The following is a 268,737-nucleotide window of genomic DNA, read 5'->3' as shown; positions in this document are numbered from 1 at the left end:
TATTCCTCACACATTCTTGTCAACTGCTGGAAATGGCCAACCTTGATTATCACTACAAAAGGTTTTTTTTCTCTCCTCTGGTAATAGCTCACCTTACCTGATCACTCTCCTTACAGTGTGTATGGTAACACCCATTGTTTCATGTTCTCTGTGTATATAAAATCTCCCCACTGTATTTTCCACTGCATGCATCCGATGAAGTGAGCTGTAGCTCACGAAAGCTTATGCTCAAATTTGTTAGTCTCTAAGGTACCACAAGTCCTCCTTTTCTTTTTATGGTAGGGACTAATCCAATTAGTGGTAGTGGACTAATCCAATTAAAAATGCAATAGCTGATGTAATTCTGATGTTGATTTAGTGAAGCCCAGGAAAATTATCCCAAGGAAAGTGAAGAACAGGAACATCAGACACTCACAATAAGCCTTACTCCATAAGGGCCAGCAGTTAAAACTTCTCAAATTCTAAAATACAACAAAGCCACACGAAGGGGTCAAGCAACAGACACTTCTTCATCTATTTCTCTCCCATACCAAATGGCTCAAGTCTCAAGTGCTGACGTCAACAGAGCGACTCCTGATTTACACTAGTGTAAGTGCAAAGGAAATCAGACACACAGAATTAGAGACTTGGGGTCTTTTGCTGACTAACTTGCAGTGTTATTTTGCACAAGTCACCTGCCTCCAAATTTTCAGAAGTCGTCAATAATTTGAGATACCTTCAGCTTTGGGGCAAAAATCAGCGGCCCTTTAGAAAATGTTGACCTTCATGGCTCCGTGCCTCAGTTTCTCCAATTGTGAAATGGGAGTAAGAACCCTTGCAACTCTTTGTAAAACATTTTTAAGATCCCAAGAATGATTATAAATCAGTGCTTCAGAGGGCATGCACAAATCTCGGAGCAATTAAGCCACTTAGCATACCCCACACCACAGTAATACAAAGAGTGGATTACACAGGGCTCTTTCAAACCTCCCTAGCTCAGTGCAATTAAATCCTTACTCTTTTCTTTAAACTAGACAATGAAATAACTATATGAGGCCAGTATCGGCACACAACAGAGGTGAGCAAACAGTGATAAAACATCAGAGAGCCCATCATGAGTTTATCTTAAGATCAGGGACTGCCTGATGGGTACATCTACACTGGCAATTTTAGGGAGATCTCCTATCTTTCCCTTAACAATGGTATTTGGGAGGGTGAGAGGGCTAGCACATGGAGCAGGGCACATTGGTGCTACCACCATACAAATAAAGAAATCAATAACAATAATAGTGTAGTCTTGATGCAGGCATTTTTATCTCCATGTTGTCTTGCACAGATCAGGTCTAGATAACATGATGATAAAAAGGACAGTGGCTTGTCACTCTCCCACTCTTAATCCCAGTGGTAGGAGATTGCCCTAAAATTGCTGCTGTAGACAAGGCCATAAAATAATTCCCATCCTTTGATGCCAAAGGCAGAGGGCGAAACATCTCATTCCTAGTTTCTACACATATCTGTCTTTTAAAGGTCAGGCTAATTGTGGTTTAGCCCCTTAACGCATGCTCCCAAGGGAAGAGATTGGAACAAAGAACCCCATTATCACCTAAGGCTTTGTCTTCACTGCTACAAAAAGGTGTGCTTTTACCACAGGTTAACTCAGGCCTGGTCTACACTGCCATTTTACCACACTGCAACTGTCTTGCTCAGGGGTGTGAAAAAACACCCCCCTGCGCGCTGCAAGTTTCAGTGCTGTAAAGGGGCAGTGTAGACACTGCACCAGCACTGGGAGCTGCACTCCCAGCCCTGGTAGCTACACCCCTCATGGGGGTGGTTTCTCCCAGCGCTGGTGCCGCGATTACACAGTACATGCTTTAACGTTGCTAGTGAAGACATACCCTTAACAGGCAAAAACCCAGTGGGGATGAGGAACTGTAGTGTTACTATGAGGTAGACTAGGTGAGGTCAACCCAGGTAGGCGTGTAGTGCTGACCTCCCTTAGCCATCTTGTGGTAAACACGACAGGTGCCTGTCTCCACTAAGATTTTACAGCAAGCAAACTGTTTATCCCACTCCAAAAAACTCACCTTTTTGGCAGTGAAAGCATAACCTTAGTTGACCAAAGATGAGTACAGGTACAAAGGAATCTGCAATGTGACAAAAGCTCATGACAGCTCTGTGTGTACTTATGTATTTACGCACTAGCCCACAAAGCATGGCCTGCCCTGGGTCAGACTGTGGAGACCGTAAAGTATTCAGCAAAAGTGGCTGATTCCATTTTTACCTTTTTTACCTTTTCAATTAAATGTTACTGACTTTAATGGGATGGCAAGGTACCCTATACCGTTTACTCTTGTATAAGCCATAAGCTAACCCTTCTACTTTGTAGGGGTAGGGCTCAGTGCCTCAAAATAGGGTCTCATGTTCTTTGTAAGGGGCTTTGTGTCTTCCAGAGGGGGAAAAAGCTGCCCACCAGCCCCTACTTCTTCCCTCCCTACACCCACAATCCTACAGGTTCCAGCTGATTGGCCGGAGCCTTTCTCCAAAAACCTCCACTAAAGCAGAGCCTGGTGGAGTCTGCCAACTTGTGTGGACCCTGTTGTAATAATTACAGTCCAGCAGAGGCTCTTCACAGCTTTAATGCTAAGCAAGCAGAAAGTGCACTGCGCAGAGCATTTCGGATCCCAACCAAAGAGCAAAGGGACACAAGCCTCGAGGCTTCCCGCCCCCTCCCTGTGTCTTCTCACTGGGCAACAAACACCGTGCACATAGCACACCACGCAGCCAGGATCCTGAGCAGCGATGCTCGCTCTCACCCTCCCGCACTGGCTGTTCCGACAGAGCTCCACAGCAGAACTTGTTTGATCTTCGTTCACAGGCAATGACCTGGCATGACATTGCTTTGAACCAGTAATGAGCTCTTCCACGAACGCCCAGACTGGAAAGTGTAATGTCCCAGAAAGATCCGACCACCACCACCTGCCCGCTCTGTATTCATGACCGAGAGAGACCGACTCTCCTTCCCCCTCAAGAAGAATCCATCCCAGTCTTTACACAAGATCCAGTGCACACGGGGACAAAACTTTGGGAGTGTTAGTTACTGCCACCTACACATGGAGCTGGAGAGTGGGTGTGTTTCAATTAAAATGACAGGCCGAAGAGGAAAGGCATATTGAGGGTCACATGCTGCCTGGGAGATGATGACAGCTTGATGTCGGCTCTCCTCAAGTGAAATTTGATCTTATTATTCATCAGTGTTTTCATATCTCATTAACTACAATGAGACAAACTCACCATCCCAGAGCGCCCTCTCACAGTGAGGCCCAGCATGGCAACACTTCCACCTCCCCTGGACTCCTATGGCCTAGCGTGATGATATGGCCCTCAGGCCAGGTCATGCTACCATCCAGCCCTTCCGGAGTATCAATGCCCTGCACTGCACTAGTCACCAACACAGGTTCCATCCCCTCCAGGGCTCTTTCAGAACAGGGGATTCCCAGACCACTCCCTGGGGCTCACCTGCAGAAAAGCCCCAAACAGAACCACACATGACGTAAGCCACTCTGACCATCCTACGCTTCAGCTTTAAGTCTCTCTGGCTTCTCCGCAGCTCCGTGCTCCTCTTCCAGAGCACCAACCCACAGGGCTACCTGCCTGGGGTCTTGCTCCTTGGTCAAGACCCGCCACAGGGACTCAGGCTACTCCTGTTGCTTCTCAGTGTCTCTGCCGTCCCTGGCCCTTTGGCAGAGCTCCCTTCTCCGATGAAGTGAGCTGTAGCTCATGAAAGCTTATGCTCAAATAAATTGGTTAGTCTCTAAGGTGCCACAAGTACTCCTTTTCTTCTCAGGAGAGGCTCCCAAGGCCTTCTTGCCCTCGCTGCTTTGAGTGCCTCCCTTTATGGGATGACCCAGCTCCTACCCAGCTGGGTCTGCTAAACAAACTGTACCTAATGCACCCTCCAGATGCCACGAGTGAGGCTCCCAGTAACCTTTTTGCTGTCCACGTGAGGTGTATACACCCCATCAATCACAAAAATTCAAAAAGTTTAAAAAAAGCACACCAAAAAACACTGCCCAGATATTTCTTGGATTGCCACAGATGGATTCAGATGGCTAAATACATAAGAGGCCAAAGACTCACTTGCTTAAGCAATCTCCTCCTCCCTAGGACAGTGGGATGCAGAGCTTAGCACAGGAGATAGCAACTGAGAGAAAAAAACCAGGCATTTTAATAGACACACATTCCCTCAGAGATGAGGGCTCTCATGTTAAATCCCAAATGTCTTACTTAGAAAATGAGCTACTAAAAGTAGCTGGTGATACAAGTGGCATAAAGGGGGATTTGTCTTCCATGATCTGAGGGGATGAGCAGCTCTGAGGAGAAATTGGATGACCTGGAAAACAGGCCAAGGGAAACAATCTCCATATTCTGGGCATTTCAGGTTTAGAAGGGAACGATGCCATTACATATCTTTAGAAAAGCCTCCAGGCCTCCTCTGGTTAGACGCACAGCTCTCTCGTTTTGAAAAAGAGAGGGCGCACAGTGAAAAACAGGTGGGAAAACATGAAGCCCAGGGAAGGGAAAGTCATTTATAAGCTCCTAATGTGGGATGGGACTAGGAAATGGAGAGAGTTGAGCAAAAGTTGAGAGACAAGGAGCAGGAGCTTTATATCTTTGTTGAGCTTTTCAGCAGAGCTCAGCAAGAAAAGAGCAGCATTTAATGAGTGGGTGCGGATTCCCAGGTGAACTGGCTGTGAGATACGGTCTCACATGCGCTGCTATCTCCACCAGGCATTTGGCTGCTTTGACCAAATTCTTTTAAGACTTCATTGAAGGGTATGGCTACACTACGAAGCTTTTAGTGACACAGGTGTCCTGCTACAGCCGTGCCGCTAAAAGCCACGCAGCGTAGCTGCTGTTTGTCAGCGGGCGAGCGCTCCTGCCGACAAAGCGCTGTTCAGACCGGCGCTTTTCGTCAGTAAAACTTTTGTCGTTCAGGGGTGTGTGTGTTTTTTAAACACCCCTAAACGACAAAAGTTTTGCCGACAAAGTGCCGGTGTAGACAAAGCCTAAGGCAAGACACACAGCTCCAGACACACAGCTCTGAACTGACTGGAAAGAGGCCTATGTATCAACGGGGTCCATTCCTCTACAAGGTCAGGATATAGATCCCCAGTAAAGGAGCATCAGCACAACTCAAGTCTTAGGTCTTGTCTGTATTAGAAAGGGTTTGGCAGTACAGCTATACTGGTACAGCTATCCAGGCAAAAACTCCTAGCGGAGATGCAGCTTATTTTAGCAAGAGTTCTTTTGCCAGTATCGCTTATCCCAGTTCCCCGAACGAAATAAGCTACACCAGCAAAAGGACTGTTTTGCTGGTATAACTGTGTCTCGACTAGGACTATGTCTACACTTACAGAGTTTTTGTGCTGTGAATTTCACCAGTGATAGAGAACCGGCGAAAGTAGAACTCTGGTTTGTGTACCCACTCAATTCTTCAGGAGTCAGAGTGTTTTCACCAGCAGCACTTCCATCCCCGATGAGAGCAGCGCTGTAGGGCAGCTATCCCACAGTGCAGCTCTCTCAATAAGTCTTGTGGGAAGGCGGGGGTGAGAGGAAGGCATTCTGGGTCCCTGCTCAGTGCTCCGTGCTGCCCTAGCATGTCCCAGCAGCCCTATTACTTCCTGGTTTCTTCCATGGCATTTTTTAAAAAACCGCCTGCTGTCTGGCTGCTTTCCCTGCCACATCTACAAGCAAACGGAAAGTAGGGTGACCAGATAGCAAGTGTTAAAAAATCGGGATGGGGGTGGTGGGGGGTAATAGGTGCCTATATAAGAAAAAGCCCCCAAAATCGGGACTGTCCCTATAAAATCGGGACATCTGGTCACCCTAACGGAAAGGGAGTTTCAAACTTCCCGGGGCTTATAGGGGGAGGGGCGGACCTCCGTGCAGCAGAGCAGCAGAGATGCTGGCCAGAGTGGCCACTTTTGGAACTGTGGGATATCCTTCAGAGGCCAAAGGGGGTTTACGCTGGTAGAACGTGTCTTCACTTTCACAGCAGCACAAAAAGAACAGCGGTAAGAGCTATATGCCTCTCGTGAAGGTGGTTTTCTTTTTGCGATGAAACTTCTGAGTTTCACTGCAAAAAGTCATTAACAAGTATAGACACTCCCGCTGTTTTAGTGTAAAAAAGGGACTTTTTGCACTTTAAATGGTAAGCGTAGGCATACCCTAGGGCTCTTGTGGACAGGGGTGTGAGTTTTTTCACATTCCTACCCGACATAGCTATGCCAGCAAAATTTTTAAGCGTAGACCAGGTCTCGGTGTCATTAATCCCAGACTCTTAGAGGTCTGATGTACAACAGAGAGGTAGAAAACCATAGGTTGCACCTGTTCTGTCTGCTGCCATACGTGCAGGGACTGACCTATTTTAGAACACAGACCTCTCTGGAGACATTATGAGCCTGATCTAAAAACAGCCTCTATTTTTATAGGCCCAATTTTTCACCCACTATTAATTACAGGCCCAAATCATAGCACTTAGACATCTAAGGCCTCACCTACATTCAGTTTATTCACTGATTAATTAAATCAGGGCAGCCCCCTAGCAGAAATGCAGTTATGTCGACAGAGAAGTGTTTAATCAAAACAAGTTATACTGAAATAACCATGTTTCTATTGACATAACTGAATGCACTAGGGGACTGCATCAATTTAACTAAATTGTTTTTTCTATAGACCAGGTTCAAATGCTATGGATTGTGTCCACAAAATTGGAAGCGCTATCCACACAATAGGAGCTCTCTTCTTCCTTGTGTGTACTAGATCCACTTACCTATGTATTTTGTACTCATCAACCATCTTTCCCTCCCATGTTTCTGACCCTCGTCTCAACCCAACCTTGCCCCTAGTTTGGGCAGTTCAATTTCTCTGTTGGGTGGCCCATATGTGAAATGAGTCTGATACTGTCAGTCCAGTTCCTAGCGGATAGGTGTCCACATCACAAACGGAAGTCAGTTAGCACCCTGGCTGGCAGTCTCAGCAGGGAGGCTGGGGACTGAATGAGCCATGGACACTTTACAAGAGGTTTCCCACATCAGAGCTGAGGCCTGTTAACAGAGCAGCGTGGGGAAGGTTTGCACTCTCATTGTCCATGCCTAGGGTGACCAGCTAGCAACTGTGAAAAAACGGGACAGGGGGTGGGGGTAATAAGTGCCTATATAAGAAAAAGTCCCCAAAAATGGGACTGTCCCTATAAAAACAGGACATCTGGTCACCCTATCCATGCCGCATCTGTTCTGTGGACAGAGGACTTCAGTCTCCAGTACCTTTCATAAGCACTTTATTTGCACACACAGTGCGCACAGTGCACACACAATGCGGCATGACTTCAGCTTCACATCAATTCTATCTGGGAAAATGCTAGTGTAAAACTGGAGTAATGCACTGTTGAATCGCATGCACAATTATCGATGACATCAAACACCACACATACAATAAGGCGGAAACGGTTAATCTTTTATTAGCCTATACAACATGTTCGTGTCTATAATTATCATTAATAGAATAAGAGAATGGGGAACGCTGCATATGCTAGTTTCTTATACTCCTGATTTTTAGTAACAAGTACAATAGAGGCAAATAAGCATCCCCCTCAGCCTTAACACTGAGGGCTGGACTGTGACTTGGGCCTGGTCTTCATTAGGAAATGAGGTTGGTATAACTACTTTGCTCAGGGCTGTGAAAAATCCACACCCCTGGATGATGTAGTTAAACCAGCCTACCCCCCCTCCCCAGTATAGACAGCACTAGGGCAATGGATGAATTCTCTCACCAACCTAGCTACTGCCTCTGCAGGGGGTGGAGTACCTACGCTGTGCGGCAGCGTTTTAAGTGCAGGCAAGCCCTTGGACTACAGACCCATGCAGGGGAGTAAAAAGACTAAGGTATCCCTCTGGGGCATCTGGCACTGGCCACTGTCGGAAGACAGGATACTGGGCTAGATGGACCTTTGGTCTGACCCAGTAAGGCCATTCTTATGTTCTTAACCCTCCCCACCCCCATAAATCCTTGTGTGGGCTACATGGGTGCCCGGGAGCAAACAGGCACGCAGCTCCCACTTTACTTCACATTAGAGCCCTGCCCAGGACAGGTGTAGAGCCCTGCAATGGGACCAGGATCCCGTGGGGCCCGCAGGACCCGCTGCCATAATAGTGGGAGTGGGATGGGAGAAGAATTTAAAATAGTCCAGCACTGGGCTCTACTTCCCATCTAAAGCAAGGGAGCAGGGAGCATGCAGGAAGGGGCGAGGAATGGGAGTCCCCCCACCAAATGCACCAACTAGTGGAGCTGAGCCGGAAAGGGGGTGTTGAAGTTTGCTGCTGGTACAGCCTACTCCTCATCCCTCTTTCTCCTGGAGCAAGGAATTATGTCTCGGGCATGATGCCGCCTGGGGTTATTCTTGGTTGGGGTAGCTTATGTAGCGCTCCTTGATTGGGGCTGTGCTTAAAGGCACAATCTATCCCAGTGGAATTACTTATAAAGTCTTACTCCTCATGACTAAGGCCCTATGGTAAGCAAGTGGTAGCAGGTGGGGCTAATAATAATGTACATCAGTGGAGGTGAGAGCTGGAGGGTCATTTTCTGATATCGGAGAGGTCCCTGATGAGAGGGAAAGAAGGAAGGGCATCATTTGGCTCGCTTGGTAGGAGCAGACACTCTCTATACACAAAAACAATGATGAGTCCTTGTGGCACCTTAGAGACATTTATTTGGGCATAAGCTTTCGTGGGCTAAAACCCACTTCATTACAATTATTTCTCCTTTCCCAGGAGGGCTCCAGAGAATTTGCCTTTGCTGCCTGAAGATGATCCTAGAGCCATGGGAGAAACACAGAAAGAGGACAACCTGCACAGACATCACTCCAATAGGAGTGAGGGTCTGGGAGAAGACACCTTCTGCAACCAGGCCCCTCCCGTAGACACTGAGAGCAGCATGCAGCCTGCCAGAGAGGATGTGGGCCAGGGAGAAGATGGCACCAGCTGCTATGGGATTCTTTCTGTAGCCCCCGAGCAACAGCCCAAGTACGTATTAATGCACTCACTTTGCAGCTAAGTTTTCAAGTGTGCCATCAGCATAACACCCCCTTTGTATAGCATCCTCTGAAGAGCTGAAAGCCCTTTACATCCATCGATTAATGCAGCTTCACAAATCTTGTGTGGGAAGTAAGTATTGTCCCTATTTTAGAGGGGCTAAATTAACACACAGAGATGTGAAAGGACATACCGAAGACCGCTCAAAACTCTGAGGCAGAGAAAAGAATAGAATCCAGATTTTCTTGAGTCCCAATACCATGTCCTACCACAAAAACCTCTCTCTTCTCATGGCTCTCATTTCCTACCACTTGCCCGTTCTATTTAACACATGGAATACAATTTTCAAAATTGGGGCTTTACTAGGACTGGCAGTCCTGCATTCAGATACACAGCATGCAGGTAAGTCCCCTTTTTACACAGCTGGTGGCAAGCACCAATTAGAATCCTCTAATGTGGGATGTAGGTGCTCTCTCAAGCCCCTGGTGTGAAAATTGGGCCCAGGGGATTGCTATTAAAATAAATTGCTGGTCACTGTTAGCAAACTCCATCTTGTTACCTTGTAGCAAGGCATGTAAATGAGAACCAATGTAGTGGATTTACATGCCTGAGTTTATTTCCACTATTAATTTGAAGGCGTGGTTTCTGGAGGGTTTTGAAAAGCAGGCAAGCTCGCTGGCATTTCCCTCCAGATGCAGAATGTTAGCAAGTCATTTGCATAAGAGTACCCATAATGTGCAGCACCTTCCGTAAGAGAGAACTCTACCTGGTCTGTGTGAAAGTAAGGAAACCTGGACATCACATGATTTCAGATGGCACCGCTACAAAGGCCCTTTATCACTTCCTGGGCCATACACCTAACACAGCTCTAGTCTAGCAGAGAGCAAGGGTGGAGTCTAAAGGGAACAATGATGCGGCCACTAATTAGCCAGCAGGAGCATCACTGAACAATGGTTAACCCTCACAAGATATTTCTGATAGCTTTCCACTCTCAAATGGCTCAGAGAACATGTGACCCTGTCTAGCATCCATACCTGCATAGCACATGGTGCTAAAACTAAGAGAATACTACTGCTAAAAATTTACATTGTATGTTACATTCCCAAAGCACTGTACACATATCAGCCAGCTCCTCCTCTCAATACATTTGCAAAGTATTATCCTCAGAGATGTTGCGCAAATCACTTTAGACAACATAATGACTCAATGGCAGAGGCAGGGCTGGAACTCTGAAGTGGTTCCTGGTCGATGCTCGAGCCGTTCAACCTTGCTACCTCTTGGATCTAGTAGCACCAAGCTGGTCTTTCTAGTTTGTACATCTATAATGTTAACTCTTAAAGGAGATCCCTTTGCATAGAAAGTGCATCAGGGTATCTCCCACACAGGTGCAAACTGCTTCAAGCCACAACATAAGCCAAATAGAGCTCATCTCCATATCATTGCAGGTTTGTACAGAAATCCTTATGCAACAATGTCCCTGTCTCCCTCTCTTTTCTCGAGGAATAGCAAAGTAGGCAGGGATCTCATTCACATTTATGCCCCAATAGCTCCTGGAACTAGAACTGCTCACATGGTTTTCTCATACCCATCTTTGAATTAGGCAAATGGACTGCTGCAAGCTTCACTCTTAAATCTGATTTTCTGTTTCAGAGTCTCTAGTAGAGCAGTTTTGTAACCTTGTGCTGGCTTAGGCTGGGGTGAGGTGGATAGCAATATGCACAAAGGGAAGTCAGCTAATGACCATTAAATAATTGATTTGTAACCCAAAATGTCATCAATAATAGTGAATTTTGTAACCACTCAGGAAGGAAAAATCAAATGCACAAATAACTGGCTAGGTAGCAAATGTTGCCAAAAAGGATCTTGGGATTAGAGTGGATCACAGATTGCACATGAGTCAGCAATGAGATGCACTTGTGAAAAAGGCTAATATAATTCTGGGGTGTATTAACAGGAGTGTTGTTAATACAGGATGTAATTGTCCCACTCTACTTGGCACTGGTGAGACCTCAGCTGGAGCACTGTGTCCAGTTCTGGGCGGCAAACTTTAGGAAAGATGTGGACAAGTTGGAGAGAGTCCAGAGGACAGCAACAAAAATATTAAGAGGTGTAGAAAACCTGACCCATGAGGAAAGGTTAAAAATACTGGATATGTTTAGTTCTGAGAAAAGAAGACAGGGAGGACCTGGTAACAGTTTTCAAATATTTTAAAGGCTGTTAGAAAGAAGACGGCAATCAATGGTTCTCCATGTCTAGGAAGGAAGGAGAAGAAGTAATCAGCTTCATCTGCAGCAAGGGAGATTTAGGTTAGATATTAGGAAAAACTACCCTTAGAGTTAAAAAGTTAAGCACTGGAATAGGTTTCCAAGGGAGGTTGTGTAAACCCCATCATTGGAGGTTTTTAAGAACAGGTTGGACACCTATCAGGGATGGTCTACATTTATTTGGTCCTGCTTCAGCACAGGGGGAAGGACTAGATGATCTCTCGAGGTCCCTTCCAGGCCTACATTTCTAAGGGCTTGTCTACACTACAGGTTATGTCAATATAATTTATGTCACTCAGAGGTGTGAACAAGCCACCCCACTGAGCAACGTAAGTTACACCAACCTAAGCACCAGTGTGGACAGCGGGAGAGCTCCTGCCGCCGACATAGCTACCGCCTCTTGCAGAGGTGGTTCTATTATGCTCTCCCGTCGGCATAGAGCATCGTCACCAGCTGTGGTGCAGCTGCGCCGCTGTAGCACTTCTCATGTAGACGAGCCCAAGATTCTGTGATGGCCTGGAGGGGAGTAAATGAGGGATTCTAGAAGATCCCCTCAAAAGAGAATATGTTTACCGGTGATTGTGCTCCTTTCTGTGCCACAAAAGACCAGCTCCCTGAATGTCCTTTGGGACAATGTTCCCAAGGTGGTGGATTTCTGAAATGACCCACCTACTGGTGGGAGAGTAGCTCCTGACACTTGATTCCTGGGATGGTCTTAGCATGAGTTTCTGAGAGTGGAGCAATAGCAGCTGCGTACTAGGCCAAGGTGGCTCAGGGGCTCCATGGGGGAAAGAGACTGGATAACAAAGGAATGTCATCATCTTGTCAGCAATTGTGTTTGGACTGGGTCGGTCTGGGGGCACTGATGGGGATTCCCCACTAGAATGCCAGGGGCACACGGCTTTAGACTGTTTTGACCTGCTTGTTTGAAATCTCTAACGACAAGTCAAGAAAGTGAGGTGCAAGGCCCAGGAGACAGCTCCCAATCAGAATCACTCCTGGTATCGTACACCTGTCATGGGATTATTGCTCGGCCCTCAGTTATCATCACTGATGCTGAAGGACACTGATGCCAACGGGGGAAAAAAATACCCTTCACTATCTCTTTTTGTGGCCTCCTAGCAAGGGGAGTCACATTCCTTTGCTATTTCAGTCTTTTCCATGGCAACAGATGGATGTCACAATCACAAAATCACCACTTTGCCGTATGGCGAGAGGGAGGGAGGGAGAGGGGAAGACAGATGGTGTTTGAGGAAAAGCTCCGATTCTTAGGGGTCTAAGAAATCACAGGAATCCCTGATTGCTGGAGCCAAAAAGCTGACCCAGAGCTGTGGGAGGGAGGGAAGGAAGAGGCGGGCGGCTCTGCTGAGCCCAGAATAGCCGACCAGCTGTTAACTTATCACTTGTAATTATTATAACATATGGGGAGTAAAGAATGGCTCTGAAGGGAAAAACAAGTAGATAAATAAATAAATAAGCCAACAAGTAATACAGGCTGCTGAAAAGCTGGTTCTGTGCGGACAAGAGAGACAACCGGTACCTGCAAATAGGGAGGGGACCTTAGCGAGGTACCATGTATATAGGCAATTCCAGCCTATCGGAAAGTGGTCTGTGGAACAGACAGAGGCACATGAGAGCAAAATGTTACAGAGCCACTGGGTGAACGGGTACTGCCAGCCAAGGGGGTCAGGGTCTGGGCAGCAGGGAGGGGACATTGCAGAGGCACTAGGTTCATAGGCACTGCCATAGGAAAAGGGCCTGTCACCAGACACATGTGCATGTGGAAGAGACGTTACAGAATCAGAGGGGTGAAGAGGCCTGTACAACAGGTACCTGTGTAGTAGTAGCCCCATCTGTTTACAGCAGAGTTTAAACCCAGGACCTTCGGCTCAGGCCTCTACTCCTTGAACTAAAAGATGAACCCTCCTAGCCAGGAGCGGTGGCAGGTGGTTAAACTCTGTGGATCAGACACAGAGAGAGGCCACATGACACACCCAGAGTGGTGGGTTACACCTGAATGTAGGGAGGAAACATTACAGAGGCGCCGGATGCCTGGACACCTCTAGGGGAAAGGGCCCTGTGCATCAGATACTGTCAGTGAGGTGGTGACATTACAGATGCATGGGCACTGCATGCCGATGGGCAAGGGGGAAGAGTGTGGGAAGTCGGGTACCACAGGAGGACGTTTTCCTGTCGTTTTTGCGGAAAGTGAGGAGCACCAGGAAAACAGAGTTTTATTGTATTGCCTGGTCAAGGTAATTCTAGGAAAATATTCCAAGAGGCAGGGAGTGAGGAGGAAAATCCACCCCACACATTACATTTTCCCCTTGCTGTTTATTACTGTTTATTTTCTGGGGCTGCCTTCGTGACCTTCAGCATCATATCCCCAGAGCTCCTGAGCCCCTTTATTTTCCAGCTGTTGCCTGTCCACCTAAAGCAGCACTAATGTGTCTCAAAAGGTTTGTCTCCTGGTAAACTGCAACAGTGAATAGTAAGAGGTAGTGATGGGCAAACTTCAGGAAGGTTCCAGGCAGCAGCGTCAGATAGGCAGTCCACACGCTGTGTTTATATAGTTTGCAGGACACTCAGATAATCTAAAAAGTTTCTAACCTTCATAGCTGCAAAGGTAATTGTGCAAGTGTATCCTGAGTGCAGGTGATGCCGGGATGGCCGCCTGAATCTGCAGATAGCCTGAAACAGTGACTCAGCTGTGTGAATTTCCTAGTCACCTATTAATCTAATCGGAGTATCCGTTGTAAAACCCAAATGTTGATGTTTCAGTTTCCACACAAACTATTGAATCACTGTTAATTTTAGTGCCCTGAAATGGGAGTTGGAGGGTATGGCGGGAGGGAAGCCCACAGGAGGAAATGGGGAGTTGCTTCAAGGGAAGGAAATGCAGAGAAAAGAGCAGAGGAAGTTTAATAAGACCAGGAAGAGGGAGATAAACAGAAGGAGGAGGATGGGGAAGGAAGAGACACAAAGGACAGAAGTAGCAGTGGGAGCAGATTGTCTCATTCAGTGATGAATGGGATGATAAGCAACTAAACAAATGATAAATAAGCACGAACGGTTTAGTTACTACACAGAGGCCATATTCTCTGCTTGATCACTGTGAAAAGCTCCTACTGACACCCATGGGCATGCACGCCACTGTGCACTGTGGGAAGTATACCAGTCCTGAATTTACACCCTGGCCCAATGGACTATAATGAAACATAAAATCCAGCCCTCTCACCCTTCATCCAGAGATTTCACTCAGATGCTGATAGGGCACCAGACTGAAAGGAACTTGCATTCTATTTCCTGCTCTGCCACTGACTTACTGTGTGATCTTGGGCTTGTCACTTCACCTCTCTTTGCCCCTGTTTCATCCTCTATAAAACTGGGTGATAATGTTTACCCATCCCATCCTTTGTTCAGTTCAATATGCATGAAAAGTACCATGGCCAAGCTTTTCAAAACCAGATGACTAAAGTTAGATTCCTAAATCCTTAATGAGCCACTTGAATAAGTGGCCCGTATTCTAGAGATGCACAGAATGTTTGAACCTCCCCATGATCTGAGCATGGGTTTGGATCATTATCATTTTAATGGAATATATATCCTTTGGTTCCATTGCAGAGCCCCTCCTGTGCAGCCGAAGGTCCAGCAGAAGAAGGACGACACCCATGTCCTGCGCTTGTTGCTGCATCAGAGGGACCTGGAAATCCAGGGGCTGAGATGCGCCGCTCAGAAGGAGCCAACTTCCCGACTCTCCTTCATTTTGCAGGAGCTAGTGAGCATGAGGCAGAGAGTGAGTGCAACCCCGACGAGGTGAGCAGCAGAAAACAAGGGGTTGAGGTCAGACACTGGTGGGAAATGTGACAAAGTCCCACTGAGTGACAACACAAAGACTGGCAAAAGGAGGGGAATCTGCCTGTGTGAAAATGCCCAACTCACCATTATGTATCTACATTGCCTCCATAAAAACGACAGTCAAACAACATTATTAAGGTTGCAAAGTCCAGTGCTCAAAAGTTAGGATACACCCCTCTTGTGTGTGTATGCGTTATATTACAATCTTCAATGCATGATCACAGACTACTTTTGCCACAGGACACCTGCCTCAAAATGTATTGGTATTATTTTACACTCATGATTTTGAAGTGAATCTCACGATTTTTTGGGCCCTGATTTACAATGGTCACAAGTGCGTTGAGGCTCACGCTCTAGGCCTGGTCTCTAGAATCAGGGCGCACACTGTAGGGTGGAGAGAGTATAAGGAAACATGAGTGATGGAGAGGGTTGCCATAGATTGCAGGGGGCTGCGGGAAAGCAGAAATGAGGGAAGAGGGTCAAAGACAGCGGCACAGGGGAGAATTCAAGGGAGCAAATCTTTGGGGAAGGAGGGAGAACAGAGAATTTATGCAAATGATATCATGCATATTTGTCAAATTAGGACACTGCCTTATTTCCATGTTCTGACATCTCCAGATTTCAGGCCCTACCTCCTTAATTGGTGATGACACAGCTACTTGGACTAGCTACTTCAGTTTCTGCAGCCCAGGAAAAGAATAAAGTCACTCTAACATAGATAGAGAGTCTCTTCCAGTGAGGATGAGAAAGCTTAGCCCAGCTTCTGTTGGCTCCCCAAGTACAGCAGCTGTCTTCGGATGATGAGCCATGGTAACATGCAGAATATGTACACCCAGGCACTGATTTTCAGAGGTGTTGAGCACCCACACCTCCTACTGAAGCCAAGTGGAGCCATAGATGCTCGGCAGCTCTGAAAATAAAAACCTTGAAGCAAATCCAGCTGCCAGATGGATGCAAGACTCTGCAAACTGGTGGTAATGTGTGTCAAGGTCTCAATTTGCTTAGACCTGATCTTGCTTCCATTAAAGTCAATAGAAGCAGGAGCAAGCTGGTGGGGACAGATTTCCAGGATGTCAGCACCCACAATTAGGGTCCAATTTTCAAAAGAGCTCAGCACCCAGCATATCCCATTGCTTGCCCTGCGTGCTGAGCCCTTTTGACAATCTGGTCCTGATTTTGGGTGCTGAGCACTTTTGAAAGTCTGGCCTTTAATGCTGAAGAGTTTAGCCAAGAATCATCTCACTGGGATATAGACCAGAGTGAAAGAAAGTGATGTGACTGCGGAAAGGAACTGCGCACAGCACCAGCCCAAAACAAGACTAGAACAAAAGCAAAGGCTCTTTGCTCAAATAGACACAATCCCTAGGGGGAAAAAAGCCAGGCAGCTCTGAGATTTCTCTGCAAGATAAACACAAAATGGAACTTTGGTTTTGGTGCAGCCTGCGATGGGAAGATGAAAGATTTTTGGGAAACCCACTGAAAAGAGGATCCCGCTCCTGCTGGTGCCATTGATTTGAAAGCCTGCTTTCTGGCGCAAAGTTCATGCCACTGGGAAATCCGGTGAGCTCAGGGCACGGGAGGGAGCGTTCTACATCATGGGTCTGCCTATGAATCACAGTGCAAACAAGGCTGCGCTCCTTCTGAAAGGGAGGCAGTGGAAATATAAACAGCCATTCAAGCTCCATGATCCAGAACATGAATAAATTGTATGTGGCAGAGAACAGCCACCATGCCTATTAAAAAAAAATCCTCCCTGTATCCTAGGAACCCGTATGTATACATTATATGACACACCTATATGGGCCAGCTCCTCAGCCACTGAAATCAAGGAAGCTATGACAGTTTACATCAGCTGAGGATCTGGCCTTATATATCCTAAATCACTTAGGGCTCCAGAGAAGGGCCTATGGGATCCTTCTGGATAGGCCAGGGGAGCAATGACCATACTGCCGCGAGCAAGGAGCAATGATGGTACTGCAGTCACTGCTGTCCTTAGATCACTGCTCATCCCAGAAAAGTTCTTGCATGAATGTCCAGAATTCAACTCCACAGCATAACTGCATGAGCTGTTCTGTGTTACAAACTGGCCTTTGACGTAAGTCACATGTGTTCCTGCTTGCCTGAAGTGGTGCTGACAAGTGATGGTTGTGGGTATAGTTCTCACGCTCTGGGGCTGCTATTTAACTGGAGCCGCATCACCGGTGCTCAGATACTGCAGGGATGAACACGGTACAAACACCTCAACAGAACAAGGCACATTTAGGGTCAGCTTCACCTTTGTAAAGCCCCTAAGTCCTAATTCTCCCCTGTCTCGCACCTTGTGTAGTCACTGACACCTGCTCCAAGTGGGTGTGTTGTGTTACCATTCAGATTTGCTTGTGCTTTTATACCCACTTTGCACTGACTGTGAACATATGTAAATGACTGCATGGGGCAAGTTAAATCGAGTCTCTGGTGCCTGCAAAAGAAATTGAAGGGAGGGAGATTAGCACAGCCTTTCTGCTGCTGTTTGCTGTGTTATTACAATGATCTCTAAGCCTGGCTGTGGGAGACAAGAGCCTGCAAAGAGCTTCCCTCTTCAAAGCAGATTTGGTGAGCCTTTTGTGCATTCCAGTTCAGCTCCTGGAGTTGGCAAAGGCTGAGTCGGACCCGACTGGGGTCCTGTTGGCTGAACCTCAATCTGATGTACTTCCACTCACCTTTTCATCCTTGGGATCACAGCTGGCACTTGGATGGTCTGTGTTGCCAGAGTATTTCCTCAGAGGGATGCTTACTGCTTCAACAGGCACGTGCGCACATGCACACACAAGGGAAGACTCACACACACACACACTCTTGTGGTTTTGGCTTTGCTTCCAAATGCTGACTTGACCCCTCAGATCCTTTTGGTTTCCTCTCTCTCCTCCGACAACTCTGGGTTTCCTGCATTTAAAGAACATACCACAGAAAAACCCGTGTTGAATCACATGCGCACTGCACTCAAAGCCAAGAACGAGCACATCCTGCCTGGGAGCAATGTTCCCATCAGAAAGGCAAGCTGTCTGACCAGTCGTGACACCAACACATCAGAGGTGATGTCAAGAAGACACAAGTCACAACCAGCAAGGGGCGGAAGCCCTGTGTGGCTCCCAGCCTTCCCAGAGGAGATAGTGCTCAGGCTTCATCTCCTGTTAACATGGCAAGCTTCCTGGTACCTGATCAGAGAGCTCACAGGCAGCCCTTCCACCTCAGCTTCATGGGCCACCAGCGACAATGTCTATATACCCAGGCACATCACTTACAGTAAGAGCCTATCACTTAACTGCTAATCGGGAGCCCTGATCTGGCCCCATCTGACTGCATGTGTTGATGCTCCAGTTAATTGCATACTAGTTACTTGCATAACACGGATTGGAGGTCCAGATCCTGCGTGCTCAGAATGGGATGGGGGTGGTGGTGGCAAAAAGAGCCAGTCAGAGTGCATAGCCTCTCCACGATCACTCATCTTGCTTTGAGAGGGCATCTGGATTTGAAGCTGGATCTGCAGTTAAATGCTCTGCAACTGAGGTGGTTCTCAACCTTTCCAAACTACTGTACCCCTTTCAGGAGTCTGATTTGTCTTGTGTACCCCAAGTTTTACCTCACTTAAAAACTACTAGCTTACAAAATCTGACATAAAAATACAAAAGTGTCCCAGCACACTAGAACTGAAAAATGGCATACTTTGTCTGTATGAAATTTTAGTTTGTACTGACTTCACTAGTGCTTTTTCTGTAGCCTCTTGTAAAACTAGGCAAATATCTAGATGAGTTGATGTACCCCCGGAAGACCTCTGTGTACCCCAGGGGTACGCTCACCCAGGTTGAGAACCACTGTGCTATATCTCTCATCCTCCTGCTGCAATGTAACATTTTAAATGGGGAAAAGTTGAAAAGAAAATGGGTGTTCCTGTAAACGATAAAGAGCAGCATAACCATAATAAAACTCCTCCCAAATCCACTATGTTAATAATTAGAGACAGACTATCCGCATCAGCCTCTGCACACAAGTTGCCTCAGGTACATAACTTTTGAGGATTCTTGCTCCTCCCTTTCTGGGTGGCCTTTTTATGCTGGGGCCTCCTGAGCTTCTGTTATTGCTCCAGAGTTTTCAAAATAAGGACACCAGGCATTTAAATTGGCTTGGCATAAATTGGTTAATGTGTCACAAAACTAGTTAGGCGGGACGGGGGTTTCAGTCCCCAGTGATTCCACCCCCATCAGGAAAAGTTCACGTACAATTGGTACAAACTGCTTTACGGCTACGAGTGGAAGAGGATGGGGGAGCTGGAAGGGGTTCAGGAGTGTAATGAACATATTGATCATATTGCTGATGTAAAGATCATAGTACTAACCCATGAGCAATGTTGATGCATTCGAAAGGGAGCCCCTATCCAGTCTTGCCCAGGGGATGGAAAGGCAGTGTAGGTAGAAACTGAAAAGAAGACAATGATGGTAATTCTTGTGACCTCATTTCATTCATCCTTTGGCAATAAGGCAAGCAGAAACACACACACACAAACACACATGGAAACAGAGGAAATTAGGGTTAGCTGTCTGTCTAGGCATTTATAAGGCACCAAGCACTGTGGTTGTCTCTAAAATGTCTGAAACATGTCTATTGTATTGAGATATCTCTGAACATGGTTTGGAATTGGACAGAGAAGTGTAATGATCTTGTGGGTTTCTGTAGGTACCAAACCAAAAGAGACCAGCCAGAGCATCTTCAAAAGGAAATAGACAGACTGAGCTCTGAACTGCAGGCTGAAAAGGAGCTCCATATGAGGGTAAGTCACTGAAACCCAGCAAGGGGGGAGGATCTCAGACCCTGGACATCACCCAGAGCGGGAACTTCCACATTGCTATTTTTAGCCCGGGCACTCCAAACCCTGCGAGACCAGTCAGTTGACCCAGGCAGGCTCTGAGACTTGGTGCCACAGGGAATTTTTGCAGTGTAGACACACCCGGACAGACCAGGCTAGCCGGGGCTTGGGCACCCCACAAGCAATAGAGGTAGTGAAAGAACTGTGGAGCTGGATAACAGAACAAAATCGCCTGTGATTCTCAGGGCTAAGGCTACGTCTACACTAGAAACACTCTAGTGGCACAGCTGCCACACAGCAACCGTGCTGCTGTAGTGTAGACACTTACTCCAGCGAGGGAGGGGTTCTTCTGTCTGTAGTAAATCCACCTCGCAGTTAAGTTGATGGAAGAATTCTTCTGTTAGCCTAGCGCGGTCTACATTGGGGTTTGGGTCAGATTAACCATGTCTGAATTTTTCACACCCCCAAGCAACGTAAATAGGTGTTGACCTAAGTTTTAGGTGCAGACTCGACAGGCCTATGTAGCATGCAGACATACCTTATACAAATGTTTTATAAGTGCGAACAGAGAGATCAGTTCTGAAAGAGGCAGGCGTGGGCATTTAATGGGCAAAATGAGGTCCAGTGGCATCCGTGCCACATCTGCTGAGTGGCTGACAGGCCAATATTCACCGATAAGAACTACAAACCAATACAGAGTCAGTCCAGCAGAAACTGGCTCCGACACCCAAATACATTTAAACAACAACCACATCAGTGTACTGACTGTCCAGTGTAAGTAGCTGTTGTCATGGTTAACAACAGGGCTCATGCAATGCTCTGCTCTGAGGCCATTATAGCTATTATAGACTGAACGTAAGAAAATATGGAGGGAGCTGTGACAAGATGGACTGTGCCCTGGATGTTCAGTCTAGTCCAAGACCCTCCGGTGAGTGGGATGCGGGGGTTCTTACCGGCAGCCTGGCTAGTGTGAACTGATGGATGGGTGTACTGATTACTGATTAACCTCTCAGACTGCATTGGTTAAAGATTCAGTCTCCTGAAGGCTACAACATCGGGAATATGATTAGTATTAAGAGACCCTAGGAGCGCACTGCTGCAGTCTAAGAGATTAATCAGTAATCAATACACCCATCCACCACTAAGGCTACGTGGAACACAGACTATATCTTTTGGGACTGACCTTTCATTGGCCAAACCACTTGGCCATCTCCTTTCTCCTTCTGAGTGAGCTGCAGGACAGTGTGTTTGTGGTAGTGGCTCGGGCTTTGGAGGTAGTAGGTTCAACCCCTGCTGACAGCCCAGCCTGGGGCTGGTGTCATTACAGGCCTGAGGCCAATTTGACCGCCACCATCCAGGCTCATTCCAACAGCTGGGAAACGGGGCAGATATCGATGGTGAGGGAGCGAAGTGTCCCAGGGTAAAAATGAGAGTCACACAGCAGCGTAGGTGCTGAAACTAGGGCTGCTGGGGGTGCTGCCAGCAGGGAATACGGCCCCAAGTGGTTGGCTTTGGCACTTACAGGTTTCCTTTTTTAAAAGGAGATGCAAGTCCTGAAGGAGAGACTCTGCAAATCAGAGCTGTTGGTGCAGCACCTGTACAAAGAGATCGTGAGGCTGAAGAAGTCACAGCCTGGGAGACCCGCCCAGGGCCGCAGAGAGCCACAGGAAACAGAGCCCAGTGTGAAGGGGGGTGAAGAGCCAGAAACAGAGAGTTTCGAGGTAGGAACGAAAGCTTTAGAGAGCCGAGAGCAAGCGAGTGAGAGCAAAGAAACAGAGGGAGAAAGTGGGGGAGGGGGCTGGAAAGGCACTACGGGTCAGAGATGAAGGCTGCACAGTCTCCAGGCATCAGGACTAGAATGAGATTAAATTGCCTGCTCTACAGACAAATCCACTGGCCCGTGATTTAACCGCCCAATCAACAGGGAGAGAAGGATACTGGCACTGTCAAAGCATCCTCTCGAAATGAACACACACACCACCCCAGAGACAGAAACCCCACCCACTCTGTAAAGGGGTGGCCACTATCCTACAAGCTCTCCCCCTTCCCCCAAGCTGTCTCCATCCACACACCCCCGGGCCCCGATTCTAGTCACTCACCACCCTGATATCCAGCCTTGCTTCCCTGCAAACTCTTTGCCATCCCTCAGGGCCTTAAGCACATGGCCCTCGGCTGGGATGGGGGCTACTCATCCCTCCTCCTGGATGGAGTCTTAGAGACAGGGAGGGATGGGCTGGGAAATGCAGAGGCTCCCTTCCCAGCCGCCTAATGGTGACCCCTGCCACTTCCATTCCCGGCAGGGTGAGGTCATGGTATACGAAGAGGAGTGACTGTGGTGCAGGGGTGGAAGCAAAGAAATAGAACATGCCAGGGGAGGGAGCTGCGAGCCTCACTCTGCTCCTTGCTGTCAGTGTGAGCCATGCTCACTCTAGAGCTGCCCTGTTTCCAGGAGACAGCACCAGAAGGAGCTGGGCTTAGAGGCAGCTTTGTGTGCTGCCTCGCCTCTGTGGCACTCTCTGAACGCTCTTGTTCCTCAGATAGTCGCTCTGCCCTTGCTGGGAGAGGCTTGCATGCAGACTGGTCGGCCAGAGATCTGAGTCCATGTCACTCCCATGGTGTAATTCATTAGCGGCTGGGTGTTCCATTACTCCATCTGGTGCTTGGTCACTTCCCTGCAGATTCCTCCACCCAAGAACCGTTCTCCCACAGATTCTCTTTCCAGCCACCTTTCTGTAGCATAAAAACAAGAAATGCCCTGCTGCTTTTCTGCACCACAGACAGCTAGGTCACTCCCAGAACCGACATGTTTCACTGCGGTGCCCAGTACGCCGTGCCCAAGCTGTCTGCCATGCCGGTACCCTCAGTGCTTCCCACCCTCCTGACATGAGGCTCTCAAGACACTGAAGGAGGAGAGAGGTGGCTAAAACCGAAGTCACACTGAAAGGACAGTCATTGCTGGTTCTCCCAGTGCTTTCTGTCCTCTGCATGGCTTTCCTTCACATCGCAAGCTCTTGCGGGCAGGGATTGCAACTATTGGGTGCATTGCACCGTGCCCACGCTAAACAAGTGATACTAAGCAAGCAGCCTCCGCTGGCGACACTCCCTGCTCCCACATAACCTCTGGCTCCAAGCTGCCACTCATCCCCCGATATTTCTGGATGTTGCTTCCTTTTCCTGTACCTGATGCTGGGGATTCAGAAGCCCTCTACTGGCTGGGCACTGAACAGATCCTTTCCCTCACAGCTCATTCGGGCCCTGATTCAATAAGGTATTTAAACACAGGCCTAACTTCAAGCTTTGATTTCAGTGGGATTCTCCCCATGTGCTTAAAAGGTAGGCCCGTGCTTAAGTACGTTGCCAAGTTTGGGCAGGGGGAAGGTAAGCAGTAAAGATCCAGCAGATTCATCCATGGTATGCACTGTGCCTACTGCTTAGCGCTCAAGTGGCAGTGACATCTTCTCTTTGCAAGCCCCTAGGCAACAGAGGGCGAGAGCTTTGCAAAGCGATACACACTGGGGCTGGCCTGACCGATCCCGTCCAGTAATGGGCAGTGGTACACACCACAGGGAGTCTGACCCTCTTTATTCCCTGCCCCAGTGAGAATTAGGATGGGAACAAAGAGCCATCCGCCCCTCCTGTGAGCCAGCCAGGTCTAAATGAAGAAGGTGGCTGGACCTGGAGTAGGGGGCAGATTTGAGAAGTCCTCTTTATTTACCCTTCTAGTCCATGCCTGCCTCCCTGGGGACGCTGAGCGGGGATCAGCTGTGAAAGCCTCTCTGGGAAAAAGGAAATGCTCTAAGCTGAGGCAGCGTCCCTCAGACAGAGATGTCAGTCACTCGAGCCTCATGGGGAGGCCTGTGTGGCTGCACTCTGGGAGTTTAGCAGGAAAGGTTAGGAAAGGTGTATGGCTGTATCAGGGAAGAACAGCGCCTGTCACAAGCAATTACTTTATTATCATCAGTACATAAAGCCAGGGGAGCAGTGCAACCAAGTGGCTAATTCAAGGAAAGTGGAGAGGGAGGGGAGAAGGAAGCAGCGACATGTATCATCATGTATATTCCTCTATTGCACCCTTTTTATACAAACATATTCAGGGCCCAAGCATTTTGCATGGGACAGACAGAAAAGATGGGCCTGCGCCGAAAGCCCAGATTCAAACACCCACAGATTTTGGAGATTTCAAAATCGTGAGCCCAGAGTCAAGTTTTGCAGCTTTGGTTATAGCACAATTAGAATGGGGTGAATGTGGCTAGGAGCCAGTGTAAGTCAATCTTACAGGAGAAATGGATCTATCAAGAAAGAGCGAATGGACAGGCCTTACATAAGTTTCTGTGCCATACATGCAGAGTCTGCCACAGGGCTGGAGGGAGTGGGTGCACTGCTTTAGGTTGCCCCTTGTGGCTCAGAGAGAACTCTTAAGAATGCAGGAGACTTGCCAAGTCTCACTCTTTTAGCGCTTGATCCAAAGGAAAGGGGAGGCTGTTCATGGACGTTAGTGCATGTTTGATGAGGCCTCTTGAGAGAGACTCGCTCAGTTGGGCTAACAATTTTTAACATCTCTCACTCTTCAGCTGAAGGAATTTTGAAGTCAGTGTCTTTTTACAGGTCTGACGGATTCAATCTGGTAGTTTAGTCCCACAAATTTAGGTCTTTTTGGAGAAGAAGGATAGTCTTGTGGTTCAGGGGTTGACTGGCCTGGGATTCGGGAGCTGTGCATTCAACTTCTGGCCCTGCCACAGACATCTTATGCAACTATGGCTGTATCACTTAGTCTCTCTGTGCCTCAGTTCCTCATCTGTTGAATGGGGATAATAATGCTCCCTTTGTCTGTCTTGTCTAATGTAGAGTGTACACATTTCAGGGGCTGTCTCTTAGTATGTGTTCATACAGCACCCAGCACAATGGGGTCCTGCTCTCAGCTGGGGCCTTTCCGCACTACAATAACAAAGAGGTTTTGTGAGATCTAACAGGCAAAGAAATGTCCCTGCCCCCAAGTCTAATGAAAAGCATGTTTAAAAACACACTTTTCAATTTGTCATTAACATACTGAAAAACAATATCAAATTATGTAGATATTTATCCTGATTAACCTTACCTAACACATTCATCCTTCTGCACCAGTACAATCAATCTTAATCATAACCATTTCCATGTATCTCTCGTCTCCTAATTCCACTTTATTTAACCTTTAACAAAAATCCACACAAGAGGCACTTAGACCTCTAGACTTTGACAAAACAAATAAAAGTCTAGTTATCCTCCCCTGCACATAGTGTCCAAATGTGAATAGTTGTTCTGCCTTCCATGGAGGAGACTTTCTGGAAGTGTTCCCTTCTTCTGCTGTTTTTTCCTTTGTAAATCACATATAAGTCATAATCAATTGCTATGTATATCCCTTCATATAGGATCATTTGACCTGTTCCTCATCTGCTTTCCCCCTCTATATCTGTCAAGTTTAAAAGTCCCATTTGCATTTGGTGAGCCTCTTATTGTTGTCTCTATTTGTTTTGTTCAAAAGTAAAAACACAGTGACCATACACTAAAATCTGCTTGATCCCAGTATAAAGCAATCTGTCATTTTTTCCATGGCATTGGTTTCCCAAGCTTTATTTCTCCATGCCATTAATCTAATGAAAAGATTTGTGTTTACATTTAAAACTCCCTGGCATTGTTTGGGAGTATTGGGCTGGTGAATGAGAACTAAGAAGGGGAAATGACTAGTCTATTTCATTCTCCAGTCTGAGTAAAGAAAAGGAAATGGTGTAACAGGTAATAAGTCAGTTATTGAGCTTGATTTTTAATTTGTTTCCAAGTCTAATAACCTACATTAGTAACACAGGGAAAGAAATGTGCTTTCTTCCACCCCTAAAAATCTAAGATTTGTGACTCAACAGCATCCTTTAAAAATCTCATTTGTCACAGGTTGGCAGCATCACCGGGGGCACTATTAGATCAGAATTTGTTCTTTGCACGGTCGCCATGTCAATCCACTCCTTGTGGACAATATTTTGAGTAGAGTTCTCCCACCTAACAGGAAGGCTCAGTAACTGCCCGAAGCCAGGTCCTTCTTGCGGATCTAGGATGGGTTGGTGGATCAGTAACAATCCTACATATTATTCCTAATAGGCAAAACCTTTGTTGCAAGGCTCTGTCACATCACGCCTTTGCTCTTGGTCAGCATATCAGCAGCGAATATGCCAGGTTGACACGAGTCTTTCCTGCTTCCAGGATGTTGACAAGAACCTCACGAAGGGTTATATATTAATTCTGGCCGTTTGGAGGCCACTTTCCCTTGTTCCGTCTCCGCCTCAGTTTTTGATGGTTTTGAGCTCTGGGTTTGTGGGATCCTCTATCGTAAACAATCCTTATTCACCAATTGAGGGCCTGATCCAAAGCCCTTGATGTCAATGGAAAGACTCCCACTGACTTTGCCAGCTGTAGGTTCATAGTCATGGAACAGTTACAGCTCCCTCTTTAGTTCAAACCCAGACCCTTGCTTCTTGCTGTGGACTTAAAAAAAAAATAATAGCAGCACCCCAGTCTGCCTGCTTGGAGCTCAGCACCTTCAAGGTCAGGCTGAAAGTGTCTTCCTACAACAGGATTCCGACTGAATTGCCTCATATAACGTGAGCAGCTAGACACGCTGAACTCAGTAAGGTTTGACAATGACCCCGGTATTGACCTGAAAGGATGTCAGGTATCACTGGGATGGGACAGGCTACAGAGATATTCAGTGTGGTTCTAAGGGTACAAGGCTGGAAAGGGTGCCCAGTCTACTAGCTTCTGGTCAAGGGTGTCACTAAGCTGCCCTGGTTAACATGGCAAGGTCTGGACATTGAGGACCAGAAGAGCAATCAATGATCAAGAGGCCTCCTTGCTGTAGTGCTGCTCCTAAGAATAACTAGCACATATCTAGATGGTCTCATGGGAAGCACTAGCTCTAGGGCTCATTAGGTTAGTGCTGAGTTCTGGGCTGTGCCTCAGACATACTGTGTGAACTTAGGCAAGTTGATTAATCTGTGTGCCTCAGTTTACTCATCTGTGAAATGGGGCTAATGATACTTCCCTACCTCACAGGGGAGAGGTGGGGATAAATTCATTCACATACATGCTCAGATACCTGAGAGAGGAGCAACTGGAGAGAGGGGAGGGAGCGATTTCTTATTAGCTGGAGTCATGCCTGTGCATAAAAATGTCTCTTTAGTGCAGAACTCCATTTCGTAACTTGCAGGGGAACTATGACACTCTTAATTTTATATTAAATTATTTAATGTATTAAAACACTGCCTGAAGCACTGATGGGGGATTTGCTTTTAAATTCCCCCACCTCCTCACACATACAAAACATACTTGGTTTTTAAAATAAGACTGGGTGTGCATAAATACCTGTCCCATAGGGAAACAGTTTGTTTTCCTTTGCATTTTCTCTTCTTCTCTCCCTGTTGCTCCCTCTCTTCCCTCTGCCCCTGCCTCACACCCACCTTCTCATGTGTATATTTTAACAGACACAATCATGGGCAACACAAGAACGTTGACTATTCAGAGTGGAATTTCTTAGAAGGTGTACATCATTACAGGGCTTTTAAAGCTGAATGGAAGTATGTGTGTACACTCACACATGTGCATGCATGGCCCTGTGCACACTGGGACAATAACTGCTCTAGCCAGTCACGTTTAAACAAGGTTATGGCTCGCAGTATTCAGTTTCCATGCCCAGTTTTAATAGGAGCTCCTTTTGTTGAATGAGACTCATGTAAGCCAAACATAAACTATGCATAGGGCCATTTGTTTTTTTATTTTCATTTAATTTTTCCTGGGAGTTTATCAGTGTTTATTACCACAGCAACAAAAACAGGTGAAAATCAGTGGAAAAAATAAATAATATTTCTGGGTAAATACTGGGGTTTATTTTGGTGGACAGGGAAAAAGGTATTCAGTAGATTCATGCTTTGATGAATGGAATTCAACGTGGTTTGCTGCAGAACTCAAAACCCAATGCCACCTCTGAGTTTAAGAAAACAATATATTTCTAATCCCCAGATAAAACTTTTCATTTGAATAAACAGTTTACTGTTGTAGACTTAGAACTATTAGCCTATAAATATTTACATATTTATAAATATATATGGGCCACACCATTTGCAGCGCCTATACTCAACTTCATCCTTTTCCCCTGTTTTTTGAACACTTTTGAATATTCGGATACAGATTTTTGTTTTCTCCCCATTTTAGTGGGTCAGATTTTTAAACCATTATCTGCTAACAGCTTGAAAGGTGTACGTGGTGGGCGTGAGATTCATCAGTACGTTCAGATGCGCACGCGCTTCAGAGCTTGTGTGTGTGCCTGTTTATTGTGTGTATCTTTTAGACTAATGCAATGGCCTTACTTCAATAGGCAGCTTTGCATATACACACAGACTAATGTATTATCATAATACATACATCTCATGCAGCATATTGCATTTTCCTAATAAAACAGTTATTTTTTATATATTTGAATGATACAAAAGTAGGGTGAAAATCGGAAAAAACTAAACAACACTGAAGAACCCGTGATTTTTTCAGTAAAGATCAGTTTAAACTGAAAAGAAAGGCACTGAACTATGCAGCCTATAAAAAGAAAAGGAGGACTTGTGGCACCTTAGAGACTAACAAGTTTATTTGAGCATAAGCTTTCGTGAGCTCCAGCTCACTTCATCGGATGCACGCAGTGGAAAATGCACCCTATGTAATCCATAGCATGGTTTTACAACACAGATCTCAGACAAAACAACAACAACACTTGCACGCACTGGTCAGGGAAAATGTGCTGGAGCCCTGCTAGTAATAACCTTGTTCAAGCACTATTGTAGCTATCAGTTTCTATATCAGTGTGAATAGGGGCCAAAAATACAAGGATCCTGCAGATAACTGTCTGCTAAAATGCACATAAGCCTGGGAGAGAGAGCAAGTCACAGGCAAAAGACAAGAGCAGAAAGAATAAGAAAGGTGCAAAATCAGAGTTTGGGCTGGTTCCCACTGAAGCCAATAGCAAAATTCCCATTGACTTCATTGGTATTAGAATCCAGCCTTCAGCCCCCTCCTGGACAGGTGCCCTGTTATAAGGAATAAATCCTGCTTCATGTGTGAGAGAAATTCCAACGCCAATCTAGCTAAGCACAGTGTCTCCTGTTCAGGAATTAGAACCCTAATTTGGCACAGAAACCTTGGCAGAGGGATGAGAATGTTGGAACAGGTTTGAGCCTGCAGTGCTGGGGGATCTGCAAACTGCATTACAGCAATGGTATGTGGTATGCAGCTCCGCTCTAATCCAGAAGAGGATGGAAGCTATGCAGTGGGCAAGCGTGGCCCCAGGCCAGGGAAACTCACAGCGCTGCATGCCCTGGATGGCTCAGTTTTGATGTAATGTGGTTACGGAGCAGGGCTTAGGCAGAAGGCATCCAGTGGGGGTGGGGATAGCGTGGGGGTGCGTGTCTGGGCAGGTCACAGCCAGGGCTGCCCTTATATCACGACAAAATACCTCCCCTGCAATTGGAACTAGATTTGTAAGGAGCAGCTAAGGCGTTCCCCCTTTGGGGCAGGTCAGCTCAGGCTGGCTCTGTCGGAAGTTACAGAGACATGAGGTGAGGACTGGAAGGCAGAGCTAGATTAGCTGGCCCACAGGCTGCTGGAGTGCCCGTGGCTTCAGGCAGCAAGGCACATTTTGCTGCGACTCCCCCTATATCTGGTAGCGTGGTTTATGTGGAGGGGACTCAGAAATGCTGTGGGAAGAGGAGTTAAAACCCATTAAGAGAGGAGGAGATATGTGCTGAGTCAACAACACTCCTCTGTCGGGTTAGAGGCAGGTGCTGGGGCCTGCTCTGGTGGCACAGTTGCAGGAAAGCCCGTGGGTCTGGCCTAAGGACCACCCTGCAGAGGGGACTGCTAAGGACCCTTCACCCTCTTCGCCCCAGAACAGGATTAGAGGATCCTAGGAACCAACGGACTGGGTCGGACCAGCGCTCATCCGGCTAGTCTAGGCTCTGGGTATGGCTATTTTTAGTGTGCTGGTCCAGCAGCATTAACACACGTCTGTGCGCGCAGTATTCAGCAGTGCACATACCCCTGCTGGGGCCCGTACCCGCTTCTTCCGAAGAAGATGCAAGAAAGCCTTCAGCAGGCCGTAATGGGATAACACACCTCCCAATTTCTTGTTTGTTTAACACCCTTAGTGTTGTAACTCAGGGTGTCCTGGCTAGCCATCTAGCTCTCTTCTCCCTTTTTTGCGCCCTCAACAGTATCCTGTGACAGTGAGTTCCACAGCTTAACTTCGCAGTGTGTGTGTGTAAAAAAATATTTTCTCTGAGCAGTTTCAGATTTGCCACCTTTCCGTTTCATTGTCTGTACCTTTGCTACCTGTTTATTCACCCTTCTTGTAACACTTTCCTGATCTACCTTTTCGGTACCGTTCATTTTGCGGTGTCCTTTGAGGCTGGATGGCCAGAACTGAGCACAGTATTGCAGATCAGGGCATCTCAGCAATTTAAATAATGCCAGTGACAAAAGCCAAAAAAGATAAAATTAGAAAAATAAACCCAGCATTGCCAAGCTGTCAGAATCCCCTACTGGCTGAAACCAAGCCCATAATTGTACTTGCTAAGGAGGGAGCTGATCCTGCAAAATTGAAGCTAATAAGAATTTGGCCATTGATTTCAATGGGAGCAGAATCAACCCCTAGATTCATTACACCATTTGGCCACTAGGGGGAGATAGCCAATAAGCCTTTGCTGCATATGGAATTCACATGTTATTGCTCCCCACATGGCTAAGCTTCCTTCTGTTTTTAAAATCAACCTTTGTGACTTTAGGCAAAACAAACGAAGTAGTGGAAAAGCAGATGGCCCTGTTTGATTATGGGCATCTTCATGCAGGCACACAAGAAAGGAGCGGGGGATCCTTTGGAATTTGAAGTCAAAATGTGACACACCCCAGTAAAATAAGCAGAACCAGAGCTAAACTAATGGGGGGAGATTATATTTCAAACCTTAAAATCAATCACGAATAAGGCAGATGGATCCCCAATATGTAAAGAGTGAAGCAGGACCAGCGAGGGGTATGCTCTTCAGCAGCTCTGAGGGGCTGCAAAGTGTACCCCATCCCATTAAGAGAAGGGAATAAACACGCCTGGACTCTTTACAATTCACTCCTTGAGATTCAAGAGGAAAACCAAACCTGGGGCTGGAGGGAGAGGCAGGAGAATGTTGTTAAGCAGGAATTTAAAAATAAGTTAAATGTGAAAGAGAAGCAGAGACCCAGCGGAATTCAGAACAAACACAACCAAAACAGCAAAGCCCTCTCTGTCAGCTAGTGGCTCTTAGGTGTTGCTTACACTCTCATAATTGCACCCATGGGTGCAGCTGAACAGGGTGTGGACCATGACTCAGCTGCGAGAATAGCCAAGCACAAACCAGTTTCTGAAATGCTGCTAGAACATGGTGCGTGCTTGGCTACTCTTGCAGTTAAACTGGGACAACTGCACTTATTGCTGACATCCATTGGCAGTAGGGGATATTTCCTGTCCCATAGACAAGGGTTTTCAGGACTGCAAACTTTTAAGCATTGTCACCGACTCATTGCCATCTTCTCCTGTTATCTGATACTGTAGTAAGGGTTAGCTGGGGGAAGTGTGCCTGGCAAAAGCAACAGGTTTTTCTTCTGACACCAGCTAATAATATTCATGACTCCACTTGCAGAGACACCTCATCACCTGTGAGCGAACTGATTCTGAGGCACCCTCCCCACTAGCTGGCAGTACAGTTGCACCAGTGGGCATGTTACAAAATCATCCCATTACTTGGCACAAATATGGCACCTTTCCTCCAATTTATCTCCAAGCTCTTCGGGGACAGTTAGCTTTGGCCCACTCTTGGTAGGCAGGAAAGCATTGCTGTGCTTTAGGGAGAGGGAATTGGAGACTTAATGAAGGAAGGTGACTTGCCCTGTGTTCTTCTACATACAGTAGCAGAGACAAGGAGCAAGTTCTGATTCTCCTTACCCTGCTGTAACCACTAGCCCATGCATTGGTTACAGAGACTGCAAGTCTAAAACAAGACATGCATGGTGTTTTTCAGGCCAGACCTTTGATTCTCAGAGATGGTATTTTCTTCTTTCACATCTGCTTCAGGTGACAACTTAAGCATGGTTAAAAAAACCTGAAAGGAAATATCCAGCTAGCACGGGGACAGAGGATAAAGAGCAGTCTGACTCTGGTACAGTGGGGTTAGAAGTCCTGTTCAGGGTCTTCTCCAGGCTCTATGCCAAGTGAATAAACACACCCTCCACCCTACAGATCAGAGTGCAGACCTGATTGGCCCAAATAGTGGCCCTCAGCGAAACACTGCACTAAATTCTGGTTTTGCTTTTTATGATCTTCCCCCAGTGCTGCGAAGTCTTGATGGTCCCTACTAGACAGATCTATAGCTGCAGGGGACATAGGGACCAGGAGACAGCACAGAGACTGCTCTGGGGGCAAAAAAAAAGCCACTTACAGAAATGTCCCAAAACCACAGAAATAAACATGCCAGCTCACAGTCATGTTAAGACCATTACTGGAGTTTGGGGGTCGAGAGGGAGGTTATTTAAAGACAGAACTGAATGCTCACCCTTGAGTAAGTGAACACGGATTCTGCTTTAGCGTGTCCACAAAGAGGGTGTGATGTTGGCCGAGGATCACTGCTTTAGCTTGTTTCATGTCAGGCCCCCTCCACCCTGGGACTCTTCCCACATCTAGCCAGGAACCTCCTCTCATCTACCAGTATAGGGAGGGTGGGTGGTCACACGCCCCTGGGGCCCCCGTTTTGATCCCCACATTGAGAATCCATGAGCTAGAGGATCAAAGCGCATGCCCTGCAGTGGGGCTGCAGCACCTGAGTCCAACTGATGGCGGGGGGGTGGGGGGGATATGATAAAGGATGACCGAAGTTAGGACTCGGAAAACACTCTTGCATACAGGACAAATCACACGTGACGGAGTGACTCTGTTAACGTGCTGCTTGCATCTCTCCATGTAGCTTTGGTCAGAGATGGGAAACAACGTAGAGGCAGAGCCTAGTAACATGGTGCTGCGGAGGATCCCCAAGCACATGAGCTTCCTGGATTCATTCTTCAAGGTCAGTCCAGTGCACAGCTCCATGGAGGGCGGTAGAGTCAGGGTTAAGTGCAAGACCAGGGACTGGAAGCCCCTTCTGACAAAAGACTCCACTTCACTGCTTGATGTGCCATCGGTGTGCGATTGTATTAAACAGCTGGTGAGGGGCCAGGAGGGGAAGAGAAATGCTCCTGGCACTGGTAGTGAGGCCCTTGTCCAACCCTTTCAGTGAACACGGCAGAGCCAGATCTTTGGGCTGTCCAAAAGCTCGTAGGGAACGCCTTGGGCTTAGAACAGACACAATAGTCACTCTGCCACCATTTTTGGCTGTGGCATTTGTCTCTAGAGGACACCAAAGGGGCTAGCAGTTGGCACACAGATCACAGTCCTGGACAGCGATTGGCAGGTTCACCAGTTTCTTCCGCTTTTTTAGGATAGAGATCCAGCAACACTTGAGAGGGAAAAGGACAACGGAGGAACCCAGATGGCAGAAGTAGTTCAAGCAGAATTCAACGTCAACCCCAAGTCCTCTACAGAGTCAGAGGCCAGGTACGGCAAAGCCAGTGACTGCTCCCCACCTGCTCTCCATTACCACAGGGCTAGTAGTTAATCCCCACAATACTGATGTTCGCAGCACCTCTAGCGGCTTCATATTAGAGTCAGGGGTGTCCCCATGAAGTCTATGGGGCAAATTCACAGTGACACCAGTTCTAGCCCAGTGTAACTCCACTGACATTGTTAGAGTCACTCCTGATTTACACTGGTGTGCATGAGAGAGAAACAGGCCGAATGGATTTACAGCAGGGCTGTTTGGTCTGTAACTGTTACTGTGAGCTACATACAGAAGAAACAGGATTTCTACAGGGAGTGCAAGATTCACACCTGCTACTCCCATAGGGGGACCCTATCCCCTTCACCTCACTCTTCTCATGCCCTTATCCGAGTGTGATGGCATGGAGGTCACCCCAGTCTACCCCTTTCGGCCAGACATGGTGCCAGAGGTGAGCCCTGCCTCACTCCTCTTCACCCAAGCTATAAACCAGGCTAGACGTTTTAATCAACGAGCACCCCCCCTTTCCAAGGTCCGTGTATTGACTGCAATAGGCATAAATAGGTGCTTACCCCAATACACTGAGGGATATTTGTTGTGCCATGCTCAGTCCAACCAGCAATCAAGGACTGGATTTGGGGTGAAAGACTTGGGAGACACCAGGCTTGGGTACTGTTTTTGTTGTTAGTGACAAAAGGGAAAATAGAATGTTTGAAGTAAAATATTTCAGGTATTCCATAGGTGAATTAATTTTTCACTAACATCCTAGAATATTCTGGACCTTTGTAGAATCTCATGGAACTTTAGAGACTTTCTGAGAACTACATTTTCCTTGAATCCCCTAGAATATTGTGGGCCGTCAGTCAATGAGATTAAGAGCGAAGTGAAGTGAGAGCCTAGCTGTGATATTGTGAACTTCATTTTATTGTGTAATTGTGAAAGTGTATGTGTGGTTGGCACGGAAATGGAGGTGGGGTGCCAAAAACACTCCTCGACTGGGGCACCATTTGGTCTAGGGCCAGCCCTGCCAGCAATCTCTGGCTCCTTCCTTCAGGACACTCTGCTTCCCCACACCTGTGAGCAGTCTGTTTCTGGGACTCTCCGTGGTTCTGTCTCTGGGTTACTCCTTTTCAGCCCTTCCTTAAGCAGGAGTCCCCCATTCTCCCCTCTGAAGCAGAGTTGTGGATTAGCCAGCTGTAGGGTCTTTGCCAGCTTCCCCCTCAGCTGGCCCCTTTTCCCTCAAGGAGCCTTCCAGCTTCTCAGCTAGCCTTTCTGCATTGCTGGCTGCCCTGCTATCAGGGAAGAGGCAGCATATGCGCTGCTCCCCTTCTCCTAATTCATCCCCAGTTGGCTGGGGACTTTGCCCCACCGTCTCTGTAAGGGCCCTGTCCCTTAAAGAAACAGTATTGGCATTTCCTCCCAAAACACTTCTTACTCCTAGAACCACTTCCGCTCTCCCAATATCACCCAGGCAGGGGTGGCAGGTTTGTATAATTTTTGGTGGTGCCCAGAACAGGTCCAAGTCCTGTCCCCCCCAGCCTTGTAAGCCAACATACAGTAACTCCTCACTTAAGGTTGTCCCAATTAACGTTGTTTAGGTAATACGTTGCTGATCTGTTAGAGAACATGCTCATTTAAAATTGCGCTATTCTCCCTTATAACGTTGTTTGGCAGCCGCCTACTTTGTCCACTGCTTGGAGGAAGAGCAGCCCCTTGGAGCTAGTGGTAGGGGCTTGGAACCAGGGTGGACCGACAGCCCCCCCGTCAGCTCCCCTAAGTTCCCCGTGCGGCTGCCGCCCAGCAGACTATCAGTTGCTGGACAGTTCAGGTGTCTCTCCCCGCACTGCCACGTGCGGCTCCTGCCCTCTGCCTTGGAGCTGCTCCATGAACCTCCTGCTTGCTGTGCAGGGGCGGAGGGGGAAGAGGGGTGCTGATGTTAGGGTGTCCCCCTCCCCCGTTCCTGCCCCCCCATCTCCACAGAGCAGGGGTGGGATACGACAGGGCTCAGAATGGAGGGAGCTTGCTGGCAGCAGCTGCTGTCTCAAAGTCTCTCTCTCACACACAGGGTGTGTGTGTCTCTGTCTCTCTCTGCCATGCTGTTCTCCCCCCACCCCCATTTGTGCTGCCTTATAGAGTGTGAGGCTGCATTAACAACGTGTTAACCCTTGAGGGCTCAGGGGAGTGCTAGTTCATCATTTAGCAGTAAGGCATTCCCTGGGAAATATCCCACCCCCTGACTCCACCACCTCAACCAAGCTTCCATTGGCAAAAAAAGTTCCCTGGAACCTAATCTCCCTATTTACATTAATTCTTATGGGGAAACTGGATTCGCTTAACATCGTTTCACTTAAAGTAGCATTTTTCAGGAACACAACGACAATATTAAGCGAGGAGTTACTGTATATTTAAAATAATGTAAAACTGTGAGGGCTCTGGGGTGGGGCTGGTGATGAGGGGTTTGGGGTGTGAAAGGGCTCAGGCAGAGGGCTGGGTTGAGGTTGAGGGGTTTGGGAGGGGCTCAGGCTGGGGAAGAGGGTTGAGGTGCAGGGGGTGAGGGCTCTGGCTGGGGATGTGGGCTCTGGGGTGGGACAGGGCTGGAGATGAGGAGTTTGGGGTGCAGACAGGCTGCCCCAGGGTAAAGGGCCCGAGAGGAGGACTCCCCCCAGCCCTCTCCCTGCAGGCAGCAGCAAGCTCCAGGGGAGGGCCCCCCCACTTCCCCCCTGCACCACACTCACCTTGCACCACTGTCACTGCACATGCTCCTAGGGCCCCTCTCAGGTACAGGAAGCCCCCCTGCCTCCCCTGTGGTGGGTGCTGGGGGGAGGGGAGGCTGCCATCACACATGCACCTCCTCCCCTGCTGCTGCCCCTCACTGTAGCCTCACTGGGGGTGGAGGGTGGGGCTTCCCCTTGCCCAGTGTGGGGCAGGAGCTGTGACTGCAGGTGTGGGGGACCCCTGTGCTTGTGGAGGGTCCTGCTGGAAAATGAAAGCGTCTGAGGGAGAAGGGCAGGGTCAGGGTTAGCCTTCCCTGGTGCTAGGGGATGGGGGGCACTAGGACCCTGCGGGAGCAGTTGATGCAGGGAGGCAGCATGGAGCTGCAGGGGAGAGACAGGGATGCTCTGCACACAGAGACCCAGGGAAGGCACGCCCGGGCAGCAAGTGGAGGCCAGGGGGCACTCAGGGCAGGCATGAGGGGGCGGCAGGTGGGGGCCCAGGCCCTGAATATTGCTGGAGCCCAGGCACCACGGGCCCATACAACTTGCTGCCCCTGCTCCCAGGTCCTTGTCTATACAGTCGGACATTTCAAACTCTTAAAGGCTTGCTACATGATGGGGTGGGCTGACCATTAGGCCCCACTACTCTTAAGGAGCATGCCACCCCATCACACTGAACTACCATCTTATAATCAATCCTTTTTAAGAAGGGGTCCCATGTATCCAGAGAAACCCTCACTCTACCCCAGGATGTCTCTCAGAATGAATAGCCACAATAGCCACTATGGTCTGTTGCTTCATTGTTTTCCATTGTGGATGTATGGGGGGTCTATCCCCCTTCCTACTGGGGAGTCTCCCCACAGCATCCTCCAGGCATTGATCATAAACTCAGATTCCCTTGAGTCAAGGCAACACAGCACTGCGGCGTGTGTGTTTTGTAGTGATTCATATTATGGAGAAACTAAACTAGAGAGGAGGAAAAATGGCCTTATATGAGTAACCCAGCAAGCAGTGGAGCAAGCCATTGGGTTTTCATGTCAGCTGATACAGCTGCAATAGGCCTGCCTTTTTCTATAGTTGTCTGGTTATTAGCTGTCTAATGTGCTAAAAAGTGCTTTTGTAATCCATTTGATTAGGTACCAGTGTTTGACTCGTTATTTAAAGGGTTACTACAAACAATATTTTTGTAAGCCCAGATATATCAGTTTTATGTACTGTCTGAGGGGCACGGACCACAAAATGGGCTTAAAATTTGCCGATTTTCAAGTTCTCCTGTGTTAAGACTACCCCCCTCCAGCCCCAGCATGCACTCCGCTAATGCTATGTAAAGCGCAGAACTCCACTGGAGAGGACAGCGGCTGCAACGCAGGTCTACCTGCATTATATTATTCAGCCACTAGAAGTCTGTTTTCTGGATAGAGTTCCAGACAGAATGTGGTCCTTGGTAAACAATGAAGAGGAAGCTGGAACTCAAGCTGTGTAGAAACTAGTTTGGTGTTTTATATAATAATCACAGGTCTGTCTGTTATTCCATATAGCAAGACAGCAGCCACTTGCTCCAGCGTGGGGTTCTACACTATACTGTATTTTGCAATTTTTTAAAGAAAAACCCTTGTTTTACAAAATAACGATAATCTGTAAGGGGTGGGTATGAGGTTACCAGCACAGTGCATGTTGGGGCATTATGAGGCAGGAAATGGACTTTGTAGAAAGGCACATTTAAAGTCCAATCTGTATTGAATGCCTGTCATTGCTGAGCTATCTGAAGCATCCAGTAAAACATTCTAAAGTGGTTTGCTTTTAGTTTACAAGTCAACGCACCTTTAAATGTACTACCGATAGGTGATATGCTACCCCCAGGGTCTGGCCAGAACATACACAAGATATTTTTTCTACTTATCAAACTGAATAAGGATTACTTTTCCATCACCCATAGTTCATTAGTTAATTCATTCTATTTCTGGGGTAGAGACTGCCAAACATTATAAACAGTACATCAATCCAGCCAGACTTTAAACATTTTATCTTTTCCTACAGATGGAAAATAAGTGATTTTAGCAGCTTCAGTTCAAGTCTAGAGCTGGTTAGTTCACCTGCAAGAAAGGAGAGGAAACTATACTCAGAAAATTCTTGGTGGGATGTCATCTCTTCTCCAAAATCAGATCTTGTTTCTACACCAAGCAGGTCTGAAATTACGGTATTGTTCCCCAGTCTCCCACCATCCTGGGAGAACATCCAGCCCAAACACTCTGGTTGTAAGTTTAAATTCTGCCACTTTATACGATCTGGCATTAGGGGAGTCATGCATGGGCAACACTTGCAGACACATGGCCTGGGCTCATGTAATCTAGATTAATCTGTCCAAGAGGGTGAGAATTAGTTACAGTTGACACTAAACGGCTCCTTTACAATGTGATAACTACTGTCCTGAGGGATCCAGTTACAATCCTGTGGTCCCCTAATAGTTAAAAAATGTTCTCAGTTATTCTACCAATTTCAGTACAGTCACTCTGACATAACTGAAATCAGGGTCCAGCTGGCAAACTACAGGAACTAAGTATATTTTAACCACACTGGGGAGTTTATTGAATTATTATTATTATGCTAGTGTCTGGATTCCCTATCCAATGTCAAGGCCCCATTGTGTTAGGTGCCGAGCATGCATATAGTAAGAGACAGCCCCTATTCCAAAAGGTTTATAGACTAAATAGACAAAGGGAGCTTTATTATGCCCATTATGTAGAGAGATTAAGTGACTTCCCCAGGACCACACAGGAAGCCTGTGGCAGAGTTGAGAATGAATGATGTCCCCTGAGGCCCAGTCCAGTGCCTGAACCACAAGATGATCTTTTCTCCCAGGATATAAATAGTTCCTGCAGCCACCTCCTGGGATCTACAGCAGCTGTAACTTGATGACAGCTTTAACTAATCTCCCAACTAACAAAGCTTAGTTCAGAAAACCCCACCCAGTCGCACTGTACTGTCATGGGAGAGAACCAGCCATCCCAGGCACCGATTGCCCTCGGTTTTCTGAAGTACCGGTCACACACCAGGCATCACCAAACACTTGACACTTACACGTATGCCTACACCTGGCACTGGGGGGCATGATTCCCAGCTTGAGGAGACAAACCTATGCTAGCTCTCGTCACCACAACAGCGCACGCGGCAGGAGGGGCTAGCCACCCTGAGCTCCTGCCCAGAGATACTAGGTATGTATTTGGAGCAGGTAGTCCTCTCCCACCACTCACATCACCCCAGCTAGGCTATTTTTAGCCTGCTAGCTCACTGCGAGCGAGTGCAGCTATGTCTCCTCCAGCTGGGAATCACACCCCCAGCTCCAAGCAGAGACACCCCAAAACGGAATTGATTAGCTAGCACTGGGCCCTGCCAGTGCAGGATTGCTGCTTGCAGTGGATTCTGGGGCACTCTGGCCAGTTAGAGATTATAGGGACTGCACAGGAAGACAGGGCACCCCTGGGGCCCTGAGCACAGCTCACTCATCACAGCTTTGGATGTTAAAGGGCCCAGGTTGGAACCACTGACGCACAGTAAAGTTGTGCCGGGGTTTTCATTAGTAGCAGGAGGACACTAGTGCACAGGGAAATTCGTCAGAACACACGGCGTCATTCCTTACTCTTTTCCAAGAGCTTCTGGGATCTTGAATAGCTATCGGCATGGCCACCAGAGAGTGGGGCATCACAGCCCCTTCACAGGCACCGGGTAGAAGTCTCTCCTAGGAGAGACGATGCTGGCCAGGACATCAGCGTTAGGCCTTCTCCTTTGGCGAAGCACCGTCGGGACACTGGCATCTAACACAGCCAGGCAGGCATTTTGTGTTGAGGACAGCCCCTGTCATAGCACGGCATCAGGCACCATGCTGCCAGGTCAGCGCCCAGAGCAGTGTTTGAACCTGCAGCCTGGCTGGGGCTGGGAACAAGGTGCACGTTTAACAGGGAGGGGGATTAACCATTGAGACACCTGGCCAGGAGATGTGGTCAATTTGCCATCACTTGGAGTCTTCAAATCAGGAGTGAACATCCTTCGGAAGAGGCACACTAGTTCAACCACGAGTTACCGTGAGAATCACGGAGTAGAGTCCTATGGCCTATGTTAAGCAATGGTCTAACTAACGGATCATAATGGTCCCTTCTAGCTTTAGAATCTGTGAACCCCCCCTAAAAAGCAAGAGTACATAGTAAATTGGATGTTATCTGAAACCAGTTCTACCTCTGAGGAGAACTGGGCAGACTGAGCTCCACCTCGGTTTCCCCTTTCAGAGGATTACATTAGCACATGTTAATATTCAGTCGCTGTCCCCCCACTTTGAGTTTGTGTCTCTTTCTTTTAAAAGTCCTGGATCTGAAGACAGAGCAGTCCCAGGATCTGTGCCGTCTCACTCATGCCAGTCTTGATGGGATAGGAGTTTGCAAGACATCTGCGATGCCCTCAGGTCGGAGCAAAGGCGAAGAATACGAAAGGTGAGTGCCATGACCTGGCACCCCTGAGAACGTCAGACACAGATACAGGCAGCTGCTCTCATGTAGCTGGGACTCAGGAAGAATTACAGAAGTGTAGGACTGGAAGAGACCTTGAGAGTTCATCTAATCCAGTCCCCTGCACTCAAGGCGGAACTACATAATAACTAGACCATTCCTGACAGGTGTTTATCCAACGGACTCTTAAAAATCTCCAATGATGGAGATTCCACAACCTCCCTGGGCAATTTATTCCAGTGCTTAAATTGCTGCAATTTAAGCCCATTACTTCTTGTCCTATCCTCAGAGGTTAATGAGAACAATTTTTCTCCCTCCTCTTTGTAACAACCTTTATGTACTTGAAAACTGTTATCATGTCCCACCTCAGTCTTCTCTTCTCCAGACTAAAGAAACCAAATTTTTTCAATCTGCCCTCATAGGTCAAGTTTTCTAGACATTTAATAATTTTTGTTGCTCACCTCTGGACTCTCCAATTTGTCCACATCTTTCCTGAAGTGTGGCACCCAGAACTGGACACAGTACTACAGTTGAGGCCTTATTAGTGCAGAGTGAAGCAGAAAAATTACTTCTCGTGCCTTGCTCACAACACTCCTGCTAATCCATCCCAGAATGATGATTGGTTTTTTTTTTGCAACAGCATTACCCTGTTGACTCCTATTTAGCTTGTGATCCACTATGAACCCCAGATCCTTTTCTGTAGTACTCCTTCCTAGGCAGTCATTTCCCATATGTATGTGTTCAATTGATTGTTCTTTCCTAAGTGGAGTAGTTTGCATTTATCCTTATTGAATTTCATCCTATTTACTTCAAAAGAAGTTTAAGCTCCGACAGTGATAGGTCTGTCTCTCTCACACACTCGCTCCTTGTCTGCTAGCAGTGGAGGAGGAAGAGAAGCTCCTATCCTCTTTCTTCCTTTGGTGCATTATTCCTTCCATTTGTCTCCCTACCCCCAGGGCTCCTGGGGACACAGGCTTCCTAAAGATCACCACCGTGAATCGCAAGGGCAAATTCGTTCGAATCCTCAACACCTCATTGGACCAAGACATGGACCTGAGTGGCTTCATCATCCAGCAGTGGATGGGAGGGTACCCGGTGTCCATCTACCGCTTCCCCCCAGACACCACGCTGCCCGCACTGCATCACATCACGGTAAGCAGCAGGCCCATTTGTGGCATGATGCACTGCCTGCTCAGTGGCTGGAAAGGCGAGAACTGAGTGACTAAGAAAACCAGAGACTCTGGGCCCCATTCTCCATTACACTACAGCCGCTGCAGACACCTCTGGTGGCATAAAAGTGCCCTTAAAGGGGTGATAAATGGCCCCTGAGGGTACCTCCTGTGCAGGGCTGGCGTGGAGGTGGCCCAATGGCTTGTAACAGGGTACTCACTGCTGGAGCGTCTCCTTTGCCCGATCAGACACTCCCTTCCTTCGCTCAAGGAGTCGCAGTGCCTCTCCTTGGTGGCTTGGTCTCCAGCCAGCTCCTATGCCGTCTTCCCCTGCCAGGTTAAGAAAGTCTCACCAGACCAGCAGCCGGGGTACCTTTCTAGGCAGTGCCACTGTCCCAGTGGCTGGTAGGGAAACCCAGCCCCACCCACTACTCTGCTTTCCAGTCCAGGGGCCCACAACCAGCAGCCCAGGTCTGCACCATCTCAACCCTTGCTGCTATTTCCCTGGGCCTCTTCCTACTCCACAGGCTTCCTCCACCACCCCTGTGGGTAAACCCTTCCCACCAACCCCAGGGCTCAGGCTCGGGCTCGGGCTCGGGCTCGGGCTCCGAGTTTCCTCCTCCTCCTCTCCTCACTAGGCCCAGAGAGAGACTGCAGCCCCTTCAGCTCTCACTTCCTGGCTTTATACAAGCCCCACCTATTCCTAGCCAAATGGGCTCCATCTTCACTTCGGGCTTGTCAGTCAAGCTTATGTCTTCCCCCAGGTGCAGCCTGCCAGGTTAATTAGCCCCTTCTGAGCCACCTTTACCCCTTCAGGGGTGTGTGGGGAGAAGACCCCATCACACGGCTCTAGGCCAGCCCTGCTCCCGGCCCCCAGCATAAGGGGTATGTCAGGGCCCGTCAGGGTTGTTGAAAGAGGGGGCCGTGGTGGGGAGGGGATGTAGGGTGACCAGACAGTAAGTGTGAAAAATCGGGCCGGGGGCAGGGGGTAATAGGTGCCTATATAAGAAAAAGGCCCAAATATTGGGACTGTCCCTATAATATTGGGACATCTGGTCACCCTCAGGGGATGTGTCTAGAGTGCATTGAGCTATGGCTATTCTTGCTTCCCATAGGGGGGCATGAAAAGCAGAGTGTAAATTAGAGCAGCCCTGCAGCTGCCCTAACTTTAACCAAGCGCATGGAGGTAGGCCCCAGAGTATGAGAAAAGCAAAGGGGGCTTAAAGCCACCTTAACACTTCCCCCTCCCCACCCTCCCCCACACACCTCTCTTCCTGCCCCAAGCAAAGGAGGGGAGGGAGGGAAAGGGGCCCTGCCTGCTGCTGCAGGACAGACAAGAGGATGAGGGCAGGACAAAGGCTGCCTCACGCATTAGGGTTCAGCAAAGGACAGAAGGAGCCTCCTCCAGTTGAGTTCTTCATCTCACAATGTCCCGGGTGCTGTGCTGTCTCAGAGGTGCCTGACTCAGTGGGAAGGGGAAGCTGGTGAGGGAAGAGCCACAAACAACACACAGAGCTGTATAGAAGAGTCAGTTGCCAGGCTAGGCAGCATCTCCCTTCAGGGGTTCCCCCAGCATTCCTGAGATGGGTGGGGGAAGTGGCAGAGCCCGAGCTTTGGGGGCCCCAGAGCTGTGAAGCTCACACCCCCAACAGGATTTCGCCCAGCCCAGCCCTCCCCACTTTTAAAACAACACTTGACACTGTGTGTTTGGCAGAGGCCTTTTCTGGTTTAGCCACTCTTGGCCCCAGTGCAGCAGGCCCTGGCCTCTCATCAGTGATGGCACAGCAGCCTGGGAAGCCGCCTGGCCAAACTGTAAGGTGGATGGAAAGCTATCGCCAGCCAGAGCTACAGAGCATAGACATGGGCTACCAGAACAAGGAGTAAAGTAGGCAGTGCAGTCTAATGGCTAGAGCAGGGGCCTTGGAGGCAGGATTCCTGGGTTCCATTCCCAGCTCCACCACCGCACGCTGCGTGACCTTGGGCGAGTCATTTCTTGGGGTCTCTCTTTACCCATCTGTGAAATGGAAACAACCGTACCTACCACACAGGGGTGTTGTGCGCCTTGGGGCCCAATCCTGCCCCTGTGCTTATGCCGAGGAGAACCTTGCTCTGCAAGCGGCCCTGCTGGCTAATGTCAGGAAAGTACTTGAAAGCCCTCAGATGATAGGCGATATAGAGAGGGATGTGCTGGCGTAAGCGATACGGCGTGAGCTCCAGGAGCTGCACAGACACGATTCCCTTTCCCAGGGGCAGGACATGTTCATCCGATTGTAAGCTCTTTGGGGCAGGGGCTGTCTTTTTTTCCGTGTTTGTACAGCACTGAGTGCAATGAAGCCCTGGTCCACAACTAGAGCGCCTAGGCATGCCACTAAAACAAATAACCAGCAATAACAATCTGCCCTGGTTTTTAGGTCTGGGCTGCAGGAACTGATTGCACCCATAAAAAATCCACAGACGTGACAGTGAGGGCCCAGCAGTATTTCCGAACAGGCCCAGAATGCACCACAGTCCTCAGCAATGCAAAGGGCCAGGTGAGTTGCAGTTGGGGGCATGCCGGGGTGGGAGGGGTGCTGTATTCGTTTGTACACCTCTCTGTGTCAGGCAGAGCGGCCGTGGGCGGCTGATAGCCCCAAGGTGGGCTCACATCATGGGAACCTTACCACGGGGCTGCAAGGCAGACAGTGCGGATCTACCAGGGCATGCCTGCAGGACGATCTCCCCTGCACACACATAGCGGTGACCCTGTTACTGACCTGCTGGATATGTCAGGGCTGGGGTAATATGCAACAAGTGATTCTTCACAGGCAGCCTGAGCCGTAGGTTAAAACCCAGGCACCTGACGCTGCTTTCAGGACCTGTGTTCCCCCATGGCCAGCACAGGCAGGAGGGAGCTCCCCTCTCCTTCCCCTAGTGAGGGGCGAAACTAGCTCGGGGCTTGCTGAGAAGTGTAGTCCCCCGAGCAGCCAGGGTCATAGTCTGGGATCTTGACAAAGCCTGCTGGAAAATGGGACTGGGTTTATAACGGGCTCCTTTCAGAGCTGGTGCTCGGCCTTGGCATAAGCAGACTAAGCAATTGCCTAGGGCCCCAAGCAGCTCAAGGGGGGGTCCCCCATTCACTTGTTTAGTATGTGTTGCCCCCCCTAATTACTCCTGCTTAGGGCCCCCAATGGGCTAGCACCACCTCTGGCTCCTTTTGCCACAGAACAAGGAGAGACTTGGAGGAAGCTTCTGGGACTTCTCCTAGAAGAAGGGGGAAAGTCCCCCTTTTGGGGGGCTGCTCTTTACTGTGGTGTAACTGGGGTGGCCCTTTCCATTGGTTCGCCTTGCCACAGTGACCCTTTCCGCTTCCAGTGCGGAAGGCAGTTCCTTGCTGGAGGCACAGCTGGATCACGCTCATCCCGCAGCGGTGGTTCCTGTCCCGCGGGGCTGGGGCTGGCTCCCGCTCCGGGCATTGTGACCTGGCACGTGGGGTCATGTTGGAGGGGTGGCCCGGCCGAGCTCACGCGGCATTCTGTGACCCCGTGCACCAGCTCCTAATGCCCGGAGCGGGGAGCCTCTGCCTCTGCAGGGTGGGCTCTCTCTCCACTCCCACCCCAGGGCCTGCCCTCTGCACTGGGCTGGGATTAGGGATGTGGTCCCATGGCGGAGGGTGGTGCTGGGGTATTGGAGCCTGCTCAGCAGCTTCATATAGTGCACCCAGTGAATCAGGAGGCCCCCTGCACAGTCCTGACTGGGGATGCATTTCAGTCCAAGGAGTCTGTATAACCAGGACAGCAAACCAGAAATTGTAAACCAGCTGGGACCATCTGGCGACTAGGGGGATCTCTCGGGTCTGGAGCACAGTGTGTCTGTTTCAGCCAGAGCTTTGTCTGCCTGCCATAGAGCTGACTCTGTGCCCTACAAGCCCCATCACGTCTTCTCCACCCAGGAGCAATTGCTTGGTGCTTCTGCAGAAGTGAGGGGACTGAGTGCTCCATAGGGCTGCCTCGCTGACTCTCCCTCATCTGTCGGGCTCATTCCCGTCCATGGAATCAGTAATTACAGCCCAAGGCCTCTGCAGTCTTGCACAGCAGCTTATTCGCCACTTCCCCTTGTATCCAATTAGTCAAGTAAGGCATTTTGCATGCGGTAATGCTACACATTTAAATTCCTAAGCGCATCTGTAACTTACATTTAAAAGGGACAGTGATTTTGATTTTGATTTAGCTGGGGCTTGGTCCTGCTTTGAGCAGGGGGTTGGACTAGATGAACCTCCTAAGGTCCCTTCCAACCCAGAGGTTCTAGGATTCTAGGATTTTTCTGTATGTTAAACAAATACCAATTATTCCAAACTGGCTGACTGAGCATGCACATTAGTGTCCGAGATTATAGCCACTGCTGGTGTTGAGGTTGAGACGCAGTGACTGGTTAACAGCTCCTTTTTCTAATGCACATGGTGACTCAGACGATCTCTAGAATGGCTGGACAGCGTGGGGAATCTGGAGTAGAGCCGGTCAGAAAACCATTGGCGGAATCGTTTTCGGTGGGAGAACACTGTTCTCTCAAAGTCAAAACACTTTGGTTCAGAAAAAAACCGGGACCAAAGCTTCAACAATGTCCCATTCTGACATTTTCAGATCGCAGCATTCTGATCTTTTGTTTTGAAATTATTTTTCGTTTCAAATGGTTTTGGTTTTATATTATATTGTAATCTAAAATGTAAAAAGTCACTTGAAACATCATTTCAATAAACCCCAAACTTTTCTTTTTTTTTTTGCCATTTTCTTTCATGGAGAACTTTGCAATGTGCGGATTTTGTTCTTAAGTGGGACAAAGGCAAATCTCGAAAGCTTTTGCTCAATGGAATTTCTGTCTTCGGAACAGTTCTAATCAGTGGTCCAAATTTGAGAGTATTTGAGTTAACAGTTCCTGAGATACAGCCTCCTCTCCTCCCCAAAAAATCACTTGATAGCAACATTTTACAGTTCTTATAATGTTTTGTGCACACCTGGGGCTCAACTATAAATCTAATCCTCCCCAAACTGAAGTCACCTGCTGAGAATTGATCTCTGCTAATGCCCAGCACCCTTTGCCCCTTCAGGGAAGCAATATTTAAAAGTTAGCCAGTGTAAAAGTTGGATCTACAATGTGGTTTGAGCCAAGTTGACAAATCAGTGAAAGTCGTTTGTGTATGTGCAGCAAGTCTGGGGCTCTACTGAAAGCTAGAGGGCTTGCAGGCAGCCTGCTATATAAGAGTAAGGTGATGGCTGAGGGTGTTATGTGGTGACCCTTGATCGGCCACAGCAGTACTTGTGTGCTGTGAGATTAACTCCCAGCCCTTGGTGGCGCTCCAAGAATGTGTGCTCTGTGCAATTGGCAGATATGCCTTTGGAGAGTTTTGCTTCTGGTTCAAGAGCAGTTATTTCAAAGTGTTCTAAAATCCACATGCACACTCAGCTGGGTTTGAAAATGGCTATGCCATATCAGGGCCAGGGATAGAGTTAGTGATCTAAGTGTGGGGTCATTGTCCTCTAGTTCCTCAGATAACCCCCCCCCCCCCCCCAGGAGCTGCTTTTAATAGACACATTACTCTAAAACTCACATGCACAAGGCGATTGTTTTGAAAAGTGGTATGCTGCAAAATGGTGTGGGGTAAAGTAAATGGTGAAAATTTGAGATCATTTGGTCAAGGGGTTGCTGAAATATAGCCCCAGCCCCCCCAATATAACATTTTCAGCTTCTAATAGCGTTTTTTGGTGCAGATCTAAGGAAAAATCTAAGACTCTGCCCCTCATTAAATGCATAGCATGGAGTGGCCTTGAGCTCACCTCATATTTGTACTTCCCGGTTTTCATAGGTTTAAGTATAGGTGCACATTCTGGAAGGGGATTAGGCAGCGCTGGGCAACCTTCATTACGTATTAACAAAGTTTTTGAGCAGTTATTAAAGATCTATGGCACAACCTCAGAGAAGGAATGTTTTACACCTAGTACTGAGCCAGCCGGTCACTCTCCTTAGACTGCTTCCTCACTCCCAACATAGCAGATATGTCAGGCAAAGCATGTCTGCAGTTCTGCCCCGCGGCCCTCACCGCTGTCCATTGGGACTTCCCGAGAGCATCAAAGGAGCCCACCAAGGCGCACCACTGCGGCTGGGCTGGGGGACCTGCGATGAAGCAAGTAGTTCAGCGTTAGGTGCAGAAGGTGGAGACGTTATCCTCCCGCGTAGTGAGGGGGGACAGAAGGGTAGCACAGAGGATGGCTCCTGCTCAGGGAAGCTCAGCAGCACACAAGCACCGTTCCCCATTTCCTCCCGTGGATGTTTTCCCTCCACACACTATCACCAGCTCTCTTGGAGTACGGGTGAGTGAAAGCCAAAAGAACTAGGTTCTATTCCCCGCCCTTCCACTGCCTCAGTTTCCCATCAGTACAGTGGGGTCAGGAGAGCTGACTCACACCTTTGAAGATCCTTAGCTGAAAGGTGCTGTGTAAGCATTGCACGGGCTTCTGGGGAGCTTCCAGGCAGAGTTCAAGGTGCTGACTTTAATCTGTAACGACTGAAATGGTTTGGGTCCTGGTAAGCTGAGAATCCATCTCTCCCCACCTATGCTGCAGCGGCAGCCGACAGAGGCCTTGGAGCTGCAGTTCCTGGAATTAAATTAGAGGGATCCGTTAGCAGAGTGTCCCCCTGGAGGCCCCTCTAAAATCGACTCCCCTCCTTGCTATACCGCAGATGAGTTTGTGAAGCTTGTGGGGGAGGAGTGGGCTTACAAGTGGTCAGGCAGGTTTGCCTGTGTTGGTGTATTTCTGTAGGGGAGCTTGTTAATTAGAGGACTGTGCAAGTGAACATGGTTCTGTGGTTGAGATGCCTGGAGCCGTGGCCCGGTGTCCAACAAATGGAGCTAGATACTGGCGATCTAGAGTAGCAAAGCATTACGGAGGAGGAGGATGAAGATTGGGAGTACAGGGAGCAGCCTCCTCAGTGGGATTCTCTGGCCCGTTACAATGAGTTTTCAGGAGACATGCACTCAGCTCTCTCTGTCACAGCTGCCACTGGGGGCGATGGACACAGGCCCCGGCTGCGTGACAGCAGCCAGGAAGTAAAGCTGTCTCTAACCAGCATGCTGGCGTGTCTCTGCTTTGCTTCCCCTTGGCTGCAGGGGGGAGCACCAGGTGTGTAGCACACAAGCAGGTATCCTTCCCACGAGCAAAAGGTTTTGATTTTCAACTTCCCAGCTTTCATCTCTCTGGTGAAGGCTTTCCTGCTGCACCTCTGCTGCTCCAGGTACACTGCCCAGCAGCTGCCAGTGGAATCATCTTCCCAACAAAGCTGCCTCCTTGTGTCCGAGTACAGGAAGCACAGGGATCTGAGCTGAGATGGATGCTGGAAGCAGGGCTAATTGCAGCCCTGAGCTTGGCAACAGCCTTTTTGCACTCATGTCGCCTTGTGGCCTTGTTGCTGTCCCCTGGCCCGGAGCCTCTCCTGGGAGCTATGTCTGGGTTAGACAGCATCCCTCTGATTCCAGGAGGGGGAAAGATAGACAGTGAAATCTGCAGGTGTTCTCAATATTCTAAGGTTTCAGAGTAGCAGCCGTGTTAGTCTGTATTCGCAAAAAGAAAAGGAGGACTTGTGGCACCTTAGAGACTAACCAATTTATTTGAGCATGAGCTTTCGTGAGCTACAGCTCACTTCATCGGATGCATACCGTGGAAACTGCAGCAGTCTTTATATACACACAGAGATCATGAAACAATACCTCCTCCCACCCCACTGTCCTGCTGGTAATAGCTTATCTAAAGTGATCATCAAGTTGGGCCATTTCCAGCACAAATCCAGGTTTTCTCACCCTCTACCCCCCCCCCACAAACTCACTCTCCTGCTGGTAATAGCCCATCCAAAGTCTCTGTGTGTATATAAAGTCTGCTGCAGTTTCCATGGTATGCATTCGATGAAGTGAGCTGTAGCTCACGAAAGCTCATGCTCAAATAAATTGGTTAGTCTCTAAGGTGCCACAAGTCCTCCTTTTCTTTTTTCAATATTCCAAGGCTTTCCCCAACGTGTCCCGAACCCCAGCTTTCTCCTAGGGGCTGCTCCCACCCACAGGCTTTCCCATCACAGCAAAACATCAGCCACTTCCCTGTCGGTCACCACACCGCCCCAAGGCCACAAAAGCTGCGCTGGTCATTCCTCTGTCAGCAGTTGTCCTTTGCCTCCCTACAGAGCCAAGCCCAGCCTCAGAAGCAGCGTTTTCTTCCCTCCCCAGAGTCTGCCATGTGGTGGTCGGTTTATTGCTCCCACCCGGGTCAGAGTTTCAGTAACAGGCTGTGGGGGGGCCATGACAAGCACCGAGCAGGAATAAATCCAGCCAGTGGAGCAGTTGGAATGTGAGGAGGGAGAACCAAGGGATAGAGGGGCCTGGAGAATAATCCTCTCTCTTTCCTTTCCTCCCCTCACTCCCTTGGCCTGTCCGAGACTCTCTCCAGGTACACGGCCCCTCACAGATTCACAGCAGCCGCAGACGCCTACAGTGATAACACGGACCTTTCGGTGGACAAGTTCCCACTCGCTGGAGAAGGAGAGGAAGCAGAAGAACCTCTGTCCCAGAAGGATCAGCAATGGGTCCCTGCAGCGCCATGCAGAGGGAGGACAGGCAGGCCACCGGCTGTACTGCAGGAGGCCAGGTAAAAACCCTGGCTGGAGTGAAACACTCAGCAGAGCTCCTCTCCTGGGCCTGGCACAAGGGGCCTGATGCCCAGTCACACAAAGGCTCCTTTGCCCCATCCCTGCAGGGGGCCTCGCTGCTGGTGTGGAGCTGCTGTGAGAGCTCTGCCCCAGCCCTGCTCCCAGGCCCCAGTGGAGAGGGCAGGTTGGAGGTAGGCCGGGCAGGGGAATGGGAGGCTGGGAGTGGAGACTGGCTGGCTGGAATGTGCTGTGCTCGGGCTAGTCTTTTCTTCCTAACACCCACTCAAGGCCATGGGAGGCAGAGCATATGCTGGAGCTGCTCTAACTTACTCCCGGAGGTGGGGAGTCCACCACCTGCCCCAGACCATGGAAAGACCAAAAGGTGCCTTGAAACTGGCTTTGCCAAGCTCTCCCCTTCCTGCCACAAGGGGAGGGGCAGAAGAACTGAAAATCAGGGCCAAGGGGTGCAATGTCTGATCCTCTAGGGTTTTTCTGGCTCAACTAGGCCTTTAGCACTGATATAGCTGCTACATTATGAGTCAGGGGCAGGGAGAATCATACAGCAGCAGCAGATAGCGTGAAGGAAGTTGAAGTTGGGAAATCAGAGAAGAGGCAGAGGCTAAGCCAAGTTTGGCCAACACGTAGCAGGGAGTTTATTGAGCCAAGAGTGTGAGGCACCCCCAAATGGCCAGGATATAAGAGCTGAGCTGTAACAGTGATCGTATTTGTGCTGAGAGTGGGTGTAACGGAAATTCATACTTCAGGGGCTCAGCTGGGTGCTGCTGCTGGGGTGAGGCAGGAAAGTTCTCTCCCAGGGACAGCATTGCATAACTGGCCAGGTGCATTACGGGCTTTTCACGGGCGAGATGTAGGACGCCAAAGCAGACAGAATATTGATCGGAGCTGATATTGCACATTTCAGAAAGGCTGGTGGTTCCTCTAAATGAGATTCCATACCAGTAGCTGATGGTTTGAAACATTCCCAGCAGTAAAATGAAGCCCCTGAATTGACTGAGACTGATGAAAAGTGTTGGTAACAGATTACTAACACTCAGCCAGCTTACGTGGTGCATCGTGAATGGGTCCTGTTTCTCCTCACAGGGACAGGAAGCACTTTCCTGTTGGCTCTTCAAACAGGAACCATCTGGGAGACCCTTCAAATGGCGGTAAGAGGAAAATCCAGCCTGGACCCAGAGAGACAGTTCACAAGACTGTCTCTTTCTCAGTTGAGAACTTACCTTCCATATCAGGTGCGTTGGTGCAGAGCAGCACAGTGCTACATACCCTACAAAATAGTTTGGTACTAAACCAGCTCAGCCAATCCAGCACTGACTTGCACAGTGGCACTCACCCTCGGTGTCAGGCAACCTGCATTCAGATGATTTTGAACAAAACAGTTTCATGTCAGTGGATACACTACGTGAACCAAGTAGCCATGAAAATGCTCCCCAACCCCCAGGACTGTCTGGAAAGCACCTGTTCCCTACTTTCAGCCTGTGTTTCCTCTGCCCAGAATGCCAGGCCCTCGCCCAGGTCTGGAATGTATAATCACCCCTTACCCACAACCCCACAGCAGGTTCCAGAAAGAGGGCACACCTCAGACTGGCAATTGTAACGTTCTCTTTACTATCAACATCAAGAAGATTCTCCCATGGCGTAAAGCGCCCTAGTGTTGCTGACTTCCCCAGAACTCCGCCAGCTTATAGCAGCTGAGGGGCTGGCTCACACTGGCAACGTGAATGTACTCTCCTTAGAGCACCGAGCATGTTCCACCAACCACCCAGCATAACCCTCCTGTGCCCTCCCACAGATCTCCAGCCCTCCACCTCGCTGCACCTCCCCTGCCAGCGTCGGGACTCTCCCACAGTCCCCGTGTGATGATATGGTGGTCACTCCTGTGCAGCTCCGGTTGGCTGAGCATGGCCCAGCTGATGAGCCCTGCCTCACTTCCCTTCGCCTGGGTTATAAACGAGTCCAGACAGACCTATTACATCAAAGCCCACCCCCTTTTTCAAGGGTCTCAGTTATTAACAAGAGCCAAAAGCACAAGCAGGAGCTTACTCAGATACACCTGGGGACATTCATTGTCTCAGGTTCAGTCCAACCAGCAATCTCTGGCTCCTTCCTTCAGAAGACTCTGCATCCCCACACCCCTGAGCAGTGTTTCTGGAACCCTTCCAGGTGTCTTCTCTGGGTAGCTCCTTTTCAGGCCATCCTTAGGCAGGAGTCTCCACAGCTCTCCTCTTGGGAGCTGAGCGAGTTCTGGGTTAGCATTGCCCTGCTCTGCCCCTTCAGCAAGGCCCTGATCTCTTAAAGCTACAGGGATGGGATTTCCTTCCGGACACCCCTCAATCCCAGCACTGCTTCCTCTCCATCCGTATCCCCCATTAGGGCCTTCTGTAGTCTACTAGACTTCTCAGATCCTTAAGGGCTATGCCACCTGGTGCGGTGGGCTGACCACGAGGCATTATTGCCCTTAAAGAGAAGACTACCCTGTCACACGCCCCCGAAACAAACTCTTCAACCCAGCTCCCCATTCTGGTACACCGAAAGAATGTCAGGGTTTTATTCACCCAGCAGTGAGATGCAGCCACCTCTGGGGCTATGTAGGGCACTCATTTTGGACCACATTTCCAAACCTATGTATAGCCCTGGGGGAACAATGGGTGGAACTGTCAGGGGCCCCTGGCTCTTCCCACCTAGGACAGGCTGAAATGTTTGGCTGAGATTTACTGCTCCTGCTTCCTGGGTGTGCACTCCGTGCATAGCACACTGAGGCCCTGGCTTTGGTGGAGGCTTTTGGCACTACCTAATCCAAACAGCAAGTTAGGAAACTTCCCCAAGTCTCCTCACGATTCAATTGTGTTTTCATGAGAGAGTGCCTCTCCCATTGAAGTCTCTGGGGTTCTCTCTTCAGTGGCAGTCAACCAGAAACGCTTTTCACCCAGCAAGGAGAAGGAGGATGAAGAGGAGGATTTTGCTCCTCATGGAAGGCAGCCTCCAACTGCAGAGCCAAAACCCAGAGTAAGTAACTCTCTGGCAGCGCTGGACACAGAGGGAGGGGAGCTGTGTGAGAGGAGATGGGTTGTTTAAGGCGTACATTATGTCAGACAGAGCTGAAAAGGGGAGGCAGGGCCCGGCTAGCCATTTGATATCTACACCCTCAGCTGGCTAGTCTATTGTTCTCCCTTAACCAGCGTATCCGTCAGCTCCCTGTGGCAGGGTCAGGGGCTGTAGAACTGGACAGACGCTTGGCAAAAGTCCCAGGATATTCATTGCTCCCTGGTGGCAAGCGTTGCCTGGGGCATTAAGAAAGATCCTGCAGCTGTTAATACATTGCAGCAAGGTGCGGAGGAAGGTGCAATATGTCTGTTATCTGGGACAGCGCCAGAGCATGACCTAGTCCCAGAATAGGCAGGCTTTGCCAGCAGCAGATAAACAGCCAGCACAGAGCAGCCTGTAATGAAGGCATCACAGCGAGGCAAGAGGAAAGAGGTGGCAGGAGGGAAGGGGTTGCAGTTGCTGTGCTCAGGAGGAAGCGCTGTAGGGAAATGAACAGACTCACAATGAGCAGCTTGTGTCCTGAGGAGCCTCGGCTGTCTGGCAGAAAATTCCTCCCCTTGGACCTGATTTATTAACAGCTGGGGGGAGGGAGGGTGGTTCTTTCCCCGTCTCCTGCTTAGACTGTAAATATCAATTTGGCAGCAAAGAGCAAATCCCATTAATTCTGAAAGATTCTTGAAGGCATCAGCAGTTCCTGTCCCGTTACAAGACTGAAGGGACCTGTCTGCGATTCCTAGCATCCTAAGCTGGGACGCTGCAGAGATTCAGGTGAAAAGAATGGGGTAGGCCCCTTAGATCCCTGGGGGCCAAGGCAGGATTCTAATCAGGGAAACATACACAAAGAAATCCACAGCTAATCTCATTTCCCATTTCATCCAAATGAACCCCCCTCACAGGCATCCCATCACACTCGGCATTTCTTAGTAGATTGATAAAACAAGGCCCTAGATTTTTTTTTTATTTTTTGTGTATGTGTGGCAGTTATAAAGGTGGAGGGTGTATTACACTAGCTAAAACCAGTGTCAGCTTCTCACCCCACAGCTCCTCACCCCACAGCTCTGCCAGGACAGCTCAGCCCTGATGTGCAACAGCCTGTTCCCTGTGCCAGCCCTGGAATCAGGGACTGATAATTGTGCAGTGGTTCTCTGCCGCTTTGATGTGGCATCCGCTAGCAATAGAGATGAGACCACCAATCTTCTTCCTTTGTATGTCAGGCTGTGATGACAAGTTTCCTCTCTCTAACCAGCCTTCCTGCTGTTACATTCTCACTGGTGTTATGCTGCTCTGCATGTCTTATTACACATTAAACCTCATTGTACATATGCTTGCATGTAGTATTCAGGAGGTCAGGCCCCCGGGAAGGATGTATTGAAGGCTGAGTGTAGAGTTCAGACCGGTAATAGAAAATTGCCCACTAAGCCCCAACAACCATTAATTGGATCTGCTCTCATCTGAGCTCCCCTTACCCCATTCTAGAACTAATTAGCATTTTCCAGAGAGTGAAAAGTTAACTATGCCACAAATGGAAGGAGGCAGTGTGGGCCCCTGGGAGTCAGCAGCTCTGCCACTGGTTTGCTGTGAGACTTTGGGTAAGTCATGTCAACTACCTCAGTTTCCCCATCTGTAAAATGGGGATAACAATGCTCACCCTCCTTTGTAAAGTACTCTGAGATCTGCGACTGCAAAGCGATGTATGAGAGCTGGGTGTTATTTATGGAAAAGTGGGAGGATAGTTCATTTGTCTCCTGTGACACTGACTGGGAACGTAGCCATTCGTGGGTCCAGTCAGACAAAGCGTGTCAGCCCCGTGAAGCACAATCCCCCTCTCCTACACTTTAGAGTGTTTGCTGTGCCTACCTCCACTTTTCTGTAAGGTGACTGTAGCAGCAGGCTGAGAAAAGGGAAGCACAGGTAAGATGGGCAACTACTTGTTTGTGTGTCCCCGAAGTTAAAATAATGACTCTGTGTCATCAGGATGCGGGATCATGCATGTTTGGAGAGCCTCCTGGTGTGTCCACATGGGATAATCTGTCCTCGTGCCATGCTGCATCATGAGCCTCTATCACAGCATTATTTGTGCACATGCATCATCGTGATGCAGCAAGGTGACATAGTGAGACCCGTAGTAAATTCATACGCCTGTCATGTCCTCTAAGAGCAGCTTTCAAGCTGCAGGCAGACCCATCACAATGGACTAGGCTCTGAATGTCAGAGGAGAGGGGGCAACCCTAGGGCTCCTGGGAATAAAAAAATCCCTCCCATTAGAGAACATTAGACATGGATGAACTCCATCGTGGTGTTCTCTGGAGCTTGAAAGGCAAACACCAGCCAGGTACCCAGTGGCACTCCCCATCTGCTACAACATGCCTATTACTTATGATAACTTTGCTTTTCAGGTCTTCAAGACAGCTCTGGATACAACAATTCCTACGGTGGGGCTGACAGGACAGAAGAGTGCTCGATCTAAATACGGCTTCAAGCACATGGCTTACCTACCTACCACTACTGACATGCAGTTTAGGAGATACTGTCCTGCTAGATGATGCACGGATTAATAGGTGACACAGGAAGCTTGCACAGGTTCTTAAATACACGCCATGCTGCTCCAGTGAACGTGCTGCCATCTGGCTTATTTCAACCAGGGGAGAAGAGTCAGTCAGTAATAGGTAGGGTGGCTGTTTTGAAAGGATGTGCTGCCTGCAAGGCTGTTATTTATCACTTGAGAACTCCACCAAGAGCAAAGTCAGGACACTGTAGGCAAGATCATCATGGAGCGGCCGTTGGTGGCTGCAGTTCCCACCCTTCCAGTCAGGAGGCCCATGGTGAAGGCTGGGAGTAAGGTCTGCTGGTGATGTGTTCCTCATCTGATGACAGTAGAATTACTGGGGCAAGAGAGAAGGTCTCTATCACTGAGATGAATGATGACAAAGGTCAGAAATGGAAGGGATTGCTCCCACTGAGCCCACAAAGGCACTTCCCAAAAGTCTCTTACTCTGCTTCTGTACCATGGTCCCTGTTAACTTGCCAGTCCATAGACAAAAACACTACTGATCATTTCTCCCTGTCCCCCACCACAGGAATACAGTGGAGAGGCCCCTTGCCTGATAATGGTACAGAGCCAAGCCTGTGTTTTCCTGGAAAGATCCCATAGCCATTTCCAGAAGTAGCTTCTATATCTGTGCCCAGTTTGTGTGCAGAGCAGGCAGACAAACCCAACTGCCTGATTTGCAAGCCGAAACCCCATTTATGCATGAGAATTTAGGATTCTGTACATACAAGTCACAAGCACAAACTGAGAGAGTAGCTAGGGGCCATTTGCAGCAGATGGTCCTAAATACCACTCACTTTTACACTAGCTTTTATACGCAGGGCCTGCTTTTCACAAGTGTTGAGCATCTGCAACGCCTATTGACTTCACCCCGGAGTGTGGGCACTCAGCACTTCTGAAAATCAGGCCCTAACATTCTTCTCTTTTCTATCCTATTGAGCCAGACTGTCCCTTTATTTTGTTCATGATCAGTGACACTGGCATAGAATCAATTTGAGATGCCAGTTTAACTACACAAGCACTTTGTTGGGCGATGAGTGACTGGAAATCCCTCCAACACTCACGATTTTGGGGAACTGCTTGCCACTCAATACTTAATGTATCTGATTGATGTTCTTTCTTATGCCCGCTGAGAGAATATGAACTTGACTTCCGCTCACAACTATTTTATAAGAAGAATGGGTAGCAGGGCAGTGGGACCAAGCTGAAGGATTTGGGTTTATGGTACATCGTATTCCTTTAGTTTATATTAGCAGTGAGGTTCAGGCAACAAACTATACAAGGGATAATTGCATAATTTAATGTATTATCAACTGTTTCCCAGAAAATATCTGTAACGTATTAATTTGAAGGTAGAAAAAAAAAAGATTTTCTGATGCTTGGTTTGAGAACACCTGACATTGTTCAGATCATACACCGCAGTCACTCTTACCTATATCACAGTATGCAATCATTTAGATCAGCTCATAGCACTTTACATCTTACCCCAACATAGAATAAATACCCTGTGGAAAACAAGAACTGCTCCTTCCCTACCCACTTCACTGTTACTGATGAATCACTTAAAATAATGAAGTCACATTAATTTGGAAAATGTAACTGATCTGAAAGAATAAACAGGGAATGTTTGATTCTGCATGTCTGTTTGCTTGTCACTCATTTGGTCTGAAATGTCAGGGTGACAAAGAGAGTTTTCTGGGGAGCCAGCTGGACCCAATTAAACTTATTTACAAAGGTCGCTGGGTGAAATTCAGACCTGGGATGTCTAGCCATAGAACAGCAGTTCTGGGGAAGTGCTGAGAGTTCCTTCAGAGCAGAGACCCAGCAGGCTGACACACTGATTTTCCAATGAGTTGAATCTTCAGTATTCCTTCCCTTAGCCATATAGCTGAGGGGAACAATTAAAGATTACAAACAGATCAAAGTGGTAAATGTCAGTGGGAGAATGGAAATTAGTGCTAAAATCAGACAGACTTCCTGCATGCTGGACTTCAGCTATCCCAGGTGAGTAGGGAACACGCACACTCATCTGCAATACAATCACTTTAAACTGGTCTTTGCAGCAATCCCCCCTCCACTCAGAGTTGTTTCACTTGTGTGTTGAACATATAGGATCCAAGGAGCGTATGCAATGCGCCTGTTTAGATGACAGCAGGCTGACACATGCATGAGTATTTTGCACGCTGAATGCAAGAGGGAAAACTGAGGGCCCTCAGATGCCAGCTGCCCAGCACTGAGTCTAGGGGACTGCAACTTTCCCTTTCCTGTGGGGCATCACTGCAGACTCCCTAGTAACATAGCTGGGGATTAATGCAGAGAAGCCAAGTGTGCCAAGTCTTGTCCCTTTCAGCACACAAAGACTATACAAATAGCTGCTTTTTATTTAATAAGAGGTTGATCAACTGTTGAGTTGATTAGAAGGTGCTTTTTCAAGCAAGCATTTCTGACCAGCTGTAGCTTTAACTGAGACCAATCAAGCTGTTAGTTCTGCTTGTGCAGCTCCATCAATGTATTCAGCTCTCATAAGAAGTCAGAATACAGCATTCGTGCTGCTGGTGTTAAGTGTGGGGGACGCAGACTCCAACTGAGCACTGTGGGCTTGTCCGACTCGGCTCCAACATACATGGCTACTTGGGGTATTTTCTATGACTTTGGCATTTTGCTCTGAGTAGCTGTTGAGACACTGGGCCTGCTTGGCAACCTCTGCAGAGCAGCCTTGGCCGTCAGAGGACGGACCACATTCCTCAGCGCAAACCTCTCTGGGGTTTTTGTGGATGAGCGGACAACTGGCTGGTGATGGTTGATCACTTTGGGGGGACTCCTATCCACAGTGGCTCTGAAAGGAAGAAAAAATTGCTATTGTGAGATGGCGCAAGTTGTTATGGGGAACTGAGTGAGCCCCATGGATTCACCCGAGAACTGCACCAAGCACTTCCAGCACTGGACACCACAGGAAGGTTGGCACAACAGGACTCTCTGAGGAGTCCACACTGCTACTTCAGTTAGTTTGGCAAACACTAGACTGCTTGCCAGTCTCTGTAGATGTGCAGAGTCTCCATATGGATGAAGGACTGATAGAAAGGCTGATATTGGAGTTCTACCCTGAGAAGACAGATCGGGACACAATATGAAAATGTAATTCACTGGGTCTTTGGTTTTTTGGGTTATTTTTAACTCGTTCACTGCTGGCCCCCCTCATATCTGCTGTGTCATCATTGTCCACCAGCATTCATAGGTAGGAATCCTACCTTGGCACACAGCAGATGTCTTTTACCTGGGTATAGCTGGAACACGGAGTAGCATGCAGGCAATTGAAGAGTTAGATTGTAAAGGGAAACTTTTCTCTGTTTTAGAAAGTAGCTAACCCTCATTTGGAGTGACCCGAACAAACAGTACAAGGGACAGCTCCTGTGTTGATCCTATATTATAACTATTATGTTACCTGGAAATCAAAATGTCCACATTCTGGGCAGCTCCAACTTTCAAATGAGCAAATAAGATGCTGATATTACAATAGAAGGGTCCAATCACAACCAGATTTGCTTTACGTAACACCTATCTACTTTACATCCACTTTTATCTTTAGAAACGCCTTTCCCCCTGAATTTCCTTTTCAAGTGAATTACTGTAAATTTCAAGGAAAAACTGCGTATCTGATATGACTAATATCGAGACTGAATGTTAGACGTAACCAAGGTATGAGTAATGTAAGATCGTACTAGTTTAGTTTTGGAAGGACTAAATGATGCATAGGTCACCAAGATACCAAGCAGTGCTTTCTACAGAATATATGGTAGATACCATCTAGCTAAGAGTTTGGACTCTGTGGTGTAGTAAACATCAGAGTCAACAGGGCTTCACCTTTTCTCCCCCAGTGAAGTCCCTTCTATGCTTACCAGAATTGTATAGAAAAGTTGCCTAACTAGCGAGCATACCTGACACTTGTTGATCCAATAGCTGCTGGTCCTGAAATAGGCCTCCTGGTTTGCCTGCCAACATTCTCACTGGTCCAAGTCCTCCCTGCAGCTCTCAATGGTGATGCTTCATATGCGGCAGGTGTGTTGTGCAGACTCAAACTAGCAATCTCTTCACCCACAAGATGGGCTGCCATTTCTGTGCTAACTCTTGATTGGGGATATTCCTTCAGTTGAGCTGCTTCTCTCTGGTTGGGCACTTTCAGACGTCTGACCCTGATGTCTCTCACTTTCGAAGGTCTAGCTGCAACACCCTGCATGGACGAGGGTGAGGGGCACTTTGGAGGAGAAGGTACCAGAGAACGATTCAGACTGGTGAGCACCACACTTTCTTGGGCATGCGATGAATCTGAAACACAACAAGGAAGCACACTGATTTCCTGGCATGGCTCATTCACCTAACTTTTAATGGGCCAATCTAATGTTTACTGAAGTCATTGGAAAGGCTGTTTTTCACTTCAATTGGCATTGGATCAAGTGATGAGTCCCCGCAACTCCGGTTACTTCCAATAAAGGTGGAGGGCTCAGAGCACTTCAGAGGAGTGCATCCCAACTCACTGAAGTTTAAGGCACAAGAAAATTGCAGATCAAGGGATACTGAGTTTTAGCAAATACAGAAGTGCAAACACGGCTCTCACATTAGCATTAGAATAAGGGAAAGCACCTAAATGTTTAAAAATATTTTTGTATATTCTTTATACTGTTTATAGTTCAGCTCATATGATCCCTAGCTGTAACACACACGGAAGGAGAAGAATCCTGATGATGATGTATGACTGAACCCGTTGGTTTTCAGTTTAAACTGATTTTTACCGAAAAATTCCCGGGTTTTACAAAAAGTATTATTCTGTTTTTTTCAAAAAAAGAAAAGGAGTACTCGTGGCACCTTAGAGACTAACCAATTTATTTGAGCATAAGCTTTTGTGAGCTACAGCTCACTTCATTGGATGCATCCGATGAAGTGAGCTGTAGCTCACGAAAGCTTATGCTCAAATAAATTGGTTAGTCTCTAAGGTGCCACAAGTACTCCTTTTCTTTTTGCGAATACAGACTAACACGGCTGTTACTCTGAAATCTGTTTTTTTCTGATTTCCACCCTACTTTTGTATCATTCAAATATATAAAAATAACTTGTTTTATTAGGAAAATACAATACATTGCATGAGATAATACATTAGTCTGTGTGTATATGCAAAGCTGCCTGTTGAAGTAAGGCCATGCATTAGTCTAGAAGATACACACTACAAACAAACAGGCACACACACAAGCTCTGAAGTACGTGCGCATCTGAACGTACTGATGAATCTCATGCCCACCATGTACACCTTTCAAGCTGTTAGCAGATAATGGTTTAAAAGTCTGACACACTAAAATGGGAAGATACCGAAAATCTGTATCAAAATATGTTTCAGAACACAAGGAAGAATTCAAAAGTGTTCAAAAAACAAAAACAGGAGAAAAGGATGAAGTTGAGTGTATGCGCTGCAAATGGTGTGGCCCAGTTATTAAATGAAAATATTTATAGGCTAATAGTTCTAAGTCTACAACAGTAAACTGGTCATTCAAATGAAAAGTTTTATTTGGGGATTACAGATATATTGTTTTCTTAAACTCACAGGTGGCATTGGGTTCCGAGTTCTGTTTTAGTTCTACAGCAAACCACACTGATGAACGGAATTCAAAGCATTAATCTACTGAATACTTTTTTTCCCATCTTTCTGTCCACCAGAATGAACCCAAATATTTACCCAGAAAAATTATTAATAGTTTTTTGCACTGGTTTTTGCACTATTTTTGTTGTTGTGGTAATAAACACTGATAAATTCCTGGGAAAAATTAAATAAAATAAAAACTGAAAACGAAGAGCCCTATGTATGACACAGCAATGTTGTGTATGTTTATCCTTAGCAAGATTCTATATATAGTAGAGATCCATTTGCTGCTGGCCATAAAAAGATTGAACAGTACCTAATTGACTATGTACAGAATTTAGGCTAAGGACACAATCAAAAGAATGGCCTTTGAGTAGTTCGCAAAAAGAAAAGGAGGACTTGTGGCACCTTAGAGACTAACCAATTTATTTGAGCATAAGCTTTCGTGAGCTACAGCGATGAAGTGAGCAGTAGCTCACGAAAGCTTATGCTCAAATAAATTGGTTAGTCTCTAAGGTGCCACAAGTCCTCCTTTTCTTTTTGCGAATACAGACTAACACGGCTGTTACTCTGAAACCTTTGAGTAGTTGTGTCACTAAACCTCTAGGAGAGAAATACAGCCTTATATGTCCTAACTGAATGCAATTTATTATACTGCTTGGGTGAAAAGAAAACACATTCCAATGTACTGCATCTCCAGTATTTCTTCTCATAGCTATGTAGCTGAGAGGAACAATGAATGATTATATTCTTTCTTCGGCTATCCTTCGATGTGAGGATGATGTTTGCCAAGGGGGTTCACTGGTGGGTTTTAAAGTGGCTGTGGAGCCCAATTCATGCATAAGAACATAAGAATGGCCATACTGGGTCAGACCAAAGGTCCATCCAGCCCAGTATCCTGTCTACTGAGAGTGGCCATGCCAGGTGCCCCAGAGGGAGTGAACCTAACAGGTAATGATCAGTGATCTCTCTCCTGCCATCCATCTCCACCCTCTGACAAACAGAGGCTAGGGACACCATTCCTTACCCATCCTGGCTCATAGCCATTAATGGACTTAGCCTCCATGAATTTATCAAGTTCTCTTTTAAACCCTGTTATAGTCCTATAGCTTTCACAGCCTCCTCAGGCAAGGAGTTCCACAGGTTCACTGTGCACTGTGTGAAGAAGAACTTTGCACCCTCCAGATTTTCCTACAGAAGTGACAGGTGTAGTCTTGGAGAAGAAACAGACAAAAAGTAATACATGTCAACCCTTCCCTAGAAAGTGAGAAGGCTAACTGAGACCAGTACCTGAGGAGGCCTGGGAAAGACAGGACTGGCAGGAGGAATCTGGTGAAATCCTTTCAATTAGGTCCTCGTCGTAAGTCTCTGTCAGCTCATCCTCACAGCTGTCACTCAGGCTGCATTCTTCATCCTCCTCCTCCTCATCACTGTGTATCTTCAGCACCTGGGGGGCCTTCTCCATCTGAATGATTTGCAGACACCTGACAAATGTTAAGCTCCACAGTTTTAGCTGGCCCCCACATGCTATCTTAGAGGAGTGTACACATGCATGTACAGTACTCAGAAGAGTTCAGGTGGGGTCGCGGCTGTTTAGAGACAAATATAGGTAACGTGGATTTACATTCACCTGGATTGGCTTACCTTTCACATGCAAAAATGGGCTATGAATTAGGTACCTAAACTGCCTGTGTTTTATTGTTTCAGATTCAGCCAACCTTTAATTAGCCAAGTGAAACATGACAGATTTCAAGGAAGGGCATCAGAGTTGAAAAAAAGGCATTTTTATCTCTAAGATAATAGTCACCGCTCAGATCCATGGAGGAAGCTCAGCTCAATATTATTTTCTCCTGTGGTGCATAGAATATCGGGGCAGAGATCTGCCAGGCAGACCAGAGAAGAATTTTGCCCATAAAGTGGCCTGATCCAAAGCACACTGAAGTCGGTGAGAAAACTCCTATTTAGTTAGGCAAATGCCAAGTGCTTTTGAAAATCCTGCCCTTACAGTCTAAAGGAGAACACTGCTAGGATCAGTAATAACCTACATACTGGTAAAAGAAAACACTTTAACTGCACCCTTTATTGCAGGTATTGCCCTTCCTGTGTAGAAGGAGAGCCCAGTTAACTACAGGGCAACAATTTCCCACTGATCCCACACACACTTCACAACTTGCCATCAGCCACACACAGGGCACTCCAGAGGTCTGAGATCTGCAAGTGGTGAGGAGATGGGAAGTAATTGCTGGCCTGGGGGAGGAGTAGGAGAGCTAGGCATGGGTAGTGGCTGTGGAAGGAGAAGTCCATCTTTCCCTTTCTGCTTTATGGAATTTTGCCAGTCTGTATTAATTTTCCTCTGCCCACTCGTCCCTCTACAATAGGGATGTCCCTTTAAGGAGGCTGCCAGGAAGTGGGCTGAGGGAGAGCTCACAGACCCAGAACCAGCATGGACATCTTGGCCTTCCCTTGGATCAACATGGACAATGCCCCAGAGATTTCCTCCCCCTTTGTCCCTCCCATAAGGTTTCCAGCAGAAGGGGCAACTAAGCCTGGAGTTTGCAAATAGATTCCACTGTGTTGTCTCTGCCTGCCTAGATATGAATTTACAAAATTAAAGGCAATTCCCCAAAACTGCCAACAGGTGGCTGAAGAGTTTGCCTTATTACAGAGGCGGAACACTGAGTCCCTGCTTTATTGTAAGATAATTTAGAATCATCCCAAACTCTTACTGGTTATGCTGCTCTCTCCATGCCCTCAGTTCAGCAAAGACATCTTCCCGGCTTAGGTCTTCAGCTTCTTCAGAGTCGTAGGTGTGCTCCATCTTGGGACCAGGCATTTGGAAAGGGTTCATTGCTACAGACTAAAAAATAAAACTAAAAAGAGTTACCACCGATAACTTGATGTTTACTTTACCGCTCACCTCGTTTTGCCAACAACTCTTCCTCTAGCTCAATTTCCAAACTCCGGGCATCAGAATTTTGATGCAACTTTTGATGTAATGGTTGGGTTTTCAGTTTACTCATGACTGTGTTCTTTATTTTGACTTTTTTTTAAAATTGTACTGAATATGATAATCCCAGCTACAACCCCTGTTATGATACCATGTTTCTTATACATTCACTCCAGAGACCCAGCATTGTGATGACTGGAAGAGTAATGACACGTTTGATTCTGGCCACACGGATATGTAGCTCTGGGTACACTGACCCGAACCTGTAATAGCTGCACCGACAGGCATTTCAGGCACATATAGTAAAATGTGACTGTGTCGCATATGATTATGGTCCCCTTATACTATTATTAATTCTCATTGTTTTAACTAATTTCAAAAAGCTTCATTGATTGGGCAGGGCAGAGAAAAGGGACACTTCAATCCCCCCACCCCCAATGATTTTTCTAATATCTGTTGTCAGGGATGACATGTAAAAATTATATATATTGTAGTGATCTATATTTCATGTAAGTGACATGGCCCCAATGCAGCAAAGCACATCTAAAGTTACGCACATGCTTACATGACTTGCTGAATCAGGGCCCACAAGGGTACGTCTATACTGCAATTAAATACCTGTGCCTGGTCCATGCCAGCTCACTCAGGTTCATGGGGCTCAGGCTATGGGCCTGTTTCTTTGTGGTGTAGATGTTCATGCACAGGTTGGAAGTCAGGATCTGCGACCTTTCCCCCTCCTGGGGTCCCAGAGCCTGGGCTCCAGCGTAAGCCAGAACCAAATCCTGTGGTCCTTACCTGTGCTTTGCTCAGGTCCCAGGGAAGTTGATGCAAGTTTTGTGAGTGAGGAATGCCAGATGTGGCATGTAATTTTCATGAGTTCTTTTACAGTCCATTGTTTTTAATGTCCTCTAGTGAAAGTAACGGTTCTCCCTACTGGTTGTTTCTCTCCTCTGTTTCTTATATATGATCACAGCTGATATCTGAATACATTCTTATTAAATGACACAATTGGTTTGTTTTGGGTTGACACTTCCCTCCCAGCTCTCTCCAATCTCTCCCAGAACAGGAAGTCTGGAATTCTCAGATTCATGACCCCCTCACCATTCTCTATTTATCCATTGATCTTCCAGCTCTCCAAGTGTCCTCTTCTGCCCTTCTCCATGCCTTATTTGGCCTTCCATATCTCCTGACTCAGCAGGACACTTAAGCACATGCTTATGTGCTTTGCTGAATCAGGGCATTTAGACCCCTGCCTTCTCCAACACACATTGCTTTTGTATATAGATTTCTGGACTATAGACTGGAGTGGAAATCCATAAAATACATTAGGGGCCTCAGCTTATCTCAGCAGAACTCATCTGATTTGGGTGTGTCAGGCAGGACTGGAAAGCATATAGGAAAGAAAACGTACACCTAGCTTTTGTCTCCGTGCATGAAGGGCTTTGATAGGGTTCCCACATATAACTCGGCTGATTCCTAGCAAAAAGAAACAAAACAAAGCATTTCTCACTAGTTTTTAACACTTCGTACAGTTCTTAAATCAGTTTACAGTCCCAATGAGATTCTGTTCTCGAGGATATAACATATTTCATTCATCGACTGTCTGGAGCTGGTCTCCATTTCCTTTGCTAAATGTGGAGTATCCAGTTCTAGCACGGTGCTGCTTCATGGCTCTGGATGGCTTCACTGGCTTAGCTGGTACTGCTGAGCATTTGAACTACCTGCCTCAGAGAGCTGAGAAGGAACTGGTGTTTACTGGAAAGACAGGCTCAAAATACTGGGGCAAATAAACACAAGCTGACACACCTAATCGGCATCCAAAGAGCTGATTAGATTGCAGCACTCTGGTCTTCTCAGTGACAACTGACCAAGAAATCCTAGGCGGCCTTCAAAACTGGATCAAAACAGGACTCTGCCAGACATTTCCCATTCAGCCATCCTTGGGCATCCTGCCAGTGGTCCTCAGGGGCTTGTTTGTCTTCCCCTTTAAGGTTTAAGATCTGATAGTATATCAGAGTTGGAAGGGACCTCAGTCATCTAGTCCAACCCCCTGCTCAAAGCAGGAGCTATCCCCAATTTTTGCCCCAGATCCCTAAATGGGCCCCTCAAGGATTGAACTTACAACCCTGGGTTTAGGAGGCCAATGCTCAAACCACTGAGCTATCCCACCCTCTCCTTGCTCCTCAGCTCTTTTGGCATATCTATACTGTTGTCTGCTCTGAGAGGGGTCTTGGATGTAGCTATATCCAAATCTCAGTCATCAGCAGTGAGGCTGAATTAGCCAGAAAAATTGCTGCAGAGCGACAGAAGGTCCTCCACTTCCTTCTGAGGGGCTGTGCTGACTCTGCAGTATTCTCAGGAGGGGAGAGCCAGCCACCAGGTCGCTGAGTACTGCGCTACAATTAGAACTCTGGGCTGGCCAGCAGGCCAGAAATTTTAAATCAGTGACATGATCCCTCACACCGGGAGACTGAAGCCCTGGAAACTGATGATACAGTCACTTACAGCAATGATCCCTACAGGAATATAAGTATTGAGCTTGGATACCATGTACTGTGACCTTATGACCCATTTGTGAAGGGGGCACGCAACACAGCTTCTGAACTCCAGATGTTCTGTAGGGACAGTTTATCTTAGGACATTACTCCAGTGTTTTAACACAATTATATGTCCAAATAGTTCTGAATGTTTTCATATAAACTAGATCTAAGTGACCCCAGCAAATTTGGGGTCTATAGATAAGGGCTAATGAGAACAGGTTTGAATAAAAGTAGGGGGAAAAACCCTACCTGAGAGCAGACTGCTTAACAAATAGCAGGCAGGGAGACATAGCCAGCCTTTCATTAGGGCACTTTGTAGCAATGTACAACTTATGAAGGGGGATTAAAGAGCAAAATGGGAAGGTGGCCCCAAAGGACTTTCACCTTCTGCCTCAGGAGAAAATGAAAAAGCACCCCAACCTCACTGTGCGGGCTTCACACTTGGAAACCTATGGACAAGCCAATGTGCCATCAGTACCGGTGTGTGCCCTTGAGAGCACATGTATAAAGCAGGAAGAACTTTGAGAGGGGGTCGAAAGAAGGGTGGGTGGGGGAAGAACAGACAAAGAAAATTCATCACCATGTGTCAAGTCACTTGCATCATCTTCTAGGAATATCTCATCAGAGACAGTGGATTCTGGAAGGGTGCTACCACTGGATAGCAAATGGACATTGCTAGATATCCCTGCACTCGCAGGTCTCTGAGCAGTCCATGGTCTGGAAGCCGACATGAAGTGAGCTGCAGTAGGTCTCAGACCGGAGCCAGGTCTTCTTCTTGTTGCCTCTGGATGAGTATCTGAGAGATTTCAGTAAGATATAACTAAGAATGCAACATTAAAAATATCCTATCATTTGCAGAGTCATGATAAAGCAATGGCAACAGGCTTGGTGCTAGAGAGAACAGAAGAAAATGCAGTTCCTGCTTCAAGAAACTTAAATGGAAACACTACACCCAGCACAGCCACACAGTGTCTGCCATTTCCTCATGTTGGGACACTTATCTGGCCACCCTCCAGCATGAACACCTGCACTCTTCACACAGTGTCTAAACCACTTAAATATTAAGCAATAGGCTGGCAAAGGAAGAACAGTCCAGCAGTACTGGGTGCTCAACGCTCTTAATAATCAGGCCATTTATTTAGGAGCTTAATTTTAGGCACCTATTTATTAAAAATATCTTGGCCTTTGTTATTAATGCAAAACTGTAAAACACATAGCATGTGCAAAGCAGCTAAGTTAACACTGCTAAAGAAGAGAAAATGTTTGGAATTTCCTAACCTTTGTGCTTAATGTCAAAGGCAAAAATACAAACATGAATAGAATATAAAGTAATATGAATGCCCTATTCTGTGTTCCATTCTGTGCTCTTTCTGCTTCCCAACTTTACTATTTTTCTGTAATTCAACCTTATGTTGCCAACGGAGGGATCACCAAAGGATCAGATTTTTACAGACTTTTCCTACGATACCTATTACTACAACTAATGATTTGGACCCACTGGGATTAAAACAAATGACAACTGTGTGCACTTATTCCAAAATAAACTATATTTTTAATGGCGCACAGTTGGCAAGCATACCACAATAGTGGGGGTCAGGAAGCCAACAGTATTGCCCACACTAATGGGAAGCAATAGAAGCAGTGATAGGAAATACTTTGTAATATTTAACTGACCATGGTAAAGCATATGTCATGCAGTATATAAAAGCATAACACATGAACCAGGGGTGACCAAGGAAATTAATAGGCAGCAGGTTTAAAACAAAGATAAGGAAGTACTTCTTCACACAACACACAGTCAACCTGCGGAACTCATTACCTGGGGATGTTGTGAAGGCCAAAACTATAATTAGGTTCAAAAAAGAATTAGATAAAGTTCATGGAAGATAGGTCCATCAATGGCTGTTGGCCAAGATGACCAGGGTGTTCCTAAACCTCTGACTACCAGAAGCTGGGACTGGATGACAGAAGATGGATCGCTCCATAGTTGCCTTTTCTATTCATTCCCTCTGACGCATCTGGCATTCGCCACTGTCAGAAGACAGGATACGGGGATAGATGGACCATTGGTCTGATGCAGTATGGTCATTCTTATGAACCAGTTTTGCCAAACAATGTACTGTCATGTAGTTACATGGGTCACTATTTATGAGCCATCACACTGTTTACCACATTCATTTCCAAGATTTCACTTGAATTGCTCAGTTCAAAGCATACATACAAGAAGAATACTAAGGGCTAGAACCTCAGCTGCAGATGAGACATGCTGGGTGGTTTAAGCCACTTTTACATTTCTCTGATCCTGGGGCTAGCATCAGGGCTGCTCTAAATTACTCTAAATTACATTGTTTCATAGCCACATTTGGACAATCACCGGAGAGCAGAGGCATTCTAGCCATTCTCCATTTCTCCTAGCCATTCACCAGACTCAATGGCATAGCAGCCAATATGGCATCCTTAGAGTACCGAAGGATTCCCCAATGCAGGAGGGAAGAATCCTCCACTGGCTGGTTAAGAGTAGCACAAAGCAGCCTCAAAGTGGTGGAGGTTCTGGCCATAAGTTTGAAATTTCAGTTACATTTCAAAGAATGACCATGAAAATGGCACGGGGAAGTTCCATCTTTATTGTCCCACAGTGAATTCCATAGCCAATCTGCTCAGTTTCCAAGTGAAGAGATTGAGTTTCCTTCCTCCCAGCCCTGAAAGCTCAACTTGGGATCTTAGAGTCCAGCTGCACTCTTTCTTTCTTACACATCAGCACCAATAAATGGTGAGAAATTTGACATACCAAACTGAGAAATGTCTTTGGCTAAACTGCCCTCCTTAATGGACTCCTTGACAATTAGCCAGTCCTTGTTCATCTTCCTAGAGGGAGGGATGGTGATTTGATTTGCTAGTATTTCATCCAAATACTTTAAGTGAGGGATGTGTTTTTTCACTTCAGCTCTGTAGTTATAATCTGGCACCTGAAAGAATTGAGAATGTGGTCATTTTAACAGATTGTTCAAGAGAAACTGGACTACTACGAGCAATGCGGAGCTGTTCACTTTGTATGAATGCTGGATAGTTTGAAGAATGCTTTGAAGGGGCAAACCAACCCACCTCAAAGAATAAACAGAAATGTAACCAGACTTTTCAAATCTCACTATGCTTCTCTCTGATGGAACTGCTGCTCAAGCTGCTGATGTATTGACAACACAAGCTGCACAAAATAAAAGGCGAATTTGCAATGTATTTAGTCAATTACCTCAGCACCTATTACCATAGCATCTGGGTGCTGTACAAAACTGCAAACAATACACTGCTCTCCATGGGAAGATTGGACACACTCAACCCAGAGGCCCCCCCCTGCTACTTTTGGACGTCTCTGGTTGCAGCATCAACTTCAGGCCATAGTGTGACTAAAAAGATATGCCTGGGCCAGAAGGCTGCCAAACCCAGTGTCTGATGGACCAATAAGGAGCAAACCTCTCAGAGCTAGAGCAAACCTCTCAGAGCTAGATTGGGACATTCAGCAGAACTGTAAGCCAGGTGCATATGCAGCCCGGGGAGGCACTGTGAGTGCTTTTGTATATGAGAGGAGATGACTCAATTTAAACCTAAGCCCTTTTTCTGCAAGAGGACGCATGCCAAGGACAGATGCACAAAGGCTAAAAGGAACTGTATCGAGGTTTCTTTTCTGAGACTTTGGAATGTTCCCTCCCATGCGCACATGCTGGTTATGACACATGTTGAGGGGCACAGCTTCTTCTGGAGTAATACATCAGCATTTTGGATTATATCTGAAATGGTCCATGTGCACATCGCAATGATGGAGGAATTACGAATCGTAGGAGAGAAGAGTTTAGGGTTACATACAGTGGTTATTTCACTATGGTTCTGAATCTCCTGGTGAATATTGGGCATTTCTAATAGATTAGGACACCACAAAGACGTCTGTACATGGCATCTCAGCTTTGGGAAAATGTAGTGAGGTGTACAGGTGGGTTGGAACATGCATTTTGCAACACCGGTTAAAAAAAATTAGGTTCAAGAAGGCAGCAGACAATGTTTGACTGTCTCAAATACACTAGCAGTTTAAAGAGAGCACAAAGCAAGATTGTCCTGGTGATGGAGTGTGAGGGGATGGCTCATCTGAATGTTAACATCGATCTATAAGTGAGGCTGTGAGTTTGTCATGGAGGTCACGGAAGTCATGGATTCCGTGACTTTACATGACCTCTGTGACTCCTGCAGCAGCCGGTGCGCCTGGCCTGAGGGCAGCTCAGACAGCCCCTGCGCAAGTCGCACCGGCTGCTGCTGGGGCAGTCTCAGGCCACGGGGAGCTGCGGGGGTGGTACCCTGGGTGGAGGCAGCACACAGAGCTGCCTGGCCACACCTCCGACTAGCAGCTGATCGAGGAGGATGTCGCTGCTTCCAGGGAGCCCCCAGGTAAGCGCTGCCCAGAGCCCATCTCACCCTGTCCTGTGCCACCAACCCCCTGCACCCTCCCACACCCAAACTCTGCCGCTGCTGCGGGGTGTGTGTGTGTGCGTGGCATGGAACCAGGTAGGGAGCCACCAACCCCTCCCCAGCACCAGCGGGGGTCGCAGGCTGCATGCCGCCACCCACTCTCCCTCCCCAGCTCCCGGGGCACCCCCAGGCAGCCCCCCCAAGTTTTAGTCAGGGGTATATAGTAAAAGTCATGGACAGGTCACAGGCCGTGAATTTTTGTTTAGTGCCCGTGACCTGTCCATGACTTTTACTAAAAATACCCATGACTAAAACGTAGTCTTACCTGTAAGTCACTCATTTGGTCCTGATAGAGTTTTTGTCTTTCACAATGTTACATGTTATACCACCAATTCCCAGTCAGCCAAGTCCTTGCCCACCAGTAATGTTGTCACACAAAGAAATCTTTCTGTAGCAGCAGTATGTATAACAACTGTCCATTCCCTTCCCACAAAACACCACACTGACCGGCAGAGGGCATTTGTCAAATAAAGCATATATTTGCTGGCTGCTGCTAAGAAGAGGCAGACACTGACCTGACTAACTGACTCTTTAATCTTAATTTAGGAACAGCCTTAACCAATCATCATCCCTTCACGTAGCACATGAACTTTGTACAGGGCGCTGGCTATAGGTTTACAATTTATAGTGCTGTTCTGTTTGAGAGATGATGCATCATATTACACTCACACGGCAATACTGCAAACAGCAGCTGTAATAGGGGCTACAGTATGTATCATCAGGTTGTTGCTTTTGGTTTAGATGACAGAGGAAGATGAGGTCATCTGAAAATCAAATTACACAAAGCAAACAGGGAGCCCGAAGAAAGAGCAGTAAATCTAGTTAATCATTTTGTAAATAAAAAAAATACACATACTCTTACTGAGGTTGTACTATGGGGTACAGCATGCATGCAGCTTGAAAGGTTAGACTTGCCCAACCAGGGAACATAAATGTAAGTCCACCTCTATTTTTTCTATTTCCCAGCTGAATTTTCTATATCTCAGTCAGTTGGCAAAAGCATTAATAGGAACAAAGCAACTGACAGAGCCCAGGGTGAAATTCTCAGGAATGGAGGTTAGAATGGGTTTTGTGATGGCCTCAGAGCTGTGGAACTCCCCACTGAGGGGTTAGAGTGAATTTGTGAGTTGCCTCTTTTAGAGCATGGTGGAAGACATGTCTCTCTGAGGAGGCCTCCCATCAGTAGAGGCAACAAATGGCTGATTAATCTGTCTTCTAGAATGACCCAAAGAAGTAAAATCCAACCAAGCGAGAGGCAGAGAAGATGGTCCATATGTGGACAGCAATGAATCTTCTTAAATTCTTATATTTTTCTTTAAATCTAGCTATCCCAGTAACTGATGCACTTGTTATGCAATGACTGACAGAAAGACATGCATGCAATAAGATCTCTGGATTGTAAAGTCTTAGCTAGCAATTACGTAAGAGATCCCATTTTGCAAAACTTGTGTGAGAATGTGTCTTGTGTGCAACATACTCTGTCTGCGTACTCTACTTCCAAAAACACATTGCACTTCAGCATATTATAATACTGATCAGTTCCTGGTTTCATCACCTAAACAGGTCAAGAGCAGTCATGGCATGACCCTATCACAAGTGGTTTTTAAGGACTGAAGACACCAAGTGATAATTATGTCTTCTGAATATGTTACTACATTTGGCGATGGGCGATATGAACTCCTTATAACTCTAGTACCTATTGTGTAGGTTCTGATAGTACTACAACTATGAAGTGACAGAAACTGCACTGTCTTATTTCTATGGGAGTAAAAACAAGCAAGAAGACATGATCTTTCCACTAGAAGCAGGCACGGATTTCTTTTTGTGGAGACTTTTGATTCTGATCACGTCTTCTAATCACGTCTCCAGCAAGGAATGAAATGTCAATAACAAACATTTCAATTATAAATAGTTACAGTATCTGCCTCTGAAGTACACCTCTGAAAGTACAAAGAAGGAAAACAAATGTAGAGCAATTTGTTAAGGTACAGCCTACTGGATCTCTGAAAAGAAAAAACATGACAATTAAAACACTACACTGTGCTGGTGCCTTCAGTGACAGATGTGATCAAGCCAATAATTAAACATAAGAAAGTGATACAAATCTTCACGATTATTATATGCATGGGTTGAAATACCCACACTTACACTACATGACTGAGCTTTTAGGGATGCTATCTAAGCTTTCAAGCTTAAATTCCTACACAAATTAATTCTGTGGACATGAATGGTTTAGAGTAAACGGGGAAGTTATATGGCACGTGATACAGAGGAACAGGGCCGGCCTTAGTGAAAATGGTGCCCTGGGCAGACTTGTATTTTGGCGCCCCTCCTCCCCTCATCACCCCTGGCTCCTAAGGGTTCCCTGGGCTTCCCCCCACAATCACCTCCAGGCCATTACCTATACTTCATATGGAATGTCCACAGGAAAGTCCATTCAATGTAGATGGGCATCTTCCATGGTCCGTTGTGAGTTATGTGTCCCCTGATGAGCCATTTACTTTGACTAGTTTCAGAGTGGTAGCTGTGTTAGTCTGTATCAGCAGAAAGAACGAGGAAAGAAAGAACCTGTGGTACCTTAGAGACTAACAAATGTATTTGCACATAAGCTTTCATGCTCAAATAAATTTGTTAGTTTCTAAAGTGCCACAAGTACTCCTCGTTCTTCCTACTTTGACTAGTCCCTTCAAGATGTGCTGGCTAACTACCTTGTGGGCATTACCCCAGAAGCAAACATTGAAATACAGGTATAGAGACAATACTCATAATTTCAAATACAAAAATGATACATGCATACAAATAGCATAAACGTATTCAGCAAATCATAACCTTTTCATAGACATCTTAATGCCACATCTTGTACAAGATCTGTTGCAAATATATAACAGTGGTTGCAAGAATGATCTACATGGTCATGTTTTACTCAGATAACATCACAATGAGTAACTGCTACAACTAGCAAATTCCTAGGCCACTGTCAGCATAAGCGCAGAAGTAAGGGTGGCAAGGTATGTGGTGTATTGCCACACTTACTTCTGTGCTGCTGCGGTGGCTTGTAGTGCCTGGCGCTTGGCCTGCAGCTCACAGCAGGCTTTGCGCTGTCACATGGGGGCTGCATCTTGCCAGAGCCCCTGGCCCTCCTGCAGCCCCTAGCCACTCCTTGCTCATCATGAGCATTTTGACAGGAAGTACCAAGCAGTAATAACAACAACAGTAATACAAGTGTGTGTGTGTGTGTGAGAGAGAGCTAGTGTGTGAAAGAGAGCCAGAGAGAGAGCCAGTGTGTGTGTGTGTGTGTGAGACTACGTGTTGGGGGATTGTGTGCCAGAGTGTGTGTTGGGGAGTGTGAGACTCTGTGTGTGTGTGTGACAATCTGTGTTGGGGGACTGTAAGAGCCAGTCTGTGTGTGAGAGAGACCGTGTGTGTGTGACTGTGTGTTGGGGGATTATGTGAGAGATAGTGTGTGTGTTGGGGAGTGAGAGTCTGTGTGTGTGTGTTAGGGAAGTTTGAGAGACACTCAGCGCATGTCACTTAAAGTCTCCCCTCCCCTCTCTCACATGGAAGTTTTGCTCCTCCTGGCCCCAGCCCGGCCAGCCCCCACCAGCCCCCAAGCAGCACAGGGCCAAAGGCTGGGAGGGACTCGGCTCAGCGGCAGCGAGTGGTGGGCCGCGCTGCCAGTAACTGGCCCCGTCCGTGCCACTCTGGGCTCCCCGGGGCTGGGGCAGAACTGGCCGAGGAAGGGGCTAGGGGGTCAGGGGCGGGGTCAGGGAGAAGCCTGCTGGCCCAGCCGGGGAAGGGGCTGGAGAAGAGAGGAGTCCAGCCACAGCCAGCCAGGAGAGGCCCAAGCCCCTTGTGGTGCCCCCCTGGTTATGGCGCCCTGGGTGCAGCACCATTTGCCCGGCCCTAAGGCAGGCCCTGCAGAGGAATCATAGTACCATCCCTTTGTTTTCTGTCTTCCTCATGCATTACTGGTCCTCTGTAACATCAATGTGGAATGCTCCAATTCCTAGAAAATACACTATCTCCCAAAACATCTTGATTACATATACTGTATCTTGGTTTTAGCCTACCACTAATAACTCGGGAGACTAGTGCTACAATTAACATTTAACCTAATTTGTTTGTCTCATGTTTATCTCTTGAGAATTGAAGACCTGCAATTACAGCAATCTGAAGAAAATGATAGTGGATCATTTGTTTTAACCCAGAATAACTATTCTCCATACACAGAAAGTTTTCAAAGAATATACATTTATTCAATTTATCAGATTACTGTTCTAAAACAGTGATTCCCAAATTGTCATCCACAAACCACCAGTGGTCTCCAGAGCGCTTGCTGATGCGCCTGACAACTGGTTGATTGAATTATGCTGACTCCGCTGATTGTTTCAAGATGCTACAGTGCGAGGATTTAAAGTTTCCAGATTTAAAGAGTCCAGTTTTAGAGCTATTACCTGTTCCAAGGGTAGTCCCCATTTTAAGTAAAAGGCATATTGCTGGAATCAACATCTCTAAAACTGGAATTAACTTGTTAAATGCATGCACTGTACATCACATTCAGCACTTTTCTAATATCATTTTTGCATGTATACAATTACTGTAGTTGCCACTCGGATGTTATGCAATCCAAACACGAAGGGAGGAGAGATGGTTATTTTGACTGCAAAGAGGATGAGCATGTCCACAAGACAATCTCTCTATTAAGACCCTGATCTATGCTATGAAAAAGTTTGATAACTTCTTTTTGAAAGAGTCCCTCACTTTAACATGCCACTTTAAAGTTTTATTTTGGTGGTCTCCTCTCCTCTTGAAATTCCTTGAAGTCACAAAACAGATTATAAGAATGATCCAGAATCACTGTATTAACACATAAATTTAAGAGACAGAAGGATCTAATATGGATGGACAGATAATCACGTGTGTGTGTTGCTAACTCTGGGTGCTTTGCCTTGCTCTTCTGCATTGGTGAGAATATGCTTTTTACCACTGTTGCCAACTTTCACGCAGTAAATAAGCACTCGACTTTCACAATAAGCCAAAAATCAAGCTAATCCCATTTCAAAACAAGGCCAAAACAAGCCAATCCCTAAGAACCCCAACACTCTATGTGACTAGATCCCCCTGGCATGCAGTCTGGGACTGTGGTGGGCCCGCTGTGCACCCCTGACTCTCTCCTCCCTTTGCCCCTGTTTGCCCCCCCTCCTCTGCTTGCCGGAGCCGTTAAAAAAAAAAAGAAGCAACAAGCTAAAACAAGCAACAAGCCAAAAACTAGCCAACAAGCAACTCACAAGCCAATAAAGCCAAAAACAAACCCAATTTCTGTGTTTTTTTCAACGGGTTTGGCATGTCAGCTTTTTACTACTACACCCATATGAAAGTAATAATGAGAGAAAACAACCATGCAGTCTCAAACTTAAAATGGTCGTTTTGGATTTCTCCCAAAAGCTATGAAAAGAGGGAGGTGAGGAAAGGGAGAAATGGACAGACTAATGCTGTTACACTGTATTGCTGACACCCTTCTGAAATCCCAGCACAAGAGGCTGCTGTTTTTACACACCGCAGCAGGGTTATCTGACACAGCCACATGATCTCTCATGTTTGAGAAGTTTAGTCCCCAAAGAGCAGAGATAATTTAACTGGTTTCCAGAGGCCTCTTGGGCACTGCAAGGATCCATAAGAAATGCTGAGGGTAACTGGCCCTTAATGTGAGGATACAGACCACTTGGGTGGGGCCATATTAAGCGATTAAAAAAAATATTATTTAACTAGGGCAAAATGCAAACTGGTGTCTTGGCTGAAAGACTTTGACCTCATTTCCAATAAAAACTGGGAACCAATGGAGACAAATAACCCATTGGTACCAGAAAGGCTACAAGAGCTGACACCTTTCAGAGCAGCTGAGAACTTGCAGGTCAATCTGTTTTACCTGCAAGGCGCAGCTGATACCAGTGGGATCATTTGTCTCCACTGGCTCTACTTCACACCTTAGGGAGACATGCAGGATCTGTGCTCTGCAATGCAAGCTGTGGGAATAGGTGCCCTATGCCTAGCGGTAAAGCAGGGGACTTTGAAAATTTTCCCCCTCATTCCATGCCACTAATTCTGGCTTGGCTTCAGTAAAGGGAGCTTCAACGTGGCCCGTTCAGCTGACTCTTTGTGTAGCTTGTCCACATGTTCAGCCAGGCTTCCCTGTGGCCTGCTCATATCTCTCAGTGTGGATCTTGCCCACATACCAACTGAAAGCTGGTTTAATTGTGGCCTGCCCAGCTCTCTCAGTGTGGGTCTGACCCATATGCCATCTGGGGGCCAGTTTCACTGCAGCCTGCTCATGCTTCTTGGTCTGGACCTTGCCCACACGCTGTCTAGGAGCTGGGTTCCTGTGGCCTGCTCAATTCTCTTGGTGTGGACCTCACTCATACGCCGACTGTGAGCTGGGTGCAGGCAGTCCGCTGTCCCTGCCATTTCTGAGTGGAGGAGAGGTGCTGTCCTTCAAACCCTCCTCAGAAAGCCACAAGAATTTTTTTTTTTTTTAGTTTAGCAGTTTTGAGAAGAAACCCTCAAAGCCATAAAGAAACCTGAGAGATGGTTAATTAAAAATCTTTCAAAAATCCTCTGAAAGCTCTACTCCAAGGGGTACCCTAGAGTCTGCTTGGAGGCAGAGAATTCTGGGAAGTTCTTCTGGAGGGCTGGTCCTAAGCCCAGGCTCAGTGCAAAGATCTCGACTGCCCCACTGGCCATGGAAATGAGGAACGCCCACTGTGAAGATTGACATGGGGACTGAGAAAATATTATTTTCTTGCTAAAAGGTAATGGAGGTTTAAAAAAAAAAAAACTTAAAAGCCTGCTCCATGCTCCCTGGTGAGCAGTGAAAGGAGTTTGGGCTGGCTAGAAAGCAGGAAGAAATTAAACTCTAGCAACTCTTGGGCAGGTTCGCAGCAGATGGTAATAGATTTAATGTTGCACAAATATGTCCACTAGCATGTGGGAGAAGTGTTTATTCTTGTCAGAACAATTTGCTTGCTAGTTTATTTTACCCTACACTATGAAAGGGATTCCTACTAATATCAACACTCCCCTGAAGCCATTAGGGAAAAGGCCTTGTCAATTAATACTAATACTTCCTCTATTTTTCCCTCTGTTCATGTTTAAAGAAAAAAAAACTATAGAAAAGGAGGGATAGAATAGAAAAGAGAGAAAGAAAAGACCTACTATAACACCACCACCACCACCACAACGGAAGTATTTCTGTGGATATCTGATTTACCAACTCAAGATAAATGTGCAAAATTTAACACAAGAAATCTGAACAAGGTTCTTACCTCTGAAGACTCTGGGTTTGGCTTAAGGCAAATAAGATTCCCCTCCACTGTGAGACTATTCAGTTTGCCGCAGAGTCCCAGGTACTGAATCTGGTTGATGTCCTCAATATTGTTTCCTTCCAGGTCCAGAATCTCAAGATGATCCAGCAAGCTCACTTGGCTCAGGTCAGAAATATTGTTATAGGCTATATAGAGTTCCTCAACAGAAGTAAACAGAACATATAAACCACAGACTTGCCCAAATTACATTAAGCCACTTACTGACTTACTTCAAATCTTTAGGAAATTGCATACTACAAAGAGCTAGAAATATCAATTAGAGTGCTCAGGTACTAGCTTGGGCAGAGTGTTTCCTATCATGGCTAATGCCATTTTAAGTGAATGAGACTATCATGGAAATAAGTAAGTGTGTTCAGGATCAGACCACAGTGCTGTAGTAAAAAATAATTGCTTTAGCATCTTCAAAGATTAATAAATACAAACTCAAGGTGCCCAATCAAAATCCTTTAAGAACTTTAAAAAAAGTGACAGTACAATTACAGAAAGAGAAATATTAACTAAAGATATTGACCGTAGGAGCATATTTGAAATGACCCAGTTTTACCTACCTTCAAAGAGATGCAGGAAGAGATTCCATCTAAATCTGTGAGCCCACAACGAGCCATCCACAATACTTGGAGATGGGACAACGTGCTTCCAAGGTCCCTTGTAAGAGAAACAATTCAAGCACTGATTTAAATGGGAAAAGAAATTTAGAAGACATTTTGTTTCCCCCACATTGGAAAATCTGATTGTTTCCTCATAGCCTGTATCCTTAACAGGCAGGAAACATAGAGAAACAGTGCAACTCTCATAGATGAAGAAAGAGATTAAGGCTGTACAGTGAACATTTTATTCTAATCTTTTCTCCCAAATACACTTTTGATCTCCAGTGACAATACGGCTCATGGAACAGTATCTGCTCCCAATTCAAGAAATCCATTTAAAATTCTGCCAAAAGTTTATACTTTGGTGATTTTTCCATAATTCAAAGCAAATTAGATAAATGCTACAAATTCTGTAAGAATTTATTTCTGTGGTTTTCACTACATATTGTATAAGCATAATCCAAATAAATACATCTGATTTTAACCCCCTGCTCTTGCCTTTTATCAGTTTATGCGGCACCTTTCCTCTCCTTGCACTGGAAGTGATAAACAAATAATATTGCTTGGATCAGTAGAAAATGGTAATCCACCCCATTCCATCTGTCCACCTTGTAGGCCTAGCAACAGGTGAGTAAGGGATTGATTCTGCAAGGTTCTGAGCATTATGGCCCTAATCCAGAAAAGCACTTAAGCACATTTAACTTTGTGCACGAGTTGTCCCATTGACTTTGCACAGACATAAATAGCTACATAAAGTACAAAAATAGCGGCAAATCAAGCCCAAGGTCTTTAGCACCATCAATCTTCTATATCATTGAGCTACAAGTGCGTATCATTCAAATGTAAATGAGATACAATGGCTTGACAAACCCAGAAGAGACCACGGTATCCAACCCCAGACTTTTCCCACCATAGAAAAAACACTGCACCCTCTCAATATTAATGAAAAAAGTTTTCCCCACTTCCTAGTACATTGTGTTTATTTTAGATTCTTCATAGAACAAAGCAAACAACAAAACCTAAGAACCACCACAGAGCACTCTCCAGTCCAAAGCCTGTGGCTTCCGTGATAGCAGAGAAAAGTGATTCCTTTATGTCTCTATTGTTTACTGTGTCACTGCTGCTGTTAAAGGCAGAGCCTCATGTATATTGGCATAGATGCCTTAACTTCACTGGAGTGGTTTGACACCAGCTGAGAATCTGGGCCACAGCAACAACGATAAAGTAAACAATAGACACAGAAGAATCACTCTTCTCCACTATCAGTCCTTTCTGTGGACTCACTGACCAATCTCTGCTGATGTCAGCAGGTTATACAATTCCTTAACTGGCAGGATCATAAAGCTAACCTGATGAACAAACTTACTTGCTTAAATCCTGCTGGTACTGAATAAGACCCTGCAGAAGAGGCAGAATTGTTAGGTTTCTTTCCAGGAGCCAGCTTAGGTCTGTTCATCCAGAAGGGTTTGCCCCTGAACCCAAAGGGTCACAATGTGCCATCACAACCACCCAGCATTTGTAAATAGCCTCTCCAGTGAATATTTCCACTGTACATACTTTTGAATAAAACAAACTGATTTCAAGGCATCCTTGAGGCAAGAATGCACCAACTGCAATATTTACTGAAATTTATAATCATAAAAGCAAAGGGTGGAGGGGAGAAACAAAGTAAAAATGAAGCAGCTGCCACCAAGCATGGCAATGCTTACTGCCTGAGCAACACACCAATAAACTCAGACCTGTTAGTTATGACTAACATGAAGAAAATGCATTGCTCATTTCATGACCCATTTACACGCTGATCAGCCTTTGAGAAATGTGGGCGGTGTTATTTTGGTGTGAAAGTCTCCTTTTCCTTATATCATCAGACCCAGGTAAATGTAAAATGGTTACCCAGAATATTCACATTTTCACACTATTAAAGTGGAAAGCAAATTATTTCTGTTAAATTCTCCGTATGTTGCAGTGAAAGACAAGACTGAAAACAATCATAACTTCATATTTTACCAAATTTTACCAAAAAAAAAATACATTTGTTTGTGTCTTGTACTTTCTCTTTTAATGTGTATCTTTCAAACCATAACTTTTGGTATTATGTTTGCCTCCTAAGAGTTCCTCCGAATGCTGAGTCAAAACAATATATTAATTTACGTGCATTTTTCACACATGACTGTTTTAGAGTGACTGCCACCACTTCATAGTTACAGCCATGATCCTGCAGTGAACTCTACACAGGAGACCCCGGCACCCTCACAAAGCTCCACTCCAGCAGTATTATCCAGGTTAATAATAATTTTGCCTGTAGTGTGTACAAGGACAAGTCATGTTTGAAAAGTGTGTTAGCTGGTCAAGTTTAATCTCAGTCCCTTCCGAAGAGTTAATTATGACCCGCTCTCACATTTGTAAACATGAATTGCCCCTGTTTACAAATGTGAGATGCTACATTGTGTTAATTAAAACGTGTTAATTAATCCACAAGTTCTCAAACTTTTTCTTGCTGAGGCCCCCCTCAACATGCTATAAAAACACCAGGGCCTGGGTGCAGGAGCGCGGGGTTCCGGGCCGGGGGGGATTGGGGGAAGATCCTTGGGTACAGGCACAGTTTTACTTCTATTTTGGGGGCGCAAGGGCTGGCGGGGCTCGAGCCAGCTCCGCACAGCAGGGTTCAGGGAGGGAGCGCCAGTTCCACCCCCTGACTCGCTCAGCAGGCCACCCAGTCTGTCTGGGCTGTGGGGGGACACAACCCAAAAATATAACTCAAAGTGGGGGACTTGGTTCAAAAAGTTTGAAAACCTCTCAAGGTACAGGGAGGGGGTAGCTAGGGGCTGTGTATTTCCTAGTGTGGACACAGCCTTAAGGGGGCACTGTAAAATAAAAATTACTTTTTAAAGTTCTTACCTATGAGCAAACTTACTTGTCAAAGTTCATGCTACATCATAAAAATACATATATCAGTTCTGCTTCTGTTTATAGTTTTTGGAACTGATTCTGATCCAGCTAGCCCTTGATGCGAGCAACTCCTTTAAAGCTAACGTAGTTAGAACTGGCATGACAAAGGAATCAGAGCCTGCGTCTCAGGCTCACATGCACATGTGGAATGCTGCAATGTTTGGGATGCAAACACAAGCAAGACAATTTTTGTTACTGTTGCTGATTTACAAAAATGATTTCTTTGAAATTAAAAAACCCCAATTAAAACCTTTATCTTGGTTTTGCGTTTTATAAAAACGTATTTATACAATGCCGAAATATGGGGCTAAACTTGACTGAGAGTATCCAAAGCTGCAAAGCTGACCATTAACTCAAACCAAAGAATGCATAACAATAAAGTTCGAGAAGCTTAGTTTTATTAGATGTACAACTTGATATCAGTGGGCCTGATTCTGTGCTCGGCTTTACTAAGGGGGCCACAAAGCAAAGCTAACTGGGCCCTGGGAAATACAGAAGGGCAGCATCGGATTAAAGTAAGTGACCCAATGCCACTCCTTCCATGCAGCATCCAGTGTAGAGGGATGCCAGCAAATCTTCTAGACCAGGAGGGCGACTGGCCAGAGCACTTTGTTCTTTGTCTATCCTGGGCTTCAGAGAAGCTACTGCAAGTCGAGACAGCAATGGGGCTCCTCTAACTTATGCCGTGGGCTGTGCCAGCCATTGGAACAGCCCAGAATCCTGAGTGGTACAGCTCCAAATTTGTCCCAGGGTATTTTTATATTACTTCTATAAAAAACAATGTCAAGTCACATTGCCTATTACAGCAAGGCACATCTGCAAATATTTTATTTCTGAACTAACACAAGAAGCATTTGGAAAGCTTTGGATCACAGCTGAAAACAAAACAAAACAAAAAAAAACAAAAAAAGTTCATGCTTGTAGCATCAAAAAAATTCCCAGATTAATTAACGCACAGTAATTCCCACTGAGAATGCTGTTGCTAAAAGGTTGCAAGGTAAAACAGCAGTTGAACTCAGAGTAAGCTGGCCCAGACAAGACAACTGCATGTACCTACATTTCTGAAAGTATTTCTACATTTTTGTTGGCCATTTGCAAGAAAAGTTAAGAAATTCCAAAAGATGGGCGTGCCTCATCTGGAACCAGCTCTGCTTCATTTGGAATGTACAAGTTTGAGGGGGTTAGCGAGTCTTGGGAAATATTGCACATGTATTGATCACATTTTGTGTGTATGTTCATATATTTAAGTGCAACGCTCAACTGAACCTGAACTACAGAGCCACAACTGATGCCTCCCTAATAAAAATAAAAAAGAGGAGATTTACATTCTAATCATAATTTATGATGGAAATTAGGAGGAAAATCCATTTCCATTATATTTTTTGTGTGAGGAAGCCCAGAAAAGATTACAATTTTTAGGGAAACAGTGTTTATGAAGATTGTTGAAGATACAAAATGATCCTTCATACCACTATGTGAGGTTAATTATTATTATTTATATTACAGTAGCATCAAAAGGCAGAAATCAGAGACCAGGGCTCCATTGTGCAGAGCTCTGGACAAACAGATAACAAGACAGTTCCTCTCCCAAAGAGCTTACCATTTAAATCAGCTCTGTGGGGCAGGGATTATCTAACTAATAAGTGATTTCTGGGTAGAGATGAAGTTCCACAAAAAGGCTGAGGCGTTTCTGGCAGCTAGGAGAGGTGGCAGGTAAGAAATGTAGGGCACAGCACTAATGAATGATGAAGGTAAGTTGGATAGAAGATCATGTGCAGTATAAAACTGATCCTGGGATGATGATCAGTACTCCACTCTAGGGGGCACCAATCACACAAACACATATAATAAGAGACACTTCTGTTCCTAGTGGATAAGTGTCCCAATCACCACAAATCATGTTAATTACCAGAAAGGCTAAGGAATGAAGGGGCATAGAGATTAAACTACCCTCTCATTCCCGCAAGTGTTTTTTCCAGGTCAGCTTTGAGCCAGACTACCAAGGCTATGTGTGAGAAGCTGCCACTTCCCATGCTGTACATTCTCTTGATGAACAAAGGACTACAGTTTCCAGGGGTTTCCAAACCAGCAGCTTTCAGAAGCAATCATTTCACACACAGGCCTCATCTTGTGTGTGTGAGGAACGCGAACAGAGTTCCAAAACATGCTCTTTATTATCCAAAAATATAGAAAGAACATGTGCTAAGAAACCAATATGTACTCACACAGCCACTGCCTCTTATGTTGCCATGTTCACAGGCCATGAAGAATGCTGGAGAGTTCTATTCATGAGAGCTTAAAGCTGCACTTCACATTTATTTTGGCTTAAGAAAATGAACAAAGATAACAGTATGAAAACTATGCTCCAATTTTCTCCACATAAGTTTGTCCAGTGAGTTCCTACCACTGCAGTACTATATTCCTGTCAGGGTGTTGCAACATCCTTCCAACTTGCACAGAACCATTCATGATTTCTTTTGTGAAATCCAATTCTCCAGACAGCTCATCACTCTTTGAAATGAGGGGAAAAAACAAGTTTGGTTTACAACAACTAATGACATTTTGAAAAACAAAAACTTGTTCTTCTTTTAATCCAGCAGACTGGTTCTTTGGGGATTAGTTCACTTGAACTAAAATCCTACTGGATGGAGACCAGACTTTAAAAGCAAAATTCTGCTCTCGGTTTTGCCAGCGTAAGTATGGAGAAGCTCCACTGATGTTAACGGAGCTACTCCTCACTTACACAAATGCAGCCTTGAGCAGAATCTGGTCCTAAATGTCTATCAGTGGGAACACTGTACTGTTTAATTTGGAAGTTATTCAGAATCATTCCCTAAACCACAAAGCATCTAAGCCACTCAATTTGCAAACAATAACTATTTTCTAAACACGTATATCTTTGTTTAATGAATCCTAACATGCAATATTCTTCCAAATTCATTTTAGAGGCTATTCTTTTCATTTCTAAAGAAGGCCATCCTAAAGATGAATATGCTAGCTATCAGCCAACTTTCACCATTAAATACAGATTTTAAAATAATGACCAAGTTACTGGCTTCCTGCTTAGGAAAAAACAATCTCCTCACTGATCTATAGAGATCAAGACAGATTTATTAAGGAGTGTAACGATAACAGTGATCTGGTCCATATGTCAGTATACAATGGTTTGGTTGTACGGGTAATTCTAACATCAGAAGCAAAAATGTTTAAAGTTTGTATGTTACTTAAATCAATAACATAGGCTTAAATGGAAAGTTTACATAACAGTATCATTGTTCTCTCAAATGGCTATAAAGGACGCAAAACTGTAAAACAGTGTGCACTTCTCGTTTTGTTAAGTCTGTGACACAGCCCCCAACTCAGCAAGCAGATAAGGGGATATCCTTATGTCCCTGTGGTGTCCCTTTGCAGCCAAAGGGGCTCCATGAAGGGGCAAAGACCTACCCAAGTGGATCTGATGGCAGAATTGGAGACTTACTTTGTATATTTGCTAATATAATTAGGGCATACTGATTCATCTTTGTCTTGCACCTCGCACAGTCATCTACACTTGAATGCAGTGGGTGGAAAATGTTCCCATTCTGATATGTTAATATCTTGTACCCACTTTGCACTAGTGCAAATGATTGGCCCTGGTGCAAGGCAGTGGCAAATAAGGTCCAGACTTTTGTTGCCAAAAGCCTATTGTTACACTGAAATGCTACGTTGTTGTAATGCCTAATATTTTATCCTCATTTCGCCTTCAGAATTGAGCAGTCTTTTCTTGACAAGTGTTCCTAACCTTGTTCTGCAACATCATCCTCAGACTCTGAAAACTAAGTGAGAATAAGGCTTCATCGAGCTATTTTTAAATTTACAGGTGGAAAACATCAGTGGAACGCAAGTGTGCTCAAGTCACATGCATTGAATAGGAAGCCTGCATCTGTACAAGGTTTGGGTTTAATAACAGGTGTGTTATGTGAAATTCTATTTCCATTTTTTTTTTACACACAAATGCAGACTCGCATTTCACTGTGAATGAAAAAGGTGGAGTTGGTGGGTATCTTTGCAGGCCAGTGTCTGTTGCTGAATGTTTTTTATAGGGTTTTCAGGCAACCTTCATACTAACGGAAACCTTTATTTTCCAAGTGTTGATGACAGTCAGTTTTTCTCCTAATAGAAATATTTTATGGGTTTTTCTTGTTTAAACATTCAGATTTGGAGTAGGGGCAAAAGCACTGTATAGCGCTTTTCTTCTATAGAGCTCAAAGTATCATTATTCTCCATTTTATTGATGCGGAAACTGAAGAACTGAGAAGGAAATGACTTGCCCAGACACACAGTAGTCAGTAGAAGAGTTGGGAACAGCACCCTGGTCTCCAGGCTCCCAGTCTAGCACCCTATGCACTGGGGACCTTTACATCTCCAGTCTCAGAGTTGCTCTAATTTACAGCCAACAGCAACAGCTCCTGAAGAGTTGCTGCAGCAGCCTGTGATCACTGGAGAAGAGTGCACGCTGGCCAAACCCCCTCTCCCCAACACGTCCCCTAATCTGGGGCCAGATAGGTGTATAGATGGCTACAGTACCAGGGATTCCAATTGCTGAAGCAGCCAGCCTATTCACGTCTTAGGCTGAGGATCTGGCCCAGAAGCTGTAATGACTGTACATCTTCTCTTCAAACTGTTTTTCTCCTCTGAATCTCACTGCTGCTGGTAGTTACTTGTCTTGAGTGTTTGCTGTTCAGGGTTGGAGTCAAAGATGAGTGCGTGCAAGCACATTGGTAGCTTTAATCTGGAAGAATGGTTGGGCTAATCCATAGACAAATTTGCTACGAACAAGGCAGCTAGAGACACTCCATGGGTGAAATCCCAGTTTCATTGAAATCGATGGCATAACTCCCATTAACTTCAACAGGGCCTATATTTCACCCCAGGAGTCTGTCTTTCATAGGGGTGAACTCTCTGAGCATCTTTTACTCGGCTAGGATTGCTCTGCTGAAGCAGATAGGAGTGGAGGATGCCAGTAAGGATACAACCAACCCCTCCAAGTTGTGTTTCAGGGCTACGTCTATCTTCATTTTGGTGGTATATTCATGTATTATGGTTTCTTAGGCCACCATTGCATCCACTGTAGCAATCACAACATAAGACTAGCAGCACCATCTGCAAATATTTTGTTTCCCAATTCAGAGCATATCAGAGTAGAATCCCATTTTATATGAAATCAGGCTCAACTGAATTAACTGAACCTACCAAGGTAGTTTCAAATGAAATCAGGAGAGCTGATCAATACACTGGTTTTGTAAGGGGTCATAATTGTGTTTTAATTAACTAAGAGTTTTTGTTCAATTTAATAAGTTATAATGTACTGTGAAGGGGAAGTCTCTGAAACATAGCTTTAATTTAAAATGTTCTCATTTTCAGTTGCTGTCAAAAAACCCAGAGCAGAATAATTAGCTTGATGAAAGCTGATGTACCTGGAATGAAGAATAAAAATTCTCTAACACAGGAATATATGTATGCGTGGGTGGGGTACATGTAATTTTGTGTTAATTTCCTTTCGATCTTGAAAATTGCTTGTCATTTTATCTCCGTGGTAGTCTTTTAACAGGTAACCGAGTATTAATGATGAAATATTAACAGCTTTAACTGAGTTTCCACAAATTTAAAAATAGCCAGATTTGCTCAAATGTGGCTCATAAACCAAATACAGCCCTGGAACTTCTTTCTACATTATGTTTCTACTCCTACCTTTGCCACGGAGTTGTGCCCATAAAGGCTGTACACCCCAATATGCAATGCGCCATCTTGACATCAGCATTACATATTCTGAATTGGCAACTGAACTTTCAAATGGAGGAAAATTTAGATACACTATAAATAAAACTGCATCTCAACTGTCTCCTCTTTTAGCCCCAAAGCTATCTATGCTGCACAGAAATTTGGCATTCCCTCATTTTAACTGTTGAAAATTATGTACAACGGAAAAAAAGACTAATAAAGCTAAGGTTACAGAATGAGTTATTTACACTAAAGGAATACATCCCAGCATTTTCAATTTACTGCATGGTTAATGTCTTTGTATTTTTCATTTTGGGTCTTTGTTTCACATTATCCCAGATTTGAGGTTTGGTAAGATAAGAGAGATGTGCTTCCACTTTGCTTTAATACAGTTTTGACACTTTAAAATCAAGACCCCAGAAACTTTCTATACTGGAGAGAGTAAGTAGGAAGAAAAGGAGGACTTGTGGCACCTTAGAGACTAACAAATTTATTTGAGCGTAAGCTTTCGTGAGCTACAGCTGAATGCATCCGATGAAGTGAGCTGTAGCTCACGAAAGCTTATGCTCAAATAAATTTGTTAGTCTCCAAGGTGCCACAAGTACTCCTTTTCTTTTTGCAAATACAGACTAACACGGCTGCTACTCTGAAACCAGTAAGTAGGAAAAATATCTGGTAAAAGTGCTTTGATTGTGAGTAAGTAGGAAGAATTTTTGGTAAAAGTGCCTTGATTGCATGATATCAATTGTAGAGACAGATCACTGGTGTTTTAAAAAAAACCCCTCATTTTGTTCCAACAACTTTAACACACACAAAAATCGGAAAAAATAAAATACCAGAACAACTGGACATATAAAAATTAGGAAGAAAGATGCCAGTCATTAGATTTCTATTCAACTTCTGTTCTGTTGGAAGCTGGAAATAAATGTTCTCTCAGAAAACCAAAATAAATTGCTATGAGACCAGATACCTAGATGCCACAGAGATGGGTGTGATATTAAAACAGACAGAAAATGTTGAGCCATTTAAAAATGACTGAACAGACTCTCATTTTCAAGATTGTTTAAATCTAGCAGTTTCATACTATGCTAAAATGTAAAGCCCTCCATGAATTTTTAATGTCTCCCTATAATTCTCCAATGCAGCAGCACAATGATTTCCAAACTGATGTTCCTGTTAATTTTTAAGTAAACCAACTGGATTAGTTTGCACCTATGGGTGCACCTACACTACGGGGGCTATACCTTCATAGCTATGCCACTGTAGCCATAATCTCGTAGTTTAGACACATTAGAAGGGACTTTTCTGTCAGGGTAGCCGGAACACCACCTTTCCAAATGACAATAAATCTAGGACGATTAAAGCATTCAACTGCATCTGACATATCTGTGTCTACATTGAGGGCTAGGTCGGCATAGATTTTTCACATCCGTATAGACATAGCTATACTGACCTAAATATTAAGTGTAGACCAGACGTTAGGAAAAATTCCCATTGAAGCCATTGCTAGAGTACAGATGGTACAAAATGAGATAATTTTCTTTAATAGATATGATTTTCTTTCAATGTATGTTAACTGCTTTAAAATGAACATTTTAAAAAATTCTGCAAGATGCAAAAATTTTGGAAACAAACAAACAAACAAAAAATCCTACATAAATAGGCTGTGACTGGCACTTGCGCTCTTCGGCTATAATGTAAAGAGAGAGATGGAAACCTTACTTCATCTAATTATTACACCTGTGTATTTGTGAATTTCACAGTAAGGAGGATTTATTTCTATATCGCTAACCCCAGATTATTTATCAAATGGGAGATTTGATTGAGTAAGGACTGATGCTGAGTGAAACTTTTTGGGGGGCTAGTAACTGCATTTTTTAGTGCACTTAAACTATTCACAAATTCAGATCGAATTGCGCCAACAGTTTCAGCCACAGGAGAGAAAAAAAATGCAAAGCCATTTGTTTCAGCCATTTTGAAACAAGTTGTCATGAATATAGGGGGAAGGGTAGCATAAAATCCCTCCTTGGCAGCGGTACTGGATTGCCTTCCTGGAAAGGGTTAAGCAGTTCAAATAACCTAGTTGGCACCTGACCAGAAGGACCAATGAAGAAAGAAGATACTTTCAAATCTAGGTGGGGGGGGGGGGAGGATTTGTTTGCTGTTCTGTGTGTTGTTTCCTCTCTGAATGGAAGAAGCCAAGCAGGTACAATATCTCCTGAAACATATACCTGAAACAATCCATCTAAAAACACAGAAACTGTGAGTAGGGCAAGGAAATGTGTTAGGTTATCTCTTGTTTTGGCTTGTGAATTTCCCTATGCTACAGAGGTAGTTTCATTCCTGTTTTTGTAACTGTGAAGCTGAGCCCAGAGGGGAATCCTCTGTGTTTTAAATCTTTTTATTACCCTGAAAAGTTACCTTCCATCCTGATTTTGCAGGTGTGATTCTTTTACTTTTTTCTTTATAATAAAAGTTCTTCTTTTAAGAACCTGATTGAATTCAGTGTCCTAAGAACAAAGGGTCTGGTGGAGCTCATGTTGCTAAGGCAACTGGTTGGTATTTTAGTCTCAAGCTTCCCCAGGAAAGGGGGTGAAGGGGCTTGGGGGGATATATTGTTTGGGTTAGGGATTCCAAGTGACCCTTCCCTGAATTTTTGTGTAAATCACTTGGTGGTGGCAGCAATATACCATTCAAGGACAAGGAAAGGAATTTGTGCCTTGGAGAAGTTTTAACCTAAGCGAGTAGAATATAAGCTTAGGGGGTCTTTCATGCATCTGTACCCCAGAGTTCAGAGTAGGGTGAACAGATGTCCCGATTTTATAGGGACAGTCCCGATTTTTGGATCTTTTTCTTATATAGGATCTTTTTCAATATTCTTATTGCCCCCCCACCCCCGTCCCGATTTTTCACATTTGCTGTCTGGTCACCCTAGTTCAGAGTCAGGGGATACCTTGTCACAAGCCTTTTTGACTTTCCATTTAGGAATGTTTAGTTTCAAAATGGTCAAAACGTTTTGTTTCAACACAGTGGTTCATTTAGAAATGTAGCTAAACATAAAAAAAGGGGGTGGTGGTGAAAAACATTCCAAAACAACCTGAAATGAAAAAATGAAACAAAAAACGTGGGGGATGGGGTAAACAAATCATTTTGTTTGACCCCAAACTGAATTGTGTTGGTTTTTCTCACCAAAAAGTGGGTTTTTTTCTGGATTTTTTTGATTTGGCCCCCAACGTGTCCTAGTTTGCACAAAGCAGCTGCAGAGCATTGGAGAATCAAGCCCTTGATGCACAATAGAAATTACACAATTTATACAGTACAAAATAGTGAGCACAACATACAATTGCATGGGGCCAGATTTTCAAAGGTATTTAGGCACCTAAGCAGGTCAATAGGAGTTAGGGACCTAACTCATAAAGGCACTTTTAAAATCCCACTAGCTGTCTATTTGCATCTTTAGGTGCCTACATACCTTTTGAAAATTTTATCCTGGCCCTCTCTACCACCAAGAAACCAGATTGCATGATCCCAGCACCTCAGCGAAGCAAATAACTCTGCCATTACTTACATTTACTATTACGAGGTGGTAATTACCAGAGCTAAATCATGTTAGGAGGACTTCCAAAATTCAAACACTAAGTTCTTGCAATCTTCCAAAAAGAGGCTACCATTATTTTAAAAAAAAGTATAAACACATTGATTACCCACAATTTGTTTAGTGTATTTTTAAGGTATAGTGTCAACCAATTACAGATACCACACTAAAAACTGTGAAGCGTTACAGAGAGTCAGGAGTATGGGAACAACAAAATTAACACATGCAGATCTAAACGAAAAAAGGATCACTTCTTCCAGCAATTAAATCCAGCCATATCTGGGGTGGTTCTAACATTGTGCCATAGCACTACATAACATTTTAAGGCAGGAAGTGAAGAATTCCTTTTCCATATGAAACTCCCGCGTGAATTTAGGTGAAAAGAATGTAATTACCCAAACTGGAATGTGGCCTGAACACCAGTGTCACAAAGAGTGCTGCGGTATCTTTAATGGCCACACGTAGTGAGGAACCTTGTTTTATGTCTCATCTAAAATATACCACTTACATAGGCACCATAGCATCTGATACCACACAGAGAATACCGGTGGCGAATCAGAGGGAACTGTGCCAGCTCCTGAATTACCAACACCGCTTCCTATTACATGGAGGCTTTGATTAATTTCTTTTATGCAAGTACTGACTCATCCCAACCATGCCTGACTTGTGCAGTCTGTTAAGATCACAACACATGGTGGCATGGCTATCACAAACACTGAGTCCAACAGAAATAACAGACCTACAGGGAAAGAAATATATGTGCACGTGTGATTTTTTTTTGGAATAGCAACAGGTTCTCTTTGCGCTGCAATGCGCTCATGTAAGATGACAATCACTAAATCAATTGCATTCTGAATATTTTACAAAAATCAAACTCTCAGAACTGATCATATATATTATTATCTGCATCTCTTCTTCACCTCTTCACCCTCTAGTCATGTTGCATGACATTTACCAATAAGCAAATAAATCTAAATTGCTTCATTTCCCCCTTTTTGAAACCAGCAGCAACCTGGCATTCCAAGCTCGTAATTTTCGATTCAATGTTATTGCTTCAGAAAAAACAAAAGCTGCAGACAAGGGGCTCTTCTGAGGAAAGAATCAAAACAACCCACAACCCCTCATTACACTATTGTTATAGATTGTTTTCCGACCTATTTCTGTAAGGATATACCTTTCTGATGGCTGCTTAGACCACTGTTGTCATGGAGACGGTTAAGGTTGGGCAGCTCTACCAGCAGCAGTTGCATTATCATTACTCCCCAACTCTCAGGTCTTTGGGTTTCCTCTAGGGTGACCAGACAGTAAGTGTGAAAAATCAGGACGGGGGTAGGGGGTAATAGGAGCCTATATAAGAAAAAGCCCCAAATGTCAGGACTGTCTCTATAAAATAGGGACATCTGATCACCCTAGTTTCCTCGGAGATTGACTGTAATCATTCTCTTTCATCACGGACTAAAAAGATCACTTAGGCCTAAGTTCACATAAGTGAACACTAATATGGTGGGTAGAAAAGTTGCAGATGCAAATGGTAATAGCTGGGCATCTAAATACTTGTCTCCAGATACAAAACCTTTAGTTATTACTATTATTGTTTGTGCTACAATAGTGCAGAGAGGCCCCAGCTGAGGTCAGGGCCCCATTGTGGTGGATGCTGTAAACAAATAGAGCAAGAGACAGTCCCTGACCCAAAGAGCTTATAATTTAAATAGACAAGACAGGCAAAGGGAGAATTATAACAATTTTTTTTTTAACAGATGGGGAAGAAAGGTGCAGAGAGAGTAAGTGACACACCTAAGATCATTGTGACTGATCAAGGTATTGAACTTGATTTTCTGAATCCCAGTCTAGTGTTTTAACCCCAAAAGCACTCTCTCACTCAAGTGAGATACTACCATTTCTGTCTGCTGGAGGTGCAAAACTGCACCTTGCAAAATTAGAGACTGGATTCAGGCCCAGCTGAGACTGGGCCCTTCAATTTACTCATTTATTACATTGCAATGTGGCTATCTGAACTAGTTACCTACTGTAAACTATCAATGTTTGTAAGAACAAACCAAACCAATAATGATTGGCTCATTTAAAACATTTTCTTTGGAAATGATGAAGTCATCATCTATACATTTTCATGGAAGAGGAAAGGAAGGGAGAAGGGGTACCCAGAGAGTGAGAACCAGAAGAGGTTCGGGTATACAGAGTTTTTGCTTCCTGCCACTAATGCAGGAGTGGGGATAGTCTCTCCCCTCAGTATGCAAAAGGGCAGGTCATGATCTCTCTATTCCCAGACCCTTCACATAGGAAGGGGCAGGCTGGGAAATTCACTTCATTGCCCTTAACTGATCCCACAGGAAACCAACTGTACAGCTGATACAGCCTAAGCACACTACGTATGCTTTTGATTGAGCCACTCTGCACTGTGGAATCCCATTTAAAGAGGGGCTCCAGAGACAGTGCCACATGGAAGAGGCAGAGTGAGAGGACCTTGAATTAATACACAGGATCAGAATTTTATGCCAGTGCCCCTGGCCTCCAGTAGGTCTCAGGAAATCCATTAGTTTTGGGAGGGGGCTGATTTCCCTGCTTTTTCCATGATGAAAACACTTTCCCCTCCCTTCCATGGAAGAATGATCACAAAATGCTGAAAGGGGAATCCAGGACTTTTTCATTAGGAGAGCAGGCTCTAGTCATACTGGGAGGTTCTCTACTAAGGGCTTGGCTACACTTGCAGATGTAGAGCGCCGGGAGTTGAACCAGCCCTCGGAGACAGCAGTGGGGAAAGCACTGCTGTGTGTTCACACTGTGCTCCTTGTGACTGTGGAGCGTGTCCACATTAGCAGCTCTTGCAATGCCACAGACAGCAGTGCATTGTGGTAGCTGTCCCAGCGTGCAAGTGGCTGCAGGGTGCTTTGGGAAGGGTTTGCAATGCCTAATGGGGCAGTCACAGCATCACATGATGCCGATTTCCCAATCCCCTTGTTCTATGGGCATCCGACTAGATTGCCAGCTGCTTTTCAAATGAGGGGGTGGGGAGTGTGACAGGGAGTGTGTTGTGTGTATGTGGGGGGAGAGACAGTGTGTTTTCGGGGGCTGAGTGTGTCAGCATGCTACCTTGTAAGTTCAGACAGCGGCAGGGGCAAGGGGGAATCCCGACATCAGCCCCCACCCTCGCCTCTCTCTCTCTCTCTCTCTCACACACACACGCGCGCCTGCCTCTGCAGTAGGAGCATTCCACAGTAAAGGTTTGCTGTGTGTCCCAGAGCAGATAAGCATGCAGGATGTCAGAAACAAAGTTTTGAAAGGGGATATCCGCAGGCCTGCAGCTGAGTTCAAAACAATGACCAGAGTGGCCACTGGACTTCAGGGGATTATGGGATATTTCCGGAGGCCAGTCACAGTACAGTAATGCAATACGTTGTCCATACTGACACCCTGGCGCTCCAGCTGGGGCGCAGCAAGCTCTATGCTTCTTGTGGAGGTGGATTACCAGAAGCGCTCCAGCTGCAGAGTCCAGGCGCTCGAAGTGCCTTGCCAATGTGGACACTTCAGGAGTTATGGCGCCTGGACCTGATTTAATGCGCTCTAACCTGCAAGTGTAGACAAGACCTAAAATAATTACCCAGAGTTCAGATAGTGAGATGGTGCCCTGAGGTGTCAGGGATCTAGGGCTACCAGAATCTAGTTCCCAGATGGTCCTGCCACAGTAGAGATATCAGCCACCTGGAAAGAAATGATTCAATTAACCATTTTTTCAAATTATCTAGGGCAAGATAGCCTACCTCCCATTCACACTGTGACCAGGGATGGCAAAATATTTATGAAATTATGGACTTGCATGAGCGAAAGCAGTGGAGAAAATAAGAGTGTTCTGGGCGTGAGCATAAAAACAGAGAACCAAAACAGTGCAACGTTCAGGCATTATTTCTTCCTCAACATACATATATTCCTTTCACCTCAAACACTCCCTGAAATAAAGTTCTCAAAGGGTATTTCTACATTGCAACGTTAGCCCAGGATTCGAACTCAAGCCTAACCCCCTTTCCATCTACACACAAATCACACTAACCCAGGGCTTGGACCCAGGGTTCCAGGACTCCACGGGGGTGGAGGGTCTGAGCCTGAGTCAAGCCAGGACCCAGAAGTTCAAGCCCTATGGCTCTGCAGTGTAGATGCAGCCCCACTGGACTCGTGCAGGACAGACAAGTTTGGTGGACAGTGAAGTTTCCCCACACTCAACCCAAAACAAAAGGCTAGAGCAACCACATTTTGGGAGGGCCCTAGAACGTCTGGGATATGGGTGGTTGGATTGGGCCCACATTAAGCAGTGTAGATGCTGGCATCTCAAGATGGGACCCAGGGTTGAACAATTTCTTACCCGGGGTTACAAATGAGTGTAGTTGACCAAGCCCATAATCATATGATGATGACCCTGTTAGGAAGCTGTTTATCACAAGGAGACAGGCAGATTTGGGGAAGGGCCTGGGAGAGGGCTGTGTCCGCTGCACCTGTCAGGCAAAGAGTCTGTGCTGGAGAGTTTCAGCAAGCAGGAGTTGGCTGCAGAGATGCCTTGGCTGGGGAGGGCTGTAAGGACGGAGAAGCCCTGGAGTTGTGGACTAAGACAAGACACAAAGGGGCAGTGACATTGTTCTGAGTTGCTCTGCATCTTTGCTGCTAAATTAATAAAATAAATAACTTCCATACTGCTATTGTAGCGCTCTCGTCCAAGGAAAGCTCATGAGTCTGTCTACCTGCAGTAGGACTCACACCTCTCAAAGACTACAACAATGTAAATAAATAGTAACAGTAAGATGTCAAGAATTATATTTATCTTTAATAAAAAGAGCAAACGAATGTGATTTTACCAAACAGTTTAGAATTTCACAGAATCATAGAATATTAGGGTTGGAAGAGACCTCAGGAGGTCATCTAGTCCAATCCCCTGCTCAAAGCAGGACCAACACCAACTAAATCATCCCAGCCAAGGCTATGTCAAGCTGGGCCTTAAAAACCTCTAAGCATGGAGATTCCACCACCTCCCATTCCAGTGCTTCATCACCCTCCTAGTGAAATAGTGTTTCCTATTATCCAACCTAGACCTCCCCCACTGCAACTTGAGACCATTGCTTCTTGTTCTGTCATCTGCCACCACTGAGAACAGCCTAGCTCCATTCTCTTTGGAACCACTCTTCAGGTAGCTGAAGGCTGCTATCAAATTCCCCCTCACTCTTCTTTTCTGCAGACTAAATAATCCCAGTTCCCTCAGCCTCTCCTCGTAAGTCATGTGCCCCACCCCCTAATCATTTTCGTTGCCCTCCGCTGGACTCTCTCCAGTTTGTCCACATCCCTTCTGCAGTCGGGGGACCAAAACTGGACGCAATACTCCAGGTGTGGCCTCACCACTGCCGAATAGAGGGGAATAAGCACTTCCGTCAATCTGCTGGCAATGCTCCTACTAATACAGCCCAATATGCCATTGGCCTTCTTGGCAACAAGGGCACACTGCTGTCTCATATTTTGGAACTTTCATATTCTAAAAGAATCCAGACAGATTTATTTTGAAGCCATCACTGAGAATTATTGCTTAAGGACTACTGTATGTATGTACAGCATCTAAACTATATACCAAATGTAGTATCCCAGAACATGGAAAAGTTAAAGGTGAATGGGAAATACCGGAATAATGGAAATGAAAGATATGGGTGAAAGTTGACAGGCAGAAAACCAGACTGGGGAGAATGGTGCCCCGCATTTCAAAGGTACCTGTCCCAAATATCACTTATTGGGTGGGATTTCTATCCCCCTATGCAGTACTGCACTATCCCACTTTCACAGTACTGATACTTCAAGCTTCTGTAACTGATATGCTAGCACTTGATCTTGCAACGTACTGAGTACTCTGGACTCTCTCCAACAATGCACTTAAGCACATGGTTACCTTTAAGTACATGAGTAGTTCCACTGAAGTCGGCAGGACTATTCACGCATTTAAAAGTAAGCATGTGCTTAAATTCTTTGCTGGATTGGGGCCAGAGAGGAATACTGTCTATTCCAAGCACTGAAAAATCATGAGTCAGGCTCCCCCACCCCCAAATCATCAGATTGGCTGGCACACCATGAAATTAAAAAAACAAAACCATACAAAACCAATAAAATTTAGCTTCTTTTTATTTGCCTTCTGGTTTCAGAGTGTGAAATCCTGGCTCAACTGAAACCAATGGCAAAATTCTCATTGATGTCAACGGGACCAGATTTTCACCCCAAGTCTTTAGGGTGCATTCACATGACATTTTCAGGCTTTTCTACACAGTCATGAGAGCTAGGGACTTACTTTAAAAAAAAAATGTGGAGATTCTCATGTAATCATTTGCCTCCAGCAGCTAAGCTTTAAGATAAACGTGTAAGAGCAGGCAACAGTTGCAGTGCTCCGAACCTTGCAGGAATGAGCCTTTAGTTAAGGATTGCCACCTCCTCGTCTCCCTGCAACTTTTACTGGACACTAGCGCTCCAGCACGACTTTCCTCTCATTCAGCTGTGCACGGACAGCTCCAAAACTGAATGTAACACGGACTGCAGCACAGACACATTTTAAATGTATCTGTATTTGGATAACAGAGTTCTGCATTATCTTTGCTCTGTTCCTACTTCCCTCCCACACCCTCTGAGCAATACGTTGATGTGCACCCACCTTTCCCGTCTCCATGAAACCACATACATGGAGCAACATTAATTTCAGCTCCTGAGCTGCAGATGTTACTTCTCTATTGTAAGGAATTGCAAGAGTGAAGTCTGGAGAAGCCCAGCTGTCTTGTGAGCTACAGTCCCTACAGCTGAATGGGAGAGTGGGCAGTAGCTGGTAGAGCAGAGGTTTCAGTCTGGTTAACTATTGCTTGTGCTATGAACTTATGGGCACAAGTTACCGAGAATTTACTTCAGTTTAAAAAAAAGCCTTCCAAGAAGGCAAATGTCTAACATTTTACACAAGTCTCTCTATTCATCCCTGAAATTAGAATGAAAGCTATTAGATAAAACATATAGGATGCTAGCCATACTAGAAGAGAGCTCATTAGTTTTGAAATATTGTTCTTTTTGCTGTAATCATTAGGAAGACAAGTAACGTGTCATCACAAAACAGTGAAAGAGAGTCTTTTAACTCACACTCTTCAGAATAGGTTCCATGTTTCTTCCTTAATTATCAGTTCATAAATCTAGAGTTTCTTGGCTGATACGAGAAGGATGGAGGTAATAAGTGAGAACCTCATAAAATCAGTGTAATTTAGCAAATTAACAAGGACCTGAAGTAATTCCTTTTCATCATATACTATATTCTCAAAAAGTATTTCCATTTTTGAAAGAGGTCTGTAGGAAAAACATTGAAACTGAAAAAATGCAGATATTTGACAAATAAACTGGGACTTATTGACCACCTATATGGTATATAATAATAGTTTGCAGTTATATAGTGCCTTCCATTCTGAGGTATCCCAAAGTAATGCAAACTTTATAAACTACCCCCACAAAAAAGACAACTCATTAACTTATGGCTAAGGCTGCTCAGTTACATTCCCTACCATTGGAATCATAAAAATTCCAGGAAATCATCTTTCAAGCCAACAATCAACCTCAACTCACGAGACATACCAATGAAATGTCAGCTTATTCAAATGATTCCTCAGCTCCACATCAAACTCCTTTTCAATTCCAACATACTACATAACCAACGTCTATTTCCTCACAATCACACACACAACTTTAACTCCAGTGTGAGGTAGGTGACTTAAATGCCAAGATTTTTATAAATGGGTACCTACAGGTAGGTTCCTAAATTCTCATTTAAGCACCTAAATATAAGTGGTTTCATTTCCAGAGGTGGCCTTTTCTTGTTTTCAGATTTTAAAAAGTGCTTTTATTATTTTCCATCTTAAAAAAATAGGAAATTCCAGACAAAACCTACATTAAGAGAAATTTAAGGTTGCCTGGATAAGCACACAAGTTGGAAAGTGACAATATGCATCATGCCTCCTCATATGCATGAATTATGATACAGTCTTTAATTACATGACCACACACTATTTGTCATATCATACAATATAGAATCTGATATTCTTTCTATCACATTAGAGACATGTGCAACATCTGGGAAAAAAATTCCAGTCTTCAAAATGCTAAGGATTGTATTAAAGAGGACTGTGATCAATTGTTCTCCATGTCCACTGAAGGTAGGACAAGAAGGAATGAGCTTAGTTTTCAGCAAGGGAGATTTAGTTAGATATTTGGAAAAAAATTCTAATTGCAAGGATAGTTCAATTTCTAATTCCAAGGGAGGTTGTGGAATCTCCATCACTGGAGGTTTGTAAGAACAGGTGAGACAAAGACCTGTCAGGGATGGTCTAGGTTTATTTGTCCTGCCTCAGTGCTGGGGGCTGGACTTCTCGAGATCCCTTCCAGCCCTACACTTCTATGATATACTCACCATATTTTCATTGTTCTAACAGTAGTCCAGTCTATCTTTAACAGCTTGAAATTTATCTCTAAAAATGCCTCTGCCAGTTTTCAGCTTCCTATTCCCAACAATTCTGGCTTTATGGCTATTCAAAAAAGTTAATAGGAATTATTTTTATAATGAGAAAAGTGCATTTCTCCCCCACTGTCCTCATACTCAAAAATATACAATCTCTTATTTGCTCTTTAAGAAAAAAAAAATCACCTTTTGGACAGAGACCAAGCATGGAAAATTTCAATCCCAAAAGTGAAATTTCTTTGACTATGAGTGACTAAAAACAGAGGGTTAGGATGGAAACCATTATGCAATATTAATTATCACAGTCATAGCTGCTCCCATGATAGCATCTTATTTTAGGATGTTGTAATAACAGGTATTAAACTGACACAATACAGATGCCCAAAAATATAGTTCAAGTAGACACACTATGCTTGTGTGGGCTTTGCCCCTAAGTACTCCCAGTTTATCCCAAGGCTGGAGACTGGAAGTAATGTCTGAAAGCCACTGCTGTGTTGGGCTACCAGAGCTGCTTTTTTTAACTCAGCTGGCAGAATTCTGCTCTGGGAATGCTGCCAGGTTCTAGTCCCTCCTTTGCCTACTCCCTGTAATTTCATTTAATTGACATGTAGAAGACATGCTTATTTAAAAGAGGTGTGGGCTGGCTTCTACTGGTACTTCTGAGCCTGGCAAGTGTCATAGGTAATATTAAAGCAGATATCCATGCCAAAACAGTTCTGAATTGTATTTGATCAAATTACTGCTAAATTTAAGACTAACTCTCACTAGTTTCCAAGACCAAAAGAATGTCAGGTGTCAGGAATTATTTTGTTAAATCTTTTCATGCCAGGAGTTGGATTCCTCAAGTACAGAGACAAGGGCAAAATCTCCTAAAGCTTCAATTCAAGTCAATGGGACTTAAGGACATACTTAAATCCTTTCTTGAACGGGGGCCTAAATGCAAAACCGATAGAGCTGGTCGAAATATTTTCATCAAAACTTTTGAAGAAAAGTTGCTTTTTGCCCAAAACAAAAAAATTCATTTTGGGCAAAATTTTCATTTTTTTCCAATGATAAAATACTTCATGTTTGGGGACAAATTCAGTTTTTAAAATCTGAAACTTTTTATCAAAAATTATTTTTAAAAACTGAACATTTTTGTTTTTTTGGTTATAAACCAAATCTTTGAGGGAAATTTAAAATAAATGCAAATATTTGTTTACATTTTACTAAAAAATGCTATGCTTTTTTGACCAGTTGTAAATACCAAACAATTGCAAAAGACAAAATAACAACAGGCAAAGGCCCAGCAGAGAGTTCACAGCAAATATGTAAACAACCTACTAGAGTGTATCCTGCAAATACACAGTGTTCATTTCAATTACTTGTGTTTCTGCTAATAGTTCCAGAGTGACAATGCCCCTGATTCTCTACTGCCCTGCAGAGAGGTCATTGATACTTGTGCCAAATACTGCTATCCAGAAATGTCAATCTAGCACTTTTCATGAGCACAAAATCCAAAGTCTTCTATTGAGGTTTGTTTCTCTTACATATTTTCACCCAGGTATTTTAAAGCAGTACATCTGTGACACCTTGATGTAAACTACTAGCTTGGAAACACCTGTGCCCACAACTGTTCTCACAAATTGGGAGGCCAAACCTCTTCCAATTAATCCTCTTTAATACCTAATTTGTCCTCTCAACTCTCCAAAAGGAGCAAAAGGCACCATTCCCTGTGAAGGGCAATAGAGTAAAACACATTTTGAGTGGCTAGGCCATCCCGGTTTTGAAACATTACAGGCAAAAAACAGAACAAAAACACCTGAATTGAAAAATGCCACATTTTTGGAACCCTAATATTACATTTATGCACTGTTCAATTTTCTTCAAACATTCCACAAAATCTCTACTATGAAATAATATCATGGAGAAGAAATTTTGGGAAGTCTGTTTTGTTTAAAAAGGGATTTTCTGACTGAGGCAAACTAGAATGCAAGTTTAATTCAAAAAGCAATATACTTTGCCATATTCCCTTGGATATTGGCAAAAATGGTTTCAACAAAATCATTCCTTTCACCATATATTTTTTCCTCCTATGCAATCCTGCAGCAAAATTGTAATCCTATGCTTATGACTTAACAGCAGGTTGCTATGAAAATGATTGAAGTGATGTAGTTTCAGCATTTCAGACAAATAGGTAAAGATGGGGCAGGATGAAAACAGGCTTTATTCAAACCACAAATACTGTATCTAATAATTAATAAGGGGACAAGGAAAACTAAATACATAAAAATGAAACTCCTCACCTTTCATACTAAGTACTGCTTGTTTAACTGTTTTCCTATTGACTCATAGCCCCTATTTATAAGGACATTTGTGACTGAATGAGCATTTTGTGCCTGAAATTGACTCCAAACAAATGACATCATAGGGCTCCATGTCATCCATACTCTTAATAACTGTCTCATCAAATCTGCTCAGCTTATTAGTAAGATTTCTTTTCTTTAATTGGGAGAACCCCGTAGATGCCTGTGGTACTTCGCTGATGGGGAAAAGGCAGGGTGGGAACAACCACTACTAATGACAGGGATCCAAGGTCATAAATTTCTTAAGCATCTTTTTCAGCATCTTACTGAAGCATTCCACCAGCTCATCTGTCTGAGGGTGATAGACTGATGTCTTTAAGGCCTTGATTTTCAAGAGGTCACACAATTCCCCCATTAGCTTTGAAGTAAAGTTGATCCCCTGGTCAGTCAATATCTCCTTCATTATCCACCTGTGCAAAAACCTTCATTGATTTGGTGGTGATAGTAGCCGCAGTGGTTGTGCAAAGGGAGATGGCCTCTGGGCACCATGTGATGTAATCCATTATCACCAGAATGCACTGGTACCTGGCCGCACTCTATTCAGTGGTCCCATCAGGTCCATACTGATCCTCTCAAAGGGTACTCCAACCACTAGGAGAGGGAGTAGTGGAGCTCATGGGTGGCGGGTATCATAGGCTGGGGAAGGCTCTGCCTCCCCGAACAGCCAAGCATGGCCCCACGGCCCCTGCTTCTGCTCTGCAGCCCAACTCCAGGGGCTGGGGCCACGCCGCCTGCCCTCCCGATGCTCCGGGGTTGGGGGGGCTGAGGTGACGCCAACAGCCCTCCCTCCAGGCGCTCCGGGGCTGAGGGCACTAGCCTGGGGCAGGGGTCAGTGGCTGTGTTGCTGGAGCTCTGGGCTCCAGAGGGGGCGAGGCAGGGCCTCAGGTGGAAGGGGCGAGGCTGGGCACTAGCCTCCCCCAGCCGGCGGTTCATGCGCACGCCCATGGTGGAACTTTTGGGGCCCTGTCCATTGGCACGCCGGGCACAATGAGCAATAGTCCGTTTTTGTTACCCCGACAATAAAATTTGAGGGCCACCCTTTTAAGAGTCTTCTCTCACCCCATTTGTCTCCCTCAAGGTATTGCATGCGCCAGTGTAGTACTTCGCAGCAGAGTTTCTTCAGGACAAGAAGTTGTACTCCTTACTTCTCTGGTTTGGGGGTCCTTCGCCACCTGATACAGTCTCCCCTCCCTGAGTTCAAATAAAAGCCACTGCTTCATCCACCATGTATTTATCATCTCACCGGTTTATACTGGCAAGTTGGTCATACGCCCTGCTCAGGGTTGTCTTGTCTTTCTGACTGCTACAAAAATTACATCTGCCGCCATTAAGTTTATTTCTAGGGAGTGTGAGATCCTCTGCTTCCCCTGAATACAGGGAGGGCACAGCTCCTGCCGGGAGCTCCCTTTGCTCGGATCTTCTGCCTCTCTGACTCCAGGGGGCTGTTATATTAGTTCTGGTACTTCTACCCCATTAGCCCACACAGGAACTAATATCTTGATCCGGCCTCTTTTCCTAGCCATGGTATTAGTTGTCCAAGCCTGTTCAGAGTTGCTAACCATGGCAGTCTTGGCAGAAATGTCCTCACTGTCCATGTGAAAAACAACTTCTGAACGAGGGACTTGCCCTGTCCCTTGACTGCCCTAGGGAAAACTGGGTGTCTGAGGGGGGTCTTCCCTCAGGATTGGGTTTTCCTCAGCACTTTGTTCCCAGTGAGACCAGGCTTCTGAGGTTTTGCCATAGCTGTGGATCATCCAGTGGACTAAGCTTTGTATTTGGTTCCTCGGAGCTTGCTCCCATTGCCAGGCCGAGAGATCCGTAGTCTACACAGTCTGTAGATCTTAATGAGCACCTTCAGGCCTGGGTGTTTCACTGGCTGGGCATGCAGCTGCCATAGTTTTCTGATAGCTGTACTGTGAGGGCCAATGTCTCAGGCCTGTGCCGCAACACCCGCTCCCATCCCCCAGCCAGGAGAATTTCCGAAAATTGCTCCAGCATGACCTGCTCGGCCACCAGCGCCACCAATAACAATATTCTTTAAATCTCTGGGCTGCTGCACAAAGTCAGGTCCCCAGTGGAAATTTTTCCTGGTGAAAGCGCTGTCAGTGGGTCTCGGCCTTGATATCAAAGATGTCTAAAATAGCCGCCTTGACCTGTGCATAGTCTTGTTTGTCCACAGAGCTGAGGCTCCAATACACAGCTTGAGCTGGCCCAGTAAGATAAGGTGCCAGCAAAATAGCCCAGTGTACAGATGGCCATCGAGCTGCTGTGGTGACCCTTTCAAAACTGAAGAGGAAAGCATCCAGGATGTCCCGAAGTTCTATCTTTGTGTGTTTTATGAGAAGCCTTGGGGCTGGGGTGTGGTTCAGCATCCTAGCTGCTAGCCCCTCATGGTTGTAAAAGGGTTGCCACTTGCTGGACCAGGCATTATTGCTGCTCTTGCTGTTTCATCTCAAGTTCCCTGATGAGCTGTTGTCGTTGCTGTTGATGTTGTGCGGCTTACTGTTGGGTGGCCATTTGTTGAAATAGCTGGTTCTCTTCCTGCTGTTGTTGGGAGGCCTGTAGTGGTTGGCTGTCTATCCGCCACTTTATCAATTTGTCTATAGCTGTGCTTCCCCTCCCCCCCACACAAGGCCTTACAGAAGACCTGGGATGAGAGACCACATTCTCCATCAAGTTGTGATGGGCAGTGCTCACTGCTGGTGTCGCCTAATGTTCAGGATATTAGATATCTACTCACCCCGCCTCCAGTGTCTCTCACTGGCCATTTTCATGCCCCTTGGGGTCTGCCTTTTGTTGGGTGTTGACTTGACACTCTGGTCAGGTCACTAATTAGGCTCCAAGGAAGATATTGGGTCCCATGCCCTCACAACTGGGGGGAACATCAGTCTATCTGTTGACCCCTTGCAGGCATCCAGTCCCAGTTGCAGTGTTTTCAAAGTCTCTACCCCCCCTTGCTTCCTCAAGGGTGAGTTTGGAAGTGAGGGTTTTCATGCTCTTCATAACAAGGGTGGTTGGTAGGGCAGCCCTGGCCCTGTCACTCCACTGGACCCTAGCGGAGGACCCAGCTCAGGACCCTGTAAGAGGCAGCATGTCTAGCACTCAGGAATGCATTTAGGCTGCCTCCCTGGGCCACTTCCTACCGCCTACTCTCTCAACAAAGGCTTATAGTTTGACACAAGGTAGTGAAGAATGAGTAACAGAACGTTCCATCCCTCTGGGCTCAGAAGGCAGGCTCTTTTTCCCAGGGAAAGGCTTCTGGAGCATCCTTCTTTAGGAGCTCTCAGGTTAGGTCTATCTCCCTGCCCTGCCAGGCATTTGCTGAGCTGTCTGGCTCCCTTTTAAGCCCCACCTCCAGATGTAGCATGCTCTGAAGGTGGGGTGGGCAGGGTCGCCTTGGGCCAGATTTGCTCCTTAACCTCTTCAGTCCCAGTGTGGGGCTTATATACCCCACCACAATAACCCATCTGACTACAGGCTGGGGTGAAATCCTGTCCCCATTGAAGTCCCTTCGACTTCAAAATTCCCTTTGACTTCAGTGAGGCCAGGATTTCACCCCAGACTCTCAGTTAGGGTATACCAGTGTAACACCATTGATATCACTGGAGCTATGCTGATTTATACCAGCTGAGGTTCTGGCCCTAAATCTGTAGGCTATTGGACATATATAGAATTTTTCTACACTGCTTTTAAGGGATGGCAGGGAATAAAGGCAGCAGAAATGAACATTTTACCACCCAAACAGGGAAAGGAAAGGTGTCATATTCCTCATGTTTATTCCAATTATGGTTTCTTTCTTACCTCACAGATACAAGTAAACTGTTGTTCAATTTCAGTTGTCTTAGATTAGGGAGATAAGCACCTGCAGGATCAGAATAAAGAATCATTTTGTAAAACTGGTTACAGAACATAGGAAACATATGTCCCACCTCACAAGCTCAAGCAGCCCACAGATTTTTCAGATGCACTTCTTACCCATCTCGACCACCTCTAACACACTAGACAATGTCTGAAAAGTTAATTACATTATTTCAGTTGTGCAACATTCCAGCCTCTGCATCCTCTCATTGTAAGCTTGCATGTTAGCTGCAGTGGTTTCACAGTTACAACCTTTGAAACTCCCCTCTGAAAAGCACCATGTGGCATCATTCCCGACAAGATCAAACATTAACACAAGGTTTGCTTGGAGGTGATCATGTGTTGCTTTGTCTGATTCTATATCCTTATTGACTAATAATGACTTATTCTGAAGAGTTAAGAAAGATTTACATTATCTCCATGTGTGCAACATATCCCCGTGTTTTTTATAGTTCGCTCTCGATTCTCTCTTCTACATCTCTCTCTACACTGTTACCTATTGCATAATAACTGGTGATGGAATTGCAGTATGTGTGTCTTACAGCCAAGTCATACTTCATTTAAGGAACTGAAATCTCCCTACTGTATATTCTTCTAACTGTGATTTTTGAGCCAATCAGCAAAAAGCGCCATCTTATTTGTCACAAGCCAATCATGTTATAACTAAGGCTGCAGGTTGGTCACGAAGGTCACGGATTCTGTGACTTTCTGGGACCTCCGGGACTTCTGCAGTGGCCGGTGCGGCTGGCCTGGGGGCTGCCTAAGGAGCTCGGACATCTCCTGGGCCAGCCTCACTGGCTGCTGCTGGGGAAGTCTTGGGCTACTGCCCACCTCCTCCTCACATTTACTGCCCATGACCTGTCCATGACTTTTACTAAAAATGCTTGTGACTAAAACGTAGCCTTAGTTATCATTGCATTGACCAAGATCCCCAAAATCCTACCTTTGCTTTGTTATCTACTTTCATGTATTTTCTGCATATAATCTATTGTTTACTGCTTGGTTTTGTAAGTTTCATAATCATAAGCAACCTTTATTTAATTATTTTAAATTTTTCACTCTCATCCCTTTGAACATTTTCCTTTTCACTTATTTCTAGAGGCAGTTCTGAACCAAAACCACAAAACCAAACTCCTCTAAACCTTGGAGCAATTTGGATACAGGTACAAATTCTGTATCTCAGCCACCATCTCTATTAATCTCTGAATAATTATAGATCTTATAATTCAGTCCAATGTATTTTGTTTTAGTTACCGTAGATGAAGGAAAGACTTTCAAATGGTGTCTATGGGCATCTCGGTTTCACTATATGGTGTAGTTGTATGACATATTTTATAAAACACAGTATGCTAGAGCCCCTTTTAATGGTCAGAAACAAATGTTCTATTTAAGTGACAGACACAGAAGCTGGCAGAGTTGAGCAACAGACCTGGCATGGTTCTACCTCCACCAGTTTTCTACCAGCGGAAATTCCCCTAGATAGGGAGAATTCCCCAATACAAACCTCCAGTCACTTTGCAGACAGAACCCTTTCTCCAAACCATAAGAAAAACATCATCAGTTTGATGCCATATGGTGCATTGTAAAGCTATACGGGGCATTTTACAACCTCTCTCTCCAATACTACAGGCTCTCCCTTTAAGTTTTAATACTACATATACAATTGCTTCATTTATGTTAAGAGTTCATTGTCTGTCTAATTGTTTCAATGATCCTGACTCGTTACGCATAGATCCAAGAATGGATCCAACTTAGAATGGCTGCCAAAAGGCAACAATTGAAACAGAATGCACAGCACTGTAGGCAACTTGATTAAAATCACATAGGCAGAAGAGAAGCCATGTAATGTCTTAGATGAATGTATCCAACATTACTTTAAACAGGGATTTCTACAAGTTGGTCATGAATACAGCTCCGGATCTGTCAGCAATCAAAATTGAAGGGGTAAACCCATAGAAAAAAATATGTTTACTCTAAACTAAACACCACATGCAGATAAAGAAGAGTGCACAAGTAAATCCAAATGCTGTGGACCTTGAAAAGAGACTTGCCAGGAGAGTTCAATTTTTTGCGTGCCATTCAACAAGACACATAGAAAATAAAGCACCAGAGACTTCAGCAACAACCTTAAACAATAATGGGGCTTAATTTTCAACTGCTGACATGAAGCCCATAATTACTTTAAAATAGTCCACGTGACAGCATTTTTGCAAGGATCTATCTTGTAATACTTTTGCACACACCCTTTCTTTGCGAAATATAACCAGCTCCTCTCCACCATGATCACATCACTGTGCAGAGGGCTGGTCTGACAACTCGAGAGAAGGTCAACTGGATTATTCATTGAAGTCCTCCATTCCCCAGAACTGAACTGACCAATTTTATATAACAGGGGAGATCTTTAGGTCACCCCTAACCTTGTGCTCTGCGAGATGCGGATCTTGAGTGCTTCTGCTGGGGTCCGTACATAGCTAACAACACTTTAAATTTTCAAGAGGAAATTCTCCACGCAAATTATGGATTTTGGGGCTACCGGGGTTTCAGCTACTGGAGGGTTTCATGTACTGCCTGGTGACTTTATACAGCAGTGAGGTTAAGTGACCTGATTAAGGCCACAGAGAAAATCAATGTCATAATCAGGTTTAGAATGCAGGACTAGCTTACTTAGCCTATTCTGTCTCTCAGATTAGCTACCAGAGGCCACAATAGCTGCTCAGCAGAGAAGTGGTTCAAGTGCAATTGGCTGGGCAGGTATTTGTACTGAGTCTGGCACCTTCACTGGCAGCCTAGGTGGCACTGCCCCTTCCACAAAGGCAAATTGTCTTGGGATAACCCTACAAACCCAGGCCCTGTTCCACAGGTCCAAAAAACAAACAAACAGAAAAAAAAACCAGCCTCAGATAGCTGTCAGGTGGAGAGAGATAATGAATTACCAGTGAAATTAAGAATAATCCACGTAGCAAACTTTCCAAACTAGCCACCTATTGCCATTTTCCAGGGTGTTTTCAGAAGGACAGTGGCTAAAAATTTACTTATGAAAAATTACAGTTCAGATTGGCTTGATATTTTGCAGTACTCAAAGTCATTGGCGACTTACAGCTATGGGATTTGTAGGATCCAAAGGCCAGCTCTCTGTGTAGACTTGGACTAAACAGTGTCTGCATGCAACCCAGAGATAGTTCACTATATAGCAAAAGTCTATCGGAAGGGACTGGACAGTGACAGATTTATTCCAGTACTAGGAGGGAAAGGGAACCATGACCTGAAGGGAACACATGAGAGAGGAAAAGAGAACAGTGAGATGGTAAATAAACAGTTTTCTTTGTTCTTTCTTTCTAGCAAGAATGATTGGGAAGATCTAATAAACAGATAATTTTTTTTTGCATGAGCATAGGAGGAAGAACAGACAGCAGAGATAAAGACTGAAGCAGGCAATGGAAGGGGCTACACATTAAAATAACCAGAAAAGGCATGGAGGATGTACATCTTGTAACTGGCTTGTCATATACAATGGAAAAATATGGCAGAATGGAAGCTCAGCTTTGGGGAAGAAAAGAATGGGAAAGGCAAAAGGAAATTTCCTTAGGGAGATGACCAATGCCTGCCGATAGTGGAGGGGCAGAGTGAGAGCAGCTGGCTTCAGCAGGTTGCTGAGCATGTTCACTCTGTGTGAGCATGTTCAATACAAGCCAAGCAGCAAATCTGGGTGGGCACATGCCCCTGCATGCCCCCGCAATGCATCATCTCCATTAGGGAAATCTGAGTGCATTATGAACTGCAAAGGAGATGGTTTAATTATGTACTAAATTATCATGTGCATGTCATAAAAAGATCTGGGCATCAAAATTATCCAAGAAAACGGTGCAAAATGGCTGGACAAATCAACACAACTCTCGTACCACCTTACTTCTCAAAGTCTTTGCTAAATTAAAAGGCTTCCTTCAAAAGATCATCCTTTGCATATTAAAGGTGGCCATCCACAGACTTTGGTGGACTGCAAGTGAGAACAACTTCCTTGAGTGAAAATACCCTGCCAGTGCCATCCACTTCCTGGAGTTGGTCTCTGGGTACAGGGAGCGAGACCATCCCACTGTACCATAGTTTCTGTGTTGGAACATGGTGGAGGAGATGTTTTTGTGATAAGAATCAGCATGTTGCTGAAAGAAAGGGCTAAACAAGAATTGGGGGGTGGGCGCTGACAAGCTCAATGTAAACCTTCCTATACAAGAACTTTTCTCAAACTACCTTACTTCCTTTTTCTCGAGCCCACTGACATTCACAGGGAGAAGACCAATAAGTGACAAGTATTGACAGCATTCATCAAAATTGTGGAGCGCACAGAATCTCTCTCATGTCCATTCTCAAACATAGTTAGATGTGCCGTTTTTAACAGGACTGGATGAGATAGTTAAGTACCGTACGCAGATACAGACTGACTCTATGCAAAAGAAACCAGGTCAGCATGAGCTGAGATCTTCCAATCTCTATAGCAGTGAGATAACAAATCTACCTTGGTCACTGGACTTGTCAATGATTACAGCTGGACAAGAGAAAATTAGTTCTGTTGCATCTGGTCACAGATCGACTGAAGAATAAAGGGACTGACCGCCTGATCTGGCTAAGATGAGCATTTTGCAGAACTATGAATGGGGAGGCAAAGGTGGCCAAAAAAGCTTGGAACTGTGCAGCTCCTGATCTGATCAGCAGCCTCAGGATTGCACTATCTTTCACCCCATCTCATATTGCCCCAGGGGGCTGTTCCACCGGCCAGGGAACACAGAAGCCTCTATCTGTACCCCCTTTCTCCCAGACATCTCTTCTATCAGGGGCGAAAAGGATGGACCTATCGCCACTAGAAGATTTCCATTTACAAATAAAATCTTCTACTGGGCAGTTAAGATGAGTTTAGGCTGTTTTGTCCACCTGGAATAGCATAAAGCCGCCTTAATGGACCAGAAAACCTTGCACACACTAGTTTAAAGACTATGGGTGTTGAATGCAGCTCTTCAAGATTACTGCAGTTTGTGATTTTGAAGTTGGCTCACAGGTCTCTGAACAATCATAGAATCATAGAATATCAGGGTTGGAAGGGACCTCAGGAGGTCATCTAGTCCAACCCCCTGCTCAAAGCAGGACCGATCCCCGACTAAATCATCCCAGCCAGGGCTCTGTCAAGCCTGACCTTAAAAACTTCTAGGGAAGGAGATTCCACCACCTCCCTAGGTAACGCATTCCAGTATTTCACGTCGTGAAAAAGTTTTTCCTAATATCCAACCTAAATCTCCCCCACTGCAACTTGAGACCATTACTCCTTGTTCTGTCATCTGCTACCACTGAGAACAGTCTAGAGCCATCCTCTTTGGAACCCCCTTTCAGGTAGTTGAAAGCAGCTATCTAATCCCCATTCATTCTTCTCTTCTGGAGACTAAACATCCCCAGTTCCCTCAGCCTCTCCTCATAAGTCATGTGTTCCAGACCCCTAATCATTTTTGTTGCCCTCCGCTGGACTCTTTCCAATTTTTCCACATCCTTCTTGTAATGTGGGGCCCAAAACTGGACACAGTACTCCAGATGAGGCCTCACCAATGTTGAATAGAGGGGAACAATCACGTCCCTTGATCTGCTGGCGATACCCCTACTTATACATCCCAAAATGCCATTGGCCTTCTTGGCAACAAGGGAACACTGTTGACTCATCACATCCAGGAATAGTGGTAATTAATCTAGACTGGAATTTTCCTATTTGTTTTCCTTTGTGTGCAGCATTATTCATCCTAGCAGCATAAAATCAGGCATGAGACACCAGAAAAACAAAATCAGCTAAATCTTATTGCCCAGCTACAAGCAGCGCAAACTGAATGGAGCTGAAATTGAACTGGTATTGCTCATCACATTTACATATAATATTTATTGTTCTATTCAGCTCTTCACAGTAAAAAGCTGATAAGATGCTGACTGATGCCTGTGTTTTAAGAAAATCTCTAACAAGACTGTATTTCACACATTCCACTGCTTTCTGAGCCACCAGCCCCTCATGTTCAGCATGCTTCTCCTTCACGCCAAAATAAATGAGTAAGAGATTAAGTACAGGATGAAGTGTTTTCTCACCAAAGTTTCCCAAGCTGTTCTCTCTCGTGTCCACACGCATCTCTAGGGCCTTCACTTGCTGCAGATCATCTACCCCCGTCAGCGCTTTCTGTAAAGATAAGAAGAAATAGATGTGAACTCGCAGAAAGTAAGGCAGGTGACATGGTGTGGAAATGCTTCCAATCAGTACTTTGGCAACATGTTCTCCACATCACAATGGCCCTCTTCCAATATATTCTAAATGAATTTCTTCCAATAGCTTCAGATCACTCCGGATTACATGTAACACTTGCACTGTTTACAGTGACAAAAAAAAAATCTGCACTCAGGGTGAAATTCACCCTTGCACTGAGACGCAGCCCAAGCCCTACACACTACTTAAATCTAACTGAAGCATTATTTTGTGGTCTTAACTACTAGATAAGCTTTGTGCTAGGACTCTGCACAGGGATGAACTTTGTTCTTGATGCACACTGCAATCAAGGACATGTATATAGTGAGATTAATGTAACTTTTTTTTTTCATAGTCATGCCGTTTACACTCTTCGGAAAAAAAACTGTAAATAGAAACTAGCGATTTTAAGTGCCCAATGTCAAATGTCTTAATGCGGCCTGATTTTCAGAAAGTGCTGAGCACACACCCTCTGAAAATCAGGCTCCTTTATAAAGTTGGGCACCCAAAATATTTAGTCACTCCTGAAGATCTTGATCAAAGGGCTAAATATTGTGAAATACTAAATAATACGAACTGAATGCATTCCATACTTTGCAAGAGGCAGTCAATACCTCACTGGATCAGGCTCAAAATAACCAAAAGCTCCAACAGTCCACATGCACATGCATACTGACATTCTGCTTTATACAATCTGGGTTGTCCTTTGCCCCTGTATTAAGAAGAGGATAGGGGAGCAGAAATCAATTAGTTGGTCCCCATGTATTGGAGAAATTTTAACATTAAAAAGTTACAGCATTCTTTGTTTATTTTGTTTTAATCTGGAGAATAACATTAATGGCAGGGAAATGATTTATGGGAAGACAATATGTGTGAGTCTACCTCTATTTATGTGTTTTAGGAAAAACACAAGCATGTAGTCCCTGATCTTCAAAGGTATTTGGCCACCTAATTCCCATTGATTTCAATGGGAGTTAAGTGTTGAAATATTTTTAGACACTTAACACAGAGATGTGGGAATTACAATATTCCCACTCACTGGGTCAAATTCAGATGTGATGTAAGTGGGCACAACATGGTTTAATGGGCCATGTCCACTTACAGAGAGGGGATCAAACTCAGTCTTAGTGCATCTAATCATTTTCTTCTTTAAAAGAGGACACTGTATTAATACAAAACTGAGTTTTAAGTATTTGTTAAACTGATTTTTAAAACTACAGTTTTAAGTGCACTGGGTCCAATAAAATTTATAGAATGTATTTTGTTCCCACTAGATTTTATTAGGTGAGAGGTAAAAAGGCGTAAAGCACTAGCCTAAAGCTCCCCAAGCACATCCAGAACCTCAGTGAGTGTCCCTGCCACAACAACCACAGAGAAGCCCTCATATTCGTCTCCCACAGAAACTGCCCTGCTTCATGGAGGTAGTTTCCTCCAAATCTGAGTGACGTTATCCTCACAATAAATCAGAAATTCTTCACTGTTGCACTCACTGTTGCAGTAAGCTTTTCCAACAGATAACATGGTTTGTGCATTTACTGGTTTACTGCTAGATGCCATCCTCCCTCAAACAGTCCTGCAGAAAGGTAAAACTGGATGAGAAAGCTCAGCTGTTTTAGCATTTCTGATCCTTCTCTCAGTGAGGAGGAGATTGTGGCAACTCACAGAGGAGGCCCGTAAACTCAGCAGATTCAAAGATCTGCAGAAAAGGACTCCCTACAGTCCTCTGGCATTCCCTCTGCACAGTTGCCCAGTCTCTACCTTCACCAGGACTCTCTTAGGAGTGGTGCTGCTGTTGACTCCCCTTTGTTGTGGCTATACAGTAGAATCCATCGACAGGCCTCTGCTGGAGCCGATGTTTTTAGCATCATTAACTCCTGCTCAGATTTCAGCTCAAAAAGCCCCTTGGATTTCTGCTCTGTGCAGGGCTCTGAGAGAAGCTTGCCACAGACAGCATCATCACACCTATGGCTCCAGGCCAAGTGTCTCCGGCCAGGAACATGCAAACTAAGCATCAGAGTGTGTCTGAGCAGGGTTTTATTTTTGGGGGGGGGAGGGTGGAGGGGAGGTTGGAAGAGAGGAATCATGTTGTGCTCATGTGAGTCTCTATTTCTTTATTATTTAACATGCTCATGAGGCTCTTCCAAATACTTTACCTGTTTGGCTCCCGGGTCCATCAGCTCAGCTGAGCTTCTTTGATTTGCTGATGTTCTACTAAAATCACCATGGAACCAACCTCATGACATACCTGGTACAACAGGCAACAATGAGGAAGGAGTACCTGGCGTAACAGAGAGCAGCAGAGCAGGTACACCCCTTGCAAGTGACACTGCTACCCACAGGACAAGTATGCACGTTTATTAAAGAGAGAATCTTCACCTGCGGGTGCAGCGATCACTTTATATCTGACCTATAAGTCCTCCTCCTCAAAGGAAACCTGCACAACACCTTCAAAAGATAAGGTTGGGAACTTAAATTCATAACTTCGCTAGACACAAATCACGGACTGAATAAAGAAACTGGATTTATGGCGTATTACAACAATCTATAACCCACTGACAACTCCCCCCCACCCACAGCTGCCTTCCCCTCCCACTTCCTTTCCCTCCTGGAGGGGTGTTAACGGGTCACTTCACTTTCATCCAGCCCACATTACACGATCCATTGTCTACAACCAAGCTCTAAGATACAACCGCATTTGCTCCAATCCCTCAGACAGAGACAAACACCTAAAAGATCTCTATCAAGCGTTCTTAAAACTACAATACCCACCTGGTGAAGTGACGAAACAGGCTGACAGAGCCAGAAGAGTACCCAGAAGTCACCTACTACAGGACAGGCCCAACAAAGAAAGTAACAGAACGCCACTAGCCGTCACCTTCAGCCTCCAACTAAAACCTCTCCAGTGCATGATCAAGGATCTACAACCTATCCTGAAAGACGGTCCCTCACTCTCACAGATTTTGGGAGACAAGCCAGTCCTTGGTTACAGACAGCCCCCCAACCTGAAGCAAATACTCACCAGCAACCACACACCACACGACAAAAACACTAACCCAGAAACCTATCCTTGCAACAAAGCCCATTGCCAACTCTGTCCACATATCTATTCAAGGGACACCATCATAGGACCTAATCACATCAGACACACCATCAGAGACTCATTTACCTGCACATCTACCAATGTGATATATGCCATCATGTGCCAGCAATGCCCCTCTGCCACGTATATTGGCCAAACCGGACAATCTCTGCGCAAAAGAATAAATGGACACAAATCAGATGTCAAGAATTATAACATTCAAAAACCAAAACCAAAAAGTCGGAGAACACTTCAATCTCCCTGGTCACTCAATTTCAGACCTAAAAGTCGCAATTCTCCAACAAAAAAACTTCAAAAACAGACTCCAATGAGAAACTGCAGAATTGGAATTAATTTGCAAACTGGACACCATTAAATTAGGCTTGAATAAAGACTGGGAGTCGATGGGTCATTATACACGAAGTAAAAACTATTTCCCCACGCTAATTTTTCTCTTACTGTTACTCAGACCTTCTTGTCAACTGTTTGAAATGGGACATCCTGATTATCACTACAAAAGTTTTTTTTCCTCCTGCTGATAATAGCTCACCTTAATTGATTAGTCTTATTACAGTTGGTATGGCAACACCCATTTTTTCATGTTCTCTGTGTATATACATCTTCCTTCTGTATTTTCCACTGCATGCATCCGATGAAGTGGGTTTTAGCCCACAAAAGCTTATGCCCAAATAAATTTGTTAGTCTCTAAGGTGCCACAAGTACTCCTTGTTTTTTTCGCTGATACAGACTAACATGGCTACCACTCTGAAACCTTTCATCTTGAATGGTTCCCTGAAATCTTATGCTAAACAATTTGTTCCACCTTGTATTTAGCTGTGACACTAGTATGTTTCCCAGACATGAAGAAGAGCTCTGAGCTTGCCTCTCTCACCAACAGAAGTTGGTCCAATTAAAGATATTCCCTCACCCACCCTGTCTCTCTAATCTTTGAACCAACATGGCTACAACAACACTGCATATAAGCTGTTTAGCAAACAGAAGGCAGAGAGGGCAGTTAAAGAGGGTGTTGAGTTGTGAAGAAGAATAGTTGGAGAAATTCCTATTCCAAAGGCATTTTTCATGGAATATTAAAGTAGTTGGAAATATGAAGTATATTTCATATCAGAATGTCACAACTAGAATTATGGAGCCTGGAAAGGAGAAGAGTTGGGGAAGGGATTTCATGGTGACATTCAAAATTATTAAGTTCATACTGAACACTCACCAGTCTCTCTCCTTTTTAGGCTGGTCCATACTATGAGAACATGGAGACACTCAACAAAATTAACAGGGAGAAAATTTAGAACAAATAAAACGGAATGCTAAGAGCCCCTCAATGCCCACTGGCAGAGGGCCCACTATACTGTAATTCATATCAGGCCTGACACACACTGTTGTCATAATATGTGTCCAAAAGGTATCTTGTAAGGTATCATATGTAAACTGGTGACACACTGGGCAAGAATATCAATGCATGATGTATGTACAGGTTGTGTATAAAGAATACAATATGCATGCTGGAAATATATTCTTAAAATGTGTTTAGGAGACAGTGCATAAATCGAGTCTGCCCTAGATAAAGGAAAGTTGTTTCAGCTGTTTGCCTGAGTCTCCAATGTAAATTGAGCAAGGTGAGGCCAGAGACACTGGAAGTACAATTACATCTAAAGTAAACAAAGTGATTACGCCAATTGAAAATAAAGTTGACCACAGGATGAGGAAGACAGCATGGCCTCTACAACCCAGCAGGGGAGAGGAACTTTGTCTGGGTTTACTTTTTAAAGAATATTTTTCAAAATCTTACTGGACTATGAAAAGAAAGGAAGAGAACCCTTTAGTTATCTATCATTCAGCACCCTCTGAGCATGTGAATGGGTGATCTTCCTGGCCTGAAGGGCAGGAGCTGCTGCTAACTTGCTGTAAGTGAGAAACTGTTTAGAGAAAAATATAGTTTGCTAAAGTTAAGACTTAGACACTGGATAGAAAGCATGTGGGGTTTTTTTTGTTTTTTTTTGTAACCATTTCTGTTTCTCTTACATCTGCTTAGTATCACTTACATTTCTATTCTTTGTTAATAAACTTATTTTTAATTTTACTACAAACCCTCTTAGTGCTGTTATACTGAATTAAATGTGAGTCCTCAGTTAAACCAAATGACTGTACACACCACTAACTTCTTGAGTAAACTACAATCCATTGGTGATCTTCCAGAAAACACCATCCTAGCCACTATGGATGTAGAAACAATGAGAAGTCCTTGTCGCACCTTAGAGACTAACAAAACAACTCTCTACCCCAACATTCCACATAAAGATGGACTACAAGCCTTCAGGAACAGTATCCCCAATAATGTCACGGCAAACCTGGTAGCTGAACTTTGTGACTTTGTCCTCACCCACTATTTCAGATTTGGGGCAATTTATACCCTCCAGTCAGCAGCACTGCTATGGGTACCCGCGTGGCCCCACAGTATGCCAACATTTTTATGGCGGACTTAGAACAACACTTCCTCAGCTCTTGTCCCCCAGCGCCCCTACTTTACTTGCGCTACACTGATGACATCTTCATCATCTGGACCCACGGGAAGGAGGCCCTTGAGGAATTCCAGCAGGATTTCAACAATTTCCACCCCACCATCAACCTCAGCCTGGATCGCCCACACAAGAGATCCACTTCCTGGACACTACAGTGCAAATAAGTGATGGTCACATAAACACCACCCTATACTGGAAACCTACTGACCACAGTACTTACCTACATGCCTCCAGCTTTCATCCAGACCACATCACACGATCCATTGTCTACAGCTAAACTCTAAGATAAAAACATATTTGCTCCAATCCCTCAGACAGAGACAAACACCTACAGGATCTCTATCAAGCGTTCTTAAAACTACAATACCCACCTGGTGAAGCGAAGAAACAGACTGACAGAGCCAGAAGGGTACCCAGAAGTCACCTACGACAGGACAGACGCAACAAAGAAAGTAACAGAACGCCACTAGCCGTCACCTTCAGCCCCCAACTAAAACTTCTCCAGAGCATCATCAAGGATCTATAAACTATCCTGAAGGACAATCCCTCACTCTCACAGACTTTGGGAGACAGGCCAGTCCTTGCTTACACACAGCCCCACAACCTGAAGCAAATACTCACCAGCAACCACACACCACACGACAAAAACACTAACTCAGGAACCAATCCCTGCAACAAACCCCGTTGCCAACTCTGTCCACATATTTATTCAAGGGACACCATCATAGGACCTAACCACATCAGACACACCATCAGAGGCTCATTCACCTGCACATCTACCAATGTGATATATGCCATCATGTGCCAGCAATGCTCCTCTGCCATGTACATTGGCCAAAACGGACAGTGTCTACGCAAAAGAATAAATGGACACAAATCAGACATCAAGAATTGTAACATTCAAAAACCAGTAGGAGAACACTTCAATCTCCCTGGACACTCAATAAACAGACTTAAAAGTGGCAATTCTTCAACAAAAAAAAACTTCAAAAACAGACTCCATGGAGAGACTGCTGAATTGGAATTAATTTGCAAACTGGACACCATCAAATTAGGCCTGAATAAAGACTGGGAGTGGCTGGGTGACTACAAAAAGTAATTTTCCCTCTGTTGATACTCACACCTTCTTGTCAACTGTTGGGAATGGGCGACGTCCACTTTGATTGAATTGGCCTCGTTAGCACTGACCCCCCACTTGGTAAGGCAACTCCCATCTTTTCATGTGCTGCAATATATATACTGTTTACTGTATTTTTCACTCCATACATCTGATGAAGTGGGTTTTAGCCTATGAAAGCTTATGCCCAAATAAATTTGTTAGTCTCTAAGGTGCTACAAGGACTCCTCATTGTTTTGCTGATACAGACTAACATGGCTACCACTCTGAAACCTGACTGTATACTGTTTCTCTGGAGGCAGTAAACTTAATAATTTATGTGAGTGCTCAGAGACAGGTACTGGAGAGTACAGAGAGACATCTCTGGGGAACTCAGGTTCACTGATTACTACTTGCAAAGCAAGGTTTAGACTGGCAGAGTCTTGAGGACTTTGCTGGTAAAACAGACAGACTAATATGGCAAGAAGCTGACACACAGTGTAATCTCTAGCAAAGCTCACTCTTGATAAGACAGAGGGGTAACACAATGGCTTATAGTTCTGGGCTGCCCTGAGGAGAGCATCACAACACAGTACACAGACAACCTGTGGAATTTATTGCTATACATATAGTGTAAGTATAATAAGTAAAGCTCAAAAAAAAAAAAAGGAGTACTTGTGGCACCTCAGAGACTAACCAATTTATTTGAGCATAAGCTTTCGTGAGCTACAGCTCACTTTATCGGATGCATTAAGTGGAAAATACAGTGAAATTTATATACATACAGAACATGAAAAAATGGGTGTTTATCATGCACACTGTAAGGAGAGTGATCGCTTAAGATGAGCTATTACCAGCAGGAGAGTGCCGGGGAGGGGGGGGTTAAAGCTCAAGCACTGGGCAGAGCTTTATCTCAGCTGGGGCAGAGAAATGTTTGGTGCATATAGAAATGGAGAGTGGGGTAAAACTGGATCTCAGTCATTTTTGTACCTCTTTGTTCTTGGGGCCAGCCCTGGGGCCAAAACAGTTTTTTGGCATAAATTAGAGATGCCTCAGGGCTGCTCAGAGTTATGCCTGGCTGTCCACAGGTCTAATGGACATTTTGGTAGCTAGGAATTGCTGGAGCACAGAGTCACTCTTGCCATATCTCTTTTCTCCAGTATTGCCTACTATGCCAGGAGCCAGGAAGGGGAAGGGCATAAAGCTAGATATGCAGGCTCTATGCCCCCTGAAGATCCCTTCACACCAGAGGAATCTTCAGTTGTTTTCAGCTGCTTTGTCCCAGCCAAAGCAGGCAGAAAAGGGTGACAACCTGGTCTAACAGCTGGTTTTGAAAGATGGCTGGATGAATTCATGATCACTCTGTGAGAGAAGATAAATTAAAGAAATCAAAACTTGCGTCTCAGGGGATAAAATGATCATCTGTTGGTATCAGGAAAGAATTCCCCATCCCACACCCACATAAAGCACTGCACAAAAAAGCTAGGTATTTTATGGGCAGAGGAGGTTACTTTCTGAAGAATCAGATATTAATTACTTTCTGATGTGGGATGCTGTCAAGGTTCCTCCCCCACTCTGAACTCTAGGGTACAGATGTGGGGACCTGCATGAAAAACCTCCTAAGCTTATCTTTACCAGCTTAGGTCAAAACTTCCCCAAGGTACAAAATATTCCACCCGTTGTCCTTGGACTGGCCGCTACCACCACCAAACTAATACTGGTTACTGGGGAAGAGCTGTTTGGACGCGTCTTTCCCCCCAAAATACTTCCCAAAACCTTGCACCCCACTTCCTGGACAAGGTTTGGTAAAAAGCCTCACCAATTTGCCTAGGTGACTACAGACCCAGACCCTTGGATCTTAAGAACAATGAACAATCCTCCCAACACTTGCACCCCCCCCCTTTCCTGGGAAATGTTGGATAAAAAGCCTCACCAATTTCCATAGGTGACCACAGACCCAAACCCTTGGATCTGAGAACAATGAAAAAGCATTCAGTTTTTTTACAAGAAGACTTTTAATAAAAAATAGAAGTAAATAGAAATAAAGAAATCCCCCCTGTAAAATCAGGATGGTAGATATCTTATAGGGTAATTAGATTCAAAAACATAGAGAACCCCTCTAGGCAAAACCTTAAGTTACAAAAAAGATACACAGACAGAAATAGTTATTCTATTCAGCACAATTCTTTTCTCAGCCATTTAAAGAAATCATAATCTAACACATACCTAGCTAGATTACTTACTAAAAGTTCTAAGACTCCATTCCTGGTCTATCCCCGGCAAAGACCCAGCATACAGACAGACACAGACCCTTTGTTTCTCTCCCTCCTCCCAGCTTTTGAAAGTATCTTGTCTCCTCATTGGTCATTTTGGTCAGGTGCCAGCGAGGTTACCTTTAGCTTCTTAACCCTTTACAGGTGAGAGGAGCTTTCCCCTGGCCAGGAGGGATTTCAAAGGGGTTTACCCTTCCCTTTATATTTATGACAGATGCTTAATTAGATGACCCAAAAGTCTGATCCAGCTGAGCAAATCCTATGGGCTGTCCTAAGTTTTCTGTACATCAGAGGTTAAACAAATGAATTTCTGAGCGTGTACTATTTATTTATTTATACGGAGAGACTTCTGTGAAAAGTACTTTGCAATTCCTTGAGTACTGATGTATTGTCAGTATAACAGAGAGACAAAAAGTTCACTTGACATCTCTGGGCCTCTTTCCTAAAGAACAAACTGCTTAAAGCATTTTCCCATGTGAAAATGTAGGGACAATTAGTAATCTACACTGCCAGTATTTTTAGCAAAATACTCCATGGTGTCTTATGCACTACTCATATCACCAGAAGGGGCTCGTAGGGATTTAATGGTAAAGTTTGCACTAGTTTAGAAAGCTATTCTTCCTAATGACAAGTAAAGGCAATAAATATTTTACATAGAGTTCTGAGTTAAAATAAAATAACAAAAAATAAAATAAAACTTTTCTGATCTGGCAGTGCTTCACATCTGCCAGAACAGTCACCTGGGAATGCTAGGAAATAAGATTCTAGACCCTCTTGCAACCTCTCTATATAAATTCCTTAACTGGCATGTAACATTTGTTTAATACTAGTGCATATAACTAATGTTTTCGCTATTCCTCAGTTTTTTCATGAACTCCTCTAAAAGCAGATACGCGGTGCAAAGCCTTGAAGAGCACGTTGTGTACAGTTGTCACAGAAGCTTTTCCAGCTGTACATTTGTTCTGCCAGTCCTGCTTAATTTGACAAATTCAAGAATTCCTTAATGGTGAGCTTATTTTCTGACTAAATACTATATCTGTATGCAAACACTGGAGTCGTGTCCATTCATGTTTTATTTGCTTTTCACAGAGATTCCAAGCTCATGTTTCCCACTGTAGCTTAAACTCCCCCAGAAAAAAATGTTAATGTTGCTATAAGGCTAATAATTTATTCCTTTTAAAATTAAATTTACTAGAACTTTATAATTGAGAATTTACACAATACAAAGTCAGGAAATTCTCAGGTTTCAGAGTAGCATCCGATGAAGTGAGCTGTAGCTCACGAAAGCTTGTGCTCAAATAAATTTGTTAGTCTCTAAGGTGCCACAAATCCTCCTTTTCTTTTTGAGGAAATTCTCAGTTAAGGTTCCATTACAAACCTTTCCTCTGTCCCCCATATGCTCCCCACGTACAGGCTGGAAACACCCAGCATTGCTACACTAACTTTCATTCTGCCACCTTGTGCATATACATTACCTACTCTCTCTTCCAGCTGATACTGAGAGGTTAAGCTAGGCCTCTAACAGATAATCAAGAGTGTGGATGGATGGAAGATGGGTGGGAATGGAGCATTTCCTGGCCTTTATGCGGAGAGTAGGAAAGGGTACTGGTGGCAGAGTTTAGGACGGGGATGGAAACTTCGGAGCAATTTGCAGGATTAGGAGTACTTGTGGCACCTTAGAGACTAACCAATTTACCTAACAATTTATTGTTAGTCTCTAAGGTGCCACAAGTACTCCTTTTCTTTTTGCGAATACAGACTAACACGGCTGTTACTCTGAAACCTGTCATTTGCAGGATTGGAGCTTCAATGCTTAACTACTGAACAACATATTTTTCATTGCTGAGAACCCTCAATGACCACTGACTTCCAAAGAAATTTATGGCATTCAGGACGTTTCAAGAGGTGCTGAGCATCTCCCAAGATCAGGTCTTACATTTTCTGTAATAAATTCTCAATTTTAATTGTATACAACATTCAAGGTTTTTGCTGGAGTGAGTAAGAGACATACATTTTTATATCAGTTTTTGTTTTTAATTTGTTTTAAAGATTCTCCCTCTCCCCATAGGTAGATACACAACAAGATATACCAAAAGATCTACTTGTTATGCAATGATTCTTTACCTTGTTTACCTACCAAGTAGTTAAGGCTAGAGTGATACAACATTGAGGCAACAAACTCATGAAATGATAAGAATTTTTAGTTTGTTGTTATGGTATATTAGCTAGGCAGACATGACCATGTAAAATCAAAATCTGATTTATGAAAAAAATGAACAAGGTTTTTGTCACGATGTTCTCAGTGTGCAACGTCAGATGTTGTCTAAGCAGCCGGATAAACACGATTACAACAGATGCAAGCTTTCACTATAATTTCTAACAGTATTAAAAAAATAGGTAAAAATGCATAAAAGAAAAGACTTGGGACTAAATAGGGTCTTGATGCAGAGATTCCTTCCACATAGTTTTAGTCATGTTAACATCCATAGTGAGCTACAATAGAGCAGAGCGTCATTAGATCCCAATGAAGCTAATTCCCTCTCTCTCCTTCGTTTAGACCTCTACTGCACTTGTAATTGTTCATCATGATTTTGCACTTGTTTGCTCCATCTGTGGCTTTCATGTCAAACTTATGTTGTTTACAACTCAGAGGCTAACTTGCAGCCCAGGAAAAAAGGAAAGTATTTAGTCAGTTCAGTAAGAGTCCAATCTGTAGATGCAGGACCCTCCGATATTTTCTCTTCTCCCAAGAAAATGAGCACATAGCACATGAAATACACCCGAACCTCCTCAGCAATGGAAGTAACAACCACTTCTGAATACGTGTATATCACTTTGCAGAGCAAAACACTGCTGCAATTTATCAGGCAAGGTAGTGGAGCAAGATCAATAAAAAGCAAGACAAGTAAAACGCTTCCTTTCGGCTGTAAAGATCACACACACACACACCTTGACAGTATCAGAAATTCAGAAATGGAAATTGTGATGGGATCCCCCGGGGTGCAGCCTGGGACTGTGCCCCCTGAACTCTTCCCAGCCTGGGTTCTCTCTCACAATGCCTTGCCAGTGACCAGCAGCAACCCCTCCAGGAGCTGTGATCGCTCAGCACAACTGCATATGGAGCTCCACACCCAGCTAGATTGCATGAATGCTCCCAGAGCCACTCATGAATCACACAGAGAAAGGCACCAGCCAAATCCCCCCAGTGCCCAGCACTGGACCCCAGGAATATACGGTCTTGCACTGCTCAAGATGGACAGTGCAGATTTATGAATTGGTTCACCACTTCAACAATGGAAAGTGGACATACTTTGCCAACCTGAGTAGATTTGCCCCACACTTCATACAAACTCACTGGTAAAGATAAATAATTAAACACATTTATTGACTATAAAAGATAGATTTTAAATGATATTAAGTGATAGGCAAAAAGTCAGAGTGGTTACCAAAATAAAATAAAATATAAGCACAGTCTAAACTCTCAACTCTATTAGACTGGGCAAAGTCTAGAGTTAGCAGTTTTTCTCACCACACTGGATATTGCAGTCCTTAATATACAGGTTTGTTCCTTAAACCTGGGCCAGTCTCCTCTGTTGGACTCTTGTCTTCCTCTCAGTGTCTTAGGGCTAGTCTACACTGGCAACTCAGTGCTTTAACGTGGCTTGTGTGGTTGCAGCATAGTGCTGGGAGAGTGCTGGTGCACTGTTCACACTGGTGCTTTACAGCGCTGAAACTTGGTGAGTTCAGGGGGCTGTAAACTGGCAGTGTAGATAAGCCCTTAGTTGCTTGCAGCGAAGGTAGGGGCAGGCGAAGGGCCCAGTATGAATCCACTCTGTCTGTTTTATACCCTCAGTCCATGTGCTTGGGGAGCACAAGTTCAGGCATGTCCGGGGGGCATTGCTGAGTCTCTCCAAGGGCGTGGCTACACTTGCAGATGTAGAGCGCTGTGAGTTAAACCAGCCCTCGGAGACTGCAGCAGGGAAAGCGCTGCAGTGTGTTCACACTGTCAGCTGCAAGCACACTGGGGTAACATGCATGACATTGTGGCTGGCTTTGCACAAATGGGTTTCCCTAACTGTGGAGGGGCGATAGATGGGACGCATATTCCAATTCTGGCACCAGCCCACCTAGCCTCCGAGTACGTTCATCAGAAGGGGTATTTCTCTATGGTTCTCCAGGCAATTTGTGGATCACCGTGGGCGTTTCATTGACATTATCACAGGCTGGTCTGGAAAGGAGCATGACGCATGCATCTTTCAGAACACAGGCCTGTTCAGGAAGCTGCAAGCTGGGACTTCCTTCCCAGACTGAAGATCACCGTAGGGGAAGTCAAAATGCCCACTGTGATCCTTGGAGACCCTGCTTACCCTTTAATGCCATGGCTCATGAAATCCTACACAGGGAGCCTTGACAGCAGCAAGGAGCAGTTCAACAACAGGCTGAGACGGTGCAGAATGACTGTGGAGCGTGCTTTTGGTCATTTAAAGGGCCACTAGTGCTATCTGTATGGGAAGCTGGACCTGGCCGATGACAACATCCCCACGGTTAAATCCGCATGCTGTACCCTCCATAACATTTGTGATGGGAAGGGTGAAAGATTCACACAGGCATGGATCTTGGAGGTTCAACACCTGGAGGCTGAATTTGAACAGCCAGAGAGCTGTTATGGGCTATTAGAGGGGCCCAGCGCTTGGCTGCAAGGATTAGAGATGTCTTGAGGGAGCAATTTGAGGCTGAAAGCCACCAGTAATGTTTGGTGCCCTGCATGGGAGCGAAGTGCAGTGGTTCCAATGTTAGTAGGAATCTGTGTTTGCTGCTTATGATGCACTGATTTTCAGTGCCTGTTGCTTTCATGGGCTACGGTATCTTTTACTTAATGCAATAATAAAGAATGTTTTCAAAGCCAAAATTTTCATTTATTGAAAAGAAACACAACTGCTTGGGAAACAGAAAGGGCATGACACTTCTGTGTTGTGTGGGACGAGGGAAAGGGGTGGGGTGGGGTGGGGAACGGGACAATTACAGATTTGCCTATGTCCTGTTATCATACTCAGCCTTCCTGTCTGGAGTGCCGTGCAATGAGTGCTGCACTTCAAGCTGGCGAAAATGCATGGTGCATGGGTTGAGTGCAGTGGGTATGGGTCATAATTTGCAGGGTGCAGGGCTGGGTGGTGAAACTACAGGTGTTGGAGGCAGCTGGTGGCAATAAGAACCCGGATGTTGGGGAAAGGGGGTTGGAGGTGACATGGGGGCACAAGGGAAAGAGTTTTGGAACAAGGGCTGCGGAGGGAGGGGGGGGGTGGGACGCGGCACAGAAGTGCTCTGCCTGCTACGAGCACCTGTATCAAGTCCACTTGGCGTTCCATGATGCTTAGCAGCTGCTCTGTGCTTTAGTGCCGGCGATCCGCATTCTGCTAGCGGATCCTCCTTTCACTCTCCCGCCACTCCTGCACTTTTTGATTTTCATTAAGGGACTGCTGCATGACTTTATGCAGCATGTCCTCTTTGCTTCTACATGGCCACTCCCTGATTCTTTGGAGTCTTTTGGCTGTTGATAACAGGACAGCTGGGATCTCAAGGTTGCATCTGTAAAGTCAAAATGCGACACTTAACAGAAGCAGCATTGTTCACACCAGACAGAGCAATGATTCGGCCGTACTTAAAGACAAGCACAGTGTACACAATAGCAGAAATTGCCCGTCCCAAAGCAAGTGCACATAACCCACAGGAGCCCCAAAATGGTGAGTAAGCACAGGGGCAAGGGAGACTGATTGTTTCACGGCCCTACTGTCCTCTGGGGTTCTGTGCCTTGGGGAGAGCTAACAGCTGCAGGGGGCCCCTGTACTGAACACTCTCCCCACAGTTTCCACAGGAGCTTGTCCTTGAAGATATCTCGCTGCTGAGGGTGACCTGGGAAGCAAGGGAGGGTCTTTTACTACAATGCGTCTTCCGCCCTGGCCCATATGCAGCTTACCTGTGTGCAGCAATGGTCCCCCCACCCCTCACAACACAGTGGCACAGACATGTTAGCCTTACTGGGACAAGGAGCACAGTAGCTCTGCCAAGGAACCTGTGCAAGCGGATTGCCCAGCTTCTGCATGAGACCTTTGAAGAGATCACTGAGGCCGATTACTGCAATGTGAGAGAGCACATCAACGCCCTATTCCACATCTAGGCATGCATGCAGCCCTAACCCTCCTCGTCCCAAGAGCCTGCACCGAACAATTTCCTTCCCAAAATAAAAGCCGCTTACCGAGCACCTCCTCTGGTGTTTGTCCTACCCCAAGCACCGTCCACTGCAACTGGCTACCTTCCTCCTGGCTTGAAAACAGCTCCTGGCTGCATGCATCTAGGGATGCCAGGCTGTCTCCCTCCTCCACAGCACCCTCGCTCCCACTTTCCTCCTCCTCCTCCTGCCTTGTTGAACTGGGCTCTGAAGTATCCATGATGGTCTTTGGAGTGGAGGTGGAGTCACCCCCAAGTCTTGCATCCAGCTCTTTGTAAAAACGGCAGGTTGTGGGGGCAGCACCGGAGCGGCGGTTTGCCTCGCAGGCTTTGTGGTAGGCATTCCGCAGCTCCTTCACTTTAACCCTGCACCGCAGTGCGTCCCGGTCATGGCCCCTTTCCAGCATGTCTCTTGATATCTGCCCGAAAGTATAGTAATTCCTACAGCTGGAGCGCAGCTGGGACTGGACAGCTTCCTCCCCCCAAACACTGATGAGGTCCAGCACCTCGCCATTGCTCCATACTGAGGATCGCCTGGCACGTGGTGGCATGGTCACCTGGAAAGATTTGCTGAGAGGACTCCACGCCTTGCTGAGAAAACAGGAAGGGGATTTTCAAAATTCTCAGATAATTTAAAGGGCAGGTCTGACAATTGGTCACCTGAGGGCAGGGCAGTAGAGTTCAAAGTGATGAGCAGAGTGGCTAGAACAGGCATTGTGGGACACTTCTGGAGGCCGATCAGAGCGCACTGATAGACCAGGGCGTCCATACTGGTGCCATGGCGCTCCAGCCGTGGTGCAGCAAGCGTTATGCTTCTTGTGGAGGTAGATTACCAGGAGCGCTCCAGTCACGGAGTCCGGGCGCTCTACATGCCTTGCCAGTGTGGATGCCTCATGAGTTAGGGCACCTGGGGCTTTAATGCGCTCTAACTCACAAGTGTAGCCATGCCCCAAGCAAGGTTGAGCTATTCCCCTGCAGTGGTCTCATGCAGGTGAGTCATTGCATTGTAGCTCCCTTGCTGGACAATGGCTGTTGATGGGTTGTAGAATACCCCGCCCAGGCGTTGGTTACTTTCCTTGCTGTTGCTTCTGGGGAGCTACTTTCTGGCTGATTCCCCCAATTTACAGCACGTTTTAGTGACCACCATGCAAAACAATTCTTACAACTTCATATGCATTAATGATACACATCTATGGATAGAGAAATGACTTTCAGCAGATCATGACCTTTCCCCTGATACCTTACAAGGCATGCTTTATACGTAAGATCACAATTATATGAAAATAAGGAATATGGGGGTTACAGTACGCTTCTCCAAGGTATAGAATGTCACAGAAATGATTATTTTTAATAACATGAAATATCTGGAAGAGCATTTGACTTTCTAAAATGGGTTTAATCTGCAAAGGAAGAAGCGAGTCTTCCTGACACTCACATAAGGTTTGTCTCTCAAAATTGAAAGTCAAAGTAGTGATTCAAGCCAGATGCAACCATTACGTTCAATACAGAACCAAACCTAATGGGAAGTCTGGGGCAAAGACCTGACAAACTAAGCATTACACCTCGAGTATTTCCTCACAGTTAATCAGTTTGGGCCAAATTCTTCCCTTCTGTGGAAAAAAAAAAACTTTTGAAGGGGGCAAAGCAATAGAAATATTGCACCACTTTCAGTCTTTAGCAACACAGCCTCTTCACCAGTCCTTAATCTGAAATCTTCATTGGGGGATTTCACAAAGTACCAGAGAACACTAATAAAAAGAATCAAAACTATACCATGAAGATTACATCAATATTTCCTTAAATCAACAGTGCTTCCATAAAACAAGAATCAGATGCAAGAGTGGAACACCCTGTAGAGCTATAAACCAAGAAGTAAGGCCCTGAGCCTGCAACATGTTCTGTGCAGCTGGATCTCTGTGCCTGCATAGAGCATCACAGATTTCAATGGGGGCTTACACAATGCTTCAAGGTGTGTGTGTGTGTGTGTGTGCGGGGGGGGAATAAGGCTCCTGATCCGGCAACTTACTGAGTCTGTACAGAGACCCATTGGTGGTCCTCACTGGAGCTCAGTGCAAACGCAGAGGTCTGCCCACATGCAGCAGGTTGAAGGATCAGGTCCTAAGTGTGTTCTCACATGAATGAAAAATACAGCTCCGTGTGTGTGTATTTTATTTTAATTTCACTCTTGTATTCAATCTCTTTTTTGGAAGACTGCAGAGACTAGAACACAGCAATAACACCCAAACCCTTCACATCTAAAGAGACAATAAGAAAGATACTGTAAATGTGCTTTTAAAAATAAAACCAAGTCTTTCACACATCTTGATAATTAATGGCATGTGGTTGTTTTAAAAACGTCCCACATGAAGATTTGTTTCAGATTAAGTGTTTGAGCAGTGGCTCTATTTTTACCTTTGAAAAAGCTGAGGAAGTGACTTTATGGAAGCAGCTGTTTCAACTTGATCAACATAAAGGTCAAAGAATAGATAAATTAGATATGTTATTAAAACAAGCTGTAAACATTGTTAATGTTTCCTTGACAATGTCATATAATTTTTCCTTTGAAGGGGAAGTGTGATCCAACAATGCCATCACAGAAGTCAGGTTCTAGGCCAAATAAGTGACCATACACAGTAGAAATCAGACAGACAAAACACGTTCATTTAATACTTGTTCTGATAAGTGGGCTTCCCTATCAATTTGAAAACATGCAACCTTGAAGTGCTTGGATTTGATCAAATCCACTAGGATATGGACACAAAGTAAACTGCTTTAGCTTCACTGAAAAAAAGGAAGAGATTCATATTTGTAGGAGGATCTAACTGGTTGTTAATACAAGAAATAAAGGGTATAATGAAATTTCAGTTGCTAGGGATGATGGTAACATTAAAGCTTTTCTCATAATAGTTTATTATTTAATAAAAAGCAAATGGCTTTGGAAAAAGAAGGGATATATGCTGACTGAAGTAATGTCTTAAAGCCTTATCCAAAGCCCACTGAAGTCCATAGGTATCTTTTCACTGACTTTGCAGTGGCTTTGGATAAGGCTCTCTAAGAAAGCAAAAGGCTACTTTAGAGAGAAAGGTGCGTGAGACAATATCTTTTATTGGACCAAATTCTGTTGGTGAGAGAGACAAGTTTTTGAACTACACAGCTCCTCCTCAGGTCTGGGAAAGGTACTTAAAGTGTCACAGCAAAATGCAAGGTGGAACAGATCGTTTAGCATAAGTAGTTAGCCAGGGCCGTCCTTACGATTTATGGTGCCCTAGGCGAGATTATTAAAATGGTGCGCCTATGCCTGACTTGCTCTTAGCAACACAAACGTAAGCTTACAGTATTGGAAAACTTGCCACATGCACTTTATTAAAAACATTTATTTATTAACTGAATTAAGCACACTGTAATGCTGATGGACGAGCACAAAAGAAGTAGCGCTATAGAAAAATTCTGATTTATTGACAGAATGACGCAAATAATATAAGTTTTTAAATTTGTCAACATTTTATTGGAAATTTCTATGAAGAGGTATTGAAACAAGGATCTGTTTTTAATTAAAAGCGATCTTTCTGGCTTTTTTGGCTGCAAAAATCAGTAATAATGTCATCACATGACAAAGACAAAATGATGTCTTGTTCAATTGCAAGAATAGCAAGACCAGTCAATCATTCCTGACTCATTGTAGAACGGAGATAGTTTTTAATGAGCTTTAGTTTTGAGAAACTCCATTCTCCTGATGCTACTGTTACAGAAATTGTCAGTAGAATACAAGTGGCAATGTACACATTAGGATATAGGTCAACAAGTTTGCTGATATGAATAAACTGTACAATGTCCATCATCGATTTTGCATGTGGCAACATTGATGACAAGGTACTCAATTCTTCATACAGTTCAAGTCCATTTAAATCAAAACTATCACCGTGCTTCAGGAGGCTCTCTAGGTTCTTGCACTTCGTCATTTGCTGCTCTTGTTTTCCTACTTCGTTGAATTTTGTTATATCATACAAAAATCCAAACTGTTCATGGTGTGCTCGTAAGGTATTAAGCCTTTCATCAACGGCAGATATTGCTTTACCCATCACAACATGAAAAAAATCCAACTTCAAATTTCTTTTCTGGATCGTCTATGGGCTCATCTGCGCCTTCATATTCTGCTTGCTGTTTTTTCCTTGAAACTCGTGTCATGTTCGGACATGGAAATTTTGGTTTTACACCAAGTGCCTGTGCAAGCTCTCTTGCTGTAACCTGTGCTTCTTTGAATCCATTTTCTCTGTATTTCACTAAAAAGTCTCGTGTGTTGTTTAATAAGGTAAGTGTTGAATCAAGCTGCCTCACTGGACTCTGCATGATTTTGCTTACACTTGAGATTTTAACAAGAATGTCATACCAGATTACGACAGATGTTAGAAACTTGAAGCTGGATATTTCAGAGGCCAATGACTGTGCTTCACTTTTAGCTTTTGGATCTCTGGCTTCTTCCGAAATAGCAACCAGTGCTTCATAAACTTCCACAGATTGATATCTCAATGTTTTTGCACTTTCTACTCTGCTTTCCCAGTGTGTCTCAGATAGAGGCTTAATGGTAATACCATTGACATGTGCTTTGAATATTTGCCATTGTTGAGTGGAAGCTGAAAAGAGCACGTAAATGCAGCAAACCAAAAAAAGAAATGGCTTCTACAGAAGACCTGGCCATATCACACAAAATCAAATTAAGGCTGTGGTATGAACATGGAACAAAAAAGGCTCATGGATTTTCTGCCAGCAAACTAGCTTGCACGCCAGAAATGCATCCTCTCATATTGGCACCATTATCATAGCCTTGTCCTCTAATGTTCATTATGGACAATCCCATTCATTTTAGTTTATCAAGGAGAGCTTGAAGAAGTCCAAAACCTGTAGTGTCCTCTACTTCTAAAAATGTGATAAATAATTCCTTAACTGTAATCTGTGCTGAATCACTAATGTCAATACATCTCACTACTAACGCATCGGTTCTTGATGACTTATGTCCGGAGTGCAATCTAGAATTACGGCAAAATATTTTGCCAAAGTAACCAATGAAACAATTTTGTCTCTCACTTTATCACTCATTAGCGTGATCAGTTCATTTCGAATTCTTGGTTCCAAATAGTGGTCATGTATTTTATTTTCAGTTACTCTTTGGAGATGTTCACTCATCACTGTGTCAAATTTTCCCAGCAGTTGTACAAGGCCCAAAAAATTGCCATTTTTGGGCTGGAATAATTTTCTCAACGCTTCCTCTAAAAGCAAGATTGTTTGTTGATAGATATTCAACAATAGATAATAGACATTCAAGAACATGACACCAATGCTGCTTCTCTGACTCCAGCAATCTTTGATTTTGGGCATCAAGAGTTGTCTGATTTTTTAACCTTACACTCAGCACACACCATTTGTGCATACTTTCAATGTGGTGTTGTGCCTTTTCATGTTGCAGTAATATGTGACTAAGATTTTTCCAATCATTAATACCCATGGTTGCTATCTTAAAATTGTAACTATTGAAAAGCTTGCATGGGAAACAAAATATAGCATCCTTGCATTTAAAGTACACAAGCCACCGTCTGTTGACAATTTCACCATTAGAAAGTCTTTTGTAGTAATAGTTTTCTGTGAATTTCCTACCTCTAATGTCTTTAGGATATTTAAAACCTTTTATTCTCCCAGGGCCTCTTTCAAGTATAATGGCACGGAATTCGTTGTTTAAAGATTGCAGCCATGTGCCAATGTCATCTATATCCCATGCTAGTACAGTTTCAACTGTTGTAATTTCTTGTTTTGTGTCTGCGTCTGTTTCAAATGATTGTTCTGTGTGTTGTTGAGTTTCTTGAGCTTCGTCGGCATAAAAATTTTCTTCAGCAGTTACTTGATGATCTTGATCAACTTCGTTGTTTTCATGACATACAAACTTAAGTATAGAATTAGCTGTACAAGCACAGAAAGGTTCTATTTCATCTTTCCGTTTTCCTATCTTACAAAAAGAAGGATTCTAGGTGGACTCCTCCTGAAGGTCGAAACAGCAGACTGGACTTCTTCCGCTGACGTGCACGGGCTGAAATTGTGGAAAAGCAGCATCACTTGCCCCATAACCTCAGCCGTGCAGAATACAATGCCATCCACAGCCTCAGAAACAACTCTGACATCATAATCAAAAAGGCTGACAAAGGAGGTGCTGTTGTCATCATGAATAGGTCGGAATATGAACAAGAGGCTGCTCGGCAGCTCTCCAACACCACTTTCTACAAGCCATTACCCTATGATCCCACTGAGAGTTACCAAAAGCAACTACAGCATTTGCTCAAGAAACTTCCTGAAAAAGCACAAGATCAAATCCGCACAGACACACCCTGGAACCCCGACATGGGATATTCTATCTACTACCTAAGATCCATAAACCTGGAAATCCTGGGCGCCCCATCATCTCAGGCATTGGCACCCTGACAGCAGGATTGTCTGGCTATGTAGACTCCCTCCTCAGGCCCTACGCTACCAGCACTCCCAGCTACCTTCAAGACACCACTGACTTCCTGAGGAAACTACAATCCATCGGTGATCTTCCTGATAACACCATCCTAGCCACTATGGATGTAGAAGCCCTCTACACCAACATTCCACACAAAGATGGACTACAAGCCGTCAAGAACATTATCCCCGATAATGTCACGGCTAACTTGGTGGCTGAACTTTGTGACTTTGTCCTTACCCATAACTATTTTACATTTGGGGACAATGTATACCTTCAGATCAGCGGCACTGCTATGGGTACCCGCATGGCCCCACAGTATGCCAACATTTTTATGGCTGATTTAGAACAACGCTTCCTCAGCTCTCGTCCCCTAACGCCCCTACTCTACTTGCGCTATATTGATGACATCTTCATCATCTGGACCCATGGAAAAGAAGCCCTTGAGGAATTCCACCATGATTTCAACAATTTCCATCCCACCACCAACCTCAGCCTGGTCCAGTCCACACAAGAGATCCACTTCCTGGACACTACAGTGCTAATAAACAATGGTCACATAAACACCACCCTATACCGGAAACCTACTGACCGCTATTCCTACCTACATGCCTCCAGCTTTCACCCTGACCACACCATACGATCCATCGTCTACAGCCAAGCTCTGCGATACAACCACATTTGCTCCAACCCTTCAGACAGAGACAAACACCTACAAGATCTGTATCAAGCATTCTTACAACTACAATACCCACCTGCGGAAGTGAAGAAACAGATTGATAGAGCCAGAAGAGTTCCCAGAAGTCACCTACTACAGGACAGGCCTAACAAAGAAAATAACAGAACGCCATTAGCCGTCACCTTCAGCCCCCAACTAAAACCCCTCCAACGCATTAAGGATCTAGAACCTATCCTGAAGGATGACCCAACACTCTCACAAATCTTGGGAGACAGGCCAGTCCTTGCCTACAGACAGCCCCCCAACCTGAAGCAAATACTCACCAACAACCACATACCACACAACAGAACCACTAACCCAGGAACCTATCCTTGCAACAAAGCCCGTTGCCAACTGTGCCCACATATCTATTCAGGGGACACCATCACAGGGCCTAATAACATGAGCCACACTATCAGAGGCTCGTTCACCTGCACATCCACCAATGTGATATATGCCATCATGTGCTAGCAATGCCCCTCTGCCATGTACATTGGTCAAACTGGACAGTCTCTACGTACAAGAATAAATGGACACAAATCAGATGTCAAGAATTATAACATTCATAAACCAGTCGGAGAACACTTCAATCTCTCTGGTCACGCAATTACAGACATGAAGGTCGCTATCTTAAAACAAAAAAACTTCAAATCCAGACTCCAGCGAGATACTGCTGAATTGGAATTCATTTGGAAATTGGATACTATTAATTTAGGCTTAAATAGAGACTGGGAGTGGCTAAGTCATTATGCAAGTAGCCTATTTCCCCTTGTTTTTTTTTCCCTCCCCCACCCGATGTTCTGGTTAAAGTGGTCACTTTGGATAAGCTATTACCAGCAGGAGAGTGAGTTTGTGTGTGTGGTTTTTGGAAAAAGGGGTGGGGGGTGAGAAAACCTGGATTTTTGCTGGAAATGGCCCACCTTGATTATCATACACATGGTAAAGAGAGTGGTCACTTTGGATGGGCTATTACCAGCAGGAGAGTGAGTTTGTGTGTGTGGGGAGGCAGAGGGTGAGAAAACCTGGATTTGTGCTGGAAATGGCCCAACTTGATTATCATACACACTGTAAGGAGAGTGATCACTTTAGATAAGCTATTACCAGCAGGAGAGAGGGGTGGGAGGAGGTATTGTTTCATGGTCTCTGTGTATATAATGTCTTCTGCAGTTTCCACAGTATGCATCCGATGAAGTGAGCTGTAGCTCACGAAAGCTTATGCTCAAATAAATTGGTTAGTCTCTAAGGTGCCACAAGTACTCCTTTTCTTTTTGCGAATACAGACTAACACGGCTGTTACTCTGAAACCTAATATAGGATGGTCGTGAGTCTGTGACCTTGACCTAGTGTGAAGACACCTCACAAGGCGCTCCACCCTGACTGATACACAGTCGAGCTGGAAACCCATGTCATTTTACAAAGCCATTTTTTAGTTTTAAATGTATAGTGGGCATCAGCCTTAATGTTAGTTACAACTCTGTATCAACCTTATATTGTAAATAGATCAATGGCATTATCCAGTTTAATAAGCTGGGTTTCCAAAAATATAACCCTAGTTTTACTCCTAGGTAAAGCACAAAGTGACCAAAATGACATCAGCACAGAATTATCTCCTCTCGATTAAGGCAGCACAGAAATGTGACAGGAGTCCTATTGTGTCCTATTTTTGTTTGGAAAGACGTTATCAATAGCAGCACATTTTGGGCATGGCCAGAAAGACACGATAAATCACTGCCTCTAAAGTTCCATCAAAACCTGACATTTTCACAGCTCCAGTGTGATCTGCTGCACAGATTCTTCACAAGGAAGTGTCCCTGGCCTTTTTAACTCATATGAACCGTGTATTTACATTATGAAACTTGGACAAAACATTGTGAAAACTAAGAGATTGGCTGCCCAACCTCTGGGCTTGCAAAAGCTACACTGACTCACTGGAAAAAAAAGCAAGAGACTCTTAGTACAACATGTGGTCACTCTATACACTAGTAAGGAGATGAGCATATTGCAGTTGTTGGAGGGCTCTATTTAGCAGTAACAGGGCTATAGGAAAGCCAGTCAACATATATTGTTTCTCTGATGAAAACTGGCCCACTCCCTGCCCCAAACCAAAACTTGTCACAAATAATGGTCAACAACTTAATTTTCGTTTTTGGCTAAGATATTGATTTTTTTAAAAAAAAGTATTGAAATTGGATTCAGGATTGTTAGCAAGCATTTTTGGCAAACCAAGTTGTTAAATGACAATCTAAATGGCAACACAGTACTGCTTTCCAGCTTGGCTCACTCAACCCCCAGCCTGCTGGTCCAACAGCTGCAGTACAGGAGGAGATAGGTGGAAAACTGCAGGACCCCAAAATCCACCTCTTGGGGTGCAGAGTGTCAACAGCAGCAACAGCAGCAAACCCTCAGGTCCGACCACACGCCAATGGGCACCACCACCAGCCCAACGGACCATGGTGAAGTTAGCCCAGCATCTGATCTCAGGGACGGGGCACCCACGGAGCCACAGCAGCTCATCCTGCCCTGCGCAGCTCCCCCCGGATGAGATGGATCACTGCCAGCCCAGGGGAGAGACGCGCTCCCCAGCTAGGGTGACCAAATGTCCTGATTTTATAGGGCCAGTCCTGATATTTGGGGCTTTGTCTTATATAGGCACCAATTACCCCCACCTAAGGTGACCAGACAGCAAGTGTGAAAAATCAGGACAGGGGGTGGAGGGTAATGGAGCCTATATAAGAAAAAGACCCAAAAATTGGGACTGTCCCTGTAAAAGTGGGACATCTGGTCACCCTACCTCAACCCCCATCCTAATTTTTCACTCATGCTATCTGGCCCAGCCAGCTGCGTGTGACCCTTCCAATCCTGGCTGGCTGCTGACGAAGTGAGTTACTGTCACTCTCATTCCTCAGCACACAGGCAGTCAGCCCCCCCCTTCCCCTCACCCAACCCAGTCCTGCCAGAGGGGAGAGAGGAGAGAGGGGTGCTCCGTGGGGGGCGGGGAGAAGAATGGGCGTTATGGGGGGCAACAAAGGATACTGCAGCCGCTGAGCCTGCCTCACCTCACACCGGGGGAGAGAGTCACACTCACAGGTGAGTTCCTCCTTCGCCCACCCCTACCTTCTCCCCTTCCCAGAGACCCCAGCAGCCAATCTCCTCCCACAGACTGTGCTGCATTCGGCTCTCTCTAGGACCCAGCAGCCCTGCTCTTACATGCTCCACTGCTTCCTGTCTGTCCGGACTCCCAGCAAGTGTGCCCTGGGCAGAGTGGTGCCCTACGCGGCTGCCTATTCTGCCTATGGCTAAGAACGGCCCTGTAGTTAGCACATATTCTAAGGGACCATTCAAGGTGAAGAACTCTGTGTAGCTTGAATGCTTCTCTTTTTCACCAACAGAAATTGGTCCAAGAAAAGAAATTACCTCACCCACCTTGATTCTCTCATATCCCAGGACCAACATGGCTACAACAACACTGCATAAAATCCTGGGCACTTTTTAGTCCACACACACATATTATATGTATACATATTACACTGGACATAATCTATTGTCAAAGACTAACTAAGAACAAGCAGACATGCACACACATCAAAGTCATTAGGTGTAATCAAAAGAAACAGAACAAGATATACCATAAAATGTGGCAACTATTCAGAGGTTTATATTCTATATACTCACCAAGAAATGATTTTCACACCTAAACATTTCATGAACAGGAAGAGCACCAAATATGAAGGGGGTAGTTCTCAGTGTAACTAGTTATCTAATCAACAGTGCACTGTCAAGTTCATGTCTTTCATTATCATTTGTATTACATAGTACCTAGGAGCCCTTGTCATGGACCAGCATCCCATGATGAGTCTTACATAGTAAAAAAAAAAAAAAGTGTAAATTGGGAATTTGGAGAAAGAAATAAGATAAATTAAACAGTATTTTAGTTCTTTGAAAGATATAACCTCCACGGATCAGGTCTTGGGAACTGATATTTTCTCCTATGCATAGAGCCTTATATGTGACATATTCTTCGGCACAGAGAGGAGAAACAAAACTTTTCAACCTTTCGTTTCTCTCAGCTTAGACTTAGTAACTCTTCAGAAATATGTTGCTCACACCACAGCCATTCACTTCCATAACCAATATCACCATCATCTAATCCTCTTTTGTTGCTGCTGTGCCAATCCCCACTGCCTCTCTCAAGCCGAGTCACTAAAAGGAGCCAGCTACAGGATCAGGCAATCAATCAGGTGCCCTAGGCATGCCATGACAAGGAGGCTCCTCATGACCCTGCCCTCAGGCTATGGTGTGGCCCTGGCCCCACACAGCAGAAGGAGGCCTGCCTCCCATCCTGGGAAGGCAGGGCTGGCAGCAAGTGGCCCTCTCTGCCCCTGAAAGCAATGGCAGGGGTAAAACTCGAGGCCTCTCCCACTCAGAAACAGCAGGGTTCACCTCTTACCCCAGAGAAGTGGTGGCAGCGGAGGTGCCCCCCACAACTTACCCCAGCAGATGGGTGTATCTGTATGGGTGGGCAGGCCCACTGCACTTCTTCACCTCTCAGGGCTATTGACACAGGCTGTCTGCAGACTCAAGCAAACATCACTTATTGATTACACTCAGGTCACGTGTTCAATCCTTTCTTCCCAACTGTGAGGGCTACAAAATTGCTTTTGTTTTCTTAAAATGAAAGCTCAGAACCTGAGGTAATCATGTGACTCCAAGAGCTGCTGTATACAGCCAGTTGCAGAGTACTTGTACTGCACTTTGTAGAGCAGAATGCAGAGGAGCACTTAAACTTACCGGAGTTAGACTTCTCTTCTTCCTACAGCTATGACTGATTTTTCATTTGGCTTTTTAGTTGCCATCAACTTACCCTCCCACAAAACTGGAGTTGAGGCCCAGGGGATCTAGGCAGTTCACAGATGCAATGACCATATTCCCACCACTCCCCTGGCCTGTCCAAAACACAACCTCAGCCCCATCACTCTTGTACAAAGTTCTGCCATGAAGCTCAGCTGTGTGACATGCAGGGAGGTGCAGTGTTTATTGCAACTTCTCTGTTGCTTAGCTCTCTCCACCTCAGCATTCCCCAGCTTCTCAGGACCACAAAGGTTTCTGTTCTTCACTAGTACTCAGTAAATACCATATACTGTGAAAGAAAGGGTTTCTTCACAATAGATTTCAATGCATCATTCTCTTACAAGAGGCTGCACCAAGATCATTTTCCCTTGTCAAAAAGCAGAATGGCTTTCAATTATGCTTTGACAGAAGTGGAAAACTATAGGCACTTTGATAAATATAGAACATAATTAAAATACTTCCAGTACTTTATAATTGGCTCTCAAGACTAACATATAGGCAAGTGAGAGTGGCGTTTGGATGATTTTACTCTATTCAGGAATAAAAATTAAATGATGAATTACGCTTCCAATTTCCAGCACACAATCCATGTAGAAATCCCTCTTCTGATGTTCTGATAGAACTCAATGCACTTTAGAAAGAATTAATTAGATATGTTTTGAATTATGATTATGCTACATGCACTATTTTATGCCTACCTCACTAGGTCGATAATGAACATGGAAGGAACTACATTGGTCATATCTGTATATGAAACAGACAAATGTATATGTTAAATGATCTTAAGATAGAGGCCACTTTACATGAAATTCTAATTGTCAGCTATTCCATATTTATGCAGTCTTGATTAGAGCTGCTAACAAGCAAGGATAATGTGACTATATGCTAGCATGCTCCTCACAGCTGCATTAAAAAAAATGAGAGGCCACTCACCAGTTTACTGGGGGAAAGGTATTCATCCATAAGTAGCTCTCCATCATCTTTAACCAATGGGCTAGGATTCAGGAGACCTTGCCACCTCAAATCAGTCACCCGGACTGTGGCTGAGCCTGGACGGAGGACTCTGCCAAGGTTCCAGTTTAGTTCCATTTCGATATGCCCTTAGCAATAAAAACAAGAACTAGTTTTCTTTTTCAGTATTTATTGCATACTCTTAGCAAAGGTTAATTTGACTTATCTTGGGAGCTGGCGGGATTTCCACAAGGCGCTATAGATCAGTCGTTCTCAAAGCCGGTCCGCCGCTTGTTCAGGGAAAGTCCCTGGCAGGCCAGACCAGTTCATTTACCTGCCGCGTCCGCAGGTTCAGCCGATCGTGGCTCTTACTGGCCGCGGTTCGCCACTCCAGGCCAATGGGGAATGCGGAAAGCAGCGCAGGCCAAGGGACATGCTGGCCGCCCTTCCCGCAGCCCCCACTGGCCTGGAGCGGCGAACCGCGGCCAGTGGAAGCCGCTATCGGCCGAACCTGCGGATGTGGCAGGTAAACAAACCGGTCTGGTCCGCCAGGCGCTTTCCCTGAACAAGCGGCGGACCAGCTTTGAGAACCACTGCTATGAATGATCAAAAACAAATAGAAACTAAACTGATACATAATATGATACCCAAGCAACTTCAACCTTATTCTGTATGTTTCTTTTCTCTCTCCTCCTTTAGCCTCTCGTGATCTCCTCTCAAGTCCTGTCTTGCCATGATCAATTTAGACTGTAAGCTTTTGGGGGCAGGGACTTTGTCTTTTACTAGCTATATAAAACACAATGCTCTATATACAAACATTCTTTAACAATAATAAACTTAGGATATTCATGTGAAAGGTTTTCCCTCCCACTCCTCTCATTACACTCATCTGCCTCTTCCAATAACACCATAGCCCACTTCCCCCTCTGCCACACTTGCACCTTACCCAACCCCTCTGAGGATTGTAAATGACACAGAAAAGAACTTATAGAAGCTCATACTGCCAGTGTAAGTACCAAAACATACAATTACTTTTCTCCAACTTCTTAAGCTTTAACCATGGACAAAATAGATTGCACTATAGGATGTTCTGTACTATGTGAAAGAGATATGAATTGTTAATGTCAGTCAGAACATGTCGCCTAGTTCCCACTGCTGGAAACTGTCTTTTTTTTTTATAAACAAAACAAATCACACCTATTTCAAGGGAGGAATAAGGTAACGTTTAAGGGGATAGGATTGAAGTAGTTATCTAAATTAATTCATACTGAACCAGACCATTATTTGGTTCCCAGATCTACTACTCTGGACAAAACTTATAGCAATTGATTTTGAAATATCAAAGTCAACAGAGTGTGCGTGTGTGTGCAGGCTTACAGAGAACTCTTGTTCCGGTCATTTATCATTTTTCTGTGTGAGTTCATTTGGGAGCATAGTGATTTTCTCATTTCCCCACAGTGTTGTTATTGAGGCATTTAGTGCACGGGAGGAGGTACACCACATATTGTGATAGGCATGCATAGGACCCATGGATCTTGAAAGGTGTAGTGTGGGTGGTATTGATCATTGTAGCAGTAGAAATATTGCTGCAGATTTTGTATCTGTTGTTATGGCAGGTCTGGTGCCACTCTGAATTAGTGTCTTACACTACATTCTCAGAAGCAAACTAGGGAAATGGGGTTTAGATGAATTCACTATAAGGTGGGTGCACCACTGGTTGAAAGACTGTTCTCAAACAACAGTTTATCAATGATTCACTGTCAGTCTGGGAGGGTGTAACTAGTGCGGTCCTGAAGCGGCCAGTCCTGGGTCAAGTTTCATTAGTGACTTGAATAATGGAGTGGAGAGTATGCATATTAAATTTACAGATGACATCAGGCTGGGAGAGGTTGACATGCTTTGGAGACAGGATTCAAAAGGACCTTGACAAATTGGAGAATTGGTCTGAATTCAACAAGATTAAATTCAATAAAAATGGGGCAAAGTACTTCACTTAGGAAGAAAAATCAAACACAGAACTACAAAATGGGGAATGACTGGCTAGGGGGTAATACTTCTGAAAAGGATATGGGGTTTATAGTGGATCATAAAATGAATGAGAGTCAACAACATGGTGCAGTTGCAAAAAAAAAAAAAAGGCTAGTATCATTCTGGTGTTTATTAACAGGAGTGATGTATGTAAGACACGGGAAGTAATTGTCCCGCTGTACTCAGCGCAGGTGAGGCCTCAGCTGGAGTACTGTGTCCAGTTCTGAGCACCACACTTTAAGAAAGATGTGGACAAATTGGAGAGTCCAGAGGAGAGTAACAAAAATGACGTAAGCTTTAGAAAATCTGACCTATGAGGAAAGCTTAAAAAAAAAATGGACAAGTTTAGTCTTAAGAAAAGAAGACCAGGCTGGGAGACTTAATAACAGTCTGCAAATATGTTAAGAGCTGTTATAAAGCAGATGGTGATCAGCTGTTTTCCATGGCCACTGAAGGTGGGACAAGAAGAAATAAGCTTAATCTGCAGCAAGGGAGATTTAGTTAGATATTAGGAAAACATTTCTAACTAGTGGGGTAGTTAAGCTCCAAAATAGGCTTCCAAGGGAGGTTGTGGAATCTCTGGCTTTGGAGGTTTTAAAGAGCAGGTTGGACAAACACCTGTCAGGGATGGTCTATGTCAGTGGTAGGCAACCTGTGGACCGTGTCGCTTCCCACAGCTCCCATTGGCCGGGAATGGCAAACCGCAGCCCCTGGGAGCTGCGGGTGGCTATGCAAATGTAAACAAATGGTCTGGCGGCCCGCCAGCAGATTACCCTGATGGACCGTGTGCTGCCCGCAGGCCGCCCACCACTGGTCTAGGTTTACTTGGCTCTGCCTCAGAGCAGGGGGCTGGACTTGATGACTTCTCGAGGTCCCTTCCAGCTCTAAATTTCTACGATTCCATAGAAAAAAACTGCCTACTCTGTCATTTCAAATTCACTAGCTCTGAACCATAACATAGCGTAATACCTAAAAATATTAAAGAGCTGATTCCTCTGCACCCACTTATTGCTTTTTATACTTTTAACCGCTTATACGTAAGCACCATAAAACTACACTTGAGTTGAATCATGAGGCTCGTAGCTTCTAAAACACCAGAGTTGCCCATTAAAATGAAGGAGTGGGTGGGGAAAGGATTTTGAAAATCCTGAGTTCCTAACCTGTATATTTTCATTACTTTGTTTTTTCCCCATAAGACCTACCATTTTATTTTTTCCATTGTAATTTCTTTCACTAACACATCATTCTTTTACAAAGTTCTGTTCAGAGGGGAGACCCTTCCCCACCCACCTCCATCCAGTGAGGGCTTGAATTTTTCAGCTAGGGCTTCAATGAATATACTTTTCTTCCTGTAAAGAAAGAGGGTTGGGTTTTTCAAAAGAGCCTGCATGACTCAAGAGTATAACCTCCAAGTCTTGGTTTTGTTATATGGTTGGCTCTTTCTTACATGTTCCTACAGAGTAGGAGAATACCAACGATCCTGAAAGGCAAGTTTTAACTTAAAACCTAGGGTCAAACTCCAGCTGGAACATAAAAACATACATAAACAGCTCCCAAATGGACATATGTCCTGTATTGGTACAGAAGGCATTAAATTAAACCCATATTATTGCCATGACCAGGTTTGCAGACCCATTGAGAATTTATTCCTAATAAGTACGAGAATAATCTATGTGAGAGAGACCCCACATTAGACCTGAACAGGAAGATATTAATGGTCTGTCCTTGGCCAGGGAGTATGGACATATCAGTGTGAAGCATGATCTCTGATTTCCAGGCCATGTCGGGTAACACTCCCGTGTGTTTTCTGTCACCCAAGTTTTGTGAAGTATACTTATACTACTGTTTCAGATACACCAGAAATCAATTCAATCAGCTTTGATCCTTCTTGTCACTTGTTGAGCGTGGGTTTTCCAGCATACTCCTATGCAGATTGCTGGGAAGAATTTGGTCCAATTCGTCTAGACAATGTTAGCTTTATTCAAAACTTTGGGTAATACTAGTCCCCAGTTGTTCAAAAAAGTCAGATCTTGCTGATATGAAGCAGAACAGAAGACTAAAATAAAAAGACAAAAGTAATCAAAGGAATCCTAGTTTTGCTTGGAGAATTGATTGTCCAGTGTCTGACTGGGATTACAGTGTCCATTGTATGGCTGTATGACCACATGGATGACAGATAAATAAGTATGGCTGTTTTGTTAGATTATTTATAAAGGTTTATCGTTCCTTTTAATTCTAGCAAAGATATCACCATCAGGTGAGAGATTTGCCTACTGTATACATTCAGTGTGTTTTTCTGGAGCGGTGTAGATTGAGAGTCTTGAATTATTGATATGATCCATCAGTGCAAAATGCAACTGTTCTAACAGCAGGAGTGTGCAGACACTGGCACTAAAGAGTTAACCCACTTACATAAAAGAAATAATTTATCTCATTGTTTCAGTCCATCGCTACAACATTTCAAAATGTCCTCCCATCTCTGGCACATGTGTTGATGCAGCACTTACTTAAGGTTTGACAAGCAGATCAATTTGTGGTTTAATATCTGAAGTGATGCTCCCAATTCTGTACTTCCTGCTATTGATCTGTTACTCATAACTACTGGAGTAGTAAAGGGAACAATATTTTCATGATAAATTGTCTGTGTTGAAACAGAGTTGTTGTCTGTAAACAATATCAGTCTTCTAGGGTGCACTTTGACCATGTTAAAACTTCCTCAAGAGGAGACAGAACTTTGAGGAATAATATCCAAAATGAGGAATACAAGACAGTGATACAGGAATCCTAAAGGTAAAGTATACTGTTCAAACAAAAATCCAGTTAATCCCAGAAATATGTGCTGGGATAGCTGGCAAAACTACTGCACCCACAGGAGATATATGCAGTATATGGTAACAGAACTTCCTTTGTCCAGGTGAGAAGCAAGGGAAAAAAATTAGGCTAAAGAAAATGATGTAAAGTCATGGAATCTATGTCTTCTGTGAGCACATGCTCATGTGCTACTTTGTGTACACGTCAATTGTGGGAAGATAGTAACCACCAGCAACAGCAAAAGTCACTAAGCATCTGCCCTAGGGTACACTAAGCATAACCCTATTATCTGCACTAAGCATAACCCTATTGATATTCTAAAGCTTCCCTAGGGTTCTCCTCTACTCTCAGCACAGATTGGCTCCTGAACTCCTTACACATTGCAGGCTTTCCTTGGGTCTACCATATCCTACACAATAACATTAAATTCTGAAACAGGTAAGGTAGATCAAGTATAACCACCCTCAGCCCAATCATTAAAAAAACCCAGGAAATCCACGTTATGAGTAGTCCTACTGACCTCAGTGGGACTACTCTCCTGAAAACATGCCATATTAAGAATATGCATCAGTGATTGCAGGATTGGGGACACAGGCCTTTATTCACAAGGGACTTAAGCACATGACTAGCCCCACTGAAGTCAATGGTTAGGGCATGGAGTCAGGAGTTCTAATCTCCCAGACACTTACTGCATAGCCTCAACAAATCAAATCACATTTTAAAATGGGGGTGATAATACTGACCCTACCTACATTCGCTATAGGTGTGTTGTGAAGATGACTTGTACAAAATTTTGAACATGTAAGGTTCTACAGAATATAAATGATAAGGATTATTATCAAAATTGTCCTTGGACTATTGTGTTATTAGAACTCCCTGTAGAACAGACTAATTAACTCTTCTCTGCCAATTTCTTCCTAGTAAATTGATGTGATTAGGTCCTGGCAAGCTGGTGAAGCTCCAAGACTTTGCTGTCTTTCTAAAAACATTCATATGAGAGTTAATGATGATGTAGTGCATTCTTCATTAAATATATATATAAATATGCATTTCAACCATGGCAGCTACCAGAAGCATATGCCTCTACATTAATTCCCACCTCCCCCCCGCTTTTTTTCCTCTGAAACCTGGGAAAGACCCTTTGGACTGTGCCTGGCCCTTAGCACTTCTAAGCTCATACATCAAAGTATTAGCAAAAGCTCTTGTCTACATAATGTAAATAGGCTGTTGTTTTTAAAAACAATATCTACACAGACTGATCCGGCTTTATGCCGGGAAAATTTATAAATCCACATATTAAAGCTGTCCTAGCAAATATAAAAATAAATACAGCTGAATGCCCCAAATGTCTCAAGGGAAGAGGAGGACACAGCACACTGGGATTGGAAGTTTTACCATTTGCAAGTCCCTCAATGTCACTGTTGCTATCTTCTTTTGTAAGTAACTCCTCAGTATACATTGCACTGGTGTCATCACATGAGCCACCAAACGCCACTGAAATACTGAGACAGCCCTAAGTGACAAACTGAAACCTTTGGTTAGCTTTTAGTGCCTTCTGGACTAGTGATATAGTCCCTATGGTTCTTATCTGAAGAATGGGAGCCAAAAAAACTTGGTTTCCATCTCTCTGCTGTCAGTCACATCCCTCCTTGTGCTTCCACCATTTCTTTCCCTCCCATCTCCTGATTAAGCCTCTCTTCTCACCTCTTCAGGCTCTTCCTTAGCTACCCCAGCAAGCAAAGAAATCAGTCAGCACCCCATAACAAGCACAGTCCTGCTCTCCTAGCCAGCTGCTGAAGAAGCAGCCTTTTCTGCTTTTTGGCTGCTCATGCCTTCAAAAAGTTACTCTGCGCAGCAATGAGTCTAATTTCAGGTATGGCACTGGAGTTCCATATTATCTTCTTCCTATGCTGCAGGTCTGAATATTCTCTATACAAAACATACTGCTGTCTTCTCAATACATGGAACGTCCATTGGAGTATTTAATTTTTCCTGCAGTCCATGATTATGTAATTATTCATTTAACTGCAGAATCACAAGCCATGGCTGGGCTCCCAGCATTACCATCGTCACTAAATGAAAACAAAGAATTCTGTGTTTACCAAGGATTCAACTCTGAGTTACGTTTAGAAGTCCTAAGGGAACTGTAAGTGCCCTTTTAAGTGTAATTCTGTGTAAGTGCACTGCAGATAACCTCTTCTGGAAAATGACTGTTTGGGCAGCTGGAATCTGCTATGATGTCATCAGGAAACTACCGTTACTTTAATCAATCCCTAAAGGGGAAAAACAATTCCCTGCAACATTTATGTAATATGCAGCATCCTACACTACTCTATTTTAGCAGGTGTAATAAAAAAAGTTAAAAATATGTTTTTTATATATAGCAGTCACCCTCAACAGCTTTTTACCTTGGATAACTAGATGTTACTGCATTCATCTTTTGTTATTCTTAAGTACGGGGAAAGAAGTGAACACTGCAGTAATGCTATCTTGTTTCCAAAGACAAAATTGTAAAGGGCTAAGAGCAATCACTGTATAAAGCATTAATAATCATTCCATTCACATATTCCCTGACACGTCTCTTGTTTTCATAAAAAATTTGGACTATCAGGCCCTGATTCTCCTCTTGCCTACAGCATTGAAAACCCAGTGGCTTTAAGGTAGTCATATCCAATTTACACTGGTGTAACTGGGATCAGAATCAGGCCCTCCTCACTCTACAACCATATGAAGGCTCGATTCAGCAAACCACTGAAGCACACACTTAACTTTAAGCACAGTCCAACTGACGTCAATGAGAATTAAGCCCATGCTTTAAATTAAGTATGTATCTAAGTGCTTTGCTGAATTGGAGTTTGAATTCGTTGGGCCAAATTCACTCATGGTAGAAAATCTGATTTGGCCCATTGTTTACATTCTTCCTGCCTGAATTTACTGCTTGTGAAAGCTACCAAGGCCTCTATTTAGCCGTAACAAAAGCTGCCTCACAGCTTTTAGCAGTGTGCATAAACCCTGACCTAGAGATGCCACTGGGGTGAAATTCACAAGGCCTATGCCCCACTTAAGTTCCACTTAAACTCTAAAAACAGGTAGTAAGTGGTGCATAGGCTTTATGCCAGCCCTCTGTGTAGGGGTGAATTTCACCCTGAGTGAGAGGCGTCTTCAGTCTTTATGCTTATTCAGAGTGAAATTCACTTCTGTGCAGCAGGCCCACGCCATAAACCCAGATTGGATTTGAAACAGCAACTTGGAGGTGAAAACTTCGTTTCATTTTCTTACAAAATGTAATATAGATAAATAAAAAAGCAGTGTATTTTAAAACCACAAGTTGATATTATATACAAGTATAAATCAGAAGTTTGTGGCTTTTAAGTGCCTATATAATGCAAAGCCTGCACACACACACATATTGCATGTATAAAGAGCAAGATGTATAATACTTTGCCAGATCTCTGATGAAAGTGAGAAATTTTTATCATATGTGCTGGAAATGCCTCTAAGTTAAATAAGTCTGTGATTAGTTGCCAAATGTTGTTCTTTCTCCATTATATGTGCTATTAGGAATCAGTGAAACAGTAAATCAAAGTTGAATCAATTGTTACAGTCTTTATTGTTAGCAGCCTTTATTGTTAGCAGTGGAGGTAGAATACTAGTTATGCACAGCTATGTATACCACAGAGGATGTCAGTGAATATAAATCCACAAATTAATCTGTGGCTACAAACCACCAAAGGATACAGAGCTAGATTCACTGGCTCCTGTGGCACAAAGTGGCCAGAGAGTGCTGGTAGAGAATTACTCTTGCATAGGGAGACCCTCTGGTGGCAGAAATCTGGCAGAGGTGTCTCTGCTTGCTTCTGCACCAGCCTCTTCCCACACCTAACATAAGGAAAGGAGAGAGGCTTACTGGGGGCGTGATGTGGACAGCAGGGGTTGTGGTGAAGCAGAGCTCTTCTACTTCTGATCCTTCACTGGTGTAAGACCTTACACTAGTGGTGGAAGTCAGCACTGCCCACCCCTTCCTGTTCTAACTTCCACCAGGCAACCAAGGATCAGGGAGCTATAATTGGCTTCCCATGGCTGCTACTCTTCACTACATCTGAGCACAGCTTGGATGTAGTAGAGAATCAGAGCCACAGTGTTTAAATTCTCCCTATCATCATGGATGATGATACAGAAATTAAGATGTCAGCTAGTTGTGTTTATCATAAACACATAGTAACCTTACATGGAGGATACCCCAGAGAGCACAATATTGGGGAAATAATTAAAGTTGCGGAGGAACCTTAATTTTATTTAAAAAAATTTTTTTTAAAGAAGTTAGTATATCTAAATTTCAATCGTACTCCTCCCACCCATCCCCAAGATATAGGTATTAATTTTAGCGTTAACTCCAATGTAATGAAGTTTTTTGCCTGGGAGTACTTAATATCCTTCTTTTTACACCCCAGCTCCAAAATCCTCTCCAAGGGATGGAGTCTACAGATAATTGTATTCTCTTGAGCCGAGTAAAGATTTGATCTACAGTTCAGTATTCTGCAAGTTCTCTCAATACACATTGGATCTTCTGTGACATTTAAGGGACAATAACCAAGTACTAATTTCTCAGTTTACCTAATATTCTCAGGCTACCCTTATGTACTGAAGTATTATTCAAGGTGCGGTAGCACCCATCATACTAAACACTTTCCAAATACAGAAGAAGTCACAGCTCAACATTCGGTTTTAGGCCCTGATCCTACAAAAGCTTATTTACATGTTGAACTTTACTCACATGCTTAACTTTACTTACAGTAAATAGTCCCACTACTCACTATAAGTAAAGTTAAGCATGTGAGTAAAGTTTTGCCTAAATGTGGCCGTAATCATTTAGAATATAAAAAGCCATCCCTGTGGGTTACCAATGCTTTATATTCCTTCTTCACAGTAGCTCTATCAGAAAGAAGTCTGAAGGTCTCCCTTTTCCTGATCAGCCATGCCAAGTTAGCATAAAGTCTCATAGGTCTAACTGAAGTTGAAGTTAAAGTTGTCTCTGACTTCATTTCCATGTAGACTTAGGACTTAGACTTGGTTTTGGTTAGGAGACTTAAAACACAAAATCTAAGATCTGAGACTCTAATGCTAGGACTGGACTGCAGAACTGAGACAGGATAGTGCTGAATGCACCAGAACACCGTAGCACATCCCATTTCTATCCCTACTCCATGTTCAAATCTTTGTATACTGCTAAAAAGAAGTTAGTTACCTCCAGGGGTCTCTCCTCTTACACAGCAGATTTAACAACTGGGAACAAAAGGGTTGCTTCCTCAGCATGTAGTCTGAAAAATAATATACAAAAATTATGATTTGCCCATTCTAGAAAAGAAAGTAACATTTAAGCAGTTCACGGTGGGGCCTTGGGGAAGGGGGTGGAATTGGGGCAGGACGGAGCAAAAGCGGGGTCCCCGCACTTTCCTGACACATACCACCCCTTACCCCCTGCTGTGAGCTGCTCAGGGCAGGGGGCTGGGAGCACCCCCACGACCCCAGCCCACACCCTTAGCCCCCTACCCTGACTCCTGTACCCCCCTCACACTCCCAGCCCTGACTCCTGCACCCCTCTCACACCCCCCGAGCCCCCTGCCCTCCCTGGCTCCTGCACCCTACAACACCCCTTAGCCCCCTACCCATCCTGACTCCTGCACCCCCCACATCCCCACCTGCACCCCTCGCACGAAACGGGAGCTGCCCCAGGTAAGCGCTCCACTTCCCAACCCCCTGCCCCAGCCCTGAGCCCCGTCCCCTACCCTAATTCCTGGCCAGACTCTGCATCCCAACCCTCAGCCTGCTCCTGCACTCTAACTTCCTCCCAGTCCCTGTATCCCCAACCCCGAGCCCCCTCCTGCACCCTAAGTCCTGGCCAGACCCCACATCCTAATGTTTTTTTAAATAAAGCTCTCTTATCCAAAGCGCTTTACAATAGTTATCTAATGGTACAAACAATATTTGGAAAGATCATTAAGTGGTCTGCCGAGACCCTCAGCAATTTTCAAGTGGTCTGTGGAAAAATAAGTTAGACTGTAAAAAACAATCAAGGTACCTCACTTTATTTTCATTTATTTCCTATTACTTATAGGAGGAGGATGAAGGAAAAAAAGAATGAAAAATGGGGGCAGAGGGAGATAAGAGAGAATGTTCTTTTTCTTGGGTGGGTCCCAAGGAGGGGCCCCAAAAATGAAGCTGAGCACAGGGCCCCACTAACTCTAAATCCACCACTGAAGAGAGGTCATATGAGTTGTGGCCATGGTCACAAAAGGAGTCACTTTCAGTGTTGAGATTAGAACATAAAATGTCCTCGCTTCCAGTGCTGTGCTCAGACCAAGTTTTCTGGTAAAGAAACCCAGGTCTACCAGAAGTCAAAGGAAAACATCAGGGAACAGAAAACAGCTCAGGAGCACATTTCGGTACAAAATGCTCCCAAAAATTGGCAAAGAAAAACAGTTTAAATTTAAAGGAACACTGTCAAATCAATGTAGGTATTGTATACACAATAATCAAACAAAATGTTTCTCTTTTCGATCCAAACACTACAATATACCGGTATTGTTGGGGACACTGGGGCATGGCCACTAGGTAACTCGAGGGGATGGAAGACCACGAGTGTCAATGAAGCCCCCTCACACTAGGCCCAGGTGTCCTTGGCCCCCCTCCCCCGCCTGGAGGCACTCGCAGCAGCTATGCGTACTAGGCCCAAGTGTCCTTGACCCCCCCGCCTGGAGACACTCGCAGCAGTTATGCTGAGGATCTGCAACAATATGTTGCAGAGTCAAACTGCCTGAAACTAAACAAGGCCAAACAGGGCAAATATGGAAAAACCATGCTGAATAAAGCAGCTTTATGTATGGTTTAACAGATAATACAGAGAACAAGGGAACTAACTGGAAACTGGATTGACTGGCTATATGGATACTTAGGGCAGCTTGCTATTAAATAAATATGCTAAAAAAAAAAAATGTATAAAAACCTGTGTAACTTCCTGCTCTGTGTGCAGGATTTGAGATTCTATTCTCCCTGTACCTTGTTTGCAGCTGCAAATAAACTTTTCTGCTTCTCCACCCCGTTGTGATTATTGGGTGACGCACACTGGGTAATGAACCCCTGCTGTTGTTTTGCCTCTCGGCACTGGGTGCCGGCAACAGCATTGTATAAAAAGGAGGACATGAAATGGATTAGTAACGAACTATAAACAAAAGTGAAATGGTCTAAGATCAATGTAGTGCAAGAAGTAAACCAGATACACAGTGAAAAGTAAGTTACACTTTTAATATTCCTCCAGTGTTAGTAACCTGAGATGTTAATAGTTACACAAGTAACACCATCTGTTTTTTAAAAATATCCAAATTTTAATCAGACAGTGCCCCTTTAAAAAACCTTAGCTCCCGAGCCATGATTTCCCATTTTTAATGCAGTTCTATTAGCCTTTACACAATACCTGCCATGGCAAATCAACTTTCAACTTGTATAATGGCAACTATTTGTAGCCCATGTAATATCATCAAATACTACTTGGTGGATTTGTTACCATGTTCTGTGAACACGTAATGGTAACAAAAACACTAACCGGACTCAGTTTTACTAGCAAATTCAAGTCAGCTGAATACTTCTAAATTCATTTTGGTGAGTTGCTCAAGGATGTTCTAACTCAAGAACATCATATCTATAATTCTCAGAAGTAAAAATCAAACCTTTCACACTAATATGAAATGTAGTAACTCCAAGATGAGGAATTTTATTCATATTATTTTGTGGCATTAACAATTTTATACTATTGCAGGTTGAAAAGATTGGTTGCTATATTCTAGTTCTGTCCCAAAATACGTTTCAGTTAGACAGTGGAACAAGTAGTTACCCACCCTGGAGAAGCCAAACTCACATCTGCTCAAAAGACAGCTCACATACTGAATCTGACCCACAGTGTCATGAAAGGCAGCTTGCTGACATCATAGACTTTTTTTTTTATTCTTTCCACTGACACATGAACACTCCACTGTGGAAAGATACAGACCAAAAGATTTTGTTACAGATGAATTCAATAGGACACCAGATCCTTACACTGAAAACTGCTGTTCTTCCTTCCTGCTACAGAGGAACGTATGATCAGCAACTACTCCTCCAACATGTCAGTCTTCGGCAGCATGAATATATGCAATCCTATTGCTGAAGAATACATTTTACAGCTACCACACTTTATACCAGAGCCAGTCCTCAGGCTATTAGTTCTATGCATCATTTGCTCTTCCTCGGTGACTTGCTGGTAATAATGAATATTATCTAAAGCTCAAACATAGGAAGAGAGCACAAGCATCAGAAAAGCTTTTAGATTGCAACAATCCTGAACTCTGACATGACTGCACACTACTTTCTTATCCAGGTACTTGATTAGGCAAAACTTTCAAGGGTTGGGGAGGTTTTTGAAGGAGGGGATGGAGGATGGGAGAGAGAGCGAGAGAGCACATGTTATAGAAGAAAAGATTTTTAAAAATGCAGAAGTCTGAAACATTGTGGGTATTTTATAAAAAAATTTTAAAAACAAAGTGAAGTCGTTCACCCCCTAGCTGTTATCTTTCACCTTTTCTTTTCTATCCACCGTTGTTCTGCCTTCTTCTCATATCCATCTCCCTCTCCTCTTATGGGAATTTTCTTTTACTAGTCACATCTCCATTGGTCTTTAATAGAAAATGGGCTTCTAGTGCAGTGTCTCATGACTTTTCTCCATGTCCTATTAAAACAACATTAAGATGCTTGTCTTCAATAAAAAGAAAAGAAAAAGGAAAGTGGATTCTAAAGGCTGGAGTATTCTGTAATAAATGGGAGGAAAACTGTTGCTTCATCAGTCACAATAGCAGAGGACTGTGCTCAATATGTCCTAAAAATGTGACAGTACCTAATGGAATATAACTTAGAACTGCGTAAAGAAATAAAGACTGAAGGCAACTTCCAGGAGTAATCAGGACAAGGTAAAGGATTTAATAAAGTACAACTGATGTGCCTGCCAACAGTTATTTACTGAACGCCAGAAACAATAGTTGTCTTTGCGGCCATAAGAAGCAAACTGACTCAATGTGGTAAAAAAAGTGTTTGTTTTAGCCTAGCATTGAATAAAAGGCTGAAGTCAACATTTACTGCATTTTCACTGCAGAAAGTATTGTCTGGAAAAAACAGTCAGAATGAGAAATGCAATAGCTGTTTACATTAGAACAGTCACATTTGTTCTCATAAAGAAAACAACTAAAGTATTCAGGCGATTACTGCACAAAATAGGTACACAATATGGAGGCCTTCTGTATTACATAGAAGGTTCATGGCTGAGTGCTGGCCATGTTCCCTGGAGCATGCACTCTCTAGTTGGAAATCATGGGCATCACCTGCACAATGTACCATCTTGCCTTGAACAGCGGGCATCCCAAACACACTCCCAATAGTGCATTGGGAACATACTGCACCTGAATAAACTATGACTCAGTCTTGTAAGGTGAGAAGCATATCCTGCATGGTGCTGAACTCCCATGAAGGTCAATGGGAGTTGAGGATGCACAGCACCTATGCAGGATCAGGCCCCTAATGCGCTACAGGACCAGCACTTCAAATACTAAATAAATAAATGTCTTTGTCCATTTCAGAACCAGCTAAAAGCTATGAACAATAAATTATTGCCATCTCTTAAAATAATCAGGGATAATTCCCTACATTTTGGGATTAGCCTGGGTTATTTATATTTCAATATGCTTCCCTGCAAAGCTTGACACACTTGTACAATTTAAATGTGCAATCAAAAAAAAAAAAAACAGATTAATTGTCAGCCCTGAAACAAGCAGAGAACAACAAACATTCTGTATAAAGGATTTTTCCTCCTCCAGTACGGTAGATGCTCTAGAACAGGAACACAAACTGTCTTTGGTCTTAAAACCTTAGAATTTATTAGACATATTCACTAAAAAAGATTTTTGCTTCTTCTGAAAGGCTTGTCTAAATCAGTATTCCCAGTCTTTTCAGATAATTGTATGAGTTTAACTGTACCAGTCAGTGCCTGCTGCCTCTTGTTCAACTGGGCATAGATTACTAATAAATAATAATAATGAATCCTCCTTTACACTTTACAGCATTTTCTATTCTCCAAGAACTACACAAACATTAAATAATTTTCAGAACACCCCCATCAAGTAAGCAAGTATTCTCATCTGCATATTATAGATCAGGAAAAAAGAGGCACAAAAAAAACAGAGGGACTCGCCTAGGGTCACACAATAAGCAGAGCCAGGATTAGAACCCAGGAATTTCCGGCTCCCTGTTTTGTGTTCAAACTGCGATGTCTCAAAATCACAGGATTGGGATTTTCAGAAACACAAACTTCACAGCAAGTGGCTTGGAAAGGAGATAGCAGCCTGCACCAAGTGCAGCACAGGGACATATCATTAAGATAGGGGTAGTGGAAAGCTAAGCGTACCAGCAGGGCTACCACGTCTAAGATATTTACGCAGTCCCATGGCCGGACACCACTTTGTTAGCACGTCACTAACTTTACACTGTAATGTCCTTGCGCCAGGATGCAGCACCCCAAAGGCAGAACCATGTTTGCTCAGACTGGGAAAGGACACGGGGGTCACCCCTCAGAAGTGAGGAGGATCCCACAAACACCAGGCTGGGCTTCAGAGGGGTTAGCCGTGTTAGTCTGAGTCCTCCTGGCACCTTAGAGACTAACACATTTATCTGGGCATAAGCTTTCGAGGGCTAAAGTGGGGGACAGCCCACGAAAGCTGAAGAAACGGGTTAGCCTCGACGGTGCCACAAGGGCTCCTGGTGGCTTTTAAGCGGGATGGGCAGCTCCTCTTCATACCTCGGCACGAAGGGGCTGGCGTGTGGCAGCCCCGGTCCCAGTGCCTGCTTGGGCCGGGGGCGCGACGGGCACAGGGAAGGCCGCTCCTGCTGTTTCCCCTTTCTCACACCCCAGGGCAGCTGTGTCTCCCCCCATCCTCCGGTACAAACATGCCCCGGGGGGCAGCCCGCCCCTGGGGAGGGGGGCGGCGACTCCTACCTGCTGCTTATCGCCTGCTGCCAGCACAGCTGGAAGGAGCTCCGCACACCTCCCTCCCCCCACCGGGGAAAAGACTCAGCCTCTGCCCCGGCAGAAGTGAAGGAGCTGGGGGCGCCCCACGCAGGCCGGCCCGCAAAGCCCTTTCCGCTTCCCTCCGGCCTTCCAGGTCGGGGTGAGCCGCCAGGAGCGGCTAGGCCGCAGGTTGCCCCGGCAACTGGCCGATTTGAATATGCTCATTAAATATTCATGACCTCCAGTCACTTGACCCAGCCCCTCCCTCCAGGCCCCGCCGGCGCGCGCTGGCCCCTGCCAGCTCCTTGGGCCATGCCGCTAGCAGCCTTCCGCCTAGAGAACATGCTCCCCGCGCTTGTCTCCTCCCCAGCCCCAGACTGGCGCTCCCCAGGGGAATAATGGACTAGCCCCCCCCCCGCCTTTACCTACCCATCCCTGCCCATGTACCCACCTCTCCCTCTCCTCACTTTCCAGCCCCGTCTAGGGCCCCTCCCCCCCACTTCTGCCTAGCCACCTCCACGCAATTCCCCACCCTCCTCCTTGTTGGTCCAGCCAGCATCTACCTCTTCAACACACCTTGCCAGCCCCCTCAGTCTTCCCCTCTCTTCTGGTCTTCTCCATCTGCGCATGCCCACTGCCCCCATCTCTGCATTATTCCCCTATCAAGTCCTTTCAGACCCAGCCTCCCCATATCCATTCCCACCCCCAGCCTTGCTAAGGCCTCCTCCAGCTCCATTCCCCACCAGACATACATGCGCACATACCCAAGCTCCAGCTCCCTCTTTACCACCCCGCCCAGTCCCCTTCTGCCTCTCCCTGCATCAGTTTATGCAGGCCCTAGCCTTACTATGGTAACCTTTTGTTCCCAGCTCCCACACACCCTTCTGCTTATTGCCTCATCCAGCCCCTTTGTTTCTGCCTTGACTAGCTTCCCCCTCCAATATACACTCCCCTGCTTTTGCACGCCCCGCTGTTTAGAGCCCTTTGTGTGAGGTCTCTCACAGATGTGAGAGGAGTGAGCCAGACTTTGCATGGGGCCACATTGTTTTTCCCCTCCCTCAATTCCCAGCTTCTTCCATTCCCCTCCCTGACCTGCCAACCAGTGCAGTGCTATAACAGCCCGTGCCAGCCACCATCTCTGCCAGCCAGCCGGGAGCAGCTAGACAGGAGGAGAAGCAGCTGGCCTAGCTGCTTTACAGGTACCACAGCAACTCTGAGACCAGGAAGAGACTCTGCATGAGGAATCCCTGCTGTCCCATTGCTGCCTGCTGTACTGGTGACTGACACCTCACCAGGGCTGCGGGCAGGCATGACACTTATGCATCTGGAGCCCTGTCACCCCTAATGCCTGACACTTGCAGCACTGCACATACCATACAGACCCCCAGCCTCCTCATTACAGCTGTGACTGGTCCCTACACCTACAAACATATACACACCCTCCTCACCGTGGATCTAATTCCCTCACCTCTGTGTCCCCATCCTCACACCCACATGCCTCATTAGAAACCTGTCTGATCCTGTGCCTACATGCAAAGCTTCCTCATTGTGGCTCTGTTCACCCCTCCCCATCTCTGTATCCCCATACCCACACCCAGTCGTCCTCACTACGGCCCAGTCCAGTACTCCCCACTGCCACATACCCTCCCCATCACACATGCACATATACAACCTCCTCACTGTGGCTCCATCCAGTGCCCCCACTTCTGTGTACCCACTCCACACACTTTACAAAGGACCCATCTCCTGCCCACCACCTCTGTGTATATTCTCCACACATCCAGCCCCTTCATTACAGCCCCGTCTGATTCCCCCTATTTCAGCTTACTCTCGCCTCACTCATACACACCCTCCTCTCACTACAGCTGCATCTAGTCCCCTCACCTCTGTGTACTCATCCTGTACAATCAGCCATCTCATTCCTCTCCACTTCTATATGTACACCCCTCTAAGTACTCAGACCCAGTTGCTTCAGTATGGCTTCATCTGGCCTCCCCTGCCTCCGCATACTCACTCAATTGCCTCAGTAGGATCTCACCCAGCCTCCCCTCCACTTCTTTGGACCTAACCCCACCGCTCTCCTACATGTTCCCAGCTTCAACAGGGCCCAGCACAGTTCTCCCCTCACATCTCCTTTTAACTCCACCCAGGCCTAAAATATATCACAAAAAAAGTTATGAAATATTTAAGGTTGCTATACACATAGTATGCCTGACACAAACCCACAAAAGCAAGGAAATGAAAAGTTAAGCCATATCACAGTATTTATCCTCTACTTCACCCAGAGGAAGGCACTCTACCATTGCATGCCACAGATCACTCATCACAGTCTTAACTCTGCCCCCATAGGGATGCCAGCCTTCCAGCACCCCCTTTACCAAAGCACCCCACAAACTATTCCTTAGCTTTCCCTTTTCCACCCTCCTTTATTATTATTTGTATTACAGGACCACATAAAGCCCCAACCTGTTCCATTGTGCCAGGCACTGTAAAAGCGCATAAGTAAGAGACAGTCCCCACTCTGGAAAGCTTGCAATCTAAACAGACAAAATGGAAAAGAGAAGGAGGGGAAACAGAAAGGCAAATTGACTCATGTTAATAATAAAGCTAGGAATAGACCCCAGGTCTCCTGAGTCCTAGTTCAGTACCCTCCCACTTGGACTACACTACTTCGGCCTGTCCCTTGCTATCAGTTGTGGAAGTCTGGCATGCTTAAAAGGTGAAGTTTGGCAAAGGGTGTACTGGAGAGTGGGTATCCATAGTGAGGGAGAGTTAAGGTTGCGGTGTGTGACTTTTGTGTACAGTAGTTGTGGTAGTGGTATGCTTCATCAGAGAATTGTCCTTACCAGAGAGCGAGGGTGGGAACATAATCGAATCCAATCTTTTACTCAAGATCATAAAAAATCTGCTCCTCACAATAAAACAGCACTGTTGGTGTTGGAATTAACCCTCACACTCAATATAAACAAACAAACAAACATGCAGTGCAGGTAGTGACACCTGTACTTAAGGTTGCTTGATGCTTCCCATTATAAAATCTTTTTTTCAGTTGCTTATAACTTTGCCAAATTTAAATTGCTTGAGCTGAAATTTTCCATGGCAGGTCTTTGCTTCAGACTGAGGTTTTGGGGAAAGTTTCAGCTAAACCAGTTCATCTGTTTCTCAGAACAAGGTTAGGGAAAAACAGATTATTTTGCTGATTGTAAAAAAGTACATATAACCATTTCCTTGGGAAGCTAGCACCTTCATACCTTGGAGCAAGGACTTGAAATTTGGCAGGAGGATTGCCTTTGTGTTATAGATGTGCTTATTGCTCTTCCCATGAAACTATGCCCAAATTTGGTCAAATTATAAGGTTCTGAAAAATCATAGTTCACACATGCTCAGTAGATACTTGCTACTGCTAAATTCTCCTGCCCCTCACAGCTCCTGTGTGTGACCGGACTGTGCATGCATCATCCCTACTGATCAAATGAGCGTGATCCCGCTCAGGGCTACAGAGGCTGAGCAGAACTTTCCCTGCTATTGCTCCTCCAGTCTATAGAGGCCACTACGGCAACACGAACCAGAACCGGCAGCAGGGTTACTAGCTCTCCTGTGCTCCCGATTCTTGCCATGCTGGTGCCCAAGCATCCAGGAGAAGGAAAAGGAAACAAAGTGCCTGACTCAGATGCAGAGAGGTGAAGACTGAGGGAAAATGGGGGAAGGGAGAATAGGAGCCTGGGGGTGGAGGGTTAGGAGGTGGGAGTAGGAAGGGGGCAGGAGCAGAGGGAGACAGAAGAGGAGGTGCCATAAGAACAGGGTTGGAAGAAGGTTGTGGTGAGAACATTGGCAGAAGCAAGGGATAAGGGCTGGAGCAAAGGGAGGGACACAGAGGAAGGAAACAAGGAAAGCAGGCACAGGACTGGAGCAGAGTGGGGACGGGCAGGATTAGAGTGGGGAGTAATGAACAGGAGCTGGCAGGGGGTAGGTGGATAGCAGCAGAAGAGGAGAGGTTACTGGGGGACAGGGGAAGAAGTGTCCAAATAACCACTACAGATCACTCCTTTGAAGAACGTAGAATGGAACCTATTATTCCTGAGTCCCACATTCCTTTGCTGTAAGCTGTGAAACTCACTGGCAAAGTTTGTGTTTCCATACCCTTCTAGTTTTGATTTCCTCATCACTGTAGCATCTGACTGCTTCACAAACATTAATACATTTATCTTCACACTGCCCCTGGGAGGGAAAGTGGCATTATTCTGATTGTAGAGATGGAAAACTAAGGAATAACGCCATTAATGTCAAAAGTGTCCACTAATTTGGGGTACCCAATTTGAGACACTATGGCCTGATTTAAAAAAAAAAAACCCTGAGAATTTTATAGCACTTTATTTGTTCAGGGCAGAGCTCCCATTGACTTCAGTTGCTGCAGTGAGGGCTCAGCACTTCATCACCTCACGGTTTCAAATTGGGCATCCAGAAAATGAGAATCACACAGTAGTGGCCAACTGTTGAAAAGTCTGGCAGAGGTGACTTGCCCCAGCATCACAAAGGAACTCTGTGGGGGCAGAGTATCATCATTTATGTACACTCCAGTCTATTCCATGCAATGTTGCTCTGGAATACGCATATTCAGTTCTCCATCTGAAATATACACAGATGTGATCATTTTTGAATTTTTAAAATTAAATACACCTATTAAATTCTATTTAGAGCTACAAGAGCAGATTTAAAGGTGTGTTGAAGCTGCTGAGTGTCAATAACTCCATTCACTGGTTTCTTTGCATGGAATGGAAGCTAAGGTTGGTGTCAGAACTCTTTGTATAACATAACTTGTGATTTCCAGTGGTTTAAAACGATGTATCTAAAGCAACTTTTTCTTTGGAATAACAGTTACCAAGCTTGATGCTCTATTCAGAGCAAGACAAGTAGGAGGGCCAGTAACGGGCTAGTTACTTGGAGCTCCTTGATTTTTGTGCCAGCCTTAACCCAATGTCATTTAGCACTATGCCACATCCACCATACTGCTGCAAGTGTGTTAGAGCTTAACCACTGCTGATGGCTCTTGGATACAGTATTGCAAAGAAAACACCGCAGTGCTCTTAAAAAAATAAACCTTAGACATTAGATCAGGAAATGAGGCATCTTCTGGGCCTGATGGTCAATCAGCATCAGAAAATATCACTCAGGGCCTGATCTTTCACAGTGTGGAGCACTCTCACTCCCACAGGTGTCAATGCAAGCTGTCAGTCCACTTTCACAGGAAGGAAGGCCGTGGGAGGTAGCATGCTTCGGGAAAGTAGTATGATTCAGTGGAAACAACACTGGATTGGGCGTCTGCAGATGGGAGTATTTTCCGCAACTCTGGCAGACCTGCTGTATGACTTAGGGCAAGTCACCTCTCAATGCCTCAGTTTCCAAGATGTAAATTGGGGGAAATGATACTCTCCGATAGGCTAAGTGTATGTATATGTATTTGGTAATATTAACCATTTCCCTCCTTCCGTTGGAATTAAGCTTATGATTACTCCAGTCTGAACTACTTTTTTAAACAATTCAAGGAGAAAATGCATCTTTCCATAAGCAAGTAAGATGAAATCTGGCACAATCTCAGAGTAAATACAGGAGCTTTGTGCCTGAACTGCGCAGAGTTAATGTAATGGCTCTGGGGATGGAGCCAGAACAAAGCTAAGATCAGGAAGAAAACTGTAAATTAAAAACTACAGTACTGATGTGATCCCTCTCCAGGAACTATCTTATACATATAAAACCATAGAGAGGAGAAAAAGGTCTGACTTCACTCTTGAGCTACCAATTTTCTTATACTTGGAATATATAAAATAAACAGTTTATGAAATTATATGGAAATTCTAGTCCTGATTCCAATCTCACTTACACTAGTAGAACTCCACTGATTTAGAGAGAGTTACTGTGGATTCATACTGGTGGTAAATTAAGTTAACGAGAGCTGTGGGTGCTCACCCACTCTGCAAACCAAGCCTAGAATGCCTCAGATTGGACATGCTTAGCCCTTGGAGTCATGCCCTGTCTACTTATGTATTTAAATGAATATATGGCCTTCATCACCTTAGAATCTGAGCACCTCACAGTCATGAATGGATTTGATTTGATTTATTATTAATTGATTTTGTAATTTGTATTACAGTAGCTCTTAGAGCAGAGGTGGGCAAACTATGGCCCGCGGGCCACATCCAGCCCGCGGGACCGTCCTGCCTGGCCCCTGAGCTCCTGGCTGGGGAGGCTAGCCCCTGGCCCCTCCCCTGCTGTCCCCCCTCCCCCACGGATGGCTCCAGCCGGGTGGCGGGGCTGCGAGCTCCTGCTGCTCTGAGTGGCATGGTAAGGGGGCAGGGGAGGAGGGGTGTTGGATAAGGGACAGAGGGTCCCGGGGGGCAGTCAGGGGACAGGGAGTGGTTGGATGGGGCAAAGGTTCTGGGGGACGTGGTCAAGGGATGGGTGGGGGGGTTGGACAGGGCGTGGGAGTCCCAGGGGGCCTGTCAGGAGGCGTGGGTGTGAATATGGGTTGCGGGGGCAGTCAGGGGACAGGGAGCGGGGGGGGGGGGTTGGATAGGGGGTGGGGTCCTGGGGGGGGTGGTTTGGGGCAGGGGGTCCTGGGAAGGGGAGGTCAGGGGACAAGGAGCAGGGGGGGTTGGATGCGTCGGTGGTTCTGAGGGGGGCAGTCAGGGGGCAGGAAGTGGGAGGGGGCGGATGGGGGTGGGGGCCAGGCTGTTTGGAGAGGCACAGCCTTCTCTACCGAGCCCTCCATACAGTTTTGCACCCCGATGTGGCCACAAGTACTCCTTTTCTTTTTGCGGATACCGACTAACACGGCTGGTACTCTGAAAGGTAAAAGACAGTCTCTCTTCCCCACAGAGTTTATAATCTAGATCGGTGTTTTTCAAACTGTGGTCTGTGGACTCCTGGGTGTCCACAGACTATGCCTAAGGGGTCCGTGAAAGGTTCTTGTTACCATAGAAAAGTGGTTCTCAACCAGTGGTCCGTGGACCCCTGGGGGCAGACTATGTCTAAGATTTCCAAAGGGGTCTGCACCTCCATTCAAAATTTTTTAGGGGTCTGCAAATGAAAAAAGGTTGAAAACCACTGATCAAAGACAAGAAAGACAAAGAAATAACTGCAATCTTCATTTTACCGAGGGGTACTAAGGAAAGGGTAGATTGTCCAAAATCACAAAGGAAGTAAGGAATTGAACCCTAAAACCTCATTCCCAGCCCCTGAGCCACTAGATCATCCTCTGTTCTTCAGCAGTGCTTTCTTTTTTGTGTCACATAAGTGGGGTATTTGATTTCTTTTGTAATTTCTGTAGCAATGATGATTTGATCACTGTCTTGGCAGCTAATTTTGCACAGGCCCCTTTAAAGAGAAACTTGTAATTGGCCCAGAGAAAACTTTATTTCAAGTCTATGTAACTACCTCATAAACCTGTTATCTTTAATATGGTTGAAGTCATTGTGCCCAGTTGATGACATCACAATAATTTCCATAGAAACAGATGTTAAAAGCATAGGACTTCTTCACAGTCAGATAAAGTAGAAGGAGAAACTGAAGATATGAGGGAGAAAGCACTTATTGAAAGAGCTAAAGGAAGATAGGAAAACATGTGATCAATGAGTTTATTTTGTTGCAACTGTTCCTTGTTTTCAAGCTGGACCCAATGTGAGAATCCAATTTAAATCACTTTCCCTGATACACTGAATCAGGGCATTTGTTTTAGCTTTTGAGAAGAGCATATTTGAATTTGTAAATTGTAGTATGAATGGAAAATTTTGTCAGGAAACATACAGCGTATTGTACAAAGTCTTCGTCTTTCAGGCCGAGCTGGGCCTGGGAAAACTTGCAATAAGGGTTTCAAGGATATTTTTAATCCAATTTGGAGTGGTGGAAATATTCATCTCTTCCTGTCCCTGCTCCTTCAAACAAATAAACCAAGACATTAGTTTGTTGAAGCAACCCAGAAATACTGTTCAGAGTCAAGAAGCAAACAAGTACTTTCCAGAGGCTACATTGGGGCCAGACCTACAGATTAGTTCCTGCCCTCTCACTGTTATGTAGTTTGACAAGGGAAATGTAAACCCATACTTGACTCTGTGGGAATGCAATCAGATTATCTGGGTACTAACAACAAAACAAAACAGGAAAAGATATCCACTCAAAGTAATGGTTCTAACAGCAAAGCTAATCTGTATGATCGGTTTAACACCTCAGGCACTGATCTGGGCAGATCTCCTTAGCTAAAGCAGGGCTGAGCCTTCTGACTACTTAGATAGGAGATCCCCAAGGAAAATCCACTCACTTCAGAAAGTGGTGTTGGTGACTCAGTAGGTGGCACTCTTCGCTCAGTCAGTTTCAACGAATGCACCAGCCTAGTGTTAGGGATGCTGTGAGCTAAAGGTCCCATCTTTCAGGGAAGATGTAAAACCAAAGGCCTGTAGTCAATAAAGAATCCCCTGGCTCTTTTTGGAGTTCGGGAGTTATAGCTCAGTTGCAGATTTCACCTTAGATAATAATTCTACCTCCCTCAACTGCTCTTTAATGGGTATGATTTTGTTTTTCACTTGTATACTGTTGCTGTCTGCTGCTAAACAGCTGGTGTATTCCATCCCAGAAGTGACAGCATTTCATTGGTGGTTGAAGTGATTCTTTAGTGTGAAAGACATATTGTACAATAAAGGCAAGAAACTGTATTATGTTAAGTGTGACCCATTGATTTTGGAAAACCTTTTAATTTCTAAAGGCCTCCCTCCCACATCTGCCTTGAATTGAATTAATAGTTTCAATACCAAAATAACTTTTGCTGGGTCTTTTTCTCCCTTCCTATTTATACAGGAAGAGAGGAACATTCTATAGCTGGGAAGTTATTGAACATTGAGATCCAATGTCAGCTAGTTTAGAAGGGGAAATTTCCCTGGTTATATCTTCTCCATCTCCCAAATAAATCACTGGAATCAGGGGAAATGTCAGTACACAAACTAAGGCTTTGGAGGAAAGTCAGATTCGGTGTGGTTCCTCAGAAACTCACAGTAGATGGGAGATATCCTCTTTACCCCCTGAAAATCATCAGCTTGTGTTATTTTTCATCAGTACACCTACATTTTCAGATTCCCATTAAACTAAACCATTTCCTGTGTGCAAAGCCCAAATATGCTGTATTTGCACGAGTGCTTCCCAGGGGAATGGAATCCTCTCCCAAGCTCAGGAGCACCTCTAGAACTGCTCTGCAGCCATCATTATGATCACTGTGCCTCCCACCCCACACAGAGAGGTTTGCTAAGAGGAACTGCAGATCCTGAAACTATATTTATTATTGTGGTAGTGCCTAGGAGTCTTAATCAGGGCCCTACCATGCTAGGTGCTGTACAAATGTATATCAAAAGATAGTCCCTGCCCTGAAGAATTTACAGTCTAAGTAAATTGTAAGAAAATGTAACTAGTGAAGATGCAGGCATTTTTTAAAAGAACTCTTTGGTATGAACTGTAGCATAAGTCCCTGTAGGACACAGAAGTCATCGTGGTGATGCTATTTATAATTTACACCTGGTTCATGCTCTAGGTGGTCCCTTGCCCCCTTCTGGGATAAATTCTATTGTTGATGATTGAATTACAACTTTGTTTTCAACATTAACCAAGAAAAAAAGTAAATTGCTTTTGAAAGGGAGTTAGGGTCACTGACCATACCTTGTTTTCCCGTCATTTTCAGGAGAATCACTTGTTCTCTGCAATGCAGAGGAACTTTATGACATCACAGCCTTTGTAGTTCTGGCATCACACTCTTTCCATAAGAACTTGTTTTGCCAAGCATGCATTAGCTGTGAAATTAACCCCCTGCCTATATGTAGGGCCTGATTCTCCAACGCTCTGACCCATGTGTCATCATTTACATCAGGGCAAAGTAAATGTAAAATGCTACCAGATCAGAAAGACAGCATTTTACATTCCCTTTTCACCAATGTAATTGACAACAGATGGAGAACAGAGCAATGGAGAATCAAGTCCTGATTTTTAGCCAACAGTGCAGACCCCTAGTGTACACCCAATTTACACCAGTGCAGCACAGTTTGCATGGATGTAGCTTACCCCACATTACACTGCACCCATATAAATCACGTTTACACTAGGGCTGTCAATTAATTGCAGTTAACTCACATGATTAACTCAAAACAGATTAACTCGATTAAAAAAATTAATCGTGATTAATTGCAGTTTTAATCGCACTGTTAAACAATAATAGAATACCAATTTAAATTTATTACAAATATTTTTGGATCTTTTCTATATTTTCAAATATATTTCAATTACAACACAGAATACAAAGTGTACAGTGCTTACTTTATATTATTATTTTTGAATACAAATATTTGCACTGTAGAAGAGAAAAGAAATAGTATTTTTCAATTCACCTTATCCAAGTACTGTAGTGGAATCTCTTTAACATGAAAATGCAACTTACAAATGTAGATTTTTTTTTTTTACATAACCTCTCTCAAAAATGAAACAACGTAAAACTTTAGAGCCTACAAGTCCACTCAGTCCTCCTTCTTGGTCAGCCAATCACTAGGAGAAACAAGTTTGTTTACATTTATGGGAGATAATACTGCCCACTTCTTATTTACAAGTTCTCCTGAAAATGAGAACAGGCGTTCCCATGGCACTTTTGTAGCCAGCGTTCCAAGGTATTTACGTTTCAGACATGCTAAGCATTTGTATGCCCCTTCATGCTTCAACCATCATTCCAGATGACATGCTTCGATGCTGATGACACTTATTAAAAACATTTAATTACATTTGTGACTGAACTCCTTGAGGGAGAATTCTATGTCTCCTGCTCCGTGGTTTTACCTGCATTCTGCCATATATTTCATGTTATGGCAATCTTGGATGATGACCCAGCATATGTTGTTTGATTTAAGAACACTTTCATTGCAGATCTGACAAAACTCAAAGAAGGTACCAATATGAGATTTCTAGAGAAAGCTACAGCACTCGACCCAAGGTTTAAGACTCTGAAGTGCCTTCCAAAATCTGAGAGGGATGAGGTGTGGCACATACTGTCCAAAGTCTTAAAAGAGCAACACTCCGATTCAGAAACTATAGAACCCGAACCACCAAAAAAGAAAATCAACCTTGTGTTGGTGGCATCTAACTCAGATGATGAAAAATGAACATGTGTCAATGCTTTGGGTCATTATCGAGCAGAACCCGTCATTAGCATGGAAGCTTAGAGATTGGCTGAACAAGAAGTACGATTGAGGGGACTTGTAGGCTCTATTTTTTTTTTTTTAACATAACTGCACTGAAAAATAAAACAATCTACATTTGTATGTTGCACTTTCACAATAAAGAGATTGCACTATAGTACTTGTATGAGGTGAACTGAAAAATACTATTTCTTTTGTTTATCTTTTTACAGTCAAATATTTGTAATAAAACTAATAAAGTGAGCACTGTACATTTTGTATTCTGTGTTGTAATTGAAATCAATATATTTGAAATGTAGAAAAATCCAAAATATTTAAATAAATAATATTCTATTATTGTTTAACAGTGCGATTAAAATTGTGATTAATCGCAATTTTTTTGATCGCTTGACAGTCCTAGTTTACACTAATGCTTTGCACCAGGGCCATCGCTATTACACTGGTTGATAAAATCCCAGTATAGACAAGGGCTGAGAGTGGGAGTTAATTTCTCAGTTAGTGTTTGTCCTCAAGCAAAGGAAATGGGCTTTATGGAAGGAATTCTGTGGCAGTTTGGGGGGAAGAAATCTATCCTCCAGCTGATGGTGCATACAGTTCTGATGTTTTCTGTGGACTATCTTCCAGGACTTAGACTGGACCAGAGGCCGCATACCCTGTACACCTCTACTCAAGGGTTTGGTGGCAACTGGATCTATGTTATCATGGTCCTAGTGACCATGTCCCCGGGACCTCTGCCTTCCCAGACTCTCTGTTCTGGGTTTTGCAGAGCTGAACAGAACCTAAATCCAACATGTGGAGTTCATAGCTCTCTGTGCGTCAGGACCATAGTGGTTCCTCTGCCTTGGAGGCTTTCCACAACTCCTATACCCGTGGGTGAATTTCACTCTACGTAAACTACTAGAAACTTCATCTGAGCTTGTTCTTTGTACCCTGGGCTGGCCTTACCATGAGGCGAACTGAGGTGGCCGCCTCAGGTGCCAGACTGTGGGGGGGCTCCGCTAGGACCCAGAGTGTAGAAAACTGTGTCTGCTGCTGGCGCATGTGGATTCTCTCTGCTCTAGATGCACAGAGAGGGTGGAGTGCTGTGCTGGAAGAAGGAGGGCACAAGAGACATAACAGGCAGGCAGGAGAAAAGGTGAGAGGGAATAACAGAAAGCAGCAGGAGCTACAGGGAGAGAGAGGAGAGGAGGAGGAGGAGGAGGAGGAGCCTCTTCTGTACCTCTCTAGCACCCCCAGGAGCCTGGACTGATTAACACGTGCTTTTCAGGGAGCTTCTTGTTTTCTGCTGCTTCCCTGAACCCACTTGAGGAGAACAGGCAGTCAACTGAAGTAGTAGGAGCCAGTTAGGCCCTTAAGAAGCTGATATCTTCCCTCACTCAGGCCCTGCTACCAGCCAGCTTATTTGTCTCCTTCAACTGAGTGTTGAGAGCTACTGTAGCTGGCACAGAACAGCAGCCATGAGTGAAAGAAGAAAATGCCCCTCTGGGGCAGCATTCAGAAAAAGAAAGCAAGCAAAGGAAGCATTTCTATCTAAGCAGGAAGGCGCTCTCCTGAGATACATAGACACAAATGTCCATGGTGAGCCTTCCGGCCCCAGTGAGGATGTGAGTGGTGAGGAGATGCCTGATCTTCCAGTTAGTCAAAGTGCAGGTGACCTGGCAGCTACTGCAGCATCCATATCTCCATCTCAAATGGACGTAACAATGCATATTCCTGAAGAAAAGTGTAGATCAGAGAAGAGCGTGGTGGAGGCGCAAGAAACAGCTGCTGCTGAGTTTAGTTCCTTAAGTCTAGATGATCCAGGACTGTGGACCCACTTGAGCAGTAGCCTGAGGGACTTCCTTGTACTGCATGGGCCACAGCAAGTGAAAAACTTCATGTTCCCCAAAGACAATGAAAATAGAAGTTTCCATCCAACACATTACTGGCGTGAAATCCCCAATGGTGATAAAGTGGAGAGGCCACGGCTTATGTACTCAAAAACCCAGAATGCTGCATACTGTTTTTGTTGCAAACTCTTCCAGTCTAATGTTCCAGCCACATTGGGTTCTACAGGAACAAAGGACTGGAAAAATCTGGCTAGAAATCTGGCATGCCATGAGAAAGCAGCAAATCACCAGAGAGTATTCCATAGGTGGAAAGAGCTTGAGATGAGACTAAGGTTAAAGGACACCATAGATGATCAGCATCAAGAGAAGATTGCATCAGAGTCTCTTTACTGATTAACTCCCATTAAGAACTCCTGGTAAATGACTGTGGAAAATATGCTTATTATTGTAGTATGCTTGGTGTAACAGGTTGCCTGGTACATGCAATGAAAATAGGATCATTAAATTTAGCAAGTGAAAAATCTCATTTGTGACTAATTCAATTCTCCTGCAAGGGCAGGAGTCTCCTAAGAGTGGATACATATCATACAAATACACCTTCATGTTTGTAATCTTATGCACAAATTACTTCCTCATCATTTACACTGTAACCGTCAAGGGAATATGTTCAGTGAATATCTCTGAGTACTTGCAAACATAGCTTTGTGATATAGCAGGTTTTTGCTCATGCAGGCATCTTAACCTGCTCAGAAAACAGAAGTGGCTTGCAAACACAGCACCCTGAGGGTTTCTGTGTTATGTTCTGAATCTTTGTTGCTGTGTGTAATATGCAGTGTGAAGTGAAATCCTAGGGATCAAAAAGTTATAAGAACATCTGCAGACACAGGAATTGTTAAACTGTGATGAAGTAGGCTGCCCCCTAGAGTAGGAAGAAAGAACAGACAGTGTTTCATGCTAGGAGTCTCAGATGGTTTGAGCGAGATGGCTGGGAACTCAAGAGTTACGAAAGGCAATCTGATTGTCTGAAAAGGAGATAATGACTTGCACGAGGGATAGTGAAAGAGTCCTATATCTGGATGGCAGTAAAATGAGGGAAAGTAGATAAAAGCATGAATTAAACATAAGGAATGTTTCAACCACTGCCTCTGAAATGCCAGAGGTAAGGAAAGAGCTTAGAGTAGAAACAGACTCCGACTTGGACACGATGGAAGCCGAATACCTAAAACTCAAACTCCTTTCATCCAGGAAATGCTTAAGAGTGTTTATGCAGGAACTTTATATTATCTTACCTCCTGGAGTGTGGTATCTGCTTAAGCATGATATTTTAAAATACTTTTTGCATACTTGAGACATGCAATATATAACTGAGTGCAAACATTTAGATCTCAGTTCTGCCCTTTGATAGTTGCCTGCATATCAATGAACAGCTTGTGACATTAGCAGCTAGTAGATGCTTCTGCAAGCCTGTATATAAAGGTGTATTAAAGCGTAGTCCAGCTTCCGCAGTCATTACTTATGGCATTATGGATTATGCTGTTTGCTAGACTAAACAGTTTTCTGTCATGGCATGACTAAGAATAAAGTGGCTTTAGGATCTGGAAAAGTCAAGGATAAAATAGCTCAGAGGAACTGTAATCTTGAGATAGGGAGCTGGCTTTTCACTGCTAGATCAAGGCCAACTGAGAGTGAATGCAGTTTATTGACATGAGAGAAATTTGTATTTTCTGCTCTCAGAGCCTGATCCAGAACCCATTGTACTCAGCAGGAGCTATTCCAGGGTCAGTGGACTTTGGCTCATGTCCTTACCTCTTTGTGGTGTTAAGGTACTAGATTGCATTAAATAACTGTTCTCTTAGCCTACAGCTGATCCCTCCTGCCCAAGATTGCACTGCATGGACAGTGTGGTGTGTGGAAAGCACGTACTGCTACTGTCCATGCTGTATCTGTTCTATGGAGAGGAGTCACCAGGCCATGCTTCTTCCCAGCCCCAGAATATGCACTGCCACACCCAGTCTTTGGCAAGGAGGTTCATTTTCCTAGCCAAGGTTGGCAAGCAAACAGGAAAACTGTCTTTTAACTTCTTTCTTAGCCTCAGGCCCATCCTTCCCTGGGGTCTCTGGCACTCCTGTTCCTGGCAGCCTCCCAGTTTCAGTTAGCTCCGCTCCCTTCCTGGAGCGGCAGCTCCTGGGCGGCTTCTCTGAGCCCCTGTGCCAGGGGCCCACCACAGGAGCTAACTCCACTCCAGTGTGGCTTTCCCTCTCCAGGGCACAGCCAGTCTCAGTCCATCCCCCACACTGCAGTGCTGCCCAGTGCTCTTTAATTGGCTGGATTGGACTCACCTGCTCTGGGCTGGGACACTGGGCTTAGTCTATCCACAGGGACCAGCTACCCTGTGACAAGAGGACTTGTCTAGGTTTATCATTGTAACACCTTCTACAAATCCTAAATTTGCTTAAAACATATTCATAAAGAGAAAAGGAGTACTTGTGGCACCTTACTTGTGGCACCTTGATGCATCCGATGAAGTGAGCTGTAGCTCATGAAAGCTCATGCTCAAATAAATTGGTTAGTCTCTAAGGTGCCACAAGTACTCCTTTTCTTTTTGCGAATACAGACTAACACGGCTGCTACTCTGAAACCTGTCATATTCATAAAGATTTGTCACAAGGAGTCTTGGTGGATGGGATGTGGGTGCTAGGTGCAAGGAGAAATCTGTCAGCTGACCTATTCAGTCAGTGACTTAAGGTAAATCCTTAATTTATATCTTTATCTCTGATATATTGTGTGTGCAGCTATAAACAGATACACAAACATGCCCTGATTATCGTAGGAGTGGGATATAAAATAAGAATCTATACAGAGGGGATGTATAGATATACTGATATTTATATAAATGTACATAATTCCATATGGTGGAATATGTGGTAATAATATCCATGTGATCAGTTCCTGTGTTTCTGCAGCTATGTAATAAACTGCACCACCCTGGTGATAAACCAATGTGATGCTTCCCAAGGGTACCTAGGGCTGTAAGGCATCTTACCACCACCTGTCCTTAGCTTGCTTGTGCCTATTGTGGATCAGCTCCCTGAAACCACCAGCTTCCGGCAACACACGCCCTGCCTTCCAGGCCTCTGCAGGCTACCTCTCCAGTACCTCTCTGTACAGGTAGTGATGGGCACACACCACACACCAACAAATGTTCCCTGTTGTGTCCAGCCCCTTATCCACTGAACGCTCACAGAATTACCAGGCTTGCTGGTCCCAAAGGAACAGTCTACTGCAGTGTATTAGATATACCTTAGAACACAGCTCTGCTGAACACACAGCACTTTGATATATTTATAATGAAAATGAGAATAGGAAAACAGGGATAAGTTTATTATCAAAGAACAGAGATTCAAGTGATAGTGAATAAGAATATTGGAAATAAATGGTTACATGTACAACAAAACCATAACATGCGCTCTAAAACTTAAACTTAATTAACAGGATAACTTCTTTAGAAAGGAGGTTTTCTTCACCCAAAATATTTCCAGCATATTTCAGCCATGTTAGGCTGTGATCCTCCTTTAATGAAACAAGCCGCACTGCCGCTTGCTGCCTCCGTGAAAGATACAGCCTTAGGGCTGGTCGGCACTGCAAAGTGAGGTCAGGTTAACTACATTGCTCAGGGCTGAGAAAAAATGCATGCAAAGTAATTAAGCTGACATAAGCCCCAGTGATGTAGACGCTGCTAGGTCAATGGAAGAATTCTTCCATTAACCTAGCTACTGCCGGTTGGAGGGATGGATTTACTATAGCAATGGAAGAACCCCTTCTTTCGTGGCAGTATGCATCTACGTTACAGTGGCGCAGCTGCAGCTGTGTTGTTGTAGTACTTCTGGTGAAGACGTATCCTTATGCCAGGTCTACATTATAATCTTACTTCGGTAAAACTACATCACTCAGGGGTGTGAAAAACCATACTCCTGAGCGCTGCAGTTTTCTTGACCTAACCCCCGGTGTAGACAGCACTATGTTGATGGGAGGGCTTCTCCTGTCGTCCTAATCCACCTCCTCAAGAGGCGGTAGCTAACTATGCCAACGGGAGAAGCTCTCCTGCCAGTGTAGCAATGTCTTCACAGAAGCACTACCGGGGCACAGCTGCACTGCAGTGTTTTAAGTGTAGGCCTTCCCCAAGTCTCTCTATCTATAGTTATAGCCTCAAAGTTGATTGTTTTCACTTGTAAATGGGGATCCCTCTGCTTGTTCACTTCTTCCTGTAAATTTAGTCTCTTTGGGGATATTGCAATACTTGGTTAGCATTTGGCTCAGACTGCAAATGGTTCCCCATTCTGATCCAGACAATATGCAATTTACATGTAAACATATAGACAGATAAACATTTCTTGCTTAGAAAAAGCCTGCTTTTCACCTTTCCTGGGGACCAACCCCCTAGTTGCACACCTTTAGAACATTATTTTCAGTATGTATACATAACTCCTTACACAATATCTGTACACACATTGCACAATTATGATGATGATCAATGTGACACAGACTTTCATTAGACACCTCACGTCACCCTCTGGTGAACTATTATGTACACATCAAACTCTGGGGATCCCTGTCACTCCTATGCACCTCCTTCTGTGCCCTTTGCCAGTTGGTATTAAGAGGTTCCTGGGTCACAACCGTGTTTACCACACTCCTTTGACCTCCCCTGGGCTCTGCCCACTAATACTTCTCCACTGGGACTGCTTTAGGCATTCTGCATTGCTTAAAAACCACTGTGTTTCGTAAGTGTTTTGCAACAATCACTTTGATTGCGCTGGAAGTTTAAAGCATCCACATTTTCAAAGTGCAAGCCAAAACTTGAACTTCGATTTTCAGAAAAATGCATCATTCTTTCCCATGTCAGGGTTCAATTCAAAATGTGTTGGATCATTTCCCAGAGATAATTTTTAATAATGTACTCACTGCAGTGGTGAATGAAGCATCAGTCATTTGTTATCTGGCAGGCAACATGCTAGTGAAGCGCTAGGCAATAACATGCTAACGGTGATTCAGGAATAAGTGATGAGGGAGCTTTTACACTCCCACCTGCTTGATTACTCCACACAAATGGCTGAGAACTGCATTTAGATTTACTGTGTTTTGCACCTTTGTTCTGGTGACAGTTGGATTAATTGTCTCAGATTGGTTGTGTTCATTTAGTTTCTTCAGTTGCATGCGTGAACACATGCACACAAACTGCTGCAACATGGTTTAGCCAGTCTTCCCTCTGGCTGGGCACTGTCCTCACCCTTCTGCTCTGTCTATGAAGGTTAATTTCTCTCTTGGGCTGTAGTCAACACTTCTTGGTCCAGTGGGTGGTGCAGGAGAATGGCATTCAAGGCTCTGGGATTCTACAGCCAGCTTTGCCACAAACTTGCCTTTTTCTCCTCTGAGCCTCAGTCTACCCATCTATAAGGCAGGTATAAAGATATTTACCTTTATCATAGGGATGTGAGGAGGATTAATTCATGTTTGAGACAGATGAAAGCTGTGATAAAAATAGAGATTATTGCATTATTATTATTTTAAAAAGTGACTTAAAAACATAGACCATGCTAGCCACTTCCATGGTAATCCAGAGTGAGCAGCTCCACTCTTGCTCCTTCAAAGGTGAGGTGGGACTCAGGGAAAATCTGTTGGTGCTAGTGGCTGAAGTGCTTCAGGATGTTGTGGGTTCAGTTTCCACTTGGGTTTCATTTTTGTTTGAATGGATAGAGACTTTCGAACAGGAGAGGAGCATTGCAACAAGGCATGTGCTTCCAGGGCCTCATCCAAAGCCCATAGAAATCAATGAAAAAAATGCCATTTGTTGGATGAAGATTCACTTACTCAGCAGATGGGTCTACCAAATATTTATTAAGGCAAAACACTCAGAGTAGTGATCAGTTACTCACAAGTAGGAAGTGCATCAGGACAATCTCATCACAGTCACCTCCAGCACCAGACAATACAGCTTCAATCTCCCTTTATCACACCAACTTACGTGATGTCTACACTGCCACCTTACTGCAGCACAGTGCCGCTGTAAGGTACGCAATATAGCCACTCTTTGTTGGCAGGAGAGTGCTCTCTTGCCGACAAAATAAAACCACCCCCAACGAGGGGCAGTAGCTTTGTCGGTGGGAGAGCATCTCCTGCAGACAAAGTGTTGTCCACACTGGTGCTTTTCGTCAGTAAAACTTTTGTTGGTCAGGGGTGTGAAAAGTCAGTGGTGTGTTTTTTCACACCCTTGACCGACAAAAGTTTTAGCAATGAAAGTGCAGTGTACACATAGACTTAGTTATAACTTTTTGTTATCTTTTCTTATACATATGTATTAGTCTCTCATTTCTATATTAACTCTCTTCTCCCACCAGTATAGGTTTAGTGTTAGTTCAAATCGGTCCTTTCTAGCTTTTTAGTTATTATATCTTTTCTTGTTCTTGCAAACACGATTGCTCTGCAATTTGTTACTCGTGTTCAACACTATATATGATTATTCTGCAATTTATCACACATGCACGTCTTATTCTTTTACTTATGGTTATGCTGTTAAACGTTATCAGAATAGACTCTTAAAATCTACAGCAGGCTTCTGTCAGGCCTAAATATCACTTCGCTCCCTCCCAACACCATTGACTTCAATAAGCTTTGGATCAAACCCCCAGTGAACAGGTGGGAATGCTCCAGACAGACAGACTGGGGCAAGCTCACTGAGCATGCACATACTACTTTAGGAGAGCTGCTATCACATGTATGTTCCTCAAAGTGAACAAGTATAAGGTTCTGGGGGGATTCACACAGCACCTTCCTAAGTTCCCCCAACCCAGAGACCAAGCATATCATACCTAAAATATCCCATGTCTATTAGCTTGGGGAACTGGACAGTCCTGAGGTCTATCATATAGCATGACAGACAGACAGTATTTCATGATGTTTTAGTTCTTTGTGATCATATAAGTCCCCCAGATCCCTTTGCCAGGAAACTTTCTGATGATTAAACAGCATACTGCAAGGAAACTATATCTAACACCTTCTTCTTTCTTTATAAGATGGGTTACTAATGAATACTGGGAAATCACTCAGCGTTAGTACAGCATCTGTAGATTAACATTAGCTTAGTCATATATTTTCATAAAGGGCCAAGGGCTGGAATTCAATCAATTACTTGAATTCATATAGCCCTCTTCATGCGGACGTCATGCTTTGCCAGTCAGAGCAAACAGAGGCAGCTCAAAAATTCATGGGCAAGATTTACACAAGTGGTTAGTGGATTTTGGATGCCCCCAAGCTGAAGGGCCTGACTTTCAGAAAGCCATACTTCTTTAAAGTGTCTCAAATTGGGCATCCCAAAATAAATTAGTTACTTCTGAAAATGTGGCCCAAGCCTTTAAACTTACATTTAAATTAAGGTAATGGTGTTACAACCATGTAGACAAAAAGCGTCTTCCGGTCCCTCGTGCCCAGATCACAGTTCTGGAAGAGGGGAAAACTTTTCCTTACTGCAAGAATATGTTTTTCTATCTACAGTGAGGCTAGCTTTGGAATTAGCATCTCACTCTCCCAGGTGGGGGAGCAGAAGGAGAAAGAAGGGGGATAACTGAACTGGGAACAGAAATGGGGGAAACAATTATCTTTATTATATGGATGTGTGGCTCTCTAGACCCTTCCTGGAAAGATCTTTGGGGCAGAGAGGGGGATGTAAACCCATGGCTACATGTATATAGCTGTCATAATCATGAGCATAGAGGAGGGATCAGAGATAGAACTCAGGACCTCTGACTCCAAAAACACATGCCCCTACCACTTGAACTAAAGGAGAATCTCTGTTTCACATACCTAGTATTGGGGTTGATATCTCCTGTTGCCTGTAACAGCTTGAGAGCAACATGAGGAAGGTAAGAGAATTCTGGAGTTCATTGAAGGGGAGGTGGAGAAGCTTGAATTTCATGTCGCAGAAGCAGGAGCACAAGCACCATCACTAAGGCTCAAGAAAGCAGATATAGCAAGAAGGTTGCAATAGCCAAAAATGGGAAATTACCAGAGCACATACTCAGGCCTGGGTAATAGGGATGGAAAAGCACAGAGGAAGGTTGGGCAGCATCCTTCATTGTATTGCATGTTGTGTAGCTTTTTACACCTTTGCCATGTAGCTATTTAAATTGTGAGTTGGTACCATATTACACCAACTGGGTGTTGTGTGTAACCATTTCCACCCAGGCAAAGTGAGAGCAATGCAGTGGAGCATCAGGCTCCTTGCTGAGAAAGGAATGACAGGATTTTGTGAGGCACTGGCTGCGAGAAGATAAAAAAAGATGATCCTAAGATTATAAGCGTGGGTGATTGGAAGGAAGGTGGTGTGGTCAGAATTGGCAGAGAAAGGAGTGAAAGTTCAGCCACTACATTAAAAGGTGACCAAGAAAAAGAAACCAGGAGTTTAGCGGGATACATAGGAATGTCTTTAGAACTGTCTGTAGTTTTACTACCTGTGCATGAATTGATCAGACAATAAAACAGAACTTTGCAATCTTCAAGTGACACAAATTTCTCCAACAATTGTTTTCTTCAGTGTTAATTTGAGGGGTTTTGAGAAATTAGCAGAATAAAATTTTGTTGAATCAGAGGAAATGGGTGATTTAAAAAAAAATAAAAATCTTGTATTGACTCTTCCAGGGGAAAAACTGTACTGGTCAAAGGTTTAAACGTGGACTCATCTGGTGCAAAGAGGCCTTCAAGTATACAAGGATGAATCTATTTGACCACCAGATGTGGACACTGCACAAAGAAGGTTGAAAACTCAATTAGCAACTGGACCTGTTTACAAGCCTGGAATTCAGACTCCTAGCAGCTGACTGGACCTTGTAAGCAACCTTAACATTCTTTTGCATCAATATTTTCTTTACTGAGAGGCATGAATTTAGAAGTATTATATTAAACTGCATTTGCACTGAGGGCTTGTCTACACAAATGGTTCTCAACCTTTCCAGACTACTGTACCCCTTTCAGGAGTCTGATTGGTCTTGTGTACCCCCAAGTTTCATATCACTTAAAAAGTACTTGTTTACAAAATCAGACATAAAAATACAAGTGTCACAGCACACTCGTACTGAAAAATTGCTTACTTTCTCATGTTTACCATATAATAAAATTAATCGATTGGAATATAAATACTGTACTTACATTTCAGCATATAGTATATAGAGCAGTATAAACAAGTCATTGTCTGTATGAAATTTTAGTTTGTACTGACTTCTCTAGTGCTTTTTGTGTAGCCTGTTGTAAAACTAGACAAATATCTAGATGAGTTGATGTACCTCCTGGAAGACCTCTGCATATCCCCAAAGGTATACATATCCCTGGTTGTGAACCACTGATCCAAACTACTGCTTAAGTCTATGTAACTTACATCATGCAGGGGTGTAAAAAAGCCACCCCCCTGAGTGATGCAAGTTACATCGACCTAAGCGCTGTCCACACTAGTGCTACGTTGGCAGAGGTGCTCTCTTGCCAACATAGCTTCCGCCTCTTGCTGAGGTGGAGTAATTATCCCGACGGGAGAGTGCTCTTCACCAGATGCACTACAGTGATAGCGTAGACTAACCCTGAGTTTAAAATGCAAAGTAAAGGGGACTGGATGATTCAGGGGATTGTTAATGGAATACAGAGACTTCCATCTCTGAGGGCCTGTTCTGTTGCCCATGAAAGTAAACAGAAAGCCTCCTACAGCTTTGAATCAGCCCTAAGTCAACACTTGAAATCTAGCTCAAGTTGACATTGGCTAAAAGTCCTTACCATTTGTTGGCCTTTGTACTATGAACTGGTGGCATTACTGTAGCACCTAATGGACAAGTTTTCACCAAAATCCACCAATACAACTGATGTTTCTTGGCACCCTCACTGGCAGTCTCAGCAGAGAGGCCTGGGATTCAATGGACATGGAGCTGAGACAATTCTGTCAACTGCCGTGTTGGTCCCTCATGGGGAATGTCTGCCCTTCAAGCTGGAGGTATAAGTTCCAGCTCAAGGAGACACACCTGCCCTAGCTCTGATGAAGCTAGTACGCTAAGGATAGAGGGTAGCTGCCCCGAGTACATGCCTAGCATCTAAGATGGGTACATATGCAGGGAAGCTAGCCCCTACTGCCACCACAGCTACACTCTTTAGTGCACTCGCTCAATCAGAGCTAGTGCGGGTACATCTCCTCAAGCTGGAATTCACACTTGCAGCTTGAAGTATAGATATGCCACTGCTGCCATCACATAAGTAATGAGAAACCTGTACAATAAGCCTAACATGCAGGGATTTGAACCAAAGTCCACGAAAGCAACTGGGACAGTAGTCTTTCCATTGATTCAATGGGCCTTGCATCTCTCTACCCAATGTGAGAGCTAGGTCATTGGGTAGAGAGAAGCAACTTCTAAATACAGTGTCACAAATAAAACAAACTTTCTTTCTATTTTCACATTCCATTGCCTATGGAGTTCTGCCCCCCGCCCGATTTGGTTCAATTTAACGTTAAATCCAATACATTCAGGCATCTGCCTGGGTTAGGTCTTCACACTAGAAATAGGTTTCTGTACAAAATATGCCGTTGGTATGATTGTTCATTTCTAAAACAGTGGCAGGTTGGCCCATAACGAGAGGCAGTTCTGCCATCTCCTTCACTTCTCCCAAAGTTATGCTCAGTCCTTCTTTGTTTTTTAAATGGGAGAGGGTTTTCTTGATCAGCGTTCATTCATATTTTAAACATTGGAATAGAAAACGTTTCTCACTTTCAGTCTTTCCTCTGCTTTATTGATTATAAAGTCCTTGCTCTCTGTGTTTCCAGGGAATCTGGTCTCTCCCAGTTTCTATTTTCAGTTTATGATTGCTAAGGGCCTGATTCAAAGTCCATGGAAATCAATGGGAATCTTTCCATTAATCTCAGTGCGGTTTTGTTTCAAGCACTAAATCCCTATGTGGGCAAGGTCTCCCTGACTTTTGCGTCTTGCACTGTAGAATGATATTTTGTTAAAGGAATCAACAGTATGTCAACTTCTTAGTCCTGATCTGCCCTTCCAGGATGCTGTGCATTTTATTTTTAAGGGTTTGATTTAAGGGAATTTTGAGCATTATTTGTTTTTCAGTAGGATTGTTTGTATCATGGATCTTAGTGTCAAATGTTTTTTGGGTCTTGGTGCAAAGCTGCATAGGAGTGAAGCGTATAACGAATTTCAGGTGTAGGTTTTTTAGTGCTATATGATGAAGGGAACGGGTGGTGCTGTAATTGAGATGGTAATAGAAACCATTTTTAATTGTTCATTAATTAGAACATGGAATCCTTCTAGTTCCGCTCAGCAACCTTTGCTGGTAGAGTCCCAAAATGACCTAGGAGCACAAGTCCTTTTGGGTTTTCTCTTGTCTCTGTGCATTTTCCTAATGGCACTTATGCTCCTAAGTCTCTTGGACACTTTTGAAAAAATCCCACTCCCTCTGAATGTGTAGTGCTTGTTTGTAGAAATTCACGCTGTTCCTCCTAGAGCTTTGTCCTTTTTGGTACAATCTGCAGCTGATCCTCAGACTTCTCTTGTGTAACAGAATGAGTTGAATTATACTACTGAATAATTTTAGTGGTGTTTTTATCAATGGGTTGCATTTATCTCGTGGTTTCTTTATGGCGTAGAAGGCTCACAGAGCTTTTCCTTATACAGTAATACTTCTACAGCCAATTACAATACAGTAATTCATTTTATGCAATCAGCTAGAGCTTGCATCTCAGTATAGATTTGCTCCACACATAAAGAACCTGCATAATAGCACCAGTTGGAAAGAAGCCTATCGTTACAGTTTGTTATCTCAGAGTTTTCTCTACAGCTTCAACAACAAATTAGGAAGGGATCTGTCATTAGCCACTATAGTTTTATCTGCAAATTCAACAAGAGTCCAAGTGACAGGAAAAGGTTGTCTGTCCTTTCTCAAGCTTTGTGAGCTTTTCCACTGCATAAACAGCCTGAACTTTAAGGGATCATTTTTCAGCAAGAGAGAGAGCTTCCACTTCATCCCGACATGCGGGAAAGGGGATCCTAATTACAGCTGGTATCAATAGCATAGGGATCATAAACGTTACCCAGTGTCTAAGAGAGATGAAAGTCTATCCACCAGTGAGAGTTTGGTTACTGCAAATTACTTCTTCCAGAGAGGTACTCATTCTGGGTATCACTGGGAACAAAGGCTTCCACATCAGAGACACCTTTATGGCTGCATAAAAACAACAGCTGCCTGAGAGGATGTGATACTCACAGCTGCAAGTATCGTGTGGGCTTATTGGTCTCCCATCTGCTTCTTTCAGGTCAAGAGTGCCCCTGGCTACTGGTACTAACTATGCACTTATGTTTTTAAGCGCACACAGAAGCAGACTCCTAGGCCACTGGCTCCTCCTATTTGCATGTCAGTCAATGATGCTGATAACCTTTCAGCCTATGAAATCAACCAGAAGAGAACATGCTTCTGTTGGTATCTTCATTTTTAATGGAAAAGAATCTTTGTATTCTGACTTCATACTGGGTCCTGTGAACAAGCAACATCCTCACCCTATTCTAGCACAGAAAAAACACACACTGGGTTAGAACTTGATTCTGCAGACACTTCCACACATGCTTAACTTTAAGCATAAAGCAAGTGAGCTTGGTGTAGCTCAAAAGCTTGTCACTCACTAACAGATGTTGGTCCAATAAAAGATATAACCTTACCTACCTTGTCTCTTTCATATCCTTGGACCAACATGGCTACAACACTGCATATAACTTTAAGCATGTGAGCAGTGGGGCAGCTTGTGCTTAACTTAGTGCCCAAATTCACCCTTTTCCTAGGCTGTTTTTGTTAACTGTTGAAATAACATAATAAGATTCAGCCTAAACACACCCCCACAGTCGAAGTGAGGAAGTTTCTGGGATTCCCCATCCTCTCTTTCTGTCCTGAACCAGTTTCCTCTGCCCACTCTCACTTCCCAGAGTGGACTTAATGAACTGAACTTTCCACAATGAGCCAGGAGCAATCAGTATTTTCAAACAGTCCCAATATGTGCTAAGACGGTGAGTTAATAGAACAACTATGCCTGCCTAGTCTACCTTGAGGCAACAAGAACTCTATGGCTAGCCTCATCTCTCAGATCTATTGAGAGGAGCTTTCCCATTGGACAAACTTTGGAAAAGAAGATCCTAAATATAAAACTTGATGAAGATGGTAAGTCAAATTCAGTCCTGGTGTAAGCAGATGCAGCTTCCAATGACATCAGCAGGAGTTGCACTGCATTACACTTGGACGGAATTTGGCCCTGTATTTCTAAGAAACCAGTTCTGTCCCTGCCCTTGTACGCATTTCCTTAATTCCTACTGACGACTGTTTCACTTTTGATCCATGTGCCAGACAATGCAATGCAAGCCCGCTACCTTACAAGCCTAACAAGGACTTTTACTGACTTGGACCCTCCTGCCTAGACGATGCATGGCCACCAATGAACAAAGAGGAAAAGGTCTCAGCTTCTCTCTTCACCATAGCAACCAAACACCTTATGCTCAACACTTTTCTGTTTCATAAGCTGGTTGCCATGGCAAATTACTTATGTCAGAGGGGAACAGGAAGCATTCTGTGTTCTCTAAAGAAAACAAAACAAATTCTTAAACTTTATTTCTTATTAGTTCACTTTTTGCCATGCTGCAAGTGACCCCTAAGCTCTGGGGAGAGCCAAGTCAGTGAAGTGGCCACAGTCTTCTAAATGTGTTAAAGGTACCCATGATTACTAAATCTGGTGCATCTGCAGGAGAGTTGGATTCAGGGAGCCTAAGTGGTGTACACTGAGGTGGGGAGGAGGGGGGAACCAATCTAAGTTACGCAACTTTAGCTACGTGAATAATGTAGCTGAAGTCAACGTATTTAGATCTACTTACCGCGGTAAGTTGATGACTGATGCTCTCCCGTCGACTCTACCTGCACCTCTCGCCCTGGTGGAGTACCAGAGTCAACGGGAGAGTGCTCGGCGGTCGATTTATCGCGTCTAGACTAGACGCAATAAATTGACCCCCGCTGGATCGATCGCTGCCCGTCGATCCCGCGGGTAATGTAGACAAGCCATAAGTTTTCTGGGAAGAATAGCAGCAAAATGATATTGGGGAGTCCAGCATTTTCACCAGGGAGACCAGTTTTCTCAGTATCCTCCGGAGGAGGAAGTTCTGAAACCATGTGAGGCAAGAATCTGCACAGACATTAAGAATATAACATAAGAATGGCCACACTGGGTCAGACCAAAGGTCTATCTAGCCCAGAATCCTGTCTTCCAACAGTGGCCCTTGCCAGGTGCCCCAGAGGGAATGAACAGGTAATCATCAAGTGATCCATTCCCTGTCACCCATTCCTAGCGACATTCTCCTCTCCCCCCACCCCCGCAGATGCTCCAGGGAAGCCCTGATTTCAGTTACACAGAAGATGCTTATGCACACTATGAGAAGGGACCAAATGAACGTGTGGTAAGCAAAGGATGGAACCATGGAAATGAGCAGCAACGTTCTGCTACCTAAAACCACCAAAGCTAAGCAAAGTTACCCATGATGACCCACAGTGCACCTCAACCTTAAAATGTTCCAAGAAGACAGTAAAGGATTCAGTCCAGCTACTTGCAATCAAGATACAACTGGGACTGATAATTCTCCTCAGTGTCCAGGACAGGGGGCCAGGTTTTGATCTCCTTTACAACAGTGTAAAGTCAGCCTAACTCTATTAACTTCACTGGAATTACTCTGGATTTACATTGGTGTAACCAAGGGCAAAATCTGGACACACTCACACTTACATCCCTTTGATTCTAGCACGCTCTGGTGTTTGCTATGTCAGTGAGAAAGTTATCATGGAGAAACAACTTCTGTGATTAGCTGGAGGGGCGGGGCATGGGGGAAAGATAGTTCAGACTTCAACTTAGCTGATTCCTGGGTTTCTCTAGTGGAAATAGATAAATCAGAGTACACCCTGCAGAATTATTTTGGATGATCTTCATCTATAATGGGACTTAAAAGACCATTTTTTTAATTGTACCCTGTGTGAAGGTTTCTCTGACACAGGGTGGAAATCATGCCAAAGTACCTCAGGATACATACGTGCCTGTTGGTAGAGAAGATCAGACCGGGGAGTTGTGGATCCTACAGCATAAGTGGCACTATTGCCTGAGCTAGAAGACCCACTCCTTATGACAAGAGGCTGATATCTTCTGTTTTTCCAGAGAACACATACACCATGGGCAGCAAAAATGTGAACGTCCCTACGCTGCCTGGCCAGAGTACCTCAATACCAGTGGGACCACTTGTAGGAGGGTGGTTGCATTCTCATTCTGTGCTTTCCCTCTTTCTTGCCACTGGCATAACCAGCATCCATTTTGGCAATTATGGTGGTTGCTTTGTAAAGTGAACAGTTATTGACGAGGAACAGGATTGAGGTGATCAAGGCAAAAAATTAACCATGAGTTGGTAATGATTTTCACTGACTGTAGACCAGCTTCGGGTGCAAGCCAGTGACCCTGAGATAGTGAAAGAACAGCTATCGCTGGTCTGCTGATACGGGCATTGTGCACTATGCTGTGCAGTGAGACAACAGATTTGAATCTACACTGGCAAAATTCAGGACCTGTAATTCACCACCAGGGCAGCTCCACTGTTGGCAGCAACTTTTGAAGCTGTACATCAGCTAGTGCACATGTGTTTTTACTAGGGCTGACAAGCAATTAAAAAAATTAATCGCAATTAATCGCATTGTTACTCAATAGGAGAATACCATTTATTTAAATATTTTTGGATGTTTTCTACATTTTCAAATATATTGATTTCAATTACAAACACAGACTATAAAGTGTACAGGGCTCACTTTGTTTATTTTTGATTACAAGTATTTGTACTGTTAAAAAAAAAGTATTTTTCAATTCACCTAATACAAGTACCGTAGTGCAATCTCTTTATCATGAAAGTTCTACACTTGTAAGTTTAATTATGTACAAAACCCCGCCCTGCATTAAAAAATAAAACAATGTAAAATTTTAGACCCTGCAAGTCCACTCAGTCCTACTTCTTGTTCAGCCAATAGCTCAGACAAATAAGTTTGTTTCCATTTGCAGGAGATAATGCTACCCGCTTCTTGTTTACAATGTCACCTGAAAGTGAGAACAGGCATTCACATGGCACTGTTGTAGCCAGTGTCGCAAGATATTTATGTGCCAGATGCTCTAAAGATTCATATGTCCCTTCATGCTTCAACCACCATTCCAGGGGACATGCGTCCATGCCAATGACAGGTTCTGCTTGATAACAATCCAAAGCAGTGCAGACTGACGCATGTTCATTTTCATTATTTGAGTCAGATGCAACCAGCAAAAGGTTGATTTTCTTTTTTGGTGGTTCGGGTTCTGTACTTTTCGCATTGGACTGTTGCACTTTTAAGATTTCTGAAAGCATGCTCCACATCTCGTCCCTCTCAGATTTTGGAAGGCACTTCAGATTCTTAAACCTTGGGTTGAGTGCTGTAGCGATCTTTAGAAATCTTACATTGGTACCTTCTTTGCATTTTGTCAAATCTGGAGTGAAAGTGTTCTTAAAATGAACTACATGTGCTGGGTCATCATGCGAGACTGCTATAACATGAAATACACAGCAGAATGCAGTTAAACAGAGCAGGGAACTTGCAGTTCTCTCCCAAGGAATTCAGTCACAAATTTAATTAACACATTTTTTTTTTAACGAGCATCATCAGCAATGGAAGCATGAAGGGCATAAGAACGTTTAGCGTATCTGGCACGTAAATATCTTGCAATGCCAGTTACAAAAGTGCCATACAAATGCCTGTCCTCACTTTCTGGTGACATTGTAAATAAGAAAGAAGGCAGCATTATCTCTTGTAAATGTAAACAAACTATTTGACTTAGCAATTGGCTGAACAAGAAGTAGGACTGAGTGGACTTGTAGGCTTTGACGTTTTACATTGTTTTGTTTTTAGTGCAGTTATGTAACAAAAAAAAATCTACATTTGTAAGTTTCACTTTCACAACAAAGACTGCACTACAGTACTTGTATGAGGTGAACTGAAAAATACTATTTCTTGTGTTTATCATTTTTACCATACAAATATTTGTAATAAAAAAATACACTTTGATTTCAATTACAACACAGAATACAATATATATGAAAATGTAGAAAAACATCCAAACTATTTAATACATTTCAATTGGTATTCTATTGTTTAACAGTGCGATTAAAACTGATTAATCGCGATTAATTTTTTTGAGTAAATCGCATGAGTTAATTGATTAATTGACAGCCCTAGTTTTTACCTCTGTCTCATGCAGCCATAATCTGAGCAGGGACAGACAGGACAACACTAAAAATGCCCAAGCTTCGACCAGCAGAGCTCCACCACTAGTGAATTTTACATTCCATTTCCCCTAGAATAGGTGATGCCGTGCTACAGAGACTAGTGGAGCTGATATGTTAAAAAGGAGACAGTCTTTCTTCTATGACTGGCAGAAGCAGTGACTACTTCCTCTTTAGACTCTTGCTCTGGCATATTAATAAAACCAAGTGAATGCCAGGATGATAGAAGCCCTTGAGTTATACCTCCCTACTGCATACATAATCACGATGGTGGTCAGGAAGGATAGGAGGTATCCAAATGAATGGGTAGACTTTGGTGTTCTCTATCCACAGTGCAAGTTCTCTTTTCTTTGTGCTCATGGGAGCACGCTGAAATGCCCCCCATTTCTCCCCCCTCATATACTTTCATATCAGTAGGCCCCACGTCTGACCAGCCTATCCTTCCAGTCCTAAGAAGGACAGCACTATACCTCATCTTCAGGTAGCCAGTGCCACTGCAGGTTTGGCTGGAAAGGTTTCTAGAGAGCTGCATACCCTGCCCTCTGCAGTCTAGGGCTCTTCCAGTGGGGTTGCTCATCAGCGAGAGCACCTCTTCTTGGCCAGACATGGTACAGCAGTCTCTTCAACTCTGGCCCCCTCTGTCAACTGTCCCTCCAAGCCTGTGGTGGTTTGCCCCTTCTCACAACTCAGCCTTCCATCCAGGTACTTATAGTCTCTGTCCCTTCCCGAGTAGTAAGGAGTCCAACAAAGAAGAAGTCTAATGACCTTACGCCAGGTTTTCAGCCCCACCCTGGATTCAATAGTTCTTGTCCCCTTGCATCAGGGGGGCTTTTACATCTTTTTTCCAGGTAGCTGGCAGGGAGAGCCTCCTGCCGTCCTCTGGGTTCCAACCCAGGCACCCTGTTTGAAGCAGCTTAGCCTGTTTCTTCAGACTCATTGCTGCTTCCCTGGGCCACTTCCTACCTTCATATGCCTCCCAGCCCCTTTCACAGAGAAACTCATTCTAGTGCTTTGTCCCTGGAGGGTCCAGCCACTTCCTCCCAGCTTACACTTGATTCAAAGCCATCCCCTTCTCCCTGGTCCATAAGCTTTTATCCCAGCTCTTGATGGTCCACCAGTTAGCTGCAGCTGAGGAGGTATTTATTCTGTCTCTTAACCACTTAGTGACTGTGGCAGGATAAGGTTATATACCTCATTATAGTTCTACATAGAATGTGCAAACTGCATCTGATATCTGCTTGATGGCTAGTGAGGTTTCAGACCAGTTCATATTAGTGGACAGGCATTCACATCATAGAAACCGCCATGAAGGCACCTTTGTTGGTAGTTTCACTGTGGCCAGGTCTACACTATTACTCCTGGGGGAATTTTGCATCATTGTGCATATGCAGAATTCATGGCCCCCGGAGATTTCTTTGCTTACCTGCAGAAAATGACTTCTAATGGGGAAGTAAAGAGAAGCCACAAAAAGTGGTCATACGCCCACTTTCTGGTAGTGCAGACAGGTTGGTTTGGGCATCCAGAGCAGCTGGTAGAGACATAAATCACCACCTGGGATGCGGGGGGGGGGGGGGCTGGGTAGTCATGTCCTCTGTCCCTCTTGCTAGCTATTGCAGCACGCTCAGCGTGGAGGGGCAAAGTTTGGGGGGTATTTCTGAAGGGGTAGGCATGGGGCAGGCTCTGTTGCCTCAGGCAGAGGAGAATGTAGCAGCCTGCCTGCTTAGTGAATTGTTCCCATTGTTGTTAGTGAATTCCCCCAGGAGTAGAAAATAGGTATAACACTTTAAAGGCTCCTTTACATTGCCAGAGTGGTGTAAAGGAGCCTTATTGTAAAGGACAGTGTGGCTGCATAAATGCTTATGGTGCTTTAGTGATTAAAACGGGTCTACATTTTTGGGCTGAAAAAATTTCCTGTCAAAATGTGCTCCATGAATGGTCTGCTACTGACCTTTTTGGAAGTGGTCAGTAGCCAGTATAAAGGCGAGTTTGAGTCCCCAGCCCTCACTTGCTCTTCAGGTGCCTATGATGTAACACTGAGCATATGACTGCATGTATTTGTTGACTAATAACTAGAAGTAAAGGGTGAATACTAGCTACATTACTATTAGACAGAGGGGGTTTGGTGATTTCCTCCAATGCTCCCCACTCCCATTCTTCATCCTTTGTATTGTAGTTTAAACTTACATCTGTATAACCCCGTTGTGAAAAATCCACACCCCTGAGCAACACTTATACTGACCCAACCCCTGGTGTAGGGAGCGCTATGGTTCTCCCTCCCATCAACATAGCTACCGCCTCTCACAGAGGTGGATTAACTATGCCAACGGGAGAAGCTCTCCTGTTGGTTTAGGAGCATCTTCACTGAAGCACTGCGGCAGTGTTTTAAGCGTCCCTTTCCCTGTGACTGGAGAAGCCCAGGAGCGTCCTAGCACAGGGACTGAACGACCCTAACTGGCACAGCAGTGTGGGAGTTGCCCAGGTCCTTTATGTTCTGTGGCTAAACAAAAGACTCCATCCTCCAGGGTCATCAAATAGGCCAGCACCTCTCACCACCACTAAATCCAAGTTACAAGGAAGTGAGAGAGGCTGGCAAGGCAGGATGCCTTGTTGCTGCGAATATAAAAGGCCAGATCCTCAGCTGGTGTAAATCAGCACAGCTCCACTGAAGTCCACGGAGCTAGGCTGCTTTCCGGCTCCTGAGGATATAGCCCCAAATGTCTGTTTTTATTTAAAAAAATAAAGAGAGAGAGAGGTGGGAGGAGACCAAGACTTATTAAACAACGTCTCGGGGTCTGTCTGGACCATTCGGGTTATCAGCCAGAAGCGCGGTTCTAACTCACCATTAGCGGCTCAAGTTCTTAGTGCACCAGGCTGCAACCAAACAACCCTCCCCACGTCTCGCTCCTCCACCGGCCGGCACCACGGCTTGAGCGAGGCGCTGAAAATAAGGGCTGAGCAGCAAGCCCCCTTCGGCGGCGGCGGCGGCGGCGCCTCCCCCCGGCCCAGCGCCCCGGCGGAGGGAAAGGGAGGCGCCTTTAGCGTCGGTGACTGACGCGGCCCGCAGCCCACCAGGAGGGCGGAGGAGCCGGGGCGGGGGGCCCGGGGGCCCGGGCTGGCGGGCGCCGAGCGCCTATCAGCGGCGGCGGGAGGCGGTGAGTGACTGGTGGGCGGGGAGCGGAGCCTGGGCGTGTGCCGCTCGCCGCTGCCGGGGCTCGCCGAGCCGCCGCTGGTGCACGCACACCCCCCCGTACATTGTCCGAGCGAGCCGCCGCCGCGGCCAGAGAGCGCCCCAGGGCTCGGTGCCAATGCGGGCTGGGCGCTGCCAGCCGGGGGCTTCTCCACCACCCCGGTGGAAAGTTCACCTTCGCCTGGGCCCGCCGCTCCATTGATCCAGAGCGGCCGCCGCCGGGCAGGGAGGCAGGATCTGCGGCTCTGGCCGGGAGGGGGGATTTTTTTTTTTTTTTGGCCTTTTCCCTCCAAACTTTGTGCGCGCGCCTCCCGCAGAAGCCCCCCCCCCGCCACCACCACCACCGCACCCGCATCTCCGCTGAGGATTTGCCTCTCTGCTGCGCAAGGATAAGCCGCCCGGGCGGGGGTGAGCGCTGGTAAGTGCCCCCGTCTCCTGCGCCGTGCGGGGCTTGGAGGTGGCGGTGCAGCCCCGGGAGTTGTTTTTGCAGGTGGTTTCCAAAGTGCGGGCGGCGGCGGCGGCGACGGGGGGGGGGGTGATGGTTCTCTGCCTGTGCGGCGACCCCCCCCCGCCCCGCTCCCACGCAACCCCCCGGGAATGCTCCGGGCGGCGGGCGTGCAGCGGGCACTGCAGTGGCAGGGGCAGCGGGTCCCAGGGAGCATGTGTGCGCGGTAAGGACTGGTGGCGGCAACCGGGCATTGCAGAGCAGAGCTGGCTTTGCTGAGCAGGAGGCGGCGGCGGCGGCTGCTGGGGGGGTCGCTCGCGGGAGCCCCGTCGATCCTGCACCAGCTGGGATACTCGGCTCCAGAGTGAGCTGGGAAGGTCAACCCACCCCTCTTGGGAGTCGGAAAGCGGGTGCCTTTGAGAGAAAGAGTGTGTGTGTGTGTGGGGGGGTGTCCGTGTGTGCCTGCCGGGATGCATCAGTTGGGAGGGAGCGCTTGTATAGGGAGGAGGACGGGGGGCTATGCTTGTGAGAGGGCAGCAGCAATGGGAGGGGTTACGTCTGTTAGGGGAGAAGGGAGACAACAATGGGTGCGTCTGGGTTGGGGTGGAGGAGTAGCTTTGGTCTTGGATGTGTCCGCCGCTGCACCGTGGTGGAAGAAGGTAGTGAGGGGAGAGGGGGTAGCCACCTGTTGGTGTTTGTGGGGGGTGGCTGCAGTTTTTCTTCCCATGATTCTCTGAGCATTTGCAAATTTGTTGCTCCTCCATCCTCCAAAGGCTTTCACTCTTCGTCTTGATTTTTAGACCTTCTTGTTTTGTGAAAATCAGGCCCCAGCAGCCTGCTCCGGAGGCCACTGCGGTGGTTCTCATACCTCCAGATTTAAAAGCCTCTGCGTTAGCAGAAGGAGATGGTGGCATTCACGTATGTGTCTAGGTTGTTTGGCAATGGTATAGATTTCTCCTTCTGTATGTCCCAGCCCAGCTGCCCTCTCTCAGCTGGGGCACTCCACATCCCCCTGCTGCACCTTTTGCACCTGGGAGCCAGTGGCAATAGGATCTCAAGGCAGCTGCTGATGACTTCTGCTCTTTCTTCCTCTCCACTTCTTTTCCCTCCCCAAAATGTGACAGGGCTTCCAAACAGGAAAGGAAGGGAGAGGAGAGAATCACCTGCTGGCCTGCCCTCCCAGTCTTACAATGACTCTGCTTTCTGTAAACACTTCCTGCCAGTCCAGAAAACATGGGGAAATAAATGGGAGGGGCCCTGTATCCTTCAGGAGAATACCACAGCCTGCTGTCACATTTCCCTTGCCTGTTTTTTTTCCTGCCTCTCTCGTTTTTCATCTTTCCTAGATCCCTTGGTATCGCTATACTGATGCCTACAGTGATATCACTGTCGACAGAAGCTTTAGGGCGTGGTCTATGTCGATAGCACAGCAAGACTTCTAATAGCTGAGCCTGGGTGGCCACTGTTCTTTCAGTCGTCATGTGCCATTGAATCGGTGCAGTAATAATAACGCCTCTGAGTGCCTTTCATTCCAGAGGGTCCCGCAACCCGTTACAAGGCAGGGGCTAAAGCAGAAATACAGGGGGGTGGGGGGCTGAAGAGAGGAGTCTCTCTAGGATCCTTCCTCCTTCCAGGGTGTGTCTTGCTTTCTAGTCTCAAGCATTATACCACGGCCACACACAGGTAGAGGAGGGATGGACACAGCTCCCAGAGCAGCGTCACTTGAGAATGATGCCAGGGAAACTCTTTATCCCTTCTGTAGCTCCAGGGTGAGGCTTGCTGTCTCTGCAGTTGGAAAGCCAAATGGAAGTCTGAGCTGGGATTAACAGACTCTGTGTGGCTGATGGTCAGCTCTTGAAATGCTTTGTACAACGTTGTACATCACAGTGGGGTGCACACAGGGGTACTGAGGCTGAGAGTTTCAAAGAAGCCTAAGGGAATTAGGTGCTGAACTCTTAGACCTGGCTTACACTCAGTTATCCTAGTTTAACTACAGGTGTGCTTTTAAACTGACTTAAACAGGTGCAAACACTTGAGTGGATACACTCTTTGCATTGGGCCGAGCTTGTCTTATATTAATTGAGCTTGCATTGGTAAATTTTACAGGTGTGAGTAAAATCGATAAAACCTGTTTTAAACAGATAGAAGCATGTCCACAAGGGGTCTGCCCTGGCATAAATAAAGAGTTATTAAAGGAGTCTGAGGCCCCTTTGAAAACCCCAGCCTAAATGCACAAAATAAGCAAGAAAATTACAGGTCCAAGGGGGGACTGGCTGGCTCCAGGGGTTGGTGTTGAGAGACACATCCTTTATATGTTTAAGACCTTGTCTACACAGGGGTTTTAGCCAATGATGTTGCACTGCTTCAACATCCCCACCTGGCAGAGATGCATTGTACTTGCATAAACAGTGACTTGCATTGGTGCAGCATATGAGGTCATAGAGTTTAAGGCCAGAAGGGAACATTAGATCATCTAGTCTGACCTGTATACCACAGGCTACCAGCACCCACTGAAACTAGACCAAAGCATTACAGTCCATAGGACACTAGACTATTATGCGCCACAGGCAGAGAATAGGAGGAACTGAGGTGGCCAGTGCCTGAGGCCTCTACAATGGCAGGGAATTGACTGAGAGAGAGACCCAGTTAATCCTGGCAAATGATCTGCACCCTATACTACAGGGGAAGTGGGGGGGAAAAGACCCCCTAAAGTCATTGCCAGTCTGACCTGGGGGGACATTCCTTCCTGACTCCATATACGGCAATGAGTTAGACCCTGAGCATGTCAGCAAGAACCAGCCCATTAAGCAGGTGACCAAGGGAATACTCAATACCACTCCAGAGTCCTGGCCCATCCAGTCGAATGTGCCGTCTCTTGATGAAGCCATCTCTGATGCCTCAGAGGAAGGAGACCAAACTGCTGCCTACTTCCAAGAATACACGGGGCAGGGCAAACCCCTTCCTGACCAGGGTGGATTGATTTAACTCACCAAGTGGAAAGTCTCGATTTAAATTATCAATTTTAATCAACTTTTCCATTTGGATTTCATTTATGTTCTAAAGAAAAATTCATTCTCATTGGTGGATATCACTATTAAAACTTTGATTTACAACTAAATAGATCCTTTACACTAGATTTGGTACATCTTTTTGCTATCCAGAGAGGTACACTATAACTATGCTTATTTAAGCAAGTGTGTACCTTAATATTTTCAGATTCTTCATTGTACATTTTTAGTAAGTTAGAAAATGGTGAATATGTTGCTTATTTACTAGATCATTAACTTTTTACTCGTGATTTGTGTAGAGCTGCATTAGGATGGTCAGTGGAATTTAATTGCACACAAAACAGCATATAAAATTTATTTCTATTAAAACAACCTTAAATGTTTTGAATACATAAACTTCTGTTATGAAAATGTTTCACATTTACAGCTTTTTTATTAAACAGAGGGATTGACTGTTGTCAGTGGATTAAATTGATCATTCCAGGTCAGCCTGGGAAAATTTTCAAATATGCCTACGTGAAAGTGACTGAAGCTTAAATTCCTACTGCCCTACATCTCTTGAAAATGAGTTTCCCAAGATACTTAGGCTGTCCTTCAAACTTTAAAACTAGTAGATCTCATCCGCTCCCTCCTTTGTCTTCATAGACTGGAAGAGAGAGACAAATTTTCCTTTTTCAACTGAATCAATTTCTCAACTTTGAATGAATTAGTCCAAATGAAGAAAATATTTTTCTGTGCCTGCAGAGGAAGCTACTGCTGTCAAAAGCTGGTTTAGCACTTCAAGAAACTCTGGTTCCAGGTGCTTAGCTAATAACTTCCACCAGTTCAATGGTGTGACTTTCTTTAAAACGTCAGCAAGCATGACATGCACTGCTTGACTGTTTCCCCTCCAGCCCTGACATTTATTTTGGTTGGTGATTTGGTGCCCGTGTCTTAGCAGCAGCATCTTCAGCAGTTAGACATCTACCCTGATACTTTGGGTTGAGAATATTGGCAAGAAAATGAAGTGCTGTAAAGTTCTCGATCCATTTGCTGCTTGCTATTTAACTTTGTTGCTGGGTAGTTTTTTCTCCGGTATCTCTTGAACTTCTTTCCAGATTTAAAAGCATCCCAGCAATACAGCAGCAGTCTTTCTGCAGTTTGTCCAAGGCTATGGAAATATGCTGAAACCTATCTTCTATTTAATCCTGACCCTGGCAGGTGACTGGGTGAACCATCAATCAGGAGGGACTGTCAGGGTTGTCGAGCCCTGCCCCCACCATCACAAACAATCCCATAATACTAATCCACTCATAAATATGTCCCACTCTCTTGAAACTCATTAAGTTGAGTCAGCAGGTCCAATCTAGTCTGGGTCAATGGTAAATAACCAGTCTGATGGCTTTTCATTGGTCTAGTTATCTTCGGTACTTATATAGTCCCCATTACTGCAGTGCCTCACTGTCTTTAATGTATTTATCCTCACAGCCTCTCTGTTATCCCTGTTTTACAAGTAGGGAACTGAGACAGAGTGGCTAAGGCCCAAATCCTCAAAGGTATTTTGGCTCCTAATTTCCACTGAAATACCTTAGCTCTCTAAATCTGAACCTAAGTGATATGCTCAAGGTCACACACTAAGTCTTTGGTGGATCAGGAACTTGAAGTGCAGTCTCTCCCAGGTCCAAGGGCTACTGCCTTTAATCACTAGACCGTCCTTCCCCTCTGTTCATCGAAGATCTTCTCCATCCTGTTCCTAAAAGACAAACTTTTCTATGGCAGAAGCACCAGCACAACTGTGGCTAATTGGTACCCTTGTTCACAGTTTCATTAGAGAGGCCAAGGATTGGCTGGGCCTGGATAATGAATTTCCTTTTCCTAGAGGAAGTCCCTCCATGTCAGGGCTGAGTCACGTTTGTGCGGCACCCGCCATTGTGGCACATATCATCAGCAGGAAACGCACTTTGTTTTTAAAAGTGAAAGATGAAAGGAAAATCTCCTTTTAAAAAAAAAAAAAACCCCGCTTTTAAATTAGCAATAATTACCTAAGTGCAGGGCATCTCTGGACTGCTAATGATCAGACAGGGCTTAGGACCCAAAGTGAACTCTTCTAGCTGGCATCCGGTCCCCAGAAATGCCCTGAGCTTGGTTCTTCAATCCTTAGCTATGGTAAATTTTTGATATTACATAGTAATAACATGAACAGCATTTGATAGCCTAACATGCTGGCAAATTGCAAAGTGCCAATTTCCCAGACTGGTGCCTTATCACTTTGAAAGGGATCTACTCTATTGTACTCTGTGATTGCGTATAAAGAGGGACGTCATCGGCTTATTATATTAGTTCTCCAAAGGAGGTCTGGAAAAAGCTAATAGTGTGTGCATCAATTTCCATATAATTTCATCTTTCTTCTAAAAAACAAATTACATTTCTACCATTATAGTTGCACAGATAATCATACAAATATGAACTGGTGCAGTGCTGGCTTCCTAAGTCTGCAGGCAGACAACTCCAGTGCCTCTTCTGCTGCTTATGCAGACGGAAGACATTGCACTGGTTCATGCCCAATTCTTCTTTGAATACTTGCAAGGACTAGAACCTTAATTGCATGTACCCAAGAAAGCTTCCAGCTTGTCTTATGCAGGTATATGTTTCAGATTCTGGAGATACTACGTTATCCTGACCATAGTAAGGTGGGACTGTAGGGTTGGTTCATTCTTTGCTGATGATGAAGATGGTGGCTATGGGCATGGCAAAATAACTTTACTGTTCTTAGTATCACTGTAGTTAGTATCTTGAGATCTATGGTCATACATGTTATGCGTGTTCCTTGAGACAGATGGCAGCAGAAGGCACATGGTTTCTGTAGTGCATGGGATCCTGCATGCCATTCCCCATGGTGAAATGGATAAATGCCTGATGTCTACGTGGCCCATTCTACTCTAGTGATGTCTTATGCACTTGACTGTAGAATTCCACACCTTTCCAAATTAAAGCTGAACATGGGGGAATGCCTTACTTGTAGCAACCAGTACAGTCACGCTAAACTGTTTGAAGAAACCAGCTTCATCATTGCGTGGTTCTTGTGTAGGTCTATGGGGGAAGGAAGGAGGGCCATCTAGGACTTATCCCTCTGCCATCCTAGAGGGGCCAGTGGTCAGGGCTTGAAAAGAACGACCAGATACTTACTAGCCAGGGTAAAAAATAACTGCAACCTACAGTTGAAAGGAACAAGAGTTATGTATTACACTGTATCAACTGTATCCTATTGTCATGCGTCTTTCTACTTAATGTTTTAAAATGTAAACTTGCAACCATGTCTCATCAAATACCGACAAAAAAAATCAGAGTATATTTGAATTCCACCTGCATTATTTTAATCTGATAACTAATATACAGCTGATCGGATTCCACAGAGTATTATTTGAATACATTATTTGACAAATGCTGATAAACTTAATCAAATGAATTATTTGCTTAGTGCTGTTTAACCGTCCTGCCTTGCTATATTTCTCTTGGTTGTTTTTTTAGACCTTCGTTCTCTTCCTGTCTTCATTCCACTTGTTTGTATAGTAAACTGCAGTGTATCTTTTCCTGAGCTATCTTCACTGTCTTTTTTTCTTCCTTTCTTCCCCTATCCCTCCATTGTTCTTAACATCTTCCCATATATCTTCTTTCCTTTTTTTCTTCTCCTAAAACCTTTCTCTGTCTTTCTAAATTATCCCATTATTCCCACTCTTTCCCTATCCCCTCAGAGGAATTGCAAACAATATCAAATGCCTCACGGCCAGATTAACTAAATCTACTAATTGCATATGAATATGAAACCTGGGAATGACCACCGGGGCAATGCTACTCCATCTTTCTCTTGGTTTTCTGGCTGTTGCAAGTAGGGTGTTCCTGCAGTTCGATGTCTCTTTCAGCATTCATATTTGATTGGAGATAAATTATATTGGAATTGGATACTTGAAAAAGTTCAGAAAAGGGCAACAACAATGATTAGGGGTATGGAACAGCTTCCGTATGAGGAGAGATTAATAAGACTGGGACTTTTCAGCTTGGACTAAAGGGTGACATGATTGAGGTCTATAAAATCATGACTGGTGTGGAGAAAGTACATAAGGAAGTGTTATTTATTCCTTCTTCTAATACAAGAACTAGGGGTCACTCAATGAAATTAATACGCAGCAGGTTTAAAACAAAGAAAAGGAAGTATTTTTTCACATGCAGTCAGTCTGTGGAACTCTTTGCCAGAGGATGTTATGAAGGCCAAGACTATAACAGGGTTCAAAACAGAGCTAGATAAATTCATGGAGGATAGGTCCATCAGTGGCTGTTAGCCAGGATGAGCAGGGATGGTGTCCCTAGCCTCTGTATGCCAGAAGCTGGGAATGGGCGACAGGGGATGGATCACTTGATGATTACCAGTTCTATTCATTCCCTCTAGGGCACCTGGCATTGGCCACTGTTGGAAGACAGGATACTGGGCTAGATGGACCTTTTGGTCTGATCCAGTATGGTCGTTCTTATGTTCAGTGAATATCTCCAGTGCCTCCTTTTGCTATTGCTCCCAGAGATCCCTGTCAGCTGCAGAATGAAATTGACCAGATTCTTGTAATTTTCACTGCTGCCCAGAGAGAGCTTGAAAACAAGTAGTGAAAACTGATAAATCTCATCAGTTTTCACTCTGCTGCAGCTTGTGGGAACTCTGAGCAGCAGTCATCACATATGACTTGTCTGCAGGCTCAGAAAGGCAGGGCTTTTATCAGTTTGTTTGGAAAGTTTTCTTCACAACAATTAGAGATATGTTACTTATCTTAAAAATTTAAAATCTTGATTCTGCAAATGGAGACTGCATTTGTACTGGAAAGATTCCATCTTATCCTGGACTCGTGAATTTTTTTTAAAGACTTACCAGTAGGTCCCCACCTTCTTCATAGGAGAGCAGGGATCCACTTCCCCCGAGAACTGGTCAACTCACAAATTACGTTTTAAGTGTCACTTTCATTTGTGTGCTTTCTTCATTGTTCTTGCTCGTATTTTTTTAAAAGCTAGGATCCTCTTTAGGAACACAGGACTTGCCAGACTGGATCAGACCAGTGGTTAATCTGGTCCAGTATCCTGTCTCCTTTGAAGCAATTGATAGTCATTGGGAAGTGCAAAAAATCCTTCTTTAAGCCGTGATGCCCTCAAGGAAAGAGTCCTCATGACTCCCATTAGTTAGAGGTTGGCTCAAGCTCTGAGATGCACAGGTACCACAATAATGGGCCACTGCATAAAAGCCTACATAGATAGACGCATGAGGGCTTCTATTACTTCCAAAGCTATTTTAATTTTAATTTTTAGTATTGTAATTCTGGATGTTATTGTTACCCATGCAAATGTCCAATTACTGCTCTTGGCCACCATATATTGTGACAGTGAGTTCCACAGACTAATTCTGTTTTGTGTAGGGAAAGGAATCTTAAACTTTCTGACTTTAAATGTCATTGAATGGCCTTATATTACTACACAGAATGAATAGTAGCATATGATATACTTTCTTTGTCTTATTCATCTGCTGTCTAAACTAAATAGTCCCAGTCTCTCTTCATTTGGAAGTTCTTCTGGGCTGTGTAAAGGACTGGAAAGCTTTAATAGGCTCTTTCCCCACTCCCACTCCCTTCCGTGGTTTGTCCCCTGTGTATGGTATCAGAGCTCAGAAAAATTGCTCTTGGAAGGTATAGGGAATTGTTGCTGTTTGATCTCTTGTGGTGGTAGGACTTTGAGCATCTGTGGGCTTTCTGACCTGCTGTTTTGAGAGCGCAGGTGGCGGCGGGGACAGGTTGTCATGTATGATGGAGGCAAAGACTTCGGAGGATAATAGCCCTCTTCCAAATGGTGACCTGAATATGATGCTCTCCGTCTCAGGTTAAGCTTGCCTCTTGCATTACTACTTTGACGCTTCCTATTCTCCCGTGTTGCAATATACTGGAAATGTCCTTTTTGATAGAGGTAATTAAAAAAAAAAAAAGCTTTGTGTTTTCAATGAGGATTGTGTCTTGTCTTGGATGCTTAGCTCAGCAGGCTGAGAAGAATGAATGCAGTTTACATCACTTTATGCTTATACATCACCTTACATTATGTTTGGTTTACAGCAAAAGAACAGTGAGAGGGAAGTGTTCAGGTGATGTCTTGTGCACCAGTGCCTCTCAGCTGTTAATCACAATGTTAGCTGACTGTGAGCAGGAGGCATTATATGTTGTAGCCTTCTGGTTTCAGTACTGGGAGTTGTACAATGACCTCCTCGTACCCATAAGGAGATGCCTCTGTTTCACTTGAGGGGGGGCCTTTATGAAGTGTTGGAACAATACTCCAGTGAATAGCCCCACTTAAAAAGTCAATAGCATATATTATATGCTAAGATTTGTCCTGGGAGGATATTCCCTGGCAGTTAATCACCCATGATGGGGACAGGATGAAGCTGGCAGTAGTGGTTATAAAAATAAAACAGGTTTTTCTTCTTTTGATCATCTAGAATAGTCAGAATATGACTTGTGTGTTGTGCCATGCACATGTTCGGTTTCTAATTCAGAAGTGTCTCTAAAACTACAGACCAGTACAATAAGAAAGCAAAACTTCATTTTTATCCTCCGGTTGGAATGAAACTTTCAACTCCTGCACATGCAGCAGAACGGTTAAGAATCCATGGTCGAGAGAATGGGGGTGTGTACTGCAGTACTTTGGATGGACATCCTAATGAGACAGGACGTATGGGTGGCTCATCTGTCTAGGCCAGGAGGTGATGCATAGTTTCTGTGGGCAAGGACTGAGAATGCAGGTCTCAGGGCTCCATTTTCAACTGTCACAGACCTGATGTGTGACCCCACTGTGTCTTATCTGTAAAATGGAAATAATACTGAACTGCTGATCAGGGATGCCGTGAGGATTAATTCATTAGCATTTGCAAAGCACTTAGGGGGCGGGGGGAGTTGGATGGAAGGTGCTATATGATTGCAAAGGGAAAAAACAGACTTGGTCCCTGGGTAATAAAGAATGGGCCTATCTAGGGGTGACTTTGGATTTTTATTTTTGCATAAGCAAAATCGGTGCAGTTCAGATGCTGGTCCCATTTTCATTTGAACCCTGGAAGTTGGGGGCATCTGGTTAAAAGACCCCAGTTTGGCCCATCTCTAGGGTAATAGCTCCAGTTAGAACTCTCACAAAGGGATGTCTTCACTGCTGCCTGTACGTCTCCCTATTGTTTAGCAGTGGTATGTCTGTAATTTAGTTTCCAACATGGGGAAGATGTTATGCCCTGTGGAACAAAGAGGACGTTTTACTGTAACTGGGAAGAGAAAAGAGCAAGAGCTGTGAGCAAGTAGCTAGGAGAGAAGGGTGAGGCTCGTGCGAAGGTGTCTGTGATGGTAACCAGTTCCAAACAGACACAGATTCTCACTCGCACCTGGGATGATCAGGAGGAACATGTCTGAGTCTGTTGCAGTAGCTCTCTGCAGGAAGTAAAGTGAAGAGCAGAGGGAAGGGACGCTCCATGGGAAATGCCATTAACCAGGCTGCTGTTGTGTAACAGGTACAGCCAGCCATCCTGCCAATCCAGATTGAATCAGTGTACAGACAGCTGAGAGTGGGAGCATTCAGTGAATGTCACCATGAGGGAAAGCAGAATCCAGTGAAAATATTCCAAGGAGATTCTTCCCGGTTAATGGTGGAGTCTGGGGTGGGGAAGGACCTTATTTTGAGGCTTGCAGAGGTACCTGGTTCAGTAACGCTTTGTTGGAACGACAGATTATACACATGCAAGAGAGACAGAGACCTTCTGTATTTGTCAAAGGTGGGTATATCCTGCTCAGGGGAGGATAACAGAGTGGTAGTTTGCTTTAGGAGTCAGGACTCCTTTGTCAGCCTGACCCAAACCAAAGAGGACAGATCAGGACAAAGGGAAGGAGGTGGGGTCTAATCTGGGGTCCTGGGTAACTTTGCCCAGGCTTTTGTACTGTGGATGACCCACTTATACTGGAAGAAGTCGCCCTTGCTCCTGCTAGCACCAAAGGAGATGCTCCTTGGATGGTCCTAGCTCACTCCTTTTTCCAAATGCTGCAGAGATTGTGGCATGCGCGCACTCTCTTGCTGTACAATACACCCAGTTTAGGCAAAAAATAGAGCTGCTCGAGGTCTAGAGCAGTGTGGCATTGTTAGTCGTCGTCTTCAAAAATGTGCTCTTGAAAAATCAAGGCATTCATTTCTCCCAAAACCTGTGAATTGGGTGCAAGGACAAAAATGTCTGTCTCTCTCTCCCTATGAAATCACCTTGCCTGGGGGAAAGTCACAAGAGCTTGTGGCAAAACATGCTAAACCAGCAACTAATTTCACATCGTGAGCCTTAGGCTGGGGCTATGATGCTGTGGCAGCTCATGCCACCCTGTATTACAGTGTTGGACTGCCTGTGTGTTTCTAAGTTCACTTGGCGCTCTCGCATCTTGAACCCTTTGAGTGCAGATGCTTTGCAGCATGCGAGTTGAGCAGATGCCGGAGGGGGGGTGTGATCTGCATGTGCGCACGCATGCACTGTGTACTGTTCGTGTAATGTCTCCGAAAGGCCAATAGCATATTTCTCCCCTAACCATCCTGTTTGAGTTGTGTGCAGAGAATGGAAGTGATTTGACCCTTTCAGTATTCGTCCCACACTCATTACCCTTGAATCTTCCTGATTTGCATGAGGAGATATGAGGCCAGCAAACTAGCTTTTTACTTGAGGGCCTGTCCCAGTTTCCAAGCAGCCAGCCCTAGGCAGTGGCCTACTTCTTGACCTGCTTGGATAGGCACTAGCTGGCTTGTTCCTCCGTTGGTGTGGGAAGAGAGGTGCAGATTTCCATGTGGGACTGTGTGGGAAGGGTTTAGCTTTTGCTGTTTGCATCAGGACCTCCCATGCGTGCAGTGAGTGTACATGCTTATTAACAAGGAGTCTGAGCAACTCCCCACTTCGGGGTTGTCTCCTTCCTTTCTGCTTCTGCTGGGGATTGTCCCAGAAGGGTGCAGTGACATTTATTTAAACACACTAGAGTGCCCACCTCCCGCTCTCCTAGTGCTCTTTACAATATGTAAAATGCTTTAGTTGCCACCACTTTCCCCTTGAAAACACCTGGTGTCCAACACAGAGGCATTGCCTGTTTCACCTAAAACGGACCCCCTGGCCTTACCAACCAAAGGGGACATGGGCCTCGTCATGCCCAGATGCCAGCGCTTCTTGACTTTCGTTGAACATTGCTGGTTGCAACTCAGGCAGAGAGGAACATCCATTTATCCCTTGGAGACGTTGCTCCAGACCAACCAACATGGCAAGCTCCATCAGAATCTGAGCGACTTAATCTGTGGAGCAAATGGTTCATTCATGGCAGCTCTACTTTCAGGTGAAGGCAGCGTGGATTAATCATGCTGAACAGGTCTGCAGTGTGCTGCTTAGTAGTTGCCATCATTGCAGTGGCTTGTGACTTACAGCTGCATTCCCCTCTTCTTTAAACCATCACTAGTCCCCTGTAAACCACACTGGCCAGTGAGGGTGGAGACTCATTCAAAGATAATTGAAACAAATATTTATGAAGTCACTGGGAGGTGAACTGTCTCCAGTTCAACAGGTTAATCATTAATATTTGGAGGATTTTCTTGCCATGCTGTATGAGGAGGAGAACATCACCAGACAGACACTTAAATTGTTTTATTTAACTAAAACAACAACATTATGTATTCTTATTTTTTTCTTCAACAGCAAACATATAACAAAACAGGCATATGAATTTTTGAATTTAGTTAAACATTTAGGTTTTTTAAAATCAGGTTTGTTTTTGTTAAAATTGTTTTTAACTAAAATAATTAAATGAAATATTTAAAAAACCCACAAAAATTAAATCGACTATGTCAGCCAGGTCAACATGAGAAACTTAAAAATATTGGCTTCTGCAGCTAACCTCAGTCGTCTTCACCTTCATTTTCCTGTTTGTTCATAAGGTGGAAAAGAAAAACAAGCTTTCCTGCTTTTTCAGGTCCCAAACGATCTCTGAATTTGGAATGAATTAGAATATTTTCTTCCTTTGGACTTTCTACACCGGCAGAAGAAAGGTACTGCTGTTAAAAGTGAGATTATCACTTCAACAGTCTCTGACTCCAAGTGTTTAAGTGACTTCCACCAGTTCACTGGTGTGACTTTCTTTAAAACATCATCAGCAAACATGCATTTCTTGAATGGTTCTTATTCCCAAATTGGGTCTCTTTTACAGCCTGCTGCCATTATAGGTTTTCCCTTCTTGTGAGAGAATGAAATGGTAGATCTCAAATCAGTGAAGGCTATACTCAGAAAGACCTCAAGACTTCTGGAATATGCTGCTCAAACAGTTTCACTTTTGTTTCTACTGCCTGTCCCTCCCTTCTCACATTTATCTCCAGACTTCTTCTCCTTGACAAGATCTATGCCGCCCCCGACAATCTTCTATTTATTGAACTTTTTGAAACTTTGCACTTTTAGAAAGAGGTAAGGGATTGACTCTGTGTACACAAATTTGCAGAGGGACAATAGAGTTGAAATCTGTTATTTCTCACCTCTATAGATTGATTATTTATTTAAAAACATTTTTGCAGTTAACAAGCATGTTATTTCTGGACACACAAATCCACAGTTTGAGAACTGCAAAACTAAGCATCTTTGATGGTATCTTCTAGACTGAGCACTGAGTCCCATTGGGTAGATAGAAAGATTAACCTAAATAATATATACAGAAGCCCCTGGAACCCTATAAGATTGGGTCCCTAATCCATGAACTATTGGAATTCATTTACAAAACTTTTCTTAAACATTACATGAATATATTGTCTCATACTATAGAATTAGAATTTATAATCCCCATTCCATGATGATTCCATGACATTTGAGCTATAATGTATCTTAATTAAAACTATCCTCAGGTTTATTTCCTCAAAAAGCATTTTACCAAAAAATCTGATTTAAATAAAAAAAAAATTAAAAATTGTTTTTTATCCACCCTGAGCAGCAGGAAGTGAGTCACAGGGCTTGTGACTCCCTCCCTCCACCTCGCAACTCATGTGAGAAACTTTGAAGTCCTTCAGGCTAACACATACGGACTTTATAAACTCCCCAGAGCATTCTTACACTTTTGAGATTAAAGTATCTGTAGAAAATAACTCCAAAATGAACCATGCTCCTGTCCCCCAGATACTCCAAGGCACTCTTTACAGAGAGACTAGTTAATTAAAACAAATGTGGGGTTAATGGACCAAGCCTTTTATAAGAAATGGCTTTCCAAGGAAAAGTTAGATCTTTCTTCTAGAAGTTAAAAGTCTTTCATTTATTCACACTCCTCTCCCAGTCACTTTGGTTGATTAAACTGGCACTTTCCAAAACAACTGTGACAGGGTCAGGCCAGATGGCTACAGGAGAGTGATAGAAGGCAGATATATTAGCCCCAGGTTAAGTAGGTCCCTTTTCCCTGGGTAAGATAACAGGGAAGGTTTCAGAACAATCAGGAACTTTCTGGAAACAATTAAGGCAGACAGGCTGAGTAGAACACCTGCAAGAAGCTGCTAGAATCAATTAAGGCAGGCTAATCTGGGCACCTGGGTTTTAAAAAGGAGCTCACTTCAGCTTGTGGTGCGTGCGACGAGCTGGGAACAAGAAGCTGAGAGTGGGAAGGCATACTACTGGAACACTGAGAAGTACAAGCATTATCAGACATCAGGAGGAAGGTCTTGTGGTGAGAATAAAGAAGGTGTTGGGAGGAGTCCATGGGGAAGTAGCCCAGGGAGTTGCAGCTGTTATAGGAGCCACTGTAGACAACTGCAATCCACAGGGCCCTGGGCTGGAACCCAGAATAGAGGGTGGGCCCGGGTTCCCCCAATCCCTCCATCTCCCTACTTGATACCGGAGGAGTTGACCTGGACTGTGGGTTCCACCAGAGGGGAAGGTCTCTGGCCTTTTCCCCGATCCACTAGGTGGATCAGCAGAGACTGCGGGGATTGTTGCTCTTCCTTTTCCCCATGCTGGCCAGTGATGAGGCTAACTGAGTGAACGGCAGATTTGAGCAACAAAAGTGGCCACACTGAGGGCTGCCATGAACCTCTGAGGTGAACAAACCTGCCAATAAGCGCAGGACCCACCAAGGCAGAGGGGGAGCTTTGTCACACAACACTCCTCCTAAGTAAAATTTTTCACACGTGAAAGCAATTTTTTGTGCAAGGTCAACTTGGCTTAGAATAGAAAGCTATATATAAACTTAACTAATGAACTGCTACCATGCTTCCACAAATAAGCCTCACAGCACCTTTTTTGGTAGATAAGGGATATATAGTGATTCTTAACAGCACACAACACAGCAGTTTAGGAGACATAGTGAACAAAGGTAGCTCATTTAGATGAAACCACAGAGTGATGTTGAGCTGCACAAAAATGTAATTACCTGAGAATTTGGCTAGAATTTTGGGGTTGACATTTTTATTTCCTTTGAAAGTGTCTAGGGCAGGGGTTCCCAAACTGGGGGTACGCAAGTCATCTTGGAGGGGTATGTGGGAGAAATTGTGTAATGGTGGATTTTATTATTTTATTTCATTTTCATAATAGGCTACTCAGGTGAAACTTTAAAACTGTGTGGGAAATTGTTATATAAAAAACAGTAGTTAATTTACTTCAAGATGTACCAATGAGAACACAGACATGCTGACTTACAGAGCCCTCACCTCCAATCACCGTACAGCGTAGGTTCAATTGCCCAACAACTGTCCAGTGTAACATAGCTCAGAACTTAGTGTGTTTGTGGGGGGTTTCGGTTGTATACGTTGCACTATACATCTGTACATAACAGTGAAATATGGGCAGATGGCTAATGATAGTTGGTGTTTAAGAAGAACACAAAGTATCAGTGATGAGAAGGGTAGGGAGATGTGGGCAGCTGGGAGATCTGGAAGGGGGTATGCAATAAGAAAGGTTTGGAAACCGTTGGTGTAGGGGGGTCTTTAATGACCACAAGTAGTGATGACATTGGTATTCCATACATCCTAAAAGATAGCACCTCTCGCTGTATGGTGCTTCCTTGTACCTGGCGGAGTCAGTTGGTCATTGCGGACTCAGTAGTAGTTGTTCTCTGGAGGTCTCCAACCTGAGTACTGATCAGCCCCATACTGTCCAGCTTATAATATGTGATAGGTTTATAGAATAAGGTGGATGGCTATAGGCCCTTAATAAAGGCAGACTTTTGTGTTCTTAAAGACTTGTACTTTGGTTACAGAATGTCTGGATTTGTACAGAAAATGGGCCTCTCACTGATTTGTTTTACTGGTGCCGGCAAATAAGAAATGAGGAGAAAAGACTCTCGCCTTCCCCTACTTTCGCCTCTAGTACATGCAGGTACAGTTCTGTATAATGTGGACCTGTCCCTCCAGCTCTGTCCTCTTGGGATAATGTGATTCAGATGCCAGACTCTTTAAAGAGAGTATTTGTGCTGTCGGTCCCCTTCTCACAGACTCTGCCATGCTCCAGACTGCATTGTTACGGCAGGTAAATGACGGTGCAGTCTTTGGAAAGCTAAACTGTTCTGCATTATCAGACTTGCATCAATGGACTTTCACTCAGGGCAGCAAGGCTAGAAAAAGAAGAGGGTGTTCAGGACTTGGAGGGTTTCCTGGAGGCAACAGAGTTGCATTATTTATATGAGGTTGGCTGATGTGCCGTGCTGTACAAAACTGCCACCTGTATGGGCTACTGATTCTCAGTGGCAAGTAGTGGCACAAAATCTTCACAGTCTTAAGCAGAAGGCCAGCAGTACCTGGTGGACAGTACTGGGACACGGAGGGGAAGTCTACTGAGACTTAGAGGAAATGAGGTGATTTAAAGAGAAGGAAGCTTGTGGCTGTTCCTATGGCCCAGTTTAAAGTACCAGAAAAACTGAAGAGGAAGGTTGCACACAACAAATCAGTGGGAAGCATGGTACGAAGTGCATCTGGACCATTCTACAGGTGCACGGTCGTTGGTGAGACTTGGTAGTGTTGCACTGAGGTCTGATCCCCACGGTTGGGTCAGGCCGGTAGTCAGCACAGTGTCTCACTTAAGAAGTCATCCGAGGTGTCCATCTCTAGTTTCCCATTGGGATGCCAAGATCAGGCTTATTCTTTGCACAATCTAAAACAACACTACTGCAACCCTAGCATGGATCTCTGAAAGTCAAATTTTCCTGCTCGCTATCAGTGAATGCGGTGGGAATCAGTATTTGATTGGCAATTGTGTTGATGTGCTGGGCTAAATGGGTCCAACTCTCTCTTCTGCAGCTGTGTTGGCTCTGCTGGGATGATGGGAGTAAGTACTTGTTTTTTTTCAGCATGTTGAAGAGATTCAGTTTAGAGTCTGAAGAGACACAAGGGAGCCAATGAGGGCAGGAAGAGGTGGCGGTGGGAGTGGGGGGACTTTACTTGCAATAATTCACTCTTTCTAGGAGTTCATTTGAACCTGGCCCTTCCCTTTTGTTTTCCTCTGAAGTCTTCAATCCAGTTTCTCTCCAGGCAAATGTCATGCAGTCCCTAAGTTCATTTTTCCTGTTTGTAGTTGATGGCCTCTCTTAATGGTCTATTCCATATGTTTATCCCACTGTCAGAGGAAAAATTACTCTGCCTGCCCTCCCTGTTTGCTCTTAATTTCCTTATTTTCTATAACATCAGGGCTGATGGCTCAAGAATCATTTACAATAACTCCTAAATCTCTCTCCTGGCCAGTCCAATGGCATGACATTTCTTTTTAATATGTATTCTCTGCTTTGGCTTCGTGCCCCTAGACTCATTATTTTACATTTGTCTGCATCAAAACTACAGTGTTGCCAATCCCAAAGGATCATATATCAGAAGAAGTAATGAAAGAAGAAAAAGAGAGAGACCTTGAGAGCAGTCTAAAAATCCTAGGCCTCCCCTGGAGCGTGTTTTTTTTTTTTTTTTTTTTTTTTTTTTTATTGGTATTGTCTCATCCACCCAGTATACATGTTAATTGTATCTTCCCCTTCTCCCAGCCCTATTCTTCTATGTCTGTCTCTCCTGCTCCAGTCTAGGAATTAACATCTGCAAAGTGAACCTACCAGACTCTCCAGACACCACAGTTCTTGTTACACATAGTGGCTGGAGGCCTGTAAATTTCACTTTTCCTACTGTGGGCTCAGAAGGGAGGTTACACTTGCAACATGGTCTTCCACTTACTATCTTAGGTGTCCCCCGTCTTCTCCCCGCACCCCCCAAATTGACCTAGATCCCTCTGAATCTTGTTGGGGGGGGGGAATATTGCTGAATATTCTCTACAGAAAATAGGACTGTTTCCAGGCATGACCCTGTCTTTTATTGTTTGAATTACAGTCGCACCTAGAGGCCCCGCTTGGGGATCAAGACTTTGGTGTTAGGCACTGTACACGCACAATGAAAAGATAGTCCCAACCCCAAGGAGAGCTTACAGTTCAAGATGAAAGACAGTGGGTGGATTCAGCAAATAGATTCAAACAATAAATGACCAGATCTTGTATTGTTTGAATTACAGTCGCACCTAGAGGCCCAAATAGATGCAAGGTAACAGTGAGACAGTTAGGGACCTACTTAGGGACTACCTCCTCTTGTCCTTTCTGAGCTGTCTCTCTCTCTCCACCTACTCTTCTTGCCTTCCCTCCCCCCAAAGGCAGCTCCTCACCTGGTGACTTGCTAGCCCTGAGCCAGTGGAATGTTGCTCCTGGAACAGCTGGAGGACTTCACTAAATATCTCCTGGGAGTTGCTGCTCTCCTCCCTGTGTATGGTACAGTGGGGAGCTCTCCCAGTATCGGAGCACATGATTATTTTTTAAAATCTGATTTAAACTCATAAATGGCAATAAATGTAGCCTGATGAGAAACCCAAGGGCTCAGCTTCCTATTCTGGCTAAGCTATGTTCCGTGTTGTTCTGCTCCCCTTACCGCTCCTTGTATTCTGGGGTTGCCCAGCCCCTGGCATAAGTTAGGGTAGCGTCAGGGCTGCTGTAATTTACATGTTGCTGCAGTGACACCTTGAGGACCAGTGTGGCAGGTGGGAGTAGCAGGAGCGCAGTGATGCTCTCACCATGCTCCTAGCACTGTGGGTGAGGTGGTGTGGTGGCACAGAACCAGATATACCAGTCGTACCCCTCTCTCTTTACACAATGCAGCCATGAAGATGGTGGATCTGCTTTCTGAGCAACATTCCTAGCTTAGGGGCTTCCTTTGGAGGGTGAAAAGCGTCCTTAGAGCAATGGAGACTTGGGGCTGCTGATACTGTTTATGGTGGTTTTACAACCTGTTAGATCCAAGCCGTCACTTATTGCTCTGAAACCCCTGTGCTGCTTGTGCAGAGCAGCTGGCGATAGAGCAAGAAGCCTCAGGTATCAGCCCTCTGACTTCGGTGGATTTAAGTGAGTCCCTCGTTGTAGCCTCTGTCCTTGCAATGAAAGGTTGCATGGTGCTCCCTTCAGAGCTCTCTCATTCTTGCTTCTCACCTGAGACCAAGCCTGCTGCCTCACAGCACTTCCAGCACCCTCTGGTTTGGGTAGCAAGATGCCAGGAATGAAAGACTGGGATGGGGGTGTGAGATGCTGGGAAGATGCCTTGCAACTCTATATACAGCAAGTGCATTTCCTGCGAACAACCCTGTTGTGCGAGGCGCTGTACGGACACACAGTGAGAGACCGTCTCTGTTCCCGGGGTGTTAAGTCTTGATGATAAATTACAGAAGGATGTGTGTGCTGGCAATGTAAAATTTTTTGCTAGAGCTGGATGGTGGGGCAAGACCTGATAAAATGAGTGGAATTCTCCTGGCTGGCTGAGTTTTCCCTTTGATCAAAAGCACTTGTTCCATCATGCCTGATTTCGCACAGGTTGGCCCAATGGGCATGGCGGCAGGAATGTGGCGTACCAAGCATTTTGGAAGGAGTGTTGCTAAGGAATCTGTCAGGGGAGGGAACCTGTGGAGTTCAGTAGCTAACCTCTGAAGACTTTTTCTCTACAGTGGATAATACAGCTGGCATCATCAAATTGCATCTCACGCGAGAGGGTGGTGCCAGGTTGGTCATTTCACCCCGAGTGTCCTGGGTGCATCGCTAGCACTGGATATCAGAGTTGCAATAGAATCACATATCTAGGCATCTAGCCTCTCTTTGTGGTGTTAGGTAGACTTGTGCCAACCCAGGGGTGCTGGAGAGATTTCATTGTGTCACGTCTTCCTCCAGCAATCTCAGTAATACTTCCAGAAGGGGCTTTTCCAAACCTTCCCCTCTTTCCACCCCATCCACATGTGCCTACTTGCTGTCAGGGCACGGGCAAGCAGACTCTCCTCTGCTTCCAGAATCTACTGCCACAGGACAGAGAGACCTTGTGCAATGAAGAGTGAAAACATAAGACAGTCCAGGATAAGGAGCAGTTCAGGGTGGTGGTTGTGTTTGTGTCATTGCCCAGTAGTTAAAAAAGATTGTGTGTGTTTCTGCTATTTTCACTGTTTTCCTTCCCCCACTGAACTTTGGTACAATATGTAGTTTGTCTTTTGATAATTCTCACAGCAAAGTGGTGTCTGGCAAAGCATCAAGTACTCTGAGACTCGCACATAGTCGCTCAAGGATGGAGAGAATCTTTGTTTTGCTTAGGTTTTAGAGTAACAGCCGTATTAGTCTGTATTCGCAAAAAGAAAAGGAGTACTTGTGGCACCTTAGAGACTAACCAATTTATCTGAGCATGAGCTTTTGTGAGCTACAGCTCACTTCATCGGATGCATACTGTGGAAACAGCAGAAGACATTATATACACAGAGACCATGTGTATATAATGTGTATATAATGTCTTCTGCTGTTTCCACAGTATGCATCCGATGAAGTGAGCTGTAGCTCACAAAAGCTTATGCTCAAATAAATTGGTTAGTCTCTAAGGTGCCACAAGTACTCCTTTTCTTTTTGTTTTGCTTAGTCTGTCCTCTTGCTGCTTGCGATTCCTGCTTCTTAACAGGTGGATCTGTGGGCAATGTGTATAAGCCCAACTCTTCTAGCAGTTTGTCTGTAATATCTGCTGCCATTATTTCTCCCAGTTAAATTGGGAAAACAAATAGCCAAAGCCACAAAGATACATTAATTCAGGCCTTTTGGTTTACAAGACCAGTGCTGTAACCCCTGAGCTCTCAACCTGTTGTGTATGATTGCAGTCAGACACAGTACTTTGCTCTGCTCTTTTATGACTCCATGCTGATAGGCACTGTGCAAAAACTTAAGCTAGATCTGTGTAGGCAATGAGAGGAACACAGTTTCTGTAATTCTTAATGTTGGTCACGGCTGAATAGAACTCATTTTTGTTTGTAAGAAAATCATCATTGTTGGGTTTTAGCCCTTTGGCCCAATCATTGATTTCAATTTGCTTCTGTTTGGATATGCCCTCCAGAATGTGCTTGTTGAGTTATTCATTCCTATGCCTCCAATAAAAAAAGAGAACTATATGGGAAGACACTAGAAACTGGTGACTGGACAATTTGTAGGACAGTGGGAGATGCTTAGTGACATGCTTGGGATTTTAGCTCTCCTAGCTAATGGGTCAGATGCACTGACATTTGATAAATGGTTGGAATCAGCATGACCTGAACATAATTTGGATAAGAAGGTAGGTGTGGGGGGGGGGGGGAAGGGAAGGGGGGAGAAATTTGGTTGCTACCTGAATCTTTTCCTGTGCTTGTTGAACCCCTGGTATAATTCTGGTACTACAAATAAGAGGGCAGTGCCGAATCTAGCCAGAAAAACGCCTAAGATTTCCTCTTTAGAGGTGCTGAACACCAGCAATTCCTACGGTGGGCAGTAAAAGTTGCACTTTCTGTACAAGGGCAGAACTCAACCCTTAGGAATTATATAGCACTTCGTAACTTTAAAAGAGAGGAAGGATGGTCCAGTAGTTAGTCTAGGACTCCAGAGACCTGAGTTCAGTTCTCAACTCCATCACAGATTTCCTGTGTGACCTTGAGCAGGTCACTCGGGCTCTGTCTCTCAGTTCCCCCATCTGTCACAAGGGGATAATAGCATAAGTGTGCCGTGAGGATAAATGAGTTAAAGATTGTGATGTGCTCAGATACTATGGTAATGGGAGACACATGAGTACCTAGGATAGAAAGCGGTTTGCAACCATTAGCTAATGCTCCCCAAGACCATATGAGGTAGGTCAGTATAATCCCCTTTTAAATAAATAAATAAATAAAGGACTGGAAGTGGATGGAAAGGTTAAGTAACTTGTCCAAGGTGATAGACTGAATCAGTGTCAGAGTCTGAACTGAATCTCTGTAGATCCTAGGGAGAGGTTCTTGCTTTTAGGAGGCTTTTGGTTGATATTTTTGTCTCGCACAACTCTCTTGTCCCTGAGGTGTAGGTGGATTTTAACTTTAATTGTTTAAAGGCAGGTGTTTGTTCTCTCTCTCATGTTTACTTAACAAATGGTCTACTTTTGTTACCATTGTGCCATTGGTATTCCTAATCATTTTGCTATTTTGAACCAGGCATGCTCTGGTTGGGAGCAAGTTGTTGCTACAAGTTAACCCTCTGAGAGATTCTGGGAGCTTTTTTCCCCTAGTGGTTGTGGATGGGAAGCCATTTAATATACATAGCACTTACAATTGCTCTTTCCATAAGTTTTGCCAGGTGGAGTCTATGCCGGCCAATCATACTAGCATGTTCATTTACTGGTGTGTGGCTAGCAGACCAAGAGGTACCTAAACCACTCAAAGAGCAACAGGTCTAGTAGTAAAGGGGTGAGTATCTCTCTCCCTTACACCAAACGCAGTTGGGAAGATAGTGTAACACAGTGGTTCTAAACCTTTCCAGAGTACTGTACCCCTTTCAGGAGTCTGAATTGTCTTGCATACCCCAAGTTTCACCTGATTTAAAAACTACTTGCTTACAAACTCAGACATAAAAATACAAAAGTGTCACGGCACACTGTTATTGAAAAATTGCTGACTTTCTCATTTTTACCATAGAATTATAATATAAATCAATTGAAATATAAATATTGTACTTACATTTCAGTGTATAGTCTATAGAGCAGTATAAACAAGTCATTGTCTGTTTGAAAGTTTACTTTGTATTGGCATTGCTAGTGCTTTTTTTGTAGCCTGTTGTAAAACTAGGCAAATATGTAGATGAGTTGATGTGCTCCCTGGAAGAACCCTGTGTACCCCTGGTTGAGAATCACTGGTGTAACAGAAGTAAAGTTATTCTAACAGGATGTTATAGCAGGATCAGTGTCTGCTGATTTGGAAATAAAAATGAAGGTCTGTGCTATCTCAGCCTTGTTCACCCTGGACATAGCATAGAGCTTTATTTTTAAAGCACCCTAACCCATCTTATCTCACTTTACAATTTTGTACAGTCCTCCACCATCGTGTCTCTCAGTTCCTTTCATGTTAACTAGATTTGCAGTTAACCAAGTCCCAAGTGCACTTCATGGAATCTCTCTCTTATCCAGGTTATCGAAAGCTCTGCTTGAAATAGTATTGCCATTTTTATTTTATTTAAAGAGTGGGGTGTGAGGAGGCAATGAAGAGCTGGTTGATGTTGCTGTGAATATTATTCTTGTTATGGTAAAAAAACAATCTCATGAGGCAGCTTCTTTGCAGCAGCAGGAGGCCATTACTCTTTGACGCATCCTATTCTCTGTCGCAGGCTACTCCCTTTTCTGAAATGAAGCGGTCTCAGCAGAGCAGAGCTCACGGATGCTGTCTGTGTACAGTTATCTGCCTCCCCAGAAGCTGTAGGTAGCCTTGTCTCATTTAACAAATACTAAATGAATTCATTCTAATGTCTGATCATGGAATATTTCAGTAGATTAACTTGAGGGTGCTTCCCGATAAACCAGGGGTGGGCAAAGTTTTTGGCCCAAGGGCCACATCAGGAAATACAAATTGTATGGAATGCTCCCAAAATTGGGGTTGGGGTGTGGGAGGGGGTGAGGGCTCTGGTTGCAGGTGCGGGCTCTGGGGTGGGGCTGGGGGTGAGGCGTTTGGGGTGTAAGATGGTGCTCTGAGCTGGGACTGAGGGGTTCAGAGGGTGGGAGGGGGATCAGGGCTGGGGCAGGGGTGTGGGAAGGGGTGCAGGTTCCAGTGGGGGTGCGGGCTCTGGGGTGGGGCTGGGGATGAGAGATATGGGGTGCAGGAGGGTGTGCTGTGCTGGGATCAAGGGGTTTGAGCAGGAGAGGGATTAGGGCTGGGGCAGGGGTTTGGGGCATGGGGAGAGGCTCAGGGGTGCAGGCTTTGAGCGGCACTTACCTCGGGCGGTTCCCAGAAGCAGTGGCATGTTCCTTCTCCGGATCTTAGGCGTGGAGCGGCCTATGACCCTCGGAGCGGGGCCGTTCCGCAGCTTCCAGGAGCCGCGTGGTGCAGCCCCTGAGCCGGTGCCTCAGCTGGAGCACCAGAGTGGGGCCGAGTCTCATGGTGCGGCTCCCCCACCCCGGTGCCCCAGCTGGAGCTCGCTGGCCAGCTTAAAATGGCTCGCCGGCCGTAGTTTGCCCACCTCAGTGATAAACGGTTATTGCAGCAATTTAAGTTTGGTCAAGACTTTGTATTGGTGGTGGGGAATATTATATACAGAGTAAGATCCATAAAAATGTTTCCATAATTAAAAAATCCAGTGAAAACAGTTGCTTCCAAAGAAATGCACTTTTCCTTGCAGTGTTTGAAATCCAGACATCGTAGCACTGAGAATTTGTGGAAGAGAGACTGGCCTTGTTTGTTTGTTTGTTTGTTTGTTTGGGGTTTTTTTGCCCCTTCCTTCTCCAAGTGGGGTGTGATGTTGATAGTAATTAGAGTGACAAGCAAACTGGATTTCAAAAATTACTGCCATCTCAATAATCGAAGGTGTGACCAGTAACACAGATTTTCCACTGAATGCATCCGATGAAGTGAGCTGTAGCTCCCGAAAGCTTATGCTCAAATAAATTGGTTAGGCTCTAAGGTGCCACAAGTACTCCTTTTCTTTTTTGCAGATACAGACTAACGCGGCTGCTACTCTGAAGCAGATGAAGATGCTTGTTTTATGATTTTGAGTCGACTGTCCCTTTTAACATGGTAACTAACAATCATAATTGTAGGCTAAAAAGTACCCAGGTTTGTACTCGGAGGGTACATCTACACTGCAGTAAAACAGCCATGACTGGCCCCTATCAGCTGATTCGGGCTCATGGGGTGTGGGGCTATAGAATTGCAGTGTAGTCATTCAGGCTTGAGCTGTGGCCCAGTACTGCAATGTTTGGGGATGCACGCACTGCTTATCTGGAAACAAAGCTGTGTTCACTGAATTTATTCCTGTACTTTTTAAGATCCATAAAAACGTTTCTATTAATAATATTTGGCTTCATAAAAACATTAACCACAAAACCAAACCTAGAATTTTAGGCTTGCGCCACCTGACAGTCTTAAACTCTTCTGCATGTTTATTATGAAGAAGGCAGAAGGTTTTAAATTTCCCAAAGGAAGGGAGAGGCTGCAGACCGACCTGTGAGTTTAAAAGTCAGAAGTAATCTTGCAATTGTCAGGTTAGATTTGTCAATGTAAAACCTGCCAAAGGAAGATGATTTGACTTAAAAGGATACATCCTCAACTAATTTACACCATCTGAGAATCTGGCCTAGCATATTTTAATTCAGAGCGTTGGTCAACCTGGAGTCTTTATGCTACAGGAGGTTTTAAGAGACATTCTTACAGTTTTTTTGTTGTTGTCTATTATTTGTATTACTGTAGCATCTAGGGGCCTCATCCTAAAATAAGGCTTCATTGTGTAGGGCACTGTACAAACAGATTGAGACATCCCTGCCTTGAAAATTTTACAGTCTAAACAGCCAAGACAGCAAAAAGATGGAAGGGAAAACTGAGGCCCAGAGCGTGCCCAAGTTCCCACAGCAGGTCAGTAGCAGAGCTGCGATAAGGACCCAGGTCTTCCAGACTCCAGTCCAGGGTCCTATCTGCTAGACTAGGCTGCCTCTCTATTTTAGATTCATCTTCTCATCTTTAGTAAATAACAGCAGATGCTGGGATTTTTCAAAAGACACCAAAGACATTTTTCTAGCTTCCCATATCATGACGATATGAAGCCAGAAGGTGAAATTGAGATGCAGAGACATTGAAAGAAACCCAAAGGTAGCAAATATAAAACCAGAAAAAGGAAATAGTTTTCTGCACACTGTACAATTAAACTGTGGAACTCATTGCCACAAGATGTCATTGAGACCAAAGAGCTTAGCGGGACTGTGGAAAAAGATTTGAAGATTTTATGGACATAAGAACATCTGTAGTAAGAACATAATTTGTGAGCTCTTTGGGACAGGGACAATGTCTTTATTCTGCATTTGTACAGTGCCTGGCGCAGTGGGGTCCTGGTCTATGACTGGGGTTGCTAGGCACTACTACTAAATAATAACCTCCCTGGGTTTGGGAGGGGTAGAGACTCTCCTGCTTCAGGGCACAAGTAAACTTGTAACTAATGGGGGTTTAGGAAAAGCTTCCCCAGTAGGCCAGTTATACTGCAGGTTTGTTGCTCCTTCCTCAGAGCACCTAGTACTGGCACAGGATATTGAGGTAAGTGGTCCAAAGGACTGATCCAGTATGAGACTGCCTGTGCTCTTAACCAGTTACCCTAGAGAAAGTATCTGAGTTGGGAGCTGAGTGAACTGCCATTACTCCCTACTCCCACCCCCCCAAACAAACACACACCATAGTAGTGAAAAGTATATTAGAGTTTGAAAATTCCTTCTGTATTTTTAATATCTGATGATCTAAGATGGTGGAATATCAGTACAAGGAGTGTGTATGTATGTGTGTAAAATTTGATCGCGTTCCTACACATCACTACCTTAGTCCTCTGGCATTGCATCTTGCCTGTACTAACACAATTAAGAGGAACAGTCTGCCAAATATTTTATGGTCTCTATTAATTTCTCTCTCATTTTGCTTAATACTTGAACAACAATCTCTCTCTGGTTAGCCAACTGCTCCATTCCATTTTCTTGCTTCCAGGTTGGCTGGGATATTTAAGTCCTTTCCTGGAAAAGTGGGTATTGGCTCAACTCACGCTGGAGATGCATGTAGCATTGGGGCTGGCTGGATCCCATAGGGCTGATGGTTGAAATGGGGTAGAGTTAGTGGGATTGCTCTTCATTTCTCTGGGTGACTGGCCTGCGCACGGCTATGGTGGGGCAGGCTCCTGGGTCAAGCATCGGTGCTGAAGGGGAAACCGTTCACAAACCAGACATTCCACAGGAAGCCTGCAACCCTGGAGCTCTATGATCTGGTACTCTGTAAATTGGGACCATATGCAGTGTGCGTGAATGTATTGTACTGTGGCTCGTAAAGTTTCCAGCGGGGATGGGTGTGAGGAGGATGGGGGCAAGGAGTCTGTTTATAGGTTGTCTGCAGAATTTAGTTATCTGGGAGACATGTTTTGACTTGGCACCAATAGGCTTTAGGAGGAGCACTTAGCGGCGCTTCAGGTCTTCTCTGTGCTGTGGCTTCCCCCAGATAGCTGCACGGGACTTTCCTCCTCTCCAAGGAGTTCATCGTTTAGAGGCTGAAATTCAGGCTTCTCTCAGAATGATGCCTTTGGTCTGTTCAGGTCAAAAGGGAACCGGATGAAATCAGCTGTTGTAAGTGAACTGGACTCTGAAGGTCGCCCCAGAAGCCTTATCTTGAGTGCAACTCTGACCCTGTTTCCTCTTCCTGTTCCTTTTGGCAGTGCCTGCATCCTTCTACTGGAATGGCTGGGGGATAAAATAGCTGTAGCCTGGGGGACTGAATTGCTTCAGGCAGTGCTGACCATTCGGAAAGGCCATTGCTAATTCCTGTTTGTTTGCTAGGGATTGTATCCTCCCTTGAGCTGCCGTGTCACTGCAAGGAAGGTGCTGCCATGCAGGAAATGGGGAAGTTTGTTTCCATAGGTAACTTTTGCTCTTCCCAGTAGTGGAGCAGGTGGTGGAAAAGGGGAGACCGAACATGAGAGAGAAGCCTATGTGGGGAAAAGAAGAGGAGTGAGAGATGTAGTAGGATTTCAAAAATTGGACTAGAAGCTGAAAGAAGTGGATCAGTAAAATGTCCCCAATGATCCTTTTCTAAAGCAAACTCTGAGCAAAGCTGAAATAAAAGCACTGCTTTGGGCTGCTAGGTACTGAGACATAGTGGATGAGTCTGACTCAACTCTTACCAAGTCAAGTAAGCTTTGTTGAGGCAGTGGTGGTGCTGGACTAGGAGTCAGGGAAGTGCGGGGGTCTATCTGTGGCTCTGCCACTGAGCTACTGTATGACCCTGAGCAAGTCACTTATCTTCTCTGCCTCTGTTTTTTCCCTTTGTCTGTCTTGTCTGTTTGGGTTGTAAGCTCTTCAGGGTAGAGACTGTGTGTTTTATAATGGGTTTGTACAGCACCTGGCACAACAAGGCCTTGATTTCAAGTGGAGTCTCTAGGTGCTACTGTAATACAAATACTAATAATCACAGATTAAGCATCTATGAGCAAAGTCCTCTCTTTAAGTTTAAAAATATTCTACGGTAACCGTCCCCAAACACTGTACTAACAGTCTGTTAAACTGGTAGGTGGGTGTTGAAAAATACATATTGCTTGCACATTCTGTATATATGTCTGCTAGGACATCAGTGGCTTTTTGGGGAGGAGAGCCAGGAGCTAAGGTGAAAGATGTTTTGTCTTAGGGTAAGAGGGTGCCTTTAGATTGGCTTTGAGGCTCACTTTCCTGTTTTGCCTGGAACTTTGTTGCATGTAAGCACATGTACCACGTATGAATCTTGCATATGCTGGTCAGAGAGTGCTTTCATGCAATGTTCTTTTAAATTACACCATTGCCTCATGACCTGTATCATGTGAAGTGTCTAAGGATTAGTCTGCTGTGTCCTATGGTTTATCTAGTAGTGTGTATTACATTCGCTTTTATAAATGTGCCTACAGATGAGCACTAAGGGTTTAATTTCAGTCCTGCTGCCAGTGGACTTGAGCCCCCTTTCCTTTTTGTGTCTTCCCTTGTGCACCTCCACAGATTTCATATTGGGAACGATGGTGGGGATAGAATAGGTGGGCTTATACGTAAGGGGTGAGCATAGTTGCCTAAAGTGCACTAGATTAGCAGTACAGGTCTCCCAAGAATCATGCAGCAGGTTCACTGCTTTGTTTGAACTATCCAGCTATTTTACTCTAGAAAAGACTTGACTTACATAGGCCACGCCACCTACTTCTTCGTTTTCCCTTTGCTCCCCTTTCCAGTTTTTTTAATTAAAACTTAAAACGTTGGCTAATTTTTTCTGAGGTAGAGCCTTGTTCCCTGCAGGTCTGGGGCCTTGCTTTCTGTGTGTTCTGTTCAGCTTTGATCCATCTCTGCGTGTGCTGGCTGGTGAGCCTGGCCAAGCCCTGCATGTCATCGCTGCAGCATGTTCCTAAGGAGGCTGTGAGTGGGGGGAACCCATTTTTGCTGACCATGCAGATTTATAGGCAGATGCTGGAGGCTGGCTGGGGTAATGGAATGACCCTCTTTCTCACAATGCTCTTGTCTCCTGCATAACTGACCAGCACAACTGACCAGGAGGACAGTCTTGTGGTTAAAACCGGGGCTTGCATAATCAGAAATCCCCAGTTCTGCCATAGGCTTCGTTTGTGAACTTGGACAAGTCACTTAATCTCTGTACCTCAGTTGCCAATCTGTAAAATGGGGATAATATCTTTGTCTGTCCATTTATAAGCTCTTTGGGGTGGAGATAGGGATAGGAGAAATTGGACCACTTAAACTGGAATCCTCATGAAGTGTTCCCATGCCTGTCACTCCAAAACCAAGCGGCGCATCCGTCCTGTTTCAGTGCCAGCAGATTTCTGTAAGTCTAGGAGCAGGCAGCCACGCTGACAGTGGTTCAGGTCTGTGCAGAGGATGCTGAAGGTGAACTAAACGGAAGAGGGCAAGCTGGCCTTGTAGCGAGAGATGGATTCTTTGCTCCGTCCAAGCACCATTTGAATCCCAGAACGAACTCCACAGTAGTAGAAGTCAGACTATTTTATGCTTCTGTGGCACCTTATATTAGAATATCTTGAAGAACTCAGCAGATGTTAATTGAGTCTCACAAGACCCTTGTGGTTGGCTATTTTTACAGATGGGGAAACAAAGAGGTTATGGGGTGAGATTTTCAAAAGCATTCTGCGTTGGCCTAACTCTGCTCTCCCCTAAATCTATGGTAAAACTCTCATTGACTACAGTGCAGGGTGGATAGATTTTTAAATCGGAGATTTAAATCACCAATTTTAATTATGATTTATATCAAGCCGGAAACCTTGATTTAAATAATTGATTTTAATCTTGTAATTTGTACTTTTACTTTTTAGTTATTTTACAAAGAGAGGTTGATTCTCAAAGGTAGGTGTAATTTGGTGGTACTTTTTGTTAAGCAGGAGGGAATACACTATATCAGTGGTTCTCAAACTTTTTTTTTTCGCGGACCACTTGAAAATTGCTGAGGGTCTCGGTGAACCACTTAATGCTCTTTCCAAATGTTGTTTGCACCGCTAGCTAACTATTGTAAAGTGCTTTGGATAAAAGCACTGTATAAAAAAACAAACTTAATAGTAAGTTTTTGTTCTACACAAAAAAGCACACAGCTCATATTTTAATATCCATAGTCTTACCTTTCTTATGCAATGGATGTGCCCCCTCTCTCTTGCCACAACACCCACATTGGTGGGGCTGGGAAGGGGGGGGATCTCTCCCCGGCAGCTGCAGCCCTGGAGCTGGGGAAAGTCACCTCTTTCTCTGACTGCTGCAGCCCTGCGTGTCCCAAATTCCCCCTACTCCCTATTCCCCCCCAAGGCCACCACCTCACCTTACATGTGCGTCTTCTCCAGGGTCCAGGCACCTAATTAGTGGAGCTGCGCCTGGACTACTTAGGTGGGTGGCCCTTCATTCTCTTGTGTGTGGCTGCCCAGGTGTGCACCTTAGAGGGAACTGTCCATGGACCACCTGAATGGAGCTCCCAGACCACTGGTGGTCCACTGACCACAGTTTGAGAACCTCTGCACTATATCTATACACAGTTATTTAAGCAATTATATAGCTTAAGATAATTTTATTCAGATTCTTTTTAATTTTTATTATGTTAAAAATGGTGAATGATGCATTTTGTATTTAATAAGTTTATCTTTTTATTTGTGATTTTGTGTCCAAGCTGCATTTGGGGATAATTATACTGATTTCCTTTATAAAGTGCTTTGAGATCTATGGCTGAAAGTGCAATATAAGAGCAAGGTGGCATTATGATGTCATATTTGGATGGATATTGGAATTCAGTTTAAAAATGCAAAAATCAGCATTTTAAAATTGTTTTTTAGTAGTTAAAGAAATCTACCTTAAATGTGCTGGATATATAAGGAAAAAATTATCCAAACATGTTTTGTATTTAAAACTGACTTATTAAACAAAAGTATTCCCTGTATTTAGTGAACTGTGTGCAACAAGAAAGGAGCAATACTGGTATCAAAGCGGGGAAAAAGGGACAACGTTCTTCAGAGGGCAGCCTCTAGTGTTGATTTCAACACTTGGGAACTGGAGCAGGGGAAAAACCTGCTATGACTGCAGGTCATAAAAAAGACCCTATTAAGTTAATTATCTAGTCAATAAGCAATATATCCCTCACCATTTTCTGACTCACTAAAAATGTACAATTAATAAGAATCAAAACATTAAGCTGTATAATTGCTTCAATAAATGTATATAGTTATCATGTCCCCTCCGAGGTGGCAAAAAGATGTACCAAATTTAGCATAACGGCTCTAGTTGTAAATCAACATGATTTACTGGTTATATCTGCTATTGAGAGTGTACCTTTTTTAAAGAAAATAACTAAGTACAAATGGAAAATCTGATTTAAAATCAATTATTTAAATTGAGGCTTTCCATTTGATTTAAATTATGATTTAAATCAATGACTAGTTCACGGAATGAACTGAACTAGTTGATCAACTGAAATGAAGAAAATATTCTCTGTACCTGCGGAAGAGGCTACTGCTGTCAAAAGCTGGTGTAGCACTTCTGCAGTCTCAGGTTCCCGGTGCTTAGCCAGTGACTTCCACCAGTCTGGTATTTTGAATTTCTTTAAAACTTTAGTAGAAAACGTATACTGCTTGAATATTTTTCTTTAATTTAATTGAAATTATTTTAATAGATGATAGTAAATTTAGGCCTTAACATAGGTTGCCATAATTTCAAATTTAAATAATATTTAAATAATAAAAAATTAAATAGGTTAATTTATAAAAAGACTGATATAAATGAAAACAGATTTTTTTTATTTATTAATTGATTTTTATCCACCCTGCTTAGGTGAGCGCGTATTTAGACCAACACTGAGGGACTCCAAAAATCCAGTTGTTTGATTTACCCAGGGCTACAAAGTGAGGCTGTGGTATATCTGGGAACAGCACAAGCTCCTGACTCCCAGTCTTGTGCCTTAACCCTAAACCCAGCCTTCCTTCCCCTTTTGATAAAACGCTTGCTGGGGGTGGCCTCTCAGTAGTGCACACACACTGAGTCAGTGGGCTGCGTCCAGGACGCAGCATTAATTGGCTTCCTGGGCAGTGCTCTGAGCAGCATGAGTATGGAGACTTAATTGCCTCCTGACCTCTAGAAATGGTCCCCCCAGTTGCTGCTGGCTGGCGTGGCAGTGGGGTGGAGCTTACACTGCTGCTGCTGTGCCTGTTTTGGAAGAGCCAGACAGAAGACTCAGGGAGGTCAGTCTGGCACCTTTCACCAACACTAGCACTATAGAGGTGACTGGAGCCTGTGGACTCTGATGTCCCTTCCAGGCACTCGTCCCCCGTATCTTCTACTCTGTACTCAGGAAGGAGACCCTTCAGTGCATCCCTGGGCTGTTCCAGACAGCTCCTCACCCATCTTTCCCTGCTTTGCACTTAGTGATGGAGTAGCTGTCTTCTCTTCCCGTCCCAATCCCTGCATTCCGCGTTAATTCACAGCACCTGTCAGTGCAGGGCAAAGAGGCCAGCGTGAGCATGTGGGGGGTGAAAAGGGATTTGTTTAGCAATCCCACTTGGCCTGTAAATCAGCAGTGTGCATGGGATCAGCTGCTACATAATAACTGATGCATATTCATGCTTGCTAGCTGCAGCAGAGTCATTCAGCTGGGGGATCCTTGTGTCCCTGTGTTGTTAATGTACCCCAATGGGAAGGAGGGAGGGAAAGGGGGGATCCCAGCGGCAGGTGCCTGACTGCTTGTCTTTATCTCCTCTCCCAGCTGCCCATCCTTCCTCAGCGTCCTGAGATGGGGGCACCATGGTTCGCTTGCTTTTCATCTGCATTTTCCCCAGCCTTTGAGCGCACTGAGGCTGATTTGAGACTCCACAAGGGAGATTTTGTTGTTTTGCGGCTTTAAATCACTCCTGTCATACTTCCATCCTTCCTTGCATCCCTGTTGAGCTCATAACCGAGGTGATGTACCAGCGACTAAATAAAAATAGACCGATCCACCTAGTTGGCTTAGAGTTGCTAAATGAGCATGGTGGTGTTAGTGTGGAAGGGATTTGATCATGTCAGTTAGATGACTTATTTTATTTATTTATTTTTTAAAAAGAGGAGTCTATGAACGTATCTAGAATTTGACACAGAATATGAGAGCTGCCCCATCGCATCTCTGCCAGTGCACTTGTTCCTGGTTTCCCCTATTGCCCCTCTGCCTACACATAAATCTGCATCATAATCCCGACCTGTAGCTCTCCCTGATATTCAATGCCTCTCCCACCATCAGCTCTGACAGCGCATCTCCAACCTCGGTTGTGTCAGTCCTGGGCCTCTCCTGAATGGAGAGGCTGCTGTGATGCCATTTTTTTCCCTAGATGGCCCATTAGAGATTGAGATGAAACCCCCCCCCACACACACACACACACTCATTTCCGCTTGAGGCCTGGCCCCGGAACTTGAACTGTGGTCTCCAGAGTGAAAAGCCTAGTGTACCTAAGAATATTTCCAGGTCTCCCGAATCCTACTCCAGTGCCCTATCCACTAGGCCACTTTGGTGTAAAAGAATGTGTAAGACCCTGTATTGTTGAGAGGGACACAATTTACTTCCCAGTAATTCCTCCCACAGACTGCCACAGCCAGCAATCCCAGTTGCACTTCTTCAACTTTACTCCCACTTCCTCACCCAGTGGTACTCCACTATCTCTCTAGGTATTTGTATGGCCCTCATCACTGTAGTATCTGAGCTTCTATAACACCCTTGTAGCAGGGGTTGCAAGTAACCAGATGTGGGTGCAAACAGTGTTACCCAATTTTGAGAGGCAGTGTGGCCCAGTGGATATGGGACTTAGAACACTAGTCCCAGCTCTGGCAACTGACCTGCTGTATGACGTTGGTTGGCAAGTCACTTCACCTCCTTGTCTCTTTCCCTTTCCATCCTTTCTCTAATCTGTTTAGCCTGTAAGTTCTTCAAAGCAGGGAGTACGTGTGGTGCCTTGCACAGATGGGTCTTCTTCTCAGTTGGGGCTTCTAGGAGCAGCTATAACACAAATAATAGGCTTGGAAGGATTAGTTTTTTATTGGTATATGTCGGTAAATGTCAATATCCAACCAAATAAAAAAAAATTTCCACTGATAAGCAAAGTAAGGAAAATGCTGTTGGAGAACTTATTAGTTAAAATCCACTGATTTAGACTTTTGAATGAGGCTGGTTACAAACGGACTAGCGAATGGATAGTAAAAACAGATATGGTTTGTTGCCTTAAGGGTAGTTATTTTGTGTATTTTTGACATGTGATGTTGACAATTTGTGTTGTAATGATTTAGAATGTTTTAACTTTCTGAATCTCTGCATCGGTCACTAAATAATTGTATGACCCCCACCCCTCTATTTCCCATAGCTGTGAAAATTTAAAACGGATAAAAATATAAAAAAATTCTTAAAAACAAACATTGAAATTATCCATGAAAATTATTTTAAAAAGTAAAAATTGAATGCTGCCAAGCCTAATTATAAACTGTGTTAAGAGACTGTTTGCCAGAAGCTGGGAATGAGCAACAGGGGATGGATCACTTGATGATGACCTGTTCTGTTCATTCCCTCTGAAGCACCTGGCATTGGCGACTGTCAGAAGACAGGATACTGGGCTAGATGGGCTTTTGGTCTGACCCAGTATGACCGCTTTTCTGTTCTTAGTGGTACCCTCTCCACAAAACCAGACCTCATTGTTTTCTCTCACTCCTTCTCTGTGTTCTTTCTCAGGGGGAATTGAGCCATCCCCGACAACGAGGGGACCACCACTTTCTACAGGGCCAGAGTGGCCATCAACAGGGTGAGTGGTGCATTGGGGGATGGGGGATGAAACCATCTTCACACTGGGGGAAAGCGGTGTGCTGAGACACTCGCCTGAAATGCTTTTGGTTTGTTCCTGACCAGCCATCCCCTTCTTCCTCCCTCCTCAAGCTTCATCCCTATAGTTAGTTGTTTGGACCTTTCTGTCATGTTGGGAACAGAGGGATATGGTACATGCTACTTGAGTTGGTTTGCTCCTTAGGGGTAGAGCTGGTCAAAATGTATGGAAGAAAAAATTTTGCATCAAAAAGTGGTCTCTTGATCCATTTTTTAATCTAACATTTTCATGGAAAAACATTTTTATGATGTTTCACAAAAAATGTCATTGTAGAAAAAAAAGCACTACTAAAATGGCTACCCAGACTGTTTGTTTGGCTGCAGAAACCCAGTTTCAATAACATTTTGGATAATGTTTTTCAACACAAATTTCAAAAATATCGTAAAAATTAAAAAAAGGTTCCATTTAAAATCTCTCTCAATCAGAATGGCTGAGATGTTTTCCATGAAACTAATTTTTCATTTTCCGACCCGCTCTCATTTACAAGTTCGAATGAAGAGAACGCAGATGGAAGTCTTGTCCGTCGAGACTGGATGCCTGTCTGGGAGATATGCTGTAGTCAAGTACAAGTTAATGTGCTCAATACAGGGGTAACTGGAGGAAATTTGTGGCCAGTGCTCATGTTCCTTCTAATTTTTGATGTCCATGTGTAGAATTAATTTTATGTGCACCAATATGGAGGTGATGTGATGTAGGGGGTGGGGCCGCGGGGTTCGGCGTGTGGGAGGGGGCTCAGGGCTGGGACAGAGGGTTGGGGTGTGAGGGCTCTGGCTGGGGGTGCAGGCTCTGGGGTGGGGCCCGGCATGAGGGGTTTGGGGTGCAGGCTGCCCTGGGGTTGCGGTGAAGAGAGAGGGACGCCCCCAGCCCTCTCTCGCCGCAGCAGCCTGGGGCCGGGGAGAAGCACCTCTCCCTGCCTGCGTGACCTTTGATAGCCGCTGCGTGGCCACGCAGCTTAGAGGGAATTTAGGCCAGTGCTATACAGGGGTCAGATTAGCTGATTATAATGGTGCCTTCTGACCTTTTAAATCTGTTTGTCACAGTTTTTATTGAAAACCCTATCCCAACCGTTATTGAAACTGAGTTTTCACACCTGAAAAGGTTTTCAATAATGCTTTTAATCCCCCCCCCCCCCAAACACTCCGTGTTCAGTTGTGAACCCAGCAGTCATAGGGGTTCTCTGGCTGAAGAAGCCAGAAAGCAACCTCTCAACCCCTGATTTAGCCATTTAACAAATCTGTGCTGTAATACCTAGTGGCACGTTTCCTGGTGATGCATTTCGTGGCATGTAGAATGGACGGCTGGCTGCTGAGTATGGAGCTCAGTTTTTATTCTCTAATCCTGCAGGAACACTCTACAGTCATCCCAGAACAATCTGCAATCTTTCCGTGCAGATGCTTGTTCTTTGCCCCTAGGTTGGCTGTGTATTGCTGCTCTGTTTGATGCCTATTAGCTCAGGTTAGAAGATGACCTAAATCCTTCTGCAGTAAAAGCCTGCATGAACGGGAGCTCGCTGTTTGTTAACCTCCCCCAGCCTGAAAATCAGTTTGCTTATTGAAATATCTCCATCTTCTCTGCAGTCTGCCACGTGCCAGCTGGTGGCTCTTTGTGGAATCACTTGAGAGCTGCAGGGACTATGCCCTGGCTTGTCACTCAGGTGGGATATGCCCCAGTGTGTGGTTTCAGGGTAGATTGTGAGTGCAGATGCCTGAAGTGCGAGTATTAATGCAATTGTTCTGGAACCTCTTCCTTCAACACATGCACGGTGCGGATATCTCAGATGTGCTGTCTGTGACCTACACAAAGCAGGTGAAATACTGTCTGTTTTGGTTAAGTCCTGTTAGTTGCTTCAGCTTCTGTGTACAGGTCAGTTCAGTTCCCTCTTCAGCTCTTGTTGCCACACCATACTGGTGTGTTAGTGTGCCCATGCCCTGCCTGCTTGTAACATCCACCCTCATTCCCCTTATGACGCTGCTGTGATTTGATTGGAATAATTGGAGAGCAGGGCCCCTTCTGGGAGCCAGCCTTACGTTCCAGCTCCGTGATTTGCTTTCCCATTAGAAGTGTCTCGGGGCGGGGGGAGCTCCTCCGCTACAGGGAGGCTGTCAGCTCCAATGAGAGGAACACAAAGACCCAGTATAAAACAAACGGTCGTTCCAGCCAGAACCTATAAATGGGGCCTTTCACCAAGCAGTTGTTGGGGCAAACTGTGCTCGCAGCATGGCCTAGTGGTTAGGACACAGAGTCGGGAGACCTGGATTACATTCGAAGCTCTGCCGCTGACTTGCTGTATGATGTTAAGGGAGACGGTTGGCTGCTCTGCCTCGATTTGCCTGTCTTTACGGGGTGGGGGAAGGATGGAATTGCCATACTGACAGTGGCCAGCACCAGAGGAAGATGTAAGAAACACAACAGGGGACAGTTTTGGAATAACCTCCTTCAAGGAGGATGTTTCTTCTCAACCTCCATCAGTTAGTGTTTGGCTTCTGCCTTGAAGCAGGAGAATTTATGTCCCTGTTAACACTGATACCTGCTGTAACTGCAGATGTTCTGATGAGCTAGATAAATGTCTGCTCACATTTTATATTCTGTTCTGTTCAGAAAGGGCTAAAAAGTGATTAATCGGTATTTAATAAACAGGCACTCACTTGTTATAGATTGTTACCAAGTCCAAGAGGTTAATAGCCTGCTTATAACCATAGCTTACAATAATCTACAATATCTTATAGCAGCGTGCTTATAATCTTCTGTGACATGCCACTCATGTCTGTAACATGCTTAGAGCATCTACAAACCACTTGCTACATAAGAGCTAAATGTTATTATTTATTATTAACCAATTTATAAATGGAACCTTAATAGTAAGTATAATTAAAAGTCTAATCCTCTCTTGAATTTTCCTAAACTCTTGGCCTCAGTGGCTGTGTGAAATGAGTAATTCATAGTAGGTTTTTCACTCCATGCATCTGAAGAAGTGGGTTTTTTACCCACGAAAGCTTATGCCCAAATAAATCTGTTAGTCTTTAAGGTGCCACCAGACTCCTCTTTGTTGTGGATACAGACTAACATGGCTACCCCCTAATACTTAATTCATTAGTGTTCTCAAAGTGCTTTGAGATCCTCAGACAGAAGTAGCTACTCTTTGGGCATGTAAAGTATTGTTAAGCATTGTAGTTGGGAGAAGGAGCTATTGTTCTGAGTCGTCTGCTTGGCACTGATGGGCAGAAAGGGCAGGCAAAAACTGAGAGGGTGTTGAAGCTCCTTCCTTGAGCCTGGATCTGAGCAGTGAGAACTTTCTCTCCTCCTCCTCATATGATGCAGCAACAGAACCCTTAGGACTTATCTACACAAGAAAGTTCCCCCCTGCATTCAATTTAAGAGGTGAATTTAAACCTCATTTAGAGTTATGCTGTGACTTAAAGCAGTGCGAAAGGGGAGATTCTTATTTTGCTTTAAACAAGGTTTTTCAGTTTATTTTAAATTTTTTTAAACTGGTTTTAAATAAACTGCTATAAGAGTGTCCACAAAGGGGATTGCATTGGTTTAACTTAATTGGTTTTAAAACAGATTGAATTTAAACTGGTGCAACTTTCTTGTAAAGACAGGGCCGTAGAGAGGAGGAGCTGTAGTCCGAGTGATACCCCCATTTTAGATGGACTGCAGCCCCTACTGCTGACTTAGCCTTTCAGAACCTTGCAAGCCACCCCTTGCTGACAACCTGCCCAATCCTCAGTACCTTAGAGACACCCATTCCTTCTCTACATCCCATCGCTTCCTTCATTCCCTTCCACAAATACCCAGCATGTTGTTATTGCTAATTCCACTCCGTCTTAGTTCTTTACATCTGTAAGTCTCAAGGCACTTTACAAAAGAGGGTATGTAGCATTGCCTCCATTTTAGAGATGGGGGAAACTGAGACACAGGGAGCTGAAGGGCCTTGCCTAAGGTCAGATGGCAGGTCATTAGCAGAGCTAGGTCTCCTGAGTTCTAGACCAGTGCCCTATCCACTGGACCATACTACCTCCTATTTCCCCAGCTTGTCTCATGGCTCCTATGCCTAAGCCGCCAGGCACCTCAAATACCATAATTGAGGCACCCATGAACACATCATTCTTTCTTGTGGGCAGAGCCAAGTAATGATGAACAGGACACCATTGTAAACAAGGTGCATCTCTTCCCTGGAGGAGCAGTTGCTGCCACAAATCATAACTGACGGTGCTCGTTGGAAGGTTGAAATACACGTGTGTCCTGCAGGGAGGAAAGTGCCACATTCTGAGTCTTTGGTTATTTTAAATGGTTAGTCCTGCCTCTGCGCCAGTGTTCCTAGAGAATGATGTTGGCTGTCTCCCACGTGGTTGAGATGTTAAGCCATTGTGTTTGCTTTCAGGAAAGGGGAGTGTTTGTCAGCTGTGGGGCTTCTCCCTAGCAATTCAGCAAACTGATGAATACCCTTTCCCCACTCTGTGCCCAGCCCTTCCCCCCAACTTTGGTTTTGACTCTTCAATCCTTTTCCCGCTTTGCTGGCAGCTAGACCTTCAGGGAGGGAGTTCCATTTTGGCTCTAGATGTTACTTAACGACCAGCTGTTTGCCTGGCTTATTGGTGAGACCAACCCTCTGCAGAAAACACAGTGGGCCAGCCTTCTTTGATTCAGGACATGGGGATGGAGGGACTTGGACACAGGTCCCTCTGTGACTTTGGTGCATTCCTCACTGACCCCATCAGAGTCACAAGTGGGGCCCTGAGACATGGATGTCTTGATTTGTGGGAGGAAAACATTGATTACCTAGACGAAATCTTGCATTTCTTTAAAAGTCATGTATAGGTGTTGCTGGACAGGATTTGACCATTGGGCCAATTAGTCCACTGAGGAGAACACACCCTGCATTGCACCTGGCCTATTGAACAATGCTGCAGGTGGAGAGGGGAAAAGGCTTTCTGCCCTGCTACAGGAATATTTCATAGACAATGACTAGATCCATGCACCTTTCTGTCCCACTCGTAGGTATGAATATGCTGAAGGAAATAAAGAACAGATCACGTGTAACTCTGTGGAGGATGCAAAAGAAAGATAGGAAGAATAATAAGAGGCCAGTGTTGCTCCATTAGGAGCTGTTTAAGGAGCTGAAAATCAAACAAGAATCCTACAAAAAAGTGGTAACCTGGACAAATTGAGGAGGAGTCTAAAAGAATAGCACAGGCACATAGGGATGAAATCAGAAAGGCTAAGGCACAAAATGAGTTATATCTAGCAAGGGACTGAAAAGGCAATAAGCAGAGATTCTATAAATACGTTAGGAGCAAGAGAAAGATGACAAAGTATAGGTCCCCTACTTAGTGGAAAATGAGATCTAATAACTGATGATATCAAGAAGGCTGAGGTGTTTAATGCCTATTTTGCTTAAGTCTTCACTAAAAAGTTAGTGGTGACCAATACTTAACACAATTAATATTAACAAGGGAGAAGGAATGCTAGGCAAAATAGGGGAAGAACAGGTTGAAGAATATTTAGAAAAGTTAGATGTATTTAAGTCACGAGTGCCTGATGAAGTTCACCCTGGGGTACTTAAGAAAATAGCTGAAGCAATCTTGGAATTGTTAGCATTTATCTTTGAGAACTCATGGAGGATACGTGAGATCTCAGTGGACTGGAGAAGGGCAAACATAGTTCCTATCTTTAAAAAGGGGAACAAAGAGGACCCACGGGAACTGTAGACCAGTCAGCTTAACTTCAATACCTGGAAAGATACAGGAACAAATTATTAAACAATCATTTTGTAGGCACCTAGAGGATAATAGGGTAATAGGTGATAGCCAATATGGATTTGTCAAGAACAAATCTTGCCAAATCAACCCAATTTCCTGCTTTGACAGGGTTACTGGCTAGTGGATGGGGGAAGCAGTAGATGTAATACCTCTTGACTTCTAATAAGGTTTTTGACACAGTCTCACGTGACCTTCTCATAAGTAAACTAAGGAAATGTGGTCTAGGTCAGTGGCTTGCAACCTTTCCAGACTACTGTACCCCTTTCAGGAGTTTGATTTGTCTTGCGTACCTCCAAGTTTCACCTCACTTAAAAACTACTTGCTTACAAAATCAGACACAAAAATACAAAAGTGTTATGGCACACTGTTACTGAAACACTGCTGACTTTCTCATTTTTACCACAGAATTATAAAATAAATCAATTGGAATATAAATATTGTACTTGCATTTCAGTGTATAGCATGTAGAGCTGTATAAACAAGTCATTGATGAAATTTTAGTTTGTACTGACTTCACTAGTGCTTTTTATGTAGCCTGTTGTAAAACTAGGCAAGTATCTAGATGAGTTGGTGTACCCCCATGGGTATGCGTACCCTTGTTGAAAACCACTGGTCTAGGTGAAATTATTATAATCTAGAATGAGTGCCCAACTGGTTGAAAGGCTGTACTCCAAAGAGTAGTCTTGGTCCTCTGTCAAATAAGGAGGACATAGCTAGTGGGGTCTGTCCTGGACCTGGTACTAGTTGATATTTTCATTAATACCTTGGCTAATGGAGTGAGAAGAATGTTTATAAAATGGGTGGATGACACCAAGTTAGCAGGAGTTGCTAGCACTTTGGAGGCCAGGATTAGAATTCAAAACAAGCTTGATAAATTGGAGAATTGGTATGAAATCAACAAGATGAAATTCAGTAAAGAAAAGTGCAGAGTACTACACCTAGGAAGGAAAAATCGAATGCACAACTACAAAATGGGGAATAGATGGCTAGGCGATAGTACTTCTGAAAAAGGATCTGGATCACAAATGCAATGAGTCAACAATGTGATGCAGCTGTGAAATAGGTTAATAATCTGAGGTGTATTAATATTCTGAGGTGTATTAACGGGAGTGTTGTATGTAAGACACGGGGTAATTGTTCCACTCTACTCAGCACTGGTGAGGCTTCAGCTGGAGTAGTGTCCGGTTCTGGGCACCACACTTTCAGGGAGAGGTGGACAAGTTGGTGAGAATCCAAAGGAGATCAACAAAAGTGATTAAAGGTTTAGCAAACCTGACCTATGAGGAAAGGCTTAAAAAAACAAACAACTGGGCATGTATTATCCTGAGAAAAAAAGAGTGAGGTGAGGACCTGGTATGTTGTCTTTATAACACCCTTAACATAACAGAAGATGATCAATTTTTTCTCCATGTCTGCTGAAGGTAGGACATGAAGCAATGGGCTTAATCTGCAGCAAGGGAGACTTAGGTTAGATATTAAGAAAAACTTTGTAACTATCAGGGTAGTTAAGCTCTGGAATAGGCTTCCAGGGGAGGTTGTGGAATCCCCATCATTGGAGGTTTGTAAGAGCAGGTTGGACAAACACCTGTCAGGGATGGTCTAGGTTTACTTGGTCCTGCATCAGCACAAAGGGATGGACTAGATGACTCCGCCAGTCCCTTCCAGCCCTTCAGGTCTATGATTCTGTGCTCTCCTGAGTATATTTAGAATCTAGCAAAACAATAATTGGTATTGCTGTCTTGCCTAGAGGCCCCAACTGAGATTGGTGCTGTACATATGTGTAAGTCAGAGACAGTCCCTGGAGAGCTCAGGTTTGAACAGACAAGACAAAGGGACAGGGAAGGGGAAAGTGACTTGCCCAAGGTCACCCAGCAGCTCGGTGGCAGAGCTGGAAATAGTACCCAGGTCTGCTGATTGCTTTATGCTCTGTGACTGGCACTGTGCCTTGTAGTGAGGCCTTCTGAAGTTGTGGCTCTGGCTGACCCAGTCTGTGTGGGATGGCTGGGCTAGCTGGATATCTCCCCAATGGAGTCTTCCCTATGCTCTGGGTACTGATTCAGTGATTCCCAGCCACTGGTAGTTTGGCCTGGGTTTGTGACTCCCTCCCTTAATGATCAGCCCCTTGGCTGGGCCTTGGTGCATGGTCTCTGCCCACCCCCTGTTCAGCTGTGCACTTTCTATTCCACATTGGAGCCTGGTCTGGAGCAGGCCAAGTCCCATAGGTGGGGGGAGGGGGTACATGTATTTGAATGGGGGTGGAGGGCACAGCCAGGGTCTGATAAACTGGAATGGTTGCCTGCGTGATAGGCAGATGAAGGGTTAAAGGGGAAAGCTCTCTGCACGCCTTCCCCAACATAATCCTCTGATTTGGAAGAAGAGCGCAGGCTGGGTAAGCCTACCCCAGGTCTGGGGCAGAGAGCTCCATTCTCATGGCCCCTGTGCGTGGCTGGCAGATGTTTCTTGTTTCCTGAAGCTGTGCTGCTCGTACTGCCTGGGAAACCCACAGAGCGGGGGAGGATCTGCGGGCTACTGGACTGGGAGCGGCTGCTGCCAGGCGGAAGCGCTTAGTTAGGTTTTCCTAGACAGCTCTGAATGGGAGCCAGCAGCCCTCACGCTACGGGAGAAAATCCACGAGGTCAGGAAATCCAGCAGCAGCTCCAGATCCGTGCTAGGGCGGTCTGCTTGGCATTGCTAATCCCAGCCGTTCTTTCCACCTCTTCCCCCCCCCCCCCCCCCGCAAACGATAACCTCCAATGGCTTTTGACTCGATATCTTGCTTGGCTTCTGATGTACATCATTTGGCATCATTCTGAGGTATCTGCGTGCAGGATGTTAGTTCGGTGACGAGGGCAGAGGGGGTGACTGTAGTTCGAGTCAGTCTCGCTGAACAAGCACCTGGGCTCTGGCTTTTCCTACTCTGCCATGTGTGTACCACAGCATCCAGCATGGAACAGAGACGTGGAGATGTTAGTGGTTTTTTTCCTCTTTCTCTCTGCTTTAAAGTCACCCCTGTTTGAGAGCTACAAACTCCTCCTCTCTTCCGCTTCCAGAGATTATTTGTTTTAGGCCAGAAGGGATCCCTGTGACCAACTAGTCTGAGCTCCTGCAGAACAGGCCCTAGAATTTTCCATCCCGTGAGTCCTGCACCAAGGGCAGGAACGAGTGGTAACTGTTACCACTCGAGCAAGTGACTGCTTTCCTTCCCTGCCTCCCCCCCCCCCTTTTTTTTTTTTTTTTTGACAGCCAAGAAGCCTTCTCCAGAATGACACGTCTTCGCAGGCAGGCCTCATCTGGTGCTGGGGTCTCGGTGGGCGCCCAGGGGCGGGCGGGCTAGCTAGCTAGCACTGTAAGCTGTGCACACACCGGCTAGTCCGCCCACGGTATAGCTGCAGTCTCTGTGGGTAGATCTGCTGTTACATACAGCATGAGCACTGCAGCACCATGTGCGCTTACTAGACATAGGGCAAGAGGGGGATAAACGGAAACTGCCCGTCCCTAAAGAAATGTGGCTGCCAGCAGCACTCCATAAAACCCAGCATGCTGTGGCCTATAGGCCTTCTGTAACCTCTGGCAGCTGCAGGACGGTGCCTTCTGCTGCTTAATAATTAATGGGAAAGTCCCCCATCTGCTTTGTGAACAGAAGAACTTGGGTACTATAATAGCAAAACTATTTTAGTCCTCCTTGCTCCACTCCAACCCCCCAGAGAGTTCCCCTCCCAGAGGGTTGTGAGCTATCAGGAAGCCCTCAGCACCCCAGCTTGTACTGGTAAACATGACCTGCGGAAGGGGAAAATATCTTGGGCTTCTGTCTTTTTCCTTATGGCGATTGAGGCCCTCTGAAAGGTTTTATTAAAAAGGAGCCTGCTTATTTCATCCCTTGAGAAACCCAGGTCATGTGGACCCTGGAAGACTCCATGGCAATTGGAAGGCTAATTAGATGATGACCTCACTGGAGAAGAGACTGAAAGCTGAGCAGAGAAGGGATTTTTATGCCTTGTCAGTATCAGGCTCTTGCTCTGATTGCAGTGATGAGTGGCCTGAAAATGATGTAGCTGCACTGGGGAAAACCCCATGTGTCAGACTCCATTTGCATCTCGTGCTTTCCTTGTGTAAAGCTTAGGGTTTGCACTACTGCACCTACATCAGTGACTGCCATAGCACTCGTGATTAGAACTGGGGCAAATTCCCAATGTCAACAAGGCCTCAGTCACTGATTAAAAAATAATTTGGTTTTTAACACCTTTATTTCCAATGTAGTATAAACTATTTGGAGAAAAGATGTCTCTGTTAAAGAGTCAATTAAGTCAATTAAACAATACACAACCTCTGAGAGACCCAGAAATTCCTCCAATTTTACCAGCCTCAACACACCTGATATTTTTAAAGTAAAAATCAAGCAGAAATCTTGGTTTTGTGTTTTAAATTACTTTTCAGGCTTTCTCCAAGTGAGCTGTAGCTCACGAAAGCTTTATGCTCTAATAAATTTGTTAGTCTCTAAGGTGCCACAAGTACTTCTTTTCTTTTTAAAAGCCCACTGTTTGACATATGCGTTGCAGGTGGTTTTTAATGGACCAGTAAGGAAAGGTGTCCGTCCAACTGGTTTCTGGAATTTGGAAGGTGCCCAGGAGGAGACTACACCAGGTGCCAGCACCTCTGCTGCTCTCACTTGAACACAGAAGTTGGCACAGAGCACACCAGTGCCTGGTATGTATATGTACTGTTAGCAGTCTGAATAGATATGATTGGATCTGTGTGTAAACCGATGGTGTGCCACATAAGGGAAGATCACAGTTGATCTGAAGGGGTATTCTAGAAGATGTCTACACACATTTGCAAACAACTCAGCTCCATGTGTAGACACTCGTTTTTGATTTGAGTGGCTAGATTAAACTGAAATAAGCGTGTCCACACAGCTTTTTGCACGAGTTCAGCTAAACTGGTTTAAAGTAACGCCTTTAGATAAGCACATGCCACTCTGTGTGTAGATAAGCCCTTGGAGCACATTTTATATTACAATTGATTAATACTGGGGGAAGGTCCTCAAAATCCAGTCACCTCTTTATTGGGGGATTATTGAAAAGAGCTAGATCGTAATTTTAGTATTAGAATTTGGTATGTAGCTACCTGCCACCCAGCAATATGTAATATGCATGGCTGGCACCATGGAAATCTCTCCTCCCCTCTTGTGCCATTCCTATGGCTGTTAGTAGTGTTCGTATTCCCTTGTAAATAATCCATCATGACAGCCTCATGTTTGGTTCTGCAGTGTTTGTAAGTACTTCTCCCCTCCTGATGCCACTGGGAAGCCATTTTCCAAGGCTGTGGTGGCAGATGGCTCTTTTCCGTTGCAAATGGCCCCAAAATTGGAAATGATCTACTCAGTACACCTCAGACTTTTTACCCCACCCTTTCTGCATGCACAGCAGGGATCATGTCAAAAGTGGGAACTTGTTCTAGAGTGACTCCCTGTGCCACTAACCTACAGCACGTATAGCTCGTTAGCATGCAAATGTCCAAGCCAAAGTGTCAGTCCTCTTGCTCCCATCACATAGTGATAGGCTGTTGTCCGCCTAGGAGACAAGCGGGCATTTGTTTGACTTCCCGTTGCATACTGACATGGGGCCACGTTGGGCCCTCCCCATGTCAGTCTGGAATGAGTGTGCACTGGCTTCAGTCGAGTTACTGGTGTGAATCTGGAGTGCAACAGAGAGCAGGATTTGACCATGGAATATTCATCTTCTGCCCACAATTTTCCCATACCACTTGTGCTGTGTTCTTCCCAACTTCCTGCAAAAGGGGTGCATTTAGGATGAAGACTGTTGGATGACTTTGGGAGAGGGAGGCTTCCTTGAATGTTGATTTAATATTCCTTGAATAGTCTGTAAGCTTGCATCAGAAGCTGGGCACATAGCCTGCAACACCATCCCCTTTCCAGCTTCTCCAAACACTCCTGTAACCCTTTATAAACATCAGGTTGCATCTGCATCCTAAGGAAAATCCTAAGGGGACCTTAACTGCAGTGTCACAGAAATGCTGCTGTAACAAGCAACCTGTCTGCACCCCAGGCAGTCTATGCTGGCATGTCTAGAACCAAGAATAAAGCCTGGAGCAGTCAGAAATGGACTTATTCACCGACATCCACCAGATCAAATTTTGTGTTACTGGCTGACTGTTAGAAAGGCCAGCCTCTTAAACTTAAATTGTAAGCTCTTTTGCGCAGGGACCATTTTGTGGCGTGTGTGTGTGTACACAGCATCTAGCACAATGGGGCTCTATCCCTGACTGAAGACATTGCAGATTAATAATAATGGGACATTGCCACATTCCTCCTGCTTTAAAGTTAAAAAAAAATTTAGCATTTAGTTCTCAGTGGCAATGATCTCTTCTGCTCACTTGATTTCTTAAATCAAATGCCTCACTGTGACGTGGGCTGTAATTATTGGGCTGTTTGTCAAGTGGGAAGCTGATCTTCAGGAGACTGTATGGACTGTGTAAGTGACCTAGTCATTCAGCAGAACCAACTGAGAATTGCCACCCAAAAGTGGGAGAGGGGAAGGAAGGGAGGGAATCTCTAGCTGAAATCTTCTTTAACTTCTGGAGTAGAGCTGTCTTCAGTCTTTTCTGCACTTACCTCATGATTCTGCTGCAAAGTGGGGGCTGCTGCACCTCTGATCTAGCAGACGTGCAGTTAGACAGGGGTGTGCACACCTTTAAATTTTCCTTTGTTTGCATTGAGCGCTAGCTTCAGAGTGGCAGTTACATCCCTGACCCTACTGTAGTCAGCTGCATTGGGATAACCAGCGTGGTTTGTACCAGTGTGGTCTGAGTATGCAACAGGGTGTTCTTAATCCTAGCTTTTGTCACTGAACCTCCTCTATAATGCCCTAGAGCAACTGGTCTAGCTGCACTCTAAAGAAGTATTAAGTATTATGCCCACCGTGCCAGCACCATCAGCAAACAAGCAAGTAGTGTGGCGGCTGTGACGGCTAGTAAGCGAGGAGGATCCGAGGGGACTACTTTGGGCACTAACAAGGAGGCAACCTTTCCTTCTCCTCCAGTTACTGAGACAGCATCTGATGAAAGGGCTTGTGTTAGAGAGGTTTGTGTCTTGCTGTTCAAAGCTTTAGTGTTTGAAGTGTTAAGTCTGAGTGTTTGGTCTAGTTTATACTGGAAAATGTTTACTGCTATCGCTATACCAATATAGCTATAATGGCAAACCCTCCTAGTGGAGGCGCGGCTTATACTGGCAAAAAATGGCTGTTTCTGGTATAGGTCTTACCAGTACCCTGAATGAAATGAACTACACAGGCAAAAGCATTTTTTGCCATCATAACCGTGTCTACAATAGGGTTTTTATCTGTCTAAAAATGTTGTTTAAAAAAAATTGCATCTCTAACCAACATTACTATACTTCCAAAAGTTTTAAATGTAGACATGGCCTTCCTCTTAGAGTTTGTTCACTGCCTAAAAGCCCACAGCCTTTCCAAGGGACGTTCTTTTGCAACATACAGTGCTGGTTACAATCTTCACTTGGCATCATTGCTAACCCTGACTGTTCAAAAACTCAAGTCTAAGCCCCCAGAAATCATGAGATTCATTTACATTTTAAATCAAGATTTTTTTTATGTTAATTTGCCTTTCGGATTTTGAGCCCCTAGAGTACCTGTTTTTCAAACCTTTCTCTGCAACCATGAGTGCGAGACACTTGCTTTTCTTCTTTCTTTTTAAATGGAAAGCTGAGATTCTTAATTAATCATGTGACTCCAGGAGCTGGGATTTTAAGAAAAGCACCAAATATTTAATTTGCAATAAAATTGCCAGAGTTGGGAACACTGCTGTGAAGCTATTGACTTGGCACCATGATACAAGGTATAATGTATGTGGGTGAATCTTCCTCTGCTAGGTCCCTGATTTCTGCAACAGATGGGAAATTCCTCAGCTATTTCACTTAAATTTTTAAAAACTGTTTCCACTGACTTAAATATGAAAATAAGTATCAGTGCAGTAATCCCCAAGTTATTTAATTTGATCCTAAATTCAATTTATTGTACATTGTCCCTATATTTTAAGTTTTCGGTAGACCAGTGGTTCTCAAACTTCATTGTACTGCGACCTACTTCTGACAACAAAAATTACTACATGACCCCAGTGCCCTATGTCACTCTAGATTTTAGAGTCTAGAATCAGGGCTGGCATTAGGGGGAGGTAAGCAGGGCAATTGCCTGAGGCCCCACATCACAGGGGCCCCTGAAAAGCTAAGTTATTCAGGCTTTGGATTCAGCCCTGGGCAGCGGGGAGTCTAATGCCGGCCCTGGTGACCCCATTAAAACAAACTTGTGACCCACAGTTCGAGAACCACGGCTCTAGATTTTTATATTGGGAGAGCCTGGGGGTGGGGAGTGGAAGTGGAATAGCGAAAGGTGTTACAGTTCAGAACCAAAGAGCTTTGGCAAAGCTGCAAGGGAGCTTTCCTTTTGTCTTCTCTACATGTGCTTTGAAGGAAAGGATTCAGTCCAACGTCACCGCCTGGTAACCAGGGATTGGGTGATTGTCAGTGGGATTCCAGCCCGGGTGGTAATTAGTTTCCTCTTGGCTTCTCAATGGTGTAGGTGAAAGACTGTCACCTGTGTCTTGGTTGGGTTGGCACAAACCTGGTTCTTATTCTAATAGGTTTAAAGCAGTGGTCACCATCCGGTCGATCGCGATCTCTGGCGTGGCTGCAGCTAAGGCTTGCTCCCTGCCTGCCTGCCCCGGCCCCACGCCACTCCCAGAAGCTGCCAGCACGCCCCAGGGGTCTCCCTCTGTGCGCTGCCCCTCTCTGCAAGCGCTGTCCCTGCAGCTCCCATTGGCTGGGAATGGGGGATCTGTGTCCAATAGGAGCTGCAGGGACAGTGCTTGCAGAGAGGGGCCGTGCGTGGGCCATGTGCTGCCTGCCCCCCTGCAAGAGTGCGTTGCCCCCTTCTGGGAGCAGTTTGGGGCCGGGGTAGCCAGGAAACCTACCTTAGTGGCAGCCACGCTGCACCGCTGACTGGGAGCCGCTGCACGTAATTGCTGCCCAGCAGGAGGCCGCACCCCAGCCCTGAGCCCCCTCATGGAGCCAGCACCCTGAACCCCCTCCTGTGCCCCAGCCCTGACCCCCTCTCAGAGCCAGCACCTTGTATCCCCTCCTACACCCCTGGCCCAACCCAGAGCCCCCTCCTGCACCCAGACTCCCTCCCAGAGCCCACACCCTCTCCTGCACCCAAACTCCCTCCCAGAGCTTGCACCCTTCACCTCCTACTGCACCTCAAACCCTTGCCCCAGGCTCAGCCCAGAGCCTGCACCCCTTTCTGAAACCCAACCCCCTATCCCAGCCTGGGATGACAGGGAAGTGTGTGGAGTGAGTGGGGTGGGGCTTTGGGGAAGGGGAGGGGCCTCAGGGAAGGGGCGGGATAGATCCTGGGTTGCCCTTTAAATTCAAAAAGTGATCTTGGGCGTAAAAAGGTTGGAGACCAGTGGTATAAAGTTTGCTCGATGCACATGTCACTCTGTTCTCAACAGTGGCAAAGCCCTCCTCCTGTGATGTGACGCATAGATCACTGGTTCGTATGTAAAATGCCTATATTGCTCTGTATGGGCTGGTCATTGGTATCTATGTTGAAGAGGATTGGTGCTGACGCACTGCCCCATGGGAGGCCATTTTGTCATCTCCTGTGGCTCTGTTTCGTTTCTGGCACAGTTCTGTGTGCAGCGCTGAGGGGCCTGGGCAGAGCAATGGAAGCGGCAGGACTGGAGGAGCAGGAAGTGCCATGGCTCAGCGCTGAGGTGCACGGGCAGGGCTGAGGGGGGCAGGGCTGGAGGAGCAGGAGGGGCAATAGCTCAGCGCTGAGGGACATGGACAGGGCTGCGGGGACGGGTCTGGAGGAGGAGGCGTTGCAATGGCTGAGTGCTGAGGGGCAGGGCTGGAGAAGGAGGAGCAATAGCTCAGTGCTGAGGGGCATGGGCAGGCCTGAGGGGGCAGGAGGTGCAACGGCTCAGCATTGAGGGGCACAGGCAGGGCTGGGGGGGGGTCAATGCTGGAGGAGCAGGAGGTGTGATGGCTCAGCACTGAGGGGCACGGGGTGGCTGTGGAGGGAGCATCAGGTCTTGAAAGAGGCTTTCTTTTAAATTTATAAAACCCTCTCATCCAGCAGACTCCAAGCGTGCGCGCCCACACTGTGCAAAGTATTACTGACTATGACAAACTATAAATGGGCTGTAACTTAGCTGTCCCTCCCCACACCATTACACACACACACAAGCAAAAGCCTGAGCGAATACACAGCCTTGAAGCTTAGCAGACTGGCTGTGAGCCAGCATGGGAAGTGAATACTAGAAGCCAGGGCCTGAGCGAGCACAAGGCCTCCAATGCCTGGATCTGTAAATCCAGGGACTCATCCCAGTAGATCACAACTGTTCTGACTGCTCACAGGATCTCGGGAGTTGCAGCCCAAGATTGAGGAGCACCCAGGTCGAGCGTTGCAGGGGGTTACAGTACGCTGCGTGGGAAGGCCTGCTTGGTAGCAGTGTCCCTGCCGCCTGGCTCCTCTCCAGGAACACTAGGTTCGATGGCAGAGCTTTAAAAACAAACAAGGAAGCTTGAGTGGCTGGTTCCGTTTGTGTGGGAGCCAGCGAGTGCCTCACTGTTCCAAAAAGAGATGCTGGGACAGTGAGCCAGGGGGGAGATGGGCTTGGGGATTGGTTGGCATTACGGCTGATATCGACATGCTGATTCCTGACCCTCGGCTGACTTCTGGCAGGCAGTAGCCATAGTCTGATGGGGGGGTGGATTTCCATTTAAACCGTTAGGGTTTTGTAATCTTCCTCTTGTACATGCTGAGTCAGAGTTCCTCTTTCACAGTGGAATTGGGACAAAAATAAAGGGTGTGTATGTGGGGGGAAATAAAGGGTGCACGTCCCTGCCCACTGCTGGTAATGGCAGTGCAGGTTTCTGCCGAAGCCGGACTTCCCAGCAATACCAATAACAAATGCCCTCTGCCAGCACCTTTCACATTGCTAATGAGTCAGACTGGCTGAAGCTGGGGAGACGAATGCCTAATGTACGCTCAATTCCTTGGGAAAATTAATGAGCCTTTTTGAAAGATCGTCCCCAGCTCAGGAGCACTGAAGAGACGGGAGGGCTGAGGGGGTTGGGCCCTACTTCCTTGCTGTTGCTCCTCAAACAAGGCTTCAAGTAGCCAGTATAGTAATAGGGGCTTATTAGCTTAGGTGACTAGCAGGTAATGTAGGTGCCCTGCCCTCTGATGTGTGAACCTGTTGCAGAAGGCTGTAAGTGTTTAACTCAGTTCTGAAGATGGTGGCATAATTTGTTAGTGCTGCCTAGTGATTAGTGCAGAGGCTGAGAGCCAGGACTCCTGGGTTGTACTCCCAGCTGTGCTGTTAACATTAACAACATAGTCTCTGATCTTAACCAAGTCATTTAGGCCAAGATTTTCAAACCCGACTAGTGATTTTGGGCACCCAACTTGAGACTTCTCTAAAAGGGCCTGATTTTCATAGGACGGGTATTCAGCACTATCTGAGAAATCAGGTCCCTTTAAATTGGGCAAGTTAGGTGCCAGTTTTGTCTTTAATCTCTCTATCCCTCAGCTTCCCCATCTGTAAAATAATGCCCTACCTGACAGCTCAACCCATGAATGTATGCAGTCACATTGAGAGCATCAGATGGTGCATGCTGTCGAAGTGCATGGTGTTCTGTTTAGGATAGAATTTGTGAAAAGGTTTTAATTCAGATTGATTTTTCTTTAATTATTTGAAGTGACTTCGGTTACTGATGATGGATGCTAGATAATGGGTCTTACCAGTAAAGTTGTCTATTTTAGATGACTTCTCCCCCCTGCCCCTCCAGTTTTAGGCGAAGTTCACATATTTTTAAGCAAGATGAATTCAGATTTAAATTCGAATGAATTTGCATTCAAATAGCAATCTGATCATTAATGCAGAATAAAGCCAGTTGACCTCCAAAGGCAGACATGTGTGACAGAAGGAAAAAGGTATGAATTCAGAGAGTGTGAACCAGTGGATTCTAACCAGCCTCAGGGATTCTAACCAGCCTCAGGGATCACGAAGGTGAGCTGGCCCTCCAACAAAGCCCCAAATCCCACAGCCCCAAAAGGTACTCAGCCATGGCCAGGGATGATCTGACTACCACAGACATGCTGGGGGGAGAAAAGGAGGCCAGAGGGACTGCAGCAGTACTTAGCAAAGGGGTGTCTCTATATTCAGGTTATCACAGTCTACGCCCAGTCTTTAGTTCCACTTCCCCATATGTTCTCTTACATCTCAGGTAAGTCCGGAGTTTCCCAGGGAGGCATTTCCCAGCCTGTGCCCAACTCTCCCCAAACTCTACCTTGTTCCCAATGTGTCTGCCTCTTCTTCTGCCCCTCTCTGGAGCTGTTTTTTCCCTTGGTACTCCTTCAGCCTCCAATTGTCTTGGGTGCTACCCTCTCTCTTCTCTTCTCTGCCATCAGCTGGGTCTGGGTTATATAAATTCCATGTCCCACCTATTCCCAGCAGCCTCTGAGAGGAGTGATTGATTGGAGTCAGCTGCTTGGGTGGGTTTTTTTTCTCTCCCAGTGTGATAGTTCACTATGTCACATATGGATACATTTCCAGGGAGTTCAGTGCCACAGGAAAGCATAAGAGGTTATAGGTCCTTTGGGTGGTTTTTGCTTTTCTAATTTGATAGTCTTACAAGAGAATATCTGGAGGGTGGGATGGTTTGTATGTGTGTGGGGAAAGAGAGGGTAGTGCAGTCTGTGGGTAGAATTCATCCCTGCTGTAATTCCATTGACTTGGGCCAAGTTACACTAGAGATGAGTGTAGGCCTGGGTCCCCCTGGTGATTAGATTTCTTCCAAAGGAAGGTCACATTGCTGCTGCTGTTATCATCATCATCTGAAACTCATTTTCAGAGGGGAATGGGTTGGACAACAGCATCATACATTCACCTGCCTGCCTAAGTGTAGTGTCCATGCAATGGGAAGCCTTTTAAAACACTCTAGAATGGGAGGCAGCCTGGGCTTGTAAGGCCCTGGACAGGAGTCAGGAGATTTGGGTTCTGTTCCCAGCTCTGTCACTCACCTGCTGTGTGACCTTGGGCCAGACACCTCGCCCCTCGTGTTTCCCTCATACGCTTTGGCTGTCTTGCCAAATTCTCAGATTCTCTGACTCTGTTTGTACAGCCCCAGTTTCTGCTGGGGCACATAGGTGCTACTGGAATACAAATAATAAAAGTCAGCCGTAACTGGCTGGGTTTTGTGGGAATGGGACACCCTCGATACTCATGCAATGAGGTTATCGTTTCACTCCCTTCTAACTTCAGCTGTCCCCACTTTGTACCGGTGCCTCTTGCTGTGTCATGCTGCATAGCCACCGCTGTCTTTCTCCTGCGTGGCTCTGGTGCAGCAGTGGCAAAGCTAGGTGACAATAAAGAAGCACTAACCTAATGCTGATGGTGTCTGTATCTCTGTCCTTGCAGGTGGTGGTGCTGCTGGAGACGAGACCCTGAGCTGGGGTCAGCAGGAAGATGACCGAGTATAAGCTGGTGGTGGTTGGAGCAGGTGGCGTTGGGAAGAGCGCTTTGACAATACAGCTCATTCAGAACCATTTTGTTGATGAATATGACCCCACGATAGAGGTGAGCACCCTGCAGACTCTGAGATGGGAGTGAGTCTGAGAGTTTCTTATATGATCTTCAACTTTTTAACTTTGCGGTGGATTCCAGGGGCTGTTTGTTTAACCAGAGAATTCAGAGTTAAAACATGGAGAGATCAAATCTGAGAAGCCAACCCAAAGACCTGAGTTACAACTCCAGGGTTGGCTGTAGCCCTGTGGTTCTGAACCTTTTCTTTACTAGGCCTTCCCAACCAGCTGGGACACCTCTCCTAGTAGAAAGATGGGAAAGTCAGGGTATCTGCAACCTGTGCCCCCCTGCAACTCCCCTTTTAAGAACTCAAGATTCAGCCATAGGAGGTGAGGTTCAGCTTTCCTAACATTTGATTGCTTGTGCTTCCAGTACACGCATTCTCTTCTTGAAAGCACAGTTGAGCTCGAATGGATAACGGCAGAGAAGAAACACAGGCCAGATCTGGTGGAAAAACTACCAGTTGGAAGTGCATGTGAAAAAAATCCTCAATGAGAAGAAAGTGAAAATACAGGATCTTGTATCCCTCCCAGGTTTCTGCAGCTGGTGGCGGGATCAGCTTCCTTAGTGTGGCTGGGGCTCCCTTAAAATCAAGAGCTCCCTTTTCTAGGGCTGGGCAGCTAATTCTCTGACCTTCCATCCTTGGGGAGCTGAGTTCAAATCTCGCTTCAGTCCCAAATGAAAATGCCTTGAGTCTGGTCTCAGCCTGAGCCCCCGGGAGATGTTCCTCCACTTTACAAAGCTACCACATGTTGCCACAGCACCCCTAAGTGTGTCAGGGGATTGCAGTGACCTAACTTGCGGTGGGTGGCTGTGTCTGCTGAGGAAAGGCCCCGGGCTGGAATAGCGGTAGGTGCTGCAGGTCAGGATGTTGCATGGGCATAGCTGTGGATGGGCTGAATGGCAGAGGGGGTTGGGAGCTAGGATTGAGGTGTGTTTGTTGGAACTTCTGGGGGGTCTTAAGGGGTTGGGTTTGTATGAGCTGCTTCAGATCAGGACTGAGATGCAATTGAAGACCTGGGGGCAGAAGGAAGTTTGCGTAAGGTCTTTAATGTCTATTTGTGTCTGTCTTTACTCCGTATAGTGACTTTCTCTCTTTCCTTTGGGAGGCTGATGTGACTGAGTGGACAGAGCACTGAACTGGGACTCGATCTGGTTTCTATTCCCAGTTCTGCCATTGGCCTCCTGGGTGACCAAAAAAGGCACAGAGAGGCAAAGAGACTTAGTTTCCCCTTCTGTAAAATGGGAACAATGATACTGACTTCCTCTGTAAAGCGCTGTGAGATCTGCTGATGCAAAGTGCTGTATGAGTGGTGGTGGTGTTTTATTGTCGAAAGAAAGGATTAACCCTTCTGAAGTGCCCAGAGTGTGGTGAGGGATGTGGCATAATCTCCTGAACAAAACAGAACTTTGCTTCCCTTCAAATAGTAGGGAGCTACTCTGCTGTCTTTAAAATTCAGCCCCCTGCCCTTGCTGCTACCACCAGTCCAGCCCACCAGAGGCAGCAGTGGCGAGAGCACTGGTGTGGACACAGGGCTGGTGGACAGCAGCACTTCAACCACTCTGTCACCTAACCGTGCTTGGAGTAAGTCTGTGCAACGTTGTGCTTGAAACCCTGGTGGACGCTGGGCCTGTCCACTCTGTGGCTGAAAGGGTGCTAGCAATTAGCCCTGGAAATTCATAGCCCAGAAATGTGTCGCGTTTCTCAGACACAAACTCCCTGTCCTCACTGCTTGAGGATGTTTTGTACTGGCACCCTGTTAGCAACAGATGGATCTAAACACAGCTTTTTGCTAGTATCACCGTTATAGTGATACCTTGAGGGCCCCACTTAGGATCAGAGCCCTGCTGTGTCGGGCGCTGTATATACACAGCCATTGTCTTAAAGAGCTTGCAACCTATATAGACAAGTTGGAAATGTTATCTCTGTTTTACAGTTAGGGAGATGAGGCAGAGAGAGATTAAGTGACTTGTCCAAGGTCACTCAGGGAGTCTGTGGCAGGTCTCCTGAGTCCCAGGCCTCCACCTTAACCACAAAGCCCTCCTCCCTCCCTGGGACTTCAGCCACCTTGTGGGCAGGATCTAGAACAACTATGTGTGGCGGAGTGAAATTACAGCCCATCTCACGAGGTCCTGGAGCCTGGGCTACCGTCTGAGCCTAACCATGTGCACCACAGTTAAAGAGCCCCTTAGCCTGAGCCCGAATCAGCGGGGATGGGCCAGCCGGGGTTTTTAATGGCCGTGTAGACATCCCTTAGGCTTTTCTGCTCCAGCCCCTCTTCTGGGCTGTTGCTGCAGAAGCTCCCACACTTTCTTAGAAATCTACTCTCAGTCGTTTTGCAGGAAAGCACCATGACAGCCCCACGTGACAGGAGATGCCTGTGCTGGGAAGTAGAGGTTTCCACTGCTCTGTGAGGAGCAGAGCCCTGCTCTTCCATTGGACCGGGAGAGGTGGAAACGGCCCCTCCCCTCCCCTGATAATGGACAGGAGAGAGTGCCCTGAACTTTCGAGTGGCTGGTTTTCAGCCTTGTTGTCCTCTCCAGCCTCACAGCCTTGTCTCTGGTGTGCCTGCCCTACCATTTCCACGTGCTGTAGAGATTCACTCCACGTAAACACGGTGCTGGGAATGTAAACCCTGAGCATTGTTTAACTGAATGTCCCCTGCAACCGGCACACTGCTACCGTCCCCTCTCTAACGTATGTCTGCACCTCCTGTGCCTCTAAAACACTTTTCCCCTCGTCTGCTTTGTGCAAGCCAGGCAGTCCCCTCCCATAGGTATCTACGGTTCCCCTGCCACTTCATACCCTCACAGGAACCTCAAACCACTGAGGCTTTCACTGCTCTGATAAATAAAGTTTTCCTCCTTTCACTTAAATATATTTGCCTGCTGCTCCCCGCCCCCCCCACCCCAGAGTTACACTAGCATGCTGTGCTGTGGATGGCAGGAAGGAATCTCCTTTCAGTAGCAGCCCCATCTTCCTAAAAATACACCATAATACCTTCAGCTAGGGGCTTTATGGGAGCTTTATCAACCTGTCTCTGAAGAACTGTGTAGAAGCAACAACTGGAGGCAGGATACTGGACAGGATGGTCCTGCAGTCTAAGGGGCATAGTTCAGGGGTTAGGTACCTGGCTCCCATTATTGGAACTAACTCACTTAATGTCCCCCCCATGAGTAGGGAGAATTCTTCTCACTGCACTTTACATTCATCCTGTATCTAGGCCTTGCGTTGGATTACTATGATAACAGCAGCTCCCTCACTGAGGAGTCCTCTCTGCTCCATTCCCGTGCATCAGAATGAGCCTTCCAGCTTCCTCTCTGCCATAAATCTCCTGTTATAAATGAAACTTGCTCAGGCAGATACAGCAAATCCCTCACCTGCAGATTTGGTGCTGAGCTGAGGCTGGGGGAGAAGTGCTGTGAAATTGTGCTAGAGGGCGCGGCCCCTTCAGCTATGGGAGAACATGAGCCCAGGCGCCCTCCTTCTTCAGGGAAACCATGCCTGGCATGTCTGGGGCTGATGCCCTTTTCTGGCGGTTGCATTCTTTCTGCACTTAAGAGGACTTGTACTGGGCGAGAGATGTTTGGAAAGCATGCAAGTCAGAGTCTCCCAGTGCGTTGGAATAGGTCCTACATGTCTCCGCCCGACCCTTCGCACTCTCCCAGCGGGTCTCCTGCTAAGCCTTTCTGGCTGCGGCTTCAGGAAAGCTCAGTGCTCTGAGCTGCCTGGGTCACTATCGATGTGCATCTGGGATGCAACAAGCCGCTAAGCCGCTGTTTCTGTAGCAATGGGGTGTAGCAGTCTGCTCTGTCTTGTTGAGCTCCGCGCATATGAAGTGGGAGGAGGGTTTCAGTCACCGTTCCTCTGATGAGCTCAGCTCAACCTTAGATAAGCCTCTTTCTGTAGTGTATGGAGTGTATGTAGTGAGTGTTGTCAGGTTTAAAGGGCTCTTAGAACTGGAAAGTTTCGACATGGTGGAAACTGCAGGTGGCCGGGACTCTGGCTCCAGTGGTCTGATATGTGCCCCTGTTATGACAGTGTCTTCATAACTTGGCAGCCGGCAAAAGGAGGGGCACAAGTGATGGTGCCTGGTTTAGGGAGGGGATGAAGCAGAAAGTAACATGAGCAATGAAAGAAAACACTGTGGCATTTTTGGTTCAAGCTGGGCAGAAAACCAGGAAATTCTTCCCTTGAAATGATTTCCTGGTAATATCTCCTGGGAACCTTAGATCCCATCTTACCCTGTCAGACCTGAAAAAATGCAAAACATTCTCAACAAAACCTCAAGGAACTCACCTGTTTCCTGGTTCTGTTATGAACTTGAAACTGAACCCCAGCTTTGTTAACAGAGTTAGGAAACTTTCCACGTGACCCTGGGTTCACTTTACCCTCAGGCCAAACTCAGAAGTTTAGCTGGAGTTTCACTTTGAGTTTTTGACTCCCTGCAGCCATCCTTCCCTGGGTAGTGAATGGAACATGGATACTTGCAGCCAGAGGTTTGTCCTCCAGACACATGCCAGGGACCACTGTCTTGTCAGTTAATGAAGGATCTGGATGATAGTAACCTGATATACACAGACTGATCTCCGCATGCTTCCTCCCTTGCTGCCAGCACCAAGAGGAGGCTTGGAATGTTTGTGAAGATGTTGTTTAATTGTAGAAGAGCTGGTGATGGTTGAATGCTGACACACTGGCCCCAAGCTCCATCACCTTCATGGGACACCTTAGTATGCAGGAGGAGATTAACGTGGCTGGGGACAGCATGTCCCACATCCAACCAGTAATATTGCCATAGTCTGAGGGTGTAAGGGTTTCTTCTCATCCATCATTGGGTCCCCCCAAATCTAGGCATGTAAGACTGTTTTGTCTATGTGGTGAACACCCTAGTGAATCTGGATTCTTTCCACTCAGGGACAGATCCAAGCATTTCTGACTGCAGATTCCCCATCTCTTTCCTGTATAAGACCAGCTTTGATAGGAGTTGGTTAAGCTACTTCCATGAACAAGCGAGCTGTGTTTACAGGTGGAGTTCCCCCTGTTTACACCCCCGGGGCCAGTGGAGGTGTGGGCTGTGATCTCAGAGACCAGACCCGTGCTTCTCTTGGCTAGTGAAAGGCATCAGGCAGGTTTCAGATATGTTAATGGGGAATGTGAATGCCTCCCTGGATGGCAGGATGCCATTCGCCTTTACAGTGGCTTGTGTCTTGCCAAGCAGTCACTCAACATTGGTGCTCTCTTCTATTACTGCTCTGTCTCTAGCCTTCCCTTTATGGGGAGGGGTATCGAGACGGTCACAGCTCTGAATTCTTTTGACTTCTTGGATCCCTGTGGGTCTGGTTTCAGGCCTCACTGTATGGTATGGAGTGTTTATAAGGCGTGCTTGTGGTTGATTTCCTAGCCATGAACAAAGGGAATGGGTCCATGTCAACTTCATTAGCTCAGTCTACAGCCTTCGATACTGTTGCTGACCTCTGCTTCTGCTACTCTTTGGTCGAAGAACAGTTTTTCTTGTGGCGGGGTGAAGGGGCTATAGCCCATCTGTTTACATTATGGTGGCTGAACCTTAGCAACTGAAAGAGCCAAACATTTAATTTTGGTTTTAAAATGAAGGCTTAGAATTTGCAAAATATCACAAAGTGCAGCCAGAGCTGCAGAACGATCCTTAAATCGCAAGATCTGGAACAATGATTTTTTTCACACCTGTGATTTCCCTCCCACCCTTTTTCTTGCTATGAAGGGATTTGGTTGTGAGTCTTACGCTTTTGAGGTTGGACTGGTGGGAAGAAAGAGACTAAGCTGTTTCTGTGATTTGCATGAAACATGACAGTCCCCTTTCCATGCAGATTGTCCCAGCAACGTCCCCTGTGGTTAGACTAGGCAGGGAGGAAGTGTGATGATGTCACTAAGGGGCAGAGCTTTATGAGGCCCTGCTTTTAAAACTCTTAAGATTCCCACTGAGAATCTCCAAAAGTGACTTTTTTTTTTAAACAGTTTTAACTTTTTCACACCCAAACCTACTTTCTAAACTGAAACACTCCAGAATGAGCCCCGTTTACATTACGCATCAGATTTCAAGGTTCAGCCATTTTTGCCTTCTCCATGTGAAAAATGGGTAGCAGCAATCCGTTCTACAATGGGGACAAGTATTTGGGGCTTTTGCATAACTGAACGGCTTTTTCTCCAGCTGTCCAAACTGGAACTTTGAACATAGACCAGTTGTGGGAAATGCCTGCCGCACAAGAGAATTTTTTGAGACGTCTGAATGAAAACAAGGGGTTATAATTAAATCCAGTTGGCAACCTTAACTATAGAGTTTGCTACCAACCTAGTACTACAACAAACGTTCAGACAAAAGGGAGAAAGATTAGTGAACTTGGATGCCCACCTTGAGGTGCTTTATATGTGCCAGATTTGCTGAGAGTTGAGCATATTAGGGAATCTAAAGCCATTAGTGAAGTCTGGAAATCTTGGCAGCTCTGAACTGGCTAATGGCTGGCAGAATTAGGCTGGATTTTGAAAAGGGAATATGAGGAAAATCTTTGCAAGGGAGGTGTCCTAGGCCTGGGAATTCCCAGGGGAATTGCTGGGAGGCCTGGCAGCTGGGCCAGTCAAGGTTAGGATGGATGAGATGTGGTAGAACATCTCCCATAGGGAGTAGCACTGTGTTTGCAAAGGCTGGACTGGATAATTTAGCAGGTCTTCTCTGTCTCTGATTTCCAGGACTGATTAGCTACAGGCTGCACTAGAAGTGGTTGGAGGTGTCAGTGACTCACATGAACTCCAGCCCCCACTCGCCCACACGCTGTTTGCATGTCCCTAGGTGTGGCCGCAGGAGGTGACTGAACCACCACTGTGCCTTGCAGCTCCCTAAGAAAAGCTGCATCAGGAAGGGAGGCATGAGGAGGGTTTAGCCTGTACTAAATAAAGTTAGAAAAATAGTTGTCTGGGCTGGGTGGCCCTAGTGTGAAAGGCGCACCTTGTCTGCCGGGAGACAGCGTCGTAAAGAGGAGGAACAGAGGTTGTGTTAGCTGCTGCTCTGGCACAGAGGGGAAATCTGTTCTGCCGCTCCCCCCCCACCTCATTCCATGTTTAAAAGGGGTTGAGTCAATTTAAGGCTGGCTAGAGCCAGGCGTAATGTGGGCAGAGATTGTGTAAGTCCCCTCTGCACAGCATAGCCAGTGTGCCATAGTCCTGGATGGCAGCACCCTCTTCTAGTCCAGTCCTGGGCCCCCACCTGCCATGCTGCCCATGCACCACAATCCTGACCTGCAGCACCCCCTGCTACGCTGGTCCTAGGTCCCTACGCACGCCTGCCAGTGTATTTCTCCCTGCCATTCCAGTCCCTGTGGAATTGAGGCTCCTAATCCTGGCAAATGGGGTGGTGGTATTTGTGGGGTGTATGCAAACATCCACTGGGGGTGACTAGGGTGAGACGAAATTCCCTTCTGTTTGTTAGCTGCAGCACGTCAGGATTGGAACCCCAAGGCTCAAGCAGCGGAAGACCCCTATGGTAACTTCCTGCTCATTCTCTCCTAGTGACTGTCCCTTTCTGTTGGCCCTGCAGGATTCCTACAGAAAGCAGGTAGTTATTGACGGAGAGACCTGTCTGTTAGACATCTTGGACACGGCGGGTCAAGAGGAGTACAGCGCCATGCGAGACCAGTACATGCGGACGGGGGAGGGCTTCCTGTGCGTCTTTGCCATTAACAATACAAAATCCTTTGAAGATATTCACCAGTACAGGTCAGTATCCCCTCCGAACTCTTCCCCTATGGTCAGGGCTGCTGTGCTGCCTCCCATTTTAAAGGGCAGGCCTGGCTGGCATACTGTGCCGTTTGCCAAGACCAGGCTTGTCCGCTGTGGGAGCGCTGGCTGCCAGCAAAGACAATTACCTCAAGCAGCCATTCCCCAGAGAAGGAAAGGAGCAGGCGGCTAATGTCAGTGGCTCTGATAAAATCCATCCGAGGGGGATTGCTGGTGGCCTTGGGGGACATGGTAATGTAACGTTTAAGTGTTTACAATGACTAAAGAGAGAGCTGATCCCTTCCATCTCTAATTAATGGCGTTGCACTGTGAGTGAAGCTGATCTCAGCAGCTCCTGCTGTGCAGGAAGGCTGAGAGAGGAGGGGAGAACCAGGCTCAAGGGTAAGGAGAGGCAGGGTGCCTGATAGGCAGGGCTGCTTCAGCCTTAGCTACTTATTAGAATTGCAGAGCACACAGCTAGGGAGAGGCCCTGAAGAGTATATAATGTGAACAAACAAGACAGATAAAGGCGGGGAAGGAGGGCGAGGTGACTTGCCTGCGATCACCCAGAAGATCAGTGGCAGAGCTGGGAGTAGAACCCAGGTCTCCTGGCTCCCAGACTAATGCCCTATCCACTGCACCAGGCTGCCTCTTAGACACCACACGTAATTTGGCAGTGGGAGGGACTAATGCACCCAAGGCAATAGCTGCTCTCTGGTTGCCACCCAAGGAGCAAGTGGCTGGCCCAGGTTGGACGGAGTGTGGTTTTGTGGTGTGACCCTGGCCCAGGTGTCTCACTGTAACCTAGCTGCCTTACACCTTCTCCCGAGGACTTGGCTTTGGGGGCAGGAGGGCTTTATGGATGTAGTCTGTTTGCAGTAGGAAATGCGGGAGGGGCTCTTTGTAAGCACATGTTTCACAGGCCTGGGAGCAGCTATTCCTTAGGCAGGCAGGCAAAGGAATGGGAAGCCCTGCCAGCACTGTCTGTCGCTGCTAAATAAGTGTTCTTCAGGGAGGGGTTCTGTGCTGTCTGGAGCACGAGACAAAGAGCGTGTTCAGCAAACATTCGGGGCAGTGAAAAGGTTCGTGGCTTCTTGGGCTCCCAAGGATCAGGCCCTCCGAGCAGGAAGTGCTGACTGACCATGCTCCAGCCCTGGGTGCCTAGAACAGTAGTATCTTTGACTTCTGGGAGGAGGTTTGCTCTGTAGGGTGGTTCCCAGCAGTCATTCATGCTGGCTGAGCAGGAGCTGGAGTCTGAAAGCCAATGTGATAGAGTGGAACTGTTCAGACAGTGGCTGACACACATGCACGAAGGGCTGCCGTTTGGTGCTCATGAAGTTGGGGGAGAGGGCTAATGGTTACGTATTGGTTTATCTAAGTAAAGGGTAGGTTGACATAGTGCAGGGCCCTTAACAGCTCTGCCAACGCACCTCAGGCCTGACCTGCGGCCCCCCTGCTGTCCCAGTCCTGAACCCCAGCCCACAGCTCTGCCGGTGCAGTCCAGATCTTATTTGTAACACCCTTTACTATTCCACTCCAGCCAATGCACCTCAGTCCTGATTTGCTACCAAGGCCAGCCCTAGATTTTTGCCAGGGTCCTATAAGAAGTGACACTTCGCAGGCCGCCTCTAGCCCCTACCCCCCACATTTGACCAGGTTCCCCATTTCTGAGTACCATCACTCCCTCCAGTGGCGGTTTCTGTGTATCTGGAAGCTGTCCCCTCCCAGCCTTTGGTGACCATCATTATCCTTTGTACACATCTCTTCTTCTTCATATTCTGTGGGTTCTAGCAATCCCCTTCCATCCGGGGGTCGAGGGAGCTGAGGTGGCTCTTGGTCTCTGCCACAGCTCCCAGGCGATGGGATCAGACAGGAGTGTGAAAGGGGAATCTGGAGGAATGGGGTGTGTATGTGTGCAGGAAGATCAGGATCCTGTGCACCTATATTGGCCGAAGGCAGCAACTGCCTGCAACACCCCTTGTTATTCCAGCCCAAGGTATGTCTCTTTGAGTAGACGAGGCTGGTTATAGAGGCCCTGATTTAGCACATTAAGCATGTGCTTGATTTCCATTGAAGCTGAGGAAAGTTAAGCACATACGTACATGCCTTGCTGAATTGGGTCGATAGTGCAGTCCATGGTTTTGCAATATGGACAAATGGGAACTGAGATGATGAGCCCGTTCACTTGTGAACGTCAGGATTTGAAACCAGAGCTCCAGGATTGAAAGGCCAAGAGGCCAGCATGCTAATTCGCTGCTTCTCACCTCCAGGGGATTTTGAACATGTTGAATGAGTATCCAAAATGGGGTTGGAATAATGAGAGGGATTAACGACACCTTGTTTGGTGGGGGGGGAGGGGAGAGGAGAGGAGAGTGAAATGCATGTGGCTTTTTATTTAGATCATACGTCTGTTCTCCCAGCGGGGCGAATAACCAAGGGGAACAGTTGTTGCCTTGGAAAAACACCGCGGAATCCATCAGCTCATGGTCCTGAGCATTCTCTTTCTCCTTGCTCGGTTCAAATTGGCAAGCAGATCCTAGCCAATGGCTGCTGCACATGGGCTCCATGTTCATTGCTTTGCATTTCCATATGAGCAAGTAAGACTTTGTTCCTGCCCCGGGATACGAGATGTTTCTTTGCCCCTGGACAGCTGCCTGGTGACTCTGGGATTACAGTACTGAGCCTGGCTGTAGTTTTGTTGCTGACAGAGGGAAGCTGTTCCCAGACAACCCTCAAGACCTTATGACAGGTCAAAGCTAGGCACAGCCCATGTTTATCCCGGAGCCAAAGGGGCCACTTTGGTTCTGTGTCCCCAGCCTTCCAATAACAAATATGCCCCACGTAATCCTTTTTAAAATGTATGAGCTTGTCTTGGCTCCACAAAACAGATGGACAAAGAGTGGGATTTTCATAAGGCACCTAAATGACATAGAAGCACAAATTCTGTTGACTTTCACTGGGGCTTGTATTAGCGAAGCAGAATTTTGTTCCTATCCGTTACAAGTGGCATGTGCTCTGCTCCCACGAGGATCTTTCTGAAACTAGCTGCTGCTGTTGTGACAATGAAATGGCTTTTCCCCTCCTCACTTCAGCATCTCTTATCTCTGCAGAGAGCAGATCAAGAGAGTGAAGGATTCAGACGATGTCCCCATGGTGCTGGTGGGAAACAAGTGTGACCTTCCGGCCCGGACAGTGGAAACCCGGCAGGCGCAGGACCTGGCCAGGAATTACGGAATCCCCTACATAGAGACATCAGCGAAAACCAGACAGGTAGGAGGAGAGATGGTTTTAAAATGTGAACCAATAGCAGTCCTCAAAGGCCCCCTTTTTATACACCTACAAACCCCTATCTCCATGTGACCCATCTAAACATTCCAGACTCAGCACTTAGTGTAGGTCCTACTCGATTTCTCTGTGGTGACAGTCACGTTGGGTTGGATAGGTTGTGGCTGGTGGGATTTCTGTAGTAAGTGTTTTGCCCCTGAATCCAGGTAGGGATATCTCTGGTAATGCCAGAGATGGGTGTGTGGATTCAGCATATCCTGAAAGACCAGGGCTCTGGGATTGGTGCCCGGAGAGCTGCCCCAGCACTAAAGGCTACACCAGCCTGTCTAGTTACCTCCTCTTCTCAATGCTTCATTCCATTGTTGTGGCTGTAAGAAATTGCCTAGTCAACTCAGCCAGAAGGAACCTCCTCCCCTGCTCCTCCCACAGCTGCCATCTGCCCCCTCCCTGTGTTGGGTGAGGAAACAATCCCTGAGCCGGCCTCCTGCTTCCCGCAGCAGTTCTGCGTGCCCTGTGACTGACAGCAGCAGGGCTGACGCACAGCCCTGTTGACAGAGCAACATGCATTTGCTGTCAGGCAAGCAATGCTCCAACTGCTAATTACACAGTGTGCTGAGCCTCCTCTGACAGCTCTGAAGTGCCAGTGAGCAGGGGAGTGAGCATGAATTAGAGCAGGCCAGCGCTGGCAGTGATTTACCGCAGTCGGGATGCTGGGATAAAGCTGCCAGGAAACCCATCTTGGGGAAGGGCTGCCACCTGGGTGAGCTCGGAGTGATGGTGCTGGAGAGATAAATCCACAGCCGGATCTCTCCCACGCCCCAAACCCTTCCCAAGGCTGCTACTTCTGTCTTGGCCAACCACACTGGTTTGCTTTGTGAGGATCCGATGCTGTGTCACAGCATGAAGGCCCATGTTGCGCCAGTGCACCGGGATAGTGTATTTGTGCTGCACTCATCGCTGTATTACACGAGTGCCTTGCGGGATTAAATGTGCCCCCCAGGAATCTGATTAATGCTACCCTTGCCCTATCCACAGCAATTCCTGATGGAGCTGAGTGTCCCGGGTGCTAGGCCTGGGAGAACACACGAGGTTCAGGGTTAGTGGCTACCTCTTCTCTGCCTCCCCTCTCTAAAAAGAAGTGTCTTTTTTGTGTCTTGCCTGCTCTCCCCCTAACTTCTTGGAGCCAGTGCCTAGAGATGGCAGAAACGACCAGTGAACTATTGTGGCGGTCGCGTGCCGTGTAGATCAACGGGGAGAAATGCCAATGGTTGGCGGAGTCAGTTGCCACCTCAAGGCTGGATGTTCCAGGAGAGAATTCCTCTCCCTATCCCAGTGAGCTGGTCCAGTTCCCTGCACAGTGGGGGCTTGCCCTGTGTGTGAGCTCTGGAGGGGGTGGAATTGAATGCACAGGCCAGAAAGGCGTGGTCACAGGGTAGCCTGTGTGGAATGAGTCCGCATCTCCAGAGCACTTCCATGATTGGCACCAGTAGGAGCTCTTCTTGGTAGTCTCAGCAGAGAAGCCTGGGGCTGAATAGGCCGCCTTGCTGCTAGAGGGGGTCCCCACAGGTCAGGGCTGAGACATGCCGGCAGAGGGTTGTGGGGACGCTGCTTGCCCTTTGGACAGGGAGGACTTCATTCTTCAGGGCCCTTGATCTGGGACATTTGACCAGCACCCAACTCACCGGAGGGATTATAAAAAAGGGTTGAAAAGCCACCCACATGCTGCAGTTGGGTGCGTCCTAGGCTGGCATTGGCAGCAGATTGTTTCCAATGCACCTTTGTGTAGCATCCCTGTGTTTATCTCCTAACTCTTCATCCTTAAGTGTTTTCTCTGGTCACTGACCTCACTCTCACTCTCTCTCTCACCCTAGAGAAGCGATGTGTCCCCTTGCTGTAGGGAGGGCTACATCACAGGCTTGCACAGCTCCAAGTGGGTCGTAGGGAGGGCTATGTGGTACATAACTTCCATAGAGTTAATAAATACCTGCAGCCCCATATGATTTAAAATTGCACCTTGATCTTCACTCCCCATGGTCCCGTAGCTTCTGCTGATGGTCTCTTGGGGCCATGCTGCATTGCCCCATAACGCCTGTCAGGGCAGTCTGCCTGGTTGTGAGGAAAACACCCACAAGAAGTGGCTGCGGAAGGGCGAGAGGGCACCTATGACAAATGGCTCTTGATTGCAAGCCCTCATGGGCTAGCGCAGCACAAGAAGAGGATCCTCTCGGGTTTGTGGTGCAAACAAGCACGTGCTCAGCCCCACATTTGAAACATGAGAGAATGCGTGAACCAAACCCAGTCCAAGGCTGAGTCCTGGCTTCTGGTTCAATCCAGAGGGAGGGACAGGGGTATTTGCTCCTTGGGCCAACATGGTTTGCTCCCCAGTTTCCCAATGTGTGCACCTCGGGGGACGAGAGGTGTGTTAAGGGGCTGAATGTTCAACAGAAGTTCTTTGATGTCTGCTGTATTGAAATGAAGCTTTCTGCAGGGCTGTGGGCTAGTCCTTATGTTCACTGCATAGCTGTCTGATCCTGAGTTGTTTTGCTAACCACCTTGTCCTGCTGTCCATGCAGACATGCACACATTACGTATGGGTGCAGTTTCTGCAGGGAGTGCCCCTGGTTTGGAGGGTTAGAGATGGGAAAGAGGCAGTCAGCTCAGGGCTGTTAGTTCAAGTACAATTTCTAGTGGGATGTCCAGTCTCGTTTTAGGTGGCCCTAGAGATGGAGCTTCCGTGTCCTTTGGTAGCCTGGTAGTTATGTGCCACATTTTGCCAGTAGGAACCATTTCCTGGGATTCCTCTCTGATTTCTTTGCACAGTTTCATCCCTTTAACTCGAGTCAAAACCCACTTGAACTACACTATGCAGTTCTCTGCAGGGGACTTCTAGTGATCATCTAGATCCATCTGCCCTCACCTCCGCCCTTTTTCCGAGCGGCTTTGGCGCTCTTTGAGCAGAATGTTATGCCTCTCTTCCAGGGTGTTGAAGATGCCTTCTATACCTTAGTGCGGGAGATCCGGCAGCACAAACTACGCAAGCTGAATCCACCGGATGAAAGTGGCCCAGGCTGCATGAATTGTAAATGTGTGATATCATGACCAAGGTGAGCCCAGTTGGAGGGAGAGGGGTGTGCCAGAGATGGGTGCAGGCTGCAGCCAGGCGTGTACCGGAGGCAGGGATTCATTGACCGTGTACCAGGCTGCAAAAAGAGTAGGTTGAAATGATTTCATTGAACCCTTTGTTTCCCCAACAAAAAAAAAACCAGCTTATTGGCCAAAACAAACATTTCCTCAGAAAGCCCTTGCTTTGGTCAGCATTTTCTGGTGGTGTGTTTTTGTTTGTTTGTTTGTTTTTTAATGAAAACCGAGCAATTTTCATTTAAAAAAGCTGGATTTTTTGGTAAAGGTGGTCAATTTTAAATAAAAAAAAAAAAACTGACAAATTTTTACTAAAAACATATTTTTTCCTCTGTTTTTTATTTTTTCATTAAAAGGAAAAAAAAAACCCCAGCTCTAGCTGCAAATGAAGTCAGGTTCTATTACACCCCACCACTACCCTCCTGTGGCAACGGCAGGGCAGTGAAGGAAGTGGGCAGCTCAGTGATTCCCTTATACTCGCTCTCCCTACAGGAGTCTGAATAAGCGGGGCTGGGGCTGCATTTCTGATTCAAAGTTGTTTGCAGTGCTGTTGTACCCGTGTTGAGGGAAACAAGGTGGGCGAGAGGCAATCTCTCTCTCTTATTGGACTAGCTTCTTTTGGAGAAAGAGACAAGGGCTGTGAAGCTCAAGAGCTTGTCTCTGTCACCAGCGGAGGTTGGTCCAATAAAAGGAATTCCCTCACCATCGCAGCTAGGGCAAGTATGTCTCTTTGAGCTGGAATTTACCTCCCCAGCGCCACTGTAGACATGCTACCAACAGAGTCAAGGGTGTCGTGAAAGGGCTGTTTGCCTTTATAAATCATATTAGTCAGAGCCAGAGCTGCATGTCTGGCTTTCCTTTTTTAAAAAACTTCTGATTAAGTAAAAGGGTCCTGGGGAATCTGGCCCCGGATGGCAGTGAGCAAAGGCTGCTATCAGCTCTCTGGCGGCCAGCATGGAATGAGCATGGTGGCTTTAGTTCATGTCACCCAAACCTCTCTGCTGACACTGCTGCAGGGTAAGCAAGGGCTGAATGGGTCAGGGAAATTGAAGTAGCCTCTTTCCCCGAAGGGCTGGGGTTGAAGTGTGCTAGTCAGGGAAGCTTGCACGGCTGCTGCCCCGATGAGCCTTTTCCCTGGATAATAGAGGACGCCAGGCGCCAGAGCTGTTCTTCCATCTCCTTTAACAGGTACTGAATTCCCAGGGGAAAAGCTGGGGTTATCCAGTTCCAGGAACTCTGCTAAAGGGGGCTAGTTGAATGGGCGGCAGCTGTCTTCCTCCATTGCATCTCGACACACAGCCTCTGGCAAGGCGGTGAGCTCCACAGAGCTCTTCCCCAAGCTCCCCCTCCTCCCCCCACATTCTTTCTCTGTAAACAAAAACAGCGGAGCGCCCCACCCCATGGCTCTCTGCTGAGGGGAGAGTGGATCCTGGATGGGATCTCTCAGTGGGACTGATCCTCGTGCTGGGCCGAGTGCAACTATTGTTACAGGAGGTTTCCAGATGTTCAGATAATCCAGATGTTCAGAAGCATTTCCTCCGGATGGGGATACGAGTACTGGGGCTCGTTTCCTGCTCTGGCGATGATCGTTTTCAGCTGAAAGCGCGCACACAGCTCCAAACATCTCCTTAAACTACTGTTCCCTTCTCCCTCACTAGGAGGGATTGTGCTGCCGAAGCAGGAGAGGGGCTGGCGTCTATCGCTGACATGGACAATCTTTCCAAAGGGGCCTTGAAAATGTTTTGATCTAACTATTCTGTGAGTTACCTACATCCCAGTGGCAATGAAGAGCCTTTACCATTTCCCTGCAGTGACAGAAAACTAACACTTAAATGCTGAGTGGACATCAGAAATCCACACAATGCTGCAGGGTATCAGTCCAGCTGTTTCTCTACGCGGAGGAAAGCGGAGCCTCTTTAGCCTTCTTTATTTGCAGTGCAAACCACAATACAGCTTTTAACTGGGAGAGCATCTGACACACTATCCCAAAATGCTCCAGGGAATTGCGTAATCCAGGGCAGCCTCCGTGACCAACAGCGGAGGAGTAAAATCAGAGCCGTATTAACAGTGAGCCTTGCAGTGCCCCGTGACGTAGATTGGGGCAGTACACCTATTTTTATGATGAGTAAACTGAGGTACAGAGAGGTAAAGCGACTTATTCATGGGGCCATGAGTCAATGGCCAAGGAAGGAATTAGAACCTGGGCGCTCAGCTCCCTTTTAGATGCGGTATCTGGTAAAGGGCAAGAGTAGAGGGGGAGTAAAACCAGAAGTGCGGGGAAAAGAGAGGCCAAGATGCATTGGTGGCTGGGGCCTGGGAGTCGAGATGCCTGGGTTTGATTCCTGACTCTGCTCTTGCCTCACTACGGGACCTGATTTGTCAGAGGTGCTGAGCGCTCTGAATGCCCCCTGAAGCCCAAAGGAGCTGCATGTGCTCAGCATCTCTTTGGCACCCAGTTGTGAATGTTTTAGCCAGCAACATAAAATGTTTGCCTTCCCAGCGCTGCCTATGTCCCATCCTGGAGAGGGAGAGGCTGATATTTTCCCACCTTCATCCAATATGTGGAGATTTGTGGGTGGAACATGCCCTGTCAAGGTGCAACACCAGCATGCTCATCATCGACGTTAAAATGCCCCTTATCCATAAAGGCTGGGGCCTTGAAAGGCACCTAAGGGAGTTAGGTACTCAAATGCCAGCATAAAGCCCCATTCAGCAAAGCGCCTGCTTGCTCGCTTAAGTGCATCTTTAAAGTCAAGCATGCACTTTGCCAAGCAGGGGCCTGAACTCTCAAAAATTAACACGTTCTCTCAACCCCCCGCTCCCCAAGCCCCGTGTCCCCTCAGCAGGAGGCAGTGGGAGCGGGAGGGCTGGGTAGCGGCTAGCAGAGGGTAGGATAAGAACAGCTGCTGATTCTCGTTCCTCCTCCCCCTTTTCATTTCAGTTGACCAGACCGTGACTTGGAGGGGTTTCCCCTGTGCGGCGCAGGCAGACGGCGGTGACACAAAAGAAGCAGCAAATGGATTCAGGGGAGGAGTGTGGGGGAGGAGGGAGACACAGAGGGTATCTTGAGCCCCACACGGACTGTCTCAAACTTCATCAAGGCTTGTGACAAGCAACTTTTTCCCCCCCTCCCCGTCTCCTTTTGCCTCCTCCTCCTCTCCCAGCAACTGTACAAAGCCACAGATTGAATCGCAGTAAATTATTATTTGATGGTCTCAACAAATGGTCTCTGTGGCTCTGTCCTACTTCAGAGGTGGCTGCTGCTGCTGGTTTTTGTGGGTGGAAGGTGTGGAGGTGGGGTGAACTGTTCACTTGATGGGTTGAGGTCCTATTTGCAGACAGCCAGGTTTGAAGATTGGGCAGCCAGCCAATTTGAAGGTGGCTCAGCTGAGCATAGCCCATCTGTTATGGAACCAGTCGGTGGTCCTGGAGATATGGGGTACCTCGATTTTAGAAAAGGACGTGTGGTGTGGGGGCCAGTATGACTATCCCTTGGTCTCCAGAGAGAGAAAATCTCTTCAAAGCACCCCACCAGAAAGATCCTACCCAGGGTTACTGCCAGCCTATAGCGGGGAGAGAATAAGGATGGTCATTCTGTGCCCAAATGGGCATGGGTGATTTTCTGGAAAGATGGTTGGGATTTGAAGATTAAAATGTGGAGGTGCTCTGTTTATAGTAGGTCCTGCACTAACTGAAAGTCCCCAGTTTCCATGGGTTGGTTTGCTCTGATCATGTTTTGTGAGATGTATGCTGCTCCAGAGATGGGAAGTTGTCTTTGTAACCACCATTGCTGCTATAATGCTTCTCTCTCTTGCCCCTTCCTAGGGAATAGGAAAAGTCCTGTGAATGTCTTCGCAGGGAGCTGAGATTTGGTCTGGCAGGAGATCACTGCATGCCTGGGTCTGCCCTCAGAGCGATGGGGGAATGATGCCTGTCAACATCATTCATAGGGGGGAGGGATAGCTCAGTGGTTTGAGCATTGGCCTGCTAAACCCAGGGTTGTGGGTTCAATCCTTGAGGGGGCCATTTGGGTCAAAAATTGGGGATTGGTCCTGCTTTGAGCAGGGGGTTGGACTAGATGACCTCCTGAGGTCCCTTCCAACCCTGATATTCTATGATTCTATGATTCTAACATGTGCCATGTGGTATTTCTGTGGGGCTGAGAAAGCTTGTATATAAATCGCTGCTCTGCACCTGGTTGGTAGGGAGTGGGGTCGCATTTGATGTGAATTCTAAGCCTGGTGTTTTATTGAGCCAGCACCAGGATTTACTGTGTGTTGCTTTCTGCTGCTGCAATTTGATTTCTCCTCAGTGGGCACTTTCAAACAGTGGGAGCTGTTTCCATTCCCCAAAGTGTCGTGGGACGGGGGGGGAGGGAGAGTCATGGGAGAGTAATTGTATATACTGTCAGCTCATCGATTTGGCCACTTTAAACCGCTCTTGCCTGGGATGGGGCTGATTTTGTCCATGTGACTGTTTTGAGATGTTTGTAAGTTCTGGAGGCAGGAGGGGGCCCCTCTGCCATAGATGTGTCTGTGTCTGTTCCCTGGTAGCCTCTTCCTTGGCAGCAGCTGGCTAACTGTGACCCCGCTGGGCATGTACCGCTTGGCTCTTGTGGCAGTCGCATATATTGCACGTCTATGTAAATCTGTGACTATAGCTAGTGGGGCTAATTGCAGGTGAACCAAGAGCAAAAGGAATCTACTTACTGAACTAAAGCTCCTCGTAGGACCCAAACCAGATGCTCAGCGACCACTGACAAGGTTAAAGGTCAGGAGTCCCCAGGCACTTCATGTGGCTTTATGCTGCAGAGGGTGTTGCAGCTGCTCCAGCGTCGGACAACCCCAAGTGACGCATTGAGAAGTTATGAAATTTTCTCTTTCTCAAAGTGCTTTTGTTTCGTTTTCCTGTTCAGCTGCTTGTGTCCCATCCTCCTGGTGCGCCTGCTGGGGCTGCAGCTCCTCCGCGATAAAACCGGGTGCGTGCTTTGGGCAGCTGCCGTGTGCGCCCTTTGGGACAGGACCCAGGCAGGGGTGTCTGCCTGCAGTTTGTCAGTGGCCGTGCATCGCTGAGCCAGTCCTCCCAACGGGGGATTCGGCTGGCGCTCCTGATGCACTCAGGAGCGGAGTCAGATCATGATTTCTTAAATTCCATGAGTGCATAAAGGCCCCTCTCGGCATTGTGGGCAGGGGGTGAAGTGCTGGTGCTCTTCATGCTCTGCCCACAAAATAAGCTTCACCCATGTGAGTTGCCAGAAGGAGCCATCGTGCACTGTGAATTGTGCACAGCTGTGACCCTCCCCTCACTTGAGGAGTGAAAGGAAACAAGGCTGATATTGGCAGATATGTCTATACTGCGAAGAAAAACCTGCGGCTCTGAGCCTGGGTCAATAGCAGTGTAGACGCTCCAGCACGAGTCCAAATCTGTATGCTGCTGTTTTTCAACCCCACAGCCCAAGCCCAGTGAGCCTGAGCTAACTCACCAGGGCTCTGAGACTCGGTGCCTCAGGCTTTTCTTTGCTGTGTAGACACCCAGTGGTGATCATTTAGGGTATCTGAGATAACTCCTTGCTGAGATGATTGGGGCGGTTGACACCTCTGAGGCCTAAGCACACTCTCAGACCTCTCTGCATCTGTTATGCTTGCGTCATGACTTGGAGGTGTTCTTTAAATCTCTAGATTTTTAGGGTTGCAGTGTTTTCAAATGAAAGCTGAGATTCGATATTACACCGCAGCAGCTTCAGCGAGGAACCAGTACACCCGACTGACTGAATCTGCGCCCCGTGGGCTCCAGAGTGCTGGGTGCCTTACAAACGCAGGCTGTATCCGCAAGCATTCAGGACATGTGTTTGCAAAACATGGAGGCATGCACCAGCAAGCTTTAATCTAGCTAGTGCAGCTAAAAATAGCAGCGATGCCATAGCTGCACGGGCTAGCCAACGTACCCCGGAGCCCAGGCAGTATTGTGCTCGGGTAACTAGCCCATGCCATAGCCACTGCCAAAACGTCACTGCTATTTTTAGCTTTGCCTGCTAGCTTTAAGTTAGCACAGTGTCTCTGTCCATTGTATCTGATGATGTCATGGCATCACTTGTGTTCTCATGTGGCTGAGTAGCCCGATGGGTGAGCAGGAAGGTGGCAGACAGATATCCTGTAGGAATACGCAGGCTGCCATTGAAGACTTTGCATGAGGTTGGCCTTTTTTTGATCCATTTTTCACATCAGCCTTCCTCAAAGTGTTTAAAGCCTTTTATTGATAGTTGCTCTCCATTCAGATCTGTCTGGGATGTCTTCGAAGTAATCAGTATTTAGGGCGCATGAGGTGAGAATCTGCTTACGGGTGTCTTTGAAGCATTTTCGTTGTCCCGCTGTTCTTTCCGAGTTTCAGCTCACCAGGGAAAATTTTTTTCAGGGGTCTGTTGTTGCCCAGTCTGACTATGTGATCTGTCCATCTAAGCAGAGCTTTGCTGAACATTGCCTCGATGCTGGTTGGTTTTGCCTTTTTTCAGGATGTTAATATTGGAGATTTTGTCCTGCCAGTGGACCTTCTGACTAGAATGAAGACAGGACATGGGAAATATTTCAAGTTGCTTAATGTGTGTTGGTCAACTCTCCATGTTTCACGTCCATATCAAAGGGATGCGAGCACTGCTGCATGGTATATCCTCCCTTTTGTTGCCTGTTGGAATGTGTGCCCACATGTGCGGCAATCACCTCCTACTTGCTGTGCAGACACAGCAGCTATGTCCAAGGCCACCTACTGTCAAATGCTTATAGACTAACCAGACAAGACGGACAAAGGGTGGGAGTGGAAACAGATGTGGAGTGATTCACCCAGGGACACCCAGCCGGTGAGTGGCAGAGCTGGGAATAGAACCCAGGTCTTCCACCGCCCCAGTGGGTGCCTTAACAACCAGATCATGGTTTGTCTCAAAAGATTGGCTTCCTTTTATAGAGAAGAATGAACAGTTGCCAGGATTCGGACCAGACTTTGATAAGAAAAGGGAGAGGAAGTGGCGTGTGGTTTCTTAAAATTATTCCCAACCTCTGTATCAAAGGTTTAACACACCTTCGAAAGAGACATCCGCTGTCATCAGTGACCAGCCCAAGTCAAAGCCCAGGCTGGTGCATGTGCGATGCTCTTTGGCATTTGTGCCAGCTGATGATGTAGGAATCCTGCCCATCAGAGTGAAATCTTCCACAGCCTTCCCTACCTGGCCCTCCATGCAGTTTCGCAACCCTGATGTGGCCCTCAGGCCAAAAAGTTTGCCCATCCCTGTTCTAGAGTGTGTGTTTTTTGTGGTGTCCCAGGTTAGTGAAGCTGGGAGGGAGGGGGGTAAAGAGGGTTTTCTGATCAACTAGGAATTATTCCCCACCACCCCCACATGCAAAGGGGGAATGATGCACACACTAGCCCATAATATTGTCTCTACCAAGGCAGCAGGGAATGAGATTGTGGGGCCTTTCCAGGTGCATGAGATGCCTGCATTGTACCTGGTGTTACTGGAAACCCTTAGGTTGCTACAGGCCAAATCAGAGCCTTGCTTCTGTCCTCCTCTCTGGAGTGTGAGCAGAGAGACAATCCCAGGGAAATGTGCTCTGGTTTGTTTGGTTCCTGTTTCCCCAACACTGGGGGCAAGGAGTTGTGGTGCCATTTGCTTTACCCTGCTGATCCTAGGGAGTGGAGGGCAGTGGGGGGGGGGTTCAGAGGGGGCCGAATGCTGGTGCAGAGGGAGGGGTTACCCAAGGAGAGTGAGTTCAAGTTGGAACTCTTGACTTCCTGGATTAGCTTGAGCCCTCAAGAAGCCTGACAGACTTGGGTCCCACCTTACAACTCAGTATAGTGTGCAGACCCCTTGGAGAGCAGCTGCAAGGACTTGGGATGGGACATAGCAAAGTCCATGAAGTCTCCACCCTGCATGATGGTGCAAGGCATGTATATACTGAAGCAGCTCTGTGCATCAGCCAGAGGCACCTGGGAACCTGCCTCTCTGCTGGACTGGGTAGCCTCGACTCATCCTCCCCTTCTTGCCTGTGGAAGCCTAGCTCATGGCTGTATCCCAGGAATTGCTAGGTGCAGGGAATCCTGTGGCCATTTGACGCAGGGATCATTGCTGTATCTGAACCACAGACTAAACTGGCCCGGTGTGCGATGTCCTGGTCGTATTGGCAGGCAGGTGGCCCTTGGGATTGCTTACTCCAGGGCTGTGTTGCTCAGGCTGGTGTGCAGCAAGGCTCGCTGTTAGAACAAGAC

The 268,737-nt window shown here is 45.4% G+C and overlaps 2 protein-coding genes across 15 annotated transcripts; one reads left to right on the top strand and one right to left on the bottom strand.

Moving 5' to 3' along the window:
- Nucleotides 1-57,634: 57,634 nt before the first annotated feature.
- LRRC56 (leucine rich repeat containing 56) lies at nucleotides 57,635-190,869 on the bottom strand. Of its 11 annotated transcripts, XM_084630426.1 has the most exons (17): nucleotides 157,351-157,559; nucleotides 154,888-155,037; nucleotides 154,172-154,305; nucleotides 151,525-151,597; nucleotides 144,759-144,817; nucleotides 141,423-141,589; nucleotides 113,079-113,166; nucleotides 106,914-106,974; nucleotides 79,910-80,006; nucleotides 79,302-79,499; nucleotides 70,259-70,436; nucleotides 68,051-68,266; nucleotides 66,342-66,406; nucleotides 64,710-64,840; nucleotides 63,274-63,467; nucleotides 60,293-60,680; nucleotides 57,635-59,193 (listed from the first exon to the last, which is right to left on the bottom strand). In XM_084630426.1, the coding sequence occupies exons 4-17, from the start codon at nucleotides 151,590-151,592 to the stop codon at nucleotides 59,001-59,003; spliced, it is 2,103 nt and encodes a 700-aa protein (XP_084486552.1). In that variant the 5' UTR covers nucleotides 151,593-151,597; nucleotides 154,172-154,305; nucleotides 154,888-155,037; nucleotides 157,351-157,559; the 3' UTR covers nucleotides 57,635-59,000. The 11 variants fall into 11 exon arrangements, with proteins under 11 accessions (XP_084486552.1, XP_084486549.1, XP_084486554.1 ...); XM_084630423.1 differs by lacking the exon at nucleotides 154,172-154,305; XM_084630428.1 differs by lacking the exons at nucleotides 154,172-154,305; nucleotides 154,888-155,037; nucleotides 157,351-157,559 and adding an exon at nucleotides 190,644-190,869.
- A 425-nt stretch (nucleotides 190,870-191,294) lies between these two features.
- HRAS (HRas proto-oncogene, GTPase) lies at nucleotides 191,295-263,707 on the top strand. Of its 4 annotated transcripts, XM_084630438.1 has the most exons (8): nucleotides 191,296-191,408; nucleotides 226,722-226,791; nucleotides 237,188-237,335; nucleotides 246,150-246,308; nucleotides 253,883-254,061; nucleotides 257,172-257,331; nucleotides 260,326-260,450; nucleotides 263,426-263,707. In XM_084630438.1, the coding sequence occupies exons 4-7, from the start codon at nucleotides 246,198-246,200 to the stop codon at nucleotides 260,443-260,445; spliced, it is 570 nt and encodes a 189-aa protein (XP_084486564.1). In that variant the 5' UTR covers nucleotides 191,296-191,408; nucleotides 226,722-226,791; nucleotides 237,188-237,335; nucleotides 246,150-246,197; the 3' UTR covers nucleotides 260,446-260,450; nucleotides 263,426-263,707. The 4 variants fall into 4 exon arrangements, with proteins under 4 accessions (XP_084486566.1, XP_084486564.1, XP_084486567.1 ...); XM_084630440.1 differs by lacking the exon at nucleotides 237,188-237,335 and having other exon boundaries at nucleotides 191,295-191,408; XM_084630439.1 differs by lacking the exon at nucleotides 226,722-226,791 and having other exon boundaries at nucleotides 191,315-191,408.
- The last annotated feature ends 5,030 nt before the right edge of the window (nucleotides 263,708-268,737 follow it).

The sequence above is a fragment of the Lepidochelys olivacea genome (genome assembly GCF_965140295.1).
Source record: "Lepidochelys olivacea isolate rLepOli2 genome assembly, chromosome: 6".
NCBI lineage: Eukaryota > Metazoa > Chordata > Testudines > Cheloniidae > Lepidochelys > Lepidochelys olivacea.
The sequence above is the reverse complement of the archived record's forward strand: the minus strand, read 5'-3'. Positions and strand labels throughout refer to the sequence as shown.

Coding starts and splice junctions, on each gene's coding strand:
- LRRC56 (XM_084630428.1), bottom strand. CDS start 151,592: ATGCTGAGGAAGCAACCCTTTTGTTCCCAGTTGTTAAATCTGCTGTGT. Junction 106,975..113,078: donor GAACAGCTTGGGAAACTTTG/GTGAGAAAACAC, acceptor CTGATCCTGCAG/GTGCTTATCTCCCTAATCTA. Junction 63,468..64,709: donor TGGAGAGAGCAGCATAACCA/GTAAGAGTTTGG, acceptor AACATTTGTCAG/GTGTCTGCAAATCATTCAGA.
- HRAS (XM_084630440.1), top strand. CDS start 246,198: ATGACCGAGTATAAGCTGGTGGTGGTTGGAGCAGGTGGCGTTGGGAAG. Junction 246,309..253,882: donor AATATGACCCCACGATAGAG/GTGAGCACCCTG, acceptor TTGGCCCTGCAG/GATTCCTACAGAAAGCAGGT. Junction 257,332..260,325: donor CATCAGCGAAAACCAGACAG/GTAGGAGGAGAG, acceptor CCTCTCTTCCAG/GGTGTTGAAGATGCCTTCTA.